This window comes from Myotis daubentonii, chromosome 16 (assembly GCF_963259705.1).
Source record: "Myotis daubentonii chromosome 16, mMyoDau2.1, whole genome shotgun sequence".
Classification (NCBI taxonomy): domain Eukaryota; kingdom Metazoa; phylum Chordata; class Mammalia; order Chiroptera; family Vespertilionidae; genus Myotis; species Myotis daubentonii.
In genome coordinates, this window is record NC_081855.1 from 32,570,305 (window position 1) to 32,853,783 (window position 283,479).

Genomic DNA, 283,479 nt, shown 5'->3' on the forward strand with positions numbered 1-283,479 from the left:
GCCTGTGTTCAGGAAGCTGGTAATTTTCCAGTGTCCCCAAATAGGTAGCCTGGGAATTAGAGCTGACTGACCCCGAGGGAAAAGCTGCTTGATTTAAAGGCCTGGTTCTTTCTCCCCTTTGCAGCCTAGTGGTTATTGTTTGGGGTTTTGTTTTTGTTTTTAACGAGTCTTTTGTGGACTCTGCCACTAAGAGCATCATGGGAGCCAGAACAGGATTAGTCATTTTTTGCACCTGCTTCCAGCCTGCAGGACAGAGACAGACCTACGGGCTGCATCCTCCCTTAGGAATGACTGTCTCCCCCTTTCGGGGAAGGAAAAAAAAATCCCTTTGCTTGCCTCTGCTTCCTCACTCACAAAAGTCATATTGATCTTGATGTGGGGAATATTCACGCACAGGGAGGTGGGGAGGTGGCTAAAGGTAGGAGGGGGCTCACAGAGCCTCCCAAAGACTTTGGAATCAGAGGCTCCTGGCCAAGCGGGCCGTTCCTGTCTCAGCCTCTCTAATGTGGGCAGGCATGGTGGCTCTTCCCTCCCTTTTCTCTCTTTGCCCCCTGCCCTCCGCCCTTTTCCCTCCCCCGGCCCCAATCACAGATGTGTCCATGTGAAACAGGACCCTGAGCTATGTCCTACTGCACCAGGGGCACAGTCTGGGACTCGGTTTTGCTTGTTCCGATGGGGAAAGCTTTGCAGATCTTCACTGTAGTCCTGGCTTCTTCCCAGACTCCCCTGGTGACTGTGGGCCTCAGTCCCCAAGTCCTCGGGTTCCCTCTCGTGAAACGGCCAAACAATCCTGCTTCCCGGGGAGCGAGCACGCCGTGTGCCTCAGGAGAAAAGAGCAACAAATATTTATGATTCCATCACTGAGGTGGCAGCTGAAACAGCTGAGAGAGCAAAGCCTGACCCAGGCAGGGCCCGGACCCTCCACGGGGCCTGCTTCCCGCCGCCTCCCACTCACACCCCGACAGAGCAGAGCTGACCCCCCGCCTCCCGGTGGGGTCCCAGGCGGCTCCCCAGCCCGTGGATTTTCTTTGGCACTTTGAGGCTCCCCCAGGAGGCTTCCTGAGACCGCAGCGGGAAGTGAGGAACATATTTTTAAATCAGAAGGGGAAGCAATGTCTTTGTGTCAGCTAAGTGGCTCGGAGCCAGGGCCGAGAGACTGTGGCGCATTGCTCCTCGCAGACAGCAGGTGCTCCTCTAGATGTGGTTATGGCAACAAAATAAATGACGGATAATTGCTTTTGTGACAACTTGCCAATTAAATTAGACTCAGCAGAATAACATAATGACAATTTGTTATGCTCCGGTGGGCACTAACATACCAATCATAATTAAATGCTATGACTGAAATAGAATACGGCTCAACGCAGGAATATATAACCCCAATTCCCTCTCCGTGAAACATTATAAGTTGAGGCTTGATTTTAATTTCGGGAAGATAATGGCATTAGTGCACATCCAAGTGGGTTTGTGGAGAAGCCTGTGGCGAGGGGAGGTGGGTCTGAGTGGGAAGGCTAGGCCTGCGAGGAAGTGCCCTGGGAGGGCTGAACGCCAAGGTCACGAGGAAGATTTGAGGAGTCCCCACTGTGAAGACAGCGCTCCATGGGCCGTGCCTGGTCCTGTCAGCCCAGCGGGAGGGCAAGGAGGAGGCCTCTGTCAATGGCTTCTGTAATAGCATGGCCTGTGCTGTGGCAGCTCCAAGATCCTCACACCAGAATGTCCCAGGGGCACGATCCTGAATGAGAAACCTGAGCTTGCACTTCATGGTCAAGGGGCGTTGAAGACCTACTTCGTGCCAAGCATGGACTTGGTACTCCTCATCCATCAGGCATTTTCTCTTCGCAGCTCTTAGCTAAAGTGAGGAACCAGCCTCAAAGATAAGGGACCCACTGAACATCACAGTCATTTCAAATCCAGATTGTCTGCCTTCAAGGCCCTTTCCTCTACATGTCCACCACGCTCTTCTCCCCACACACCTGCTGGCTGCATGACGCAGTTGTGTCAATACACATAAGGGAAGGGAATGGAGAGAAGAACAGAAGCAGGCATACTAGAGCTAAAGTGCCCAGTCCACACCCAGCCTCCTGGTCACAGCTGATTGGCCAGGAGGGAACAGCTGGCCCATCACAGGCCAATCAGATTCTCCCTCTGGGAATTTTGCCAGTGAGCTCTTTCATTTCCTTACAATGGTCATAAACGTGCACATCTGTCTCAGTCCAGTTGAGCTGAAGGACCTGGCAGGCTCGATGGAATTGGAGGTATCTGTGGTGGGAAAAGACAACATGGAGTTTCTGGCAAGGCCCAGGAAGAGAATATTCTCGATCCCTATGGTTCTGAAGCCGGGCTCAACATCTGCAGGAAAAACTACACGCCAGCTGAAAGGCAGCTCCCCGATGCTGCGCCCTGGTGCAGATGAAGTTTCTGACCAAGCGATACCAAGTGGCCAGGTAACCAGAGCTGCCCATGATGAGCTGGGTTTTGTCAGATCCCCCCAGTCACAAGGGCAGGCGGGACCAGCGGAGATCCGTCATAAGATGGGGGTGGTACGTTCAAGATCAGCACAAGTGAGCTGCCGGAACAGTTAGCCCCGACGCCCATGTCACACTCCAGTGTTACCCCAGCCCTCTCCTCACACCTATGGCTGCATGAGGGGTCCCTTGAGGCCAGCTGACCGAGGAGGAGAAAATCCGAGACAAGTTCATAGAGGAGTCAGCTCAGTGCATGTCAGTGTGAGCAATGGCTGCTGGTACTCGGAGACAGGGGAGAACACATTTGGCACCCAGATGATCCAGTGGGGGCATTTCTTGGTGTTTTCATACCCAGTTTTAACAATACATCGGCAGGTATAGCAGCCAAGGCTTGAAAAGTGCATGGTAGCCAAAGGTCAGAAGTCTCAGGAATGAGAGTCGGGGTCATCCCACCAAACAAGCCACTTAGACCAGCAGAAACACTGGCCCAGGGTAAGAAGAATCTAGTTCAGGTGATAGGGAAGGGGCATATTGATTATCAGAGTCTTGAGATCAGGAGCCGTAGTTTGTCCCGCTAGCCCATCTCTTACCAGTTTCCCTAGAAAACAATCCACAATCCTAGAGAAGCCAGTAGAGAGGGGGCAGGCTTACTATGAGAAGCAAGCGAATCTGAGCAGCTCAGAGGATGGTGTATCATGGATACTGTCCACCAAGCTCCTACTCTTCCAGGCCACTCACCAGTCCCCCAGCTGCTGAGAATATCAGCTGCTGTTGGCTCAGGGCTTCATCCCTCACTGGACATCGCTTTAACCAAGATACACCCCCTCCCAGGGAGGGCTCTGGCCCATGACTGGCTGATGGGGGGATGCAAAGGCCCAGCTCACATACCTCGGGACAACGATGAAGGGCCGTCCCACTTGCAGAGCTCCCTGCACAATTAGCTGAGGTCTCTATGGCAACCGCATTAGGGACCATCTTCTCTCTCCGCTCAGTCCTACTTTCCTTGCCCCCTTCCACTCCTAATTAAAGTTTTGCAAGCAGCTCTCCATCTCAGAGTCTTTTCCAGGGACCCAACCTGGAAAGGCATCCCCCAAGCTCAGGCAGGGATACTGAGAAACTCGAATGATGCTGACTCGGTTCCTTGATGCAAGGAACCCCAACAGTTGAACAGCAACCTACCAATCATCAGTAAAGCCTTTTGTTGATCTACTAGAGGCCCGATGCATGAAATTCGTGCAAGGAGCTCAGCCCTCACAGCCCCAGCTTCATCCGGACGGTTGTTCTGATGTTCAGTCTAATTAGCATATTAGCTCTTTATTATATAGGATCTTCAGTTTGGTTGTTTTCAACCTGTCCCTCAGGGTTCAAGAAAATTACCCAAGGAAAAAGGAATGCAGCCTGAACCACACTTCATTGGTGACTTCCACTCATGCGCCCTTTTTCTTCACTTGAAATCATCTGACTTGGGAAATTTTTAAATAATAGCAAGACAAGGACAAATCCAGGGACCTCTACTAGGGAGCATGGCCAAGCTCGTCCTTCAAAAAGGAAAGGAAGAGAGATTAGCATTTATGATGTCTACAGGGGCTCAGCGTTGCACAGGAATATTTTTAGCAGATGACAGAGAAAAATGCAGGAAACAGGCTGATTGATTGACAGACAGCCCAATTTGTAATCTGGACATCTTTAATAAAGTCTGCAATGCAGGATTATCAATCTTTTCTCACCTCGATTTCTACCCTTCACAAGGAGATGGCCTTGATTTTGGAGGACGAAATAAGTGGCTTCTTTACCCAAAGGCTTGCTGTATATGGCCGAGCCCCAGCAGCCTGGGGTCAGTCCTTAGGAACCAAGTCTCATCAACTTTTCGCGAGAAGAGAGTTTTTCTGACTAGTTACACATAGGGAATCAAGCTCTTTACATAAAGCCTTCCTGTATTTAAATGCAAGCAAAATGCAGATGCCAACTTCATCTGGATGCTATAATGCTGCTCCAAGAAGCTAAAGTCACAATAAGCTGCCAAAACCGGTTTGGCTCAGTGGAAGGAGCGTCGGCCTGCGGACTGAAGGGTCCCGGGTTCGATTCCGGTCAAGGCCATGTACCTGGGTTGTGGGCACATCCCCAGTGGGAGATGTGCAGGAGGCGTCTCTATCTCTCTCCCTTCCTCTCTGTAAAAAATCAATAAAATATATTTTTTAAAAAATAAAAAATAAAAAAAATAAAGTCACAATAAGCAAGTTTCGTGTGTCAGCCAAATGCAAAGCTCTCTCTATCCAGGATCTCTGTTGACTCGGACAACCCCTTGAAGCAGGTGCAGTGCTATTCTTTTTTAAAATATATATATTTTTATTGATTTCAGAGAGGAAGGGAGAGCGAGACAGAAATATCAACGATGAGAGAGCATCATTGATCAACTGCCTCCTGCACACCCCCCACTGGGGATCGAGCCTGCAACCCGGGTATGTGCCCTTGACTGGAATCAAACCTGGGACCCTTCAGTCTGCAGGCTGACAGTCCATCCACTGAGCCAAATCAGCCAGGGCATGCAGTGCTATTCTCATTCCCATTCTGCAGATGAGCAAACTGAGGCTCTGAGAAGTTACATGATTTGCCTGAGATTAGAAAATGTTGTAAGTGTTGGAGCTCGAACCCCAACCCGGTCTGTCTGAGGGAGAGCCTGTTTTTAACTAGGACATTATACTCCGATATCCTAAAGATTTTTAACAATGTCATCTATACATCATAGCATCATAGCCCCTTATATTTCAGATTTTAAGACTTATGTATTAAACTTAATGTTTTCTATGATAATTTTTAAATGGGAGGCTGTATACCCCCCACTTTTGCAGGATAGGGGTGAGGTATATTGCCTGTTGTCTATTTTTAAGATCTTTTAGTCAATTTGTCTAAAACTATTTCTTACTTCCATGTTAATAATAAAATTCAAATTATCCTATATAATAAAAGGGTACTATGCAAATAGACTGAACGGCAGAACAACTAAACAATCAAAGTGTAATATGCTAATGATATGCTAAGGCTGCTCAGCCACTTGCTATGATGTGCACTGACCACCAGGGGGCAGATAGTCAACTGGTCGACCAGTCGCCATGACGGGCACTGACCACCAGGGGGCAGATGCTCCGACCAGTAGGTTAGCTTGTTGCTGGGGTCTGGGGTGGGGACTGAGCGAGATGGGCCAGACATGCCCTGGAGCCCTCTCGAGGCCCCTCCCGGGCCTAATCATGCACCAGTGGGGGCCCTCAGCCTGGCCTGCAACCTCTCACAATCCGAGACCCCAGGGGGATGTCGGAGAGCAGTTTCAGCCTGATCCTGCAGGCCACTCCCCTTGGGAGGGCGCCATATGCAGGGCTCATGGCTGGCAAATGCTGCTGTGGCAGCGCGAACCTCTCCAGATTGCGACTGGGCACAAGCCCGTGGCAGGCACAGTGGGGCCGGGATGAGCGGGAGTGGCAGGTAGGAGCTGTAGGCAGCCTTTGACTACAGGGTTCAGCCCAATCCCTGCAGGCCACCCAGAGGGACCCCACCTGTGCACCGAGCCTCTCATAATTTTATAAACTCACAAATAAAAGCCGAAAGGAAATTCTATGACTGACATGCTTTGTTGAAAATAAACATATTGCAGCTAGAACAATGTCTTTTCTAGCTTGCCTAACACCAAGACAAGTGAGATTTCCACATGCAATTCTGCTGCCCAGAATTTCTCTCTTCTTTTAGGGAGCGGAGGGTGGGCTGGAAAGGGAGAACGGTGGCTAGATAGCTGCATATTTATCCTGTAACAGCTTCTTTTTTAAAAAATATATTTTTATTGATTTCAGAGAGGAAGACAGAGGGAGAGAGAGATAGAAACATCAATGATGAGAGAGAATCATTGATCGGCTGCCTCCTGCATGCCTCACACTGGGGTATATCCGACAACCTGGGCATGTGCCCTTGACCGGGAATCGTACCGTGACCTCCAGGTTCATAGGTCGACGCTCAACCACTGAGCCACGCCAACCAAGCCGGTCTTTGCCACTTTTGCTCATGTTCCCAGATAGCCTGTTCTAGGGCAGGGCCCACAGGAGATGCTGATGGATAAACAGGCACCCCTGAATGCCTGACCTCATGAAGTCTCCCTTTTAATGTCCACCAGTGTCCTTCTGAGTTCAGGAGCTGACTCAGGCCTGGCCTATATGAAGAGCAGTTAACTTGTATTTCTGCGTTCCCATTCAGCTCCCCTCTCCATGCCCACTTGGGTGGAAGAAGGCAGGCAGGGGCTCCAGCAGCTCACAGACCCCAGGCAGGTTGAATGTGAAATGCACTTTACTAGGCCCCTGGGTTTTCCAACGCTGTCCTCACAGAGCCTGAGGCACCCTCTCCCAACACGTCCAGCTGCACAGGAAGTGGGGTGGGTAGAGGGAATACACGGAGTGGTTCATTCTCCTGCTCCAAAGGATCTTGGGTAATGCTGGCCAGAGCTACTTGCCTCTCCCCCCGCAGCCCCATCCCACCCCCAGCAGCTACACCAGTGGTCGGCAAACTGCGGCTTGCGAGCCACATGTGGCTCTTTGGCCCCTTGAGTGTGGCTCTTCCTAAGCCTTAGGAGTACCCTAATTAAGTTAATAACAATGTACCTACCTATCTAGTTTAAGTTTAAAAAATTTGGCTCTCAAAAGAAATTTCAATCGTTGTACTGTTGATATTTGGCTCTGTTGACTAATGAGTTTGCCGACCACTGAGCTAGACCCTCATCAGGGTAGAGAAAGGGGATGCCTGGGCCTTCAGCACAGGAAACTAGCTTTACACCAGCCACCTGTTCCTGCTTAAAGTGAGAGGCAATGGGCCACGTGCAAACCTCTACCAAGAGCAGCTGTGTAGGAGAAGGGAGCGCAGTCCGCTCTTGCCGGGGCAGAGCATGGCAGACCCTGGGAGCCAGGCTGGCCCTTTTCCTCGGGCCCAGGGAGCTGTGATTGAGGTGGTGAGTAGGGCAGCTGGTCCAGTGGGTGCCCCCTCCGCCTCAACCATGGGTCAGGACACCAGTCCCGCTCAGCTGGTTCTCCGTAGGGGAGGCCTAGGAGCCTGAAGACATCCTTCTCAGTGGGGGTGGGAAGCACTCGGCCAGGCCCCACCTTGAGACCTCGGGTGTCCCACACCACAGCTGTGCTGAGGGCAAGCTCATGCCCTCGGTCTGGCCGGAGCCCGCATGGAGCAGGCTGAAGTGGGCAGAGCCGGTGAAGTAGAGCAGGACGCACGCAAACTCGCTGTAGGGGACAATGATGGTCCAGTCGTCGGTGCCGTACCAGGAAGAACCCAGCCCTGGTCCTGGGAGCTGGCGCACACCCGGGTACTTCTGCTGCTGACTGTTTTCCTCCTGGCTCACCAAGCCATCAGTGAGGAGCCCTCGCTGCCACAGGCTGTCCAGGAAGCCCTGGTGAGACCGGCCATCCGGGTGAGTGACCGCACGCCCACATCACCACAGGTTGCTTTCCCCATGGGTAGGAACGCCACACACAACGGCCCAGGGTTAAAGGCCTGAGCTGATCCCCGGACTTCTGCTCAGTCTCGGTAGCCTCCTCCCTGGGCATGCGTTCCAGAAAGTCATGGTAATGCTTCAGGCCGATGGCCTGCTGGGTAGTCGGGGAGGCCTGGTTGCGGATCTTTTCTAAGCTCCAGAAAGCTGGACAGTTTGGGTTCCAGCTCCCCAAATATTAGAGAAGAGTTCCCAGACAGGCATGCTGTCACTGATGTGGTCCAGCTTCCGGCGATGTCCACTTTCTAGGGTCGCTCCTGTCTTCTCGGCCATCCGTTTCCCAATCCCAGGGACACTCTAGGCTTCCTGGAAGGAGGTGACAGGCTTGTAGAAGCTCCTAAGGGCATCGGCGGCCTTGGCATAGCCACGGGCCCTCCGCTCCTCTCCCTGAACACTGTAGGCTTTGGCCAGCACTTCCAGCTTTTCTGTGATGTGGCTGTTGTGGTTGGTCACCTTCTGCCTCGAAGGCTGTGCACAGACCCACTTATCCAGACCCTCGGGGGCTGGGCTGGGCTCACCATCTCCCTCAGGGGGGATGGGGCAGTGGCCACTGACCAGGGCTTCCAAATCAGCTGCGCTAACTTGGGTCTCTTTCCCACCACTGGTTTCATCATCAGAGCCAGGTGGGGCTTGGGTGTTTGGAGCTGCTTCTGTCCTCTGGGGAGGAGATACAGGTCTAGTGGGGGTAGGTTGTCCTGAGCAGAGCGGCACAGGCTCCAGTTGAAGAGTCCTGGTCCGCCTTACTGAGCTGTGGTATGAAGATGCTGAATCCTGGTGTGTCCACTAGCCTTCTCTCCTGCAGGCACAAGCTCAGCCAGGCTGACTTTTCCTGCTGAGCACCTGAGGGCAGTCTAAGGGGGCAGAGGGCTTGCTCACAGTCCAGTCCATCATTCACCACCATGTGGGTGACCCCTGGGGCCTGAGCAGAATCTATTTGGCCACCATGTTGGACAATCTGCTTCTCACAGAGTTCTGCCTGGGCTCGCCCGATGACAGTGGGCACAACATGGGCCCTCAGGGAACTCAGCCACTCTTGCTTCTTCTCTGCCTTCCCTCTTGGGAATCTCTGCAAGTGCTTTAATGATGGATAGCATGGATTTTCTTCTGCTTGGGAAATGCCTTCAAGATGCCCCTGGGTCCACCGAGGAATGGCTGGACCCCAGGCTTTTTAGCAGGGCAGCCCATGAGAGCGGATGAAGAACAGCTCCTTTTTTATTGTTTTCTGTTCTCTGCAGATAGCTTCAAGCTTTTTTTTTTTTTTTAATTTAAACATAATAAGAAAGAAATGCCATTTATTGTTTGTGGTCTGATGGTTTCAATATCTTAAGTCTCTGTAGATCCCGTTATGTTGCCTGCTTTTGCTGGTTTTCACTCCTGGAGTGGGTGTCCTTGTGTGCCTGGTTATTGTTGACTATCATCCAGGTGTTTTTTTTGTTTTGTTTTGTTTCTGTTCCAATAACACTTTATACACTTGGAAATTTGAATTGTATATAATTTTCACTTGACATAAAATACTATTCTTCTTCTAATAGCATTTCAAAAATTTCAAAATCTAAAAATCATTCTGAATTTATGGGCCTTACAAAAACAAGTGACCCTGCAGATTCAACACAATACCTATCTAAATTCCAATTACTGTCTTTTCAGAAATTGAAAAGCTGATTCTAATTTCATATGGAAATTCAAGGGCCCCAAAATATCTAAAATAAATCTTGAAAACAACAAAGTTAAAGAACTCACATTTTTTTAATTTCAAGACTTACTAGGAAGTTACAGGACTTTTTTTATTTTTCATTTTTTGTAATGTGCTTGTCTGTCCTTATGCCAAACAAGATTGTGTGGTATTGTCATAAGGACAAACACATTGCAAAAAACAAAACGAAAGACCACTATCCCTCATGAATATAGGTTAGAAACATTTAAGAATAATGGCAAAGATAATTAAACATTGTATGAAAAGACTCAGCCACCATGACCAAGAGAGGTTTATTATAGGAATGTAAGACTGGTTCAATATTTAAAAAATTATCAACATAATTTTTCATATTAACAAAATAAAGAAAAAATCAGAGGATAACACCAACTGACACAAAAAAGTGATAAAATTCAACGCCTATTCATGATTTTAAAAAACACTCTCAGAAAAATAGAAGGAAACCTCCTCAACTTGTAAAGAGTATCTACAAAATGCTTCCATCTACCATGATGCTTCATGGTAGAAGACTGAATGCTTTCTCTATAAAATGCAGACCATTATTCTAATGGCTAATGACTTCAAACATTTTTTCATATACTTTTTTGCCATCTGCATATGTCCTTTTTAATGAATTGTTCAAGTTTCTTGTGCATTTTCAAGTTGGGTTGTTTTCTTACTGTTGTGTTTTGAAAGTTCTTTACATATTCTGGATATAAACCCTTTGTTCAATATGTTATTTAAAAATATTTGCCCCAAGTCTGCTGCACACTTCTCAGAACAGTGCCCATGTCCAGGACCAAGAGGTGGGAGAACAGAGAGAGAAAAAACATTGGAAACTCTACCCCCTCTTGAGATCACAGCTCCTCTGATTAAAAAAATAAATCTCTCTGCCCTAGAGTTTTATTTATTTTCTTTATAGGAATAATCTGAGGCCTAATGTGAAAGCACCTGTGCTCAGAGATCTGCTTCCCTAACGGAGCCATACCAGCCTGGGCCCACCCTAACCCAAGTCCAAAGCCTGCTGTTTCCTGCCCCAGGACAGGCTGGGTCATCAGAACCTGGGCTGTAATTCTGCATGAAGGCTGCTCCACTTCCAGGCCACCCTCTTCTGAGGACGTAGCCCCGGGGCCCCAGCTGACTGTAGCGGGGACCTCCCTCCCTGGGCTGGCTCCTGGCTTCCATTCTGCCTGCTCTGCCCAGCGGGCTGAACAGCTTGGGGTCAGTAGCCCTTGGGGCAAAAGCAGCCTCTGGTCATTCCCCTCTCTGGTTCCTATTCTTTCCCCTGTTGACCTAGTCATTTTTTACTGTCTTGTCATCAATTTCATACTATTTTAGAAGATTTCAAAAAATATTTTATGCAGCTTTTATAGTTGTTTCCAGTAGGAGAGTTGGTTCAAAGAGTTTAGCCTGTCACTGCTAAGAGGTCTCATCCTACAAGTTTCTCAAGAAATAATCGACTCAGACCAAATTTGGGAGCCTACTAATACTTGAAGTTTGATTTATGTGTCTTAAGACAAAATAATAGATTTTTCAGCAAACATATCTTTAACTGTGCCCACTGAGGTCTGCAGGTCACAGAAGGCTGGGTTAGGGTCCTCAAACGAAGGGGGGACCTAGAGGTGGGAAGGGAAGATCATAACAGTCACCCCAGCATCAGGCTCACTGGCTCTGCCAAGAGCGGCTGTACAACCTGGCCAATCATGCCAGCTCCTGGCTGGTTTTCTCAGCTGGAAAATGACAATAATAATAATAATGCCTGTCTCACAATGGTGTCGTATGGATTCAATGAGGCTAAATAATACATGCAGAGCCTTTAGCACAATGTTAAGCGTCTGATAAACAGGATGATGATTATTGTCCCTAAGATGCTGATGGCCTCAGACACACGCACACATGTTCACCAGACTGCCCCCTCTTCTCCACACATGCACGCGGACCTAGACGAGAACCATGCCCCCTGTTAATGATGATTTGAATAAATCACTCCATTCTGATGGTCTGGCTGCTAAGGACATCATTCTGAAGAACTTAAAGGCAGGCCTCCTGGGTTTTATCTCCTTTTAACTCGTTCTGTGACCTACAAATTGGAAGGAGGACAATAACTCAGATGTGGACCGGGCCTGGAGATCCTCCCCGATATAAGATAGCCCTGCAGCCACGGGGCAGGTTGTGCTGTTGGGATAAAGCAGAAGGCTGTTTGAAAATAATCAAAAATTCTCTCAGGAAGCCCAATTATATTTTTACATCAAGAATCAAAATGCTGGTGCCACAGCCTTCAGCCTATCATTCACAGGCCTTTTATCCTGTAATTAAGCCAGATCTGCTGCTGGGCTAATTCTTCCCTGAATGACACCACCCTTTGAGCCAGCCCGTATGTCGGCAGAAGACTTCACTCTGATGATCTATTACACCAATACATCACCGCAGTGAGCTGCCTCCTTAATGATTTATCCATAACACATCATCAGAGTGAGGCGCACTCGTAATATATTGCTCAATAAGTCTGCGGTGGCCACGGGGAAAGCCATGAGCAGCAGCTGAGTCGGTGCCCTTACATGGCTGGTGTCAGCCCGCGGGGCCATGCTGGGCTCTCCCTCCCTAAACAAATGTTTATGTAGGTGGGAGGGCTCCCGTGCCAATAGCCTTTTAAAATATGAAGAACCATGACCTTAAGAAAGGCCTATAAATCCAGAGCAGAAAGGCCCGCAGTGGGTTGTGGAGTCCACCCCTCTCAGCCTGTCAAATAGGTAGAAAGCATTTTTCTTTTGGCTGTGACTTAGCAGAAGGCCAGGGCCACTGCACCGCACAACCCCAAGGGGCGCTGTTGCATTGTAGTCTGTGCAAACGGTACCTCCTAGAGTTGTGCAATGTGCAGGCCACGCCACCTCACATGGCAGCCCTGTAGGAGGCCCCGGTCAACAGCAAGAGACTTCTGGTATCCGACTGCCTGTTCTAGGAATAACCCTATTTCGTGGGCTTGCTGTGAAATTGCACACGGTCATGTATGTAGAGCACCTATCACATAGGAAGCACTCGGTAAATGCCAGGAACGACGGACAGCAACCTTAACAAATCCCAAGAGCCAGGAAAGCTGTAGGTCTAGGGCTGGTAGCAGGCAGACCTTGTGTATTGTGTTCTTCATCCTGTGGGGCCCTAATTTTTATGTATGTACTAGAGGTCTGGTGCACGAAATTCATGCACAGGTAGGGTCCCTAGGCCTGGCTGGCGATGAGGGCTGATCTGTGGAGCAACCGACGAGGCGATCGGGGCCCCCACTCACACCTACCCTGACCTGGCACCACCCGCTCGCTGATCGCCCCGCCGGTTGACCCACAGATGGTGGCTGGCAGGGCGGTCCGGGGCCCTTGCTCAAACCCACCTTAGCCTGGCGCTGCCTGCTCATCTCCACCATCCCGCTTCAGTCCCGCTCTCCACCAACCTCCCGTGTCCCCTGCCCCACCCCTTCCACCCACTGGCCTGGCCCGATCGGCCCCCATTGGAGCCAGCCAGCCAAACCCCACCCACGCACGAATTCCTGCACTGGGCCTCTAGTTCAGTGGTCACCAACTGGTGGTCTGTGAAGTCCAAAAGGTTGGCGGCCGCTGGTTTAAGGAAACCTTTGGAGCAGTGGTCAAAAAGGTTGGTGGCCACTGCTCTAGTAAACATATAACAATGATAGCTGGCTCTCTGACTGTATAACAATGCACCGGGCGTGTTTTAAATGCTTTATGGCTACTAAATTATTTAATCTTCATTAGCTATCATTAGCCCCATTTTGGATATGAGGAAACTGAGGCAGAGAGAGGTTAAGTAATATGCCCAACATCACAGAACTAGTAGTCAGTGGCAGAGCTAGAGTTTGAACCCTGGTAGTCTGGCCCCAGGGCCATGCTTTTAAACACCACCTAATATCTATCTAGTCTTACAGTGGAATACTATACAGCAGTGAAAACAGATTAGCTGAGTGCTGTGAGCTGCTCCAGCAAATTAACTGAACCTAGGGAGGGTGTCAGTGGAACCCCTGACCTATAGCCTGCAGGTCAGAAGCACCAGTGATGCCCTTGGCTTCCAAGTGGCATCTACAGTGTGTCTGTGCATATCTGGGGGTGGGGGGGGAGCAGTCTTGTGGGGCTGAGCCCTTAATCTGCAGGATCTCTGGACAGATGGTGTCAGAACTGAATTAAATTGTAAGATACCCAGCTGGTGTCACAGAAATTTGCTTGTTGTGGGGGGAAATCCCCACACATCTGGTGACTGCAAGGAAAGTGCTGTATGTGAGTAGTAAAGGAGACTCACAGGGGAGAAACACACAGCAGGGAAGCCTGGATTATTCCTATAGAGGAAGGTAGAAAACTGAGTTTTTGCCTCACAGCAATGCTCCAGAGGAACCATACTAGCTCCCTAAGGCTGCCATAACCAATCGCCACAAATCGAGTAATTTATTCCTTCACAGTTCTGGAGGCCAGAAGTCTGGAATCCATGTTATCAGGTCCACTGTCTCGGTATCGCAGTGATTGTGTTCGGGTAACCTTTGTTTTACTTAATAATGCCACATTCACATCACTTTTATTATAGTATAACTAGAGGCCTGGCACACAAAATTCATGCAAGGGTACAGTCCCTAAGCCTGGCCTGTGATCAGGGCCATCTTTCCCAGCTGCCCGCATCAGCCCTGCCCCCTGCCACCACCCACCCCCGGTTCCCCATTCGCCATCGGGTGATCGATGCCTGACAGCCAGGAGAAGAGACTGAGAGATTGGCTGTTCCCACCCACTCGCTGACCCAGCCCTGCCACGGGTCGCCCTCTGTGTGTGGGGCGACTGGCGGGGCAGGGGCCTTGGCCTGGAGCCACCCATATCTCCCGCCACCCAACCCTGGTTCCCTGTTCACCATCAGGCAGTCGGAGCCTGCCGGCCAGGGAAAGGGACCAAGAGGTGGTCAGTGTGCCTCATAGTGACTGGTCCAGCGGTCATTCTGGTTGTTCGCTGTTAGGGTCAATTTGCATATTGCCCTTTTATTATATAGGATAGAGGCCTGGTGCATGGGTGAGGGCCAGCTGGCCTGACCTGATGGGGGCCCCGGATCAGGATGGGGGTCCCCACTGCGGGGAGGGGCTGGCCAGGGAGAGGGGCTATGAGAGGTTTGCAGGCTGGCCCACCCCCAATCAGGGTGTGTGTGTGGGGGGGTCCCCGCTGGGGGGTGGGGCCAGCCTGGGTGAGGGGCTGGTAGTTCCGGTCTCCGGTCATTCTAGTCGTTCCGCCGTTTTGGTTGCTGGGCTTTTATTATATAGGATTGTTGTTTATTATTAGTAGCTGTTGTTCATCTTTTAGTGTGCCTAATTTATAAGCTAAACTTTGCCATAGGTCTGTATGTATAGGAAAAAAACAGCACAGAGAGGGTTTGATAATATCCTTGGTTTCAGGCATCCACTGGGGATTTAGAACATATCCCACAGATAAAGGGAGATGACTGTGGTTGGATGACTCCAATCTCTGCCTCTGTCTTCACGTGGCTGTCTTCCATCTGTGTGTGTGTGTGTGTGTGTGTGTGTGTGTGTGTGTGTTTCCAAATCTGTCTCTCTTTCTAAGGACTCTAGTTACTGGATTAGGGGCCCAGGATAATCCAGTGTGACCTCATCTTAACTTGATTACATCTACAAAGACCCTATTGCCAAATAAGGTCACATTCAATTAGAACTTCAGCATATCTTTTGAGGGTGACACAATCCAGCCCAAAACAGAACCTCAATAAGTATTACTACACAGAGGAACTAGAGTGGGAGAGAGAATCCAAATTAGCTAAATCCTCATCTACCTTAGCAGAAAGCCGAGAGACAATGACTGCAGCTGGTAAAACAAGCATGGTGGAATAGGTGGGGACTATTTGTGTGAAGGTGATCACCAGAAGCACTAAAAACTGACATGGTTAACAGTGGTCGGCCCCAGGGACAGGCCTGCGGCAGGAAGATGTGGAGAGCCTGTTTAGGGGACTTTGGGGAAATTTGAATATGGACTGGTTATTAGGTGATATCACATAATTACTGTTCATTACCATTTTGGTAAGCTTTCTAATGGTATTATGTTGATGTAAGAAAAGGTCTTATTCTTCAGAGAAGCAGGTTGAAGCTGGGGTGAGAAGTCATAGCTACACCTGCTTTAAAATCCTTCAGAAAAAATACAGATGAGCAAATATGGCAAAACATTAATACTGGTTAAGTCTAAATGAAGAACATCAGAACATCTGGAGGATCAGTTTATTTGCTCTACTTTTACGAGTGGTTCCACTATCAAAATTTTAAAAGTGGAGAGATTTTAAATAAGTCTTGGAATGTGCTTGCTCTCCATACCCTTTCACTCTTCTTGAACCTGTGGACACAAAGAATAGGACCTCTGAGGTCTTGTAGTTCAATCCCCTTAGGTTACAAATGGCTAGAAAGGTGTTATGACAACCAAGTCACAAAGCCAATTAGTGGGTGAGCTGGGACCAGGGTCTCCAGGAGCCTCATCCAGGGCTCCATCTACTGTTCCATCCATTGCCTACTTCAGTTAGCAGCTAAAGGAGCTATGTTTTAGGTCAGTAAGCAATGGTGGTAGCTTTTTTTTTTTTTTTCTTAATGCAGACATTGCCCATGGGTCCTTGAGTTCTTGTATATAAGAAATCTTGATTATAGCCTGGAAGTTTTATTTTCTTCAACATGCCAGTAAAGTATACTTGAGTCCTTTAGCTCTTAAATTAACCCCTTTGGGGTTTAGCAATGCGTGTCAGCTGAGCAATAAGCATCTATCATCTGTCTTTCATTAATATTCATCATAAGTGGCCAACAGCTCATGGGAACTAAGTCCTGCAGATGAGATTTTTCCTAAATTTGAACTTCTTGACTTTACGGGTATTCAAAGTGCTTAAGAAGCCAGTCTAGACACTACAGTCATCAAAAGGGAAGGAATAAGCAGTTGTGATCTTGAGAACAAGCTGTATTGGAGGTTAACTAGTTGCCCAGAAAGCCAGGCGAGACACCGCTAGCATGTGCAGGACTGTAGAACATTCTGGTGCCCCGTGTCTGTCTGCAGCTCAGGTTCCCAGACCCCTTCTACCCATCTGGCCTGTCTCCCAACCCCCTTTCTCCTCTCTCACATCCGAAAGTAAGAAGGTTAGGGATGTGGCAGGGTTGGCAAAGACAAGCTTTACCTTAGGGTTTAAACTGGAATTTTCTTGTTCTAACAAGAGGCAGGGTATGACTGGACAGGGAAACCAGGAGACGGGACTCAGGCACACTCACCCCCAGGCTGAAAAGGAGGACCAGCCTGTGGGATCCTCAAAGGACGACCCAGCAGCAGTGGAAACACAGCCGTTGTCCCTGAATTATCCCCTTAGGGAGCTAGAAGCCTTGATGAATCAGTGACATGGAGGCCAGGGCAGGGTGTGGTTCCAGTGGGAAGCCAGGCCTGCAGAAGGGATGAGTTCCTGGAGGGCGAGGAGGCTGTGGCCCGCTGCTGAGCTGGAGCAGGGCTGTTACTTCACTCGGCGGCAGTCAGGGGAAGCTAGGGATCAAGTACAGGATGTTCCTCTCTCCATGCTAGTATTCAGGAGATAAGCCTGAGCATGCTTAGGGTGTGAGCCTCCCATGTGATCAGAGGCAGGGGGTCCACAGTCCACCTGCAGACAGACCAGGGTCAACTGGAGTGAGAGGCACAGGACAGCGAGAAGGCCATGAACAGATCCTTCTTTCTGGCCCTCCAGACCGCTCTCCCACCCACCCACCCCTCACGAGGAGGACCAGAGGGAGTTCCAGAAACTCCTGCCCCAACTGCTGAGCAGCTGCGGGGTTCCAGGAACAATGTCTCTGAGGTTGGACCCATTTTCTTTATTGGGCCTCTAGGTAGTGACCCTCTCTCTCCTCTCCACAATCTGGGGTGCAGGGCGGAAGAAGAAAGGAGGTAAGTTTACCATAAGGAGAGCAGAAGGAGTATCAATGAGGAAGGAAAGAGACAGAAGGAATGTTATGAAGACACTTGGAGCCCAGTGCGCAATTCGAAATCGCGCAGCACAGCCCACCCTTGAGTCGCAGGTCCGGCCCTGCCTCGCTCCCCGGGACCCACAGCAGCCGCGGCCGCTGCTGATCAGACCCTCCCCCAGCGCAGGCGCATGGAGGCCCCTGCCACCCCACCCCCAATGCTGCATGCGCAACCTCCTCCTGTCTGGTCAACCTGTTACGGTGTCTCGGTTAATTAGCATATTTCTCTATTATATATACATATATAGATTGGTTTCTACACACACACACACACACACACACGCACACACACACACACACAATCTGCCTAAGAAATCCTATCCTATATAATAAAACCCTAATAAGCAAATTGACTGAACAGCCAAACGACTGGTCGCTATGATGCACACTGACCACCAGGGGGCAGATGCTCAATGCAAGAGCTGCCCCCTGGTGGTCAGTGCACTCCCACAGGGGAGCCGCTCAGCCAGAAGCTGGGCTCACAGCTGGTGAGTGCAGCGGCAGTGGCGGGAGCTTCTCCTGTCTCCGTGGCAGCGCTAAGGACCCCGGGCAACAGGCTTAAGCCGGCAGATAGACATCCCCCACCGGTCCCAGACTGCAAGAGGGCACAGGCCAGGCTGAGGGGACTCCCTCCCCCCTCCAAGTGCACAAATGTCGTGCACCGGGCCTCTAGTAACTAAATAAAAGCAAATTTTTCAGTGAAAGCTAGCAGCATTGTAAGTTCCAATAATGAACAAGTTCCCAGGATGTTCTTTAGTTTCCTCTTCTGTCTTTAAAAAAAAAATTGATTGATTGTTTTGGTGCTAGAAGGTTGGAGGAAGATAGTGGAGAAAGCAACTACTTGTGGGGAGAGGATGAGAAAGATAAGTGGTTAAACTAGTGACTGCTAAAAAGGTACACAGAGCCAGTTTTTCCTTTCTTCTCTGTTTTAATCCAGTGCACACTCGCCTCACCCCGTGGGGATCAACAGTTGCTGAACCCCTTCCAAGCGCTGAGAGCAAAGACTGACTTGTGCCAAGGACTTTGCTCATGTTCTCACTGAGTCCCTAAGACAACTTGGTGAGGTAGATGTTGGTGTTCCGGTTTTACAGATAAGGAAATTGAGGCTCAAGTTATTCACTCACTCACCTAATGTCACAAGACAAAGCAATCGATCGATCGGGGTTTCTCTCCAAGGCCTGGGTTTTTTCCACTGCTCCGCCCTGCCTCCCTCCCTCCGCCCTGCACAGCAAATTCACAGATGTGTGTCAGTGCCGGGGAAGGTAAGAAAACGCTGCTCAGGGCAGTCTCCAGGGGCTCAGCTCAGTGAGCGCCGTCCTCTCCAGCTCGTATTGTGATGCAAACAGGGCTGGTTCCCCTCCCCGCTAGCCCCCAGGCCTTTGTCATTTGTCCTGCGGCCGCCTAACCGCTCCCATCTCTACCCTGTCCCACACACTCCAGGACCTCAGTTTCCTAAGTCTCAGCCGGAACATTATTTTACAAGGACACTCGCCAACCTTGAAAGACGAGGTACCCCGAGGCAAAGAAATAAAATTATTGTAGGTGAACAGCGTGATAGTGCAGCGCCATCTAGTGGTGCTGGGGCCCACGGCCCAGGCCCTGACATTTTCAAACAATCAATACCTCATTATTAACCATAATCACGACCTGGTGTTTACTTTTGGAGAAATGTTCAGTAGCAAGGGATGCCCGTGCACTTTTCTGCATGTTTCAGAAGCCTGCGGTCCTAAATGCCACAATGACTGTTACACAGGGTCCTGCCCCAGAGCAAACAGGAGGGAGCGGGAATTGATTGTCTATCTTTTCCATCTGAGCTGCTCACCAAAAACAAAGCATCCCTTGAAGCCACTGACCTTTCACTAACTGCTGGGAGGAAAATGCTTGATAAATAATAAAGAGCCCACTACTGGATGGTGCTTAGAAGCATCTTTTAATTAAAAGAACTGAGCCACTAGAAGGTCAGGTGACTGACATTTAAGTTCCAGTCCAGTAAAAGCATCCATCGAGGGTAAAACTAGACCCAAAATGTAATTGCATTGTCAGCTAGCATTCGACAAGAATCCCCTCTCTGTAATCTGCACAGATGGAGGGGGCCGTGGCTGCTACATTTTGTAGGGGACATAACACTTAGCTTCCTGCCTCCTTTGCCTTCCCCTAGCAACCTTTTCATCTTCCTGCTGCAGCAATAACCACTTGTCTGGCTCAGCATCTCCACAGATGCTGCTCCAGGGCTGGGCTCATCCAATCAGAGACCCGCCTGCCACACCGAGCGCTACCCTAGCAGTGACATGAAAGCCATTTCTTGTCTTTTCCACAGGAGAGCAGGTGCCCTTCCTCCATCAGCCAAGGTGACCTCAACCAAGTTGCTCACTGAACCTGCTCAAGCATCCGTCTCGCTGAGCACCCTCAACGACTCAAAACACGCAGCTAAACTAGCTGGTCTGTCCTCCACTTTTTGGCTCTTCTGGAATAGAGCTCAGGAGCCCAGAGACCAGGAACAAAGTAATAACCCCACCCCTTTACATGACTCACCTTCTCTTGTTCCTAGCTCTACAGCCCTCTAGCTGAGGCCAGCTTGTGTTAACTATCGCAGCCACACCGCGTCACATACCCTTAGCTCCTATGCAGGCAGAACTGCCAGCCCAGTCCCGAGTCAGGCATGGTCAGAGCTGAGAGCTGGGAAGGACGGATGAGGCCCTGCACTCCTGTTTGCCTCGTCCGGATTCCCAAGAGCAGAGGCAGGCACCCGTGCGAGCCTCCGAGAAAATCTTATCATCCCACTGGGATGACTTTGTTTAAAAAAAAGAATCCAGTGACTGTTTTTAATTAGTGAGCCATCATTTATTTAGAGAAAGGTATCATTTTAACAAAATCAGGAGTCCCTGGGAGGCACCGATCTTTTTTCTGTAATAACATTTTCATTATCTGAGAACACTAAGTATTGTACAAAATTACAAAAAGAATTGGGCTTGCCTTTTAAGGACACACAAATCAAGGGTCAGGTCTATCCAGCAAAAGCAAAAAGAGAACTCTCTGAACGCTGGAGAATCCCGGGCCACTTACATGGGCCTCGCCATTTAGACGATGGAAGATGTGGGACCTGTTCCCTTTGCTGGCTTTCTCATTCCTCCTGCCCTTTAACTGAGAGCACTCACCTGGCTCAGCCCCAACATCTGTGTCTCTCTACACTCCCCTTGGACAGCTCACTCATTCTCCTGGCTCCAGTGCTTCCTCCCCTTCTCCCATCACCTGACCCATCTCACTGTCTGCCACTGGAACGTTGCTCCGTCACCTCTAACGCAGTAGGTGAAGTATTGGAGCTCTTCCCCACCTGTTAGTGATGCTATTGATCTGGTCACTCAGGCTTATAACCTTGGAATCTCTGTCTCCCACTGGAATGGCTGCTCAGAGAACAAAGTCTCTTCTTCTCGCCTTCATTGCCCACTCCCCCAACCACATTCTTTATATCACATCTGGGCAAATCTTCCTTTGACCTGACACTGTTTTCACAACGGTACTTCCTCGTTCAAACTTTCTTACACCCAGCTGAATCCCTCTGTAGAGTTTCTGAGGCCACCATGATCAGATCCCATCCTACCTGGTCAAACCTGCCTTCCACTCCTCCTCAAGAGTCAAAAAAGCACCTGTCACATATCTTTCAAGTGGGCTTTGCACTCATTATACCCATTAATTCTCACGATACTAACTAGAAGCCCAAGAGACTGTGACAGGCACGAGGCTACACCAGTAAAAAATGGAGTAGCCAGAACTAGAACCCAGATCTTCAGCCTCCTCTTGTGCAAATTTCACTGTAATCAGGACACATGCCCTTCAGCTCCGCAAACCCGCGTGGAGGGTCTACTCCTGAAAGGCTGTGCCATGCCTCGGTGGGCTCAGTGGGTTAGAACTTCTGCCCTTGTTGACACTCTGACATGGGAGAGAGTAGCTACATCTCTGAAAGAAGACCAGGTAAATCGGGCAGGAGTCCAAACAGTGGGCCAGGTGTGCCGGCTACAGGGCAGTGAGCGCAGTCTGGAAGGGGCTCGAGACGTGATGTGAACATTAGGTAAAACTTCTGAGCGGAGATACCATTTGAAAAGGACAGTGAAGGCAGTGGTGGCAGGGGGTTGCTCCTGGCAGCAGCAGCCACACACACCACTTCAAACCCCCAAATTTCACCCCCCCCTTCAAGGCTCTCCGTGCAGTGTCCCCAGACTAGTCCATGGCCAACCTCTCCCCCTGACTCTCCACCACACTCCCATGATTATAAGGATTCCTGTTCATCTTATTATTTTGAAAGTCACGCTGGTCCTCCCAGTTATATGTTAAGCTCCTTAAAGGCAAGAATGAGGTTCCACTTCCATTCCGTCCAAACGACAGAGTCCGGGACCAACAGTGGGAAGAGTTCTGAATTCAAGTGACTTCACACCTTTCGCTGGCCTTCAACAAAAGAAGGTTTGCTCTACTCGTAAGGGCTGGTCTCTCCCCTTCTACCAGGCCCAGGCCTTCCTCGTGAGTCCCAGTCTGGCTTAACAAGACCCTGGTGAGTGGCCATTTTCACTCACGGCTGGTGGGAGGCTAAGTGAACAGTTTCCATGGAGGTAATAACAAAATTGAAGATGAGCTATCTCTTGACCCAGCAATACCACTAAGAATGCACCCCACAGCTATACCAGCCTATTTGCAGCACAAGAAAATATAAAAAAAAACACTTTTGTCAACTGGGCTCTGATTGGGCCACACAAAGGATCTCTGAGACATATTAAGTGGAAAAGCAAGGTACAGGACAGTATGCAGTCTCCCCATGTGTATGCCCAAAATATTTCTGAAAAGGAAATGGTGATAGCAGTGGCCTTGGGGAAGAAAAAAATGGGTGGCTGGGGGACAGGGGTGGGAGACTAGCTGTCGCCTTTAAAGTCTGAACCATTACATGTATAATTTTTGAAGAATTATGCAACAAATAGCTTTTTAAAACTCTTCAACATTATAGAGAAACTGCCCTTTATTTTTTTTTGTCTTATAATGTTTTGTACTTTTCACTGTACATTTCTCAGATTTATTCTTTTTTTAAAAATATTTTTTATTGATTTTTTACAGAGAGGAAGGGAGAGGGATAGAGAGCTAGAAACATTGATGAGAGAGAAACATTGATCAGCTGCCTCCTGCACACCTCCTACTGGGGATGTGCCTGCAGCCAAGGTACATGCCCTTGACCGGAATCGAACCTGGGACCTTTCAGTCCACAGGCTGACGCTCTATCCACTGAGCCAAACCGGTTAGGGCTCTCAGATTTATTCTTATATATTTCCTATTGATATTGTTACAAATGGTATTGCAGTTAATTTAAAAAATAAGAAACTGCCCATTAAGCCCCAGAATCATCAAGTTTAGAGAAGTAATGAGTGACCCCTGACTGTTCTTCTGAACAGAACCATCTCCTCCACCTGCTAAGTCCTCCTCCCAAGGTCTGGCCTGGCATTGAAACCAATGGCTGCCTGCTTTCGAATGGGTGAAATGTGCTGCCCCACCTAAAACTGAAGCATTCCCAAAGCAAGAAGAATTGCAGAGATAAAGGTTGGGGAAGGGGCCGTGGGGGAAGCAATATGGCTGAAAATTGCTTTTGCCTCACGTAGTCACACTCACCTTCCATTATCTGAGCACCCATGTGCCAGGTGTACAGGCTGAGATGTGTGCCCCACCCTTCGTCTACCAGGAGAGAGAGGGACTGTACACAAAAAACACAGGGTAGAAAATCTAAACAGGTTTTAAAATAAGAAATTTCTGAAGCAGTTTATTACCAGTAGCTGAAAACCACTTCTCCTACTCAGCTTGATCACAAATGCAATCTCAGAGCAATATGCCACTTAATATTTTTTACTTTTTCAGAGGAAGATAAAAAACATCAATGATGAGAGAAAATCATCAATCAGCTGCCTCTCGCACGCCCCCCACCAGGGATTGAGCCCGAAACCCAGGCATGTGTCCCAACCGGGTTCATGGGTCAACACTCAACCACCGAGGCACACCAGCCGGGCTCCTTGACACCAGGGAGGCCGGTGGAGAGCATCATCTGAATTGGCTGGCTCCCTCTTGGCAATCCAAGAGATGCATCTGGATTCAGTCTTGAGCTGGATGTAATCATTCAACAAAGCCTACTATGTGTAGGCCTGTGCTAATTGTCTCCAGCAGAGCCAATCCATGAGATTAAAGTTATAGTTTTGGCCTTTGGCTATTTTCACTGATCGGTTCTCACTCTTACCACAAAGCATAAGTCAGGTTGGCCTCTCAAGTTGAAGGTCAATAGTTCCATAGCAGCAAGTACAAAGATTATCTGCACACAGAAACAACTGACCAAGAGCCACATTATATGTATAAGTAAAAGTCTAATGGATCCAGAGAAGAGAAACATACCAGAGAATAAGAAACAGCCAGCCCACGTGTTGTTTTTTTAAAGATTTTTTTATTAATTTTTTGTGAGAGAGGAAGGGAGAGGGAGAGCAACACATGGAATGGCTGCCTTCTGCACACCCCCTAGGATCCCGGGGATCGAGCCCTGATCGGGAATCACACCGCCAAGCTTTCCGTGCGCAGAATGATGCCCAACGGCGCTGTACCAGCCAGGGCGCCAGCCACATGTTAACACCAAAACCCAAGCAACCCTGCTCAGAATGAGTCCCATTCAAACGGCGCTCATAAAGGTTTCCTGGTGCTATTTACAAAGTTAAAGTAAATTTACATTATAAGCAGCTAAGGAATTCTTTATTGAAGAGCGTCCTAACATAAAAGTTCACATAACTGCTTCTTTCAAAGCATGATACTGAGCTTTATGACAACCTAGCAACAGGAACTAAAAGACGGCAAACATAATGCCTTCGAGATCCAGAAACATTTACACAGCTTAACTGTTGAAAACAGTTCAACATTCATCCAGTGAGCACAGTTTGGATGTCAGTACACGTGGTATACAAGTTCTTCAGGGAGGTGAGGGGCCTTTCGACTGCTCTTCTGGTGCCTCCAAATGCTGGTCCTGTTGAACTTCCTTCAGAGGCTGGATTTTTTCCAACAAAGTTTGGAGTTTGACACCCGTGGGTTCAGATTTCGAGGAAACGTGACTACTGTCCTGTTGCTTAGAAGACGAGACAGAAGTATGTCACAAAGATGTTATTTTCACTCAAGTATTTGGCTGAAGCTATATGATTTAGGCACATTCTATCACCGACTCAAAAATTTAACATTAATATTTCAGGTCAGGGCGAGGGCAGGCTAGAAGAGGTCAATGGGGGGGAGGGGGAGACATATATAATACTTTCAATAAAGATTTAAAAAAAAAATAATATTTCAGGTCAAATTCTGTTCTAAACAAACAAAAACACGATAAAAATCTCTACAGAGGCACAATTTCAAAAGCCCTAATGACAACTCACTTGTTCCAAGTCTCAGTCATAACCACAAAACTCCAGTAGATTCTATCTAAAAGTTTGGACCTGGAGTTCAGGAACATGAGCCAAGGTTGGGGAAAGAAAACCAAGCCTTCCTTTAACCTCTGACAAGAAGACAATAATCCTCATAACAATTCTGATAATAAAATACTCACAGCCCTTGCTTCTCCTACTCGTCTTAAAATGACACCTTCTGCCAATAAAGCCTTCCCTGCTTCCACAAATAATTTCTCTTCATCTGTTTCTCCAAGTTTCTGTAGCTCTAAGTACTTCTCCACAAACCTGGAATTCCAAGCAGTCACGTCTTAGGTCTGTACACTGAGAGTTGTCAAAACCTGCTGTTACACAGTGTCAAGCATTCCCTTAACAGACCTCCTTATAGGAACATTATTCTCTATTACAATTCAACAAAACTTCTCAAGCTGATAACTAAATTCTTAAAAATAACTCCCCTAGGGTTTATAAAATGGCTTACCGTTGACAGGTAGACTTGAAGTTTGGGTTGAACAGATCAAAAGCTTTTTGACCAGATCCATAGGTTGAATAAAATTTCCTGGGAAATACAAACAGCACCATATAAGTCTCCAATTATAGATCATGGCCAAGAACAAACCAAGAAATAACTGCTAGGCCCTGAGGAGTTCATTATAACATCACCTACACAGCCCAAGCCTAACAATTTTTGGTGCATGCACATGGTAAATACGTCAAATGTTACACAAAGGCATCCAGGGAAAAGGGACACTCCTCCTCACCTCTGCACCCCAACTCCCCAGTTCTCTTCCCAGGAAGTAACACTACCCAGCTGCTTGTGTATCCATCCAGGAATATTCCACTAATATACACGCATATAGGCATCTCTCATTCCATTTCCAGCCACATTGTTTAACCTCAAGGATTGTAAGCACTATTTCCTATCTTGCCTTTTTTTAACTTAATATTTCTTAGAGGTCATTTTAAATCAATGCACGTAGATTATTTCCAGTCCTTTGCTATTCTAGACAGTACTGCAATTTATTTCTTAGTGCATTGTGCAAATAAGTTTGTGGAATAAATTCATAAACATGGTATTAGGTCAAAGTATGAGCAATTGCCAAAATGCTTTCCAAAGCATTTGTGCCAATTTACACTCACACCAGTAGTATATGACAATGCCTATTTCCCCTGACCAAATTATATTTTCCAACTTTATGGTCTTTGTCAATTTGATAGGTAAAAATTATAACTCATGGTAGTCTTGTCTTTTCTTGTGAAACAGACTGAGTATCTTGTCATGTTTAAAAGCAAACCCAATTTCCTTTTCTGCAACCTGTCCATGTCTTTGCTGATTTCCATTTGGTGGTCTTTTTCTTACTGACTTATATGCAAACTTTATAGCAGTAAAAATAAGATATTAGCCTTTTGTCATACATGCTACAAATTTTTTCCCCAGTATATAGGCTGAGTTTTTATTTTGCTTATGGTACATTCTTTATGCAGAAAATTTTAATATTTTCATTTATGGCCCTGGGTTTTATGTCATTCTTAGAAAGGTCTTAATCACTCAGACTATTTGTAAAGTTCTCCCATGTTTTCTTCTAGTACTTTTATGATTTCAACTTTTTTACATCTAGGTCTTGATACCTCTAGAATTTATTTTGTTGTTAAAAGTTCTTAAAAATATAAAACACCATCACCCCCCACCCAAAAGCAGCAAAGATAGATATTCAAAAACTATTTAAATACAAGATGCTATTATTTTGGCACTGATAGTAGTAAGGGAGAGAGCTATAAAATATTCCACATTGTCCTATCACATAAATTAGGTCAATGTATAAATGAACCTGGAAAGCATGCTGACCACGTGCATCCAATGCACCTGGGCAGAAAACATGTTGAAAAAATACTTACTCCCCCAAAGATCTTGTGTCCTATCCTGAAGATTTCCAAGTAGAACAAGAACATACTTGTTTTCCTACCTCAAAGGAGTGTTGTGTGGGGAGGAAAAACACCCTCAAATGAAAGGCGCCTGGACTTCCATAGAGAATATAACTATAAATTCTGTTTTCTTACATCCAGGAATAGGGGTAAGGACAAGGAACATGTATTAACTTCAGTTAGGCACAACCTCTGATCTTAACATTCAACAGAAAAGAACCATAGCAATCCCCGGCACAACACTAGCTGACAAGTGTTTGAGGGAAAGGGCTTTGTCAGTACCTCCCAGTTTGCAGCCTCTGTAAGCCTCAGAGGCCACGTGACTAAAACGGAGAGAAGGATCCCTGCCTTGCAGGGTTAGAGTCGGGCCAAGTAAGACGTTTGTTAAGTGCTTAGCAGGTGCCTGATGCAAAACAGATGTGCAGAAACAAGTAACTGCAACGATCAGGCAATGGCTGGACTCCGTATTCTACTTCTCAGAGCTCCTGTCCCTCTCCCATGGGGGAGGGAATTGATTCCCTCGTTTTGCTCCATGTACAAGACTTCCATAGGGCAAGCCCGGACTCGCTGTCTAAACCTCTCCTCCCGCACCCCCCGCGCACCCTCTGGCTCACGCTCTAATCAGGTCCTCGTGGTAGAAGATGTCCTGGATGGAAGCTTTGGCTTTGCCGTATCGCAGGAGGGGCCTTCGGAAGACCGGCTCCCTCAGCGGGGGGAAGGCGTGATATATGTCGAACCAGAGGGGCTTCTCCTTCAGGACCCCAGCCCGCATGAGGTCCCGAGTCCTTAAGGAAGGAAAATAAGGAAGGTCAGCCCGTTACAACCGCCTCAATCAGTCTGGGAGGGACATCAGGAGATCACGGAGCCGAAAGGAGGCGGAGCAGGGTGTCCCCACCTACAGGTAAGACAGTTCCATACTCGCAGCCGGCCTAACCGAGCTCGGGGGGTCACACCCGCGAGCGCGGCCCACTTCCTCGCCCCGTCCCCGTCACGTCACATGCACAGACGACTCAGCCAGACCCGGCCGCCTCTTCCCAGAGCCCTCCGCTCCGGGAAGGGAGCGGTGCGATCTTGAACGTGGAAGACAAGAAGGTCAAGGAGTGACATCCTCCAGCACAACCGTTCGGAAGCAGGAGAGAGCACTGCAGGCCTCCCCCGGCGCAGACACCGCACCCTGGAGCATGCCTCGCCCGCCCGGCCCACACCCACCCAAGCGGAGCCCCCGCCCGAGGGGGTGGGCACCCTCAGCCCATCCCGGCTCCGAGCACGCACCGCGAGAAAATGCTGCCCACCGTTTCCAGCCGGCTGCCCGCCATGTCCGGAGCCTCCGACCCAGCGCGGTTAGCGGCTACCGGAACCGGAAGCGCCAGCCGCCGGCAAAAGAGGCGAAGTTGCTGGCCGAGCGGTGGATCTAGGGCGGAGCCAGGCAGAAGCAAAGGATTGGCCGAACTGGCGCGCTTCTCGGCTACTTGGCAGGTTCAGACCGGAGCACTCGACAGCCGAGTGGAAAGGGAGTGCGCGAGCCAAAGCCCGGCAGAAGCTGTAAATGACCGATCTAGGGTAGGGATTGACTCTAGTGCAGCGGTTCTCAACCTGTGGGTCGCGACCCCTTTGGTGGTCGAACGACCCTTTCACAGGGGTCGCCTAAGACCATCCTGCATATCAGATATTTACATTACGATTCATAACAGTAGCAACATTACAGTTATGGAGTAGCAACGAAAATAATTTTATGGTTGGGTCACAACATGAGGCACTGTATTTAAAGGGCCAGAAGGTTGAGAACCACTGCTAGTGGCTGCATTAGCCTGTTGGGCTCAGGGAGGCCACTCCTCTTAGGTGGGGCCGCGCAGTGGGCCGGTGACGAGGTGGGAGACGCAGCCCACTCCTAGGGGAGCCCCCAGGAGGTCTCCGGCACCAGGCCCCACCTGTGCCTGTTTTGGTTGAAGTCACAGACGACGCAAAAGGAAACCGAGGCCCCGGGAGGGGAGGCACTTGCCCAGGGTCACAGGGAGCCCACGCCTCTGGCTCCTGTTGTTTAGCGCTCCCCACTGAACCCTTGGGCCCGCGGCGCCACCTGCATCCGTGCTAATGAGGATGCTGCCAGCAGCTAATGTTTCCGCCCCGGAGGAGGCGTTGCTCCCTAGCTCCTCCTTGGAGCTTGAAAAGTAAGAGTGTGCGGAACAAATTCCAAGAAGGAAAATGAATAACCTGGGGAAAGTCACCTGTCAGGGTTATCTTTTGGCCCAATAACCATACTTTGGGTACAGCACCCCATAGAAATTAAAGCACAATTTCATGGGGATATTTGTGCAGGGATCGTCATTTGCAGCATTGTTTGTGGTGGCAATCGTAATAAGTGTGGCTAATGGGAAATGGCTGGAAAATCATGCTTCATATATTCTATGGAATCCTATGCAGCTATTAAACGACTTAGTTTCATATATATTTACCTAGATCAGTGGTTCTCAACCTTCCTAATGCCTCGACCCTTTAATACAGTTCCTCATGTTGTGGTGACCCCCAACCATAAAATTGTTTTCGTTGCTACTTCATAACTGTAATTTTGCTACTGTTATGAATCGTAGTGTAAATATCTGATATGCAGGATGTATTTTCATTGTTACAAATTGAACATAATTAAAGCATAGTGATGAATCACAAAACAATATGTAATTATATATGTGTTTTCTGATGCTCTTAGGCGACCCCTGTGAAAGGGTCGTTCGACCCCCAAAGGGGTCGCGACCCACAGGTTGAGAACCGCTGACCTAGATGAATGCCCATGATTTACAGTTAAATGAAAAAGGAAGTTTCAGAGAAACCCCTTTAGGGGGACCCTAACCTGTGAAAAGACAAAAGAAAACACTTTGCAGTGTTTGTGTTTGTAGGAGGCTAGAAACGTGTGGAAGGCCACACAAGGCTGTGAATTTTACTCCCAGTACAACTGCAGGAGGGGACGGGAGAATATTTTTCTTTATTTATCCCTCAGAGCTTGACCTGTCAAGAGTTTGTAATTATATTTGAACTTTTGAGTCACATACACATAGATGTCTCCCAGGAGCCCATCGTCTTTGTCAGCAAGAAAGAGCATCCGGTTATCCCAGTCTCCCTGCTCTGTGGGAGGCTGGCGAGGAGGAGGCAGGGAATGTGTGATGAGTAGTCAGTGCTTGTTGTGTTGTCTTACTGAATCCACACACCCACCCGCTAGGTGGCTGCTATTATCTTATTTATAGATTAGAAAGTGAAGCCTTAGGGAGTTAGGTCACTTGTCTGATAGGTAACTGACACAGCCAGGCTTCCAGCCCAGCCGGCCCTTCCCGGAGCTCCACCCTGCCTCCTCAGCCAGGCCTCAAGCTGGAGACTGGTGGACAGAGGAGGTCAGGCAAGACTGACCCCAACAGCAGGGGACAGGGTGATGCGAGGCCCAGGACTGAACTGAGAGGTGTGTGTCACTGCTGCCTCACGGCCCTTTGGAACAGAGAAGAGAGAACACAGCTCTGGCCACTGGGGTAAGCGTGGAGGCTCCCGTCTCCCAGTCCTGGGAGGGCCTAGGGCTGTGCTGGAGGGAGAGCAAGCACACTCCCAGCTAAATATAGTCTTCCCAGGCCTCATAACAAGTTTCTAATTCCGTCCAAATCAGAGCTAGCTGTCAGCCCAGGCCACAGACACGCTTCCCTTCTCCCACTCAGGCCTGCCCCCCAGAGGCCCCTGCAGTCACCGCCGCTAAGGAATGAGAAGGGTTTATTCCCCGTTCAGGGAGGAACCCCAAAGGCCCAAACCCTCAATAGGGGAGGAATTTCAAAGCAAGAATTTTCTCAAAAGATTCTGTCTCCAAACACAGTTACACCCTGAGGTGCTGGGGGCTAGGGCTTCAACATGAGAATTTTTGAGGGGCGCCATTCAGCCCATAACATTGGAAATCCCATAACATCGGTAAGTTCATTCGCCCACCTAGATCCACAGGTACGCTGTACCCTTCTCCCTGTCCTGTGTCCCAGGAGGCTGACTTGTATGGACTGTATCCCCCAGCCCCTTGCCCTCTGTTTCTAGTTGAGTTCCAGTTGGTAGTGGTAGTGGGAGGCTTTGGCAGGGGACTGGAAGGAAGCAGGAGAGTGAAGCCAAAATCTGCTCCCCTGAACCCCTCCCCGCACAGTCCAGGAACACAGAGTCCCAGCTCCCACCACACAGCTCTCTCTCACCAGGTCCCAGTCCCTGTTCCTACCTTGTCCCTTCAGACTTAGACACAGCATACTGTGCCCCTCCGTTACTAGCCTTGGCGTCTAGGCCATCCCTTGTGGCTTCCCTACACTCTGCCCACATCTTTGTAAATAATGCCCCTGGGAGTTTGTCTGACAAAAAGAGGAAGAGCATCCCCCATAGCAGAACAGCTTGGGTAAGTGGAAATCCCAGCATATTGATGAAATCATTAATATTGCTACTCGCTTTTGGCAGAAAGCCAGGATCAGGGGGAATCAGCTGTTGCTTTCAAAGAAGAGGAAAGCGATCGTATACATTCCACACACAATCAAGGAGCAGGAGGATTCGGGCAAGGAGGAAGGTATTCGGAAGGTATTTCACCTCCAGGCTGCAGACACTCAGCCAGACTGGGTGACTGTCCCCAGGACCTGCTCCCTCCCTCCCTCAGCTTATCTCTCTCACAATTTGGTGTTGTAACTGTTTACTTGTCTGCATCTATCTAACTGGGCCTCTCTGAGGGCAGGAATCAGGGCTCTTATCTCTGCCTCTCACACCCAGTCTGGTGCTTGGCTCAGAGCTGGCTCTTCGAAAGTGTTTTCTAGCGAACAGCATGGACGGAATAAAGCTAAATTAGAATAAACGAAGATGCAGCCAGCTCAGTTCTCCCTTCCTGCCTACTCACATCCAGCCCTCTTTCCTGGAGGTCTTACCCAAAGCTGTGATTGAATGGAAATAACCCTGCACGTGGGCATTTCCAGTTCTGGCTGTCCTCTGTGCCTCAGATGGACAGATCTCTTTTACAAACCTCTGGGCCTCAACTTTGTCATCTGTAAAATGGGCATAATCATAGCACCCACCATATAGCCTTGGTGTGAGGCGTCAGTGGGTTAACACCTGCAGAGTGCTTAGAGCAGTGCTGCTGCATAGTAACTACTCAATAGGAGTGATAATGACTTCTGACCATTCCATGATGCTTAAGAGCAATAAATCACAATTTATTGAATCACACCTACAATTAAATCACACCTAGCAATTTGCAAGACATTTTCACATGGCTGCCCATTCATTTCTTCAGCAAACAGCAGCTCTGCCCCCAAGGAGAATGAGTTCAGGCAGAGGAGAGAGAGGCACGGTAGAGACCTACACCTGCCCTGGGAGGTCTGTATGCTTGTGACTCCTTTTGTAGCCAAGGAAACAGGAGCTGGAGAATCCCAGCTGGAGCAACACTCTGGCCTTTTATTATTGAAATCACTCTGCTGGAGTTTTCCCAGCGGGTGGGGACCCTTGAAGGCAGGCATCTGGGCGGGTGTGGTGTGGGCCCTTCTTTTCTTGTGAAAGGCAAAGCAGCTCAATCTTTAATGTGCACCTGAACTTCCTGGGGTTCTTGGGAAACACAGATTCTGACTCAGTGGGTCTGGAGTAAGGACTGAAACTCTGCATTTCTCCTTTTTAAAAAATATATGTTTTTATTGATTTCAGAGAGAGAAAGGGAGGAGAGGGAGAGAGAGAGGGAGAGAGGAAGAGAGAGAAAGAGAAATATTGATGAGAAACTTCTACCAGCTGCCTCCTACACACCCGCTACAGGGGATCAAGCCCAAACCCAGACCTGCGACCTCCTGGTGCATGAGACCACGCTCAACCAACTGAGCCACACGGGCCAAGCTGAACCCTGGCATTTCTAAGGTTAATGTCAATGGTGACCATATCCACAGACCACACTTTAAAAAGCAAGATTATAGCAAGGCAGACTCGTGCTGAGTTTGTACTGAGCTTCCCAGCTCTTTAGTTCAGAGTCCCTAGAATAATCCTTTTGACCTGATAAGGAATTGTGACCATCTACTCTCCAGAAATGACAAGCATGGGAAATGCTGGTTATGTGGGGCCTGAAGCTTGTATAATCTTAGTGGCCCTTTTAAGAAAAAAAATATCTTTGTTTTGCAAATTTTACAAAATATAAGACATGTGGACAGAGTAAATTCCCTTTGTTTGGCTCAGGCCAAAGAGGTACTCACATCTTCCTTCTGAAAAAAATGATGTTTGGCCTCTCAGTGGCCAGCGACTGACACTTGTGAGAGATAACCACCAGGTGGCAGTAGATTTACATAGTCCCTTCTACCCCCTCTCCTGCCTCACTCATCAGAAATTTCCAAATTTTCCTCCAGCTGCCCCAGCCAGCTAATCCAACAAATTAATCTATGCTGTGATAAAAGGGCAAAAGGAGTTCATGTGCTTCTCTTTCAGTAGCATATTTTCCATTTAATGGAAATGATAAGAGATTGTTTTCTAAACCAGATAAAGAATGATTAATAGGTGAGTTCTGGCCACACTAGGGTCATGTATCACTATGGAGATATGTTTAAACAGGGGGACCTTTCTGTGATCCACAAATTGCACCTATGCAGGCATTCTAGATCTTACCACCTGTTCCCCCACCCCAATATATAGTTTAGTGTTTAGGCACCAGTTCTAGAGTTCAGCTGCCAGGGTTCAAATCCAGGTACTACCACTTACTAAGGATGATGTTAACATTTCTGTGACTCAGTTTCCTGATCTGTGAAATGGGAGTAATACCACTGATTTTTATATAATCGATGGGGGTTAGGCAAAATAACATTTAAAGCGCCAGAAAAGTGACTAGCATACAGTAAGCACTCGTAATCGGCTCTCATCTTCATCATCCCACACTTTGCCTGCCTTTTACCAACCAAGTTCTTCTCCTGCCTTTCCTCCAACCTCAACCCCCTACCAGGTGCCTCAAAGAACAGAGGGAGGATTGAGACCCCAACCTGGTAATAACCACCAGGCCAGGTTTTCTGGGCACAGTGTTCTCCAGATTTCATGACCTCCCCTCAAGTTGGGGCTGAACCCTAGGGACAGCAAAGCATACAAAAGGGGAGGGGCACCGGCTGGACCAGACTCCAGATCAGGGGTCCTCAAACTTTTTAAACAGGGGGCCAGTTCACTGTCCCTCAGACCGTTGGAGGACCGGACTATAGTTAAAAAAAAAACTATGAACAAATTCCTATGCACACTGCACATATCTTATTTTGAAGTAAAAAAAACAAAACGGGAACAAATAAAATATTTGTATTTGCATGTGGCCCGTGGGCCGTAGTTTGAGGACCCCTGCTCCAGATAGCCTGGCTCAGCATTTTTGCAGGAGACAAATCGGTGAGTATCACCTGGTGCTTACCACGAGCCCGGGATCTGCAGGTGAGCATGGTGTGTGAGGGCGGATGGCCGGGTGGTCATCTGGCCCGGCCCAGCTCCTTCCTGGGACCTGTACGCACTGCCCGTCATGGACAGGGGCTTCCTCTCCTGCACTCCTGTTGGATTCGGTGCGCTTTCTTTGCCTTCTCTCCCTACGCCCTCCTCTGTGGTTCCAATTACTCTCATTCTCATCTACGCTAATAGGCAATGGTGAGTGGTTCTCAAACTTTGCCGCATATTCGAATCATCTGAGAAGCTCTTCCAATCTGATTCCCAGGCTAAATTCCAAAGCAATTAAACCAGAGTCTCTGGGAATGGGCCCCACGCGTCAGAGGACCAGTGTTCTAGAATAGTGTTTCTCAAGTCTTGATGCACGTGCAAGTCACCTGGTGAATTTTTGTTGAAATGCACATGCTGGTTCAGTAGGGTTGAGGTAGACTCTGCAATTCTGTGTTTCTAACAAGCTCCCGATGATGCTGATCCTGGCGGTCCACAGACCAAGCTTTGAGTGGCAAGGCTGTAGAACTATGGTCCTCACACGTGAGCATGTAGCAGAGCCTGGGGAGGGCTTGTGAGGGTCCACCCCAGGTTCAGGTTCGGGCGCTCTGGCGTGGGGCCAGACTACATGCATGTCTAACAGCTCCCAGTGACGTCGGTGCTGCTGGCCCACAGGGCACGCTTGGCACGGCAGAGGTGTAGGGGATGGAGCCAGGCTTAGGAATCTGCTTCCCACCTCGCTAGCTCTGGGATGCTGGGGAAGTTATTTAACCTTTCTGAACTGTCATTATGTCATCTGGAAAGCGGCCATTTATGGGGCTAGGTTAATTGGGCTAACACGAGACACCTAACAGACCGCTTAGTGCGCCGGTCCTCCAATTTGATGGCCAACTTGAATTGCTGGAGGAGTTTTCAAAGTTAACTTACCCATGCTTGTTGATTTCACTGGTCTGGGGTACTGAGCATCAGGACTTTTTTTTTTTAATTACTCAGGCAATTCTACTGTGAAGCCAGTACTATCTCCTGGCCTGGCACCCTGGCTCCCAAACTTTGTGTACATCGCACCACCGGTTGCTGGGCTGCACGCCCAGAGTTGCTGGTTCGGTAGGACTGGGGTGGGACTGAGAACTGTCGCTTCTAATACAGTCCTAGTGCTCCGGCTTTGTTGCAGGGATTACACTGGTCCCCGGCTATCAGCAACGAATGTACCGAGCTGAGGTTAGAGGGTAATCTTGGTTTGTCCAGATCCAAACAGCAGGTTTGGGGCGTCACCAGCCGCCCCGGGACACCAATCTACAAGCCCACCTCCGTCTAGGAGGGCGGGGGAGAACCTCTTTGTAGGGAGGGGAGGAGCCTGCGTGGTTTGTCCCGAAGGAGAGGGTGGGGTCACTCAGCTCAAACATGGCATCGGGGCAGAGTGGTGGCCTTGGCCTGGGTGACGGGGGCCCAGAAACAAGATGTGCGGGTGGAAGCCACGGGAGGCCTCTGGGCTCCACACGCGAAGAACTTTTTAACGCTGAGAACTGCCCCGTCTGGAAAGGCACCCGCCTCCTCCCTGGCGGTGAGCTCCCTGGCCTGGGCGCTGGTCCAGCTGAGCCTGGAGCGGGGGAATGAGGTATTTGACCTGGAAGATGTCTGCGGGCCCTTTGAAGTCTGAGACTGAACATCCCTGCAGCCTCCAATCCGGCCTTTTCTCCAGCGTTCTGTTTATCTAAGGAGGTGACAAGCTGGCCTGTGGCTGGGGGCTGGCTTTCCTGTCGGTTTCCTTCGCCGATCAGCCAGCGGGGGTGCTTTCCCGGGTTGGGGAGGGCGGGGAGGCCGCCTCGCAGAGCAAAGCCAGCGGGCGGCAAGTGTCACCTCGTGAGAGCAGTGCCGGGTCGAGCCTTCAGCTCTTACAGACGCTGCGGCTTAATGGGGCCCAGGCAGATGGCGCACCGGCGCGACGCTCCCGGGGCCGAACGCTGCGGGACGGGAAGAGAGGGTGCAGCCCACGTGGCCGGCCACATCAGAGCACCAAGAGAACACCGAGTCTTTATTACAGGAATTAAGAAACAGCCCCAAGAGAAAACCCACACGTAGGAAAAAAAGAAAAAGGAAAACACTAATAAAGCAACACACAGACGCGGGGCCGGAGCTCCCCCGCGGTGCGCAGGGTTCTAGCTCAGAGCGTGGCCAGGACCACAGCCCAGGGGCCGCCTCAGCCCCTCGGGGTCAGGTTCGGGTCAGGTCCCGCTGGAGCGCGGGCTGCGGGGCCTGGGCGCCCTCGTCTGGCCGGCGGAGGGTGGGCCGCCCCTCCCGGGAGGGCTTGCCCCCCAACTTCCAAACGTGGTCACGTGCAGCCGCGGTGGCTCGCCCGGCCCCTCCCGCACCTCGGGACGCGGAAGCAAAGGGGTGCGATGGCGGGTCGCCTCCGCCTGCGGTCCTGAGCGCCCGCCACGCCCTCACCATCTCGGTGTGACTTGAGGCCACCCGGCCCCGCAAAAGCTTGGCTCACGCACTCCCAGCCCCCGCGCGGCTGGGCTGCTTCCACACTCAGGGGCGGGGTGGGGAGAGGAGGTGACTCACACCCCGGGCTGCCCAGGATTCCTGTCTCCCCAGAGGAGAGGTCGGCGCGCTCTCATCCCTCCCATTGGCAGTGGTTGACGCCGGGTAAGGTTCGCAGAAGCGGAGTCCTGTTCCTCCTGGGATCATTCACCTGGATCTTGGGCTCTCGACAAGGGGCACCCAGCAAGCCCTTCTGCCCCAGGCGCTCCCACCCTGACCGACAGCCTCCTCCCCTTGCCCCACACTACTCCTGCCTAACCAGGGTCCTCCAGCTCCGGGGCGGCCACCCTCCCCATCCCTGCTGGGGGTCGTGCCAGCCCCTAAGGAGGCAGCCTGAGGGGCCAGGCAGGGTAGTCAGCAGATGCCTCTCTTTAGTGGCTCATCACCCCTCAGAGGGGGGCCGGTGACTGCCCAGGGCTCTCCCTCCTGGCGCCCTGTGCAGGGGCTGTGCCATAGAAGACAGTGGGACTGAAGGGCTCAAGTGCCCAGAGGGAGCTGGGGATGGGGTAGGGGATCAGGCAGTGTGTGGCCCAGCAGGGGTGACAGGAAAGGCTGGGAGGCAGGGGCTCCACCATCAGGCCCAAGAGCCTCTGGGAGGTCATCCTGCCCTTTGTGGTGCTCCAACCTTTGCCTGTTTCTGGATTTTTTTTTTTTTAAAGAAGGGGTTTGGATCCTGCATTTCCACTCATTGCCCATAGAACAGCCTGGCTACAAAAGGGGCCCTGGTTGGCCAATCACCACCCCCCGTACCCGCCCCCCACCCCTCCTTCCAGGTCCTTCCTCCAATCACAGCATGCAACTCCGAAGTTCTAAGTCCCATTGAAAGTGGCAGTGGCTCGGCTGGACTGTGGCCGGAGAATCGCTGGGCCTCGGTACTCAAGCACCATCTGTCCGTCTGTCCGGCTGCAGCTAGGCTCTTCAACTGGGGGCCGGTATTGCTCTCCGGCTGCCTCCACCGGGTCAGATCATCTCCAGCGAGGAGGAACTGTCATCTGGTAAGGAGAAGGGATGGGGAAGTCTTTTCCCGTGAAGCCCCGTGGTCCTTCACCACTGGTTCCTGGAGAGATGGTTTTGGGCAGAAGCTACCAAAGACAGAAACCCTCTCCTTCCTCTGAGGACTGTGTCAGCCTTGGAACTCTGCCTGGACACACACACACACACACACACATCCAAGCTCCTAGAAATGGTCCAGCTTACAGAACACCAGGGACTCTGACAGCTAGAGATGGGGTGGGGGACTAGAATTCCGGGGGAAGCCGCTGAACGGGAGGGCTGAGAGGAGGCGAAGTGCCCAGCCCTCTGTGATATAGTAGCAGCTCAGATGAGCCAGACTAGAAGCCAGTGTAGCAGCAGATAAGTAAATGGGGGTCAGAATTCCGAAGGCCCCACGTACCAGCCTGAGGAGTTCATAACCTTTAGGACTCAGAAGACCCACACAGAGAGCAATGAACTAAAGTGTTCCGGGGATGGAGTGAACAGAGTAGGGGCAGTGAAGAGACCAGTGGCGGTTAGCCAGGCGATGAGAAGGAAAATGTAAGAGAAATGACGTGGGGAAGTCAGGGGGAGAGATGGGCCTTCAGTGCGTGGACATCTAGAGCTAGAAAGACAATCGTGGGCATAGCTGGGGTTACGGAGCTGAGATGGAGATTCAGATTTTGGAGCCAAATGCACAACAGTATTACTGTTACTGTGAAAGAGGGTGGTGGCCATGCCATGGCGAGTGAAAAGATTTCTCTCTCTCTCTCTCTCTCTCTCTCTCTCTCTCTCTCTCTCTCTTGTTAATCCTCACCCGAGTATATTTTTCCCATTGACTTTTAGAGAGAGTGTAAAGGAGGGAGGGAGAGAGAAACATCAATATGAGAGACACAATTGGTTGCCTCCTGCTCGCACTCCAACCAGGGCCAGGAATTGAACCCACAACTTGGGTATGTGCCCTTGATGGGGAATTGAACCTGGGACCCTTTGGTGTGTGAGGTCGATGCTCTGATTACTGAGCAACACTGGCCAGGGCAGGCGTGAGAAGATTTCAAAGAGGGTCAAGGGCAGAGCTACCAGGAGAGCTAGGATTGAGGGAGTAGGAGGAGTAATGGGAGACGGAAAAGGACCCTGAGAAGATAGATCTCAGGGTTCTGGGGCCATGGGAACCAACGGAGGGCAGTTTCAAGAAAGACGATGGGCACAGCTTGCAGAAGAGGGCACCAGAGGACACAGCACAGGAGGAGGCCTGACCTGGCAGGTGCCATTCTAGGGAGTGGGAGGGCCTGCCAGCCTGCAGTGGGTGAAGGAGGATGCCACTCTTTTGCAAGTTGGGTGATTTTTAAGATGGGGAGGAGGAAGGCGCAGACTTGAGGAAGGAGCTGGAAAGGGAAAAGCTGGAAGACTCAGGAGAGAAATGATGGGCACGGTCCTGTGCGGGAGTGGCTTTGGGCTGTACGTGCTTTCCCCGGGGACCCATGGGAAGGAGACAGCAGCACTGCGGGGGGTGGGGGCCTTTCCCGTGGCTTTATGGGAGCCTTCTGGAGAAGGGAGAAGTGTGGGTGCAGCAACGTGGGTGAGGAAAGCCTGAGGGAAGTGCCTGGTGGAGGGTGTGGTGGGGAGTCACTAGAGGTGATGTGGAGGCCAGGCGTCCAGGCTGCAGGGACAGGGCACTGGTAACTTCCTGGCTGTGTCCTCTGCGCACTGGTTTGCCTCGCCGCCTCCAGAACTATCCTGAGGGTAGCACGTATTCCTGCGAAGCCTGAAACAGCCATACCTGCCACACCGTCAGCTCAAGAAACAGGGGGACAGGACAGCAGCTGGGAGAAGGGGCTGGAAGAGGGACAGGTGCTCCTGAGTCCTGGAGGAAGTGACATTCCCTGCTTTCTCCCCCAGGAGGAGAGGAAGAAAAGCAGCCGCGGCCAGGGCTCCAGCCAGAATCAGAGCTGACCTGAGAGGGGCCGTTTCCTCACCTGCTTGCGGCAAATGCTACCCCAGCAGCCATTGGGAGAGTTGTGTGTGTGCCCGGCCAGGGTGGGGCCATCCCTGTCTTTTCTACATTGGCCTCTCAGTGTGCTGTGTGTGTCCTGGACTGTTTTCTCAACGAGGCTGTAAACTATTGGAGAGTAACGCTGATTTTTTTTTTTTTCCTGTCTCCAGCATCTGGCATTGGCAGGTATGATTATCTTTCATCCAATAAATAAATAAATAAGTAAAAGAAATGCAAAAGACTAGTGTCCGACAGAAGCTCGTGTCCCCTGCCACAACGAGGAGGGAAGAAACTCAGGGCCCGCCCCATCTAGTTTCCTGATGCCTCTGGACTCCTGCAAAGACAGCCAGGGTGAGGGGCGGGCAGCCCTGGGCAGCTGGGGCTCCAGGCCTTACCTCTTACTGTCCTTCCCTTAGGGCTTCCTCCACCTTGGGCACCTCCTGCCGCCTGCCCCGGAAGTCTTCGTCTGAAAAGCAGAGGGAAGCTGCCTCATCCTCCACCCGCAGGTGCTTGCTCAGTCAGGCATGTCCCCGGGCTGAGCAGGGGCACATGCTGACCCCTGGGGGAGGGGGATGTGTGGGTCAGGTGAGAAGGCAGCAGGGCACAGGGCAGGTGAGGACACCGGTCTGCCAGCCTGGCTCCATCCCTGAGCTCCACGACCTGGGACAAGATTTTCCCTCAGTTTCCTCATCTATGAAGTGGGACTACCCAGTGACCTCCAAGGCCCCTCAAGCCCTCGTTTCTGGATGTCTCCTGACCACCAAAGGTCCCTCTCCCAGAGGCATAGTGGGCTCTGAGGCAGTGTCTTCTGTCCGTGTGGCCTCTGGGAGGGACTGGGTGAATGCTAAAGGCCTTGGGCCCAGAGACGGAACCTGCCCAGAGCTTGGTTCTCAAGTTGAAGCCTGCCTGCCCCCGACACTGCACCTGGCTCTCTGTGCTCCAGGTAGCGATCTAGGTGGAGGTGTGGCCAGGGCTCCCTTTCAGGGGTGGGAGGAAGGGAGAGGCAACATGGTCTAAGTGGGAGGACCCATTTCTTTGGGTCACCTGCCCCCCAAAATCCTTGGTGTGTCACCCATGAAACACCCAGACCCTCTTCTTGGAGGGCCACTGACCACAGGCAACTTCGAGATCAAGCCACCCGCCCTCCGTGCCTCACCACAGGTGTGGCCCTCCACGTCGTCCAGGAGATTGGCTGTTGACGCAGCAGCCCCCAGCCTGCCCGGCCATTCAGGAAAACTGCCCCAGGGATGGGTGGGCACTGCCATAGGACTCCAACTCCCTGCCCTTAGTCCTCCACCACCCGCTCCAAGCTCAGGAAGCTTCCACCACACCAGCCTTATCCCCCAAGACCCCCCCTCAAGGTCTCCCCCAGACTCTGTTCCTTTCAGCTGGGCAGCCAGGCCCTGACCCTCCCCTACCTCCCCTCTGGAAACAGGGAAGCGATTCGCTCTCTGTTCCCCTCTGGCTGTTCAGCTTCTAATATCCTGGGCCCTATTTGACAATCATGGATGGAAGCCTGGGTAAAAATGGGGAAATCCTTATCTTTACTCCAGGAAGTGAAAGTGAGAAAGCAGGGCCAACCTGCTTGGAATGAGGCAGAGCGATCTGGGGATCAGTTCAACTGGAGAAACTAGGGAAAGGTTTGCTGATTTCAGCGGAACCACCATGTTTTCTCCCAAGATGTCGTTTACTCCAGGCAAAAAGCACAAAAGCTGTAGGACAATTCTAGGCCTCCAGGAGGAGGGGGGCCTGGTCATGGTGGTGGTGATGGGCACAGAGAAGGGGCAGCAGGCCTCAGGGAGAGGGGAGGGCCGCAGAGCCCGGGCCCAGGGCTGAGGGAATGTGCAGCCTCGGGGAGCCCAGCCCAGGGTCCCGGTGCCCTTAGGACCCACCACTCCCCACCCAGGGCCAGGCCAGAAAGGATATGACTGATGCTTCAACAAGTGTTTCCTCTTTGACTTCCTCATCTTGGTCTTCTCCGAGAAGGCCCTGGCCAGTTCAAACAGCTTCCTCCGGGTGGCTGCGGGCAGGGAGACCTGTGAGCCAGCAGCGGGAGCACCAGGGAGCTGCCCACCAGGGCTCGGGGGTGGGGGGGGCGCGGATGTGCAGGCTGGCCCAGGAGCCCAGGGAGCTGGGGAGGTGACGCCAGGCTGGTGCCCCCGGGGAGTGAGGCTGCTGTCCTGGGTTGGCCTGCAGGGGCAGCACAGGCTACGGGGAGCTGGACCAGGGACAGCTGGCAGCCCCAGATCTAGGTATTCCTTCTCAGCTTGACAAGCGGCAATGCCTCTTGGCTTTCTTTCCCGCCGCCTAGCCGCCCTCTCCTCGCCACCTCCAGAGTTGGTTCTGGGATTTCCGTGACTAATCCCAGATTTTCCTTGAAATGGAGCCTGAGAGGATGGCAGCCTCATTCACACATGGGTGTGTGTCTGTGGAGCGGTGGGAGGGGCGGGGCAGGGGAAGGCGAGCCCTGGCTGGCAGGAGTTTGTGGGAAGAGGTCACGGACCCGCAGGCCTCTCGTCTGCAGAAAGTGGGCTTAGCAAAGACCGCCCCACTCAGGCCCGGCTAAGCCACTGGCCCGGCTAAGCCACAGAGAATAGTAAAACTTGGGGGAAGGGTGGGGGTGGGGGGGGAGGGCGGGTGCAGCACATGATTTTTCTGCAGACAGCTCAAGAGGATTTAAAACTTAATTTGTATCCAGACTCAGCTGCAGAGGGAAATGAGGCAAGAAGGCTGAGGGAGCCAGCCTGCGATTAAAATGTCATTTGGGTTCACCAAGAGTCGGCTGCATTAAAAATTCCGGGTGGCTCCCTCCCACCCACGAGGCCACAGGGCCGGTGTGAGAAGATCGGAGAGGGGGACATGGGCTGGACTCACATTTGCCCATGTGTTTCAACTTGTCCCTGAATAAGGCATCTTCAGACACGGCGGGGTTGGCGTCATTGGTTCCTGGAAGGGGGAGGCACCTCTGAGGGCCAGCTAGAGAGAAGAGTGAAGGCCCCTGCCCTCCACCCTGCCGCTCGGCTAATCCGAGTCACATTGTTCTCTAAGTCCCCTGTGAGTCGTTCTGATCCATCTCAGCGGCCCTGGTGTCTATAGTTAATTCAGGATCAAGGACAGAGGCTGCTGTTAAAACCCTCAGCTGCACATCTGGTGGGGCCTGAGCTCCAGCCTGTTGCTTATGAATCAGTTCCACAGGATTTTCTCCTGCGAGCCGCGATCGGCTGAGCTCCCCGCCCCCTGCTTCCCGCCCCCACTCCACCGCACCATGTAAGGTGTGTGGATTCTGTCTCTGAGGTGGGCAGCCTGTGTGTGTGTGGAGGGCTCTGGTTGGCAAAGGGCCACTCTGCACATATATTGGCAAAGTCCAGGTGCTGAGTGTGGAACAGGGGTCTCTGGGTCTCTCTGCCCCATGTTCCCAGCCTGGCCTCGCTTGTGCATCCCAACAGGCTGCTGTCCACCCCCGGCCCTCCTTCAGCCACTTAGGGCTCCTGGAGGCATCTGGCCCGCTCTTGAGGCAATTCTTGCTTCTCACCATCTTACACATGAAGCTCAAAATTCCCTTCCCCTAATACAACGGCAGGGTCGGGCCCATGGTAGATATTCCCCAACTACCAGATGAATGAATGAATGAGTAATGAGTGAGCAACCCCTTCCCTGACTGGTCCTGCCCTTCTCCTCCCGATGCATTTGCTATAATCAACAGAGTGTCCTTAGCTTTGCTGGTAGCTCTGCCCATTTCTTAGATGTAACTCCACAAGCCCCCCCTGGGGCAGAGACCAGGGCTTGGCAGTCTCTTGAGTCCTTCTTGTCCCTCCTCCCCACATGGACGTGATGTGTTGTGGCGTGTCCCATTCTTGCCCATGTTCCAGACACCTCTGAGGAGTTCAGCCAGGGCGTCAGCCAATCCCGGCTGTGGGCTCCTGCAGCTGCTGGATTATAAGAACTCAGGGCTGCTAAGTAGAGGGGCCATCTCACTCCACAGTGAGTGCAGTGGGGGGACAGCACCCTCCTGCCAGCCCATCGTGTCACCCTACCCCCAACTCCAAATATGCAAAGCACAGCGGGGGGCTTCTCTCCCAGGAAGGCAAGGTTACCTGGGGCAGGAGAGGGGAAGCCAAGGTCATTTCCCACAGCCATGCTGCTGGACTTGGACTTCTGGGACTCGTATTTCAATCGATCTGGAAAAGGACCACATTCAGGTCAGGGAAGTGAGCGCCTGGGCTGAGACCAAGGCGGTGGTTGGAGGCCAAACCCCTAGACTCGCACACAAGCACACACAAAAGATGTGCACACACGTCTGCCGGCTGTCAAGGAACCAGTGATATCACAGAAACTACTGCCCTGACAAGCACTGGAATGGTAGAGTGGCAGAACCAGGAGGACTCTGAAGATCGTATCATCTAACTCTAACCCCTTTGTTTAAAAGGAAATGCTCAAAGACCCCCAGCACTTTTGCTACAGAACTGGGGCCGGCCTTGGGCCTCTGTCTAGCCTACCCTTCTCCCTGCACACCTTGTTCCTCCCCTGTGACATGCTGTCAGTCACACACACACTTGCCACTGTGACCCGTAAGACAGACCTGGCACAGCCCTCTCGCTGCACTCCACCCCAAATACACTCTCTCCCTGAAGGGAAAAGGCAGCCAGGCCGGAGAGCTGGGCCCCTGGGCCAAAGACAACCCAAACACCCCCAAAACTCCAGAGCCCCTGCTCCAACATCCTCCACTCCGGGAGGCTCCAACTCTGGCACCCACGGACCAGTCACTGTTCCTGGAGCTCCAGACACATCATGCCAAGGCCAGTGCCTGGCACAGAGCAGATGTGTAGGGGAAAGAAGAGGGCACACCTCTCTTCCTCTGAATATGGGGGTGGGAGAAGGGGTAGCTGGTGATGCTGGTCCCCGTTTGGCAGGATTCTGGGGCTCCCCCAGGGATCATGTGGTGTGGGCCATGTCCCAGCCCTTGGCCTCCAGCCCCCTGCCTCGCCTGAGCCCCAAGGCTACAGCCAACATCAGCCACTTCTTCCTCCATGGAGAAGGGGCACAGCGCCCCACCCGGTGCACCACCTCTCTCCAGGGCCAGGAGGAAGTCTCTGTTGCGCTGCAGCTCCTTCATGAACTCCTCGTTCTGCAGGAAGAGCGCGATCCTCTCGTCCTCCAGGTACTGCTTCCAGCGGCTCTCCTGGTCCCGGGTCCCGGGCCCGGCCGCGGGGGGCAGGCCTCCCTCTCTGTTCATGGGCTTGGAGCCCCTGGGGTTCCCCTGAGGAGGGAAGCAAGCATGTTGAATGCCTAGTCACAAGGGCACACGAGCATAAACATCTGTGCACACCTGGGTGAACACCTGTCCTGTCCCAGGATCTTCCAGCCGCACCCTGGGAACTGCACCTCCTTTCAGGACCCAGTCACAGGCCCAGATCCAACTGCTCGGGCCACAGTCCTCTCTGCTAAGGAAGCAGCAAGGGCTTAACAATGACTTTTCCTGTCCTGGACCACCCCATGCCTTTCTCTACACCCTGAACAGTCCTGAAAGGTGATCTGCAAACTGCTCAATAGCCGACACACGATCCCCAAACTCAAAACTCTCGCTGCACCAGCGGTCTCAGGGTGCCACCCCCTCTGCAAGAGCCCTTGGGACATGCCCACCTCTGGGGAGAGGCAGCCTTGGCCCTTTCCCAGGAGAGGGAAGGAAGGTGCTCTGGCTCCCTGCCATTGGCTAGCCCCATGCCCACCTCCCTCAGGCCTGGGGTGATGGCTGTGGCCAGAGTGTCCTCAGGGCTGTCACCTTCCTGGGTGGAACAGGAAACCTCCCGGCCCAGACAGGAAACGAGGCTTTCGCATCAGCATTCTTTCCCTGCAAACCCAGGGCAACAGAAATAGCTCCGCCCGGGCTTAAATATCAGAAAGTGAAACGGGCTGACCCAAACTGTGGGCAAGCGGAGAGGCTGCGCAGCAGGCGGGGCCTCCCTCCATACCTGCACGCTGTCCAGCTGCTGGGGCAGGATGCGGAGAAAGTCGTCGGGGAGGTTGCCCAGCAGTGGCGGGTTCCAGTTCCGATAGCGCCTCTGGCTGGAAGCGGGTGCGGAGTCCAGCACGTCGATGCTGGAGGGCGAGAGGTGACAATGAGGAGGGAACAGTCAGGCCCCAACACGGGTGTCCTGGTCCGTCCCTCACACCAGGATCCTGCTCAGAATGGCACTCCTCCTTCCCGTGGCCTCCGCTTCCACTCACAGCTGTGCACCGCAGTGCCCTCGCGGCCTCTAGAGCAGCGGTTCTCAACCTTCCTAACGCCGCGACCCTTTAATACAGCTCCTCAGGTTGTGACCCCCAACCATAAAATTATTTTCGTTGCTACCTCATAACTGTAATTTTGCTACTGTTATGAATCGTCATGTAAATACCTGATATGCAGGATATATTTTCATTGTTACAAATTGAACATAATTAAAGCATAGTGATGAATCACAAAAACAATATGTAATTATATATGTGTTTTCCGATGGTCTTAGGTGTTCGACCCCCAAAGGGGTCGCAAGCCACAGGTTGAGAGCCGCTGCTCTAGAGCTCTCTATTCGTGGCGCTTGTGCTGGACGGTGTGGATGTAGACGTAGATGCTTATAAACATTCTCTAAAGCAGCAGGGATCGTGTCCTTTTATGCTTCTATCCCTAGCACCCGGCGCCGTGTGGCTGCTGAGCAACAGGTGTGCTCCAAATGAACCAACAGCCGAGCCCGCCCAAGGCCTTTATGCATGTTATTATGCAGGGGTTGGGGGGGGGGGTGCGGGCATGAGGACACCAGGACCCCTAGGGAGTAGAGCAAATCCCGGCCCCAGTTCTGGCACAGCCACAAGCCAGCAGGGTGGTCTTGGGCGAGACCTGCTCTCCTCGGAGAGTTTCTCTCATCGAGAAACTGCTGCCTCCCTGCCTGCGCGGTACAGCCCCGCTCCGGGCTCTTGAACAGCGCTCGGAAAGGCACACTGAGCAGGAGGTTCTTGTTCCAGGGGGCGCTCGGGGCTGCTCCTCAGAGGCCCGGTGCCTGGCAGCCTGGCAGGAGGTCTGTGCCACGCAGAGGCCACAGCCAGAAGGGAAGGAGAGGAAGAAAGGCAGTAGCCGTGCCCTCCCCATTCCCGGGCTCCCGCCCTGCCGCCCTGGGCCTGAGGGCAGCCTGGGGCCCCGCCAGGAGCTCCCCACAGCTCCTCGGTGGCCTGCAGCGTGGCAACCGCAGGACACGTGTTCTGCTGAAGCCGGGAGTGACACACGCAGGAGGCAGCCGGGGGCGGTGGGGGCCACTTTGGCTCCAGGGCCTGGCTTTGATTTGGTCTCCAGCTCCAGGAATCCCGCGGCCCCCTCACTGGAGGGGAGCTTTTCCGGGCCGGGCTGCCGCTGCCTGTGGAAATAACTTCCTTTCCTTTTCTATTTTGGGCGGGTGGCCTGGCGGGGGCCAGGAGGAGGGGCGGGGGCGGCAGCAGACGGGATAACAAGCTGCTAAGTGCGCGGTGGGAGCGGCACAGGCAGACTGGAGCCAAGGGAACCCCAGCCTGCCTCCTCACCCCCTCATCTGGCTGCACAGAGGAGGGGACGGTCTGCAGAAGAGCTTGGCCGATTCCTAAGCAGCTTTGTGTCTACATCACTCTGCCTTCTGTCACTGTCGGAGGCTTCATTTTCTCTAAGGGCCTGAGAAGCAAGGGAGCGGGCACCCCATTGCTCGGGGCCTTGAAGACCAGCGTTGATGAATCCCAGCAGAGAAATCCTCTCCAGGGTCAGCACCCTTCCTTGGGCTTCAGGGTCTTTATCTGGGACATGGGTGCCCACCCCAACGCAACCACACCTCGAGCCACCCAGGAGAGCTGCGGCGGGCGAGCCCTGGAGTCCCACTGGACTCCTCTAGACATTTCACTGGAAAGCCCAGAGGGGAGGGGGACGAGGAGCGGGAGTCCTGTCCTCAGCTGAATCCCTGGCTGCTGGGCCCCAGGTCCTGGAGGAGGGGCAGGCCCCGCCCCCTCCTGGCCCTGGCACCCTCGGAGATGAGGTCAGCCCGTAGCTGTGAGAGACAGGGGGGGCCCTGAGCCCAGGCAGCCCAGGCAACTCCACTGTGGTCGGAAAGGAATGTCAGAAATGAGCCGGGAGGCAAATAAAAAACTTCCAAGGCTGTACTTTCAAGGGGAAAACAGCAGGTGGCCTGTGCAGAGGGGTCCTCTGGTTTCAGGGCCTGTCTTTTATTCAGAAGACAGGGAAGGACAGGCTGGGGGAGGGAAAGGAGAGAGACGGCTAGGGAGGCTCCCCTGCCCTGAGCCTGCCCTTGGACCCCAACATTAGTACTCCACTCCCAATCAGACCTCCCGGTTTACCCAGGGAACAGACCCAGAAGGATTTCAGAGCCAAACCTTCCAGGCAGGATTTTTGTAAAGCATGCACACTGAGGCCCAGCTGGGTCAGGCCCTCTCCTAGGGCACCCAGATCCTTCAGGCAGAACCTGGACCCAGGATCCAGGCATTCCAGGCACACTCCCCTGGGGTCACCCTGCCTGTCTGTGCCCCAGCAGGACAAGCTCCCTAACCCCTCCCCATCTGCAGTCTCACAGGCACCCTAGGCCATTCCTCCCCCAACTTCCTACCCAAATCTGATCTCCACCAGCAGCCAGAGGGGGATTCTAAAGCACTAACCGCATCACAGCGTAAACACCCCAGCTGCAGGATAAAGCGCAGCCATGACCTGCTTGCCTCTCCAGCCTCACCCAGCCGTTCCGTACACCCTGCAGTTCCCGGATGATTCCCTCATCCCTGCCTCCAGGCCTTGGCGCATGCTGTTTCCTTTGCCGGAATGCCCTCCTGTCCTCCGCTTCACCAGGTTGCAGCTTGGACAGCAGCTCCTCGAGGCAGCCCTGCCCCCCTGCCCCCAGGTCTGTGCCTCCCCCAGACTCTGATCTCCTTGCAGGGGGCAGGGGGAGGTGTCAAGGCAGTGCTGTGTTCATGGCTGCATCACACACATGGTTCAGCACCTACATACTGCGGGTGGCTCGCTAAATGCTGGGTGGAGAGACTTGGGCTTAGCAGGGCCATCCTGGAGCAAAGGGGCACATGCTGGGAGGCTGGCACTGCCCCTTCTGAACAATGGCCTCTGAGGGAAGCCTCGCCACTGGTCTCAGTGTTCAGTGTTAAAGCTCAGAGGCCAGCCGTGCAGCGGGGGTGGGCGGAGCAGTGAACCGAGGATGGCAGTAGATCTGACCAGGCCTGGCACTCTGTGAGTGCTCCACCCACAACTCTCACTCAATCCTTCCAACAGCTCTGGGGCGGGATCAGCATTCCCATTTCACAGATGAGGCAAACGAAGCTCAGAGACATCAAGTAGTGAGCCAAGGGCCACAGAGCAAAGGTGCCTAAAAGATCAGAAGTCAGGCAGCTGGAGGAAGGGGGGGAGAGAGAGAGCATTCTGCTCTAGCTGATTCCACAATCCAAGTTCTCTTCTCTGTATCCACCCCCAGCCTAGCAAAGCCTTCAGTTCCGGGTCAGAGACTTTTCAAAGTCACAGGGTCTGAACCAGGCCTCCTAAGCTTTGGTCTAGTGCTAAGGTCACCTCGCCCCCAATTGGGGCTCTGACCGCTGGACTGCACCACCCCTGCTTCCAGCCCTACCCCACCCACTGCGGCTGAACACCCAGCCAGAGTAGGGGAGGGAGGACGTGGCCAGGATACCCACACCAGGTTTACACTGGGGTCCCGTCTCTTACGGCCTATTTTCCCTTCTGAAAAATGGGCAGAACCACTCTAACAGAAACTAGACCATTTGCAAAAACATCTTGGGATAAATGTTTTAAAAGTCAAAGGGAAATCATTTAGCCCCAATCCAGGGTGCAAGTCCTGCCAAGGTCTCACCCCAACCCACCTACTTACTCCCTGCCTCCCAGCCCATTACAGCCTCCTAGTCCCACTTGTGATAAAAGGAACCCAGCTTTGCTCCTGTCCCTGCCTCAAAACATTGCTCTCCTCCCTCCCCCCATAATCTGCGAGGCCTCTCTCAGCTCCCCAAGATTCAATCACAGAGAATTTTCTCATCAGGGAGGCAACTGGACACAGCAATTAAGAGCATTGGTTCTGGAGTCAAAATGACCTGGGTTCAAATCCCAGCTCTGTAGTCTGGGGGAGGGGGGGATTATGAAACCTCTCTTAGGCTCAGTCTCTTCATCTGTAAAATGGGGGTGACGGCTGTGCCCACCTCGGAAGTTGTTAGAGGATCTGAATGTGATGGCTTGCCAGTGCTTCGTAAATAAATGGTAGCTGTTATTATTGTCTATACCTGGATGATAACAGAGTTCTCCACTGCCACCGTCGGAGGCTCCCAAGATCCCCAGAAGAGAAGATCCACTAGGACAAGTCCCCTGTCCCATCATTTCTGCCACCCCTTACCACCCCAGGCCTGAGTCATTCTCAAATCTGATCTCAGGAACAGCAGCTTTTGGGCAAAGAGACACCTGGGCTCCAGCAAGCCCCACCCCACACATGCAAGCCCAGACAAACAAGCACCTCAGCGACCCAGGGGACCCAGCTGACAGCCAGTTTCATGTTAACTTTCCAAATTACAGAGCCCCTCGCCCGGAAGAAGTCTCCAAGGACCAGCAGTCTACCCCCCTGCCTCCAGTTATTGAACTATCCTAGAAAAAGAGACTTACTTGCTCCCATTGCTTTTAAAATCCCCCACAACATCCCTAGACCAGGGATGGCAAACACGTATCATCCCATCAACTACTGGTGGCCGTCTGGGAGCACTATGCTGGGAGGATTCTGAGCAGGAACCAGCACAGTGATCCGTCGTAACCTTTGCCACAGGCTGGAGAGGGGAAGTGCCAGGACACATGCCATGTGTTTGTCATTCCTGCTCTGCATCTCCATCGACTATCGGCCCTCAGAAAGCAGAGGCTGAGCCTTGACTCTGTCCCATCCGGTGTCCGGCATAGCACTAGCCTGGAGTAGGAACTCAGTGAATGTTTGCTCTTGAAAGTCCTTCTTGGTGTCTAGCGAAAATGGGTCTTGCTGCAGGAGAAGCCTGTTCTTGCTGAGGGGTCTAGCCAAGATTCCCACTGTGTTTGTACTCCGTCCCAACCCCCGGTCCCTTCCCCACTGCTCTGTGCCGGGACAGGAGCTGCATTCTCACCGGGGAGGTGGAGTGGGCGGAGCCAGAGGGTAAGGCCTGTCGAACATGTGCATGTGGTAGGCTGGTGGGGAGTACACGGGCGGGGGCTCTTCATCGGAGCTATCAGGTTCCAAAGTCCTTTCCAAAATCTATATCAGAGAGAAGAAAGAAAGAAATATTAGCAGCTCTTCCTTGAACTTGAATAACATTTACACGTAATCAGGTGTGGGCGAGGATGTGTAGTAAGAGAACTCTGCGTTGCTGGTGGATATGTAAATTGTTACAACCAGCACTTTGCAAAAACCAGTCTGGCTTTATGTACTGAAGCTAAACGCATGGCTGCCCCTGACCCTACAATTCCAACTTCCTCAACAGACAAGAAAGCACAAGTCCGCAAAAGAATGTTCAGAGCAGCATTATCCGCCCAAGTACGGTTCAGAAACAAGCAAAGCAAATCGCCGCGAGAGAAGTCAGAGCAGCGTGACCTCCGTGAGGGTGGGGAAGGCCAGAAAGGGGCGCGAGGGGGCTTCCCGGTTCCTTTGATGTATCCTGATCTGGCTGCTGGTGAAACGTCACTTATGATTCGTGGACTCTTCTATACACGTGTTATTGCTGATAACTAACTTTAACATCAGCCACACCCTCTCTCAAAGTGCTTCCACATGGATTATTTCGCCTTAGCCTCAAACAACTTGGCAAGATAGATACGGATTGCTACCCCATTTTATAGGTGAGGAAACTGAGACCCAGGCTGACTAAGTGACATGGCAAAAGCCACTCAAGTGTTTTTAGAACATGGTCTCCTCAGCAAAGGTCCCTCCTTCCGTCACAATGCCTGCATTCCCAGGGTGGATCCCCAGGGTGCTCAGCGGCAGGGGGTGTGCCGAGGGGGTGCCTCTCCCTCTTAGACTCTTGTCTTCATCCAAGAGCCAGAAAGAGGGGCAGGGAGAGGCCAAGGGGTGAGCAAAAGCTGGGGTTCTGCTACATGGCCTGACCTGGACCCTTCCTCAAAGGCCCATAGAGGAGTCTAGGGCAGGAGGCAGCTCTCAGCCAGGAGATCCCAGGTCACACAATCCCAACCAGCCTATATCTTAGCCTCCTGCTTCCCTGTCCTCTCCTCCCCAGCTCTGTCCCCAACTCCTCTGAGACCAAAGAACATGGGAAGGGCTCAGGGGCTGTCAATCAGCCACAGAGTCCCCAGGCCCCACATCTTAACCTCAAGTGAGTTTGCAGAAGTCACTGCTAAATTGACTCCGCTCTGCCTCTGCAAGCCTGGGCTGGGCCGGGCTGCACAGGCTCAGGGACGCCTGGCAGATGGGCAGGTGGTGAGTGAGCACGCACACATGAGTACACACACACACACACACACACGCACACGCTCTGTGCATACACTGCCAGCCTGACCCAAGGAGACCTCCCGCCCTGGAATGCACTGATGTTCTTTCCTTTGAGGCGGAAAGTATTTAAACAGATGCTTCTCCAGGAAAGGAGAATGTAGCTGCCTTTCAGGCTGCTACTCTGCCTACCCCAAATTTCCACAAGAGAGAGAGGACACTGCGAGCTCCATTCCCGATCATGGGCGGACCCCCGGTACCTGGCACGGGGCAGCGGCTCAGCAACTACCTGGCACATCCGGAGTCCACGCTGCTGCTGCCCCCCAGCCCACAGTCCCTGTTCCCCAGACCTCGCTGCTCTGAGGGACAGGGTTCCAGGCTGAGCCTCTCCTCCCTCAGTGGCTGGTCTGGTCTGTCCCCACTGAGGCTGGTGTGAGTGAGATAGGGGTGAGGAAGGGAGAGCTCAGTGGGAATCGTTCCCAGAGGGAAGCTGCTTGGGGTTTCCCATAACTGGTGTAGCAGCTGGACCCCAGATTCAGGGAGATCAGGCATCCACAACTGCACCAGAAGGACCCCTCCTTTCTCAGCCTCTCCTGCGCCTCAGTGCGGCCTCCTGGGGCTGCGAGAACCAGGCGTTTATCAGAGGCTCCTGGAGCTGAACAAGGAAACGCCAAGGAGGCAGGCCGCGGGCCAGGCACGCTCCGGAAAGGCTGATCCCCCGTCTCTGGGGAGAGTAACCCCAGCCATGTTCCTACCCCCTCAACCCCCCTCCCCTGCCGGCCTTTCTCCCCCCAGCCTCACCAGCCACAATGAGATTGTTCTTCTGACTCTAAAGGTGTTGAAGTTTTCGGCTCTGCAGCCTCCTGACTTAATTCAGTGTGGGTGATGGATGCCTGCCAGGTGCTCTAAGGGTCAGGGTCTGGCCATTTATCTGACAGGAGATGTTTCTCTGTGGCCAGGGTACCCCTCTGGCCAGCCCACCATCCATCAGCCCTCAGAGAGGGGGCCTTTTCCAGTCAGCAGTTATTGTCATTCCAGCTGCTGCTCATAAATTTTCCGAAGCACTTTCCGCTGGCTCAGGAACTGCCTGCCGGTGGGCCCCAGCTGAGCTCCACACGTGGGGGGTTGGGGAAACAGCCCGGGGGGGGGGGGCTGAGAAGGGGCTCAATCTGGAAAGCAAGATTCTTAGAAAAACAGAAGCCCCCACAGTGCAGGCCTATGCAGAGGGTGCTGAAGCCGTGCAGAGGTTCTCGGGGCTGTGGGTGCCGTGAACAAAGGAGGAAATAGCATCCCACCTGCCAGACCGTCAGAACAAATGAGACTACAGGGTCAGAGTTCACAGAGAACCTTCCTTCCAGCTCACGCTTAAAGGATGTATCTGTAAACACATGTGCGCGCGCGCGCACACACACACACACTCGCAGTCATGCATGCACTCACCCCTCTTTTTCACAAAGAAGTTCTCTATTTTCTAATACTCCCTCCACTCGCTAATCCAGGCAGGTCAAAGGAGTGGTCTCCAGGGGAAAGAGACTAAAGAAAACTAGGTAAAGACGGCAGCTCCATTTATTCATTCGACAATATTCCCCGAGTGCCTGCTCTGTGCCAGGGCTGTCCCGGGTGCGAGAGGAGACACCGGGATGAGCCAGATGTCACTGCCCACAGAGCTGGTCCTCTGCCTGGAGAGAGGAAGCCCAGGCAGCACCCGTTAAGGGAGGCTGCCCTGCAGGATGACTGATTGGTGGACAGCGGCTGCCTGCAGGGCTGTGTTGAGTAGGATCTGAGGCCATATCTAGGTCTAGGTTTTCTCACTGTAAATGCGGGCAATAATAACGCCACCTCACAAAGCTTGTGAAGACTAGAAGAGAGGCGACATCTAAAGCACGAGGATGTGCCTGGCACAGGTTGCGACTCAGTGAAGAGCAGAGTTAAGTCCCCTCCGCTGGGTCCTTCCGTCTTTGGCTGCGTGTCCCACATGCCCCTGCAGGCAGTGACCCGCTCGCTGAAAGACTGTGAGCCCGTTCGGCACCCAGCGCTGCAGGTCTTGTGGCGACTGGGGCCAAAGGTATACTGAACTCTGGGATGGGGCCAGGAGATGGGCCACGCCCAGCAAGTGGGTTGGTGGCATCTCCCCATCCAAAGTGTGAAGAGTGAGGAGAGAAGGGCTCACTGCTGCCTCCATCATGCCTCAGTCAGACGAAGTCTGGTGTCACTCCTCTTCCATGGCCCCCTATGCTCTGGGGACACAGCCCCACTCTCTCCAAGTACGGCCTCAACCTCCTGGTCTCCACTCACTCAAGGATCCTGACAGATGGTCGGGCTGTCAGTCCCCCAGCGCCTCATGCTCTATTTCACCTCCGAGCTTTTGCCCAAGCTGCTCCCTCTGCCTGCGCACCTTTGCCCTCATTCTTCACTCTTCTTTTGGGTCTCAGCTTAGCCATCCCTCCTCCAGGAAACCATACCCTCCCGTCCCGCTTCCGTTTCTCCCATCATAGCTCTCATCACTCTGCGCTGTCCTTGCCTGGTTCTTGTCCCCATGTTCCACTGTGCCGTGAACTCTGTGAGGGCAGAATCTTTGACTTGATCAAGGTGGATACCCAGAGGCTCAAGAGTCGAATTTCTTGAAAAATACAGACTAGCGGGCTCCAGCCTTGGATTGACATTCCCTGTGTTGGAGGGGGCCCAGGTGTCTGCATTTTTAACAAGCTCCTTGATTCTGATGACCCCTGACCCCGGGTCTAATACCATGCCTGGCATACCACTGAGTAGGTGCTCAGAGCTTGTTGAATGACTGCATGATTTTCTGCGCATCCAATAAGGCCGCTGACCGACTTGAGTACCGTTTCCCCAGGAAAAACAAGGCTGCTCGCTAGTTAGAACCCAGGCAGGGGTAGAACCCAAGTCCTCTAAGGTTCAAGCAGCGCTGGAGCTCCCGGTGCATTACCAGGCCGCGCCCCTACCTCCGGGGGAATGCTGTCCTCCGAGTCGGAGCTGTCTTCATAGACGCCGCCGCCACCCCCCTCCAGGTTCATCTGCAGCAGCTGGTCGATGGTGGCGTCCACGGCGCCGCTGTTGGCGCGCAGCACGCACTCGATGATGTCGTAATCCATGTTGGGGAACATGGTCTTGAAGTCGTCCATGGCCTGGTTGAACTCCAGGCGGCGCACCTGGCGGGCGGGCCGGCTGTTGTTGAGCTCCTGGGCGGTGGGCGCGGCGCTGCCCCCGGCCCCGCGCGCCCCGGCGGAGCCGCCCCCGCCGCCGCCCCCGCCGCCGCCGCTGCTCCGGCGGAACAGGCTGGTCATTTTGCCGAGCCTTTGGGCGAAGGTGCTGCCCGGCGGCGCCAAGCCCTTTTCCCCAGATCCCTGCGCCGTCTCGCGCGCTTGGCGGGCTCGGGAAGCTACTCCCGCGCCTTGCCCGGCCGCCGGGCGACCAGATGGGGACCGGACGGGCGGGGTCCCCGGGTCAGGAAACTAGGTGGTCCTCTGGGAGTGGTCTTCGTGGGGCGGCGGCATCCGGGCCTGGGCCGTGGGAGGCTCGACGGCTGGTCATCCACACCCCCAGAGCATCCTGGGGCCAGCTCCACGGACGGTCCCACCTGGAAAGGAGGAAGACAGAGTCAGGGGCAGAATGCAACAAACTGATGGCCAAGGGGAGACCCCTGCCACGCCCACGGGGGAACTGCCTCCCGCGGCTTTCCCCAGCTGCAATAACGAAACAGCCACAGCTCGTCACTCACAGGGAGGGCTATACTAGTTGGCAAGGGCTTACTCTGTACCAGGCACCATCCTGTGTTCTCTGTGGCCAAACTCAAGACCCCACTGAGGCAGGTGCTAGTATCCCCATTTTGGAGACGGGAAAACTGAGGCATAGACACTGAGAAAGTAGAGGAGCTTCAATGAGAATTCAACAAGGTGGTCCTCCGCCCAGTGCCTGGAACAGGGTTAGCTCTGTGATTGCTGCTGCCACTGCCCCAGAAGGCTAAGGAAGAAGCAGGAACCGTCACTATACTGGCCCCGCTGCCACCAGAGTAGATGGGGCGGGGGAATCTAAGGGATCCTTCCCCACTATTTGGGTGTCAACCCCCGGAATTCCCTCTAGAAGGAGATACTGGTCCTCAGAGCGCCAGGGGATGTCTGGCTGGCCTGGACAGCTGGAGACCCGACAGGTCGAGAAGCCTCTTCCATTAACCCAGTGCAAAGCCTTGAAGAAGTATTGTGTGTGTGCGCCGTGACATATGAAAGGCTGACAGCTCTAAGCCAGCCCCACACCCCGCTCTATAATACAGATGAAGGGATGAGGCCCAAGACGAGGGGGGAGTTGCCCCAGGACACGGAGCCAGTAGAGGCAAAGCCCAGACTTCTCCATCGAAGGGTGGTCCTGCGCATGAGGAGAGAGTGGGCTCAGAAACGGTCCTGGGAAATGCAGGGGGAAAGGAGCTGATGTATAGAAATACCATGTTCACGGGACTCTGCAAGGACTCCCAAGCCAGGCTGCCTATAATTAGCACCCGGTCGGGCTTAAGGCCCCCATCTCTCAGAGGCCTGCCCCCCGCCCCCTCTCACTAAACTCAAGTGCAATCTGAGGCCAGGGCTGAGGTGTGGCTATCATGATTGGGAGCAGAGAGAAAGATGGTCCTCAGGGTCACAGTCATCGATCTGTCCTAAGCTGCCTTTGCAACCAGCACGGCTCAAATGAAAAGCAATTTAAAACACATGAAAGAATTAAGGCAGGATTTGGGTTTATGAGCTGTGCCAGGCACTTTCACATTTAATCTTTTTTTAAAAAAAACATATTTTTATTGATTTCAAAGAGGAAAGGAGAGGGAGAGAGATAGAAGCATAAATGATGAGGGAGAATCATTGATGGCTGCCTCCTGCACGCCCCACACGGGGGATCGAGCCCACAACCCGGACATGTGCCCCGACCGAAACTGAACCGTGACCTCCTGGTTCAGAGGTCGATGCTCAATCGCTGAGCCACACGGGCCTGGCTTCACATTTCATCTTGATTACAACTCCAGAGATAGATGTTATCATCTCTCCTTTTCATAGGTGGAAACCAGTTCAGAGAAGTTAAGTAACACGGGCAAAATCACACAACCAGTACACAGAGGGGCCAAAATTAGGAACCTACTACCTAAGAACCAAAACTGCCAAGTCAGGCTTGCAGGGCTAAGAGCCAAGGAGCCTCGGAAATGCAGCCATGTGTGCCCCAGGCCCAGAGACTGGGCTCAGCCTGGCCGACATTCCAGCAGAGGAAATGTGACCCAGACAGCAGTGGGGAAGGAAGGGGAGGAGGGGTGTCTGTTGGCTGTGCCCCAAAGCTGGCTCTGTGACCTTGGGGAAACCACTTCACCCCTCTGAACCCCAGCTGCTGGGCACTGGCAGGGCAACAGCTAGCCCTGCCCGGCTTCTGAAGAAGGAAGTGAATCAAACCCGCTGAGCCCGTTAAACGTCTTGAAGGCTGACTCAAAGGCTTCCTGAACTCATCGCTGTCAGTGACCTGGGGATCGGAAAGCAGACATCACACACCTGTCCTCCCCCAGGTCCCAGGGAGCCAGGCCTTTCACTTCCCAGTAAAAGAATCCAGGCCTGGCAGGGGGTGGCAAGCGGCCAACCTTCACTCCAAGCCTGAATAGACAGCCAAGGCCTGAGTCACTCCCTCCTGGCCCAGAGAGGGAGGCAAGCTGCCCCAGTGTTGTTCTCTTGACCTTGCCCAACATCATCCCAGACCGTCTCCCGAAAGGCCAGGGAGGGTCCACAAAGGGCATGTGAGAGCCCAGGAGCCAGAGTCCTTGGGTCCCATCCTGATGGGGCCTAATAACATTATGTCACGTGGAGAAATTATTTCACTTCTCTGAACCTCAGCTTCCTCCCTTGCAAAAATAGGGATGATACCCACCTGGCAGGGGTGTTGTGACAGGACTTATAAGGGTGCCTGGAGCATAGTAAGCACCCAATGAGAGAGGTTGGCGTGGCCTCGGCCTCAGGCCTTAGCCCTTTTCCTGCACTACACTCACACCCTGAGCGATCTTATCCAGTCCCGTGGCTTTAAATTCCATCTTCATGCTGGATACTGGCCCCTAATTTCTCTCGCCCTGAGGTCTCCTGGAACACACCCTTCAACTCCACACTTGCCCACCCACCTACTGCCTCCATTTGGATGTCCAATAACAGCTCCAACATAACAGGTCATCCGCCTTTGTGGTTTCTTCCAGCCGCAGCCTGCTGCTCCTCGCCTTCTCCATCTCTGTGAATGGCAACTCCATGTGGCTCAGGCCAAACACTTGGGAGTCATTCTTAAGTGCTCACCTTCTCTTATACCCCATACCAACTGCAGCAAATCCAGTCTTCCCTGTGTTCAAAATGATTCCAGAATCTGCGCCCCCTCCCCCCACCTCAGCACCTCCACTGCTACCATCCCTAGTCAGTCTCCCTACCTCCCCCATTGCCTCATGTCATTCCTCTGCCTCAAACCCAATGGGTCTTCATGTTCTCGGATGGGCCTTATCGTGGCCCATGGGTGTGCACATGCCTGCATCACCTCTCCAACTTTGCCATCAAACCATGCACACATGTGTGCGCACGCACACACACAGCCTCACTTCCTCCCTCCCCCTCACTAACTCTGGCCACCAACAAGCCTTGCATCTCCCACCCAGGAGCCTCTGCACTTTCTCTTCCCACCGTCTGCTACGTCCTTCCCACAGATCTCTACATGGCTGCGTCCCTCCCTTCCTTCTGGCCCCCACTCAAGCATCACCTTGTCAGCGAGGCAATACTGCCTACCTCATCTGCCCTAACCCTTCACCCTCAGGAAACAGATCCCCGGAGAGATTTCATATGTAACTGTCACTGGCCACCTTCCCCACTTGAATGTAAGCCCCGTGAGGGCAAGGTCATGGCTTTACTCACTGTGGCATCCGCAGTGCCTAAAGAGTGCCTGGCCCTGTCAGTGGGCATTGTTTGGGGGACAAGAAGGGAGGGAGAGACTCAGGAGCACCACCATCTTCCCTTCCCTTCCTCCTTGGGCTCATGCTGTGGTGGTGGAGCCTTTTCACTTCCAAAGCCCTTTCTCCTGTACGTTCTCAGGTTGTCCTCACAGCAAACCATTTCATAGGGGCATGCCTGACTGTCCATCCCCTGCACAGACCAAGCTACTAAGCCAAGGCAGTCCAGTGACACGGTTCAGGAGCCATGAGCCTTCGCCGCCCGGCCTGAGGGTGGCAGCCAGGCTGATGTCAGGCTGGTCCCTTTTCGAGCCCAGCATCGGCTCCAGGGGGCAGGAGGTGGACTCCCTTCAAGGTTTGACTCGACATTCCACTGCCCCCACCTGAGGACCAGGACTCACCTCTGAAAGGTGGGGGGTCACAGGGAGTGGGGCTGGAAGGCCAGAGGTCCCCACTGACAGCACTTCCCTGCCCTTCCCTTTCTCTTCTGAAGGCAGGTGGGACTGCCCCAGGCCAGCTCTGTGCCTACACACCCCTGGCCTCCCTCTCTGAAAACCTGCCAGGGACAGAGACAAGGGACAGATAGGATCTGGTGACCCATCTGTGATTGCTTTGATCACAGCCTGGAAAGGGACTCGCTCTCTCTGGTCCAAGATCTGGGCCCAGTCCAGTGCCACCACGGCAGGCCACTAGGTGGTGACCCAGGGCTCGGGCCACGGCTGCTCCTAAGAAAGGGCAAACAGAGCGGCTCCTCTCTCAGAACCCAAGAATCTGCCCCGCCCCCACCCTTGGACTGACTAAAAGGGAAAGGAACCACCCAACCACCCCAGGGGTCTTAGAGTCCAAGATCCGAGAGTGTCAGGATGATGTATTCCCAAGGTGGGAAATACGAGGTACACAAGCCACCAGTTCATTTCCTGCGTCCCTGGCAGACATCACTAATCCATCCCAGTATTGTTGTCCTCAGAACCACTTTTTGTTTTTTTAACAACGCGCTCTGGGCAGGCCACTACCAAGTGATTAGAACTGGCAAGCAAGACACAACCTGCTTGCCAGCCCTTTCACTTCCCGTACAAGAAGGGTAGGCCCGGGCTAACTTTGGCCCATCAGGAATCCAGGCTGCAAAAGCCGGCAGGGCCAGAATGAGGTCATAGGACCCCTGGGACGCTTGTGTAACCGTGGTGAAGTTCTGGGGAAACCTCAAGTGGGTAACGGCCGCGTTAATGGAGAGGCCGCTGGGCCGGGGCAGCTGCATCCTTGTCCAATTGTCACCTCAGACGTGGTGGGGGCGGGGCGCGGGGAAGTCTACCCAGCTTCTTGGCTTCTGAGCTGGAGAGGCCCCAGAAGGGGGAGAAATGAAGGGAGAGTGGGCCAGGAGACAGAGGGAGGGGAGGCTCTGGGGTCTGCGTGTGCGTGCGTGTGTGCGTGTGTGTGTGTTTGTGGGTACGTGTGAGCTTCCAGCGGGAGGAGCAGGGCGCAGCCCTGACAGACGCGTCGTGTCCTCCTGCCCCTGCACAGGCTTGTTTTCTGCCCGAGCTATTAATGTCGCTGCAGCTTCAAAGCCGGGTGACCTTTAAATGCCGAGCCTCCTGCTCCTGCCCAAGGCTCGGAAATGGCTTAATGGAAACTCAAACGGCCGCAGCTGCTGAGGCGGCAACAAAGCCCGCCTCCTTCCCGAGGTGCCTGGCGCTCCTGGGCAGCCCCACTGTGCCCCCCTCTGGGGTGGGGGTGGGCTCGGGAAGGGCAGAGAGGACCCTTGGGCATAGCCACTGGGGAAAGGAGGCCTGGGTGGACCTGAGAGGAGAAGGAGGAAGAGTGGGAGAGACAGACTCAGCTCTGCCATGCCCTGCTGTGTGATCGTGGGTGAGCCATCCACCTCTCTGGACATTCCCCATCATTTAGTCTAATCTAAGGGTGGGGCAGAAAAAATAATCTTCCTCCCCTGAAAAAGCAGTTTAAAATCTGTAGAATTTTTTTTAAAGGGGAGGCAGGAGAGAAGACACTCTCTTAATTTTTTTCTCTCTCTTACCCCAACTTCTGTGGCCAAGTCTGTAGCCACGGGGTGGGGGGGAGGGGCTGTGGGGCAAGGACTAGGGCACGGGGTGTCAAATGAAGGTAACAAGGTCCTTCCCTGAGGCCTCAGTCCCCAGGGACACTTTCATCCATGTCTGCTCCTGAGGCCCAACTACCAGGCGTGGCTGCCCTAAGAGCCCAATCAAGAAGCCAGCCCCGCCTGCCAGTTCAAAAGATGCAAGACGAAGCTCCTCGGGCATGAGCACATGGCATTTGTTTGGTTCACCTTGGTAGCTAATGGCAAGAATAGTGATAATGATAACATGGCACCAATGCCTGCTTCCTGACGTGCCAGCCACGAGTCCGAGGGCATTATGCATGTTAACTCTTTGCATCCTCTCTACAGCCTATGAGGCCTGTATTACCACTGCTATTTCCACTTTACAGCTAGAAAAAGGAGGCACAAAGAGGCAAGGCACTTGTGTAAGGTCACACAGCCAAATGGCCAAGCTGACATTTGAACCGAGAAAGTCGGATTCCAGAGTCTTAATCCATGGGCTTGCCCACCCGTCCGTATTCCCTGGAGCTGAGCCCAGAGCTGGGCACACAGCAACAGCTCAGTAACTGTGAACCGAGTCCTAACGGGGCATAGAGGCTGGGGGCACGAGGGGGAGTGTGCAGGCAAAGCCTCACCAGGAAGGAAAGAGCCCCGCCGTTTCCTTACAGAAACCTTTTCCCCACCCCAACAAAGCTATCAAGTTGCCCTGGCAACCAATTATTTTCCACCTCTACCTGAGATGGTTGGGACTCTTGTCATAACAATCCCTCTCTCCACCAACAAACATTACCCCCTCCGCCAAGACACTCAACCCAGGCGCCTGGGAGGAGATCAAACCTCACCGCCCCACCTGGAAGCCCGAGGTCTGAGCACGCCCACTGGGCTGGCCTGAATGTGTACGTGGGACTGAGTGCAGTGGCCCACACTGGGAGAGGGGAGCCACTGGCAGCTCAGGGGCATGGCGGTGAAGCTGGGCTGGCCCTGGGAAGGAGGAGGCAGCTGCCCTCCCACCCCCCGGACCTCTCCTTCAGGCAGTTAGGGTGAGGGCCCCTCCACAGGTGGGCCTGCGTGGTCTGGGGCTGAGCCCCAAAGTCTGGGCAGCCACAGGAGGAGTCTCTGGGCCCCTGGGGACAGGTGGTCAGTCAACACCACCACATTTAGTATTTAATTTTGTATCTGAGCATGCTCAGGGAATCCAGGCCAAAGAACCAAGATTAGGATTGGGGTGCTCAGGGTGATTGATCAGTGGAGGGTCCTGGGACCAGAAGTCCCAACTCCTGCCCCTTTCCCCCGACACTAACACACACTTCTTTGCTCCCCCTCACTGATCCTAATTCCACTTCGATGGAATTCACATAATATATACAATCAAATACCATACAATGGGAAACAAATATGAGGCGTCTCTATATGTCCCTGAGATTTATCGATAAGGGGAAGGACGCAAAGCATAAAACATGAGCATAGTCACCACAGGGAAACCTCGGGGAGGCTGCGGGTTGGTTCCAGACCGCTGTAGTCAAGTACCGCAATTAAGCAAGTCATAATCTCTTTGCTGGTGGAGGGTCTTGCTTCCGATCTGTAAACAATGCAACCTCTGCGAAGTGCAGTAGAGTGAAGCACCATAAAACAAGATACGCCTGCGTGCTGCAGTGCACTGTGGTGCGTGTGTGTCTGCACGTATGGAGAGAGCACTCTGAAAAGAGTCAGAAGAAACGGATCGTACAGTTTCCTTGTATGTCTTTTAAATTTTGCTTCGTGTTCATTTATTCATTTTAAAATAAAAACACGTAAATTACCTATAAAGAATAGAAAAGGGACAGCCTGGCCAATGGTTTTCACGTTTTTTGCACATGTGTACTATCTCCAATGGACATGAATTACTTTTTAATAACAATTACAGCAAATATCTATGAGCACTTAACTATGTGCCCTATACTTTCCAAGCACTTGGCGCATATAATCTCATCAAAGCCTCACAGTAAAGTAATCCTTATACCCACTTTACAGAAAAGGAAACCAAGGCTCAGAGAGTTTAAATAACTCGTGTAGGGTCAGCACAAAGCCAAAATCTGAATCCCAACAGTCTGCCCCATAGTCCATGCTCTTTTTTTTTTTTTTAAATATATATTTTATTGATTTTTTACAGAGAGGAAGGGAGAGAGATAGAGAGTTAGAAACAACGATGAGAGAGAAACATCGATCAGCTGCCTCCTGCACATCTCCTACTGGGGATGTGCTCGCAACCCAGGTACATGCCCTTGACCGGAATCGAACCTGGGACCTTTCAGTCCGCAGGCCGACGCTCTATCCACTGAGCCAAACCGGTCTCGGCTCCATGCTCTTCTTAACCTCCACCTTATACTGTCTAATTAAAAAAACACAACTTATAATGATGGGGGGAAAAAAATCTTAAGAAAAAAGTGAACCATACAGCCTCCAGGGCTTTCAAACTTTTTTTAATCCTTAGAATCCCAACCCAATCCTTCCTGCCTCCACTTCTCTCAGAGGCCGTCTCCAGTCCAGCCTCAGTGGAACCAGCACGGCTCCTCCCCTGGTGCGCCCCCTCCTCTTGGTGCACCCCATCCCTTATGGTCGGGACCCGCCACTTCCTGGTTCTACCAGGGAGAACAAGGCCAAATGAGCAAGATGATGGCTGGGGCCACAGCCCCAGATGGAGGGCCCCCTGGGACAGAGCAGGGTCGGTCTGGCCAGGGAGCTCCTCCTGGAGGAGGTGGTTTTACTGGGGCTGAGTCTGGGGTAAGAGGCCACAGAGACAGCAGTTAAGGTGGGGCCAAGCTCAGCCTACACCCTCATCTCCAGCCCATGGTGGAGGGTGAGTGGACTTCTAAGAGTGAGTTTCCTCATCTGTAGAACGGAATGCCTGCACCTCCTCGGATGGGCTCCTGAGGGGAAGTCATGGGCACACACAGGCTCATACCTGGATGCCAGCCCTCAGGCCACATGGTTCTCAGGGCTGAGTGTAGAGGAGTCAGGCCTGGGATTAGGATCTTCACTCCGGACCTGAAGGGGGAGCATGTGCAGCACAAAGGCCCTCCCTCTGGGGCCTCCAGGACCTCAGGCTGGGGGCTCGGGGGCTCCTGAGTGGAGCAGGGACCCTCCACTCCTGCCTGACTCTGCCCCCAGAGAAACTTCCTAGGGAAAGAGAAGTGGCTGGGATCCCACACGGGCCCTGGCTTGCCCAGGCCTCCCTCTCCTGCTCGGCTGGAGGATGGGAGTGTCATAGGCGAGAGGCCCCCTGGACCCGGCACAGGAGCCTGGCCACAGGCAGAGGGGCCTTTTCAGGAGAGCTGCCTGCGGTCGCTGAGGAATGCATGCCCAGGGCTGGGGGCAGAGGGGTGGCTGGCCCTGAGCTTCAACAGTGCAGGCGGCAGCTGTGGCTGGGAGGGCCCTGGCCCCCCTCGGGTGGACATCATCAGAAATTCCACCCCAGGGAGAAGGGCCCAGCCCAGACAGCAGATGAGATTGTTTGGAGCCACTTACCAGGCCAGCTTCTCCCTCCACCCACAGGCTGCTCCCTCCTCCTCGCCTCCGCCCCTTCTCCGCACGTGTAGCAGCAAAGGTCCCTTTCACAGCGGCACCGGAGGTGCCCAGAGGCCAGCTGCCAGGCTTCCTCTCCCCCCGGAGCCCTCCCTCGTCCCCATGGCCTCACCTCTACATACCTACGCGCCCACACATGCCCTCTGGAGAGGCCATGGTTAGGAAGAAACCTCATGTTCTCACTTCCTCTGGTGCGTGTTGCCAAAGGTCAGAGAACTCAGCCACCGAGCTGGGATCTGAACCCTGATCTCGAGACTCCTGGGCCAGTGCTCTCTCCCTGCGTGGGCACACGCAGTAGCACACTCCAAGCCAGCTCATGTGTCTGCGTGTGCCCCGGGTACCACTCACTCAAACACATTCACACACTCACAGGACACAGACACCTGCTCTAGATTTCTCCCGAACGCTCCCATCCAGCCCACCTCTCTCCCCACCCAACTCTGAAGCTGTGCTTTTAAAATTACAGCCAGTCTCCTAAACCCTCACTAATGTGCACTAACAGCACCCTCGCCCTTCCCACAGCACCCCCTGCTAGCCACTCCCTTCTCTCTGCTGCCAGCAGGGCCAGAACGGTCTTCACGGCGTCTGGTACAGCAACAATGAGGTCGGGGCAACCTGACTTGCAGCAAAACTGGCTGGAGCTGGGAAGTGGGACACCTTAGCCAAGGCACCGGCTTCCTGCTTGCCTGCAGGACCAGGTCCTGGGAGGGAGTGAAGGTAGGGCCTCAGGCCAGCTGGGGCTGGTAGGCCTACCCCTAAAACCTAACAGTCAGTGGGAGGAGGCAGGAGCTCCTCGGGGTCCCGTAACCTGCCTCTTTACCTCCAGAGGGCCTCAGTCTCCACCTCCAGAAAATGGGGAGAAATAGTCCCTACTCGGTCTGACCTTTCCCATCACTGAAACCTCCCAGAGATGCAAGGACATGGGTGGGGATGGGAGGATGGGTCAGGGTAGGAGAAAGACACCACTGTCCCAGACACAGACCATGGGGACGCCTCGGCAGGAGGAGGTGGCTGCACCCCAGCCAGCCCCCCAGGGCAGGAAGGCTACAGAACCAGACCCCTTTCCTGAAATGAAGTCCTCGGCAGCAGCCCATTCTATAAAGACACGAAGCAGAAGCCTGCCCTCCCCGCTTCCTCCAGCAATTATGTGTAATCAGAGAGCCTGCCATTTACTGAGTGCTGGGCAGTGTTCCTGGGCGTGGTGTCAGTCCATCCTCAGGATAACCCAGGGCTGCAGATCATCACCTTCTATCTTTATCGGAGCCATTTTACAGGGAGGGACACTGAGTGATGTGAGGCCTAGAGGCTGTCCGGGGCTGCGCCACATCCAAACTGACACAGCAGTGACTTGCAAGTGTTTGAAAACCTGGATTGAACCCCACATGCTCTCATCTCGCCAAGCTGTTTGTCCCCCCCGCCTGTTTCCCCACTGCTCTTTGCACGATAGCCTTGTAGCTCACAGAGAGGTGAGACGTCATCCACTCCCTTGAGGTGTCTGCTAACACATATTCTCCATCTCACTATTCAATCAGAATCTCTGGGGGTGTGGCCTAGGAATACGCATGCTAACAAGCTCCTCAGGTTACTCTGAGGCCCAGGAAAGTGTGAGGACCATGGCCAGGGCGATGCAGTTCAGAGCCCCGGACTCTGATTATTGCTCCATCACAAACCAGCCAACGTTTGCAAGTCATTTTACCTCCTGGACCTGCAGGTTCCCATCTGAATGGGCAGGGAGGACGATACGATCTCGAAGACCCCTCCCACCCCTGCCATCCCCTGGTCTGACCTGAGTCCCCAGATGGTCCCTAGGTGTATGAACTGAGTTTCATGGACTATTCAGTCCCCATAGCTGCCAGTATACACTGAAGGCTCACAATAAAGAGAGTTTCTAACTGATTTAGGGAGACCAGCAAAAATACCTTGTCTCTGGCTCCGGGCCCTAAACAAATGCCGTTTGGATTATCCATGACACCCCCCCCCCACCCCACCCCACTAACCCGGGGCCCCATGAATACCTATTTTCTTCATTCCAGACTGAGCCGGCCAGATTCTGTAAACATTGGATCCCACACCTGAGCTTAGTCAACAGTCACCAAACAAAGACACTGCCAAGTCGCCCTACAAGCCCGCACTCGCCCAGCGCTGTCTGTCACAGGGGAGCAGCAGCCTGGGATGTGAGGACCCTGTCCCTTCCTTCCATCACAGAATGGGCACGAGGAGCAGGTCAGACAGAGGGTGTAGCCCAAATGGCTCTGGCCTACAAATGGGTCACAAGGTTCTCCAGACTGAAGGGGTAGGAGGTGAAGGCATGGGAAGCGTTCGGCAGCAGCTGGGATCTTCCAAAGGCAGCTAGACATCCCTCATTTCCTTGGCCCCTTGATAGCACCATTAAAACACAAGTTCAGCGAGTGCTCAAGCGTTGCTTGCTAGTGGCAAACATGTGACTCACTCATCCCTCAAGGTCTCTGAATCCTTGAGCGTGGAATGTGGGGGTTATCGGACCCACAGTCCATGGACAGGGGGTGAATCCTGATTCGTGCTACCTTTGTGAATGGCGAACCTGTGCGCGCTTGGGCGTGCACAAACTAACCAAAGGGGAAGGACGGACAGTGGGAAACATCTGTGAACTGTGCCCAGGGTCTGCTCACCCTAGTCATGTGAGAATCCTGAAATAGATCGTTCTCTCACTGTCAGTGTACTGCAGGGGTGGGCAAACTTTTTGACTCGAGGGCCACAATGGGTTCTTAAACTGGACCGGGGGGCCGGAACAAAAGCATGGATGGAGTGTTTGTGTGAACTAATATAAATTCAAAGTAAACATCATTACATAAAAGGGTGCGGTCTTTTTTTTTCAATAGTTTTATTCATTTCAAACCCCAAATGATGGCGTTGCACAGTGCACAGTGCTGGGGAAGTGTCCACGGGCCCTTTCCATTCCTCCAGGCTCGAGGCTGGGCCTGTGCCCCAGAGCAGGGGACTCACCCTGGTATTATGCGGGGCACTCTGCCTCCAGGGAACCCTCACAGCAGAGCTTCGAGGTAGGAAGTGCTGCTTTGCAATGAGGAAATTGAGGCACAGAGGAATTAACTCGCCTGAGGCCTGACAGCCAGGAAGTGGTGAAGTCAGGATTCTACCCCAGAGCCCACACTCCCAACCACTCACCGCACTGTCACCCCACTTAACAGTGGTGAGCCTCTGCATGGGGCAAAGAGAGAAACTGAGGCTCCAGAAGGGCTGGGGACACAGAGTCAGCCTGGCAATGGTCCCACCTCCAGGCAGCTGGGAACAGGGAGATGGGAAAAAAAGTGGGTGCACCCGGCTCAGAGCCGGGCAGGCCAGTCCGGCCACATGCCTCCTCAGCACCACAGCCGTCCCAGGCCCAGACGGGACCGCTCCGGGCCCCCACTCCCGCCCCAGCAGGGCCTCCCGGTCCTAGTCTGGGCTCTGGTCAAGTTGTGTTTCCATCTCAACCACAACCGCAGCGGCCTGGGTGAGTCAAGGCCTGGCAGGAGGAAGTGGCCTCACTTGAAAATCATTAACATGCAGGGCCGAGCTTGGGGCCTTTGTTCTTGAGCGAGGACTGTAGCATTTCACTTTCAGGAAGGAGCCGGGAGGGTGGGGCAGGTTCAGAATTGCACAACCGGAGGCACAGGCTCAGACACACACGCAGGTCCCACGTGGAAATCGGCTTCAACAACCCTGAGGGGAAGCATCAGCAAACCCACTGCCCTCCCACCCGGTGGGTCCACAGGGTGAGAGCGGGCAGGCCACCCTGCTCCACCGCTTTTCACAGCAGAGAGGCGTCCCCAGGAGGCACGGGGCTCTGTGCTCAGTGCTCTTCCAAGTCAGGGAAGCCAAGCAACGGGAGGAGGCAGGAAGGCTGCAGAGGGAGAGCGGGAACCCAGCTCCGGTACCACAGCCGTGATGGGAACCACAGGTCCCAGAGATGAAAAACGCCCCCCACATCCGGCTGGGAGGGGCAACCCCAGCTCTGGGAAGACTGCCTTCCTGCACTACACCCCCCACCCTCTCAAAAGATGGCTCCCCTCTTCCAATCATGCAGGTCCTGTGTATCCCCGCAGTCTCCCAGATGCAAGGCAAGAGCAGGGAACAGCCCCCACAGGCACCCCCTGTGGCCCGGAAACACTGTGTCCAAGGCAATGTTTTTTAGGGAAAAATCTGTTTTTAAAAATACAATACAAACGATAAGAATTAAACAGGCTTTGCGCAAGCCCACAGGCCCTTGGAACTGGGACTGTCCCTAGGTCCCAGGGACTGGGTCCTGCTCCCCTCCCCACTTCTCAGGTCAGAGGCCGAGGGTTCACGCTGCCCGCCTCCTGCACCTCATTAGAGCTTAACCTCCAGTCCCTTGAGGAAACTGGAAGACATGGGACTCTTGTCCTTTGTCAATTACAAAGTAAACAGCTCTCTGGAGGACTGCCCTCTTTTGGGGGGGGTCTTCTCACACTCTCAGACCCTTCCTGCCCACCTTCCCCAAGCTCCACGGTCAGTGGCGGCCTGTTCGGGGGAGCTGCCCTTCCCATCTGTGTTGTGGGACCTCTGCCTGGCAGGGGCCAGGCCACCCACAGGTCCCACTCACCCCCCTCAAAGCCTCTCTGTTTGTAAAGGGCTTTCGGGGACAGGAAGCAATAAACAGAGTCAGGTGGCCAAGACGCAGGGGCTGATTATGCAGTTTATGGATTTTCCAGGCCTCTTTGTACTCTCCCACCAGCTGCCCGGGGCTCTGCAGAGAAGTGCTGGCGAAAGACAGGCTTGAACGGTGGCCTTTTGACAGGACTAAGCTGGGTCTTTCTGAGCACATGTGAGGGGCCTGAATGCCTAGCTACTTCCACAATCACCTTCTCATAGCCTCAAAGAGAAAAAGAGAAACCCCTCAACCAGAGCTCAGCCTACTTTAATAGCTACCTCCTCCTCCCCCCCCTGCTCTCTCTCTCTCTCTCTCTCTCTCTCTCTCTCTCTCTCTCTCTCTCTCTCTCATCTCTCCCCAGCGCCTGCTCACCTCTCCACTCAGCTCTAAATTACTTCCGAGGAGGCTGACTCCCAGAGGGCAGGGCGGGCGTGCCTGGCCAGGTTGCCAGCTAGCTGAGGCCAGGTGGGTGGCCCACCTTTACAAAGAAGCTCACAGCTCAGCTTAGTTCAGCTGCTCTGGGAGTGGAGCACAACTTGGGAAAAGTTGAGACTGGTAGAGAAGGAGGTTCTGAGCTGCATTGCCCACTGCCCCCACCCAATTGCCAAGCTCAGCTCACATTCCCCAAAGGGGCTGCGAGCTGGGGAATCGGTGGCCCATGTGCGCAAAGCCAGGAGTGCCCAGCAGTTGGTGACGGCAACAAAAAGGCACGCTCCTTCCTGTCTCTCAACACCAGTAACCAATAAATAACCCCAGGTCCGTCCACTACATGGAAAGGCATGCAGCCAAGACCTTGAATGACATGAAAAACCAAGTCGCAGAGCCACATGTTCATGCTTAAGCATTCTTGTATATTTGGATATGCGCAGGAAGACAGAGATGTCTGAATGGAAACACAACAGATAACAAGTGGCAGTTATCTAAGGAGAAGGGTTGCGAGCTGTTTACTTCACGCACCTCTGCATCCTCTGAAGTTTTTACAAAAACGTGCATTATTTCTGTAGCTTAAAATTAAGAATTTTTAAAAAGGGTATATTTCTGGTGGGAATGTGAAATGGCACAGCTGCTGTGGAAAACAGTTGGGCGGTTCCTCAAAAAGGGAAACCTAGAATTACCTTATGACCCAGCAATTCCACTCCTAAGTATATACCCAAAAGAACTGAAAGCAGAGATTCAAACAGATATCTGTACACCCATGATCATCGCAATATTATTCGCAATAACACAAGTGTCAGTCAAAATGTGGCATATACCGGCAATAGGATATTATTCGACCATAAAAAGGAATGAAATTCTGGCGTTACCATGGAAGAGCCTTGAAAACATACCAAGTGATATAAGCAGACACAAAAGGACAAATACTGTATGATTCCACTTTTATGAAGTCCCCCAAACAAGCAAATTCCTGGAGACAGAAATTAGAAGTGACCAGGGCCTGAGGAGACAGGGGAGTGGAGAATTATCGGTGAATGGGCACAGAGTTTCTGCTTGGGATGACGAGCAGGTTCTAGCAATGGGTAGTGGTGACGATTGTACAATGTTATAAATATACATGCCACTGAACTGCCACTTGGTTAAAATGGTAAATTTTTTTGTATTTTACCACAATAAAAACAAATAAAAAGAAATCAGGCAGGATGAGGCACTGGGTTGCAGAAGAGACTGTGAATCTCCGGGCAGAAGGGGGCATTGCTTGGTCTATTCAGAGAGACGGCAACCAGCACACAGGAAATCCTGCCTGCACAGAGGAGCTCTGTCCCCATCTGCGAGGAGTGGGCCAGGGACAATGACAGCCCTGTTGATGAGGACCGCTCACATGGCCTGCAGAGTCACACATGCCACGAGGCTGGGGGAGATGGTGGTGCAGGGGTACTTTCTGAGGCATGTGGAGTGGTTGGGCTGATACATGAGAAAAGGTTAGCATGCCAGAAAATGAAGCATGCATAGATCCATACCAGATACTTTCTTCCAAAAAGGAAAAAGAAGGGGAGATGATGTGTCTATAGGATCGGAGAGGGTGGTGAAGAGAGAGAGAGAGAGAGAGAGAGAGAGAGAGAGAGAGAGAGAGAGAGAATGAATAAGCAGAGGTCTGTCCTAGAGGGTGCTCTGGCAGGCAGAAATCTCATTCATTCATCCATCATTCAGCAAACATCACAGAGCACTCCCAGGTGCTAGGCAATGGGAAAGTGGGGGTGGGGAGGATAGGAGGACCCATCCATCTGGTAAATACCTTAGTGTACTTCAGTCCCACCTCCCACCCTACTCAAAAAAGAAATATATATGTGTAAAAAGAAACCAAAAGCTGCCCCTGCCTCCACTTCTCGCAGAACCCCTCTTACCAAAGGCCAAGCATTTCCATCCAGAATAGGAAATAAGATCAAAACTGCCAGCGTGGGCTGGCCTCCCTGCTGACTGGGCCTTATTCACACAGGCCTGCCTGCCCACCAGCTACCAGGCATCGATCGATACCAGATGCTTTCTTCCCAAAGGGAAAAGCAAAGAGAGGAGCATGCCAGGTGGGACACAGGTTTGGAGGCTGTGACAGGTGAATTCCGACTTCTCAGGCACATGGTTTCCCAAGGTCTGACCCTGCGCGTCTCCAACTGTGCACGGACAGAGGCGCTGTGCATGGGGCACATCTGTGTTCAGAGCAGCTCTGCCTCCCTCGAGATAAGAATATGTAAACAGTGGCTCTGCTGTAAAAGGACCTTGTATCCGGGGACTGCGTGGAATGTGCAATGTGTGTGTATGTGTGCATTGGAAAAGGAGGCAGGCAGCTCCAAAACACTTCGACTCGGCCGCTTACGGCCTTCGCAGAGACCCACTCTTAGAACGGTACACGTGTGGCAATATTAATTTAAATTAATTAAAATAAGATTTAAAATTCCGGTCCTCAGTCGCATCACCACATTTGAAGTGCCCAATAGCTACCAAGGCTAAAGGCCATCATATTGAACAGTACATTTCTCGCGTCGCAGGAAACTCTATCAGATGGTGCTGTTCTAGAACCCAAAAGGAGGCCCTCCTCCTCACCAGTGTGAAGACTGGAGGGCTTCACTGCAATTATCTGGGGGAGACCAAGGACTGTGCACAATTGATCCCCAGCTGAGGAAGAGTGGGTCAGTGCAAAGACCTCTTCTCCTGGGCAGGCAGCTAGGGTGAGCACTAGGCCCTCTTCATCCAGATCAAAGCTTCGGCCTGGTTCTGTGAAATCTGACACCCCAGCCAGAGAGAAGCAGAAGTCCAGCCAGGAGCCCAAGTTCTGGTTTCAACATGCACTTGTTCCAAGATCCTCCAATTTGCTTTGCCAGGAAAAAGGGGGTGCTTAACATTGTCAGGGCTCATCCACTGTCCGCATTCTCGTGTGCCCCATGATGGTGGTGGCACTGCCTCCTTGGGGTTCTCCAGAGCCATGGGAAGGGGTCAGGGGAAAAGGGCAGCTGAGGCAGGGGTATGTGTATGTGTGTGTGTGGGGGGGGGGGGGGGCGGCGGGAGGCAGTGCTTAGTGAAGAAAAATATATCATTTTGAGAAACCTGACAGGTCAGCTAAGAAAATGAATGGAAAGGGATTCTGAGGATGCAAATGATGACTGGGTGTTTCGGCCTGTGTCTCTGAACTAACCAGAGAGAGAAAAATGGGTCAAGGCACCTCCCACCCACCCACCACATACGATGATATGAAATGGCTGAGACACCTTCACTCCTGACTTAATCAGTCTCCTAAAGAACTTCCCCATTTGAGTCAAAGGGGCATCACCATCGCCCCCTCCAGTTGTCTAACCAAAATGAGCTGTAAATCTGCCGTGTTTCTGGCAAACCCCAGATTCGGGGCTGGGGGCTGGGAGGGGAGGGAGGTGGGAACAACGGGAAATGAAAACCCGAGGGGAGAAGCTGGGAACCTGGGTTCTGGTCCTGGCTCTGCCCCATGGATCCTTGAGCAAGTTCCTTTTTCCTTTTAACCTTTTAAAAAAGTAATAATAAAAAAAATAACACAGATACAGAAAACTGCACAAAACGCCCCTGCCACAGCCGATTTTTGTAGTAATCACTCCCTTGCGTTTCTTTATCACTCAAATGTACATCTCTGGCCACTAGAGTCTTGAATGTTGTTTGTCTTTTAAGTCTATTTTAATCTACAGATTCCCCCTTCATCCCTTTTTCCCCCTTATAATTTATGAGTTGAAGAGCCCAGGCCGTTTGACTATAACAGACTTGCCCACTGTCTGAAGTTCATAGAGCTTTCGTTTCCTTTTCTCTCTGATCCTTAGTTACTTCTTCTTGACCTGCCCAATTTATGGGGCTCCTGTGACAATAAAAGAGACAGCCTGAAAGTTTATCAGGAGACACTTATTTGGTCAAGCAAAGAATGCAGGGTGCAAACTGATACATACGGTGTGCCTTCAACCACACAAAGAAAAACGCATAGGAAAAAGGACCAGAATGAAAGAGGCCAATATATCAACAGTTGACTGATGGCGGAATTCTGCGTGCTTCCCTTTCCTCTTTCTTATATTTTCCCACAATTAGCATATACCAATGTGATAGGGGACAGGTCATTTTTAAACATTTTCAAGAAAACAGTGCTCTTAATGTGTGGCACGAGATCCGTGTGTCACCAAGCTCATCCACTCTCCCTTCACCAGCCACCTGGCCCGCTCTCTGTTCCACGGCCACCACCATCCAGCTGAGATGCTCAGCATCCCAGGCCTGCTGCCTTGATGTCTCCTAGCTTGTCTCCCTCCTGCCTTCCATCTGTGCCACCAACAGAAATTTTAAGCGAGCCAGGTCACTTCCCAGCCCCTCAGTCTCTCATATGAAGATCAGTCACCCCCCTTTTTTCTCCATCAGCGGTCACCACACTGGAGCCTGAGGGTGACCTGTGGGGCTTGTTAGACACACATTGCTAGGCCCCACCCCCAAAGCTCCTGGTTTCCTAGGTCTTGCCCCAGATTGTGCACATCTAATAAGTTCTCAGGTGTTGCTGATGCAAGGGGGAGGGTGGCAGGGTGTGGAGACGGGGGGACCACACTGTCCTCATAAACAAGCCCTATCCAGCTTTCAGACCTAGCTCGAGTTCCCCCTTTCCACGAGGCAGCCTCTGGAAACTTCAGCCAGTATTGATCCCTCTCTGCTCTTCCAGACCTCCTCGAGCACTTGAAGTGGTCTGGTGGTCTGAAAGAGGGGAGAGAGCACTTAGTGGCCATCGTGATGGCCAACGTGGCACTTCATCGTTTGTTGTCTCCCTCCATCATATCAGTTCTGAAAGGCAGAGGCACACGCCAGTGACCCCGCATTATCCGGGAGGTATTCTGCGTGTCCTAGGTGAACTGGATCTATTTCATTCATGGGCCTCCCGGTGACATCCACACAGACTTGTAATTAATTATTCACTCATTCATTCACTGTCAATTACAAAACACTTAGTGAGCACCTACGTTGTGGTATGTCAGAATGCACAAGATAAAAATCTCTTTTCTTCACAGAGACGAAGAATGAATTACAACAGAAGCCTGCAGAATGGGCTCTGGGACGGACCCTACCAACTGCAGCCAAACGCCACCACCACTCCGGCCCCAGAGACCGCTACACACACACAACCCTGGCCAAGATGCAGGTGTGGGTGCCCGCCAGCAGGCACACACAGTTGTGGTCACACCCTTGTGTAGCCATGGTGAAGGTTTGGCCGCCTGTCACAGGTTTCGTTGTTCCCCAGCGAAGCCACCCTGAACTCGGGGATGGGACTTTTGAGCAGATTGTCAGGAGAACAGACATCCAGGCAAGAAGGCAGAGGAGCAGGAAAATGGCTGTGACTGTGCAGGCCTGGACCCCCCAGAGGGAGACAAGAAGACACCGTCTCTTAATGACTAGGCGGTAAGAGTGAGGAGCAGAGCTCTGCCCCATTTCCTCAAACACCTGGAGCTCTGGACATGGAGGCCTCTGCAAGACAGTTTGAACAAGCTGAGGAGACCATGGCTTCTCCGGGGCCTCAGGCAACTTTTACTTCTCTGTGCCCCAGCTTCACTATCTAATATCTTTTTTAAAAGTCATAAGGCCAGCCCAGCGGCATGGCTCAGTGATAGAGCACTGACCTATGAGCCAGGAGGTCACAGTTCCATCCCAGGTCAGGGCATATGCCTGGGGTTGCGGGCTCGATCCTCAGTGTGGAGCGTGCAGGAGGCAGCTGATCGATGGTTCTCCCTCATCACTGACGTTTCTCTCTCTCTCTCCCTCTCCCTTTCTCTCTCTGAAATCAATAAAAACATATTTTTAAAAAATAAAAGCAGCCCTAACCGGCTTGGCTTAGTGGATAGAGCGTCGGCCTGCGGACTGAAGGGTCCCAGGTTTGATTCCGGTCAAGGGCATGTACCTGGGTTGCGGGCACATCCCCAGTAGGGGGTGTCCAGGAGGCAGCTGATCGATGTGTCTCTCTCATCGATGTTTCTAACTCTCTATCCCTCTCCCTTCCTCTCTGTAAAAAATTAATAAAATATATTTAAAAAGAAAAAAAAAAGCAGTAAAGCCAAAGAATGAGATGATGGAGATGCCCTTTGGAAGAATAGAAGGCGACAACAAAGAACTCTAATGTCAATAAAAAACGAACGTCAATAAAAAACAAAGAGCAATAATGCCTCTCTGCAAAAGTAAAAGAAAGAAACTGCAAGGAGCCCAACGCCTGGTGGGGAAGCCTGAAATGTATACAGGCTCCCAGGAGCAGGGACCTCAGCTGGAGGCTACAGCAGGATCCCTGGGAAGTGTCTGCAAGACCCCCCCCCCCGCCCCGCCCCGCTGAACCAGCACCTGCTGGTGCACACAATCCAAGCCCAAGACGTCAAAGAGGTTCGAGTATTCTGGGTCACTCCTACCTAAGAGACACCACCCCAGAGGCGGGTAGCAAATCATCATCTAAGAGGGAAGGAGGGCGAGGCAGTGGCCACAGGGGCTGAAAAGTGCCCAGAGACCAGCTGGGGAGGAGAACATCAGCCTTGACTGCTTCAGCGCTCCCTGCTCCTCCCGGCGGCCAGCACCACACCCAGCACGGCTCCCTGCTCCCGCACACTAATGCCTCGGCCCCGGCAGCCCTCCCTCCCTGACCGACTGTGACTCTTTATTTCAGGGTTCAGACTTCAGACCTCCTCCTCCAGGAAGCCTTGCCAGATACACTCCTTGGCACACCCCCACAGAGCCTCGACCTGTTAGATTCTTACTGCTCCTGCACAATCAATATGGCAGCACTAGTCATGTGATATCATATTTACTAATGTGCCAGTTGGTGGCCCCAACAGACAGTGCCCACCTGGGGGGCAGGGTTTGTTTTGTCTCCTTCAGCTCTCTGTCCCTAACGCCTAGCTCAGAACCTACCATAGAGCAGGCAAGCAATATGCATATTTATGCTGCTTAGGAGAAAGGGAGGAGAAGAAATTTTAAATCAAACAGCTCCACTAGGCAACTTCTCCAGAACTCTAGGGAAATTACAGCAAATATTTCGTTAAAGCACTTCCCCTGTGCCACAGAGAAGAGTGAGACATGGGGAGATAAGCGTGCCCACAGTGGCAGAGTTGGGCAAGAAGCAGGCAGTTTGGCTCCATAATCCTTGCACTCAACCACTCTTTTCTGGTATCTGGCTCAAAAGGAGAAAGGTTGTTTGTTTTTTAATTTGGAAAAAGATGGCTACCTCTGAAGTCCTTGCTCTCTGTGGCTTTGGGGTCACAGTGACTCCATACTTGACCCTTCAGCAAAGCACTGATCCCGGTGGCTGTCCACAGGAGCAAGAGCAGTTTCTCTCTGCCGCCGCTCCCCCTCACTGAGGTACCACGGACATTGTTGCATCCATCTGGGGAAGCCCGGGAGCCAGTGGTCCCAGCTGGGAGCTCTTGGAGGTCAGGGTAGAAGCAGGGACAAGGATGACCTTGGCACTTCTCTCCCGTGCCCAAGTCTCCTGGTCCGCTGGTTAGGGAGCAGCAGGGGGGTGTGGCTTGCACCTGCTCCACTGGCCTCTCTGGGCCCAGAACAGGCCAGCAAGGAGGATGTCCCGCTAGCCCAGGGGGCTTTACTCAGAAGGAGCTGTGAACCAAAGCAGGAACCCCGAGTGGCACAAAAGTAGGCGGGAAATAAAATGTATTCCGAGTCAACCAGAGTAATTGAAAACGAACCATATGCCAGGCACTTGGCAAGGCACCACCCCATAGTCTTTATTTAATTTTCACACCAGCCCAATGAAGTAGCTACTTTTCTCCTCGTCTTACCAACAGGAAAGGCGGGCACTGTTCTGCTGAAAGCAGGAAAAGCAAGGAGGCCACCCTCAAAGACTGGAAAGTGCTTGGCCGAGGCTGAGGAGTTAAGGGTCTCTGAGTCATCATGCATTAAAGATAATTGCTCTTTGTCCTCGATCTTTCTTAAAGACAGACAAAATAAAATGGGATTTAGGTTGGATTCCAGAAGAAACTTCTCAACTGTAAAGAGACATTCCCAGGACAGATCCTCCAAAATGGCAGACCCATCTAGTGCCCATTCTGCAGGCAGGAGACTGGTCAACTTGACCTTGACCACCACGAGAGCATTACCTAACATGCTCAGAGGTCTCCTCAGGCAGCTTGGCTCCAGCGCCAGTCTCGAGGGAGGCTTTTAAACAATGCAAAATCTGAGGCTAAACACACCCTTTGCTAAATTTAACAAGCAGATGGGTCTAGAGAATTCAGATATTAAAATGAAGCGTGGGGTTTGTGGATTTACTCAATGAGGTTAATGTGACTGCGTTAAAGTTAGCACAAGTGCTAAAAGTCTCCTGTTTCCCTGTTGGATAACGTAGTCTGTCAAGCCAGCAGTAACGGAGATGACTACGGGAAGTGTGGCCGGCAAACAGCTCAGGCAGAAACCTGCTGCTTGGCTTCGGGAAGCCCCGTCCTGAGTGGGCTGCCCTCGCCCACTTGCTGCTGGAACACGGGGAGGCCCGTGAGGACACAGGCAGATCTGGGCTGCCCCCGGGCGGCTCGGGCCAACACTTCTGCTTTGTCCTGGAACGTAGAACAGCCTGGGCAGAGGGAGGGGGCCCCTGGGGGACCAGATCATTAGCAAGATGCTCCGTCTAAAGGGCGGTGCCTGTTTCTGAATGCTTCATATCAAACCAGGCTTCGCTGCTTTGAATCCAACACAGGATTTACTATTATTCAGCATAGAACAGTCATGTGACAATAACTTTGCAGAGTACCCAGATGTGGGGTTTCTTTAAGGTAAAAGGGGTCATATTACCAATGAGGTTCAAAACCTTTCACTCCTGCAGGAGAAACCAAGGCCCAGAAAGGTTAAAGGCCTCACCCTCAAGGTCCCACCAAAGAATCAGAGCTGGTGTACAGCTCTCCGACCCAGTGTCCCACCGCAGGTGGCCAGCAGCTGCCCTGAGAAGGTGGTGGGGCCCAGGCAGGGCTGGGAGTGTCAACAAACCGCTGCACACTTTGCTCCATCCGAGGGCCTCATGATGCACCAGGCGTGACCACATAGGCCAGGCCAGGCCAGGCCAGGCACCACGCCACGAGGTCCCCGGCTGGACGCGACCATAGCTCCACACCCAGGGTGTGCCAGGCCACCACAAGGCCTCCTGTCAATCCCTGCACTGCCCCCACCTCCCCCTTTGATCCCCCAAAAGGGGAGGGGCTGGAGAGCAAAGAAAGACCTTCACTGGGCGTTGACTTGCCCAAAGCAAAGGCAACACAAAGGCTGCACCTGTTTCCATGGAGACGTGATTGGCTAAGCAAAGGAACAGAGGGAGAAACACAAGCCCGTCACCAGTTTCCGGGCCAGCGTGATGGATGTTGGCGGGCCAGAGCCCTGACAGGAAGACAGCGGGAAGATTAAAGGTAATCAGAAGATCTAGAAGCCATACCGGGAGCCCTTTCAGTTAGTAGCGAGGGTGGCCCCCCCCTCTTGAGAAAGATCCTGAGCAACAACAACAACAAATATCCTAAGAGAAATCCAGCGTGCGTGATTATTCACTTTACAAACGGATTCTTGGCTTGACAAAAGGATTCCTTGAAACACTCAAACCCCGTGGTGCATTGGAGTGCTGGTTTTGTTTCATTATTTGCTCCTCTGAGGCTGAGGAGGACAGGGGAGTAACTTCCAATGGAAAGTTTGCAAGAAAAGATGACAAAATTCCTAAGGGGGAAGGAGGAGAGGTGGGGACAAGACATCTGTTTATTAGACATCTGTTGGGAGTGGCCCGCAAGAAACGGAGACCGGGCAGCTTTAAAACAGAAAGAGGAGTGAGCTGCGTGCTGTGTCCAGTCACACAGAGGCACCGGAACCCGGGTTATGCGGAGGAGGCTGGGTAGCACCAGGTTTCCAACAGGTCCCTGGCGGGGCAAGGCTCCTCAAAGCCATTAGGCTGAGAGCAAATGTGGGGAGCAAAAGGGGTAACCCTCATCCCCCCAGGGCATCAGGAAGGCCAGAGGCTTGAAATGCTCCTGGATGAAACCTGAGGAAAATGCAACATCAGGCTCAGCAGCCCCGGGGCGTGGGAGCAGCAGTGGGAGCCTCCTGGCTTGCTCCCGCCGCTCATCAGATGACATGTATTAAGCGCCTCTTCGCACATGTTGTCATCCTGGGAACGAGGCCACACACCCGCCCCACAGCGCTGCCCTTGGAGCGTCTCGACCAGGCCCTTACTCCACTGTCTCTTCCTGACTATAACTCCGACAGAGAACAAAAAGCAAGCATAACAACATAATATTTACTGAGCCTGGTGTATGGGCCAGACACTAAATAGCCACTGTGTCATGTATCCTCTCAGCCAGCCCAGGAGGGACATACGATTCTTATCGCCATTTACCCATGGGGGAGACAGGCACAGAGAGGAAGTCATTTGCCCAAAGGCAAGCAGCTAGTGCTCAAACAGCTAGGTCTGCCCAACTGCAAAGCCTGTGAACACTAGGCTAAATGCCTGCCACATGGGCCCGCTTAACAGATAGAGATGCTGAGGATGAAAGAATGCAAGCAACTTGCACTGAGGCCCAGGCCGGATTCTAAAGCCTGCTCTCCTCACCCACCCAAGATTTTTTTTTGTGTGTGTGTGTCTTTGATGCCTCCCCTGGGAAGGCATTCTTGGTGGGATACGTGGACTGCTGTGGCCATGAAGCCACTCTCCTGATCTGGACCCAGTTTTCCTGGGACAAGGAGGCATTATTATTGTGTGAGCCTCCACCATCTCACTGAAAGGAGGAGCTGGGAAGAAACACAGTGCATCCAAGGCGTCACCAGGGAGCCCTTGGGAGGAACAAGCTCAGCCTCAGTTCTAGCAGGAGTCCCAAAGATCCACACGCTCTGGAGTGAGACAAGAGCAAAAACCCGGGGGGGGGGGGGGCATCTCCAGGAGGCACCTGGTTCAATGGTCTTCCCACCGGGTACACTGGGGAAACCTGGGAACTTTCTGGGGTGTCTGACATGGTTGGCTTTTAGGAAATCAATTTCCAAAACCTCCACTTCCACATGGAGTCCTTCCTTAAAGTGAGATGCTGGGAACCATCTGGTCTACCAGTTCCCCTTTCCCAATGGCCTTCCTAAATCCTTCCAAAGGAAAGGCATACCATCCCTAGCCATCCCACTGTCCCCTCATGCTCTGCCCTGAGTGTAAAAGCCACCAAACAAAGAGACACTGGAGAACACAGCACTCCCGGGAGGAGGGGCGGGAGTGGGCATGGAGAAGGGGCCTTCCCTATCTTATCTACCCGTCTGTTTATTTTAGGGTTGGAATGAGCAAGCAAGGGAGCTGCCACAGGGACACCTTTTTAACACATTTGCTGGAATCAAAAAAAGGACTAGGTTTGACTTTTTCTGACGCAAAGTATGATTTAGCTGATGGCTCTGACAACGAGGTCCAGCTTTGCCAATGAGGAATTAGGGCGGGCAGGCAGATTCCATAACTACATGGGCTGAGTTTGCCATTCGAAGGCTGGGACTAAAATATACTTTACGCAAGAATATGACATATAGTAAGCCTGCAAATACATCCCACTTAAAGTTATGATAAAAATGTTTATATGTGAATTTTAAAATGTGTAAGAGGATACAGTTATTCGAAATTCTTTTGACAGGTGTGGGAGCAAAAAAATGTTTGAAACCTGTTGCATCACTTCCCTGGAGCCACGCTCAGAGGTTGTAGCTTCCACGCCACCAAGAGACCTACGGGGCCACAGACAGGTTCTCAGGAGAAGGCAGCCGCAGTGCCGGTGACAAGCACTAGACCTGGAGCCTGGTGTCAGTTTGTTTCTGCTCCTTAGCTGTGTGGGTCTGGCTAAGTCACCCAAACTCCCTGAGCCTCGGTTTCCCCACAAGTAAAAGGGAATGATACCATAGAAGGCATATTAAAAATCCTGAGGATAACGATATTAAATGAATAATGGAGACGTGCATCAGCACAGATAGCGCCAAACAGTAGCTAACCAGCGAGCGTTTTCTGTTGGGCCTGGACCACTTTATGGTATCTTTTTCTAGATGAAGCTAATAACTGATAGTTATTGAGCCTTCACTACATGCCAGGCACAGGTTTAAATGCTTCACAGACCCCAGCTCATTTGTTCTCACAACAATCCTACGGGTGAGGTGTCATTCTTATCCCTGATTTACCAGGATCGAAAATGTTCGTACTTGCCCAGCTCAGTCTGCTAGCAACAAAAAGCCCGGGGGTCTGTTTGAGTCCAAAGCCCATGCTCTAAATCCTCCTACTCAGGGCGTGGTCTGCAGGCAGCATCTGCACCAAGGGCGACCTTATTAGAAAGGCAGTGTCCTAGGACCCACTCCAAACTACTGAATCGGAATCTGCATTTTAGCAACAGCCACGGGTGATTCCCACGCACATCCAAGTTGGAGGGTCACCGCCCTAGGCCACCTGTGAGGCTGGTTTACCATCCCGGGTTTATCTTGCTGAAGGAGATATTAGAATGTTTGCTTTCTCCACGCACACACACAGCTGGCAATTAAAGCGAGCAAGATGGTTGGGGATTATAATAATCCATCAGTCACACACACGGAATGCATTTTGTTAAAAAGGGCTCGGAAGATTCACACCGAGCTGTCACCTGGGGTTACCTCTGATGAGTGGAGTGGGATGGGGGGAGGGGGTGGTCAAAGGGGCTTTCTACTTGTATTATTTGAAATCTTTAATAAATACAAATAATGTCATTGGTTGTTGGTTATATAATTAAAAAGGAAAGCATGTTTTAAAATGCAGGTAGGTCACTGGAAATTGATTGTACTTGACGAGCCACGTCTATCCAAAGCTATTGACAAAGCCCTGCAAGGTCTAGAGAGGGAGTTAACAGGGAAGGGTTGATGAAACAAAGAGAGTGCTGTGCTTCGAGTCAGAAGACCCAGATTAGCCCAATCGATGTGGCTCAATGGTTGAGTGTCGACCTATGAACCAAGAGATCACAGTTCGATTCCTGGTCAGGGCACATGCCCAGGTTGTGGGCTTGATCCCCAGTCGGGGGTGTGCAGGAGGCAGCCGATCAATGATTCTCTCTCATCATTGATGTTTCTCTCTCTCTCTCTCACTCTTCCTTCCTCTCTGAAATCAATAAAAAATATTTTTAAAAGACTCAGATTCAAGTTCAGGCTCTGCCCTAATTTTCTGAGGGGCCTCAAGGCTCTCACTTAGCATGTGTGTGCCTGTGTTTCCTCTGCTATAAAACGGGGGTCACCCCACACACCCTTCCAGCCCCATAGCGTTGGTGCGGGGCCTCGCCACACAGAGCAGTGCATTAAAGGTCCCTGCGAACCGCAAGGTGCTGTGCAACGCAAGGGCCAAGTGTTTTCTTAAAAAGAAAAGCGATGAAAAAAGCAGTGAAACATTCTCCCTCACTCATTCCATTCCCTAAGCACAGATAGTCCATGACTTTATAAGGAAGATATACAAAGCAACCTGGATTTAGATTCTGTGAGCCTCAGGCTGATTTTCAAATCCTTATTCGAACTTAGAAGTTAGGTTTGGACGTGGTTCAAACAGGAAAAGAAAGGGCTATTTCTCTGTCTGGCCCATTTTCTCTGCGCTTGTCACTGGCTTTCTCTGCAGGCTCCCAACTCCCAAGAGGTGGTTTCAGGGTTCTGTGGACTTCCTGTCTGGGCCCAGCTGCTGCACTCCGCTGTGCTTTCTATGACTCTACGGCAGCCACCCCAGCGCTGCCTCCCAGCTGCTCTTAGCACCAAAGACTTGGGGTTCACTGTTTGGCTTGCTCCTGGCCAATGCCTTAGTTTCCCCACTTTTATCTTACAGTTCAGATGTGCAGAACTGGAAAGAGCAGTAAGAGTCACCCCTTGCTCCTCTGGGGAGTGTGGAGCTTGGGCACAGAGAAATACAGTGACTTGCTCAAACTCCCATAGCTAGTTGCAAATAAACAGAGCCTGGTCAGGCGTCTACGGCCTTTGGAAATACGGTAGATTTCTCGGCCATTTGTTTGCAACCTGTCTGTCCCTGACCTTGCTCCTCTGTCTCTTCATTCGAGGAGACATGGGAATCTGAGGGCTAAAAGCCACCGTGACCCTGGCTGGGTGACTCCGTTGGTTGGAGCATCATCCCACATACCAAAAAGGTCGTGGGTTCTATTCCTGGCCAGGGCACATACCTATTTGGAACAGGTATGGCAGGCAACCAATCGATGTCTCTCTCGCCCTGTCTTTCTCTCTAGCTCCCTTCCTCTCTCTCTAAAAATCCTTAAACACATCCTTGGGTGAGGATAAAAAATAAAATAAAAGCTGCTGTCACACTCAATGATCCTAAAACCTTGAAACAGCCAGGAAAGGATCCCCTGCCAGATTTTCCCAGGAGAACTAGGCCCTTCTAAACCACTATAAGCTTCAGTTACAGACGCCTCAGGGCAGACAGTTCCAGCCCCACTGCTGACATGTAAGACCATGAGAGCCGTACCACCTTTCAGGTTTGGAAAGAAGAGTCCAGATAAGAATAAAGCCCTTCGCACAGAGTAGGAGCCCAAACAGCAACGATTACCATCATGATTATCCTCATTCGGGACCATCCAGCCCAAAGATAAGAGTCTAAATGCAGATGCACATTAGAATCACCTAGGAAAGGTTTTTCTTTTTTTTTTAATACTAATGCCCAGACCTTATCCTCAGTGATTCTGATTCAGTGATCTAGGGTGGGACCTAGGGAATCGTACATTTTTTTTCTTTGTAAAATAACTGTTTTTATTGAGATATAATTCACATATCATAAAATTCAGTCATTTAAAGTGTATACATCAATGGTTTCTAGTATATTCATATTCAGATATGTGTAATCATTTCCACAGTCAATTTTAGAATAGTCATCCCCTCAAAAAAATAAAACCCATACCTATTAGCTATCGCCCACCTTACTGTGGTATATTTTTAAATCCTATCAATTCTCAGTGTAAGATGTTTTTTATTATGATATCAATGTTTTCTATTTCTGCGTCTACTGACATGTTATTGTTCTTTTAACCCGTAGAGATAGAAAATTACATTGACAAATTCTTGCACTACTGGATAAACACGGTTTAGCTATGAGGTTCTATTTTATACACAGTTGAATTTGCTTTTTAAAAATACTGTATTTCAGCCTGGTTGGTGTGGTTCAGTGGTTGAGCGTCAGCCCACGAACCAGGAGGTCACGGTTCGATTCCTGGTCAGGGTACATGCCAGGGTTGCGGGCTCGATCCCTAGTAGGGGGCATACAGGAGGCAGCCAATCGATGATACGCTCTCATCGTGGATGTTTCTATCCCTCTTTCCCTCTCTCTTCCTCTCCCTGAAATCAATTTTTCAGGCCTCAGGACCGTCTGTGGACAAAAGAAAGACCCCGCTCCTGCAGCTACATTCTGGCTGCATTTTGCTTTCCTTACACTGTCCCTGCTTGGCGGTGGCGTCAAGTACACTTTCAACAGCTCTCTAGGTGATTCTAATGTGGGCCTCTGGCTGAGGACTGTGCTCTACATCAGTGCTTCTCAGCCTCTAACATGCGTACAAGTCTCCTAAGGATCTTGCTAAAATCCAAGTTCTGACTCAGTAGGCCTGGTGTGAGGCCCAAGATGCTGCATTTCCAACGAGTTCCCAGGGGAGGCCCATGCAGCTGGTCCATGACCTCGGGCAGAACGGCACCCAAAACCCCAGGTCTGGAGCAGAGGGCTGGAAAGTTTATAAGATTCTTATAAAGACAGTCTCAATGGCTAGCTCTGTCTAGCCAGGTTCCTGGAAGCAGACAGGCAACTCTATGACCTCAGACTGGGGCACAAGGACCCAGAACCAAAGCCTGTCCCCAGATGACTCTCTCCTTGGCTTCCCGTTGGCGTCTTGCGTTCACACAAGAGCCTGCAGACAAGTATGGCCACAAAGACTCGCTAGCAAATTAATCATGACACCACACCCTGCATTCACGTGGAGCGGCCTTCTCAACACCGTCCAAGGGAAAGCCAGAAGGAAAGGGCCTTCGTTACTTTCACTTGGATGAGCAGGGGGTGTAGGAGAACAGGGCCCAACTTGGCAGGACGTCCCAGCCAAAAGGAGCTGAAAACAATAGCAGCTCTCGTCAGTCAGACTCCTCTGATCAGCCAAGCAGGAAGGCTTCCTGCCTGGAGCTGGCTAGGTAAGTGCACGGTTGAAGGGACTCCAGGAAACGTGAGCAGGGAGGGGGCTGGGCGGGCAAGTCCCTTCTGGCTCTGAGGTTGGCCCATTTTGTGGCCCCGCATCACATCACAAAGCAACACTGACTGGGTGCCTACTGGGTGCCAGGGATTTACAGAAGTACTCTCATTTGTTCCTCACCTCAACTTTGCAAGTCGGGCAGTATTGTTTTTATTGGATAACTGAGAAAACGGAGGATCAGTGGGTAAGTGACAATGGAACTTACAGAGGACAGAGCCAGGATTGGAACCCAAACTTGGCCAATCCTTCCCAATTCCTTACATTGCCGCTCAAAACTCTGAAATCTCTCGATGCCTCAATTTACCCTTTCACTAGGGCCAGGAAGAAAGGAAAAAGAGGATAAATCAAAAGAACTCAAAGTGGCTTTGGGTCTCCAAAAACAAAGGAACATGCTTATGATCATTATACTGGTTATTCATCATTATCATCATTAGACGTGTAATTAAGAGACACTGGGAAAAAGAATGGTCTCTCTCCTGACTTTTAGCAAAGCATTGGCCCCAGGCAGTTCCTAGCAGTCCAGGTCACACTGCAGTCCCCAGTCCCACTGAGAAAGGGTGAAAAGCACCTGATGACTCCAGCGTGAATACCCAGGAGCCTTTGGGGGAAGGCTCTGTCTGTGGGACAGAGCGACTCCCAAAGCCCAACAGCTCAAGGAAGGAGACCAAACTGGGTCACAGCAGTATGTTCCTGGCAACTGGGTCACCATGCCAGGCCCGAGGCTGAAAATGAGGTTCAACCAATGCATCAATGGGCCCTGAGAGCGAACCTGAACCGGCATCCCACTGCCTCACCCCTGCATAAGCCACAAGAAGCTTCTTGAAGCAACCGAAGGCCACTCTGAGTGAGCGCCTCACTTTCAGGACTACGGACCTGAAGAATGAAGATGCCGTGCTAAGAAGCGCCAGACCTACCCCATAGCCAGGCCCCTTCTTGCCAAGGCATTGGCCTTGGCAGAGGCCCTAGTCTGGATTAACTTAATACCAAGAGAACCCAAATAAATGGCTCCTGACTGTCATGCTCCACAAAGCCCTGAGACTTAAAGACGAGTTGGGGAGGGGGTGGCCAACAATAGGGAAGCGCTCAGGTAAGCAATGGTACACTATAGCCAATATTTCACTGGATGAAACAGTATACAGCCATTTAAAATAAGGCTTTAAAACCATATGATTTCATTAAAAATGCTACTTATGCAGCATTACATGAAAAAGCTATATACAAAGGGACATCATCAGTAAAGTCACAACTAAGTTTTTTTAAATCTATGCACCTAAAGAAAGAACAGAAGGAAATACAACCAAATGCTACCAGTGGCAGTTTTTAAATGATCAGAATGGTCATTTGGTGTTGGAAAAAATTTCATTTTTCTTTAATGAACATGTAAACTACATGGTCAAGGTTAACACATTCTGACTGAACTCAGCAGGTATGAGAAGTTGGGGTGAAGGCCTGCTGTGATGGCGTCCACCCCACGCCCACCCCAGGCAGCCCACAGCAACGGGAACAGACAGCTGCATCCAGAGGCCTTCGGACAAGCAAGCCAGTGGGGAACCCTTCCCACGGCGCTGGGAACATAAAAATCCCACGAGCCCTGGAAGTGCTCTAAAGGATTTGGGGGGAAGATGCCAAAGTGAAACAGCCCAGTCAGGGGCTCTGCCCCAGGCGGAGACAGAAGACAGCTGCCATTGTGGGGTCCAATGTCCCTCAGAGACCTCAAGCAGATGAGGATTCCTGCCCACTGCCCCCCGCTCCCCCCAGCACAAGGATATAAAAGAGACAAGCTTCACCACATGAGGCTCCGGGGCCACTTGGGAATGTCAGTGAGGGGGAGAATGGCAGGTCCCTAAGCCAGTGCAAATGTGAAGAGGGAAGAGGGTTTAAGGCACTGCACCAGCTGTCTCTAAAAGAAAACTAATTACAGAGGCTGCTCCGCCTGAACAAGGCCTGGTACTGCAGGCAGAGATCCCCCCCGGGGCCCAGCAGTCGCCCAGCCTGTGCCTGTGCCTGTGCGTGGCTGCCTGTGGCTGGCCCAGAGGCGTGAGGCAGGAGCCTGGTTGGGGCGACAGGCCTGCGCCTCCCCGAGCTGGGCAGGGAAGCCCAGGTCCCCCAAGCAGCTTCCACAAGTCCTGCTTACAAGCAGTCTGCAGCATGTGGTCAGGAGGCCTGTGTGCTGTGCCAGGCTGGAGACACTGGAATGTGGAGAGGACAAGAAATTTCCTTCTCTGGAAACTCTGAAGACCTAAGCATCTGGAATAGCTCAGCTCTAAAGTGGGGGGTGACGGGGGGGAGTGATGTCCTCGTCCCTTGAAGCTGGGCAAGGGGAGAGTCCAACAGAGACTGAAAATGCAAGTCCTCAGGGTCCCTCACTCAGGGCCCAGGGCAAAGAGCTCAAGTTCGCCATCACTGACGGGGCCCCTCTCGAATGTCCTCCTGCTGCCGGCATTTCTGCTGAGACACTGGGGAGGACCGAAAAAGGCCCACTCGCGAAGCCCAGGAGGCGGGAAGGGCTGGGAGTCAGAGGGGGTCTTGTCCCTGTTCTGTGGCTCCTGGCTGGGGGGCTGGGGCAAGTCCCTCGCTCCCCTGAGGTACCGGTGGTACCGATCCTAGCTGCTGCATGAGAAACGCCTGCAGGAAAGTGCATGGGAGAGTCCTACAAACGACCCGATTCTAAACAAACGGAAGGTGTCACTATGATTAGTGGGGTGTCACTATGATTAGTGGGGTGTCATTATAAAGTGGGAGCACTTTGCTGCTCTTTCATGACAACATGCAAATGAGAAGCAAGATCAGATGAGCACGTTAATTTTTTTTTTTTTCAAACCATCCACTGATCCGCTCTAAAACGGGATTGGCTAGGGCTGCCTCAGCAACACACGAAATGGGACTCAGAGGCGGCGGGCCACACGGGGCCTCTCAAACCAGGGGAGAGGAACAGCTCAGGAGGGAAAGGGGGGGAAAGGAGCAAACAAAACCAATGAAACCAGGGAAGGAGTAAGAAGGTTAGAACAGAGATTCCACCCTCCTGGGAGTGAGCCACATCCCTGAGAAAGAGGCCGAGATGAAAGGGAGGCGCAGCTGGGGGAAAACAGGCCTCGAGAACAGACGGGCAATTGTTCCCCAGGACAGACCGGGCACTGCACTGGGCAGCCGCCCGCACTGCCGCTTTGTGCCTTAATGTAATTAAGAGCCCGGTGGGGGCCAATGTTTGGAATCCTTTAACTCCTCGCAGTTCTCACACCACAGCTGAGCCCGTGCGTGCGGCTGTCACTGGGAGCGGCCCTCGCCCGCGGGTTTCCAGGCAGCTCCGCTAACAGGGGGCAGCGAGGGGCAGGAGGGCCAGGGCGGCGAGGGAGTGGCACTTCCTTCTGGGCACTGTCCCCAGGCGTTCCCGAAGCCCTGCCACTGCCCTGACCCCAGTTAACTCGCCCACTAATTGCTGGGGTTGCAGAGAACCAGAGAGCCCGAGGAGCAAAAGAGCCAGAGTTAATTAAGGAGAGAGAAAAAAAACCACCCTGCTTCTCTGTTTTTCATTTCCCTCCTCCCCACGGGCGATGGGTTGGGCGTCTAGTTTCAGAGAAGCTCCCTAGGCAGGAATCTCCACGCCCGGAGCCAAAACCAACAACAGCACATGGAAATTACTGAACAGGAGCAGCTGGAACCAGAGGGCTCCTAAGAGTCTTGCTCCACAGCTCTCCAAGCTCCAGATTTCCCAGAGGGATGGCCAAGGGGTCCGCTGCCCCCTCCCACAAGACCTAAAGGAAAGCCTCACATTCTCAGGGGGCGATGGGCTTTCTGAAGGCTAAACAATAATAATGCAACGCAAGCATCTGACAAATATAACTTCATCAAATCTCACAACGACCCCAGTGAGGTAGGTACTGTTCGTATCCTCACTTTGTCGATGGGGAGAGTGAGGCTTAGGTAAGTACTTACCCAAGGTCAGCAAGCTAGCAAACAGCGGAGGACTGACTCAGACCCCTGGCATCCTGACTCCAAACCCTGTGCATTGACTCCCTACCATGCTGAGGGTCGCTCAGGTATTCCAGGGCACCAGAAGCAGCCTGCTGGAGCTTACAACCTGACAGGAGGTCTTAGCCAAGGGTCCTTGAGGTTTTCATGAGGTCCATGGACTGCCCCTCCCCCAAGATGAAACGCACGGCTTGATGTGTTTGTATGTGCATGCACTTTTCAGGGTGCGAGGGGGATGTCCAAGTTCTCTTTTGATTATCAAAGGGGTCTGGGACCCAAAAGGAAGCTAAGAACCATGGCCCAATACGGTTTGCCAAGTTGACTCTAGAACACAGACCTTCTGATTTGAGTCCTCTATTGTTTCACTTCACCTCCTTGCTTTGAAGAAACAGCCGAGAGGGCAGGCAGCCTGGATTTCTCCAGAAAGGGAGGATGTGCTGGAAGTTTAGAATTTGACAACTTGGCACTAAAAACCCACCCAGCCTGCTTGGGCGAGAGGGTGCGGGGGGGGGGGGGGGGTGCGGGTGCAGGGGGGTTGTACCAGTAGATACACTGTGGGGGCGGGGGGGGGGGGGTGAGGGAAAGGGTTAACAGCTGGGCCCTACAGGATCAAAGGGATTTCCTACAGCGTTCATTACTTCTCTGCATCACTCAAAAACAAGTTCCAACACTGTCCCAATTCTGATCCTGGATTTTGCTGGGATCCACATAGCGAGACGTTCTTTACCAGAACCCCCAAATGATCAGCAATTAGCAGGGTGGGAAAGTTTCTCTTCCAAACGAATTTGCTACATTTTTAAAGACCACTGTCTGTCTTAAAACAAAGGTATCCTTTAACTGGGGCCACCGTCCTCATTTTCAGAGACTCCAAGACAGCAAACAATAGCGACGGTGCTGCTGCCCGCATCTGACAGCCGGATTATTGAGTGCGCACTCTGTGCGCTGGGCTCCGTGCTGTACCCACGTTTATCTCAAAATCTTCATCTCAGCTAGGAGGTAGGGGCATTATCATCTCCGACTTCCAGATGACAAAATTAAGGCTCAGAGAAGTTAAGCCGCTGCCCAAGAACACACAGCAGGTAAGCTACAGAGCCAGGCTTCAAGCCCAGGTCTACCTGATCCCAAAAGATGGGGTTCTAGATCACAGCCACAAAGAGCGGGTTCACAGACCATCCGCACAGCATCAGTTGTGGGTCCTTCGGGTACAGAAAAACGAAGGACAGATGTAGAACTCTTCTAGCAACTTGACATTGCTATGGCATCTGAGCACGTGATCACAGGCTGGCTTCCTCTTCGCACAGGGTATGCGCAGGCCAGTTCAGTCACTGCCACCCTTGTGCAGGCTGCTCATGCTCACTGGGACCACATATGAAAATTCACCCCCAATGAATGAAAAACAACAACGACCTGTCCTTCATTCACTCCAGGCAGTCTGAGAAGGGTTCTGCAGAGACGGGGGCATAGGTGACACTCAGACGAGGCCTCCAGCAGGCAGTTTTCTAGCCCAGAGCTTCTCAGACTTGCATGTGCACACAAACCACCGGGGATTTTGTTAACATGCAGGCTGCCATGGGCCTGAGACCCATTTCCAACCCGGTGAGGTCAGTATGGCTGGTCTGGGATCAGACTATGAGGAGCAAGGCTCTAATTGGACAAAGGCACTGGGGCAGATGAGGCCAGAAACTCCGCTTGCCAAGGCCTGCCAGAGCCCAGCAAAGGGCCCAAGAGCACGCTCACCCCTCGGGACTGGCTGTGAGGAGGGCGGAAGACCGTGCAACACACCTTTCCCCACTCCAGCCTGAGCCTGGGATCCCCAAGGGCCCTTTATTCCTCAGGTGAAGAAACAGAAGCCCTTTCTGTCCCAAGAGCAGCTCAGAAGCCTTTGCAAACCTTCAGAGGAATCGACCTACAGCCAGACCCAAGGAGCAGCGATGTCCTGTGCACCGGCCTTGGCTGCTCGCGCTAGACTGCAGCGGGACCTTGGACAGTGATGCCCTGGGAGGCTTGCCGCACACACGTGTTAGCACTGCACTTCTTACCTCTTAATAAAGGAGGGCTAAAAAAATCTAACTAAGCGCTAGAAACCTCTGAGGAAGGCGCGTAATGTGGGTCACGCCAGGAGGGCATAAATGGCCCCTTGGTGGCCATTCCCGCAGCCAGAAAGGGCCCCGGGCAGCTCACCTCCAAAGTGAACAGTCCCTGCTTCCCTCGGGGAACCCTCAGGCTACCTGTCCTGTTCCTTGGACATTCTTTTTTTTTTTTTTTTAATACATTTTATTGATTTTTTACAGAGAGGAAGGGAGAGAGATAGAGAGTTAGAAACATCGATGAGAGAGAAACATCGATCAGCTGCCTCCTGCACACTCCCCACTGGGGATGCGCCCGCAACCCAGGTACATGCCCTTGACCGGAATCAAACCTGGGACCCTTCAGTCCACAGGCCGACGCTCTATCCACTGAGCCAAACCGGTTTCGGCCCTTGGACATTCTTGACAGTAGAGACCTTCCTCCTTATTACCCATCTCAGTCTCTCCTAACTTATTGGCACAAGGACTGGAGGACTATGTACGTAATGAAGAGGCAATTCCCAGGAAAAGCTCCTGTTCATTCAGGGGGTTCACGCAGCCATTCATTTATGGAGCAAGTGCCACCTGCCAGGCACCATCAGGAAGTGGGCATACCGCCTGGACTCAGAAGCCCAGGGCCCTTTCCTCCCCCTCCTCTGAGAAGCAGGGAAAACACGATAGAAGAGGCCAGAGAGCTGTTAACTAAGGCAAAGGGCACTGCCTATTCCTGGAGCCCAAGGGAAAGTGAGTGCACACAGGCACTGACTCAGGGAAAGTCGGCCCCAGGGTGAGAATGGGCGTTTGCAGTGGATGGTACTTGACAGGGGCTCCTCACTTGAGTCACACAAGGCGAAGAAAGGCCTGAGGGTTCCTGACGTACACAGACAGCAAGCACAGTCAGAGAGGGGCTTATGGGGTGCCAGCCCACCTCCAGGGAGCACCAGGCTGAGAGCCTCCTCCGTATCTCAGAGGGCTCCCATGAAACCACAACCCTTCTCCTTTGCAAAAACCAAATCACATGCTCCTACCTCCAAACCCCACCCTGTGCTATTTCCCTCCATGATGAGCCCACCAGCTTCTCTCCACCCAACCATGCCCTTCCCTCTCCCAGACTTGTGTTTAAAACAAATCTCCAGGCACTAAAGCAGGGTTTCTCAGCATTCAGGGCCTGATAATTCTCTGTCTTGGGGGTGTGTTGTCTATTGGAAGATGTTTAGCATCATCCTTGGCCTCTACCCAAAAAATGCCAGTAGCACCACCATGCTCAGCTGTGACAACCAAAAATGTCTCCAGACACTGTCAGTGTCTCCAGGGGGACAAGATCATCCCCCTCTGGGATGATTTAGGGAGCACTGCACTAGCGGGATGGCCCACAACCCTGGCTGCACCTGAGAAATACCTGGGCAGCTTGTAAAACTCACCCTGCCTGGGCCCCACACACATTCTGATTCTGGTCTAAATGCCATAAGTAAACAAGAATGTCTGTCACTTTAGAAGCCCTTAATGTTCCTTTAATGTGTTGGCTGGGTCACCCCAGGAGCATGAGCTATAGCTTTTCCTTCCTCTCTCCACAAAGTTCCAGGCAGAGCTCCAGGAGGTTTCTCCTGTTTTATGCTAATCAGGAAAGTTAGGAAAGTTAGTGAGCCTCCTTCACCCCTACCTCAGATGAAGAAGCCACTTTTTAAAATAGCCCCAATTCAACAGCCTATGACAAGGAAGAATTTACAAACTTCCAAACTTCCAGAGGAGGTGGAGGGAACAGAATGTAGCCACCTGATTTGGGTCCTGGTGACCCCCTCAGGCTCTGGCTTGGGTGGGAGGAAGCTGTCGAGTGGCCAGGGTGCCAGCTATGTATACTCAAGTTTCCAGCAGGCGTGAGGCTGGGGGTCAGCAGCAGCGGTAGGAACTCCGGTCTACCAGACGGAACGCTGCTGGTCCCGTCAAGCTGACAGCGATTTGAGAATCAGCTCCTTTCTGAGCCGGAAAGTCTAGGATCTTTTCCCACACCTTCCTTACAAATCCCCAGGAGGATCTGGAGAGCTGACTGAGAAGGGCCTGGCCAGTGTTACCAGATGTAGTCAGGCCTGTGTCCTGCCTCCGCTCCTCCCCACACCTGAGGCTGCCCCCACCGGCCACCCTTTCAGACAAAGACAAAGAGGAATGCAATTTCAAGGGGGAAGAACTGGTTATTAATCTCTATCATCTTCCCTAAGAAGTGGAAACACATTCAGCGCTCACTCATTCAGGAACAAACACAGAGCGAATACCTTCTGAGTGATCTAAGCGCTCAGAGGGAGAGGGGCCATGCCATCTTTCCTGAGGTTTATACTTGAGTCAGCTCAAAGATGGGAGGGGACTCCAGGGACCACACTCCCCCAAAGACAGCCGAGGCGATTCAAGCTCCCAGGTCAGCTTTCTCACGAAAATTCACGGGCTAATGTGTAAGAATGCAAATTGCCAATGTGGTTACATTACATTCAGTGAATGATTTAGAGTTTTTTTCTGAGATTTTCCTTGCTTGATCTTCATTGCCAACAGGATGAGCAAGCCTTAGTGATCGGCTTCAGGTGGCCCTGGCCAGCTTGTTAAAATCTGTCGAGGGCGCTGAGGCCTTCCATTCTGAGGTGGCCGGCGGGACAGAGATTTTTTCCAAGCTTCCTCCCCTCCCTCTGTTACACGCATACACACACCCGGTTGCCTAGAGACTGAACACATTCCTGATGCTTACTCTTCTTTTCATGCTCCAGAAGCTAGCTAGAGCTTTGGAAACGGGGCCTCCAGGAAGCGTGCGGAGGCAGGGGAGAGTAGGGGAACCCGGAGTGGCATTTCCTCACACAGTCCCGCCCCTCCCCATTGCCCCCCCCTTTCTCCCCAGATTTGAAAGCCCCAGCAGGCTGGCACTGAAGGGCTCCCACAGGGAACAAGGCCCCCTTTGAAAGCTGTGTTTACCCCAACCCAGGGCTGGGGTTGCCATGGCCACGGGCCACCTTAGCAGCCCAGAGCAGGCCTCAGGCCAGGAACTCGCCCTGACCTCCTTCTAGGGGACCCTACTGCCCCCAACACCCCTTTCCTGAGCCCCCACTGCTGCTAAAAATGCTGATTTTCTTTTTTTATTATGTCCTTTATTTTATTTTTAATGTCCTAAATTATTATGTCCTAAATTTTATTTATTGAATTTATTGGGGTGACATTGGTTAATAAAATTATATAGGTTTCAGGTGGACAGTTCTATAATCCATCATCTGTATACTGTACTGCTGGCAATGCTGATTTTCATCAAGTCCTCGGCTGAAAACAGAATCCTGAAGGGAACCACGGAGTATGAAAGCTCCTCCCAGACAATCCAAGCGGCTCCCCTGAAAAGGGCCAGCGCCTTGGCCTGCCTGCTGCCTGTGGGCTGGAGAGAGGTGGCCCAGCCCGGCTACACCCGCCTCCCGCTGCCCTGCCCCCTTGTCCTCCGACCCCTCCAGCTGCTAATGGCGATGACTTATTTATGTAATTCATTATCGCCTCATCCGGGAGCCAAGCAGGGCCAGTGAGACCTCAGCGGTGGAGGGAGGGCAGGAGGAGCCGTCCTAGGGCTGCGGGCAGCCACCACCGTGTGGCCCAAGGACAAAGGCAGAGGACCAGGCCTGACAGCGTCTCCCTGGCCCGGGAACTTCAACCCTCGCCAGTCCCGCATTCCTCCATTGTCCCTTCCCCAGAAGCCAGAGGGAGCCGAGCCTCTAAATAATTCAGCCCTCAAATTGCTCTGTGGTCAGGAAGGTTCCTTCATTTATTTTTTAACTCTCCAGGCTCTGCAGTTTCACAACGGAAAGTACTTGAATCCCAAACCTGGACCTGGTTTTAGCCCAGGACCGAAAGTGAAGGAGCCACTAAACTTCTAGATTTCTACAGTCATCCGGTTTCAACAAATTGCTGGGCCCCACCCACAGTGGCTAGGAAGCAGGGGGGGAGGGTGAGGAGGGGCGCAGGCACTCCAGGGGCTCTGTCTGCACCAGGTTGCCCCTCTTAGTGCTGGCAGAACTGAATGAATAGAAAGACCCAGGACAGCCTGCTAGACTTGCCTCTGTCAGCAGTCTCCCCCACCTCCGGCCTCCTAGCCTCTCTCAGGCCTCTTCTTGCACCATCACCCACCCCTATCCAGCCCTCATGTTCATTCTAACTCTTATGGGGCCTGGGCACACACAGCTGTAGGGCCCTGTAATTGGCCAGCTTTACCTTTTATTAATAATCTGATGGCCAATTAGTTGATATTTTATTGAGCACTCCTTTCATGTAATCCTCACAATAACCATATGAGGTAGGTACTACAAATACCCGCATTTCACAACTGAGGGAACCGAGACTCAAGGAAGTTAAGAAATTTCCCCAGGTCATTCACCTAGCAAGTGAAGAACAAGGTCTCAGACCCAGCTGTCTAATTCCAGACTCCATGCCTCAACCCCCACATTACATGGACATACGCACATGCTGCACACACAGAATCTTCAAAGAGCAGAACTAACTAAGCACAGAGAGGTAGAGTGACTTGCCCATATTCACACAGCCAGCTGGGGCAGCCAGTTGGACAAGGATCAAAGTGCCATAATCAGGGCCAACATCCTTTTCATATCACACAGTTTCAACTACAGAAGCACCCATATGTGTCCACGTGAGAGCAGACTCTAGGTACTCTCTGTTTTGCACCGTAATGGTCTAATGGCCTGTAAACCTAGCCTGACCACTGGCAATGCTCCATGCTGGTCCAGCCCCCTCTTTCCTCTCTCTTAGATCCCTGCTCCATGACCTTCCAACAAACAGCTCCCCTGCCTCCACCAAGACTTTTAAATTCTCTCACACAGCATTAGAATCTCTCCCATCCCCCTTCAGGGCAGTGCAACCTCCAAGATTCATAACCAGAAACCCCATACCACCACACCAGCTCGCATCTATGCAGCACTTTACAGTTCTCAAAGCTTCCTTGCAGATAGTATACTAGTGACTGTAGGTAAGCTTGGCACCTATTTGAGGACTGCCTGCAGCCCCATTCACAGGGAAGGCTCCCCCAAGCCTCAAAGGAGCTGTCCTCCAGGCTACAGCTGATTGGACCAGCGGGAGACCGCTCACACAAATGGGCCAATCAGGTTCTTTCCCCAGGAATTTGAATCAACATTCTGGGATACACTCAGTCTGGAGTAAGGCAGGTATAGCTGGAAGCTGATCACCGTGCTATCTGGCACACATGGACAGAAGCAGTGGCACTCTACGGCTCTAGGCACTTAGGAGGTCAGCCATATTTCTGCCCTTGATCCTTCCATTCCCCTGTGGCTTCAAATAGCTCAAGTTGGTTTCTGTTACTTGCAATCGGTTGAATCTGAACTAAAAGATAGGTTGGATTATGATCCTCCTTTTATAGCTGAGGAAAGCGGCTCACAGAGGTGAAGGGACTACATGAATGTCACATGGCCAACATGTCATAAAGGAGAGCATAATCCCTGCTATGTGACTTTCCTTCAGTGCCATCCCATGCTGGCTTCCCCTGGTTAAAGGAAGTGGCAGGTGTTCCCTTCCTGTAAGTGTGAAAAGGCGGTAACTGAGGATCAATGATTAGGTCAGAGGTACTCCAAAAGACTAAAGCCAGGGACAGAAATACAAAACCCTCTCCATGAAGATGGCCCTTTGCCCGCCCCTCTAACATGTCCCAGTCTCCCGTGCAGTTAGGTTGGAGCCATGTGACTAGTTCTGGCCAACGAAATGGAAGTGACAGCTGTTAGTTCCTTGCCAAGACAGTCAAAAGCCAGGGGCTGCCTTCATCTCTCTCTTCCCCTCTTGTGGTAACCTTGAAGGCCCATATCCCAGATGGTGTGGCTACAGGTGGAGAAGGACGGCCTAACCCACATCAGACCTTCCACGAGTGCAAATTTAATCTAGATTGTGTCAAGCCACTGGGATGTTAGGATTTGACTATTCACAGCATCGTCTAGCCTCTCCTGACTGAAGCGGACTGATTATTCAACCTGGGCCCTTCAGCACATTGCTCCGGTTTGCAGGATGCTACATTTATTTGTTCAAAATTCATTTAGCAAATATTTCTAGAGCACCAATGTCAGATGCTGTAATGGGTACAGCCAAGAGCACAAGAGTAAAGAAGGCCCAATCCCTCCCCATAAGAAGCTCCCGATCTGATGACCCCCAGGCACCGCTTTAGGACTAAAAGGTACATCGTACAGGTGTGAAAGCAGGACCTCCCACCCTGCCACTGGCTGAACTGGGCCTGGAGGAAAGGTAAGCTGCCAGGAGGCAAAGACCGTTTGTCCCAGCCACTCCAGGAGGGTGGCAGCCAAGAGTGCATTCATACCAGGCTTTCACACCCTGGGCTCGACCAGCTCCCCTCCTGCCAGCTTCATGGCCACACACAAGTGTTTCCCTTGCCCTGGGCACAGAACAGAGGAGAGAAGGCATCAAGGAGGGGTCATCAAGACAGCAAGTAGCTGTAGAAATAGAAATAGCAAAAGATACAGCTCAGCTGCCCTCATCTTCCTCTGCAGCAGAAGTCTCCCCTCTGGAAATCACCCCTCCACTTCATTTATTTTAGCCTCAACAGTCCCCAACAACTGAGCTTTACTCCCCTTACCCCCAGAAATCATCAGTCTGTCATGAACTGGTGTCTCGCTATACCCTCCTGTAGGCACAAGAAGTCACCATATACAGCTGTGTGGGCTGTTCACTGTACAAGGTGCCCATCCAAAGGGGTGAATGGCTGGATCCAGCCTATGCTCTGCTTACCAAGCTCTGCACCCGGGGGAAAGGGTCCCTTTTAATTCAAACAAAGATATCAGCTCTATGCTGTTGCCATAGAAACAGTGAAGCTGGAGCTTCCCCATAAGAAGTGAATTTTGGGGATGGGTGCCTGGGAATTTGCTATACTAACCTCTCTACTTTCCTGTATGTTTGAAAATTTTCACGAATAACAGGTTAAATTAAAAAAAAAAATGAAATGTTACTTGGGTGAGTTATAGGTGGTCCTCTAATAACACTGTCATTTTATTCAATGTTTCGTTATAACGTTGATGAGATGCCGGAGGAACTTAACTCTATATCAATTAGCCCAGTGGTCGGCAAACTCATTAGTCAACAGAGCCAAATATCAACAGTACTTCTTCAAAAGAGACTCGCCCAGGCCGAAAACCAACTTCTGCGCATGGGCCACGAAGTTTCAATCGCACTGTACGTGCGTGCCCGCATGTGGTGTTTTGTGGAAGAGCCACACTCAAGGGGCCAAAGAGCCGCAGTTTGCCAACCACTGAATTAGCCTACGCTAAGACTGGTCTCGTTATATGTTGTTCTGCCACAGTCCCGAGAGCCTGCAGATGACGTTAGAAGTGAAGACTTGCAGTGCTTTACCCCTTAGCCCGCAGCCTCAGTTCCCACATCTCAAAAGACAATCATCCCTGGCTCACAGGGTTGGCATAAAGGCTCAATTCAATTAAGTGAACTGCTTGACAGAGAGCAAGTTCCCTTACAAATGGGAGCTATTAACAGTAGCTGCTGCAGGAAGGAAATCGAGGCAAAAGGGGGGCACAGGGGCATGGCTGAGAAAAGCAAACGCTCTGGGAAATGTGTGCCAAGAAGCCAGAGAGAGTCTGAAAACACAACCACCCTATTAACGTGCCTGCCTGCGGCTTCCAGGGGGCTGGGCAGATGGAGGGAGTTTCCTTGCAACCTCTCCCTCTAAGGCCAACTTCACATTCCTCTGGGGATGCCAGGCTCAGCTCAGAATCCGAATGGAGGTCCACAGAAAGGTCACAAAGAGGGGCTCAGGAAAGGATGTGCTCCCCAGCCTCCCGGGAAACTCAGAGCACAGGGTAACTGGTAGGTGGGGCTTGGCAGCAGGCGGCATGCCCTCCGGGAAGGCTCCTTTCCGGAGTCCTAGAAGTGAACCAGAGGTCCCCAAGGTGTCCCGGGGGTCAAGCATTAGCACAGGGAGGGCCCGGCCAACTGCACCGGCCAGAGTAGGAATCGCTATTCACATCCCTGAAGGTCAAAAGCTATTTTTGAATTGTCTAGTTTTATGTAATAAATTATGTGAATGTCTTCAACATTATCACTGCTGGGTGTGAATGTTCCCAGTGGTTTGTTATTAGAAAATGACACTTACGCCCCCTGTTCGTTTCCCCTCAAGGTTCATGCCCCGAGCCTCCCAGGATGGAGAGGGCTGAGGGTGGCGGTGACAGGGAGCTGGGAACCATTCCCAAAGCCCCTGGCGGGACCTCACCCTTGGCTCCAACCGCCTGGCCTCTGCCCTGGGAGACCAACACAGAGGCTTCTTCTGGTTTCGGTCAAATGCCATCTCACTCACCCTCGCCTTTCTTTTTTCTTTTACGGAATGAAAGCTAATAGGATGATTCATTCTCTTATTAAGTCGACTCATGAGAAAAATTTGAGAAGTCTTATGGTTCAGCATCACCCAAGTTCCCAATCCTCTCTCAGTTGAACACAGCCTCTCCGTGGCTCACCCCCATACCCACTTCATAGAGAGGCAAGAACAGAAAGTCCACTAAAGAAGCCCATCCTTCACCTTCCCTTTCGTGCCTCAAGAATGCACCGTGCTGGGCAGTTTCCCACGTTTCCAAAACTGTCACAACTGAGGGCTGAGTTGGGATCTGAAGACAGGCTTTGCAAATAAAACGTGATAGGAGAGGGAGGAGACACGTGGCCCTTCAGTCCGCAGACGGCGCAATCCCTCAGAGCAGATAGTAAAAATCCACCCAGGAAACGTCCTTCGCTGTCCCTGCTGGCTCTCTTCAGCTCTGTCCCAAACTTAGAAACAGCTGCTTCCCTATAACTCCAAAAAAAGCTCTCATATGCTCCGTCTCCTCATTCTTTCCAAAGCTGTGATCTGTACACTTAATCTACCTCCAGGCTCAGCTATCCCTCCTTCCTCAGCTTGTCAAGTAAGAAGGCGAACAGAGAATCAGAAGCACAACACGACAACGTTAGAAAGCCCTCTATAAACTCCTTGTACGGGCTCAGCAGTCCGGCTATCTGAGTTTGGATCCCAGCTCCTCAACTCACTGGCTGGTGGCCTTGGGCAAGTTGACGTCACTCTCTGTGTCTTGGTGTCCTCATATGTAAAGTGGCGATAATACTATATCCATAGGGTTGACTCAATAAATTAATCCTCTGAAAATGCTAGAAAGGTTTCTGGCGTGCAGTAAGCACCTACTAAATGTTGGCTATTACTAGACCCTCACAATCCTGTGCATGGCGAGTGATTATTACCAGCTTCATTTAACTGATGTGTCCAACAGCCACTTCTTATTGTGCGTATAATAGCAGATTAACCTCGAGAAAAGTACAAATTAAGAAGTTAAGTAACCTGTTCAGAATGACACAGTCCATACGTGTCTGAGCTAGGACTGAATCTCTGGTCTTGAACTCCACATGCACACGCACATGCACACGCGTGCGCGCACACACACACACACACACACACACACACTTCACACTCGGGCATGGAAACTTGCGAAGTCCCGTGGTTCAGCATCAAAAATGGATTTCAATTCTCCCCCCCACCCCCCCAGAGAGTGGCAGTTTCTCAAGGGAGTGTTGCAGGATTTGCTAAATAAAATTAATTTCCATTTGTTTTCAGATAAAAAAAAAACACACCAAAAAAACAGACCAAGGTGGCCATACAGAAGAGGGTGCCACCCGTCCAAGGTGTCAAAAGACCCCACTGGCCTCAACAACGTTTCAGACTAATAGGGCTCCCTCGGGAGGCTCCAAGGCTGTCAGCGATTTGCAAAAAGGTCAGTGCAAATCATCAGGGAACACACTGTGCAGGCATGGCCGGAGACACGTGGACTTCTGCCAAGCCCATATTTTTTTAAAACATGCACTGTCTTCACCCTTGATAAATAGCAGCCAGGCTACAGAAATATTTCCAATAGACCCCAAAGCCAGCGTGCCTCCACAACTCACTGAAGTGGACGCTTCCAATGTGAGGAGAACTCCTCAATAAAAACATCTAAAGACACCGCGACCTCCCCCGCAGAGGTAACCAACCTGGCGTTCAGGAAAGTTCTAAACACCAGCAGCTGACATTTGTGGAAACAAATGGTTTGGTAAACATACGGCCTCATGCCCACATTTTAATTATAGCTAATAAATGGATTAAGCCCATCTTCTTGCTCTCTTATGAACATTCATTAGAAGCTTTCAGCCCTGGCTGGGTAGCTCAGTTGGTTACAGCATCATCCTGTTATGTTAAGGCTGCAAGTTTGATCCCTGGTCAAGGCACATACAAGAATCAACCAATGAATGTATAAATAAGTAGAACAACAAATTGATCTCTCTCCCCCCCCCTTTCCTCTCTCTAAAAATTAACCAATCAATAAATTCTTTTTTTAAAAGGAGATTTCTACATAAGCACTTTCATAAATGCTCTTCTTATATTTCAAGACTGTGATGAAATCACCTCATGGCCATGCCAGAGGGAACTAGGAATAAAAAGAGTCTGGCATTGTAGCCCTGGCTCTACCACTCACTAGCCACATGCTTGTGTGAAATAACAACAACGGTAATAATAATAAAACAATAATAACAGCAGCAGCAGTCGCTAACACTTATTGAGGACTTACATCTGCCAAACATTGTGCCCAGGGCTTTATAAGTATTGGATCCTCATTAGCAACCATTAGGGACTATTATTACTCCCTTTGCCCAGATCAGGAAACTCAGACTGAGGGAAATTGAGTAACTGCCGCCAGAACACAGCGCCAACTAGAAGAGTCGGACTTAATGTTCTGAGCCACATACCCTATGTCTTTTCAAGGAGCTTAACAGCCTAGGACTCAGGACCACAAACTCCTCTAGGAGACATCTGGATGCTCTTCGAAATCCTTTCTAGCTTTAAAATTCAATGATTCTCTCTTTTAGAAATAAATTGAATTTATGGCTGTGAGAAATAAAACACAGTGATGCTCTGGCACTGCTAAGGTGGAGTGAAACATCTGTGTATGCCTCACCCAGATGCAGTCGGCGGGGCAGGGGTGGGGGTGAGGATAAGAACTGCTGATTTCCTGGGATAATGACGCCCTGTGATACAGCCAGACTGGCCCCAAACCATCTCGTGAAAAATGACCACTTGAGGTTCTTAGAGGATGCACCGACTTGCAAAAGTCTGCAAGTTCTCAACTATCATCAGCTCTCAAACCTTAATTTGACCTTTTTTTTTTTTTTTTTAAGAAAAGTCAAATGCAAGAAAATTCTGCACAGTGCGGGGTGAGTGTAGGCCTTGTGCCATACTTAACACTCTGCTTGCCTCTGGGTCTCCACCTGCTCATGGAAAACTCACCTCATCCAGGTAGTCTGTGCTTTACGGCTTCCCTATGTCCTCCTAGCCCGTGGCTCAGTAGCCCTGTATTGGCACAGGGCTTTGTCCTAACTAGCTGGTATCTTCATGCACTCCCTCCCTCACCACCCAGCCCAGTCTCCAGACACACACTCAGTGGGCTGCCTTCCCTGACTCCATCTCTGACTTATCCTCTTGCTCACCCTGCTCAGCATAGGAGTTCCCTGCCCACCCACCGTGCCACTAGCTGATACAGCCAATGGTGAAACTCTCGCCCAGCTCACACTCCTCTCACTCTCCCCAGTTCACTCTCTCAGCTCCTGGTACAGCCTGAAACCGAAACTAATCTCAGATCTGAACAAAGTGACATCATTTCCTATGCCTGATCATCCTACATAACCACAGAGAATCTTCTCCTCAAAAGAGTTCCAAATCCAGCTTGCTGGTCACCCAAAGGAACAGAGTTCTGTAGGTGACCCCCTGAATCTAATGCTTCCTTTTCTTAAATATATTTCAATTGATTTCAGAGAGGAAGGGAGAGGGAGAGAGAGATAGAAACATCAATTATGAGAATCATCAATCGGCTGCCTCCTGCATGCCCCACACTGGGGATCGAGCCCAAAACCAGGGCATGTGCCCTGACTGGGAATTGAACCGTGATCTCCTGGTTCAAAGGTCGATGCTCAACCACTGAGCCACGCCAGCCAGACAAATGCTTCCTTAATGAATAGGGGATGACAGGGTTAGAGGAAGAAGCAAGAGTTCAGGCCATAGTGTTGTCTGCTGTTGCTTCTCTTCAGTTTGCACAAGTGGATTTAAATTCACCCTAGGAACTACAGCTCACCACCGGATATTTTAAACTCATTGTCCAGCATCAGTTCAAATTTGGCTCATTCTTAATAAGATCCTCTTCTCAGAGCAAGCCTTGTTCTCTTTGGCGGTCTCTATAGCCACCTTGCTGAATGCAGCTTAGATTGCTATACCACCTGCTTTTCCTAAATTTGAAAAATGCAGCCTTTACTTCTGTGCAAGGAACAACAACAAAACTAAAACGGGCAAATAAAGCAAGTCAATATAAATGAACATGTCATCCCATGATGATCTTTCAAAGAACTGTACATTTTGGGAAAGGTCTTAAACCGTGTTTTGTAGATTACCCCTGCTCCCAGCACAATGTTGGGTGCCTTTCTCTGTGGCTGGGGGCATATTATATAATAATACTTAGGTCTTGCCGAGACCGGTTTGGCTCGGTGGATGGAGCGTTGGCTTGCGGACTGAAGGGTCCCAGGTTCGATTCCGGTCGGGGGCATGTGCCTGGGTTGCGGGCACATCCCCAGTAGATGTGCAGGAGGCAGCTGATCGATGTTTCTCTCTCATCGATGTTTCTAGCTCTCTATCTCTCTCCCTTCCTCTCTGTAAAAAATCAATAAAATATATTAAAAAAAAATAATACTTAGGTCTTAAGCGAAACAGAATTGGAAGGGTAAATGTATTTATTGGCCCAACAAGTGGAGGGTAAGAGAGCAATAGCGTTCGCATTGTCTGCTACTTATCCTTCATTCAACAAAGGTTACTGGGGGCCCCATACATATGCCTGAAGCTCTTCTAGGTGCTGGGCCGGCAGGGTGAGTAAGATGACCTGCTAGCTCCAGCTGGGCATACCATTCCCAGGAACATCTGAATAGGAGCTGACGCTTTCTCTAGTTTCAACAGCCAGACAAGCGGTCAATACTTACAGGTTTTCTGCAGACCTCTTCGCAAAGCTTGGTTGGGCTCCAGGGCTGCGGGGCACTCCCAGGAAGCATGCCCTCTGACCGGGATCAGTGCAGGGCAACCCCCTCCCTGGGTTGGTAGATATGGCTTGTGTCTTGGCTCACTAATGAATGGGTGAGCTGGTCACTGTTACTGGGCATTCTTTAGTCACTTCAACAGTAAAATGAAGAGGTAGGCCAGATATCAGCAACCTTCCAGCTCAAAAATTCCAGCTGCTTTGACCCTCCTATCACTAAGCTGACATAGACCTCTCGGGGCCTCTATTTCATCTTCCTGTCTCCAGAGGAAACCTCTTAAACCACAAAGACAAATGGAACTGGTTCCCATTTCTAAAGACCTTCGGGGGAGGCCATTCCCCTCTGCTCCTATGAGTCACTTGTTCTCACATCCTATCTGGAACGTTGTCCTCGTACCTTACTTGAATCCTTCCTCCGCAGCTTGGATTCATTTGCCTCTGGTTCTGCTCCTAAGTACGCAAACAAGAGTGAATCACTGTGTTCTGAGCGGTAACTCTTACGAGATTTTTATTTCTTCTTCAGTAAGTTCACTGCAGGCATTGCAGGCGGTGACTATTAAAAACCACAAAGACATCAAGGAAGCCAATCACACTTCCCAGTCCCTGCCTGATCCTGGCAAAGGTGTTGCAGGATCCAGAAAATGTGACCTTCAGTTAAACTCCCAGTTCACAGAGTGGAAGAAGGAGAATGTCACCGCTCCATGGCCAGATCAAAAGCCCCAGAAATAGCAGCCACCTTGACCCTCACTCAGCTCGAGGGCCCCTCTTCCAGGAAGCCTTCCCTGCCCCAACTCCTCTTCTAGATGGTGAAGCACCCCTTTCTTCAGTGCTTTGCCTCATCGCAGCATTTGCAATGGCGACTGAAGTTCTAGGCTAATATTTGTCTCCCCTACTAGACTGTAAGCATCCTGCAGGCAAGGACCATATCTTAGTGAACCTTGGTACTCAGGGACAGGCTCTAGTAGAGTGTCTGGCACTTGGCTAGGGATTCTCAACAGACTGTGCTAGCTTGAACCCTCCAGACACGTTCCAATGATGCTTGAACATTGGCAGTCCTTCAAGCAGAGCACAAAACCCCTCCAATTTCCCCCTAACCCTTCACCCCCCAAGTCAGTAGGGGTCTCTCTAAGAATTTCTCTAAGGATCTAAACTCTATAGCATGGGCCTCTTAGGTTCAAATCCTGGCTCTGCTACTTTCTAACCATGCAATCTTGGGCAAGTTATTTAACCTCTTTGTGTCTCCATGTCTTGGCTGAAAAATAGAGATAGCCCAGCTTGAATGGCTCAGTGGTCGAGCATCGACCTATGAATCAGGAGTCACGATTCAATTCCCTACCAGGGCACATGCCTGGGTTGCAGGCTTGATCCCCAGTGGGAGGAGAGGTGATGCAGGATGCAGCCGATTAATGATACTCTCTCATCACTGATGTTTCTATCTCTCCCTCTCCCTTCCTCTCTGAAATCAATTAAAAAAGAGAGAGAGATAACATCTCAGAGGACCATGTGAGGATTAAATGAGCTGATCCATGAGAAACATTTGGAACAGGGTCTGACCTATAGCAAGCGCTCAGTGAGTGTTGGAAAGATCATTTCCCAAGCTTCTTACTTCACAGAACCCCCCTAAACCTACAGCTTCAACTCTTCTCTATATATTGCCCCCCACACATACTAGACTCTCTTCCTCCAGGACAAAGTTTAGCATTAACATAAAAAGTCATTCTCGCCCTAGCCGGTTTGGCTCAGTGGATAGAGCGTCGGCCTGGGGACTGAAGGGTCCCGGGTTCGATTCCGGTCAAGGGCATGTACCTTGGTTGCAGGCACATCCCCAGTTGGGGGTGTGCAGGAGGCAGCTGGTCGATGATTCTCTCTCACCGATGTTTCTAGCTCTCTATCCCTCTCCCTTCCTCTCTGTAAAAAATCAATAAAATATATATATTTTTTAAAAAAGTCATTCACCCTTCCTCATTGATTATGATCCTCCCCCACCCCACCTCCACCAGCTTATAAGGCAAACTCTCCCAAGAAAAGGGAGAAAAGTTGGTTCCACAGCAGTACTACAAATGCTGAGACATTCTGTCTCCAACTACACTTCTCTATCCATCACCCTTGACATTTCAGGCTCCCCAGTTCCCCACTGTGCGGTCCCTTATGCTCATAATTTAAGAGCCTCACCCATCCCACCCTCTAAAAGCCAGCCTCAGCCTCTATAGTTCTTATCAAAGATTTGTCTTAACAATAAGAAACCCATATGTAATACCCTTTGTAATACTTTAAGCAATAAAAAGAAAAAGAAAAAAAAACCAATAAGAAACCGCAGAACATTAGCACCATGTGCAGAAATAATAATAGTAGTGTCTACTTTAAAAATGTTTACTCTTGGTTGCCAAATGGGAAGGGATTTGAGGGTCTGGGTGACAAAGGTGAAAGGATTAAGGAGTACAAATTGGCAGTTATAAACTAGTACTGCATAGGGAATATAGTCAATAATATTTTGATAACTATATATGGTGTCAGGCGGGTGCAAGACTTATTGGGGGGATCACTTTATAAGTTATACAGAGGTCTAATCATCATGTTGTACCTAAAATTAATATAATATTGTATGTCAACTGTAATTGAAAAATAGATACAATTTTTTAAAAAGAAGGCTTACTCTTTATCTGTATACATGTTAGATCTCCTTTCACTCTTTTTAGAGCTGAGAAACTGAGGCACTTACAGAGTCATAGAGAAGATGGAGAGCTGGGCTTCTGAATGGGGATGTGTAACCTCAGACCCTATACTCGAAACCACTTCAGTGGTCGGCAAACTGTGGCTCGCGAGCCACATGCGGCTCTTTGGCCCCTTGAGTGTGGCTCTTCCACAAAATACCACATGCGGGCGCACATGTACAGTGTGATTGAAACTTCGTGGCCCATGCGCAGAAGTCGGTATTTTGTGGAAGAGTCGCACTCAAGGGGCCAAAGAGCCGCATGTGGCTCGCGAGCCGCAGTTTGCCGACCACTTTACTAAGCTATGTGGAAATGGGCACAAAGTGGCCGGATTGCTTCCTGGGGGTGGAGTTAGACCAATGGAGCTGGGACTTTTTATCCCACCGTAAATTATACTTAGTGCCATTTAACGAAAGTAAAATGGTCAGTTTTTATGAAAAGGGAGTTTATGTTCACAGGCATTGTTATCGTATTTACCATTAAGCCCTGTTTTAAAGATAACAGCAATGGCTGCATTGTGAGGAGTCCATATGTTGCTCTGACACATCAGAGGTACTCACTGGGAAGCTGGAAGCAGAGGGGATCAGGGAAGCGCTGAGTCAGCCAACACAAACTCACCAACTTGTGGCAGCCAGGGCAGCAGCAGACAGAAAAGTCCTGGCCACTGAGGAATGTGAATCTTTAGTCACTGCCACCGGACCCTTACCTCCCACCAAGACAACTTCCCAGTCACAAGGCAGGGACCGCTGGATCACAGCATCTCCAAGGCCCTCTATGGGTCTTACTTCCCGTAAGTGTAAGAGCCAACAAAACAGCCAGTGCCTCCTCCAGGCCACCTGGTATAGTCGGAAGTGATCCCTGTCTGCATCCCAGCATCCTGCCTCCCAGGCCCTAGAATACTCCTGCCTGCGTTGCTTACTGCCAGGATGGGAATAATCCACCAGCGAGAGTAAATGCAGGGAGCTCTGAAGGAAGAAACAAGTGTGAGTGCTGCTATGCCAATCACTGGGCTCGCTGTTTCAACAAAGTCCCTATGAGCAGAAGAAGGGCTTCTCAATACCAAGGCAAAGAGGTCGTAGAGGGCAGATTCTCCCAAAGGCTCTTCCAGAACCCCAGCAAGTGGAGAAGCCACTAACACCTGAGCGGCACCAGGGCCCTGTGAGCTTGGGCTGAGAAACAGAAGACGGGCCAGGCCTCCTCGGGGATGCACTGGGGATGGGGACAGCCATCTCCTCCAACTCGCACATACCGTTTCCAGTCCAGAGGGATCCCAGGAACCTACACTACGTAGGCCCTGGTCTTGAACAACTCTACCCCGGTCTCCTCAGGAGGAGAGTCTTTCACATTGAAACTTTCCACCGAAGCACATTCTCCCACCTCACCCCCATTTTCCTGAGGATGAACTGGGGCTCCTCAAGCACCTGGCTCCTATACGCAGTTGAAACACCAGCATCCCCATCCCTTAACATCCCGTATTCACCTCTAATCTGATAGCCCTGTGGCCCGGCCCAGTACCCAGAGCCTTCCCACCACAGAGACAGCAAAATCAGCCCCTGGAGAAGGGCCCCCATCTGTCCCATCCTCTGGCTAGCTGTGAGGGAGCTAGAATCTGGTCCTGAGTTTACAGGTCTCCATGGCCCCAAGCCCAAAGGGGCATGAGCAGGTCATGAGAAAAGACCACCTGACAGGTCTACTCTTCACAACCCGGCCACAAAGGAGGGAACTGATCTGATGGCCGAGGCTAGACCCCAGACTAGATCAGGGATCTTCATAGGGTCCCAGTTCTATCGGGCATAGTAACCCTCTGATATCGCACACAGAATGTGTCCCTGCACATGTGCACGTTGTTGGGGGCGGAAGGGTGGGAAGGAGTTAGAAGTTTTATCTGATTCTCAAAGGGGCCCATGTTCCTCCCTATTCATCATCCCTAGGCCATCCTAGCTAGCCTCCAAGGTCTCTCTCCAACTCAAGGATGTGCCCAGGCCCATGGCACCACTCCTGTTCTCTTGTCTCCACCCCCCTTCCACTGCAAAAAGTGGACAGGGCGTTTCAAACGCAACCCTCCTGCGCACAGCCTTCAGCTTCCTGGTGACCTGCACCAGGTTTCTCTCTCCATCCCAGAGATGCCACTCTCCATTCGAAGAGGTCCCAGCCGCAGAGAGAGCCCGACTTAATCCCACAGGAGCCAAATCTCAAGAGATGACTTCCTCCCCGAGGGAGGTCCTGGGGTCCCGCCCTTCCTTCGGCACACCTCGCTAACTGCGCCCAGGCTCTAAAGACGAGCATGCTGGGCAAAGAAAAGCAATGAACGGCCAGAACATCTTCCTGAGTCCTTTCTCTTGGGCCAGGCGGTCCAGGGTGTGGCAGGGTAACCAACAGGAAGGCTTGTTCCCGCACCCCATCACCCAGCATCTTTGGTGAAGTTCCTGCCTGAGAGTCAGGTGTGGAATGCGATGGATGGTCTTCCTGGTCCTGTGCCACCTCTACTCCACCTTATTTCTAAACGCCCTGTCATTCCCCTCACACTCCACTCTCACCCCAAAAAGAGGAAAGAAAAATCTAAAACCTCTCTCCCCCTAAAACAAACTCCTCTCCAGGAATTTAATTTCAGTATCCATTTCTTGGAGCTAAAACTTCTTTTAAGGGGAAAAGAAATGGGCAAGCCATCCCTAGGCGTAAGGCAACCATGCCAGAACATGAAGAGGAAAGAATGAATTGAGGCAACACCCCCTCCCCACTCCTCACCCCCTAACCCCCCGCCCCGGCCAACAACCCCCCCCCCCCCCCAGATCTTGGAGTCCGGGGCGGGGAGCAGGGGCGGGGACAGTGCTTTCTGAACTTTCCCCAGCCAGGACGCCGGGAGGTGCAGCTCCCAGGGGACCGGGTGGGACCAGACCAGGCTGGGGAGACCTGTGACATCGGCGGGGGCAGGAAGTGAACCTCCCATCCTCCTAAAAGGAGCTCTGCCCCCAGCCGGCGCCCCGGCCAGCCATCACCAACCTGCCAGCGTCCCCAGCCTGGGGCACCGCGGGGAGGGGCGCACACACAAAAGGGGGAGCGGCCGCGTAAGGGGCTCCGGGCGGCGCCTGCTGGGGGAGGCCTCGCTGCCCTGCCCGGCGCCGCCCGCCCGCGCCCACCCCTCCATCGCGCGCCCCGCTCCCAGTCCCCGATGCCCGCGCGCCCCGCGCGCCCACGGCCGGGAAGGAGGTGGGGGCTCGGGAGGGAAGCGAGGCCGAGCCCTGCCGCACGCGGCCGAGCGGCGAGGGCTCCGGGGAAGCCGCGGCGACAACGCGGGGAATCAAACTCGCGCCGGCCCGGCCCTCCCGGCGGGGGCTCGGCGATCGCGATCGGTGCCCGAGAAGGTGGGGCCGCCGGGCCGGGGCCGAGCCCGGGATGGCGCAAGGGGCGGCCAGCGGCGGCCGCGCCCGGGGACGAGGGGGAGGTCTTACCGAGCAGCCGCCACGCGCGTCCGCGCCCCGCGGGCCGGTGGGGCCGGCGGGCTGGGGGAGGGGCGGCGATCCCGCGGCGGCGGCGGGCCCGGCGCGGCGGCGCGGCTGGGGCGCGGGAGGCGGAGAAAGCGAGGCGAGGCCAGCTTCCTAGCGGCGGGCGGCGAGAAATGCAGCTGTCCTCGCGCGCCTGCCGGCGGGGCCACAAGTGGGGCCGCGCGGGGAGGAGCGGGGCTGCGGCGGGGCGGGGGCCCGTGGCGGAGCCCCCAGACCCTCTCCGACGCCCGATCCCTTTCTGGAGCGCAGGGCCGCAGGCACGGGCGTGCAGCCGGGGAGCCACGCGGGGGCGGGCGCGGGGGGTCGGCGGGTGAAGATCAGGAAATCCTCGCCTTGCCCTCTGCCCTCGCCCCAGCCGCGGTGACTCCCGGGCTGTGGGGCAGGATGGCACGAGCCAGGAGCCTCGGGATCCCGGGCGAAGCTGGTGCGGGCGTCCTGCCTCTCCAGGCTCCGGGATAGGCACCGGGAAGGCGCATCCGGGAGAGGATGGGGCGGGGAGACCCGAGACCTCAGCTCCGAGGGGAACCAAAGAGCAGGGCTGCCCCGAGAAGGTTCGGGATGTGGACCCACACCTGGGGCCTGGGACAGCTGAGGTGTGGGGCCGCCGGGGAGTTAGAGCTCGGGAAAGGAAACAAAATAAAATGCCGAGGTCAGAGGAGATGGTGGAAGGAGGTCGGGAAATCAAAGACGATTCCCCACTCACACCATCGGCTACCACCTGCCATCTCCCCATCTCCTCCTCAACATCCCTGGCCATCTCAGGGGTTTCTGAGACCTGCGAAGATTTCCCACAGAACTTGTTCAATAAATGGGAACTCAACTTTGGCTGATATTTTTCCATGTGGTTTGGTTTCAAACTCCACTTTGGGGGTTGGTAGGGTGGGGCAGGTGGTGATCACCAAGCACCTGGTGGGAAGAGGAGCTACCTAGGCCCTACTGTGGTCGGAAAACTGCGGCTCGCGAGCCACGTGCGGCTCTTTGGACCCTTGAGTGTGGCTCTTCCTAAGCCTTAGGAGTACCCCCCTAATTAAGTTAATAACAATGTACCTACCTATATAGTTTAAGTTTAAAAAATTTGGCTCTCAAAAGAAATTTCAATCGTTGTACTGTTCATATTTGGCTCTGTTGACTAATGAGTTTGCCCACCACTGAAGGGGATCTGAGGAGGGGGACGGCCAGAACGCAGTTCTAGCTCTGCCCTCTGACCACTTGCAAAAGGCCTGTGCCCTCCTGGACAAGCCTGCCTTAGAGACCCACTGACCAATCTGGCCCAGACCCCAAGGAGGATCCCCTGTCCCCTCCACCTCTGAGGGCTTACAGTCCCCTAGCTCCGCTGAGAGACATCAACGTTCATCAGAGACAGCTGATGGTAAAAACCACAAACCAAAGCGCCCAGACACCAACGTGTTTCCCTCATTTGCATGCCAAGGGAAACTTTCTTAAGCAAATTGGGAACCTGAGAGGGGGAGAAACCTCAGAACCGTACCCTCCTTCGGGAGACCCCACAAGAGGTTAGTATGTTGAGTGGAGTTCCAGGACTGGGTCCCAGGCCCCTCCGGCCACCTCCTCTCTCCCATCCTTTCTCCCCATGCTCCTTCACTTGAAACCCCAGGAGTGATCCCATCAACCCCCGGTGAAAGATTTTTCATCTAGAGCAGTGGTTCTCAACCTTGGCTGCACATTAGAATCACTGGGGAATCTTTTTTAAATCCTGATTTCTGGGCCACATCCTCCGAAAATTCTGTTTCTTTGTTATGGGGTGAGGCCACAACATTAGTAACAAAGAAACAGAATTTCCGGAGGATGAGGCCCAGAAATCAGGGTTTTAAAAAGATTCCCAGGTGATTCTAATGTTCAGCCAAGGTTGAGAACCACTGATCTAGAGGAACTGGCCCATGCCTCCATGCTGACTCCTGGCTGCTGTCCTGAGATTGTGACTGAGAGCTCAGGATTTGTCCTGCCTGCTGGCCGTCTAGATGAAGTTATCATGTGTGCTACCTTACACTTGCCCACAGGGCAGTTCATCTGCCACTTTTCTGCTTACTGGCATCATCTTCCCGGTCACCTTGGCATTTCCGGGGCTGGGAAAAGGTATCTGCAAACATGGAGATGTTTGTACTCCACTCTGAGTGCTCATAAAAGCATTTAATTCATTATTGATATAGTTACCAAATGAAACCGGTCACTGTAATGGACGCTCTTCCTTGAAGAACTCTTCCTTTCAGAGCCGTCTTCCTAGAAGCTTTCTTCAGACCCTTTTCCTGCCTTTTAGACCCCTGGGTAACCTCCCTACCTCCCACCAGGGCCTCGGAGCTGAGTTCTCCAGGGTTCCAGGCCAGACCTCCCTCCTGCGTGCCAGCCCCTCACGCACAGCTGCCTCCAGAGGCTCTCCCCCTGCAGGTTCCTCAGACCCCTCACTGCAGAGACTAAAAGTGAACTCCAACTCACAGCCCTTCCCTCCCCAAGTCTCCTCCTCATCCTCTGGCTTAGCAGCTGGAAACCTTAGTCCTCCTGTCCCTTTCCCTTGATTCTATTGGTTACCAAGTTCCATGTATTCCTCTTTCACTCATCCAACAATTGTTAACAAATGGTACACAAGAGCATGTGCCTGAAGCTTAAGAACCAGCCACATTGTCCCAGCCCCAGGTGACTTCCATTCCCTCCTCCAACCACAAAAGGCAGTTTAACAAGACCCAAAGTGGAAAAGAAAGTGGGGTAGACATCCAGACAGTTAGGGTAACCCTATTCCTTTCTCCAGTCTCACTGAATTGACCGAGAAACTGAGGAAACTTTGAAAAAAATTGCCCTGGCTGGCTTGGCTCAGTGGATAGAGCGTCAGCCTGCGGACTGAAGGGTCCCAGGTTCGAATCTGGCCAAGGGCATATGCCTGGGTTGCGGGCTCGTTCCCCAGTGGGGGGTGTGCAGGAGGCAGCCAATCAATGATTCTCTCTCATCATTGATGTTTCTATCTCTCTCCTTCTCCCTTCCTCTCTGAAATCAATAAAGAAATATATTTTTTTTTAAAATGGTGCTATTACTTGGGGGTTTTGAAAGAAAACATGGGTGAAGGTGAAAGCAGTGACCCCCCCCCCAAAAAAGTGACCCCCTTCTGGGACAATAACTAGATGGATGCCTGTGGGATTGCCAATCTCCACCCCATTTTAGAGAAGGCTCTCTGGAACCCTCACCCCTTCCCAGAATGCCGCGCCAATGTCATGCCTGTGGCACTTTCTTCGGACCTTTCTATTCTTGCATAACAAACTGCCTTCTTGCAGTCCCTTTGTCCATCCGGCCAGCCTATCTATACAGCACATGGTGTTGTGGCTGGTCTCTGTGTGTGCCAGGGAGGTAGGGGCTGTCTTCTCTCTCAGCGCCTGAACCTCCCAGCCCAAGGCCTAGCCGGCCCAGGAGTGAGTCAATATTTGCCAAAGGGCTGACTTCTGACAGGTGGGCGAGATATGCCTGGCTTGTCCTCAGAAACCACGTGTCTTCCCTGCACTGGTAATCCTTTGTGAGGCTCCAGGGGTCCTGCCCTCTGTACAGAGGCCACCCGCTGGTCTTGTACAAGGTGGTGAGGTGGAGAGCAGGCACAGATAAATGGAATTCCATGTAACCACTAAACTTGCTTTTAAAGTATATTTAATGCCTATAAAAATGTTACGATGTTATGAGAAAAGGAGGCTATAAACCAGTACATATGCAATATGAGCCAATTTATTTTTATTTCGTTATAAACATAGAAGAAAATATGCCAACATGTTAACAATTGTTAGATGAGGGTTTTTATAGATAACTTTTATTTTGTTATTGGTATTTTTCCAGATTTCTTTCAAATTTCCTCCATTGGCCATAACATTCCTTTAAATCAAGGATGTCAAACTCAAAAGCTAACACGGGCCAAATAAACGAGGCATGCAGCCCACGGGCCACGAGTTTGACATGCTTGCTTTAAATGGTGTGTGTATATATGTGCCTACATTTAGCCTTCAAGATCTATATGATTAGAAGGAAGTTAAACATAACTAACTTTCCTCCATGATTATGCTTAACTTGGGCTATTTCGGTCCAGTTCCATGACCATCCCCAAAGATGAACAATATGTACTCCTCTTCGTCCCCCAAGTCTAAGGGGAAGGGAGATGTGGAACAGCTAGCAGGTAATACAAGGCTGAGTGTGACAGTTACTGAAATCAAGGTGTATGTAGAGGGCTCCAGGGAGGAAGTGGTTAATTCTCATGGGTGGGGGGGGGGGGTGGTCAGAGAGGGCACCTTTGAACAGCTTGCTTTTGAGCTGTGCCTTGAGAGATGAACACTTTCACTGGGGTGAAGGGCATTCCCATCTGGGGCACAGCAAAAGCTACGGCATGCTTGGATGTGGGTGGATATCCACTGTGGCCAGAGTGTGGGGTGGATGGCAGCAGTGGGAGTAGGGGGCTCAGACAGCAAGATGAGGCTGGAAAGGCAAGGCGGCTGTGACCATGAGTGTCCTGGATCACCAAACTAAGGGGTCTGCAAAGAAGGAGTATTTGAAGGCTCCAACCTGAATTTCATAGCATATTAACATTAACTTTGACTTTCCTGACAACGCCAAGAGTTGAGGCAGTAAGCTCTCTTACTGCTGCACCTGACCAGCTCCTGGGGGAAGCCAGCATGGAGTTAAGCATTCGCTACAAATAATCCACAGAGGTTTAAAGGTTCAATCCCAGCTTGGAGCAGCAGATTTTAGCTCCTCCTAAACCCCCTCTGCCCAGTATGTATAGTGTAGTGGCTAAATGCCAGTCAGGCCAGCGGATGACTAAATCCCTGCTACACCCGCTTACAATCTGGGTGACTTTTCGTGAACCGCTGGGCCTCTCTGAGTTTCCGTCTCCTCCTCTCTAAATGATGATAAGAATCATTTACCTTTCTCCTCACTAGATAAAAAACAATAATAGAAAATGGTAACCCTGGCCGGTTTGGCTCAGTGGATAGAGCGTCAGTCTGTGGAAACTGAGATGCAGAGAGCTCAAAAATCTTGCCAAAGGTCCGACAGTAAGTGGGAGAACAAGCTACAAACCCAGCACATGCCTGGCTGGCGTGGCTCAGTGGCTGAGCATTGACCTATGAACCAGGAGGTCACAGTTTGGTTCTGGGTCAGGGAACATGCCCAGGTTTCAAGGTTCAATCCCCAATGTGGGGTGTGCAAGAGGCGGCTAATCAATGATTCTCTCTCATCATTGATGTTTCTATCTCTCTCTCCCTTTCTCTTCCTCTCTGAAATCAATAGGAATATATTTTTTAAAAAAACACACCCAACCCATGATTCTAACACACAATGCTCACAATATGCTAGTTAATATTTACATTGTTAATTCATTTATTCCTCACTGACCCTGTGGTAGGTGCTACCAAAAGGCCTTGTCTACACATAGGAAACTGAGGCCCAAGTTCCTTCGAAGAGCCAGGATAGGAACTTGGGCGGTTTGGCTGCAGTGTCCACTCCTCCTCACTCTAATACACTTAATGAATGATGCCTGTTTTATGTATTGTCATTTTTATCATTCCAGGGAGGACTGTCTGGAATTAATTTGGTCCAGATGTTCAGATCTGGTTCTTTTCAGGAATGAAGATCCATGGAGGAGGTTGGGGTGGGGCAGGATAAATATTCCTGAGGGGGACTTAGGGAGCAAGGCCACAGGTGGAGAAGCCTCTGGGCTTGGGTGTACTGGGAGGGCTCCTTCCTGTTTAGAGGGAGGAGCCCTTTGCGGGTCAGTAAATGGCTAGGGAAGGAAGGAGAGGAAGCCAGTACAACCTTGTTGGACTGGTCCCCGAGTGGGGCTCAGGGCACTATTGGAAATGGCCAAGTACCTTATTCTTTGGCAGAAGAGCATCCCCGGGACTGCATGGTAGCCAGTTCCAGGGTGAGGGTGGTAGACAAAGGACCTAGAGAACTGAGTGATGTCTTTGAGGGAACTTTCACACACTGGATGTGTCTCTAATAGAGAAAACAGAAACCTCTCCCTGAGGAGGACTGAGCCTGGTGGGGCAAGAGGAGCCTGAAGCTATGACAGGACTGGGTTTTCGGGGTCCAGACCCTCAGCCCCAGGTCTCATACTTGAGCCTGTGGGGCTTGCTCCCTTCGGGGCCGGGGAAGGTAGATTCAGGGCTCAGTGAAGCTCCATTCCCTAGTCAGGGAAGTGTCACATGATGGGGGCTGGTCAGAGTTGAGACGCAGCTAGTATAATAGCATAGAGGGGCACAGCTACCACTGCAGGGCTGGTTCACCAGAAGGCTGACCTGAGACTGAAAGGAGCAGGAAAATTACAGTCATTCATTTATTTATGTATTCATGGATTATTACTTTTCTTCAGTAGCTTATAATTTATTATCATCGTGATTTCTTTTGATGCTTAGATTGTTCCAGATCTGGCCACTTGCTCCCTTGCTGGCTCCTGTGTTCCTCTAATACATTCCCACCCTTACTTTCTTGTGCAATGAGACCTTTTCACCATCATGGTAAAGATTGCATTAGACCACCAATAGATACTAAATCTAGGGGGAAATTTTGATGGGGAGTAGGATATTTGAATGGCCTTAAAAGTATTTTAAGACTTCTTATTAGTTTTCCAGGGGTGGGGGGAGAGAGGGGTAACTACACAATAGAGAAACTGGGCAACACCTAGACTGGGTGATCTAAATTAGCATCATTTACAAGTGATAGGGGAACATCTGTGCCTCCAGATATGATATCCTGCAGACACATTGCCTCAGCAGTTTTCCAGCTGAGAATGCATAATCTCACTTTAATCATGTGGAAACATCAGACAAACACAAAATGAAAAACATTCTATTTTTTTAAAGAAAATTTTAATTTTTAAAAAGCCAGCTATGTGAATGTTCCAAGAGACTAAAGCAAATGCAATGCTAGACCATGTACTGGAGAGAAGAAAATTAGATCAACTCACAAAATTAGAATATGGATGCTAGAATAAATAAAAGTATCATACAAATGTAAATGTATAAAGTTCATAACCGGGCTGTGGTGTAAGAACATATCTCTATTTTTAGGAAATACACACAAAAATACTTAGTGGTAAGCGTTATGTATAAAATCCTGAAATGGTTCAGGGGGGAAATATAGAAAGATGGAGAGGGAGAGCTCATATGTGATCAAGCAAGGGATAAAATGTTAACAATAACTGAATCTGGCTAAAGAGTATAGAAGTGTTTCTTGTACGATTTTTTCATCTTTACAACTTTTTGTAACTTTGCAATTATTTCCAAATAAAAAGTTTTTCACTTTGTGTTTTTCCTGCCCAAACCCTGCAATTAGCTTTTCCTCCAGAGGATCCTATGGAGCAGGAGCATTTAACCACATTTAAAAAAACAACAAAAAAGGAGGTGAATGAAAAGGCATTCCTAGCATATGGAACAGCAAGGGAATGTGAAATACTGTATAAGTGTAGATGACAGAAAGGACAGATTCTCGCAAAAGTGGGTCTTCTGAAAGGCAACTGTGGCCTCTCCCAGGGATGTGAAACGCAGCCCCCAACAGCTTCCCACAAACCCCTCCCCCTTCACCCGCACATCCGTGATTTTGATCTAGGGTACAATAAGCTGACAGATTCGGCTATACTTCAGGGAGCCAACACGGTACTCGGGGGCACGTCATCTGTGGATACCATAGACCTGAATTTTATCTGTTTACATAGAATACGTAAAAATATTGTGCAGAGTTTAGAAAGTGAAGCCGCATTCTAGATGGCAACTTCAGCTGGAGGATGGCAATGCTCACCCGACCAATCAGAACACAGGAGATATCGACCAATCACAGCTCGGCAATGCTCTAGTCGGGGCGGGGCCATCACGCCCGGAATTTTTCGTTTGCTGAGGCTCCCTACGCGTCCAGCTCTAACTCCAGCCTACCCTGCGGGGGAATCGCGAACCGGAGGCGGCAAAGTAGATGAGGCTAAAGGTTGGAGGTTCCCAACCCTAGGTAGGTGGTGGCGCTCCCTGTCCTCTTGGCAAGGCAGGAGGTCAGGCCTGTGCCAGGCTTGCAGCAAGCCCTAAGAGCTAACTTCCTGAGAGGATGGCGAGATTGCAGAGGGAAGCAGTGCAGGTGCCTTCTCTGGATACAGCGCATGTCGGGGAATGAAGCTGGAAGAAACGACTTGTCTGAAGCAGGGTGCACCATCCTCAGATAGGCACCTTCTCCAGGTCTCGCAGCTTGGCAGTTCTTCCCTGCGTCTAATCTGAACCCTTGCTGCCACATCTCTGGCCAGCTGCCTTTGAGATATGTGGTGGTGGTAATTTATTTAAATCCTCACCTAAGGACATTTTCATTGTTTTTTTTAGAGGAGGAAATGAGGGGGAAGAGGGGAAAGAGGAGAGAGGAGAAAGAGAGAAGAATGAGAATCAATTGGTTGCCTCCCGCACATGCCTGGGCCGGGAAACTCGCCAGGGATCAACCTAGGTATGTGCCCTGGAATCAAACCTTTTGGTATAGGGGAGGACACTCCTACCAACTGAGCCACACCAGCCAGGGCTGGGATGTGTCTTCCATCTAACTTTCTCATTCCTGAGATGAGGATCTGGTTCCCATGCTGGACACCCATCCTCAAAATCTCAGTGTGAGGTGGGGAAGCATGCAGGAAGGCATTCGGTTCCTTTGCAGGTCTTTCAGAGAATGTAGTTGGTGCCTCTGAGCCAAACGATGGTTGCTCTTACTGAGATAGGAAATAGGAGGACCAGATGGAGGTAGGGTATACTGAATCTGCAGCTCCTTTCTCCACACTAGGCTCTGTGCTAAGCACTTTCTATGATCTGGATTCTCAAAAACTTTACTAGGTTGGGACCATTATCATTCTTACTTTATAGCCGAGGAAACGGAGGCCAGAGAGGTTACGTATCTTGCCAAGTCACACAGCTCCAAGTGATAAGAGCCTGGATTTACACCCAGGCCTGTCTGATTCCAAGCCTCTGCTCTTGATTCCAACCGTGTATCACAGCACCTCCTAGCTGGCTGGCCCTTATGCCCGGTCCCACCCTAGGTACTCTGGGGGGTCCTCCCAGACCTGTTGCTGCTATATCTGGCCTTGGTGCTTGGATCTTGTTGTGTTTCAGGCTTCCTGAAGGAAAGTCAGTAAAAACCACAGGCTGCTATGGCCCCATTAATTTGGAACCAGAGATTTTCGGGATGTGGCTAAACATTTGGAACTAGTATAGTCCAACTTAGAAACTAGCCTCCCTTCTGGGGCTGCTGGACTGCCATTTTATTTGGAGATCTGCTAACTCCTCAAGGAGGAATCAGCCCTAATCGGTTTGGCTCAGTGGATAGAGCATTGGCCTGCGGACTGAAGGGTCCCAGGTTCGATTCCGGTCAAGGGCATGTACCTTGGTTGTGGACACATACCCAGTGGGGGGGGGGGGTGCAGGAGGCAGCTGATCGATGTTTCTCTCTCATCAATGTTTCTAACTCTCTATCCCTCTCCCTTCCTCTCTATAAAAAATCAATAAAATATATTTTTTTTTAAAAAAAAGGAGGAATCAACCAACTGCCTAAAGTTATGGGGAAAGTCTCAGGGGGATCAACATTTAAATTGGACTTTGCAGGACATCTAGGGGTTCACTATGGAGAAAGTGTGTTGGAGGTCATTCTAGGCTTAGGGAACAGCATATACAAAGACCCGGTGTCTCCTTTCTCTCTCTCTTTCCCCAACTTGTCCCTTTCTTCTCCCTCAGAGATCCCCGACAGCCACAGAGCTTCTGGGGTTGACAAAGTTGCAGAACTTCCCTTGGTTAGACAGGCTACCAGGGAACCAAGGCCCACTCTCTTGGGATGAAGTTCCGAGATTCCAGGAAGGGGAGCCCCTACCTCTTTAGCTGGAAGGGGTTCATGGGTCCCCACCAAACGGGCGATTCCCTACTAATCACCTGAATCTTACCTGTTTCTTCAGCTACTGATAATGTCCTTCTTCTGGCTAAGAAGAACACATCTTTTCTCCCGCCCATTGACTGAAGCTGAAGTTATTACAGCTGGCTCGGACTAGCAGCCTGGAGTCCTCTGAGTAATCGTGTCCAGCCCAGGGCGGATGCACCGAGAGGAGGGAAGGGCGTCAGCATGGGGGTTACACCACAGGAAATACAAGGACATTTTCTCCAAAATCTCTTCCTTTCCTGGGCCTCTTCCCAACTTCCCTCTTTCCCTGCTCCCCCTGCCCCCATAAACACAGGTGATTTCTCTCTGGCTCTTTACCCACCATTTTCAAAGCTAGGAATTTCTTGGCTCATGAGCAGGGAGGGACCTTGGGGACCCAGGCTTCTTCAAGCCAGATCTCTGAGTGGATTTCGGCTGACGCTGTAGTTTGTGGCTTTGGTGGTTCCTAGTCCCCCTAAGACTGACAAACGAATTAGCTTCCCATCCCAGTCTCCAAGGCTGCCTCCCCTCTCTACGAGCAGCCCCTTGAATTGACACATCTGTTCCCAGCATTGGACCTGAGCACTCACGGCCAGACAGAGATGCTGGACCATTCTCTTGGTCTCCTCGCCCTTTTCAGCTGCCACGACAAAGGAATAGCTCACCTGCAGAACAGAATATAGTCCTCAAATGCCCATCTTTAGCCTAGCAGTTCTTGTTCCAGGCTCTTTATAGGCGTCTTTAGGAAAAAGTGGCATTCAGGTAACAGCTGAAGCAGTCAAATGCAGGTGACTTCACTTTGAGAAAACTCCATAAACAATGCGAATTTACCTAAATACCCTAAAGAATTCTTCCTGCATAGTTGGCAGCTACATACATCAGAAAGAATTTACTTCTATAAGGATAGCGATTTTAAGTTCTTATTTTATGCACTCTTCAAAGAGATATTGAGGTGTTGGAAGTGAGATGTCAAGATAATCAGGGATGAAGAAATTTCTGAAATTATGATGCAAGTCAGTGGTGATACAGAATCTGAAGTGAAAACCTGTCCCCTTACCATGATAGGGCAGTTTTTGTAATGTGAAGTATACTTGACCCTCATGGTCCAGGGCCAAGATCTGGGTCAAGTGCCTGTCTCAGGAAGAGGAAAGCTAACTAGCCCACCCCTGATGGGCTGATCCAAGGAGAGGGCTGGATTACACAGTCCGAAGCAAAGCCCTTGACCCTCCCTCCATTCCTTTCTTGGGAACTTAAATGGGCCTTAGATTGCCAAAAAGTGGGCAGTCAAGAAAAACTGGAGTCCAGACCTTAGTGAGTGTTCAGCCCTGAGCCTGCCTGCCTGCTACTTTTATAGAACAGGGGAAGATCGGCCAGTAATCTGCCAGGGTCAGACCAGCTGTGGGGGAGATTTATAGGCCCAAATGGGGTCTAATGGTATTCTTTCAGGCTACAACACTCTTTAAGAAGGAAATGGAAAGAGTGCAGGACTGAGGGCCAGATTTATTAGGGCAGGGAGGGGAAAGTGATTATCATCCCATGAACACATTGGACTGCCTTTTAGTCCAACAAACCTTGAGGACTACAGAAAAAACTTCCACTATCCCATCTATTTCCCAAACCCAGGTCTCTCCAGAGAGGACCAAACTACAGGGCCCCTTGAGAAGAGCAGGGACACCTGGACAGCCAGGACTGGAAAGATTAACTAGCAACTCGGTGAAATAACACTTCCTGTTCCCAGACAAAAGCACCACCAGGAACACTTTCCCCAGCTGTTTTCACTGACTCAACAAAGAGACTAAAGCAGTTATCAGAGGAAGTTTGGGAAGCTTCAATTCTGTATAGAACAGATGTAAGTATCCACAACTTGTTCGTTAAGTGACGCGTGTCAGATCAATCCATCTTGATTTGCTGTCTGGTGATACTCTCACTTGGGTACTTGTCATCTCTCTCAACAGCCTCCCTGTCTTCATCCCCTTTGCATGCCACTGTAGTACTTACTAGTTCCTGACATATTATTGGTACTCAGTAAACAAATGATGGATCTAGTTAAACACAAATGGAATAAGAACCCAGCCTAAAGCCCCTTTAAGAAACTGGGTTCTGGAACATGATAAATGTTTTAAGCCCATCTTCTCTTTTGGGTAGGACAGGGGACGCCTCAAGGCCTGGCTTCCTGGGATTTTACTCAAGCTGATTGGCAGGGCTACCTCTCCTGCAGTCAGCCTGATGCATGTCCACCCTCCCATGGTATCTCAATACTAACCAGTCTGACAGTCCCTCCCCTAGACCAACTCTGTCATGTGTACACCTGGAGAAGCAGTGCTTGAAAATTTCCTCTATCATCATAGTGAATTGGTGAAGCTTCTAAGGTATTAAGCAATCCATCATAACATTTGTGACTGGTTAACTTTAATTTGTCAAAATAAATCTGCAGTATTTTGCATGTTAGTAATACAGTGCTGGTATTGACAGGAAAAATCATCATCTGCTTACAAAGAAACCTTCATTTAGGAGCACACCTTAGGAGGGAAATGAATACACAATAAAAGGCAAATGCAGGCCAAGCAGTGAGCCCTAGAGCATTAACAGGCTGTCAGATTTGAGGATTATCTAATACAACTGTTTAGCTGCTAATCTGATAAAGGGGAAGCTCTCAACCAGGTTACAACCAGAAGGAAAAAACAAAATCTCTGCTTTTTCGTAGAGCGGTGGCCGTTGTGCCTTCAACACTTGGTTAAATCAGTTCATCAGCATCAAAACTCAATTCCAGTTCCAAGACACAGGAGAATTTCACCATACAACCTACTAGGTCCCCCTTTCAGTGGCCCACGCCAACCCCATCCTGCCAACTCTCTCCCTCCCAAAAGAAGACACAACGTGGTTTCATTATTGCGGACAAGCTTCTTAAGTGAATAAAGAATGCATACAAAACAGCATTTTAACTGAAGTCATACAATGAAGTCTCATTCCTGTTTATTATACAATTAATTGATAAAACAATCATTTCTAGTATATATCTTTTTTAAATTTTTTAAAAAGAACTAATACTTGCAGGGTTCTGACAACCACACTCTAGCCTGGGGGGAGGGTCCACACCTGCCCCCACTGAGTACTGCTCCTCGGGCCACTGTGGAGGAAGCCTGGGCTGTTTGAATCATGGAGATCGTGATTACCAGCCTCATCAGAGCTGACGGGTCCCAGCAGGCAGACCCAGAACCTGGTCCTGGGGCTGCATGCCAGGAAATGTGGGCTTCCTCCAAATGTGGCCACCACCTGCCCAGTCCAAGCCTCAGCAGGGCCATGCCTGGACCTTCCCTACGAGTCCTTCCAGTAGTCCACACATAATGCTCTACATATTAAAACAAACCATTTTTGTACTGTGGATAGGAACAGTTATAACAAAGTCATAGCTACATATTTTTCTCTACATTTTGTTTATTGAGACAAACTAATTAAAAGGCACAAACATAGGGCATGTTTACATGGACATTATAACAAACATATACATTAAAAGTGTAGGAATGTGTTGCCTTCCTGCTAAACAGAAAGTTCCTAAGCTTTTATATATACAAAAGTTGTACAATTTAATGTCCTAAAGTACAAAAGATCATTTATAAAATTATTTTACACTAAGTACTATTTATTTTACTTTTTTACTATGTAGTTCAACCCCCTCGAACTGTTTGTATAATGACACACAGATACCTATCCCTGATGTAGGAAGTCGGCCTTAGATACAAGTTATTTTGATGCTTGAACTGACACAGCGGGGTATAAACGGAAGTCATCCAGTTTGATAGTCCTGAAAACATTCTGCAAGATTACCACACTAATTTCCATTTCTCTGAACTGCAAGATTAAGGAAAAAAACAAACAAAACCCAAAACATATTGCAACTTAAAAATCACAGCGTCTTGGTTTTAGTAACTATTTTTAAAACACAATGCTTTAAAAACATTAACGTGTGGCATGATGGTGTATCTGTTTCCCTCGCTTTTGGTTTCTACTTTATGTACAGAGATAAAATATTCTGCTAATAAAAAGCACATGTCTTAATGTGCACAACCATCGCTGGTTTCTACAGGGAATGCAGACAGCTAGCTGTCTCCCTGAAAACACCACAAAGCTGATACAAGTGTTTTCTCAAAGGAAAAAAAAAAGTGATGTCCATATTTACAAAGTTGAATAAATCTGCACAATAACTTGATTAAGAAATGAAAGGAGAAATGAAAAAAAACACACTCTGCTTGTTCTGAAGGGGCATACTACCTAGTTAGTGGTTAGAATAAAAACTGTATACAATTTAATATAAGACATAAACTCTAGTGAGCAACTAACATATCTTTCCCTGTTGTAACATCAACAGGCTCTGATTGGGAGAGAGGGGCATATCACATCCCAGTGCCTCCAGCGTCTTCCAATTTAAAGCAATAATTTTAAATGTCCCAAAGTATTCCTTGGCTCCTGAATAGGAGTCCCATTGGCCTCCATTTGTTAGGAGTCTGCCTGTCCACACGCTTGATTTCTCCTCTGTCGGTTGCGGTCTTTTCTTACCAAAACACAATTTGTATATTTTGGTATTTTTTTTGTGTGGTTTTTTTTTTTTAATTTTTTAAAAAAGTCAACTACAGTGCTATATTCCATCAGGATTAATATGCTTAGCAATATTTACATCTCCAAATATCAGGTCACAATCCCTATTATATGTTGAAGTTAGAATGATAAATTATCATATGCTTTGCATATCAGAGCTGGTATCACCTTTCCCATAGGGAATGCTGCCTGAAATTAACATATTCCCAAAGGTAAAATGCATATTCTCTGAAATGCATTTTATTATGACAATGCATGTTTTACTCATAAAAACAATAAACACAGACAATTCTACACTAGCTCTCAATCCGTGGATTTAGAACTTCAGGTTAAAATAAGCCATCCACGTTATAGTGAGAGAAGAATTCTGCTAGTGTTTAGAATAAAATGATTTATTGGGATTAGAAACTAATGCTGTTTTTAAATTTTGAAATGAGTTTTGTTTTTTTATGATTGGTTTTAATTCTGCCATTTCATCTTGTCAACTACTATCCTGTTTAAGCAATGCTGTCAGCTAAAAGGAATTTCTGATTAAACTAAAGTGGTCCAGTGATAAGTTATACATACACCCTACTTTGAACAATCCCAGCCAAATTGGAGAAAAATGCTACTACACTATTACTAACTAATGTAATAAAATCTCCCAATTTCATGGTTTACTTTTTACTTTACTAAAAGTTGCTGGTAAATATTTACTTTAAACCATATTTTGATTTTATAATACTGTTTACCAAGGTGGTGACGTAGGCAAAGCCTGGGGTAAGAAAGGCATGCTCTCCACAGGCCTCATTGCTATATTGAGAGGGGCGGCTAAGGTCATAGGTGTGGGCAGGTTCATTGGAGATGTGATTGTGACAGGGTGTGCTATATTCACTGGAGCAGTGACAGGAGTGGGAAGGTTGACTGGGGTAGTGAGTGTTAAAGGAGAGGTCATGGACAATGGACTGGTTATAGTTACAGGGTGCCCTATGTTCATTGGGCTGGTTATGTTAACTGCACTTGAAACGTTTACTGGACTTCTCATGCTCATTGCAGCTGCCACTGTGACTGGGTTTGACATAGTCCCAGACGACACAGAGGACGTTATATTGAATGGAGTAGTGAGAGTCACAGGTGTCGTAGCAGCCGTAGAGGTTTGGCACAGGTTAGCAGCTTCTAAAATAAGAAGACAAAAGGGCCTTTAGATTCTCAAAACAGGGAACAAAATTCACTAACAGCGTTTGAATCAACTTCTTTTAATTAAAAATAACAAACATTTAATAAATTAAATTAGATTTCTATCATGTAGTGAACAGGAAGGAAGGATCCTTCTGAGCACCAGACTGGGGGCCAGGAATCCCAGTGTGTGCAAATCTCTTTTCTGATTGCTATACCTCCCTCAAGAACAGATTTAGGCAACTTGTTTAACCCTGGCAGTTTTGATTTAAAGTTTAGATTTACTTACCTACCTCACAGTAATACTGGGAAGATGAGTTAATTTCTGTAAGGCACTGGGGGGAAGTGGGCAGAGAGATCAAGGATGGCTAAAGTATTCTCATTATCACTTCATGCCCTTCCTCTGAGTTCTAAAGACTTTCTTGGGAAAAGCCAACCACCAGCAGGCCAGGCAACAAGAGCTGTTTATACAGTGCTGGGCCAGTGGTTACACAGTAACAGTTAATCAGAAAAATCTTCTCATAAGGCACATTGTACCTAGCAGAGGGAAATGTGTGTCCTCAATGCTATATTTACTCTCAGAGGTGAAGCCACATTCTGTTAAGGTTTTAAAAATCCAGAAGTAGAGATTGATAAACAGTCTTAGAAAAATCATTTTAGTTCAATGACATAATCATCTACTTTATGCCTTGAGTCATTTACCTACACATATTATACACACCACCAACCATACCAGCGAGGACTTAACCAGGCAAGAAAACCCTGCAGTGAGTTAGGAGGACCTGGTCCTTGTTATCCAGTAAAACCTTAAAGAAAACTTGCTTTAAAGATGACACCCCCACCGCTCAACAAAATTCAGTACCACTTGCTAGTGTGTCACAGAAGAGTAGTAAGACTGTGATTTGGCTGTCAAAATGAAAAAAAAAAATGTATTTGAGACTAAAGATGGAGGTCTGCACACACTTCTCAAGTGGGTCAAATAACCTCAGGTAGACACTTGAGTCAATGAGCAGCCCTTCCTTGATCAGTATGCTGTAACTTTGGTATACTTCTGTACACCGTTATCAGGAATTCCCAAATCTGGACCGTGTTCACAATCATTTAGGGAGCTTTTTAAAAAATGATTTCCCAGGAAATCTAATAGTGAGATTTAGATGGAACCTGGGAAATCTGCAAAGATGATGACCTGTCTTCCAAATTTGGGAACATTATTTAAGCCCAATATTTAAAAAGGATATGCTGATTCAAGTTTAAGTTTTCAGGTCAGGAATCTCTCCCCCAAAATGTGACTTTACTAACATGAATACAGAAGTTTCTAACATTAGTGGTCATTTCCAGAGAGATTCATGATACAAATGGGAATACAATCACATTCTGTTTCATGGAGGTCAGAAGATGAGCTAAACAATTGAGTCTTATTGTGCAAGCAAATTGAAATACAATACCAAATAGAAGAGTGCAGAAAGAAAGAAAGAGAATGAAAGAGAAAACCAACTCACTTTTGAGGTGATGGTACCATTGCTAAGGATATTCTCCTGTTTTCACCAAAGGAGTTTTTACTCTCCCATTTGCCACCTCCCCACCTCCTCCCCATGTTTTCTTTTTAATCTAATAGTGTCCTTTTCCATGACTTAAAACACTTTCACTCCTTCTCTAAGTAAAACATTCTTCATAATATGCTTTCAACTTACTATGCTATTATCATAGCATATACACACATATACATTTTTCTGTCCCTTCTCCCCCCCAAACTCCCCCCACAAAACATTTTATCAAAGTAATGACAAATCTTCAATTGGGAGACAGGAACAAGCAGCACCTGAGGAAGGGTGGAAAGCCTATCTGGACTGCTGCATTCTTTTCCTCCAATGCCAGTAGATGTATGAAAACGATGCTATTCCTTTTATCTTTATCCAAGTACAGAGTGTTTAGAGGGGATCTGAGGAAGGGAACAGCCACACCACATGAAAGCAAAGGATGGAAGAAACTACACAGCAAAGGAATTACAGGGGAGCCCACATGCAGAAGATTCCTCATGAATTTAAAATAAAACGGTAAGACATGGTAAGGGTGGGAATTTAGGAATCTGTCCTGTGGCTGATGGTACGCTGACAAAATGATTTACTTGAAATGGCTGCACAATAGTCCAGAAGTCAAACCTACAATTGGTACATTAAAAAGCTGTATTAAAAATGGATATTTCAAATGATTCTTAGACATATCTAAGAGAAAAGCAGACCATTCTCAATTACAGCAATGTCTCTAACAACTGAAGTACATACATGTGAAGCCAATGCCAGCCCCAACAGACTGAATGACACTAAGGGTGAGACCAAGAGAAAAGACATCAGCATTATAGAGTCTGAAACATAATAAATAAAACAATGCAGAAAAAAACACTAAACTGCAGAAAATAGCATTGCTGTAAGAAAATGAATGTATATTCACATAAGGATATTTCATCTACCTCTATAAGTGGGAATATTTTAGAAAAAAAGGGAGCTCCCCAATGCATGGAGGTTGACATAAAAATGGACTGTGACCAGCCCAGCCAGTGTGGCTCCGTGGTTCAGCGTCGACCTATAAACCAGAAGGTCTTGGTTCAATTCCCAGTCAGGGCACATGCAGGCCCAATCCCCCAGTAGGGGGCATGCAGGAGGTAGTCAATCAATGATTCTCTTTCACCATTGATATTTCTACTTCTCTCCCTCTCTGAAATCAATAAATATATATATATATTTTTAAATAGACTCTGAGCATACACAGCAAAGGACCAAATTTGATTCTAGATTTGTAACAAAAAGTAAACAAAAAGAAAGAACTTAAGAAATAGTGGGAATTTTTATTTCCTAGTAAAAAACTTATCTGGAAGCTTGAAAGCTTTGTTGCCAATAACTTATCTTCCCAGCATATAATATTTCCATAAAGCTGGATTCCCTAACTTATGGCTTCTTTACTTTGATCACTTGGCATACTGGATGAAAATACTTCTCTAGCCACACTTTAGCACTAGACGCCTCACCTTTCTTACCTTTCTTTCTTGCTTTGACAGCTTCTTCCCACAGTCTCAGTGTCTCTACCTGTTTCCCGGGCCAGCTTGTCACGTGTTGTTGCTGTTGCTGCTGTTGTTGCTGTTGCTGCTGCTTCTGGTTGCTGGTCTCTTCATTCATGCATGCTACTCCAAAGATAAACCAGAAACACTACATTTACCTTGAAAAGCTGTGGTTATTTTTTTCAAAATCTAAAACTTAGATACTTTGACTCTATGATGTTTGTCATTTGACTTGATAGTTTTTACTACAGTGCATCTTTTTTGCTACTTATGACTATATTGGTCAAAATAGACAATGAAAAAAAACACTGGAGCACTAGAGAAAACCAATATAACAGAGAAAAGGATGTTTTGCTATATTAAAAAGCAAGTTTTAGAATGGAACTTGGGTAATATTAGCAGGGACTAACTAATACTCATCAAAATACCTAAAATACTTGGTTACTTGACCACAGTGATGTACACTAAAAGTAAATTTTTATAAAGTTAACAAAGAATGACATGCTACTTACATGTACTTACAAATAAGCAAATGTACTTACAAAGAAGCAAAAATGGATAATAAAACACATTAAGTGTTCTTTCCTATTCACTTCTGAGAATTGATGTTTTCTGCTGCATAGAGTACATATATAACAGAATACATAAAGTAGTAGAATATATAACAGAATAGAATTAGGCAAATAGTTTTTTTCTGATAGTAAAGGAGATCTTAAAGAAAAAGCCTGGGTAAATGAAAATATTGGATTTTATCCACAAGTCTCTGGAATATTCTATCTTCAACTCTGAATTTAAGGTAAGCAAAGCACTTAAACCTTAAAATGGATTTGCTATCCCATTTCTCTACAGATTTGGGTTTGAAAAGCAAACTAATGAACACTGTTTTCATCTTCCAGGTTATTAAGGACATGTTATTAACACAATCAGGAGTTAGGAGCCACTGATACTTGGGAATCTTCCTAATGGTAAATAAAAACAAGTAAAATTGCCTCGATATGATGCAACTTCCTACTGTGGCTTTTGCTGCCACAATTCTAAATACTAGAGCTTTTTATTCAAACTCCAAAGAAGGGACACATTGAAAAATAGCTGAGGGAAATTATGGTCTTCTAACATGGGTATTATTAGATAAGCACAGGATTGAAAGCAAAATCAGTGCTGCTTGTACACATGCATATGATGTATATTTCCAATACTAATATACACTCATTATTGTGTGTTTGCACACTTTAATAATAGCAGGAAACATGCAAGGTGAACAACACAGTCTTGAAAGTACAATAAAAAATACCTTTGATACATTATAAAAATCTAGATTTCATCAACTGAAAAGAAATACAATGTGAAGCAGCGCTTACTTTTAGTGATGCCTTGTTTACATGTATTACAGTTGATGCTTTGGCTCTGCCCATGCGTCTTTAAGTGGCTGGTGATGTATGCTGCGCTCAGCAGCTTCCCACAGATGTTACAGGACACCTTGCCTTCGTGGCGCACCATGTGTGTCCGCAGTCTGTCTTTGGTGGCAAAGGCAGCTGTGCACGTCTGCATGAGGGAGGAAAACTTTTTTTAAATATAGACTATCCTGTTCTACTCATTTAAAAGTACGTTATATTCTAAGCATTACCCTACCCATATCGGCAAAATGAGTTAGTTGAATTTTAATTGTATGTGTTACTCAGATTCATAATCATAATTAAACACTTGGTGAATTTTAGACCCTTACATTTTAAGGGAAGAAAAAATATCAACAACAACAAAAAAAAGAAAAAATATCAACATAGAGTAGTGAGAAGATGTGAGCATGAGGATCAGTTAAACCTGGATTTAAATCCAGCTCCCCAATTCATTAAACAGTGTAACATTGAGCACGTTAGTGAACCTATCTGAATTTCTTTATCTGTAAAGTGATAATACCTACCTCACAAAATTACTCGTGGATTAAGAGCCTGACCCAAGGTCGTGCACATAGAAGACACTCACTCAAAATGATTACTAGCTTCCTTTCTCCAATTGGACATTTCTTAGAATTCAAATAATTTACTTAATAAAACCAGTCATTAACGAATTTAATGGAAAGGAACACACACAAAAAAACTTCCAGCAACATATTAGCATTACTGATACCTAAAACAGTAATTTAATTTAGCAAGATTCTTAATCTTTTCATTATCACAATTCATGCTGAATAAAATCATTAACATGAATAGATTTTCAAATAACTGGAAAATGCTCCAATTTGGCAATAGCCGACACAAATCCAATAAGTGATAACTTTTGGAGGAAAAATCATATTTTCTTCTATTACATTTAAAACGACCCCAACCATCAACCCAGAAAATAATTTAAAGCACTTCATTCATTTATTCATTTCAATACACAAACTCTACAAGACTATAATTTTTTTCTTATAACAATAAATGCTGTTGCCCAAGGAAAGGGAAATGTAGCTTAACAAAAACAACACATTTACATTTTTCAAGTGATCTTGCCCCAAGAAACAGAAGCTGTCATTTATATTTTATAAAACTAGAATTCAAATGGATCACATTTACTCAAGTCAGTGATTTTTAAGACTATTCAAGAACAGTGAGATTTGACTGACTCAGACCTTCTGGATAATGTGCATTAAGTGCTACACTAAGGATAAGTCATTTTAACTCTTACTTGGCATTTGAAGGGTCTTTCTGTTGAATGGACATGTTTTACGTGACAGCTTAAATGGTCAGGCCTGTGAAAGAGAGAGTTTCAACAGAAGATATAATGGAACACACAGAGAAAAATGCTACTTACTGTGATGTTTACATACTTGGCAGATTTGGGTGGGAGACATTTTAAAGAAAGCTAGCAGAATGAACAACTCCCCTGCCCCCCGATGCAAGCCTCCTTACCTCTCTTACCAGAAACAAAAGTTTTACCTGTTTTCTCTCCTAGTCAACATCAAATCATATTAGATCTTGATTCTTTACAATTACAAAATACCCAAAGTTTTAGTACTAATACTTGCCAGAAGCAGCTACTACTATGTATACTTTACATTTTTAAAGCCTTTAAAAATGAAAATGAGTGAAATGTTAGTAAGCACAGAAAAATAGAAAAACATTCTCCTAAAAGTTTTATTGAGAGTATCCAAGGTCATCCCAACTTCCAGAAAATAAGTTTCTTTGACTTACACAGTGAACCTCATGGCTAGTCACCCAACTGAATTGGAATCTGGTTGTTTCTCAGTGATAAGAAGCATCAATGTGCCAAATGAAGGCCTGCATCCATTAAGGTACTTATTAAATGAAATAAGTTAATCACTATGTCACCACTTGTCAACCACACCAAACTGAAATTCGAGCTGGAGGTGTAACACTTTATCTATCAGCAATCTCCTCTAATAGCACAGGCCTACCCACATCTATTCTCACATAAACATCTAGAGCACACAGAAACTGAAGTTCACGGAATACCATAATGAAAAAAAGCAAAGCAAAATGCAGTACCTCGAGAAGCCTTTCCCACAAACACTGCAAGTGTAGGGTTTGGTGATGCCTCCTTCATGAGACCTCACATGGTAGGTCATCCGGTCCTTCCTCTTGAAGCGCTGATTACAAATAGGACACTCGAAGGGCTTTTCGTCTGAGTGGGAGAGCTTGTGCCGGTTGAGGTGGTACACATCGCGGAAGGCCTTCCCACACATCTCACAAGCATGGTTTTTCTTGACAGGCTTACTGGGTTTCTTGACAGACTGGGTCACAGGCAGAGCTGTGGTGCTGGCACTGCTGCTGGGGTTGGTGCCCGAGGAAGATGTAGTGACTGTGGACAAGATGCCTGCAATGGTTGAGACCAGCGAAGTTCGGCTGCTGTCCCCAGCGATGGTGGAGATAAGAGGAACCACGGTCGTGGGGGTTTTCTTTGCCCGGGACACCAACTTGATCCCTGTATGGCAGGACTCGTGGCGCCTCAGGTGATAGCTGTCCCTGAAAGCTTTACTGCAGTAAGTGCACACAAATGAAGTTTTGGGTTTTTCTTTTTTAATTCCAATGGCATCCTTTAATGTTTCTGGTGCAGCCTGAGGTTTCTGAGTTATTGGTATTGGAAGTAATGGTTTCTGATCAGGGGGCTCCACAGCAGAGCTCAGGAGGGGCAGCAGGCTGTTTTGTGCCGCCTGCTGTTGGTGATGAGAGCCTTCATGGGTCTAAAACCAAACATTTACACTTCAGAAACTCAGCCTCTCAAATGACCTTCAAAATTCAACATGCTCCAAACAACAGAGACCAGAAGAAACAATCAAAGAGCCTGTAAGCAACTCTCTACAGCAGAGATCCAGCAATCACCTAGTTACTCGGAAGAGCTCCCAAGACAAAACATGAAAATCACTGTGCAGACCCAAAACTTTGGCCACTAAGTTGCTGGCAGTGATCTTGCTTTCAAACAGCTGACTACACACCATCCTGGTTCATAAGGGACACACCAGCTGATGAAATTAGTTAGCATTAGTCTGTCAGTGCTGAAACCAAGTTTAAATAACTTTTCAAAAAAATTACACTCCAGACGTATTTAACAGTACCTTACCGTAGTAATGCACAAAACACACATACATAGTCAGTCAGTCTCTCTCTCACTCTCTCTCTCTCACCATCTACTTGTCTGTTACCTAGAAAAAGAAAGGCATTATGTTTCTCCCTTTCAATCAGAAAAATCTTAGTGATTGAGGAAGGAGGATGTTGCTAGGTGATAAAAGGAATCTAACTCTCTGAATACATATGCTATTTAAGTTTACTTTTTAAATTTTCACCTAATTCTACTAAAGATTTGGTTGAAATAAAACCTGCTATTAATCAACCTGGAAGGCATCTGTGAAGATAGCCCACAGCAAAACACCTGTCAGTTATTTCTCAGTTCATAGAAGTCTGCATCCTTTAGCAACACTCATTCAAACCCTAAGCTCTCAAAGACAGACTAAGAGAAAACAAACTATAAATAATTAAAATTCCTTTCATTTTCATCTTCTTCCAACAGTTGTAGGTTTTGTGCAAGTATTAGACATTCGCTGTTAAAATGTGCTTCTGCACTCCAAAACTGGGGGCTGGCCATTGTCTGGAAATTTACTTTAGCTGCACTGAAACCAAAATTTCATCATAGATCAGGTTCTTGGTATTTATGACTAATTATTCTCTTGGTTTTGATTCTTTCAAAATTCTCCATACCTCCATCCTGATAAACATTTAGGAAATGATGGAAAAAAATTCCTGAAATAGTTCTTCCTAATATGTTGTACTTTACCAACATTATTTTTGAAACTCTTGACAGTGAGCCCAAGCCCCTATGCTGGAGTTTTGTAATCCTAAACGGATACATGCACTCAGAAGTTCATAGTTCCAAATACTTTAAGTATATAACGTCCTAGGAGGAGCCCATCCCATCATCTTAGATACTCCAGCCACTTATTTACCCTTCTCATTGTATAACCACTAGTCCAACAGTTAACTTGACTGAGGGGGAAAAAAAAGAGAAAGACACACACACTCTCACAGAGCTCCTCCCCGATGGGTAAGAACATCCATCATTGCTCCATATTTACTTACTTGATGGCAGCACAACAGCTAGGCTCCAGCTCCCCCCAATCACTGGGAGGTATGGTATCCAAAGGTACCAATTTCAATTTAATAATTTTGCTTGCATCTCCCTTTGAGTCCTAGAACTGTTCATAGAAATTGTGTATTTACTTATGAGTATCTTTTTGGACTTAGTGAATTATAGTCCACTTTTGGAGCTCGTGTAAATGTCAGTGTTTACCCTGATGACATTAGTAGAAACTACAGAATCTGAACACTAATCTTACCCCTTTTCCAACCTGGCTGTAGGATACCCAACTTTCCATACAGTATACAAACGGTTAATAGCTGAAGATAGCTCAAGATATACAATTTCAAAGGCAACAGATCAGATAATAGGGAATGCAAATCTTCTGGGCAAAGTTCAGACTTACAGTGTTTAGAGGGCATTTTTCGATTCTAAACAACTATTAGTTTGATGGAGTACTAAAAGCACTTACTGCCATTTTACCAACTCAGATGTCTGTGGCAACATAAAGTATTTTTACAGCATTGCTGAAGCTCACTCTCACAAGAGGGTCACACCAGGTCCCTGCTTCTTGGTGAAATGCTGTAGAATGCCTCGACCACTACGGAAATCTCTCTGAGGATTCCTAGGATCCCCACACTTCTACATGAAGCCTTCTAAGAGGGGAGGTGGGTTTCCCCAACTTGCTCTCTCCGGGAGAGGCAGTGAAATAACCACCACCCCCTGCCTTTAGTTAAGTGATTTAAAATATATGCATAACTTCTGGGTAGACTTTTATTTTGCTAGTATCATCAAATCAAAGGCTTTTTAAACTCTCCCAAGCCTTCCTTTTTCTGGGACTGGCAAAAAAACAAAACAGAAATGTCATTTCATCACCCAGGTGGTAGGATATGGCACCATGAAATCTCCAGTGCCAGAGGGTAAAAGATTTTGTACTGAAACAAATTAGCATCAGTGAGTCATATCTTGAATGTCCTGTTAGAAGAATCATCCATCAAACATTTTAATAAGTATGGCTTTCACTTTCCACCAGGTTATCTGGAAAGCAAGCATGTATTCAATTGTTTTAGACTATAAGTTCAATAGACTGCTCCAGGAAACAAAACAAGAGAGTTTAAGTCTCCATTTTCCCAGTGAAAATTACTTAAAACTGGAACTAAGTCTATTCATACCTTTCCATAATATTCATACCTTTCCATAGAAAAGACTGAAATATTCTCTTTACCCATCCAACTGTCCTCAGCTCTAAATTATAAGTTTTCCAACAATTTTCACTGCACACATTGCCAAGCCCAGGATCAAATATGAGCTTTCACACTTCTCCATCAGGTGGAAAAAATGATTTTAATAGCTGAAAAAAATTAAATAATATAAAATCGAATTAAACAGTTTATCAATAATAAATGCTTGGCATTTGCTTTATCCAGGAAAAGAATAATGAAAATATTCCAAACAATTTTTCAACTAGCTTTCCAACAATTTAGTATGGGTTTTTCCTTTACATAAAGAACTCCTGTTATGTTTCAATCTCCATTAAGTTTATAGACAGCACGTTTAATATGGTAAATTTAATTCATTCCTCACATTAAAATCACTTCAATAGCCTATTAATCCCATATTTTAAAGTGATCATTTGAAAGCTTTTCCTACAGAAGGCATTTGCCACCTTTACACCAACCTGGATGGCAGCTAGCTATATGTCAAGTATTTTCCAACGCATTTTTAAGTTCGTTTAACACAATTATCAAGCTCGGGTAAAACAATACTACATAAGAATAAGAAAGCGTAGAAGTCTGTGAGTCCCCCACTTTTTTGAGTACCTTCAATTTTAAGAAGCCTGAATTTATTTCAACAACTGCTTAAAAATCAAACTACTCACATGTGAAAGACTACATGTCTGCAATTAATCCAGCAGCACTACACAATGGGTAATGTTTGCACTCTCCAATGTCCTACATTAGCTCTACGGAGATGGGTCCAGTGGCCGGGAGAAGTTTCTAAAAATTCTGCATCCGTTCCCGGTTAGTTCCAAGAGGTCTCAAGAGCGTTTGGGATTTCACTAAGTTATTCAAAGGAGGAAAATAACTCCGAGAGGCGGGAAGAACGCACTTAGAGTGACGAGCTTCCTAACCTCCTCCGGTGCCCAAGTTTCTCGGTGAGCTCGGCACTACTGCCCACTAAGTGTTTCGTTTGCAAACAGAAACGAAGCAAGAAAAACGTTAAGTTCCAGCCCACGTCTTCCACATCGGGGTCCCCCACCTAAAGCGGGCTGGCGAGAGGCTGGCCAACGTACGGGCTGCCGTCACTGTGAAGCTTCTTGCAAAAAGTGAAGATCAACACCCCAAAGAATGACTCATCGGGGGCTTTGTAAGCGGACTTTGTTTGCTCTCTCCGCTTTCTGTCTCCCCCACTTGGTCGGGGGAAACGTCCGAGGTGGAACGAGAGAGAAAAGCGCTCGGGGAGGAGGTCTGGCCTCCGGAGTCCCGGCCCGCACCGCCCCCGCCCGGCCGGCCAGGCCGGGGATTCCCCGGGCTGAACGGGACGGCGGCTGAGCTGGACAGAGGGAGCGGGTGTCAACTGCCAAGACTCGGCAGAGGCTTGGGAAAGAAAACATGTAAATCCAGTGAAAAAGTTTGGGGAAGGCATGCACACTGCACCCCGCAAGCGGGTAAACACGAGGTGGGGCGGCGGGAAAGGGGAGTGGCGGGGAACCCCGGGATACCCGCTATTCGTGGCGGGGGGGGGGGGGGTCAGAAAGTCACCATAAACAAAAAGAGAACAGGGAGCCGAGAAAGGAGGAGAGCGAGCGAAAGATGAAGAGTGTGCGTGTGTGCGCGCGTCTTGGGGGAAACACGACGGAGAGTGGAGCCTGGGACCGCCTTCACCCCGCGGCGCGGCCCGGCCCGGCGCGCAGTGGCCGAACAGCCCGCGCTCTGCAGCGGCCCGGCGCCCTCCTTTCTCTGGGCCGCGGGTGGTGACAGCGACCGGCCTCCTCCCTTCCCCTTCGGGGCGGGAGGGAAGGGTGTGTGCGTGTGCGTGAGAGTGCTGGGGGGGCCGGGGTTCACCCCGAGGCCTGCTCTCTCCCCCGCACCCCTGAGGCCGCCTCCTTTCACCTCAGCAGCCCCGCTCCGCCGGGCGGGCGGGCAGAAAAACAAAGGGGGATTAAGGCCGGGCCGGAGCGCGGAGCCGGGAGGGAGGGGAGGAGCGCCCGCCCGCCAGCCCGGGGCCCGGCCCCCCTGTCCCCCCCGTACCCCCTGGGAGGGCCCCCACTACCTGGAACAGGAACGTGGTCCAGTTGGCCTCCATGGCTGTGGCGGCCGACCCCCCTCCTCCCCACTCCCCCCGCTCGGGGAGCCTCCTCAGCCGGAGGAGGCGACAACAAAGCGGCGGCGGCGGCGGCGGCAGCGGCAGCGGCGGCTCCTCAACATGGCAGCGCCGAGCGCGGCCACTTCCGGTAACCTCCGGGACGCACCACCGCCGCGGCGAGCGCGGGCGGGGGGGGAGCCCCGACCCGGCGGCCGCCGCCCCCAGCTGCCCCGACCCCTCCTGGGCGTCCCCGCTGCCGGCTCGCCGCCTCGGAGCTCCACCAGTGCCTGCGGGCGGTGGGGTCAGGGCCCCCGCGGGAGGGTTGGGGTGGGGCCGGGGGCGGGGATGGGGCGCGGCGTCCCCCCCCGCGGGGGTGTGTGGTGCTGCGGTCCGTGGCTCCGGCAGCTGGAGCAGGGGGAGCTCAGGAGAGAAGATGGAGGACGCCAGGGTCTGGCGCTGGCTGGCTGGGCACCGCTGGGCCGCCGCCCGTCACTCAGACTCGGTGTCCGGCGGTGTCGCGTACCTCAGCCCCTCAGCGGAAGGCTCAGCCACCGGGGCCGCCGGCTCCCCAGTCCCTGAGGCGCAGCACACTCCCCGCCTCCAAACTGGGGGAAGCCCCTTGCACCGTCTCCCCTCCGGTGTCCTTCTCAGCGAGCGGGACCCCGCACTCGCTGTGATACGCATCCACTCTGCGCGGCCTTCCAGCTCAGGCAGGGACTCCCACGGGTGCAGCCTCAAATCCTCCCGGTGCTGAAGGAACCGCTTCCCACGCGGAGATGTCATAACTGGGTTATTCTTGGGTGAAGGGCTGAGCTTCCCAACCTCCCCTTTACTCCAGATGGGATGTGAAACTCTACCCCCGCCCCCCACCTCTCCCGCCAAAAATAAAATAAAAACAAGTGAGAAACTGCAGTCAAGAAATTATTTTAATCCGTTAGTACAGTCAGCTTCCTCACCCCTCAAAACAAAAATCGAACTTCTGGTTGGACAGCGTCAGATGTCACTGAGGTGACCCCAGCATCTGTTTGCAGTTCCAAGTCTTCCGTGTAGGCGTCACTGCTACTGGTACTGGATGATGATGTCTGGACGTTTTCTATCCTTTCCTCACATAGAGGTAGCTATGGGGAATGGACAAGCTATTAAGTGTCTCCAGCCCTAGAAGTCTCCTGTGGCAGGAACTGAGGGGGCAGGCCATATCAGTGATATTTCTATGAACTCTGGTTTACAAAAAATGTCTCACTATTCAAGACTTCAACATCTTTCGTAACCAACTGTCTCCTATCATCCTCTCCAGACACATTCTAATCAAGGTCACCATCTCCAACTTTTCCCATAAATACACAATTGGTTACTGCTTGCAGGCCTCGGGGAGGAATGAGTTCTGCAGTTTGGATCAGTAGCAGAAGCAGAGAAACACATCCAGGAACCACTCAGCCTAAGACAGGAGGGGACAGAAAATGAAGCTTCTGATACATTCCTTCAGCTAAACTGCTCCCATGTCCCTTGTCTCCTATAAATGTCCATTAGTCTCCTTTGGAAAGAAAAAGGAATCAGGAAGCCTAAAGTTTATGTATGCATGCAAGATAGGGAGGGAATTAAGATACCTAAGGAATTAACTAATTTAAGACCTTTTTGCTCTGGTCTTGGACATTACATGTTCTTTCACTTTCATTCAGTAAAGAAGATGGGCTTCTTTCTGGCCTCTGGAGTTCATCTTGTTTCCTCCTCCCCTCTGTAGCCTCTCCTACTTGGTTGCCTTTCAAACTGTGGTGAAGTGAGCTTCAAGATTGTGAAAATTCGTATTTAATGAAGACCATTATTCTAATGACAATATTGCGGGACTCTCTTGAATACCTTATCCTGGGATCTAGAAAACTTTCTCCATCAACTTTCTCCCAGCACCGCTGGAGAGGGTTTCCCACTAACAGGAAGTAGAGGTCAAGTGAAAACAGTTCAGTTCTCATTATTGAAGAGCTGGGATTCAGAAGTATCACACTTTTCTTGAGGAAAATGTCTAATTTTATCTCTGTCCAGAAGGTGAAACCAGAATTCCTGATTACTCCCCAAACCCTCCCTTAAAAAGGAAATCTAACCACTTATTAAATTAAGATGAAGTTTTAAACCTAAGAACAATTATGCAAAAACAATCAGCTCCAACTGTTTTGAGGAATATAATGAAACCAGTAAGACCAAAGACTGTTTTTTTAGAAGGGGCATTTCTGCTTATCCTTAGGACAGACAATATGTTTAATCACAAACAAAATGAGCCCCTCCACAGACCATACTGGGGTCCAGTAAAAAGACTAAGGATGGGGGAAAAAGAGACTAGGGATGTCTCAAGACAGTAAATTTACCTTGATTATTGTAAACAGCGTTCAGTGAGTGAATAAATAGTATTACCCTCAGATATGATGAATAACTAAAATGTTTGGTGCCTAAGCAAAAAATACACTGTGCCTACATTCACCCAGATAAAACTCAAGATTCCCTCCCTATCCTCTTTACCACCCTTATCCCCCTGCCTCAGCTTGTATAGCCTGTCAGCCTTTTAAGGCCTCAGTTTCCTCATCTGGAAAATGAGGACAAAGTAAATACCTATCTTATATGGGTGATTTGTGGATTAAATGAGAAATATATGTAAAATGCTTAAGAGTATTTCCTAGAATATAAGAGAAGCTCAGTAAATGTTTTTATTGGTGTTATTGAGTGGTTCCCCATTAACAGCTGCATAAGAGCCAATTAATTAATCCTTTCTTTTAAAAATCCTCACCCAAGGAGTGAGGATATTTTTTCCATTGATTTTAAAAAGTGGAAGGGAGAAGGAAGGAGGGGAGAGGAACTTCGATGTGACAGACACATGAATTGGATGCCTTCCACCCCAATGGGGAGCAGGGATCAGACCTGCAACCCAGGTATGTGTCCTTGACAGCCTTGCCCTGGAATCGAACCTCAGACCCTCCAGTGTGCAGGCCTATGCTCTAACCAGTGAGCTTGCTGGCCAGGGCTATTCCTCTTCCTTTGAAAGTGACAAATTTTTCCTCATGCCCTATCCCTCTCTCCTTCAAGAGCCCTAAGGTAAGTGGCTAAAAGGCTAATGACACATGACAAAGGAAGATGCCTATTAAGATTAGCTTTTCTAAAGACAATTTTTAGCAGACATTAAAAAGCCACAGGATATTTCCTTCCTATATTGAAGAGGACTTTTAAATCCTATGAGTACATTAAGGATTAGGATTAGATTTAGAATCCTAGGAATAGAAAGCATCTCTGCTTCATTACCTGTCCCCACATAAGGCCACTCAACAAACCAAAAACAAATCAAATCCAAACTTTCAGTAGAGAAGATCTAGTTAGAAGAAGCTTCAAACTATCAAGATACTGGACTAACTCATGAAAAAAAGCGACGACTGACAATTCACAAATCTAGTAAAAACCAAGACTGCAATATTTAGAAATACCAAAAAAGTGACCAGAAATGTTATCCTTCATTTCCAGCCTCAATGCAATTGAGAAAAGGAAGCGCACTTTACACCGGACCAAAGGGAAACCCCTCTCCTCCAAACAAAACAACCAAATCTCCTTGAGAGGAATGCAGAAGACTCTTCCCACCCCCTCCACTCTACCCAAGCTCCATAAACACACTTGAGGGCTTAAGCCAAATGTCTGTGGCCCATGTGGTCAGAAGTTGGGTTTTTGTTTCAATTATACTACCTAAAGTGGCATCACCAGTTATTTTTGTTTTAACTGTGAAGGTGAGGAAGGGGAAACAATAAAGATCTTCCTTCTTCCCTCCCCTTCCCCCCATAACTATTAAGTTCCTTGAGAGCTGGAAAATAATCACAGAGAACAAAAGAACAGGGAACAAATCTACCCATTTTCTTAGTTAAACTAGTAGTTGAGGGTTCTTCAATAATCTACTGTTTCTAAGAAGGGCACACACCCAATATACCAAAAACAAGTCTAAAGCCATGGAAACACATTTATCACCTTAAGGCTTCTTGAAAGAAGCTGCCATAAATCAATGCTAAGCCTATCAGTTATATCCAGAAAGCATTTGATCAGAAATACTGACATTTTACAGCTCCTAAATAGTAAGCAAAATAGTATAGGACACAAGAAGGAAAGAAACTAAGGTCAAAAATACACCAAGTAAGAAATTCAATACAACTGGAAAACACTCTCAGGCACCAACATTTCTCCTTTGGACACCTGTTCCTCCCTGCCCTCAAATGCCCCAAGCCCAGGGTAAAGGCTGAACTTGAAAAAGTTGATACTTAAAATGTCACTCAATTTGGTGGGTCTGAACTGAACTACAGAGAGTTTAGCTCAGTTTGCCCTAGCTGGTTTGGCTCAGTGGATAGAGCGTCGGCCTACAGACTGAAGGATCCCAGGTTCAATCCCCTACAGCACATGCCCAGGTTGCGGGCGTGCAGGAGGCAGCTGATCAATGATTCTCTCTCATCATTGATGTTTCTAGCTCTCTCTCCCTCTCCTCTCCTCTGAAATAAAAAACCAAAAATCGGCTAATTGTAAAAAATAACTTAAATCCTTGTATAAAGTTATTCTGGTACAGAAGTAAAGCTTTTTACAGTATAGCTAAAGCCTCCAACTCAAATACATTCCACTGGTTAAGAGGGATGTAATGACACTAACCAGTATTGTGCTATCCATCTACATTACCAGAAAAATGCTATTCATTGGCAAAAAAAATTTTTTTTTAAATTACTACTTGTAAATGCTCTTGTGAAGTGTAGGTAGGGGGAGAGCAAAACCATAGATATATCAAGTGAATCCTCTTTACCCAAACTCCAGTAGAAACAGCTATTCAGTGTCTTCACCATACCAAATTTGGGGATAGTTCAGAGTTCGGAAAGGATTTTGTTTCTGGCTCTGTTTTTCTGATACTCCTTCCTCTCCCTTTCATTGGCTTAGATTTTTTAAAAGCTTCATTGGGTAAATCTGATTTTCAACTGAGGATCCCTCCATTCCTCAGTTGAAGGGAACAAGAACTACTGAAACCTGTGTTGAGGAATCTGAGGGAAGGGAGTGTGGTGACCTAAGACACTGATGTGATTATCACCAGACTACCTAGACTAAGCTTTAGGAAGTCTGCTCCATTCTGGAAAGCAATGCCAAGAGATGGGACACAGGCCAAGACAGCATAAAGGCTGGCTAAGATTCCAAGAGAGGGAATTAATTCCTGTAAAGATGTTTCTGGACCCTGAGAAGTCTCTGAACTAGAAGCTGCCTAAAGTTCTACAGTCATTGGGTCCTGGCATAAAAGCAGGTACAGGGGCCTGGTAAGCTCTATGGAGGGACAACAACTGTACTCATTTCCTCCTCAGGCTGTCAATAAAACACCAATACTACTAGAAGCATTTCACCTTTGGTTGCCTGAGCAGTGGCATCAAGCTCTCTGCTAGACCTAAAGAGGACCAGAATTCCTAGAGGGCAGGATAGATTTTGATTCGATAAACAATTTAGGATGGTACACAGGGAAAACAGTCAGATTCAGAACATCTGGATTTTTCCTTTGAAGTAACTTTAGTCTCTCTAACAAAACAAGGCCCTACTCAACTAGTTGACAGAATTAGCTCTCTACCCCCAAGGCCTGACCCTGTCCCTGCTAACTTTGTTTCACTGATCTTACATAAGCATAGCCCCAACCCAGCTCCCCAGCTGTTTCCTCTTGTTTTTTCTAGCTCCCTCCTCCTCCCCCCTCCCCTTTTACTTTCTCTCCCCTTTCATTCAGCAGTGAATGCTTAGAAAGCAGATGGCAAGTAGTGAATCCAAGCCAGTGAAAACGCTTCCTGAGCATAAAGGTATAAACCAATCCCAGAAACAGATATTCTGGGAGTTGGGATACATATTATTTCTGCCTTTTGCCTGAGGAAGTCCTTATAAATGTCCAATACACACAGTTATTATGCTGGGGCAGTTACTCTGATCACCTAGGCCCGTGGTTGGCAAACTGCGGCTCGCGAGCCACATGCGGCTCTTTGGCCCCTTGAGTGTGGCTCTTCCTAAGCCTTAGGAGTACCCTAATTAATAACAATGTACCTACCTATATAGTTTAAGTTTGAAAAATTTGGCCCTCAAAAGCAATTTCAATCATTGTACTGTTGATATTTGGCTCTGTTGACTAATGAGTTTGCCGACCACTGCCCTAGGCAAAGCTATGAAGGGATCCAAGTTGGTATTAATAATCTGATTAGCCCTCTTCACCAGAGCTAAGAAAATTGAAAGGGAAGCTCGACTACTAGAGATAAGTTCATGATTTATTCCATAGTGATCTTAAAACCAGAATTTTGGGATGGAAATTTTGGGAGGGAGGGAGGGAGGAGGAGGAAGGCACAAGTCCAACATCTCCAATTAATGTTTAATTTAGTAAGTGTCTCTTGGTGGATCCAAGTGCCACCTGGTAAACACTTGGTCCTAGAGATATAGCATGGGTGATTATATAGAGAATCAGCTCAGATAAAGCCCCCAGTTCAGGCTGCACTAATTACAACTAAGATTTGACAAGATTTTGAAAGACCAGTCAGGACACCCCAGAGACTAACTTCCTAGTTCATAATATATTCTAATCAGTTTGAAGACAAAACAAAGACACCCCCCCCCCCGCTTAATGTGGACTCTCTCCTTAAAAAATAGCTCACGTGCAGAACTATTCTGTAACTATTATGGTTTTGCTATTTCAGTAAACATATTTCTTCAGCACCCATTGAATGCCAGAAACTGTGCTAGTCACTGGAAATACTTTTCAGAATCTCCTCCAGTAAAGAAAAGTAATATAGCCCTAGCCGGTTTGGCTCACTGGATAGAGCGTCAGCCTGGGGACTGAAGAGTCCCAGGTTCGATTCCGGTCAAGGGCATGTACCTTGGTTGCAGGCACATCCCCAGTAGGGGGTGTGCAGGAGGCAGCTGATCAATGCTTCTCTCTCATCAATGTTTCTAACTCTGTATCCCTCTCCCTTCCTCTCTGTAAAAAATCAATAAAATATATTTTAAAAAAAGAAAATATAGACTAGTTAGACATTTGCACAAAGTGCTTAAAGAGCACTAGGAAGGAAGTAGCTTTTTAAAAGGGGCTATTTGTCATCTTAATATTAAATCAAGACTTCACTTTATTGGTTCTCACATAAGTGTTAGCTCTGACACAGAACTGTCACCTAGGATTGCAGAATATAGAAACTGATGCCGCCCTAGCCGGTTTGGCTCAGTGGATAGTGTCAGCCTGTAGACTGAAGGGTCCCAGGTTTGATTCCCGTCAAGGGCACATGCCCGGGTTGTGAACTTGATCCCATTGTGGTGTGTGCAGGAGGCAGCTGACCAATGATTCTCATCATTGGTATTTCGAGAATCATTGGTATTTCTCTCTCCCTCTGAAATAAGTTAAAATATATATACATATATATGTATATAATATGTACATATATAAGATATATGTACATATGTATATATGTGTGCGTGTGTGTATATATATAATCTCACACCTGATGCCTCCGAGGCTGAATACTCAGGGCTAAGTGTAATGCAGACGTTTACTGCAAACTGGAGTTACCACACATTGACTTAAAAGCTATCTAACCTGTAGTGGTAAAGCAATTCAATCTGGTTTTATGTCGTGGATCTATTTTACTAATATAAATTTGTGTAGTTACCAAAACAAATGCAGGTGTTTATAGACATTTACCCAGTTGTTTCTATGCTACATTTCTTTGTGGGGCTGCTGCCTAGCTAGAGTGCTAGCCAGGCTCTGGCCACTGCATGACCTACTGTCCTTTTGTGGTGCCACCCTGATGAGTAGGGGTCAAAAGAGGGTAAGGGCTCCTCTGATTCTGGCTGTGCACTGCACACTGGAAAGCCAGGGAGCTAAACACATCACTTTCTGGCTGCTGGGCTCCAGGTTATGGCCACTGTGACTAGATTAACTCCTGCTTTGGAACTGCCCCCAGAAACCAGGGTTAAAAAAATGAATCAAAGACAGCACCATGGGACACCCTGGTGGCATCAGGTGGATATTACAAGCTATGTTCTAAAACCAATCCACCTAACCTCCCCACTGGAAATGACTGGATGGCTTTAAAAAAGCAATGCAGTTGCCGAAACCGGTTTGGCTCGGTGGATAGAGCGTCGGCCTGCAGACTGAAAGGTCCCGGGTTCGATTCCGATCAAGGGCATGTACCTGGGTTGCGGGCACATCCCCAGTGGGAGATGTGCAGGAGGCAGCTGATCGATGTTTCTAACTCTCTCTCTCTCTTCCTTCCTCTCTGTAAAAAATAAAAAAAAAAAGCAATGCAGTAGTAAAACAAAAACTTGTCACCAAGAGACTTGGATTCCAGTTCTAGGCCACTTTACCATCTCTGAGCCTATTTCCTCAAACTGCAAAAATGAGGCTAATACTATTTGAGGATTAGAATTAATCAAAGTGCTTTCAACTATTATTTTCAGTAGGAAAAGGTGTTTTTTTTGCCCTGGCCGGTGTTGCTCAGTGGGTTAGAGCATCAGACACCCATTGAAGGTCTCTCAAACATTCCCCAGCCCTGGTAGGAATGAATGTGGGGGGCAACGAATAGGTTTCTCTCAACCCTCCCGCCCCCCCCCCCCCCGCCCAAGCCCCCCACTCTTTCTAAAAAGCAATGGGAAAAATTCCTTAGGTGAGGATTAAAAAAAAAAGGTATTTTTATCCCAAGTCCTTGCATTTTCTCCTTGAAGTTTTCCATATAAAAAAGGCAGAAGTCACTATTTTGGGAATAAATCCAATCTGATCGGAGGACCACACTACATGAGATCTAAACTATGGGGTACACCTGCCTAGGATTTCATGAATCTATTTACGTATTCGCATTCATTAAGGTGTGTACTAGGATACTAGACATCTTGAAAGAAGTGTTAGAAAGTTAACAGTCCTTGCTCCGAAGGTTTACCATGTAGTTGAGGGAAATGCAACACATATACTAAGACAACAGCTTAGAGTTCATTAAGTGTATGAGCTACATGTCACTATATAAACATGCCAAAGCAAGCAAAACAAATAGTGCAATTAGTCCAAGAATTGTACTTTGATCAGGAAAGGGTAGAATTTTTAAGGCCCAGAGAAATAGGGGTGCTTATAGGATTTGGGTGTTGTGTGTTAAATGTTTGAAGTCTCTTGGCTTTGAAAGCTAGTTCCTCTATAAGCCTAAAAACCAGGGTCCTTGACCTGGAACAATATATCATCTGGTTTCTTCAGTCTATGTAAATCTTTCTATCTGAATCCTTTTATGGAGTAACGCATTAAAAAGAGAACCAAAATGATACAATCACATTGAGAAATCTGCAGGAACCCTCAGTGACAGGACCACTGAATTCAGAAGTGATTTAAGACTTTGTTCTGTAATAATTAAGCTTAAGAATGATGGGAAAAGGAGAACCAGTAGGAAACAGCAAAAAAAGGAACTATTGCCCGGCTGGTGTGGTTCAGTGGTTGAGTGTTGACTTATGAACCAGGACACTGTTGGTTCAATTCCCAGTCAGTGCACATGTGGGTTCAATCCCCAGTGTGGGGCATGCAGGAGGCAGCTGATCCATAAATCTCTATCATTGATATTTCTCTCTCCCCCCCTCTTCCTTTTTCTGTGAAACCAATTAACAACATATTTTTTAAAAAGAACTACTCGCCCTAACCCAGGGGTGGGCAAACTTTTTGACTCAAGGGCCACAATGGGTTCTTAAACTGGACCGGAGGGCCGGAACAAAAGCATGGATGGAGTGTTTGTGTGAACTAATATAAATTCAAAGTAAAATTCATTACATAAAAGGGTACGGTCTTTTTTTTTCAATAGTTTTATTGTTTGCCCACGGCTGCCCTAACCGGTTTGGCTCAGTGGATAGTCCGCCTGTGGACTGAAGGGTCCCGGGTTCGATTCCATCAAGGGCATGTACCTTGGTTGCAGGCACATCCCCAGTAGGACGTGTGCGAGGCAGCTGATCGATGTTTCTCTCTCATCGATGTTTCTAACTCTCTATGCTTCTCCCTTCCTCTGTGAAAAATCAATAAAATATATTTTTTAAAAAAGTAACTACTTTTATAAAACAATGGCATCAATTCTTGATCTATACTCAAAGTGTGCACATTGTACAGCAAAACTTTATTTTTGACTTTGCGAGACTGTTTTTTGGGGGAGCTCTTTTCCAATTATACTTGGCTTAGGTTAGCATTTAAATTAATTTGCAATTCCTCACTAAGGAGAAATTATCTAACGCAATGTTAGAATTAAAATTCTTCTCCAATAATCCATCCAGTTAACCAATAGTTTGTGAGATAGGCTTCTATACAGTGCTTTGCTTTAAGAAGTACTAAGTTCTTTCCATCTTGTTCAATCAACATTTATTAAACTGACAGCATTGCATTTGGCTCATTGGGAAATACAAATATTACAAAAATTCCATAGGGCATGAAAAATTAACACAAAACATTCCACAGTAATAAATTGTGAAGAGACTAAATGCATCAGAGGAGACAGCTATTATTTGGGTTTAGCAGCTTATTTTTCATAGTTGCAGAAATGAACTTTGAGGATGACCAGGATTTAAAGCTGCAGATGACTGCTAAAGTCGGGGGAAGGAAGAAGTCTGAAAACGTAAGTACACAGAAGCAAAAACAAGCATGGTCAGTATTTGCCAGATCAATCAGAGCAGGGGAAGATGTGATTGAGAATAGTGATAAATTAAAAAGGTGGACTATAATCCATTGATTCATATTAGGTGAAGTGACATGTTTTAGGACGATCAGACTTAATGGCCAGGATAGAGACTGGAGTCAGTGAAATAAGGTAAGACATTTTAGTAATAAATTTGGATGCACAGACAAGGATACTGATATGGCAAATGGAGATGGGAGGACAAATCCAAACAGGATTCTAAAGAATTCCATTTGACAAGAAAACACATCTCTATAGTCTAGCTTAAGTTAGATACAATGGTACTGTGGCCAAGAATTAGTGATACAAAAAAATTTTTTAATGTCTTCAAAAAAAATTAGAAACACTCTAGATCACAATATGGAAAATGTTCTAAATATTTAGTTCTATTGCACAGTAAGTATAACTTGTATAGGGATTTAGTCCCAACTTAAAATTGAGACCTACATTTACTGGTTCTTTATTTAAGACAGGTGGGGTACAAGTTTGACCCGAAAAATCATTTGGTCTGGCCCTGCTAAGGCATTAGGGGTAAGTTAATTAAATGTTTGACCAAATATAGGCTAATTTTTAAGTTGGTAATTTGTACGGCCCGGGAATGATGTTTTAAATGGCCCCTGGCAGAAAAAAAGTTCCCCACCCAATTTAAGATACTCAGAAAAGGAATTCAACTTTCTACGTTTCTCTTCCAAAGCAATTTAATAATTCATCTTTTAAGTGTCTATTCAGTGTAATAGCACTGTGCTACATACCTAGGAGGAAAGGGTATGAGAGGTTATAAACTGTTAGAAGACAGGTGTATGGTAACACTAAGGACCAATAGTACTTTTTCAATTAAGTATTTATCATGTGCCACATACTGCTTTTATTCCTTAGAAAATAAAAATTCATGAACCAAGTTGAGGCAGATGGACAGAGAAAGCCAGCCAGGTGACATATGCTATACTAGAGCACATACATAAAGTCTGTGCCAACATGCAAGGGAATGATTCTGTTTGATGGGTGTGCCAAAAATTTTCAGAGGTAATTTCTTCAGTACTACTTGAGGCACTGCTCCCATATCCATTTCGTTGACTAAATTAGACCAAGTGAGGCTAAGAAACTGTAATACAGTATTCTTAGTGACAATTTAAACAGGAGGCAAGTTGAAATTTGTTTCCTTTACATTTTCGCAATGTAAAGTTGGGGAAGGGAGATATGAATGACAAATGCTGAAGTACTACTCCCCAATAATTTTCAACTTTAAAATAAAATGGCACTAAGTAAACACATCAAGAGAAAAATATACTTTTTGATCAAAAGATACTACTCTGTGCCTACTTACATAAGGCCCAGAAAACAGGAAAACATAAAACAGCCAACCTGACTTGCAGGTTCTTAAAGACAGTAACAATTAATGCCAAGAAATAAGGTCACTCCAGAAACTGTTTCACGCCATAAAAACTAAAGGCTTCTGAAAGCATATTTATTTTTTTTGGTAGTATATGACCAATTTTATTCCAAGACTTTTTCCCCCCCCAGCATATCTATTCCACCCAATTCTTACACTCTAGGGCCTTACTATTCCATACCTGAAGATGTACAGGGTGTCAGAAAAGCAGATCCATGTCTTCAGCATTTCCTCCTAAGATCTAGAAATACTTTCCTGGTTTATATAAGCTTGGTACTCGTGAAATTAAGCTCTACTCAAAACCTAAATGGATCCAGAAGCTGAAAAGGGAAATGATTTTGCCCAACAGGTAAGAAGACAGAGGTAAAGTTACAGTAAGAAAACTTACCCAAAAAAGAACCAATCTCTAACTTTGGAGCTAATATATACACTATTTAGACAGTTGGTTTCCAACTTGCTGTATGGATCCTTTACAATAGGGATAATTTCCTGTTGCTTTTGCATCATAGCTCCCTCTAGCGGTTAAGTGATTTCTCCTTGGAAAGTGAAATATTGTGGGGTTTTTTTTTTTTTTTAATCACCTTAAGATATTTAGCATCCCGACAATTGGACATTTTGCTCACAGGCTCTCCATTTCCACTACCTTCACATTGATATCAACAGTTGATAGATGACACTTCTAAGTTGTATGGTAACAGGAGTACATTTTATAACCTGGTTGTTGAGGTTAACTCCTTTGTACTTTTAAAGAGATGACAAAACACTCAGGACCTGATGAACTTACAGCGTTGTTTTGACTGTGTTTCATACCTACCTAAATAGTAACCTCCTAAGCAAAGCATGAATAACCTCTCTCCCTGATAACCTATTACGAGGTTACTTCTGCCTAAATTAACTTCTGGATGATGTCAAAGACTAATTTGCTATATACTACAGAAGCACCAAGTGATTTTTGCAATAATAGTAAAAAAAAAAAAAATTCCTTTCCTTGATCACTATAAAAATCACAATCAGGGTTAAGTATAGCTTTCAAAGCTAGGAAGAAGCACCCCTAAAGTCCTCATTCACAAGAACAGTGCTGATTTAAGTATACTCTGACTTATTGCACCTATATTTAAAATGTCTGTAAAAGAAAAGTCTTCGGCAAGATGACTTTGTTCTATAGACAATATGAACAGATGTTTCCTTATAATTTTTTACTTCATGCCAATTCCAGCTATTTCTATAGGACCAGAATGATTAGTGCTCCTGAAAATAAAGTACTAGAAAGAAAAAAACTACCCTAAAAGAATGCAGTATTCCACTGTATACACTAAGATGGCAAACTATTTCTTTCAGTGGAATACAAATGTTTTGAACCCACTATAGCAACAGAATATACAATGCTGAGTCATAACTTTTCTTTTCTTGTGGCCACTACAGCCTAAGTTGGGGAACTTGTATCACTTAATAAAATATCCACAGTAACAGGTTTGTTTTTAATCACATCCAAAGTTACACAATCTTTAGCCTTACGTATCCTATAATTCTACAATCCCCTTTCCAAACTCTTGAGGACAAATGTATGTGAAATTCAGAGCCTATTTACAAAGATATGGCATACAGACCCTATATAAAACATAAAACCCTCAGCAAACCCCATGGTAACTATGACACACATCAGTACTTCTGCAGGAAGACAAGTTAGTCACAGTTAAGTACAAAATGAAAACACTAATTTTTGTCAGGTTTTACATTAGTCCAACAAAATCAGTTTTCAATGTTTTTTGGATAAGAAACTGTGAAGCCATTTCCTGCCTTTGCATTCTCAATACAGTAATAGAATTAAGTTAAACCAAAGGATGGTTATGTTACAACAGAACCTCAATCTAATTTCTCTCCTTTTAATAACTACTGTTGATAGTGTATTTATTACTTCATACACAAAGCAAAAAGGCACATGTAAATTTATCTTCACAGAAACTTAGAAACACCAGCCCTAATGAGCAAGATGTTTCAAAGACAAAACTAAAAGTTGAAATTCTAGAATCATATTGCACTTAAGCACGAGTGGATATATGCACTAGAAATGTATGAAAGCGTAAAAATTAGTAAAACATTTTAAACAAGGGGAATCTGTTCATATTCCAAACATTAAGAAATTAAACATAGCTTAATTCTTAAAATTCAGATCCCAAATAGGAATCAGAAAATGGGGTTCTTACCTTGTGTTTCCAGCATGTGGGCTGAACAGCAAGATGGGTTACTCAATCTGATGTTATGAAAAATAGGTGCTTCTTAGACTTAAGTTTTTCCTTGGTTAGAAAATAACTAATTATAGGCTCCCTGTAATATTCTAAGAGGAGACAAATAGGGAGAAAAGGTGGAAAATTCAAGCCAACTTTTTTAGTTTCCAAAAGGGTGGCTTTCTTCTAATAGCTGCCAATACGCGTAGAGGTTTAAGGGCCATTCTCCTAAGACTGAAAAAAATAGGCATCTCCCCTCACAACTAGCTATCTTGCTTTTAACTGCAAAACCTGTGCCCCTCTGTCATTTGCAAATACGTTGTCCTTTCTAATCTTCAAACAGCCTATCTTGTTTTCCCCCTGGGGTTCAAACTAAAAGTTTTAGTAGAGCACATCTTTCAACTTAGCTTAAATGTACTCAACCTTGAGTGAAGGCAATTTTCATTTTGATCCTGTTATCAAAATGTTCAGTAAACACAAACGAAATCAGGCTTAAATTTACCCATCTATCATTTCAAAATTAAATGTCATACCCTAAAAACGCCTGATCTCCTCATAAGCAGTGTCAGGCCTGGTTAATAATTGAATGAGAAGCCCTAACTGGTTTGGCTCAGCGGATAGAGCGTCGGCCTGCGGACTCAAGGGTCCCAGGTTCGATTTGGGTCAAGGGCATGTACCTCGGTTGCGGGCACATCCCCATTGGGGAGTGTGCAGGAGGCAGCTGATCGATGTTTCTCTCTCATCGATGTTTCTCTCTATCCCTATCCCTTCCTCTCTATAAAAAAATCAATAAAATATATTATAAAAAAAAATAATTGAATGAGAAACATAACTTTAACCAATCTTTCTGCTTCTTGAACCTATTTTGAATTTACATAAACTTCCTTAATAAATCTATACCAACTGCTTTACTTAATATTTCAAGTGGAATCCTAGTTTTGAATATCCCTCTTCCTCCTAACATTCCAGTGTTCATTTACCTGTATTAGTTAGGTGACCTTATGCAAACCTTGGGGCCCATTTCCTCCTCTACCAAGATTTTTAGTTTTCATAGTTTTAAATTATGTTATCTGAACAGCTGTCTTAAGTTCAGCTTCCAAATATCACTAGCACCCAAGGGAAATGTTAAAATTTAATTGGGTGCAGAAAAAGAATGGTTTGATGGCTGTGTATAGCTATCAGGAAATCAGATGAGGAATTTTAGGTTAAAATCCTAATTCAAGCAAATGAAAAATTTAAAACCAAGGGACTATCAAGTAAAAAGACAAAGAATGGTAGAATACAAGATATAATCACTAATCACTGCTTTGACATGTTTTGGATACAGAATAATAACCTTATGTTTGAGAGGGGGTTTACAAGGCAAAATTCTAAAGAATGATCAGCTTTTCATCAGCAACAACTAACTGGAATAAGCAGTTATTCTTCTGTTGTACTATTCACACTTCAAAAAGGAAGTAAATTGTGTTGAGAATTCTAATCTGTGCTGAATTTAAACATTTAATACTTACCAATTTTTGAGATGAGTTTCATCGAGAATCTCAAAGGCTACCGTCAAGTTAACATTTACCAGTCATCACTCAAATTTTGTATAAAAGCCTATCTTATATAGATGATCACCAAAAATAAGCAGCATCTATACATTTTAATAACTTTTTTATTATCAAAGTATTGGAAATTTATCTTTCAGAGACTAGATCACCCATCATTCACCATGTTACATACACAATTGCCTTTCTCACCCTTTCTTCTCTTCCCCTGAATATTTTTACAATTAACAAGAATTGCTTGATACCATTAAATTACCTTTCAAGAACCTTTAATTTACTAACACATAAATGCAAGTCAGAATCTTATCATTTAAAGTATTAACTGATAGTCTCCCAGTTAAAATCTTAGAAGAGGAAAAAGGACAACCATGCATAGTTTTTTAAAAAACGTTTATTTTTCAAAAGAAAAACGGCAACAGCCAATTGGAAACCTACTTATTCTTCAACTCCAATTTCGTTTTCTTTAAATTTAGAAATGACTTACTGATTTACTATTTTAAACAAACCCCCCCCCTTTTCCCCTTTAAGTGTTTACCATCTACTCGTGCTGAATCCTTCCAAGGAGATTGCTCCAGCGTATATCTCCAGGTCCTCGCTTTGCTCCTTTTACCAAAAAATGCAAAACACAATTCCATCGTGCATCTTAAGGGCTCCAATCGTCAAAAATAGGAAGAAAAAAAATCTTTGGAATAGCCAATTAAGTTGAATAAAAAAAAAAAAAATCCACACGAATGCGGTTTGGTTGGGGCAGGAATCCACTCCTATGTTCCTGGTAATCTGATCCCGCTCCATGAATCCTTGTAATTCATCCTCCCTATCCTATCCACATTATGATTTGAATCCAATGATCCAGCTCCAAGGATTGGGATCCAGTGAGCCCTCTCCAATCCAAACCTTTATAACCAGCAAAACCAAAAAAGAGGAGGCAAAATGTTAGATACTGTAATCAAAAAAGGTTTCTGGGGAATGATGAGTTATGTCTGTCATCAGTTTAACAGATGTACATCAATAACTATCAAATTCCCCAAAACAAGTTTCTGAATGGTGTTCAGATAAACTTTAGAAACTTAATCATCATAGAGACTAATTGGAAGAAGCATTTAATATTTACAGTTCAACTGATAATGCCAACACTTGTTACTGTACAGCGTTATTACAGGTTTTGTGGTTGCAAAAAGTTATGTATTTGAAAAGTTTACTGGTATTGTTACCCACCTAAGTCTAAACTAAATCTAATGCTCCCATCTGCAATGTAATTTGTAAATTAAAGTGTTTTAAACATGAGTCAATTATGAATATTAGTTTAAAGGGGAAGATGATACTTAAAAGTATATTCCCAACTAAGATTATCTACACCAATATGTTGGAATTCTATAACTTGCTTTCATTTTGTCTTAAAAAAATGAAATAGCAACGCTATATCAGTCACACAGAGGACATGCAGATTTAGCAGTATTGATATTATACTCTATCTGGTTGGAATTAAAGACACCCTGTACCCACATGTACACCAACAGCAGGTCACACATTAACAGTTGTAACTAAGCACTGTGACAAATTAGCCAGTTCTTCCCACATTAGTCCCTATTAAAACAAAAAAGGGGGGAAGGGAGCAAAATAAACTGTTACAAATGGGCAATATAATTTTTCCACAATTGCCAAGGTTTAAAGAGCAGAGCAATTGTAGGTAAAGATAACTGCATAAGATGTTTGCAAGTGTTTTAAGGTAGATGCATATATATCATTTTTAACGCTTGCCTTTTAGTATAAGGTCAATACTGCCAATTTCATCTGTGACAATAGCACTTGGAGTCATACCATTGCCTCCATTATTGATCTGATCCTCCTCAATCCTCCTTTTGACAATCCTAAAATGATTGAAATGTGCTCCACAATCCTTAATCCAAAGCATTCTTAATCCATCTCTTCAGATATGTCTACAGAAAGACACATGAAAAGCAAGATAAACATAAGAACTTCCCCAGGTAAGATAACCACAAACATCCCCAATATCCCCGTTCACACAAACCAGAGAATAGACATTTGCACAATATCACAGTCTGAAGAGAATGGAGAATTAACTAAATTTAAACAATCCTGTCTACGACATCACTTAAAATACAATTTACCAGACATGAGGGGAATGTAGATGTTAGGAGCAAGGGGATATTACACAAGAATGCAACACTTTAGCCCATTCTGAACAAAACAGTTTGAATTAAAAAAATGAAAAGATTGTACTGAGTAAAGGAAAACTGTATACAACATGGGTTCTACAAAAAAGTGTCACCAATTATCTTATGTACGAGAGCGAGATCTGCTATGACGGGGAGAATAGCGTGGTGATCCTCTGCTTCTCCTTGGGGAGTAACTGCGACTCCTGCTGTTGCTTCTGCTACGGCTTCTGCTACGACTACGGCTTCGAGATCGAGATCTTCCATAACTTGGACTTCTGGGCCCATCAACTTTAACCCGGATGTAGGCAGTTTCTCCCTATTGAATAGACAGAACTTTCGATTGAAAGATCTAAGCTTTTACCTGTGTTCAGGCATGCTGAATGAGTACAATGTAGCTAAAACCAGAAATCTGGCACTTTACTTGGGCACCCTTGCCTGAATCTTACCTGAAAAAATCCACTGTTAAGACCACTGTATCCAATTCTGGCCAAAGAAAAAAATAAGTGTATAACCTACCTCATGAGATCTAAACTTAGTGTTATCCAGTTTTCGAACTGCATAGGTCATATCTTCTTTCCGTACAAACTCCACGACACCAGTGCCATCTCGGTAAACATCAGCATAACATACATCACCTGCTTCACGCATGTGATCCTTCAAATCCTGCCAGCTTCCACTTGGAGGCAGTCCTGAAAAAGTGACTTTTTTTCAACACCAACTACCCTAAATTTAAAATTTACATTAGAACAAAGACTACTTTATAATTAATGACTACATTTAAGATCATGGGTAAAGAGCTACGATTCTGGAGACCGGAGCCCAAAATTATTTGTAAAGTAAGGATCTTCATATTCTAGGTACCGCCATCTAATTCGATAAACCTCCATTAAAATAATCTTTGCTTTGTTTCTAAACAAGAAACTAAAGTAATTTGAGACCTAGCATAAAGACTTGCATTTGTTAAACTTGTCAAGCGGGGAAAACTTAAAGTAGTTTCTGTCCCTTCTCATCAATCCATATTTAACAGTCAACTCACCAGAGACAACCACTCTGTTCTCAGATCGCCTGGATGGGGGGCCATAGCGGCCTCGGGGTGCTCCGCCACCTCCACCCCCGCCGCCGCCTCGGCCGGTACCGCGGCCGCTTCGAGGAAACTCGACCCGCAGACGGTATCCATCGTAATCGTAGCCGTCGCGACCATACACCGCGTCTTCCGCGTCTCTGCGTAATCATAGAGCGCAAGAGGGCTCAGAAAAAGGGACCCGCAGGGGCAGCGAACTCGGCCGGGACCCAGCGGCCCCCGCACATGCGCACCGGGGGTGGAAGCGCTCACATGCGCCGCATAATAGGGATGGCCCCTCCCCCACTCAGAAACACGCCGCGCTCCCGACCCCGACACCACACCGGCCCTCAACCCCCGTTTCCCGCTCCGGGCCCGAGCCGGCTCCGGGAACCTCCACGGGGGCCCGGCCACCAGAAAGGCCAAACCGACTCAGCTCCTTACTCGACTCCCGCATGGGCGATAGCGTCTCGCCCCCTACCTCGGAGCCCGTCTCCCACTCTCTAATATTAAGGCCTTGGAGCTTTCCCCAACTACTCCAACCGCTTTCCTCAAGGCCGCAAGCCCCAGGTCGCCTCACCGCGGGTCCTCGAACTCAACGAAGGCGAAGGGTGGTCCTCCGCGGCGATTCTTGAGATCGATGTCGCGGATAGCGCCGTATTTGTAGAACACGTCCTCAATGTCCTTGGTTCGAATGTCTGGAGGTAAGTTACCCACGTAGATGCGACAATCGTTGTTCCCTGCCGGGCCACGAATCACACCACCTCCGGACATGGCGACGACGAAAAGCGCGGACTCGAGAACAGGCCTTCCCACCAAGCCTAGCGCACGGAAGAGCGAACCTGCAGCGACACCTCGGCTCCTGCGGCCCCTCCAAAATGGCGCCTTTATCTACTTGGCGCACGGATATGGGGGGAGGGAAGAAGAGCAGCGGGAGGAAGCAGCTATTTGACTTCAGTGCGCACGCGCAAGAGCGTAACGGGCCTGCGAAAGTACGCTCACGTACGCGCGACGTCACCCTCCGCGCGAAGGGAAAAAAGTTCCCTGCGTTCCCGATTTGCCAGTAGTTTGATTAGGGAGCGGCTAGCTTTTGATAAAAAAAATACAGAGCCTTCGTGAAAGGATTATTAACCCCTGTCGAGTCTTAAGAGATAATTTACTCAGGAAAAAAGCCTTTTAGAGTAAGTGGGCGCCTTGAAAACGATTGGTGAAACGTACCCTAGAGCCTGTCCCACCATGCTCTGCGGCGGTAACGGCCCTTGGCGGGAAAGACTCCCGGGGGCGGAGTCCAAGGGACGCGTCGGCTGTTCCGGAAACCCGGGCTTCCTCGGAGAGTGCGCCGAGTGCAGGAGTTGCGCTGCACTGGATTAGCTCAAGAGTCAAGGGGTGACTGTCTTCCTGCCCCAGGGATATGAGGCAGTTTGCAGATACCATAAAACATGATTGAAGCTGAAGAAATCCAGGGGAATGGGAAAATAAGGAAGGAGCGTTAAGATAAGAGTCATGGATAAAGTTAGTACACAAAATATCCGCAGTAATAGCCCGGTAAGTTCCTAGCGATGGATTGCAAATTTGATTCTGGTCATCCCAGAAGTCACAGTAAAGAAGACGACAACACACACACACACACACACACACACAAATAAGGGAACACAAGAATATTCAAAATCCAAAGTGCCTTTGAGATAAAAAACAGATAAAAAATAGATGGTTTAGAAGAAGGGCATTATTAGTTTTAAAAGTTGATTGCATTTTACAAATGTTTGGTAGTCCTTGTACACTCTATGATGGTTTCCAAAATTATGTGTATATGTGCGTGGACTTTCTTCTGTAAAGAGGATTTGAAATTTTAATCAGATTCTTAAAAGGGCCTGTAGATCCCAAAAGGGGAAATAACCTCTGAAAATTTTAGAGGGAAGGACAGATTGATTATCCTTCAATGGTACTTTTTGAAACTGAGCTTTTAATTAAAAAGACAAGAACCTGATAATTTTTTAAATGAGAAGCTGACCAAAAAGGACACGATTTTAACAAATTTATTCAGTTTCTAGTGCTGTCCTATTCAGTTAATAGCAGAAGAGATGAGAATTTTTTTTTTTTTTTACATTGCAGGTATTATTTTCATTCAATAGTTATTTACTGAGCATATTTTCTTTCTGTTCAAATATTCATCCATCAATTTAGATTTATTCAGGTTCATCTTCTGTTGATTAATGTTAAGTCAGAGTGCTTTTTAATTTCAGGACACTTTCATTCCAGAAAAATAAGAAAATTGAATTTGCTTTGATTTATTCTTGTCTGTTTGAATTAATGCAATAATTTCTGATTTTGTTCAGTTCAGGGGAATACAAGGTAGACTTTAATACAGAGTGAATAGGACTTTCTTGTTTTTGTATCAGCTTCCTTTGTATTTGAATAGAACCTGTGTTCTGGGGTCCATGGTCAGATCAGGATGTAGCAGGAAATGTCTGGATGGTTCTTTATCAAGATCTCCCAGGATGGCATTAGCTTAGTGATTATTACAGTTAATACTACCCATGTACCAGAGTTGATTAATAGATTTTAGTCCACAAGAAAGCAAATAAACCAAACTATTTGTTCATTTGTTGGTGGTAGGGCAGATTCATTTTTAATAACCAGGATGCTCAAATTGTACATGCCAAGGTAAATGTTCTTGGCAGGTCTGGAAAGCACAACAGGCAATTGCTTGGTAAATGAGAAATTAAAACAAAATGAGGTGAGCCATTTTGAGAGATATTTCATTCAGATCATGTGAGACCTGATAAACAATGGAGTATGTATACCTCCTCAGTGACAGGAAAACTCATAGCCCCTGGATTTTGTGTCTGTTCCTGGACAGAGCTGGGTAAGATTGGCAATTCTCTTTCTTTAAAATAATAATAATAATAATAATAATAATATACATACATATATATTTTTTGTTACTGATTTCAGAGAGGAAGGGAGAGAGAAAGAGATAGAAACATCAATGATGAGAGAGAATCATTGATCGGCTCCCTCCTCCACGACCCACATTGGGGATTGACCCTGGGACTGGGACTGGGACTGGGACCAGAATCCGTAACCTCCTGGTTCTTAAGTCAATGCTCACCTACTGAGCCATGCCCACCCGGCTGGCAATAATTAATGCAATAATCTCTTTCTGTAGCCTAATCTTAACACAAACTTTCTCTAAACAGCCTGCTGAGAACAATTGATAAGATTTCTGCTGGTTGGCAGTTCTGCCTCCAGAGATTACATCCATATCTTAATTAGGGGTTTAAAGTGTTTTTAAACTCATCAGTTACACAATCACAGGCAGCTTTATGGATTGCTGCCACAATTAATGAATTTATTAAGTATGGATTTTACCAGTTTTTAGTTCTCAGAAGCTGCTTTATTTTCAACACTGTCAATGGTTATGAAAAGTTAATTTCTCAAAAAGAAACTTTTTAAATACTTTTGAGTCAATTCAGTGAGTATATGCCCTGTCAGCTCTGTATTTTCCTCTGGAAATAATTTCTTGGGGGGAAAAAGAAAAGAAAGAAATTCAAAAATTTAATTACTGTTAGGGTTGAAATGAGAAGACAGTTTTTCAGTGATTTGCAGAACATTAAAAAATCTTTAACTGTGATGATAGCTATACAACTCTGTAAATAATACTAAAAATCATGAATTGTGTAGAATTACAGTGAGTGAATTGTATAGTATGTAAATTATAACTCAGAACTTTTTAAAAATGTCTGGGGAAAGAAATAACTCCACAATCAGCAAAATCACTCTCTAGTACCATTCCTCTAAAGGCATTATTGGGGTTGGGGGTGCTCTAGAGTAATTTGCACTGAAGTACGGCTTCCCTAATCTGGAAACACTGTTTTTAATATTCCTGTGTCTTCACTGTCTTCCCTGGGGATAACTTACATTTACCAGGTAAAGAGACACTTAAAAAGATTAGGAATATTTTATTGTACTGTGTAGAGGAGGTATCTCCAGGAACAGTTCAATTGCATATCTCTGTTCCAGAAATTTTCAACCTGAGGGATTTTCAACCAGTGTGCTGCAAGAATTTTTAAAACATGCAATACCTAACTATTTAGTCAGGGGCACTAACCTCTTTTCCCTTTGATTGTCAAATAAAAAAATCACAACAGCCAGTACAACAATATAATCAAGTGTGAATGAATCAAAATTATACCTATTTTTTGTCAGATAGGCAAAAAATATTATACATTTTTTGGTGTGACACAGAAATTTAGTAATTAGTTTTTGTGTGCCATGATTGAAAATCATTGCTCTCTTCTATTGTTCCACTTGTTTTAGTTGTAGATATTCTCTGAAAAAGGAAGAAATAGTATATTTATCTTTTAATCTATATTCGTCTCATCTTCCCTAGTAAACTATGTTGAGGACAGATTTCTGTTTTATCCCTTTATTCCCAGTAAATTCTCTCTTGAAACAAATATTTTTGACAATTTACTGACTGCTCTTTTAAAAAGGTGGGATGTTAGATGAACAGGATGTTGTTTCTTTGGAAACTTCATCATGCTGTCAGTGGATAGACAGAATGGTACCAAAATTGTTTTTCATTTCACAGTATAATCAGGATGGTCACTTTTCAAACTCAAAGATGTCATCTAATAATATATTTTTGGTAATCTTATTTTAGGACTGGCCTCCCTCACTCTATGATTCCCCTTGTTTTGTTTTTAGCTAATGCTTTCCATCTTTATTGTTCCATTATTGATGACAATAGGATATGATTTTGCCAGAAAACAGCTCTTTAAATCATCTGTTAGAAAGAGATATATTTTTCACCATGTCTTCCTCTTCCTAATTGTTACACCCTCTCTCCCTCTTGCTGCTCAGTTCTTTCTCTTAGAAATTGAAACTCCACTTCATATTGTACATCTCCTAATTTGATCGAGTAATGGCTCTTTAAGGAATTATATTTAAAATATGGCAGATATACTTTATTTGCTAAAAATGCTATCTGTTTTGGCAATTTAATCTTAAGGTCTGAGTCCTATATAAATGTTAGCTATTTTATTATTAGTAGTAGTTATATGTTAATACTGCTGCCAATTGTGTTAGAAATAATTTCAATAAAAATGTTTGATTTGAAATTTTGAGAGTGTGATTATTTTTTCTCTTTATTATTTTAGAAGATACCCCAGATTAGCTGAAAACTCTCAGAATTACTTTTCTAAATTTGCTTGCAACATAGACTGCATGTCCACAAGCCTAAAATACAGGGTGGGGCAAAAGTGGATTTACAGTTGTTTGTATGGAAAATAATACAATAATTAACAGTACAAGAATAAACCCTTGTATTTTGTGTACTCACAACTAAACCTGTTTGCCCCACCCTGTATTGACTTATCTGGCCCTTACAGAAAAAGTTTGCCAGTCTGAGAAGAAAATAGCCTGTTTTTGTAATTTTTGCTTAAACCTAAATAAAAAATTCAGTTTTGTCACGTTCTCTCTCTCATATGTGTTTTTGTCATGGGTAAGATCTTACATTGTTAAGAAGTTGTAAACCTAAGTAATACACATTTTCAAGTGATATGTTGCTTCTACATGCTTCATCGGCCATTACTACAGTTTAGTGATAAGGTACAAAGAGCTGGTAGAAACAAATTCCTTTGCTGGTCCCACAAGCCTAGAATAGAAGCTGTTGCTCTGCTCCAATTGGTTGCTTTTTTTTTTTTTTTTTTTGCTTTTTTTTTAGTTTAGTTGCCTCGAAATGCTCAGTGCAAGGGTGTGAGTTTCTGTAATCATTTTTGCATTGAAATGATGTTGAATGCAAAGAATCCATACAGGTTTTGTTCAAAGTAAATATCTACTAATGTCTACTCACTGTGGAATTCGCAGATGACATTTCCAAAATTTGCAGATTGTGTTCTACAGTTCTGGGATCCCACCAGTTTTCAGACTGGTGCTGGTTCCACCATGCAGGCCCCAGAGGGCTACTAGATGTGGTGAGCAGTATAGTCAACAATCTAGACCCATGCCCATGGGATATTTCCTTGTCTGGCTGCAGTTTCTTCTAAGTTAATGTCTATTCTTTGTAGAATCCAGACTCCATGGGAGAGAAAATTATTTCCTTTGGCTTGTTGGGATCTATCTTCATATAAGTTGATTGGGAATGAGAATGTTTGCCTTTATAGGAATTTCCTCTCTCTTATGCAGGAATCCAACCTCTCCCTCTGCCTCAGGTCAACATGAGCCAACATCGATATATTTTCCAAAGTTTGGATTGTTCACTATTAACACCACATGTAGGGCATTCTCAATACATAGATAAGGTTGAATCTTGCCAGCCAAACATGGTCCAGGACATTTTTCCTTTTCCAATTCCAGTTCCTCTAGTAAGTGATGAAAACCAAGTCTGACTGTGCTTTATGTGGTCTTCTGGATCTTAGTTTCTGATAGAGTGCCAGCCACAGCTTAAATAAGAACATACACATTCCTGAAAAGCATCTACAACTGTACAGAGATAGGAAATATTTCTATCTATACATAACCCCCCATAATTTTGTGGTGGTAGAGCATGTCTTCACCAAAAACAATAATTTATATGCCCAAGTAGTATATTCAGCTGCTCAGTCTAAAATTTCTGCATTTAGAAAAACGCTTTATATTCACCCCTGCCCTTCTCACCCAAGGACACATTTTTCTGGTTCTCACTAATGACACTCAAATCTTCCATCTGGGTTTGTCATCAGGCTTAACATTCCCACTAAGGGGTCATTCCTCAAAAGTCTTCTGGCTGGTGTGGCTCAGTTGGTTGGAGCGTCATCCCGTACATTGAAGGGTTACAGGTTCGGTTCCAGGTCAGGGCACATACCCAAGTTGTGGGTTCAGTCCCCAAATATGGCATGTTTCTCTCTCTTTTTTAAAAATATATTTTATTGATTTTTTTTACAGAGAGGAAGGGAGAGGGATAGAGAGTTAGAAACATCGATCAGCTGCCTCCTGCAAACTCCCCACTGGGGATGTGCCCACAACCAAGGTACATGCCCTTGACCGGAATCGAACCTGGGACCCTTGAGTCCACAGGCTGATGCTCTATCCACTGAGCCAAACCGGTTAGGGTGGCATGTTTCTCTTTTATCTCTCTCTCTCTTTCTCTAAAAAGAAAAAGAAATGCTATTAAAATAATTTTTCCCAAGATGAGTAAAAGAATGTTGCTTTATTTATTTATGTTTTTATTTATTTATTTATTTACTTACTTACTAGAGGCCCGGTACACAACATTCATGCACAGTGGCGGCGGGGAGGGGGTCCCCCTTAGTCCAGCCTGCACCCTCTCTAATCCGGGACCCCACAGAGGATGTCTGACTGCCAGTTTAGGCCTGATACCAGGGATCGGGCCTAAACTGGCAGTCGGACATCCCTCGCACAATCCTAGACCACTGGCTCCTAATCACTTGCCTGCCTGGTTGCCCCTAACTGACCCCCCCCCCCCCTCCTGTCGGCCTGATCGTCCCTCACTGCCTCTGCGTGCCGGCCTGATTGCCCCTAACTGCCTCCCGCTGCCGGCCTGGTCGCCCCTAACTGCCCCCTACCTGCCAGCCTGGTTGCTCCTAACTGCTCCTCTCCCCGCTAGCCTGGTCACACTTTACTGCCCCCCGCCCTGCCAGCCTGGTTGCCCCCAACTGCCCCCCTCTGCCGGCCTGGTTGCCCTTAACTGCCCCCCCCCAGCCTGGTCACCCCCAACTGCCTGCCCCCGCCAGCCTAGTCACCCCTCACTGTCCCCCCTGCCGGCTTAATTGTCCCCAACTGCCTCCCCTGCTGGCCTGGTCGCCCCCAACTGCAACCCCCTCCCACCCCCGGTGGCCTGGTCCCCTCCAAATGCCCCCCCCCCTGCCGGCCTAGTCATCCCTTACGGCCCCCCAATGGGCCTGGTCGCCCCATGCAGCCTGCTGTTCAGTTGTTTGGTCATCCTTCACTAACCCCCCTGCCAACCTGGGCATAGGCAGCCATCTTGTGAGGACATGAGGGTTAATTTGTATATTACCTCTTTATTATATAGGATTTATTTATTTATATGGAAAAGGTGGAAATTTATTAAGAACAAATACAGACTCCCACCTGGGGAAGAGGAAAGAATCTCACAGCACAGACTCCCACATGGGGAGGGGGAAAGAGTCCCCAATGAGTGTTGCTTTAAATTTGTGCAACTAGAGAGCCCCTAACCCAGTGGTTCTCAACCTTCTGGCCCTTTAAATACAGTTCCTCATGTTGTGACCCAACCATAAAATTATTTTCGTTGCTACTTCATAACTGTAATGTTGCTACTATTATGAATCGTCATGTAAGTATCTGATATGTAGGATGGTCTTAGGCGACCCCTGTGAAAGGGTCGTTCGACCACCAAAGGGGTTGAGACCCACAGGTTGAGAACCGCTGCTCTAACCTAAAAACAGTCTAAAGGATTATTCAGATCTCCCACCTTAATAGATGAGGTAACTGCTTACCAACTTAAAATGTGTTTTCCTAGCTTCACCTAAATCCATGTGTTGTTGTTTTTTTATAGATTTTTATTGATTTCGGAGAGGAATGGTGAGGGGGAGAGAGATAGAAACATCCATGATGAGAGAGAATGATGAGTTAGCTGACTCCTGCATGCCCCCTACTGGGGATGGAGCCCACAACCCAGGCATGTGCCCTGACAGGGAATCAAACTGTGACCTCCTGGTTCCTAAATACATGCTCAACCACTGAGCCACACCAGCCGGCTAAATCCAGGTGTGTGTTTTTTAAATATGGACATTTTTGTTAATAGTGCTTTATCAAGTCACAATTCTGGAGTTTCTTATAAGTTCTTAGTTTACAAATATGCATTAGAATATTGGGGCTTTAGTTAATTTCCCATCTGACAATGTGCTCTTAAAATTCTCTAATTGCACTTAAGAAAAATACATTTTTCTAGATGTTTATGCAACAATTTGTATTCAACTATTTGAATGCCAAAGCCATGCCCCAACAGAGTCAATCTTCCCTACAGTGTTTCAATAATTTTTGAGGCTTTGCCTTAAATAAAAGTAAGACCTTGTTTTGAGATGGTATAAAGTAATAGAGGCTCTAAGTATATTTTGCACCATACCAAATTATTAAAGCGGTTTCCAAAGTTTACACCACTATAAACAGCAAATAGTTAAAAATACTTACACTGCCCGGCTGGCATGGTTCAATGGTTAAACGTTGACCTATGAACCAGGCAGACGGTCATGATTCGATTCCTAGTCAGAGAACATGCCTGGGTTGTGGGCTCGATCCCCCAGTGTGGGGTGTGCAGGATGCAGCCCATCAATGATTCTCTCTCATCACTGATATTTCTATCTCTCTCTCCTCCCTTCCTCTCTGAAATCAATAAAAATATGTTTTAAAAACATACCTATACTAACCAACTTTTCTTAGGCAAGGCTGTAATAATAAACAGCCTCCCAAATCTCAGTGGTTTAATAAAGAAACAAAGCTTTATTTGCTTATATTACATATTAGCAACCATGCATCAGCAGAGGCACTATACATATTATTCTGGAATCTGGAAATCTGGTGCAGTGGAAAGAGGAGCTTTGAACAAGATGGGTTTTGGTTTAAATCCCTTATACTAGCTGTATGATTTTGCACAACTTCCTTAACCTGCATAAGCTCCTGTTTCTCCATCCTGAAAATGTGCATAAGAGTACTTTTGGAGTTGTGGAGATTAAATGAAATAACATGTGGGAATCAACTGGTAGTAGAGAGGCCTGCTCATGAAGGTTCTTAATTAACAGTGGTTCCTATTCAGGCTCTGATCACCTAATGTCCTTGGATTTTCAACATTTAAGGTTCAAATGTTGTTCCATTATACTCTTCTTTGAAGGAAGGGATAAGAAATGAAACTCAAGATAGTCTGTCTTGTGATCAACTTAATATTGTGGATAGATAACTTAGTGGAAAAGAATGTTGAAGTTCTTGCCTAAATTAAGTTGTTTTGGGGTTCTTTTGATGGGGGAGATATGGCCTATGCTGAAAAAGAGTTGGGAAACAAAAGTGTCCCTGGCCACACAGCCTTTAGTGCTACCCAAACATATAGCTGGAGGAAATGGGTTAGCCCTTTTGTCTTTCTATGTTTCTGAAGAATGTTTTCCGTGTGGAAAAGCTGACAGGATAATATAAACCTCCTAATTAATGTAATGCTTTTCTCTGTTGCCTGGGGCTTATCTGTGTGTTTTTTTAACAACCAACTAGTTGGGAAAACATCTCAGGTTCCCCTTGCTAATTTGTTTGGTGTGCCGAGCAGCAGCCTATTGGAAAAGTACCGACTTTGGAGTTAAACAGATCTGAATCTGAATCCTGACAGTTCCACTTATTAGCTATATTAAGGTGGACATCTAAATTAATGTCCTTTTACTCATCAATTCATCTGTTGGTGTACTCGTTCTCATTCAGAACATTTATTGAGTACTCCCACTATGCCAGGCCCTAGGCTGGACATCAGGGGTACAGAGTTAAAGAAACATGACACCTGCCTAGGACACTTTGCCCTTGGTCTATCACAGTAGCCTGCAAACCAGTGGTTCTCAACCTTCCTAATGCTGTGACCCTTTAATACAATTCCTCATGTTATGGTGACCCCCAATTTCATTGTTACAAATTGAACATAATTAAAGCATAGTGATTAATCACAAAAACAATATGTAATTATATATGTGTTTTCCGATGGTCTTAGGTGACCCCTGTGAAAGGGTCATTCGACCCCCAAAGGGGTCGCGACCCACAGGTTGAGAACCGCTGCTGCAAACTTTCCTGACCACTCATATTATTAAGAAAACATTTGAGCACAAACCCCTCACATATGTACATTTTTAAAAGGTACATGGCTACTAGACTGTTACATTGTGTACATAATAAGATATTTGATTTAAAAATATATAGCACCCTGGTCAGGTGGCTAAGTTAATTGGAGCACCATCCCATACACCACAAGATTGCAGGTTTGATTCCTGGTCAGGGAACTTATCTATGGATTTTTCTCTCTCACATTAATGTCTCTCTCTCTTCCTCTCTAAAATCAATAAAAACATATCCTCAGGTGAGGAATATGTAAATATAGATAGTATCACATACCACATAGTGCATACATCCAACTCTAGAGACCAGTAGTATCCTAGTGGTAAGCTTTTTGAACTTTACTTTTCTCATCATTAAAATTGTAATGATGAGGTGCCTCGTTAGCACAGTAGGTAGCGCATCAGTCTCATAAAATTGTAATGATGAAATCTTTCTCATGTTATTTTTTTTGTAAACAGTAATTTTGATGCATTGGTTTTGATTGATTATCATAATCTTCCAGTGGTGCTGGAGGCAGATCTTTGGAACTCATGTTGAAAGCATGAGTTCTTTTTCTGTGTCCTCTCATTACTCAGCCCCACTCTCCAGAGGCTAAAGCCAGGTGACCATGAAACTTTGTGTATGGGTATTCATAAAGTGAATCACTAGAGCCAAGTATAGTGCTCAAAGTTTCCTGTGCATGATTTTATTTAATCCTCATGACAACCCTATTGTTACCTCCCATCTATATTAATAAAAGGGTAATATGCTAATTAGACCGGGTCGACTGGACATCTTCCAGACATCCAACTTCCTTTCAGACAAAGCCATGGTGGTGGGGACCGAGGCAGAGGCAGTTAAGAGCAATCAGGCCAGCGGAGGAGCAAGCAGTTAGGGGGTGATCAGGCTGGCAGGGGAGGGCAGTTGGGGGTGATCAGGCAGGCAGGCAGAGGTGGTTAGGGGCAATCAGGCAGGCAGGCAGGCGATTGGTTAGGAACCAAAGGTCCCGGATTATGAGAGGGATGTCCCCCGAGGAGTCCCAGTTTGGAAAGGGTGCAGGCCGGGCTGAGGGACACCACCCTCCCGTGCATGAATTTAATGCACTGGGCCTCTAGTTTTATAAATAATAAGCAGAGACACAGAGAGGTTAAGAGTCTAGCTCAAGGCAACCAGTTAATAAAACAGCTATTTAGGGTTGGTACCCATAGATGCCCAGTCTTTAATGCAAACTGAGGATTGATGTCCACTCTGATGATCCCATGTTCATCTGAACAGGGTTCTCAGATAGGCTTACGACTGGAAAGGAGGGTAGACATTTTGACCCTTGATACCAGAGTGAGACCAAAACAGTCACCCAGTAGCAGATAAGCAGGTAATCCTAACATCTTTTGGCCAAGTTCTTGGAATGCAGGAGTCTGCAGCCTCTCCTAAGTGATGAAATTTCAGTCTGGTTTGGGTTTTGAAAATATTGCAACTAGCTCTTTGCCCGTACTCTCCTTTAGAAACTTGTTCCTGTGGCCCCAGATGAACCCAGAGCCTTTTGTATCCAGCTAAAGCTTGGACAGCAGCACCTTTAAAATACTTGAGCCATTTGAAGCAGGGCCTCAAGTCAAGTTGTTGCCATAAAAACACACATTCTGGGACTCAGAAGATACTAAGAGAGAAAAAAAAAGGATGAAGTTTCTTTTGCTGGTAGAGATGCTCATAGAAGCCCAGCAATCCTATCTCTGTCTAGGGCCAAAGGAGAGAAAATGAATGTAAAGGGTAACAGAAGAGATGTCATCATATGTCATCAAATTTAGATCCCTTGGCCCTGGGAATTACCCGAGAGACAGAGGTTTGCTTAAAAGCAGGGTTAATGTGAGAATCACTGAAATTTGAACTGGAAAAAAATTTAAAAATCATCCAGTCTAATAATTTTATGACAGAAGGAAAGAGGCCAAGAGAGTGAGGCAGCTTCCTGAAGGTCACTGATCTGAAGAGTTTCAGGCTACTGCTCACAGCTCTGCCCCACCTGGCTAAGACTGGGGGAGGGTGTAAACAGGTAAGGAGGAAAGTGCAAAGCATCTTCAGGAATGCCAGTAAACAGAGCAGCATAGCTACAGAACAAAAAAAGGTTGTTGGAAGAAAGGCACTGCCCAAGATTGGATAGAGCCCAAAGGGAACAACAGGGAGTCCAGGAGATTCACACTTAAGGGGCAAGGGAGGGAGGCCAGTGAGGACGCTATTGGGGAATGTGTGTGCTAGAAGTCCTAGGATTTTATATTTTACCTCCTAATGCTGAATACAGACACAACACAGCAATTAAAATGTTTGTTACTCCCTCCTCTCCCATCTTTTTAATGGTGGTTTCTGTTGCTTCTGATTTGGGAGTGGGAAGAAGCAGGGACGTTCCCACTTAATTGGTCCTGACGTGGGGATTTGGCATTGATGTTCTCAGAACTGGGCAGGTTTTTAAAGCTGACACTTTCATGGGTACTTTATACGCCACCCCATCATAATCAGTTCAGGCAGTTATAACAAAGTAACACAGACTGGGTAGTTGATAGTCAGCAGGAATTTATCACAGTTCTGAGGTCAGGGTGCCAGCATGGACGGATTTTGGTGAGAGCTCTCTTCTGGGTTGCAGACTGCTGACCAGTCTCATTGTATCTTCACAGGGCAGAAAGACAGCCAGCAAGCTCTCTGGTCTCTTATGAGGACACTAACCCCATTCATGAGGGCTCCACCCTCATGACCTAATCACCAAAGGTCCCACCTGCTAATACCATCACATTGGGGGTTAAGATTTCAACATATGAATTTGGGGGGACACAAACACTTGGTCCAGAACACCTGTTACTGGGGACCTCTCACCTGCATTCTCATGGGTGACTCCTCTGGCTCATCGACTACTTCTTCCTCCTCCATACTTCATGCCTCCAGCTTCTCTTGGCTGAAATATCTTTTTGCCCTTCTTGGCTATTCCAGGCCAAACCTCATGGCTCTCAACTTTGCCTCAACAACTCTGAGTATAGTTACTTCCCAACTGTAACCCTCTACTCTTCCGTGCCTCTTGTCATTTTGATTTCTCAGGCTTGACACCCTGAGGTAGGGGTGGAATGGAACTCCTAGCACAGCATTCTCCAAAGATTTCTCATCTAAAATCTTACCTTCATCTCTTCTGTACCTTAAGTATTCTTTGCCACTTTACTTTGCAAATCCTGGTCTAGCGCTTCACTTTGACATTTGATATTTATTGTGATTCTGCTGAAACTTCTATGTCAACATTTGATTTCATTTTATTTAAGATGCCTCGTGAACCAAAATGCTCCTGTGTGAATCCTGAGCATTAATATGACATTTACTTCTATTTTTCAAGCATAAGATACTGGATTTATTCCACAGGCCCCACATCTTCTAGATCCAAATCTGGATTCTAGTGAGAGGGGGGCTCTAATTAAAGAGGGGGGGGGATAGAGGAAGACAGTGTTTCAATCAAATTATGTAAGGCCTTGAGGCAACTCTGTGTGGCACTCTAACTCCCGAGGGAAGTTGCTGTCCCTCCCTGCTTTCTAGCATCTCCGGGATGTAGTGTGAGGTGGAGGAGCAGTGGCAGGAAGCAGGCTTCTTCAAGAGCAGACTGAGACATTCTGGGGATTGCCTGCAGGAAGAGACAAGAGCCAAAGGAATTCAGGAACTTGGGCCGTATGTGACCTTGAGCAAGTTACTTCTCTGAGACTTGCTTTCCATATCTGTAGAATAATAATCCTTATGTTCCTCACAGCCAAGATCCTGTGAAGTGCTTTCTAAACAGAGAAGTGGGTCACAAGTGTCAGGAATAGGTACTTATAGATAGACTTGATTTTAGTATCCCATCTTGAACTGTGTAGACCTTGAGGTCAAGGCCCACATCATGTTGGTTTTCTTCTATCCAACATGAGTACAATTTCCTGGATGGAACTGTGGTGCTGAAGGCCTGTGTCTGTTTGGAATGTCTGTGGTGTAGACTTGCTCTGTCTGCAGAGCCTCTTGTTTATTTCACATGTGCTCTTTGTCAGGCCCAATCTGGAGACAGCGAGTGAAGGACCAGTACTACCCCAACTTCATCAGAAAACCCAAGTTAAAGCCCCTTTAATACATTATGTAATTACTTAGTTTCATTTTCCAATATATTTTTTGAAATAGTGAACCCAGCTCTCTTTGCTTCTACTTTTGCTGTGACTCAAATTCTTATTCCTGAGTTTTCTTGCTGTGCCCCTTATTCTTTCGATAATGTTGTTTTCATCTTCTCTTGCCTCTGGTTTTTTAATGTGCCCTGTGAACTATATTCACTCGCTCAGACAGGGGTGTGGAGGAAGCATAGGCCAGGAAACCCAGCAAGCTCTAGCTAATGCATGGGAGCCTTTAGCTTGGTGATTACTACAATTGTTGCCTAGTGGAACAGTGAGCTATTAGCTGAGTTCCTACCCCCCTATTAGTATACTCTATAATTTAATCACAATTAGACTCCTAGAAACACAGACATAGGAAACAAGTAAGCAAAGGAGGCAGATGGCACAAAGCAACAGCAGTTGGGAGTTTTAATCAAAGGCACTGTTTTCAGAAGGTATATGGCCAAGGAAGGGCGAGGTAAGAGCTTAGATGAGGTAATTAGGGAAGTGATTAAAGGTACTTTGAGTTTTACTTTCTGGCATTGAGGTTGGGGTCAGCTGAACACTGACATCATGGGCTGAGCTGAGCTGGGCTTGTTTAATAGCATCCTATTGCTATTAAAGGGGTAAATGATAGAGTGGAGGTACTTTATCATTTGATAGAGTTAGGCGACCCCTGTGAAAGGGTCGTTCAACCGCCAAAGGGGTCACGACCCACAGGCTGAGAACCGCTGCTCTAACCTAAAAACAGTCTAAAGGATTATTCAGATCTCCCACCTTAATAGATGCAGTAACTGCTTACCAACTTAAAATGTGTTTTCCTAGCTTCACCTAAATCCATGTGTTGTTGTTTTTTTATAGATTTTTTAATTCTAATTGAAAGGCCTTGAGTAGAAGCCCACTTCCCATCGTCTCCACAGCAGCAGCCAGGCCGCACACTGTTGGATGGGAAATTAACTAAAGCCCAATATTCTAATGTATATTCTAAAGTATCACAGGTACTTTATCATATCAAAGCCCCTCTTTCCACTGCACCTCTTGGAGGTCTTGAGAGGTGATCCCATGTCCCCTTCACCTTCTCCCCTCAGAATCTGTAGGAGGAAGGTCTCAGAGGAGGTTTTTGTTTGTCTCACTTGGCTTTCTCCCTTACGGTCCAAAGCAAGCCCATGACTGTACGTATGTTGGAATCAGCCTCCTTTCTGAGGGTTCACGGAAGACTCAGGCCTGGAGATGACCATTTCCATTGGCTATGTGTCCTACTGAGAAATGTAGATGTAGGCAGTGCATATAACTAGGGCTGGAAGTAGAAGACATTGTGTAATAGAGGACATTTGAGGAGGATGTCCTTAGACCCTTCCACAGGATTGTTGTCCTACTCAAGCTTCAGAAACCTGGGTTGCAGTGTAGAAGAGAGGAACCCCATCACCTGAGCCCTCAAATGACAAGGAAACTATTATATATCCCACTCCTGCATGGAATTGATTCACAAAGAAAAGAGCCAGATTCCCCTCCTCTCTCCTCCACCTTATCCTCTCTTCCACCTCTACTCCCCTCCCCCTCTACTCCCCTCCCAGCACCCTCTACCTCTCCCCCAACCTCCCCCTCGCCCCTCTCCCCTTCCCCGCTTCCCTACTCTCTAATAAAGCAAAAACAAAGAAAAGAGCCATGTGTGAAAATTTAGCCCAGTCCAGTCCCTCTTTATCCTATATAATAAAAGGGTAATATGCAAATCGATTGAATGGCAGAACGACCGACAGGTCGCTATGATGCACACTAACAACCAGGGGGCAGACGCTCAATGCAGGAGTTGCCCCCTGGTGGTCAGTGCACTCCCACAGGGGGAGTGCCACTCAGCCAGAAGCCTGGCTCATGGCTGGCGAGTGCAACAGCAATGACAGGAGCCTCCCCTACCTCCGTGGCAGCGCTAAGGATGTCCGACTGATGGCTTAGGCCCTGGAGCAGGCCTAAGCCATTAGTCAAATATTCCCCGAGGGCTCCCGGACTGTGAGAGGGCACAGGCTGGGCTGAAGGAACCCTCCCCCCCGAGTGCACGAATTTTGGCAACAGGCCTCTAGTTTTTCAATAACAACCACCTTTGGCCAAAGTCAAAGTTGTTAACAGCAGAGTTGGCTGAGGGTGCTGTGGGGATATTGTGGGGGTAGGGGCATCTGGAACAAGGCAGGGTGAGGAAGAAATTGGGAGCCTGAGCAGCTATAGGCAAAATTATGAAATACTTTGCAAGCATCCATGTCTCTTTACTCTCTCTACTTCTCTTACCAATAAGGATCCAGTCCTCCTATCAATCTACTAATCCTATATAATAAAAGGCTAATATGCAAATTGTCCCCTCGACTGGGAGTTCGACCAGGGGGCAGTGCTGGCTGGCCAATCGCCCACGGCCCCTTCCCCCGGCTGGTCCCACCCCAGATCAGCCCTCCCACCCCAATAGGGGCGGACCAGCCAGACCCAACCCTTGCACGAATTCGTGCACTGGACCTCTAGTGTATTTAATAACTGAGGGTGCTCAAGGGTATTAGAAGAAGTTTTTTTGGTATTCCAGAAGATTCTGGAAACCCAAGGCTTCTTTCCTCAAATCAGAAGGCAAGACCTGGGTGCATGGGAAAGAGGATTTCTCCCTCCTTCTGACTCTCTTGGCATCAAACTCTCCACTTCTCATGGTAACCTTGTGATCCCAAATTGGGGCTTTCCAGGACAATTCCAGTTTTAAATATCTTACCCTATTGTCCTCATAAGTACTTGTGAGGCCACATGTCCTGATTTGTTATGGAAAGAACCATAAGTACAATTCTAGCCCAGAGTATTTCCTGTCCAGCTGAGTCTACATAAATCTTGCCCTTCCCTGGCACCTAGGCATAGTGGTATTTGGAAGATTTGCTGGAATCCAAGCAAAGGAACAGTTAGCTTGCGGGTTGGTGTAGGAGCAAAAGATAGGTGACCTGTTTTGTTTTTTGTTTTTTAAATATATTTTTATTAATTTCAGAGAGGAAGGGAGAGTGAGAGAGAGTTAGAAACATCAATGATGAGAGAAAAATCATTGATTGGCTGCCTCCTGCACGCCCCCTCCTGGGAATTGAGCCCACAACCCGGGCATGTGCCCTTGACCAGAATCAAACCCGGGACCCATCAGTCCATAGGCTGACCCTCTATACACTGAGCCAAACCAACTAGGACTGACCTGTTTTTTGAAGCTTGATTCTGAAGCCCCCCCAAAACAGACAAAAATCCACCCTCATGATGGATAGAGATTCAGACTTGTTTTCATCTAAGCCTCAGACAAGGCTACGTGGCTTCATCCTTTAAAATGTCTTTCTCCCACCAGCTCTTTGATAAAAATCCCTTTAATAGGGAATGGAGCCTTTTCCTCTATAATGAAAGAGGAGAGTTAACTGGCCTCTTCCTCCTGGGGCACTGTTTTTCACACTGAAGGTCTCAACCTACTGTTGGGTCATAAAATCGATTGAGTGGGTTCTGACCTCTGGCAAAACCAAAACTATAGCCCTGGTCCGGCAGCTCAGTTGGTTGGAGCATCATCCCGATATGCCAAGGGTGCAAGCTCATTCCCCGGTCAGGGCACATACAGGAGTCAACCACTGAATGCATAAATAAGTGGAATAAGTCGATGTCTCTCTTTCTCTTCCTCTCTAAGATCAATCAATCGATATTTTTTTAAATTTCAAAACTATGTAGATAGATATGGATATAAATATAGAAGAGAGAAGAGATGAGTACCAAGAACCTACAACCAAGATTACTTTATCCAGCAAAGCTATCATTCAGAATTGAAGGTCAGATAAAGAGCTTCACAGATAAGGAAAAGCTAAAGGAGTTCATCACCACCAAACCAGGATTATATGAAATGCTGAAAGGTATCCTTTAAGAAGAGGAAGAGGAAGAAAAAGGTAAAGATACAAATTATGAACAACAAATATGCATCTATCAACAAGTGAATCTAAGAATCAAGTGAATAAATAATCTGATGAACAGAATGAACTGTTGATTATAATAGAATCAGGGACATAGAAAGGGAATGGACTGACTATTCTTGGGGGGGAAAGGGGTGTGGGAGATTCGGGAAGAGACTGGACAAAAATCGTGCACCTATGGATGAGGACAGTGGGTGGGGAGTGAGGGCGGAGGGTGGGGCGGGAACTGGGAGGAGGGGAGTTATGGGGGGGAAAAAAAAGAGGAACAAATGTAATAATCTGAACAATAAAGATTTAATTAAAAAAAATAAATTTCAAAACTATGTAGATAGATATGGATATAAATATAGAAGAGAGAAGAGATGAGGACAGAATATATCAGAATACATCACACTTGATTTGGATAAGTACTGATTTGTGAGACTCTTGTTTCTGTTTTATCTGCCTATATGTATGTGTGCCTTGAGTCACTATGTAAAATGTATTTTTTGCCTGTGGGTCACAGTATAAATAAAAGTCCAAGACTGCTGTCTTAGGAGAGGCCACACAGTTGCACATGTTCACACCGAGACGGAAACTGCGAAGGCAGACCCTCCCCTTGCACAGGGAAGGGGGAAAGAGCAGCAGGCAGCTGAGCACCTGTGGGGGCAAGGACAAACAGTGCAGAAGGCGAGAGGAAAGGCCTTGAGCAGAAGCCCACTTCCCATCGTCTCTACAGCAGCAGCCAGGCCGCACTGAGTGCCCTCAGCTCCCCAGGCACTCTGCCAGCAGCTCCCAGGCACTCTGAGCTCTCCCTTCCAAGTGTCATCACGCCCGTAAGGAAGATGAGTACTATTATTACTGTTCTGTTTTATAGATGAGGAACCTGAGGCTCAGAAGGGTAAATAACTTGCCTGAGGTAACACAGCTTGTACATTGCAGGCAGAATTTGGTCTCACACCCGGGTGTGCCCTATTTTTCAGTGCATGCTCTCATGCAAACACAGTAAGCAGCTCTTCCTCGGCCTAAGAACCTAAAAACAGGGTTTGGTGTTGGCTCAGTATCAATGATAAAGGTTAGCTAGCCAAGGACTTTGCCTGGGAGCATAAGGCAGGCAGGTTCAAGAAGCAAAAGAGCCTAGGGTTTGGAGCCCAAGCGGGTGGGGGGAGGCTGGTGGTTACGAGGGTGGCATCCCTCTCCTAACCCTGCTCCTGCTGCTGCAGGCTGCAGCTTTGCCACAGAACACGCTGCTAATTATAACCAAACAATGAGCAATCACAGCCGCACTGGCGGTTTAGCTCTGGTTAGAGGTCTGGCAGGCTTTTCATTAGAACTTCCCTGCCCCCTGAAGGCACGGGGAGCTCTGGGCTCCAGCTCCCTCCTCCCCTTCCTGCTCCTTCCCCTCCAAGCCTGGTCCACCCAGTTCTGTCACTGCTTACTTAGCTCCTACGGTGCAGGCTCTGTGCTCAATACTGCAGGGGGGTGTGGAGGCAGAACTTTATTCTTGCCTTCAGTGAGCTCCTAGTCCTCCCAGCAATCTCCTGAGTAGAATAAAAGAGCCAGGCCCCTTTGTGCCTGGTGGAGAGGAGAGAGGTTTTGGACAGCTTCGTGTCCTTGGCTGCTTCTCTCTGAGGACTTTCTTGGGCACTGAAAATTCATTTTCTGCCGTTCAATAATGTGGGCACAAAAGTGCTTGCTCTGTATAGATGATCACTAGTGGTGCTCATTTCTACAGGATGTCCCAGGGACAGAAACTCTCAAAATCTTGGGAAATGTAAACCTGGGCCAATAAAAGAGACTCATAAGTCATTATGGGCCTTGGAACCCGGAGAAGAAGTTTCTCAAGTGCCTAGTTTGAGGGCTCAGGACGTTGGTACGGGGGTGAGGGAATAGGTGGCCTCAGATGGTGGAACATCTGCCTGGTTCTTGGGAAGGGGACACTGTTAACTGTTCCTGGGCTGAACTGTGGACAGGCTGATCCTTGGCCAAACTTCAAAGTACCTCCACTCTATCATTTACCCCTTCATCCCTCACTCACCTTTCCTGGCATCTAATTCCTCTCCAGTGTATGCTGGGGACCATTCTTCCTGCTCCCATATTATCTCTTCTTTATCAGCTATCTATCAATCACATTAAGCACTTAGTTGAAAATTTATCAAGATACTATCCCTCTAGGGGACCATCATGGGTATTAGGAATACCTGGGTCCTGTTCATAGAGGAATCTCTGCAGCCTCCCTGGCAGGATGCCTGCTCAGAGCAGTAGGTGTGGTGCCCCTCTGAGGGATGAACAAAGAAAGAGCTGGGAGGGACATAAGGGGCTTGCAGTGAAGATCTCATTTTCCAGGGGAAGATCTAAGGCCGGTAGGGGGGGATCCATTGTCTTGGTTTACCCAGGACTGAGGGGGATTTCCAGGGCACAGGACTTCTAGTTTTAAAACCAGACTAGTTGGTCACCCTACGAAGGGTTGTGATGAGTAAATAGATATGGGCAGAGTAAGCAGGCAAGAGGAGTTGGTTGGATTTTGTTCATCAGAAAGATGGAAGCACCAGACAAAATAGATAGGACCAATAAATATTTTTAAAGTCCAATCTTGCCCTAGCTGTTTTGGCTCAGTGGCTAGAGCAGCAGCCTGCTGACTGAAGGTTTATAGGTTCGATTCTGGCCAAGGGCACATGCCTGGGTTGTGGGCTCAATTCCCAATGGGGCGTGCAGGAGGCAGCTGATCAATGATTCTTTCTCATCATTGATGTTTCTATGTCTCGCTCCCTCTCCCTTCCTCTCTGAATCAATAAAAATATATTTTTTAAAGAAGTCCAAACTTACTGGTAATATCAAAATACATACTGACGAAATTTTCACCTGTTTGTCAAAGATTTAAACATATATGAACAGCCTGGGAAACCAGCACTTTCACTCACTGTTGGCGGAAATGTAAACTGTTTCAATCTTTCTGGAGGACAATTTGGTACCAGGTTTTTAGAAATGTCTTTAAAACATTCATACCCTGCCCTGGCTGGGCAGCTCAGCTGGTTAGAGCATCATCCCAATATGCCAAGCTTTCAGGTTTGATCCCCCATCAGAACATATATACTTGTACACATACAAGAACCAACCAATGAACGCATAAATAAGTGGAACAACAAATTGATGTTTCCCTCTCTCTCAAAGCAATCAATAAAAGAAAAAGATAACCACACCCTTTGATAAAATAATTTCATTTCTTAGAATCTGGTCTTAAAGAAATAGAAATATGTTCAAAGTTTTGACTACAAGGATGCTTATTTGTTCATGACGGCTTCACAATAAAGTCAAGTTGGAGGCAACCTAAACTTTCCTCTTAGAAGGCCACATGAAAAAAAAACAAATTCCTCTTGATTTTAAGCAAAGCCATTCAACTCTTCTTTTGTTCTGCCCTCAACTTCCAACTTATGCCTGAAAGCCTATATTTTACACTCAGTTTTTTCTCAAAGAGGAGTTTGCCATTGCCCTCAAAAATGTTTTTTCCAGCAGCTTATAGCTTGTACCACCCACATTGGCTGTTCAGTCCTTTGGTGTTGTTACTCTGGTCAAAGCATTTTGGGTTGTACATAAAAGAAAGCAATTCAGACTACCTCAAGAAGAAGAAGGAAAGAAAAGAATGGTAGCAGGGAGGGTTTGCCTAAAGAGAGAGCGGCAAGGGGGATCAGAGAGATAGAGAAACATCAATCTGTCGTCCCACTTATTTATGTATTCACTGGTTGTTTCTTATATATGCCCTGACTGGGGATTGAACCCGCAACCTTGGTGTATCAGGATAACACTCTAACTAATTGAGCTATTCAGCCAGGACTAGATGGACTCTTTCATTTAACACAATTCTGAGTTTGAGTCCCTAACTTTGGCCCTTACTAGATGTGTGCCCATAAGTAAGTTACTTAACCTCTCTGTACCGCAGTGGCCTCATCTGTAATAAGAGATTGTAAATAACTTATGTAGCACTTACTATGTGGCAGATTGTAGTATAATAAAAAAATATATTTGGGGGAACACCTTGTAAAGTATATGATTGTCTAACAACTATGCTATAGACCTGAAATTAATACAAAATAAAATTGAATATCAACTATAATATATATATATTGTTCCTGGTTCTGGCACAAAGCTCCTAAAACCCACAAAATTTCCTGAGTGATACTATAGTAGTGTCTTGTTATTCATAATGAGCCCTTTTGGACCACATCTAAGTTTATGCTAATGAGATGACTCAGCACTGGGCCCCTAGACAGCTCAAGATGCTGGCTGGCCACCAAAAAGATCAAACAGGTAAGATTAGAGGTAAAATTAGATCAGCCCCAACCATCCCTCAGTTTCCAGAGAATGGGGAAGGGCTGGAGATTGTTCAAGATAAAAACTCTTGAACAGCAAGACCCAGAAGAGCTTCTTGGTTGGTGAATGCGTCCACATGCAGGAAGGGTGGTGCACCTGAACTCCTTGGGGACAGAGGCTCCTGTATCTGGTCCCAGCCCACATACCTGTACATCTGGCTGTTCATTCATAGTCTTTATAATGAACCCATAAATGTAAGTAAAGTGTTATTCTGAGTTCTGTGACATTCTAGCAAATTACTGAACCTCAGGGGGTTGAGCGTTGACCTATGAACCAGGAAGTCACAATTCAATTTCCTGGTTGGTTGGTCAGGGCACATGTCCAGGTTTCGGGCTCCATCCCCAGTGTGGTGGATGAAGGAGGCAGCCAATCAATGATTCTCTCTTACCGTCGATGTTTCTATCTCTCCCTCTCACTCCTCTCTGAAGTCAATAAACATATTTTTTAAAAAGAACTAAGCCCTAGGGCATTCCAATCTTCAAGTTAGTGAAAAGAAAAATGGAAAAGGAACAGCTGGTGTAGTATGGGGAAGATTGGTAGACTCTGATATCTGAAAGCAACTGAAGAACGTGTTTCAAGAAGGGAGTGATCACGTGACTACTTGCTGCTGATGGGTCTGATAAGAACAGAGAACTGACAATTGAATTTGTCAGCATAAAAATCATTGTGAACCTTGATAAATGTGGTTTAATTGTTCTGGAAGGGGCACAAGCCTGACTGTAGTGTGTATGAAAGAGAATAGGAGGTGAGAAAATAGAAACAGTTTAGGCAATTTTTTCAAGTTCTGCTATGAATAGTTAGCAGACAAATATTTGGTGAAGTCACTGGAGGGGAAGGTAGGGGCAAGATTTTTTTAAAAGATGAGAGTTCTATTCCATTAGTGTGCTGTTGGGAATGGTCCAATAGAGAGAGAAAATTTGACCATGTGGATGAGTAAGCAGATAATTGCTGGAGTCATGCCTAATCCAGTATATAAGGGAGGGCCTGGCCTCAGACAGACACATGGTCCATTCCTCATATAGAGGAGTGAAGGCAGAGAGTGAGAGCCTGAATATTGGAGGATAATATTTTTGGTGGTGGGAGGACAGGATTTTTTCTTCTGATTTCTATTTTCTCAGTGGGGGGAAAAATAACATGGCTGAAAGTGAGAAGCAAGGAGATTCTGTCCTAACATAGGTGATGTGTCATTGTGTAACTGGATTTTAACCTTCCTGGGGAGGGGCAGAAGGTCAGGCAAGTCTATCTCAAAGCTTGAGGGGAGGGAGTGATGAGTGGGTCATTCAGCAAACAGAGGGGCTGAAAGGCTGCCTCCTGTGCTGGCCCATAACTCCCTGGGGGCTCAGGGGGCTTGGGCTGCTAGAGCCAGGTGGGGCATGTGTTCTGTGCCTGGGGTTCCTGGACTCTTGGAAAGGTGTCAGGAAGTTCGGGAAACCCAGACACTGTATGAGGAATTTTGTGTGTGTACTTTTGTTTCAATGGTATAAAGTCCTCTGAGCCCACCTGCTTGGGTTCCCCCTTCCCTTGTCATAAAACAGGAGCAACTCCCCAGAAGAGACAAACATCTGAGAGATCATAAATGGTGGATAAAAATCATTAGATAGAAAAATCTTTTTTTTTTTTTTTTTTTTTTTACTGTTTGCCAAGCTATTGGAAGAGAACAGAGGGCATGTCCTGAAGTGAAAAAAGTCCATCTGGAAGTGAAAACAGCCACACAATTAGGTGAAGGAGAATGATGAAGATCAGACCTGCCCTCTCTGTAGAAAATGCAGGTACCTGGATGCACATGTACCCACGTGCTGTGTGTGTGTATGGGATAACAATTAACACTTGCATTGTCTGATGGTTTTCAATGGGCATTTCCATAACACAGAATGGCCACAGGCCATGGCCATTCGGTCACACATTTCCCACAGGTTCAGAGAGTGTAGTGCTCAGAGTCCCTCACTAAATGGAGATGCTACAGCCCACGTTCAAGTACAGTGGGGCCTTGACTTACGAGTGTCCCGACAAAGGAGTTTTTTGAGATACCAGCTGTCTCTCGGCTGCTTTTTGCATTGAGTTGACAGAGTAATTTGAGTTAACGCGCTCCTTAATGAGCTCCTTAACGAGCTCGGTCTCGGACCGCATTAAACTCCTAAGTCAAGGCCCCACTGTATTTTGTTTCTTCTTTTGGTGCTCTATCCTTTAGATCAAGGTTTGTAAATCAGCATCATCTGTATGCTTCCCTACAATGTAGTCTTGGGCTCGGAGAAACTCTGATTCAGTATGTCTACAGCAGGGCCTGGATAACTGCACTGTTGGAAGCATCCCAGGTGAATCTGAACACCACTTAGACTTGGGGAACAACTACCTTATATAAAAAGCCGTGTGTGTGTGTGTACAGTGGGCATGTGTCCTCCCACAGGCAGGCCTACCAACCCTGTAAAACATCTTGGATGCCTTTCATTCCTCTTTTAAGGATCTTCTACCCTTTGGCCATCCTTCCTGGTGCCTCATGGTTCTTTTCCTAACCCTCATCAGATGATGGCTTAGTCCCTCTTAGGGGTTGGTACATTGTCACAATGGGGAGATGTTTTAGGGAGGGGATATGTCTTAGCACACAGTATAGTGGTTGTGTATTTGCCATGGCAGCTCTCTACCACAGAACTCCCACATGTATATCACATGCTTGCATGAACGCCGTATGAATATAATACCCACAAAACTCGCAGGATGGAAAGTAAACACATATAATGAGCAGGTTGGTTTTTAGAGCATCCAATCTTTTCTAGGTAAAAAAAAATTATGACAGCATAAAAAGTGTCAAGTCTTACCACAAGGCATGCTCTTGAAGTGAGGCCTCCAGAAATACCAGTTTGTCATGGAAACGCTGACAGGGCTTCAGTCGAGAGATGCTCACAGGTGCAGCCTGGAATGGCACAGCCTCCTGTGGCTTATTTACATCCTGGCTCATTGAATGAATTCTCTTTTCCTGTTTTCTGGCCCATGGGAAGTCAGCTGGCCTTCCAGGGACCTGGAAGGTTCTTACCAGGAAGGTGGCTGTGTCTCTCTTGGTGATGGTCTTTTGACTTCTGAAGCAGGGAATAGAGGGAGGTCTTAGGATCGTTTTTACATCTGGGAGGAGGGCCTGGTGAGTGTAGAGAAAAGAAGGAAGGAAGGAAGGAAGGAAGGAAGGAAGGAAGGAAGGAAGGAAGGAAGGAAGGAAGGAAGGAAGGAAGGAAAGGGAAGGGAGGGGAGCGGAGGGCATTGGGTCCCTAAAGATATGGATTCTCCCTTCTTCCAAACTGGACCGCAGGAGTCCTGGCAGGAGCCAGAGAGGAGCATTAGCGGCTTTATGGGTCAAATGGGCAGGGCCTGAGAGGTCTGGAAAGAGAAAAAGGTAGTTTCTGTCTGTGGGAAGTTTCTATTCAGTGGGGAAAGTGTAGTCACCTAGGGGCTCCCAATCCAATCTGACAAGGGAGGCAAGCGTTCTACACGAGTCCAAGAAAGATGGAAGGCAGAAGGCACAGTCCCGGCATTCCAGGGCTCACAGTCTGGAGAGAGAAAGACTTGTTTCTTCAACCCTGGCCACAGGCTGCCCAACCCCTCACCAACCATCTCAGGAATTGAAGCCACCAACCCCGCCCGGACCATGGAAGAGCTGGGCTGAGACAGACCCAGCAGCCCCCTCCTGTGTGCCTGCCTCCTGCTGCCTATCAGAGCTGTTGGCCAGGCCTGGGCTCTGCTGGGAGGCTGGTTTGCAATCAGGCCGCTATGATCAGGCCCACCTTTCCTCTGGGGAGCTTGAGAGGCATCCCAGGGCTGGCTCTGACATGAATTTGTGCTCAGTGCGCAGGCGATCAGAGCTGACTCCTCTCGCTTCTCCCTCGGAGGTGTTGATAGTAACAGCAGAGACGAGCTGCCAAGTTGGCAGGAGAACAGAGAACAACAGAGCGGCTGTGCACTGCGGATTGAGGCGGGCGGAGAGCAAGCCAGCCAGCAGAGGGCTGGGCCTGAGCAGCAGTTTGTTTATCCTGAGATCTGAGATCCAAAGTGTCCCTCCAGTCTGGGCAGCCAGCATGTTGCACAAGGAAGGGAGACAATGTGGGCAGGTGATGTCTCCAGGGGAGGCCGAGGTGGGGGATGGGCGGGGGGAGGGAGGGGAGGTGTGCAGGGTGTGGTGTCTAGGAGGCTCCCGGATCTGGGTGCTGCAAGAGCTGATGGGCGGGACCTCTGGCTGGTCCTGAAGCCGCCAGCCAGCCTGGCCCCTAGAGGCTTGCCAGGCCTCTGAGGCAGGTCAGAGATCCACCTTTGTCCCTGCTGTTGATGAAGTAGTTGTGCAATTTCCAGACAGAAATGGACCTGGGGTGCGAGCTGGTGAGTCTGAAGCTGCTTCCACCCAAAGAGGACCTTAAGAGGACACCCCTGCTGTCAATCAGGTGATCTCATTGAGCCTCAGAGATTGGTAACCTACTTCAGAGCTTTGTGTGAGGGTCAACAAAGTAGGGAGAGCAAAAACTTACCTACTGCTTACTACGAGGCAGACACTGTTCTAAGCACTTTACGTACTCAAAGGCACTTACTCTTCAAATGAGTTTTATCAGGTGGGTATTATTATTCCCATTTTATTAATAAAGTAACCAAGGCACAGAGCTCTCACCATGACTCCCCCAGAACAGTTCCAAACAGAAGACCCAGGCTCCTGACATCCTACTCAGGGACTCCGTGGGGCCCTAGGGTTTTCTTCCCTGCCACCTCTGATCCCTACTACCTCACTTATCCTAGGAGCTGGAATAGTTCCTCCTTTGAGAGCCCCTGGCCTCCCTGTTCCTCTCCTCCCTCCCCCTCCTTCTGTCTGAGGCAGAACAGAGGAATTCTCAGCTTCCTCTAGTTACCCTCAGCCTGCAAAGAAAACATAGTCTGCTGTGCCTGCTGCTAGTTCCTCTAGTGACAGCCACAACCCATTTTCTCAGTGCCATCCCCAGCCGGTGCTATAGGCAGAGCTGGGGCCCTAGAGTCCTGCCTGAGACCGTGGGCCAGTCACATCAAGGCTGGGCCCTGGTGGCCACTCAAAGGGAGAGGCCTGGGCCAAATAATTTCTTGAAGACCTTTTCAGCTCTAGGAGCTATAGCTGCACTGCATTCACCACCTTCTCCTAGAGGAGGAAGCCCAGTAGATAGACATGTTCCCCACACATTGGGGGAGTTCATTAATGCAGCCTTGAAAATTAGTAACCAGCTTTACAAGTCCATTGAACTGTGCTACTGGCCACCCTTGCCTCTTAGGAGATATCTTTGCCACTTGCTGGGCAGCCAGCCAGAGCTACCTCCTGTCAGCTGGGAGACAGCCAAGCCAGAGCCAGGAGCCCGGATTACTGACTGCTTCCTAGGCCTGAGCTCCGCCCTGGGATGAGGAAAGCAGATCACCAGTGCCCAGGGAAAGGTACACTGGATAGACCAGCGGTCGCCAACTGGTGGTCCATGAGGTCTGAAAGGTTGGCAACCGCTGGTATAGACGTCTCAGAACAATACTTTCTGTTCGTGTGCTCTGGGAAGCACTGTGGTTACGTTAGCTACAGACTCACCCTCCCAGTTGTGCCTTTAGGTAATGGCCGGTGACAGGAGACCAGGTAGGGTTGGGAAGCTGGGGCGGAAACTCTGCCATGGATAACTCAAAAGGAAATGGAATATTCTAAATTTTAACTTGGAGATGAAAGAAAGCAGGGATGGGGTACCTTCTACTCAGAAACCTACTTTTAAAGGGATGTTCAGTCCCCAGGAATCAGCAGGAGCTTAATGGCCAGTAATTATGAACCAAGGGGGCTGTCACAGCCCAAGCAGTCCTTAGGCACAGAAGTGCTCTCTGTCTGGGCCAGGAGCTGGAGGGGAGACGAGGCGCCCCAGCAGAGGAAAGGTCCTGATGTGTTTCAAGGCACATCCAGAAGGCAGCTGCCCATCACCACACAGGGACCACCATCTTGGTCTTTGGGACCCAAAATATTGAACTTGCTTTATCAGAGATTTGCATTTTCCTAGGAGGAAAACATCTCTGGTGTTATAATAGAAGTCAGAGAGAGGAAGTCAACTTTCTATGAAGTGACAAGGGTCTTTGTCCATTGCTTACAGAAATGCATTTACTGTCTGACTGGTGTGGTTCAGTGGTTGAGCGTTGACCCATGAACCAAGAGGTTACAGGTTTGATTCCCAATCAGGGCACATGCCCAGGTTTTGGGCTCCATCCAGGTGGAGGGCATGCAGGAGGTAGCCGATCTGTTTCTCTCTCATCAGTGTTTCTCTCTCTATCCCTCTCCCTTCCTCTCTCGCAAATCAAGACATATTAAAAAAAAAAAAAGATTATCCCTTCTTTATTAAAAAGAAAAGAAAAGAAAAGAAATGCATTTACTCTGTCAGACCCTGAGGGGCTCATTGACCACTGATGATAAGGAGTCCGAGGGGTGGGTATGGAGGGAGACCACAGAGATTGGGGAGCAGCTCCCTTCCTCCTGCTTCTCATTCTGTTTGATGCCAAGCAGTGATCAGATGGCATGAAATCAGGAGAGGTGAGAAGCAAGGAGCCAGAGCTGAAAGGACAGGGAGAATTTACCAGGGGTAAAAAGATGAGGGTAAGATCGAGGGTTCCCAGTGAGAAAGCCTCAGGGACTGGGGGAAGGGAGACTGCAGGAGAGAGAGGGCCTTTCTGGGGGGAGAGGGGACAGGTAGAGGGCACACTCCCCAGCCCTTGACCTTCTTGGATGGGGTGCATGGCAGGCCAGCCCAGAGGCAGGGGGATGCCTAAGATGACCTGTAGGAGTTCCTTCCCTGTGAGGCCTCTGTAGAAATCCAGAATGGGTGAGCAGAAGTGGGTCGAGGTTCAATTTTCCTAAAGAAGGCCTGAGCTGGAGACAGGATGCGTTGACTCCTTTATTTATTTATGAGGCTATCGATTATAATGCAGCTTTTCCACAGGATCCTGAGGTAGTTGGAGTTGGGAGAAGATACCTTTTACCAGTTACCTTCCCTTGTCCTGAAGATGTCAGGTGCCATCCCCCTCCTTCCCCACCCTTTCTACAGGCCTCATCCCCATGTACCCTGACTATCGGGGGCTCAGGACAGCTCTCTAGTTTCCTCTTTTCTCAGGTCTGGCTGTTCTGGGTTCCTTCCAATATTTAGGACACACTCCAGCACCCCAAATCCTAACAGCAGGGCATTGTTAAACTGGAGTACAGAGCTGTAAAGGCACCTGAGACCCTCCTGGCAAAACCCTTTTATTCTACTGAGAAGGAACAGAGGCCAAGGAGAAAAGATGTTCCCAAAGTCCACAAGGAGAGACAAAAATGCACAAGAATGGAGGCCTGCTGATTCCTCCAGGCAGGACCCTGTGCACTATACCACCTTGCCTTCCAGTCTGGCCCCTCAAACCCAGAGTTGGGGCGTCCCTGAGCTAGGTATCACTCTTGCCCCCTTTTGCAGTCTCCCAGCAGGGCCTCTCCTTAGATCTTTTTTCACTTGATGAAATCTTTGCTCTCAGTCGGCCCCACTTGAAAATAGGATTGAGGAGGTTCTGTAGAACCCCAGAGGATAACAGGCTAGTGACCAGCTATGAGGCCGATCAGCCTCACCTGGCCTGGTCTACCTTCCTCCCCACCTGCCACCTTTCCTGAGGCCTCTTCCAGCCTTGGTGCCCCAACACCAGCCTTCTGGTGGGCAGAGATGCCCACGTCCATGCGTCTTTGTGAAAGAAAGTGGCTGTTCTCCCTCAGTCCTGAATCCAGCTCTTGAGCTGCTGGGGAGGCAGGGAAAAGCTTTTCCAGATGGACAGAATCCAGGAGACAGGCCGCTGCACCATGCCCCGGGGGTTGGCTCCTCATCTTTGAAGACTGAGAAGTTTAGCTCAACAGAATGTGGCTCTAAAGATGAGGACCATTGCTTGGGGCTAGGTGGGCAAGCTGCCCTCTCAAGATTGTCTGTGTCTTTGTACTTGTTAAGTCCATTTTGGCATTCAGTGTTCCAAAGTTTAACCCCCAACCCAATTTACTAGCCTCACCTCTTTCTTCCTTTCTCCCAGGCTATACTGTATCCAACAGGAATTCCATAAAACAGCACATTTTGTTCTGTACCCCTATCCGTCTAGAATGCCCTACCTTCCTGCCCCACACCTGCTATGGTCCCTGTTTATACCAGCTGACATCCATTGTTACTACACTAACTTTTCTGGACACTAACTTTTCTTCATAACCTCAAAATTCTCCCCATTTCTCCATTGGGTTACACAGTTATTAAGTGGCAAAGTCAGGACTTGAACCCAGGCCTGTGTTTCCAGAGTCTATATTCTTAGCCACTATACTATATTACCTCTCAAGGAACAGACACCTTTCCAAAATTATCTTTCTCTTATCTAGGATTTTATCTTCACTTTCTTTATTACACACCACTTTTTTAAAAAACTCTAATATAAATACATATTTTTCAACAAGGATAGCAGAATGCTAAACAAAGTGACACAATTGGTCCGCAGGCATACATTTACTCTGCCCTGCCCTGACGGATACGTGAGAGGGATGTTTGCATGGAGTTCCAAGGTCGAGCAGCTTCCTGGGTCTGTAAAGTCACCTCCGTTCCCACAGCACTAACCAGCCAGAGGGCCAAGTGTGGTGAGCACCGAATCTCTGTGGAGCTTAACTTCTACAAGTCAACACACTGACTCCTAATCTGCCAGAGAGAGAGAGAGGCTGGCGTCCAGCAGCAGAGAGTGTGGCTGCTCCGAGGCTGGAGGCGTCCAGTGGCCAGGCGGCTCCTCACAACATGGCCTGTCAGGAAACAAATGTCTTCAGGGTCTGAAGCGAGGGCCCTGGGGTGGTGCAGAAATGCCCTCCACAGAGCAGCTCAGGTCCTGGGCGGTGGGGTCCATCCCCGGAGGCAGTCACTCTCACCTAGACCATCGATTGCAGCAGAGAAAGCAATGACCCCAGCATTTAAGCCAGCTCGGAAACCAATGGCTCCTCCGGTGATGCAGCCACTAATGACCCTGTTCTTCGGATCTGATCTTCCCTGGTAAGATTCAACCAAACACTCAGTGCAAGAAAGCATGGCGCCCACAATGGCAAAATGTTTGGCGTACGACATTCCTCTCTGCCCCACGTCTTTAACAACTTTTGCTGTCGGTGTACGGTAAGGATCCTTAGGGTCAAGGCCCGCATTGGTATCGATGCCGGCGGTGAACACCCCAAATGCACCTCCCAAGACAAATCCTCCCACGCAGGCCAGCGCTGCCTTGGAGGCGCACACAGCTTTCCATCGCTTCTCGATCACCTTCTGCTCCTCAGTCTTGGTCGGACTCGGGATCCCGCCCAGGCTCCCGGGCTCCAGGAGCCTGGGCTGACGCGGGTCACCCACCCGGTACCGCAGAAGAAGGCTGTACTACAGCAGCGGCGCTCCGCGGAGCCCTCCGCCTCGGGCACGGAGCCGCCCGCACTGGGGGCAGCCGCCGTCATGACTGCAGTTGCCCAAGAAACCCTCAATACATCACTTTTTGATTTTTTTTTTTTTCCTGAAACTACTTAGATACCTTAACTTCCTTACTAGACTGTGAGCTTTACAAAAGTAGGGCATGGGTCGTATTTAATGTGTTCCCAACCCCAGGGCCAGTGCTGGCACATGGCAGGGGGCCATTAAGTGTGTCCTGGATGAAGAAACAAATGCATGACTGAAAGGATTTGAATCCTGGCGAGCTCTACTGTCTGCCACGTGGAGTGGGGAGTCGGAACTCACCCTTCTGAAGGGCCCAGGTTCATATTTCATTTTTTTAAGGCACCGTGGGACATGAAGGGAATGGAAGCGTTTCATAGATGAGTGAGAACAGGAAGGCAGACCCCTGTCTGTGTGTAATTGCAGAGCCTCTTCCTGGTGGCTGCTGTTGGCAGCATGCTGGGCGTGTGTTTTCAATTCTCCAGGTTGGGAACTGCAGGTAATACCTATTGCTTTGTGAGACCTGACCTGGCTGTGAAAGGAAAAAAGAGAGGAGGATAATAAAAGCTGTGAGCAATGGCTTTGCCAGGTGCAGGGTCTGCCCCAAGAGGGAGTCCCAGCGTGAGTCCTACCTTCAGGACCCACTTGGGTAGGGCAAAGGGGAATCTAGCCACCCTTTCTGTGCTGGACTCTTTTGGGATCAGAAGCTCCACATGGAACAGCCCATGGCAGGGGGGGGGGTCTCTAAAGGGTTAAAAGGCAGTCAATCCACTGGATGTCCTTCTAAGCTGCGAAACAGTAACAGGAGGCTCTAAGGTACAAGGACCTGGTGTGTGGGTTTCAACTACAAAGGGTGTGTGTTTGTGCAAGGGGCAGGTGGAGAGAGGAGGTTGTGCAAGATAAGGCTAGAGGGCGAGGCTGGGTCTGGGCTTGAAAACCATATGGAGTAGAATGAACTTTATCCTAAAGGCAATGATAAGCCACTGAAAGGTTTTAAGAAGACGTGTGACAAGTTCATATTTGTGTTTAAGAAAGATCCTTTTTGCTTCTTTGGGGAGCAGTGCTGTTCAACAGAAATATGAGAGCCATAAATGTGAGCCACAAGAAATTTGAAAATTTCTAGTAGCCACATTAAAAATGTAAAAACAGGTGAAATTTTAATGTTTTATTGAATTCAATATATCAAAAATATTATCATTTAACATATAATCAATAGAGAAATCTTAACGATGTTTTACTTTTTCGTATTAAACCTTCAAAATCCAATGTGTGTTTTATACTTACAGCACATCTCAATTTGAATTAGCCACCTTTTAAGTGTTCAGTAGCCACACGTTTAGTGGCTCACATATTGGATACTGTAGATATAGATAATTTATTTGAGAGGAGCAAGAATGGCAAAGCTGTTGCAGTTGACCTGGAGGAGGATGGTGGCTTGGGGATAAAGGCAAAGGGACAGATTTCAGAGATACAACTCCTAGGTTGTCATCCCAGACCTGATCTTCATATCTCTGAACTCCTTTTATCTAAAAGAGAAATAAACTCCTATCTTGTTTGGGCCATTTTACTGGGCGGGGGGGGGGGGGGGGGGTGGGTGGGGGGGGTGGGGTTGCCTTCTACTCACAGCTGGACCAAATTTTAATGAAGACAGCACCTAAATGGAGATGTCTAATGGACAGTGAGATCTGATGGTCCACACAAGGAGAGAGGTCTGAGAAAGCTACCTATAAACTTGGGAGTTCCCAGTCCATAGCCAGTCACTGAAGCCATGGCAACATGTGAGATCTCCAAGGGAGAACTGTTTAGTGCAGCGGTTCTCAACCTGTGGGTTGCGACCCCTTTGGGAGTTGAATGACCCTTTCACAGGGGTCACCTAAGACCATCAGAAAACACATATTGAATATATAATTACATATTGTTTTTGTGATTAATCACTATGCTTTAATTATGTTCAATTTGTAACAATGAAAATACATCATATCATATATTTACATTATGATTCATAATAGTAGCAAAATTACAGTTATGAAGTAGCAATGAAAATGATTTTTTTTTATATATATTTTTTATTGATTTTTCACAGAGAGGAAGGGAGAGAGATAGAGAGTCAGAAACATCGATGAGAGAGAAACATCGATCAGCCGCCTCCTGCACATCTCCCCGTGGGGATGTGCCCGCAACCCAGGTACATGCCCTTGACCGGAATCGAACCTGGGACCTTTCAGTCCGCAGGCCGACGCTCTATCCACTGAGCCAAACCGGTTTTGGCAATGAAAATAATTTTATGGTTGGGAGTCACCACAACATGAGGAACTGTATTAAAGGGTCACGGCATTAGGAAGGTTGAGAACCACTGGTCTAGTGGGAAGAGAAAAGGATCTAGAAGAGAACTCTGAGGAACACCAACACTTAGGATGGGCAGAGGAAAAGGAGCCTGCTAAGGCAGCCAGAAAGGTAGGAAGGAAATCAGGGAAGTGTTGTGCCATGGAAGCTTAGGGAGGAGACAGTCGCAAGGAGGGGTGATCAACAATGGTAAAGGCAGCTATCTTTACTGTTTCTAGGGATTTGGATGGTACCATAGAACCTGAATAAACCAACTTAGGTTTTTGCTGCAGCCCCACATTCCTACGGAAGCTGGGCATGCATCCTCCTGCTCAGTGCCCTTCATTGGGCCCCAAGTTCCTTAAGGATAACATTCTAGCTCCTAAGCACATCCTTTAGGCCCGTCCAAAGTCTGGTCCTAGCTTTTCTGTCCAGCCTGTTCCCTTCCCAGCACACTCTGTCCCTGCCAGGCCTGGCTTCCTACCATTCCCTGCCTTGGCTTGTATGCTTCTTTCTGACTGAAGAACCTTCCCTCCCTCCATTTTCTCTTTTCCCCTGGATCCTACCATGCTTTAAGACTTACCTCAAATGCCAACTCTCCTGTTTCCTAATTCTTCCAGACAGATCAACTGCCTCCCTAGGCCCATGCTCCCCATGAGTATTTTGCTCACAGCCACAGCCCTCATTGTAGTGTGATCTGTGTTAAGGTTGGTTGTGTACATGTGTGTCTCCCCAACTAGGCTGTGGACTTGGAAAATTCTGAGGCTGATTCTGGCTACTCATCCCTGTCCCCCTTGGTGTCCTCCTCACAGCTTGTTAATGTTTAAGAAGTGTTTATGGGTTTAATGGAAGTTGTTCCTCATAGGCCCCAAGTAATGGTATGGTCTCTATCTTCTTTGTCATATCACTCAAGGAGTCATAGGGATGAAGGAGACACTAAAAAAACCCGTTTAGAGTGAAATAAACAAGGAGTTGAGTTTGAATCCAGCTGCTCAAAGAAATAGTCCCAGTCTGAGCTTTCCCTGACCCAAACAGCTTATATCATTTGGGTGCCCCCAAACCATCCTGTTAATAGAAAAGCAATAAAAAAAAATAATAAGATTAAAAGTTGGTTCTTTGAAGAAATGAACAAAATTGACAAATCTTCAGCTAGACTGACCAAGAAAAAAGAGAAGACTCAGGTTACTACAAAGAGGAATGAAAGAAGGGACATTGTTACAGATCTTAGAGAAAGGAAAAGAATTACAAAGGAATACTGTGAATAAGTATACTATTTAATGCTATTAAATTAGATAACCTAGATAACATGGACAAATTGTTAGAAACACAAGCTACTGAAATTACTTCAAGAAACAGGTAATCTGAATAGACTTAAAAGAACTAAAGAGATTGTGTTAGTATTTTTAAAACTTCCCACAAGGAAAATTCCAGGCCCAGATGGCTTCTCTGCTGAATTCTACCAAATCTTTAAAGAATTAATACCAATATTCACACTTTTCCAAAAAATACAATAGGAGGAAACATTTCCATCTCATTTCATTAGTCTAGTATTACCCAGATACCAACACCAGACAAAAATATCACAAGAAAAATATGTATCAACATATCAATATAGATGCAAAAATCCTCATCAAAATACTAGCAAAATGAACTCAGTAACAAATAAAAAGAATTATACATTATGACCAACTGGCATTTATCCCAGGAATGCAAGATTGGTTTAGTATTTGAAAACCAACATAATATACCATATTAATAAAATAATGGACCGAAACCACATGATCATCTCAATAGATGCAGAACAAATATTTGAAAAAATTCAATATCTTTTTACTAAAAAAAATTCAACAAATTATAAATAGAAGTAAACTTCCTAAGCTTGATAAAGAGCATATACAAAACCCCTACATCTAACATTAGACTTAGTGGTGAAAGACTGAAAAGCTTTCCCCCTAAGATCCGGAACAAGATAAGGAAGTTTGCTCTCATAGTTCTATTCAACACTGTACTGAAGGTTCTAGCCAGAACAATGAGGCAAGAAAAAGGAATAAAAGGAACCCAGATCAGACAGGAAGAAGTAAAACAATTTCTATTCATATATGATATGGTCTCATGTATAGAAAATTCTTTTTTTTTTTTCATGTATAGAAAATTCTAAAGAACACAGACATACACAAGCTATTAGGGATTTATTAATGAGATCAACAAGGTTGCAGAATACAAACTACAATATACAAAAACCAATTGTATTTCTATATACTAGCAATGAACAATCTGAATATAATATTAAGAAAATAACTCAATTTATAATAACAAAAGAATGACATATTTAGGAATGTATTTATCAAAAGAAATTTAAGGCATGTACACTGAAAATTATAATACAATACTGAAAGAAATTAAAGAAGACCTAAATAAAAGGGAGGAAATCCCATGCTCATAGATCAGAAAACTTAATATTGTTAAAATAGCAATACTCATCAAATTGATCTATGACTCAACATAATCTCCATCAAACTACTAGCTGGCTTTTATACAGAAACTATTAAGCTAGTCCTTAAGGTCATATGGAAGTGCAAGGGACTGAGACTAGACAAAGAATCCTGAAAAAGAAGATCAAAGTTGGAGGATTCACGCTTCCAAATTTACAACTTATTACTAAGCTATGAAGAGAGTGTGGTGCTGGCATAAGAATATATAGATCAACACAACAGAATTAGGAGTCGAGTCCAGAAATAAATTCCTATATTTATGGTCAATTGATCTTTGATAAGGATGCCAAGACAATTTAGTGGTAAAAGAATAGTCTTTTCAACTAATGATATGGGGCAATTGAATTCCACATGTAAAACAAAGAATTCAGATTCCACTTCACATCTTACATAAAAATTACTCCAAAATGGATCATTTAGCAAGAGCTAAAACTCTTAGAAGAAAAGATAGGAATAAATTTTTGTTGTCTTGGTTTAGGCAGTGATTTCTTGGATATGACATCAAAAGCACAACATCATTAGCCACCAAGAAAATGCAAATCAGCCCTAGCCAGTCGTGCTCAGTGGATAAAGCACTGGCCTGTGGACCTAAGAATCCCAGGTTCAATTCTGGTCAAGAGCACGTACCTCAGTTTCAGGCTCCTCCCTGGGCCCCCAGCCCTGTGCAGGAGGCAACCAATCGATGTGTTTCTTTCACATTGATATTTCTCTCTGTCTTTCCCTCTCTCTGCCACTCTATCTAGAAATTTCTCCCTGTCTTTCCCTTTCTCTTCCACTCTCTCTAAAAATCAATGGGAAAAAAAAAATCCTCAGGTGAGGATTTAAAAAATAAAATTAAAATTAAAAAAGCATAAGGGACAAAAAGAAAAATAGACAAATTGGTCTTCAGCAAAATTAAAAACTTTCGTTTACTTACCTTGTAGGGAACCTATCATGATCACGAAGGTGGTCTCCCTAGGGCGAGGCTCACCCATTGCACTCCTGCTGTGCTGATTCCTGCAATTTCTCCAAATGTGGGAAATTCAAGTGCATAATTTGTGGTAGTGGGGGACTGCACTCACATTCTCCCTGTAGAAGAAAAAAGAAAAATGAAAAGCTTTTGTACTTCAAAGTTTCACCATCAAGAAAGTGAAAATACAATCCCAGAATGGGAGAAAGTATTTGTAAACTATATCTCTACTGAAGGTCTAGTATCCAGGACATATAAAAAACTCTTACAATTCAATAATAAAAAGACAAATGACCTAATTTAAAAATGAACAAAGGATCTGAATAAATATTTCTCTAAAGAAAATATACAAGTTGCCAATAAATATGTGAGAAGCTGCTCAACATCATTAGCCACCAAGAAAATGCAACTCAAAACCACATGAGATTATCATCTCACACCCACTAGGTTGGCTTTCACCAAAAAGACAAGTAATAACAGTATGTTGCTGATAGGAATGTAAAAACGTCCAGCTGCTTTGGGAAACAGTCTGACCCTTCCTCAAAAGGTTAAACATAGAGTTACCATAAAACCCATCAATTCCACACGTAGGTATATACTGTATATCAAGAGGATTGAAAGCATATAGCCACACAAAAACTTGTACATGAATGTTTATAGAGGCATTATTCATAACAGCTAAAGAGTGGAAACAACCCAAATGATTAATAGGTAAATAAAATGTGGTGTGCTCACACAATAGAATATTAACCGGCCATAAAAAGGAATGAAGCACAGATTCATAGATAACATAGATGAACCTTGAAAACATTACACTAAGTGAAATAAGACAGGCACAACAGGCCATATATTTTATGATTCCATTTACACAAAATGTCTAGCACAGGCAAATCCATGGAGACAGAAAGTAAATTAGTGGAGATTAGGGGGAAATAAGGGAGTGACTGCCAGTGAGTATGGGTTTCTTTTTTTGGGGGTGAAAATGTTCTAAAATTAGATGGTGATGCTGGTTATGCAGCTCTGTGAATATACTAAAAACCACTGACTTGTGCACTTTAAAAAGGCAAGTTTTATGGTATGTGAACTACATCTCAATAAAACTGTTATATAAATAGAATTACCTTATTATGTTAAATGTAAGGTGGGCCTCCATTTCCTAGCGAGAAGATTTTTAAAAAAGGTTTTTGATAACTGAAATATGCTGTAACATCCCTGACAAGGCACGTTTCCCTCTAAAATTGTCCTTAAAAAGGAAGGCAAAATTGTGCAGACCTCATTTTTTAGGGCTCCCCTCACCATTCCCCACCTACTCTAAGAGACTGACAGTGAGAGAACATAGTGTATGTTTTTATGACTGTGGAGACAAGGATCTCCCACATAGATAATCTTGTCTCCCATTATTGAGGCTCTCCAAGAGCAATTGATGGTTTCTGTCTGCCCAATGCCCATACTCTTGCTTTTTGTAACTGCCTGTGGATTTTCCTTCTATCAGCTATTCCTCCCTCAAACTCAGAAGGTCTATCAGTCATGCTGCCCTTCACTTCCATGGCCAAAAGGTGGACTTGTGACTTAATCTGTCCAATCAGATGTCCTTTTCTGGGAATTTAGCTCAAGAGTGAGGTGATTCCAGAAAAATGACAATGATTTGCTCCAGCGGAATGCCCTGAGGAAACTTTCCTATGGAGTCATGGGACACTAGTCTGATGCTATTTTTTCCTTCAGGCATTTCTTGCACCCAAGAAGCCTAACTTGATCTTTTGGTTATTCAGGGGCTGACAAATTCCATTCCATTGTCATGGTTCTCTCAAGGCAGGGGCTGTGTTCCTCCAGATTGTCCAGACAACGAAGGAGGAAGACTCCTAAATTATGAAGTCATGACCTAGAAACCACTATATACTTCCATTGGAGCATCTTCTTTGTTTCCCTCTTGGTGACCATTTGCTTTAATATTTTAACTAAAGCTCTAAACAGTCATTGAATCATAACTATGTCAAGGTACCTTGTTAGTTGAGGGAACACAAAGATGAACAAAATGATATCCCAGTTTTGGAGGGTGGGGTGGGAGTGTAAAAAAATGCTCTCTGACTTCTGAGTGTATCAGAGAGAAGAACCAGAAAAAAAAGGACATTTAAGCTTGGCTAGAGGTAGAGAAATTTCTGACCCACAGGGAAGGCACTTTGTGAGAGATTATTGAAATCAGAGAATCACAGACTTTGGGGCTGACAGGGACCTTACGGATTATCTAGTCCTACATTTCCTAGATGAAGAAATCCAGATTCTGAGAGGTGAAATGACTTGACTAGAGCCACATCAGGCTTAGAACTGACTTCTCCTCTGACTCCCAGTCCAGTGCTCATCTCACTAGCTCCCAGTCACATGGTTGCCCTTGGCTGGCTCCTCCAGATTTCAGGGAACTTGGGGGAAAAGGACAATGTTTGGGGTTTGGTAAATAGTTGCCTAGGGAAGTTTGTCTTTTAAGGCCACCCAAGAAATCAGCAAGAAATCTGCCCCAGTAGTTCTGGTCATGTTGCTTTCTTCATTAGGTTTCCCACTGGGGACTGGTACCAGGGTTTGCAATGCAATGGGAATATCAGCGTGTGCGCTCCCACCTTTCTCCATCCTCCTGGAGCCCTTGAAACAAACCAACAGCTAAAGTGACCTCTCACTGGATGGTCTCTTTCTTCTGGGTGATTCAGTCAGTTGGGGTGGGAGAGTCTTTGATTGTCATTATCTGTAAGGTGTCAGGATATCAGCTAAATACCCAACAGAGACTCTAAGGAGGAAATCAATTCAGAAATCAGGCCTAGAATTTCCCCAGGGCTAAGAGGGATGTACCTTAGCTAGCAACCTGGCTCTAGGCAGGAAGGACGCAGTGTAAATAGCATTCATTGCTGGTCCTCCAGAGACAGAGAGCCTGGTCATGGTTCTTTGAGTGGAGGAAGAGACAGAGTGTCTTTCTAAGCTATATTTTTCAGCCATTAATGAGCACAATCAGTTTAACCATTACTTACAGAGAACTTCTCATGTTCCAGGCACTGTGCTAGGTTCTGCAGCCCACACATGATCCCTGTCTGTAAGGAACTATAGACAAACATATGGCTGACAAGTTTAATAGAATGTGATCAATGATAAGCCCTGGATGGCCCAAAGCAAAGAAAAGGAATATGCATCCCACCTGGGATTCAGAGAAGGCAAAGGAATTAACCACGAACGAAAGCCACAGCCTCACAGGCAAGAGAACCACGGGGACAAAGGTGTGGAATCTGGGTGTGGGGGAAGCCATAGGCCGTTGATAGTGTTACCAGAGATTGAAGAGGGAGATGGGAAGTGTGGGGTGATAAGGCAGAGAGGGTGTATGTGTGTGTGTGTGTGTGTGTGTGTGAGTGTGTGTGTGTGAGTGTGTGTATGCGTGTTTAGGTAAAGGACGAGGGTTTCTTCTAGTTGGGAGGGGCCTGGGAGATTGGCATTTTAGATAGATCACTGCTGTGTGGATTTGGGGAGGAGGTACCAAGAATGGGGGCAAGGAACCAACTGGAGGAGTACCTGGTGCAGGGTATTCATAATGAAAACGAGGCACTTACAAGGGAAGGAGACATGAACTGGAGAAATATCCAGGAGGTGAGTGATGATGGAGATGTGAAGGTTAAGGAAGAGGCTCAAATCTAGGGAGCTTGCAGGTTCCTGACTTGGTGCCTGGGTGGGTAATGGGGTCATGAACTGAGGTAAGAAAGACAGGGAAGGAAAACTAGTCTGGAAGAGAGATGCTCATGATGGCTAACATTTATTAATCATTTATAGGGACCAGGCATCGTGCCAGGAGTTTTTCATGCATTTTCTCATAACTCTGCGGGGTAGATATTATTATTCTCAATTTATAGATGAAGAAATAAAACTTTGAGACATTAAATAGCTTGGCCAGATCTGCACAGCTGGAAGAGTGGTGGAAAGCAGTGGGAACCCAGGCATTCTGGCTTCAGGGCCAATGCTCTTAATGACCAGGGTTGATATGTGTGCATGTGGAGTCTGAAGAGCCTGTGGGATACCCACAGTGGAGAGGTCTGGGATTTAGGGCGGCTATCAGGGCCCAGATCATGGTAAAAACCATATATGTGGACGAAACTACTCAAGTTGAACAGTGACTGAAGCACAGTGGAAAACCCCTTAGCTAAAGAAGTAGCCAGAGGGTAATGCGTCCACAGATGAGACAAAAAGAAAAATCCCCTGATTTTAAAATCTGAAGACATGGCTCTGCTTATCTGGGCAACAGAAAACTGGGCAATCATGAACGTGTAGTGGCATCAAATAAAAACAGGCACCAAGCTAAGCTGAAGTTAATTATAACAGTTACTATGTTGTATAGTAATTATCCTAAACAGTAAGCATTTTACATAAATGGCAGTAATTAGTATAGCACAAGTTTTCAGAGCTGTGTCCTGTGGAATAGTGGTAGTTCCTGGAGATGTTAATAAATGTTTGGATACAAAAGGGCTTTGCAGTCAGATAAGTTTAGGAAATGCTGGGATGATTTAGAAGACAGAGCCATGGAACCCCTGGTTTACACTTTCTTCTCTGTTAGGAGGCAGGAGAGCGGAATGGTTGAGTGTAAAACTGGGAGCACTCAGCACAGCCTGGGGTTGAATGCTGCCGCTGACAAGCTGGGTAATCTTGGGCAATTTACTCAACTTCTCTAAGTGGACGTTTCCTCTGGACAGGGGAATAGTAATATACCCACCATGATTGTTCTAGAGATTAAATGCAATAATATATGCACTTAAAACACTTAGAATAGAGCCCGGCACAGAGTGAGGGCTCTACAAATATTAGCTCTTATTTGTAAACCGTACTATTAACAAATCTTTCTTATTTTCTGGAGTTTAGTCCTTGACACACACTTCACACACATGTATGCTGAGACCTTTTTTCTTAGTTGAAGTTCTCTGTGTCCCTACCTCCTCCAGACCACAGTCTGGGACTGGGAATGACCAAACTCTTGCCCTATTCCAATCTAGGGAAGGGGGCCAGAGAGAGGGAGGATTTATGTCCTGGCTGCAAGGGCCACCACTAGTTTAATTACCTTTATGCCCACTTGGAACAAGCATGCACCTTTCAGGTGGATGCTGGCCTGTGCCAGGGCACACCACACAGCAAGTGGAGTGCGGGCTGTAATTTAGCCTCCGTTTACTTCTGAGGCTGAATGCCACTGTACCATGAGCAACCTGCACAACCATACGTGGCGGCTCTGACCTTCAGGCCGCAGAAGAGGCTGGAAGCTAATGGTCGCTGGGGAAAGAGGGTACAAGTTCTCCTCCCAGTAGTTCATGAGATTAACTCTGCACAAACCCTAAGTGGATAAAGCCGCCTCCTTCTCCCCCCTCCCTCCCCACAGATGCCCCACCCCCCACTCACCCACACAGAGGCTGACATCAGAATACCCTAGGTGTGAGGGGGGACCTCAGGCTTTGCCTGTTTCTCTGAAATCCTGATTGAATTTGGCAGATGACAGAGCTGTGGAAAGCAGAAGTGGGAGGGGATGATTTTCCACGTTTCCCTGACACATAATGGACACTACATAATAATGATGTTCCGAACCACAGCAGACAGGGCCAGAGCAAGTCTTGACTATGGTTTGGGGCCGTGAAGGGAACATGATGGGAATGGGAGCTGCTTAATCCTCACTGTCTGGCCCCCATGCTTGGCTCCCAATAGACTCACCACTTTTGAAGGTAGACACTTCCTTTATGAAACAGGGGAAGGAAAAACCAGACGTTTCCTATTCTTCCCTAGAGGTGTGTGGGCTGGAGGGCAGCACCCCCCGATGTGCACACACATGCGCTTACACGCACTCCCACGAGCAGAACAGCCTCTCCAGCTCCCCGCGGGGCTCCTGCCTCCAAGCACCGCTTCGCAGCCTAGAACCCACGTGCAGGCCTGACCGGTGCTGACCTGCCAAGGGATCGATCCCCCCTCTCCCGACCTGGGTTCTCTCCTTGATAACGTAAGGAACAGGGGCGGGCGAATTGTCAGGCTCCTCGTGGCCCTGACCTGCTACGTTTCCCACTCCCGGGGGTTTGTTCACACCCCCTCCGGCCCTGCCTGGCCAGACGGGTAGGGACGGGCTGCCCAGGGAGGCTTGTACCCTCGCGGGGCCCTGTTGCACCAAAGACAAACCTGCCCCCCTCACAATGGTGCCTACGTGTGCCCCCACCGCGCTGGGAGACACACAGCCACCCAGGCCGGGCTGGCCATTCAGGGCGGCGGCCGAGAGGCTCAAGAACAAAGGCTGAGCTGGATGGGGAAGGGGCCTGCCCTGGACGTGCGGGGAAGGGAGCCCTAGGGCTGTTCGAGACGTTACCGCTCCTTCCCTTCGGAGGTCCGAGGGGAGGAAAAGCTCCGGGCTGCTCTCCTTCCCACACACAGGTTTGGGGGAGGGGAGGGGGTCTTTGTCTTTTCCTCCGGGGCTGATGGCTTCACCCCCTTCCCCTGCCTCTCCCGGAGGTCAGGATCTCGACCTCTCTCCCCACCAGCTCCCGGGCCTGCAATCTCCACCCTCCGCTCTCCCTTTATTCTCTTGGCGCCTTGAGCCCCGCCCTCTCTCCTCACTCTCAGCCTCGCCCTGGATTCCTTTCCCGGCCTGGCCTCTCCCGCCCCGGGTGCGGGGGTCTGCATTCTCCTTTCTCTCCTCGGGCCCCGGCGCCCTCCCCCACCCTCCCCGGCTCCCCCTCCGCCCCGCCTCCCTCCGCCGCGAGGCATTGTGGGAGGAAACAAGATGTGGGGCGAGAGCGGCGCGGGGAGAAGCCCGCAGTGCGGGGCCGGCCCGGCGCAGCCAATGGGGAGCGCGGACGGCGGCGCGCGCGGCGGGGGGGCGGGGCGGGGCGCTATTTCAGGGGGGGCCGCGCACCGGTCGCTCTCAGCGGCGGAGCGGAGCGGAGCTGCGAGGCGCCAGCGCGGAGCAGGCGGCCGGCGGGCGCGAGGAGTGAGGGCGGCCGGGGAGGCTCCAAGGGCAGACGGCAGCGGCCAGCTCTCGGCCCGGGGCTGCGGGAGCCGGAGACCGCGGCGGCGGCGGCGGCGGCGGCGGCGGCTGCCGGAGGAGCCCAGGGGACACCGCCCCTGCCCGCGCCCGGCCTCAGGCCATCGCTGCTCCCTCGGGGCCTCGCGCGGAGTCGCCTGCGTGAAGGTGAGCGGTGGTTGGGGCGTCCCCTGGGCGGCGGCCGACACGCCGTGCCCCGTCGGCCTCCGCTGCCCGCGAGGGGCCCGGCGCAGGGCTGGCTTCGGCGTGACGCCCCCGACGCCCCTCCTTTCCCGAGCTGCGCCACCCTCCGCCTTCGCGACCCCTCGGGGCGCGGCCGGAGGCCCGGGGCTGCGGAGTGGCGGCTCTCGTCCCCCGGGAGTCCCCCCGTGCTGCATGGAGGCTTCTGGGGTTTGGGGCCGAGGGGGTGGGGTGGAGAGGACTCGGGCGTGACGCGGCTCCTGCCGTCGTCGTCGTCGCCGCCGCCGCCACCACCACCACCACCGAAACCGCCGCCGCCACCGCCGCTCTCTGGGGCGCCCTTCCTGCGGCGAAGACGCCCAGTCACCCTCACACCGCTCGGGCCGGCGGGGCGGAGGGTGCCTCACCTTCATCGGGTGCTGGCCTTCCGGGGGTGGGAGGGGTCAGGGACAGGGCCCCTGCGGGGGTCTGAAGCAGGGAACACTAGCGCGCGTGTGTGTTGGGGAGCGCGGTTCCGGTCTCTCCGGGGCTTAGCCTTCTTTGTCGCAGAACCGAGGACAGAGGATGGGAGCTGCTGGGGGGAGCCCTCTTCGCCTTCAGAGGCGCTCCTGGCTCGTGACCGAGGCGGCTGGCCTGGGCCCCCCGGTTACCCTTCTGTCTGGAGGCCCAGGGCCTGGCTGTTTCCCCCCGGAAGGGGGGGCTCGGCCGGCCTCTCCGGATCCCTTTCCCACTGGCACCTCGGACAGGGGAGACCGGGGCTAGGCCTCACCTCTCAGCCGCCTGGGGGGCCAGGGGTGAAGAATCGTGGCATTGTAGTCACAAGACCGACGTTATGTAACCGCAGGCTCCCTCCTGGAGGGTAAGGTGGCTTTAATTACTGTGATAAAGTTGTTCCTTTGCACACTTTGGGGATGAGGCAGCGGAGCAAGGTGAGCTTGCTGGGAAGGGGTGCTCCTTTGGGACTTGAGCTTGGCCGTGGGGCACCTGGCCCCACCCCCAGCCGGAGTGTATGGGCTGTGTCCCCTTCTGAGTGGGGAGCTGGGATAGGATACCAGGCGACACTAGTTTTCTGGACAATACGTACAGAGAGACATCCTCCCTGTGCTGCTCTAGTACCTTTGCTCAAACTCACGAAGTTGCCTCATTTATTTAAAAATCACTGGTTTTTAAAAAGATATGTTGAATTGCCCAAGGTCATATCGGTAGTGCTCACAGACTCCTCTTGAGGCTCTGACTTTTCCTCCCTCCCGGGATGTGGGGACAGAGGGTGCTCATCCACTAGCCCTTAGCTCTGCCAGCCTCTGCTGAAGGAGAACCAGCCCTGCTTAGATGGATAGTGCCAGACAGAGGTGCTTTGGATTCAGTTAAGGGTGCCTAGCTGGCAGCTGCCTTGCATGTATTTTTTTGCATCTGATACAGGCTAAAGGAGTAGTTGTGAATTGTTTCCCTTACAGCCTACCCAGCCCACATGTTAGTGTATTCAGAGATCAGGGTAGCCTGGAAGGATACCAGGGATCTCTTTGAGCATGCAGTATCCTGTGTAGCCGTGTATCAGACAGGGCTGGAATGACAGCATTTTTTGTCCACTGTGCTGGACCACAGTGGTATTTTGGGGAGTGGGACATGGGGGGGGGGTGGATTGTTACTGCTCTGTGTGACAGAACTGTGGCCAAGGACAGAGGATAGGATTTTGCAGCTCATCTCCTTTATTCTTGAAAAGCACCCTCACATGCTACAGACTGCTAGGCAGGTTTTAGCCAGCCCTCCTGGGATTCTTGTCATCCTAGGAAGGGACCATGCAAGGCCTACCCCAGAACTCTCCATGTTGCTATAGGATGAATCCCTGGTTTAGATATCAGAGCTATGAAAAGGGGGTGTTAAAATAATTCTTCACCTTTTGTTATGTCACCATGGGGCATTGGTAGCCTTGATGTTGGCAACATTTTCTGTGAAGGGCCAGATAGTAAACATTGTAGGCTTTATATGCCATACAGTCTTTTGCAACTACTCATCTCTGCCATTGTGGTGTGTTCCTCTAAAACGATTTACAAAAAAAGGTGACTCGCTAAATCTAGCCAATGGGATAGACCCGTACGTAGACTGTTTTTTGTTAGCAGATGTTCCCGTGTAATTTTAATTAAGCCTTATAACAACCCCCTGATACTTAGCTGTTGCTACCCTTGTTGCTAAAATTCCTAGTCTGTCTTCTTTCTACTTTGATACCAATGATGTAATAATGGTCATTAAATCAAGGGTTTATTGTCTTCAGGTGTTATGCCACCTGGTTTTACCCTCCGGGTAACCCCACAGTAATGGCATGAAAATACAAAAGTTAAGTAATTTGCCCAAGGACACAGATAGCTAGTGTCTTGGCTATTGGTGCTATTCAAAATATCAGAAATAGATAAATTTAGAGTTGGAAAATCCTCTTTATATATGATAAAAACTGATGGCTATATCTTTGTTACTATTTATCTTGTATTTCCCAGGCTTGGAGGCCATATCTCAGTTAAAAGCTTACATGCTCCATTGCCTCTGGTCTTGTGGTTTCTGTTGTTCTTACCCTCTGTGCTCCCCTCTCCCACTGAGGTCCCACACCCAGTTGCTAATACTTATTGTCCAGAGTCATGGGGTTGGTTAGCCTTACATCTTTGCTTCTTCTGCAGTGTCACGATGTCTGACCGGAAGGCCGTGATCAAGAATGCAGACATGTCTGAGGACATGCAACAAGATGCCGTTGACTGCGCCACGCAGGCTATGGAGAAGTACAACATAGAGAAGGACATTGCTGCCTATATCAAGAAGGTGCATTGGGAGAGCTGTGGCTGGTGTCCAGGGGTGGGGACTGGCAACTGAACTGTAACCCCACAGAGGGCTGGAGCTTGGGACATAGGAAAACAGCTATACTCCATGCAAACAAAACCCTAGGAACTTGCAAAGCAGACAAATTAGAGAGTGATTATTAATGCCAAATAATTTATCTTAGGTATTTTTAATAGGAACTCTGTTGGTGTGTGTGTGTGTGTGTGTGTATTTACAGATAATTATGTCACTGCAAGGGATTGGGGAGAGAAGCTTCAGGATTAAATATAACTAGTCCAATTCAGAACTATTCATAATGAACATCAAGAATATATGAATGGGCCCTAACCGGTTTGGCTCAGTGGATAGAGCGTCGGCCTGCGAACTGAAAGGTCCCAGGTTTGATTCGGTCAAGTGCGTGTACCTTGGTTGCGGGCACATACCCAGTTGGAGGTATGCAGGAGGCAGCTGATTGATGTTTCTCTCTCATCAATGTTTCTAACTCTCTATCCCTCTCCCTTCCTCTCTGAAAAAAAGTCAATAAAATAAAAAAATAAAAGAATATATGAATGGATAATATAAGATTGTATACAAGTTTTCAGGGAACTTCATCATTTAAAGTGGTATATCCCTATAATAATCCTCATGTAGGAAGTTTCCTTTTCTTTCTCTTAAAAAGGACTTGGGGAGAAACACACACACACAAACACTAAAAAGGATTGCTCTTCTCGCCTACCTTCTTAAGAAAAGGGTGGAGATTATTTATATATATATATATATATATATATATAGTGGATGAGCAATATTGGGACAATGGGTTTAGTCCCTGAAAAAATTCCTGAGTGAATGGTTGAATATTTAGGAGCTAGAAGTGAAACACAGGCCCTGATTCCTAGTCAGGATCCATATCCATTGGTGGCATAGTCCTAGTATTTGATATTCTGAGCTCTGGTATCCTAAGGGGATGCCTAAAAGTAGTGGCATTCTGGTCTATAGAGGTAGTAGGGTGTCCTGGAGTTTTACAGAACTCTCTTTTTTACCCAGATGGGTGAGATGAGAAGGGGATACTGCAAGGTTCTCTATATGTGGAACCAGCAAGGCTCTTCTGCATGCCAGCTCCTTGCTGAGTGATAGCCTTGTTCTGAAGAGAATCCAGAATCAGAGACTCTGAAAGCCAGAAGAATCCTTAGATATAACTGGTCCAGCTTTCTTACTTTGCTGATGGGGAAAATGAGACCTAGGAAAATAACTATGGCTCTCTTATGTTACAGTCTTGAGTCAGGATTAAAGCTGAGTTTGGTGATGCATGCCCTTTCCACTGTTCCTTATTATCTTTGGAGTCATGTGGTGTGGGAGTTGTGGATGTTGAGTCCCAGGGTTGGCAGCATTGCTGGGCCAATGGTGGAGGGCTATTGCCTTTTCATAGCTATGGAAGGATGCATTTAGAACTGAGCCATCGGTTTCCTACTGTACCCACAGGGTGGCAGGGAGCTGTCTATGATTAGGTCACAAGGATTTCCTAAGTGGCTTTGATACTGAACTTGTGTCCCTGAGAGAAATGAGGGAATTGTCTTGATCTCATGCTGAGGTCCTAGTTCTATTACAGCGTACACACTGCCTGGTGTACAGGGAATGCCTTTAATGTTGACTCACACAGAACTGCTTCCTGACGTTTGGTCCCCATTTTGTTCTGGTGTCTTGGGTTTTGGCATTTGGAAATACTGGGTTAGTAATGAGGGTGGCGACTCAGCAAGGCTTGCCCCTCCGTTTTATTCGTGCTGTGTGACACTGGAGTGGTCCTTTGTGCCACTGGCTTCTCTGATTCCCTTGCTGAAGAGTCACAGGGTGGGCTATTGAATAGGGTAGCTAGGGGGAGGAGAGATGATCAGGGTGTAAAGTGCTAGCGAGAAATAGTGGAGCCTTTGTGGTGTTACACTATTAATGAGGGAGGGAGTGTCCTAGCCAGTTTTAGAACCTGAGCCCCTGAGGTTCCGGGAGCTGAGGCGGTGGGTGGGGGTTGATAACTAAACTGACCAGACTCCCATTCTGATTTCTCATCCTCCAGCTGTCTAATCACCTTTCTTCTCTACCTTTTCTTTTTCTTTTAGGAATTTGACAAGAAATACAACCCTACCTGGCATTGTATTGTGGGCCGAAATTTTGGCAGCTACGTTACACACGAGACAAAGCACTTCATCTATTTTTACTTGGGTCAAGTTGCAATCCTCCTCTTCAAGTCAGGCTAGGTGGCTGCAGAGAAGGTGTCAGTGGCGGCGGCGATGGCAAGCAGACGGCGTTGCTGGGACTATTTTGCACTGGGGCCAGCATCAGGATGTCCTCTCCAATGGCTGTGCTACTGCATGGACTGTATACTCGATTTCATGTGTATGTCGCAGTAAACAAAACCAAACTTCTTTCTGTTTAGTTGCCTGGGGAAGAAGGCTGCTTTACATTTATTTTCAAAACTTAAAATTTTTTGTTGTTGTTGGATTGCACTAGGAAATCTCTCCCACCCCTTCCTTTTCTCTTTCTCTCTCTTTATAAACTAAGTCCTCAGTAAAGCCTGTAAAACTAGGAGGGCTGGGGAAAGGAAGTCCGTTTCTGGAGGGGGAACTAAAATTGCAGCTGCCTCTTCCTGGTGGTGGAGGCTGTAGGGGGACAGTGTTAGAATCAGCGAGGAGAGAGGAATAGGAAGGAGGGGAGGGGGATTGATGTAGTACCAGGGAGACTATTCCACTGAACTGTGATTCCACGGCTTGGGGCAGAGTGTGGGGTTAGGGGGGATGGATTCTTTAAGGGGCCCTGAGACGTGTTTGTCTGTGGTGTGTGGGAGTGGGGAGCCAATTTGTCTTGCTGTCTTTGTCAGAAAAGTTTCTAAGTAAGGGCTGTGTCTTTGTGGATTATCTTCCTGTCAGAGCCCATGCTAGAAGGATGTTGGAGGTAGGATTAGCTTGATTTTTTTTTTCTTTTTATTCTTCTCTACTTCTTTCTGCTCCCTGCTCAGCCCTCAGTTTTCTCATTCCTCTAGAGTTCTCTTAGAGCAGCCCCTGTTAGTTGGCTGGCAAGGGAATTTCTGGTGACTGTAGTTCCTTAGTTAGGTCTTAGCAGTCAAACCAAATCAATGTCTCCTCTGTGTATATGTGTGTGTTTGTCAGTGTGTGCGTATGCGTGTGCGTGTGTGTGTGTGTGTCTTGGTTTGGGGTAGAGGGGAGGGAAGGGCAGGATGGTATGGAATCTCTAGGGTATATGGGTAGTTAGGGTACACAGTTAGTTCTAAGTGGGCCTTTATGTTAAAAATTTTTGGGAGGTGAAGACAGATGTAAACCCCCGACCCACCCCACCCCACCCTTAGCCATCTTGCCCAGACACTGCGCTGTGGCTGTGTGCTCCCAGGAAGGTTGCAGGAGGATAGCCCACAATGAGTTGACCATGCTGTCATCTGTCCTGAAGTTGGCTCTCAGTGGAGAGGGAAAGTGACTTTGTGGGTGGTAGGGATGGAAGTGATAAGGGCTGTGAGGGGCTTGGGAAGAAGTTTGCAGTAATGAAGCCAGGTATCAGGAGATGGAGCAGGGCCGCTAGTGGGAGGAGATTCCAAGGAGAGTGCTGGGAAACCTTGTCTGTTGATCAAATAGAGGTGGGGTGGGATATGGGTGGGGGGAGTCATTGCTGACTGAGCTGCTGATTCTTGTAAATTGCATTTAAAACTCTCTTGTGTACGGTTGACACTGGTGGGGTTTGGGTCTAGCTCACTTTTTTTTTTTTTTCCAACTCCATCCTTGGGGCTGGTGGGAAGGCAGGAGAATATCCCCTCTCCAAGTCTTTAGTGTTTGCTGAGCTTTCTGATGCTGACAGGGGAGGGTGGGAATTGGGATGATGAGTGAGTTCCCTGTACCAAACCCTTTTATGAATGTTCAAATCTGTGTTTCCCCCTGTCCTCCCAGACTTGTGTGGCCAGTTGGAAATGTCCGGTTTGTGTTCATCTCCCTCATTTCTGGAGTTGGGGCTGAGACCCTGCCACATCTCCTATGCTCTGCATCCATGCCTCTTTTGGACATTAAAGGTTGATTGATGCACTTCTGAGCTGTTTGGGTTTCTTTGGGGTTAAAGGGGTTGGTCAGATGCAGTGGTGCCATACATGTGTGGGGTGGATGGTTATCTAGGGTGGTGTAGGATCGGGGCTCAAGAGATAAGACCAGGCAGAGAGGTACTGATTGGTCTGAATCAAGTTTTAGTTGTAGGGCCTAGGGTTGGCCCCTTAAGTGGCAGAAAACTAACCAGCAGCACTCACCCACAAGGCTTCTTGGGTCCCTTGGTAGAGATGGCCAGGTGAGCTGCATTTTGGATCTTCAGTATAATACATGTTGCCTTCCCAATTTCCAGCTCCAGGTTCAGTTTCCAGGTCCAGGATGGCAGTTTGTAGCTGCTGTGCTGGACCTAGAGGAGCTTGGTTTAGAACCTTTGGCCAAAGCTCATACCCATCACATGCCTCATTCTACGCTTCCCTGAGACCAAGATTGTCTACTAGCTAAGTCCTGCTCTGGCCACTCCAAAATGGAAAAGCCGGGGGTCTTCAGAAAGATGGAAACTCTTTTGATGGATCCTGAGTGGATCTTGACTCGGGTTAACCTGGTTGTCCCACTTGGGGGCTCCTGCGCCAACATATCTGGACAAGTCAGTATACCGAGACACTTTGTAAGAGTGTCAGCCATCCCTGACCCTAAACTGTTGGGATTCTGGGCAGAGGTGTTAGAGAGCAGAGGTACTTTGTACTCATTTCTGTTGTCAGTTACTCAAAAACATTTTACTGAGTTCTTGTGTACTTGAGCCTAGGATGCTTTCACACAGGAGAACACAATAGGCAAATTCTGTGCTTCCATGGCATGCATGTTCTAATGGGTTAGAGCAGACGTATACATTAGGTTTTAAATATTTTTGTCCTTACCCTAGGATATTCCATTTATTTTTAGAGAGAGTAGGAGGGGGTGGGAGGGGAGAGAGAAACATCAATATGAGAGAGACACAAGACTGGTTGCCTCCCACATACACCTCAACTGGATCGAACTTGCAACCAAATTATGTGCACTTGAACCGGAATCGAACCAGCAACCCTTTGGTCCATGGGCCAACACTAACCACTGAGCAAAACCTGTCAGGGCTCTTAAAAAAGTGGTGAGCTGCTGGAATTGCTGTCTTGGGCTTTCTAGAGAGGCCAATCATGCAAAATAGAGTGGTAGTGTGTGTGAACACAAGATCTAGAATCAGAAGTCGTAGGGTTGAGTCTCAGCTCCAACAATTACTGTATGAATTTAGACAAGTCATTTGGCCTCTCTGAGGCTCATTTGTAAAATGGGGATAATACCAGTCTACCTTAAAGAGTAGTTATTAGGATCAAATGACATTGTAAGTGCTTTGAAATTGGAAAACAATGATGAAGACACTGCAAGAATAAAGAATTCTGGGAGTCAGTCTCCTGAAATTACCCCATTTTATGTAGAAAGAAATTAAGGACCAGACAGGGAAAGAAACATAGTGTCACATGGATGTTTGGGACAATTGGAATATAGAACTTGGTCTCCAGACTTTCAGACCCGGTCTGATCCTGGTTTGAGGTGATGGAGAGGACTAATTCATCACCAGGTACTGAGCCCCTACTGAACTGTGGAATGCCCTATACTTGGTGGTGGTATACAGTTCAGTGGTTTTTAGTATATTCAAAGAGTTGTGCAGCCATCACCACTAATTCCAGAACATTTTCACTCCCCAAAAGAAACCTTGTTCCTATTTGCAGTCAGATCCATTACTCCTTCCCCCTAGTCCCTGGAAATCACTAATCGCTCTCTCTATGAATTTGTCTATCCTGGGCATCTATACAGGCAGTCCTAGGGTTACGTCAGACTCAACGTAAGTCGTTTCGTGGTTATGTCGCCATCTCCCATTTACAGTATTTATAAAAAAAAGGTCCGTCATCTCGACGTATGTACATATGTGCTTTATGTTTTCATTATTTACCACAAGTAAAGGTCAGGAATTATTTTCTTTTAAATTTTTTATACTGTTTCGCTTCATTACTGTTGTGTATGTGTTCCATGTGAGTGATGTAGGTGCTTATGTAGGGTTCTGACTTACGGCAAAAATTGCATTACGTCGCGCTGTAACCCAAGCACCTACTGTATATATAAAAGCCTAAGCAGCTGGCCGACCAGTAGCTATGACGTGCACTGACCACCAGGGGGCAGACGCTCAATGCAGGAGCAGAAACCACAGGCATGGCAACATGGAATAGACTGATGAATCTCAGAGGGAAGTGTGTGTGTGTGTGTGTGTGTGTGGGGGGGGGGGGGGTTGCAATCCCTTGGCCTGGCCTGCAGGGATAGGGCCAAAACTGGCTCTTCAACATCTCCCGAGGGGTCCCGGATTGGGAGAGGGTGCAGGCCAGGCTGGGGGACCCCCAGTGCACGAATTTTGTGCACCAGGCCTCTAGTAGTTTAATAAACATGAAAGGACTAACATATCTGCAGGCATGCCCTGAAAGAACACTATTCTAGGAGTGTTACCCTGACTTACCCAACTGACTCCTTTGTTAGAATCTTTTTTTTTTTTCCTTTGTTAGAATCTTTTGAACTCATGGGACATACCCAGAATTTTGGGGACTATGTCTGATGAATGTGTTCATTGATCCCTTTTGGATCAAAAACAAGCTCTGAGTCTCAAGGGCTGCAAGATTTTCTCAGTCCATCTCAGGTAGTTTTTGTGCTATCAGAATTCCAGGGAAACAAACCACCAGTAGCATATTTTTCTTATCATCTACCTATCCATCCCTCAAGATTTATGGTGAGAAATTGGCTTATATGATTTGGGGGGCGGGGGGGAGGCAAGTCTGGGATCTGTATTTCAGGCTGCAAAGAAGGTAAGGCTGGATGGAAACTTAGGTGGGAGCCAACACTGCAGTCCACAGGTGGAATTTCTTCCTCGGGGGAGCCTCCGTCCGGCCTTTCAGCTGGTTGGATCAGGTCCACCCACGTTATCCAGGAAAATCTCCTTTACATAAAGTGAACTGATTGAATATGTAGGTCAAATTAAGGCTAGTCAAATTAACACCAAACTGATCACAGCTCACATCTAGTCAACCTGGCACCCACATACATCTCCTTAAACAAACTTAGTCTCCAATAAAACCATAACAAGTCATACTTCCACTTAACACGATACAATTATCCTGCGTTACAACTGAAAATGTGCTTACCTTTCCCCAGAGGAGGATGTGAAATCTGGGTGATGTTCACTCTTCTCCCGACAGTCCTGTAACTTCGATAATGTGAAATTAGCCATTATTAATACATTTTAGATGACAAGGCGATAAGAGGGGAGAAAAATATACACAAATTAACATTTATTCATTTTATTTTAAATAAAATTTAAGATAAAATGAAGAATAAATACTTATAATTACAGTCCTAATCTCTGCAATTAGGTGGAATGACCACTATGCATTGCATCCTTTCCTTTGCCTTAGTAAGCACCTTGGCACTGGTTGTGGTTCTTTTCCTGATGGGATGCTCCCAAACCTTCATTCTTGAGGGTCTGTGCCATTAGAAGTTTTGCTGGATTGTGTTAGAGTTTTCCATTGGCTTGAATCACAGGGCCCTAAGGAATCGTCTATATTTCAGGCATACTTTTTTTTACCTCCGTAGTAGCATCCCAATCTCCCCTTTAGTCAGAATCAATCACCCCAGGCAGTACAACTCCCTTCTTTGCCTATTGATTCAGAGGTGTGAGGAGCCCAAAATGACCAGGTGGCAGTCTTCCAATTCAACGGAATTCCATTCCCCAGTTGAGGAACTGTAATTATCATCTTTGGTTGCTTGTGACTCAATGTGAGGTCCTGCAAAGGAAGGGCCATACTGTATGTATTCCCTTTTGAATTCATTCTGTACCTACGATTTGTGCACAGAATAAATGTAGTTGCACGCACACGGGGAAGCAGCACCACCTTCTGGCCAAAGTGGGTAATGCTGCACTGGAGCGGGAGAGAGATCTCTTCAGTGCAAGAAACCTGTGGCCAGAGTTCAACGAGAGAGAGAGAGAGAGAGAGAGAGAGAGAGAGAGAGAGAGAGAGAGAGAGAGAGAGAGAGAGAGAGAGAGAGAGCAAACTGTGGTAGATACCACTTTGCTTTTCCAACTTTGCCATCCTCCACCCTCAGAATTTTAGCCTAAGGATGGTAGAGGCATTCTGGCCCCTGGAATGAGAGGGTTGCTTTGAGGAAATCTGATAGGAATCACCCCCTTGCCCCCACAGTGCAGAGGGGTAAACCAGGCTCAGAGAGGTGAAGACTCACTCAAGGTCACCCTGCAAGGTAGTGGCAGTGCCAGGACTGGAATTAGCATGCCTGACTCCTCATTCAGGACTCTCCCTAAGATCCCAACCACAGAACACTTTCCTTCTGAAGGCCGACGTTTGTGGCTTTTTAAAGCTGTCATCTCTTTGAAATGGATGAGCAATTTGGGAAAAGTCATTTGGTTGTTGATGGTTACACACAGGGAGCTAGGGTGGGGAGTTAAGGGAAATACCACTTATTGAACCAGTTATGTGCTGGGCATCTGATATCTTTTATCTTAGATGTTATCATCTGTACAATGAAGATAATAATTGCAGCTATTTCAAATGATTATCCTATCTAATAATAGACAAACAGGGTAATTGACCATACCTTCGCTACGCCTCCCCTTGGCTAATCAGTGCAATATGCAAATTAACCACCAACAAAGATGGCAGTTAATTTGCATACGTAGGCTCCAAGCGGCAGAGCGAAGACTGAAGGAGAGCCGGAGCCACAAAGACGGAAGGCAGCTCCGGCCAGGGCCTCGAAGACGGAGGACGGAAGGCGGCTCCAGCTGGAGTGAAGGCCTGGGTCCTGGGTGCTGGAGGAAAACCAGTGCCGGCAGCCAGGAGAAGGGAAGGCCTATTGCACGAATCTCTTCCTGCAACAGGCCTCTAGTCTCTCTATATAAAAGGCTAAGTGTCTGTCTGTCCCACAGGTAGCTATGACATGCACTGACCACCAGAGGGCAGATGCTCAATGCAGGAGCTGCCTGACACCCAATGGCCACTTAAAAATAAACAGCAACACAAACCTGGTGCCTACAAACCCACACTTGGCTTCCCCCAAGTGGGACACAGGCCCTGCCACCACCTCGGAGTCACATGCCACCAAATCGCAGTCAACGCTGCCAAGACGCCATGGTGCAAAATGCGGCCCACAGCCCAGCCCAGCCCTGAAATGGTCGCTGTGGGTGCTGGGTAATGACATGACGTAGCAACACCCGGCTTCCTCTCCCTAGCGACTAGCCTCCTTGGAGTTTCTTCAGCCCAGAAACACGACTTGCTTTATAGCCAGGTGCAAACATTTCACACTTTAACCAAATGTTTGTGAAGTGTTTTCATGTGCCTCATCTCATTTGATCCTCACAGAAGTCCTGGAGCCGGTAGATAGGAGACTTGGTAGAATCCTATTTTCTTTTCATTAGCCAGAAAATGGAAGTTTAGAAAGCTTAGAAATTTGACCCGACTGAAAAGAAGTAAGAAATGGTGGACCTTGAAAATGACTTCAGGTTTTCTCACTGTGCAGAATATAGTCAAACACTGCTGCAGTTAAATATTTTACCTTTTGTTCTCCCTGCGTGACCTACAATAATAATCTGCTTCGTGTTGATATTTACTGCTGTATTGCTGACAATTACCTGAAAGAGAAGTTGGGGTGCTTCACTGGGCTGGGAAAAGTTTAGCTAAATCAGAAAGCAGGTCTAATCAAGCAAGTTTATTCTATATACATAAAAGGCTAAGTTGACTCACGCATTCGCAATACATATAAAGCTCTCGCTGGCGCCAATCGCACACTTGTGTTTTGATCTGTCATTGTTGATTGTGAATTTGGTTGACACTCCTATTATAGAGAAAGGGCGAATAGCGATATTAAAATATTTCTTCTCATTAATTTCCTTTCAATGTGCATGAATCTGTGCACGGGGACACTAGTTATAAATAAAGTAATGTAACTGTAGTCATATTTGTAAATGCTGATATATATGTAAAGTTGCTGGGATATAGTTAGTAAGCACTCCATGAGTTTTAGGTTTTGTGTCAGATTTTCTGGGATGCAGTGAGTTACTTAGTAACCGTCTGATCATTTCAGAGCTTGCTTTTAATAGGCAGGTCTGGAGGTGTGTTCTGTCTAGGACTAAGTATTCCCTACTACTTCCTGAGTATGTTACTCAATGCCTGGGAATCACACATTTTCACAGTCTGGCTGGCGGCAGCAGGCACCATTTCTGGCTCTGTTCTCTCATCTGTTCAGATGGTTCTTTCCTGGCCTCAGAGTTTCCTCACACACATTCCCTGATCAGTACTTTGCTGAATACTCGAGGGGGACCCTCTGTACTTCTCTGGGGTTCTCTCTCTCCTCTCCAGCACTCTGTCTTGAGAAGTCTCCCCACCTCAGTTTCCCCAGACTCAGTTATGTCTCCTCAACTCAGGAGTTGTCTGGGATCCACCTGGGACTCCCCATGTGCACTGCAGCCTGGAAACTTTTTCTTGGCAGTAAGTGGGGTGACCTCAGGGCTCACATCATTTCTTTTCCTGTTTTGGGGGGATCATTGTCCTTCATTACCCACCCAGTGTCCAGAGTCTTGCTTGGTTATTTTGGTTGTTTCAGGCAGGAAAATAAATCTGATCCCTGTTACTTTATCTTTGGCAGGAGCACATGTCTATCAATTAGATTTTGCTGCATAACAAAGCTGCACCCCAAATGTAGTGGCTTAACCATTTTTTTTCTCATATTGGGCAGGTTGGCACTTTGGGCCAGGTCGTTCTGCTGGTCTTGGCAGGGCTAATTCCTGGGTCTGCAGTCAGCGATGAGCCAGCAGGTGGCTCTGCTTCCTGGGCATTTGCTGGATGTTGACTGGAGTGAGGGGGGCAGCTGGGCCATGTGTCTCTCCTCATCTAGCAGGCTAGCTTGGCCTTGTGCACACGGGGGCTGGGTTTTAAGAACACAAGAGAACAGGCTCCATGTTGAACAATATTCAAGTCTACTCTAGCATCACGTTTGCTATTGTCCCTTTGGCCAAAGCAAGTCATGAACTCAGATTCAAGGGGTTGATGAGAGGAAGCACAAGGTCACACTGAATGTAAGAGGGTAAGAATTATAGTCATTTTAAAGGACCAGTCTATTGTAGCTATTACTTCACTTCAATCCCCACAACAAACCAGGTGGTGGATCTTACCATCAACCTTTTCCAGATGAAAACAACTGAAGCTCAGAGAGGTTGAGAGGGTTACATAAGATCTCACAGCTAGAAAAGGGCAGAGCCAGGACTGACTCAGGGTCTGACTGACTCTAGCTCTTGCTGTAGTCACTGCATTGTGTGCTTGGCCTGGTGTGTGCACACATTTGTGTGATTCTGATCAGGTACTATCAACTGTTCATCTCCCACCCTGTCCCCTGCTGCCTGCCCCCACCCCCCGCTTCCACTCCTGCCTTGACCTTTCCATTCTCTGGGTCCTTTCTGACACTCTGCCACCATCCCTCCCCTAGACAGAGGCCCTGGCCTGAGGCCCTTCCTCTCAGGCCCTATGGGGCTGATGCATGCTTAGCCGGAGACCTGTGTATGTCGGGGTCTGGGTGCAGAGGAGTTCACAGGTGCTGATGACCTCTGTCTGCTTATTTCTCGTTTGATCCATCAGCCCCTTCCTCCCCGTGCTGCTCAGAAAGCCTCCCTGGGGACAAGTCTTTCTTGTCCCCATTTCTCCCTCGAGGTCAAAGACAGATGGGCCCTTGATTGGCCCAAGTGAGATCGCAGCACTCTACTGCCTCAGTCCTTCAGGGGCTTCTGATTTTTGTTGTTTGGCTAGATCCAAGCTAAATTTATTTTCCTGGCACCCAAGCCCTCCATGATATCATCCTAACCTACTTTCCCATTCTATTTCTCACTGCCCATGCTCGCTGTCTCCATAATTTCGCCAAGGACACTGTGGCTTTGCCCCCTCTGGGCTCTGGCCCCAGATTACCCTTTTCTGTCTCCTGCTCCCTCATAGCTCCTCCCACCTTTGCTCCAATTTGTGTGTTATGTCTAATCATTCCATTCAGGCTGTACCTTCTTGAGGAAGCAAACCTTATCTCATTTGTGTTTGACCAATCACAGAGCCTGGTACCCAACTGCATTCAGTGAGGTGTCCCGGAGAAGGACAGGCTGAGGGGCACCTTACTCTCCTCTTCAGGAGGCCCTGCTGTCGAGTTCTGCGAGATACACCTCTGTCCTCACAGTCACTTTCCCTCTTCTGCTCAAGGTCACTTAGACGAGTTCCTGTTAACGGAAATCAAGAGACTCTTGGTTAGGAGAGGAAGGTGTGGTGTCTTAGCCTTCCCAGATAATAGTATTTACCAGTATTGGACTCTTGGAAGCCTGAAGCATAAGGACGATCTATAATCCCTTAGGTGGAAACCTCAGGGAGCAGAGACAGCCAAGGGGACAAGATACTATTTGAGGACTAGAAGGGTGTGCTTTGTGGCTCAGATCCTGGAGGAATCTGCAGGGTGAGGGCTGGGAGCTTGTTCAGTTTTCAGGGTTACTGTCCTTGGTCCTGAACGGTCTCGTTCCTCCTTAAAATAGGATTGTTTCTTCTAACCAAGGGACATTAATAACTCCTGTGGAATGCCGTTCAGAGATCCTGAAATAGGTAAGGAATGAAGAGGTGAAGGAAAATAGAAGGAGATGAGTGAGGAGAAAATATAGGGAGAGAGAGAGAGAGAGAGAGAGAAGAGATGCTGTTAGAAAGGCCAAAGAGCCCTTTGGTTTTAAAATAATTTTTACCATGAAAGAAACCACCCTAGACCTAGACTATGGCCCCAATACTGAAAAACTGAAGGATATGTAGAAATCTGAACACTAATCTAAGTAAATATGGGGGAGTATAGATAAGATTGGGAAAGCAATATCAGGATGGTTCAAGTGAAATGTCAGTCATACTAAAGAGCCCATAATATTTATTTCTTATTACATATTTTTAATAAAATTACACCATATGAAAATTTTACATATTAGTTACATAATATGTATATTTATAATACAACACATATTACAAATTTTTATGTATAACATATCTGTATAACATCTGTATAATATATTATACTGTAAAATATGTTATACATTATATCTAAGTATAATATACTAGAGGCCCAGTGCATGAAATTCATGAGTGGGTAGGGTCCCTAGGCCTGGCCGACGATCAAGGCCGATTGGGGCCTTCCTTCCCCTGGCTGCTGGCTGCTGGATGGGGCCTTCCTTCATTCTGCACCACTCCCTGGTGGTCAGCGCATGTCATAGCAAGCAGTCAAACTCTTGGTCGGTCGAACTCCTGAGGGGACAATTTGCATATTAGCCTTTTATTATATCCTATATAATAAAAGCCTAATATGCTAAGTGTATGGTCATCCAGTCAGCTGTTCAACCAATCAAAGCATAATATGCTAATGATATGCTAAGGCCGCTCAACTGCTCGCTATGACATGCACTGACCACCAGGGGGCAGACAGTCGACTGGTCGATCAGTCGTTATGACGTGCACTGACCACCAGGGGGCAGATGCTCCAACCAGTAGGTTAGCTTGCTGCTGGGGTCTGGCTGATAGGGACTGAGCAAGACAGGCCGGACCTGCCCTGGAGTCCTCCCGAGGCCCCTCCCACCAGGGGGCAGATGCAGTGAGCAGGCGGGTGGTAAGGAGTGAGGGGTCCTGGACTGCAAGAGGGCGCAGGCTGGGCTGAGGGATCCCCCCCTCCCCTAGTGCACAAATTTCGTGCACCAGGCCTCTAGTATGATAATAATATCTTATGCATAATATCTACTTATAATATATAATGTTACATATAATGTTTATAATACTTATTACTACATATTCACTATAAAATTAAGCCATATGGAAAACTTTAAAGAAGAAAGCAATGAACCATCCTGTTTTGTCACTTGGAAATGGCATATTTCATAAAATCTAGGTTTTGACTCTAAGACAAATCATTTCTTGTATCACTAAAAAATGCTGCCATTTAAACCATGACATAGTGCTTTTTATCACTTCAAATTCTTATTGAAAGAACTCTTAGACTTGCTTAAATATATATTTAAGCATAAATATATATTTAAGATAATAATATATTACTATCATCCTATATAATAAAAGGCTAATATGCAAATCGACTGAACAGCAGAACAACTGGTCTCTATAATGTGCGCTGACCACCAGGGGGCAGCATGGAGCGAAGGAAGGCCCCAGCTGGCAGCCGGGGAAGGAAGGCTCTAAACCGGCAGTCGGACATCCCCTGAGTGGTCCCAGATTGCGAGAGGGCACAGGCCGGGCTGAGGGACCACCACCCACTCCCTGCATGAATTTTATGCACTGGACCTATAGTGTAAATATAAAAAGGAAAATACAGATGAAATAAATTGAACATTGTATTCCTAAACCATCTTTACATTTATAGTTCAACTCTTCTTAATCACTTTTTGACCCCAAGTCATGTGTGTGTGTGTGTGTGTGTGTGTGTGTGTGTGTGTGTGTGTACAACATAATCTTTTGTGCTTCAAGATATGGAGAATGCAGTGTAAGAGTGCTCTGTTCTGAGAACAGCACCCTTAAGGGATTAGTCGCAATGGTGTCCTCTTGTGGACATTCTGAGAACAGCACCCTAACAATAGTGCCCCAAGAGTGCTCTGGACTTTTCTTCTGAAGTACTGATACCCAGGTGTAAATTTGATGCTGGCGCTTTGTCTTACCAGCAGTGACAACTACTTCACTCCTGGCATCTAACCCACAGCCGTTGCATGAGCTCACTAGATTTCAAAATAAAGCTGCCCTTTAGAATGGATGTGAACAGAAACTCTGCTAAACATTATTTCCAATATCTCCCTGTGCTTACATACAAAAGAATAATGAATGGATAACTGAGAGAAAGTTTTAGATAAGGTTAGACAGAAATAATTTTGTAAAGTTGATCCCTATTCTACATTTTATCAACATGCAAGATTATCATCAAATTCAATAGCAGAAAAAGATCTGAAGAAAATGTACTTTAAATATTTTTCCATCATATGATATATTGATTACTAAAAGATCCTGCTCCCCAGGGTTAAGAAAAAGTGATTATGAAAAAACCATAAAACCATAAAGAGGTTAGAGTGATTGATTTCTCAAATTTCATGGTTCAATTTTAGACAATATTGATTGATTCCCTGCTATAAAAGGTGAGGTGGTTAGCACAGTTATACTTCCTCCACCCATTATCAGTTGCCCAATTTGTTAACTTCTGTTGATTTTCCTTTCATAGGGGTTTATATTATTTATATTCTGTCCTGTATAATAATTTCCAGATTATATAGTTAAGTGTGTCTGAAGCTGACTGCCCAGTCTTTTTATACTGGCATTTCCATTCTCAAGTTCTTTTGCTTTTACAATTATTTCCTTTTAAAGCAAGATATGAACATTGATTTAAAAGTCAAGTTTTACCAGTTGGCTCTCAATGAAAGATAGCGTTTCTTTGCTCCATGTCCTTATCTATCCAGACCTCACTGCTCTGGGGTGCAGTCCCCATTTACAGCGATCTCCTTGGCTATCACATCCACACCCCAAAGCACTGGCTCCCCGCTGTGGCAGTTGAGGCTCTAGATCATTTACTGGGCCCTCTCCTGAATGCACACGCCCACACTCAACCTCCTCTCATCCTCCAAAAATAATGATCACCACTTTCCACTGAATCAATAACCAGTGGAGGGCATGCCAGCATGGGACCATTTTTTTTTTTTTATATCAGTAATAATCATGAAATAATAACAACAGCCAGAAAAGAAATACAGAGTGAAAATGTTCTTTTATTGAACTTCATATAGATAATGCCAGTCAAAAATAATTCAAATTACAGTACAAAAAAGGAAAAAGTAATCATCCAATTTTATTGTCTCAAGCATAGTGCTGTGGGTGTCTCAACTTGAATTTCTTAAGATTTTTCATTACCTTTATGTAATGTTGAAGGTATTATATATTTTTAAATAGATCCATATATTGCTTTTGTACATTTTCCTTACTGAACTCTATGGGGTTAATATTGCTTCATGTTAATATGGGTACTGCACCTCAAGTTTCTTTATGAAATTCAAAATATTTATGGGCTGAATCAGTGGCTGGTTTCACAATCATATTACAAATGTCGACAAGTTCTTCCAAGTTCACATGGGACAAAAAAGCACAACTATTTATCTAACAAGTTTTATAGATACTTAATACATGTTTATCCTTTGGTTAAAGTCTGATCAAATATTTTAGGTAAGTAATTCTACAATAAGCTATTAAGTGCTTTTCTTTTGTTTCAGTGTGAAGTTTTTGTAAAACTGAAAGGTACATTTAGGAAATTACTACTAACACCCCCAATGCCACATTTGATTTTCTGGATTCATTCTTTGGGTTAAAAATGCAATGATTAGAAAGGAAGAATATATTTCAAATTACTCAAATTAAGTCAAACATCGTGTATACACTAAAATTTGGATTTACCGACCAAATACTTACACCTTGCAGTTTGCACGATGTTTCACTGTTTTGTATTTTAAGCACAAATAAGAACTCCGAGTGGTCACATGGAATGGCAGGATTGGAGTGACTCGAGTTCTGCTTCGCTGCCTTTACAACCACTGCTTGCCTTGTTTACTTTAATCTACTGGTTAAAAGCAGGGCTATGTGGTACCACAGGGTTGGAGACATGAAATGGACCTGAAATGAGCTTGAGCAGTAATTCTGAACCATTAGAAATTTGCTCTCAAATCAATTGCTTGTAGTGGAATCCACATGCGCTGGAGACCAACTTAACGCTGGGAGCTCCTCAAATTAACTTTCATGTCAAATAAAATGTTCATTAAAGGGTGAATAACAAAAATGTGTTCATTTGAAGCTTGTGGATATATATATATATATTTAATAGTCTTTTTACTGATTTCAGAGAGGAAGGGAGAGGGGAGAGAGAGAGAGAGAGAGAGAGAGAGAGAGAGAGAGAGAGAGAGAGAGAGAGAGAGAGAGAAGAGAAACATCAATGATGAGAGAGACTGATTGATTGGTTGCCTCTTGGACACCCCCACTGGGGATCAAGCCTGCAACCCGGGCATGTGCCCTTGACCGGGATCGAACCCAGGATCCTTCAGTCCGCAGGCTGACACTCTATCCAGTGAGCCAAACTAGCTAGGGCTTGTGGATATATTTTTAAAGCTCAACAGTAACTTCAAATCTTATTTATAAATAAGAACAAACAAAAGATATTTTGGGAGAGGAGTACTTTTTATCACTGATATTATTTAGAATTGCTAGTGCACAGTAATAATGAAAACAAGACTGAGTTTAAGTAACTTTTATTATTGCTTTTAATTTGTCTGCAGAGAATGCGTGCTTACTGATTGCACTTGGAGCAGATTGCTCTCACCATCCTGCCCTCGGAATGCCCCTGGGTGTTATATTAGCAAGAGAATACAATTAATATTGATGGGTGAGCCACATATTGTACTACAATTACATTTCAACTTTTGTATTTTCTGGAGTTTATAATTGCCTCTTTTTTGTTTACTTAGGTTTCTGTATATGAATTCATTCTGGAAACATCCACCAGAATTGAAAATTTTGTATAAGGTGTGGAATTTAAGGCAAAGTTCACTTTTCTGTATCTGGATGTCCAATTGTTGCAACAGCATTTGTTGAAACAAATATTCTTTTCCCCCTTTGAACTGTCTTTGCATTTTTGTCAAGAGTCCATTAGCCATATTATGTGCGTGTATTTCTAGACTCTCTATTTTGTTGGTCTGTGTGTTTATTCCTTTATCAATACCACACTGGACTTATTACTGTGGCTTTATAGTAACTCTTAAAATCGAGGAGTGTGATTCCTCCAACCTTATTCTTTTCAATATTGTTTTGGCTATTCTAGTTCTTTTGCCTTTCCACCTGCATCTTGGAATCATCTTGTCAGTATTTACCCAAAAAACCTGCTGGGATTTTTATCGTGTTTGCATTGAATCTATACATCAGTTGGGGGAGAATTGACATCTTAACAATATTGTGTCTTCCAGATCATGAACATGGTATGTCTCTCCATCTATTTAGATCTTCTTTTATTTCTTTGATCATTATTTTGTAGTTTTCACATACAAATCCTATACACATTTTGTTAGATTTATACTTAAGCTCTTCATTTTTAGAGCTATTTTAAGTGTTTTTCTTTACATTTTGATTTTATTATATTTTTATTTTGTTCATTGCTAGTATACTGCCATCTTGCTAAGCTTATTAATTTTAGGTTTATATTTGTGTGTTCCTTAGGAACTTCTATATAGACAATCATGTTTTCTGAGAGTATGGATATCAGTATACTTTTAATTTATTTTTTAATATATTTTATTGATTTTTTAGAGAGAGAGGGAGAAGGATAGAGAGTTAGAAACATCGATGATAGAGAAACATTGATCAGCTGCCTCCTGCACACCTCCTACTGGGGATGTGCCCGCAATTAAGGTACATGCCCTTGACCGGAATCGAAATTGGGACCTTTCAGTCCGCAGGCCGATGCTCTATCCACTGAGTCAAACCAGTTAGGGCTCAGTATACTTTTTAAAATGTTTTTTTTTTTATTGCTTTAATGCTGGGACTTCAGTATGATGTTAAATAGGACTGGTGAGAGTGGGCATCCTTGCTTTTTTCAATTCTTACAGCTTCTTTCACACAAATGCTTTGGCATGCCTCTTGTAGCTCTTTAAGTCTTCAAGAAATTTCATTTCAAATTATTAATTTTATATTTAACAAAAGTTTTCTGAAAGCCTATAATAGATCAAGTATGATATGCCAAAACAATAAATCTCATTGCAATCCATTTGTAAAATAGAGAAAGGAAGAGAATAAACCATTCATAACCCCATGGTCCCTTAACATGGGTTATTGAGATCTGGGTATTGACTGCAGGTATTTTTGAACAACACAACTTTTAAAGTGGTTCCAGTGAGCCTTATTAGCTGCAGTGGCCATGGCTCTCTGCCCAGTGTTTCCTTTAAAAGTTTACCAGCCTCAGGAGAGGTGGATGAGCCAGCTTAGACCTCCCTTGGGTTCTGACCTTCCACTGGGGCACAGCAGAGAATCAATTTCCAGTGGGGATTATCAATAAAGTTAATAACATCTCATTTGAATATGATTTTCTATTTCCCATGTTCCTATAGCAGTTTTAGGTCATTTGTTCTCATTTATAATCCTCACTGTGCCCATTGTACAGATGAGGAAATGGAGGCAATCAGCAAGGGGTGATGGAAAGAGCATTGATATTATAGTCCTGTGTGTACCCAGATATGCCATTAACCAACCACATGACTGGGAGCAGGTTCTATCAGGTCGCTAGGCCTCAGTTTCTGCATATGTGAAGGTAGGAAGCTGGAGTAGATGACCTCTTAAGGCTTCAGAGAGCTTTAAAATTCTATGACTCTAGGTCCCGTTCAAGGTTACATGGCTTGTTGGTGGCTTGTTTGACTTGGTCAATGCTTATCTGATCACACCACAAATAACCTGAGTTCCTCCATGAGAATTTCCTCCAGAATGAGTGGAGGCTGTGGCTTCTACCTCCTTCTCCTCTGTCCTGTGTTAAGCTAGAAAGACTTGGCTGGAGGGAAGGAAAGGGGAGAGGGCTGGGTGGATGAAAAAACAAACACACAATCAGAGCTATGTAACAATTTGCACTTAAATCTGGGCTATAAAGAAGGATGATCCAGGATAGAAGTGGTGAAAATCTTGGAGGAAAGTAGCCAAGTCACTTTTTGGAGCATTTTTTTGGTGGGGGAAAGGAATGCAACTCGGTCACATATCCTCAACCTTGAGCAAAGCAGCTTTTAAAAAAGTGAGATGAAAACAAATTTGAGGGAGAAACCAAGATGGCGGCATAGGTAAACACTGGAAATTGCTGCCTCCCACAACAACTTCAAAAATACAACTAAAAGACAGAACGGACATCATCCAGAACTACAGGAAGGCTGGCTGAGTGGAAATTCTACAACTAGAAGGAAAGAGAAAAGCACACTGAGACTCAGAGGAGCTGCGGAAGTAAAGTGCAGAGGTACGGAAGCTCGAGTGAGAGGAAAGGGGCTGGCACCTGAGGACGTGGCTGTCTTTTTTAATCAGGAGGGAGTCACAAGCCCCCGACTGCTCTGAACTCCAGTTCCGGGAAGTCTCTGGGGATCCAGGACTCATACGGGGAGAAACTGGACTGTCTGGCAGCAGGCAGAACTTGGAACTTGAGGGCGGCTTTCCCTCAGAGATACTTGCAGCAATTACCGGGACACTGAGACGCAGGGGGGCCCCTTAGGGCAGGGCTGAGGATCAGCCATAGCTGCTTGCTCCACCCTGTTGATTCCCTGATACCCCGCCCCACCCAAACCGCAGCAGAGGCTTTTGCATATGAATGCCCTGGCCCTTTGCAATCTGAAAATTACCTAACAAACTGCAGCTGGGCCAGACAGACCCAGAACTTCCAAGAGAAGGCCCAAGGCCCCACAGCAGCTTGCATTGCTTCACAGCTGGGCCTCATCTGGGCACCTCCAAACCCCAAACAAGGAAGGGAAATCTGCAGATCTCTTCGTAGCTCATGCTGGGTAGCCTCAGGAAGAGGCTAAATTAGCACCTCCTTAGCACCTCCACGAGCCAGTGTACCCAGTGGTCAGAGTGGGACTATCCAGAATACAACTCCTCAGATCCATAAGGGACACACTCAGGGGGCAGACTCAGTGAGCACCAAAGCCCCACTGAAGCAAGTCTTGCCCCGGAGGGGTGTCTCCAGCACAGAAGTTCTCCCACTGTAGACACAGCTGATTCTCACAGCCAATTGGCCTGGAGGTCAATCCCTCCCAGTGTTACCTACAACAATCAAGGCTTAACTGCACAAAGCCCACAAGGGGGTGCACCAAGAGTGTCTACCTCAGGTAACTGGGGAGGCTGAGCCACTGGGCCCTATAGGACAACTAGTACAGAAAGCCACTCTATCGACACAGGGAAGCATAAAAAAATGCAGAGACAAAGAAAGAGGACACAAATGACAGAAATGGAGGAAAGAAAACTACTGGATATAGAGTTCAAAACCACACTTTTAAGGTTTTTCAAGAATTTTCTAGAAACCGCCGATAAACTTAATGAGACCCTCAAGAAATCTAATGAGACCCTCGAGGTTGTGATAAAGGACCAACTAGAAATTAAGCATACACTGACTGAAATAAAGAATATTATACAGACTTCCAACAGCAGACTAGAGGATCGCAAGAATCAAGTCAAAGATTTGAAATATGAAGAAGCAAAAAACACCCAACCGGAAAAGCAAAATGAAAAAAGAATCCAAAAATATGAAGATAGTGTAAGGAGCCTCTGGGACAGCTTCAAGCGTACCAACATCTAAATTATAGGGGTGCCAGAAGAAGAGAGAGAGCAAGATATTGAAAACCTATTTGAAGAAATAATGACAGAAAACTTCCCCTACCTGGTGAAAGAAATAGACTCACAAGTCCAGGAAGCGCAGAGAACCCCAAACAAAAGGAACCCAAAGAGGACCACACCAAGACACATAATTAAAATGCCAAGAGCAAAAGACAAAGAGAGAATCTTAAAAGCAGCAAGAAAAAGACACTCAGTTACCTACAAGGGAGTACCCATATGACTGTCAGCTGATTTCTCAACAGAAACTATGCAGGCCAGAAGGGAGTGGCAAGAAATATTCAAAGTGATGAATGCCAAGAACCTACAACCAAGATTACTTTATCCAGCAAAGCTATCATTCAGAATTGAAGGTCAGATAAAGAGCTTCACAGATAAGAAAAAGCTAAAGGAGTTCATCACCACCAAACCAGTATTATATGAAATGCTGAAAGGTATCCTTTAAGAAGAGGAGGAAGAAGAAAAAGGTAAAGATACAAATTATGAACAACAAATACACATCTATCAACAAGTGAATCTAAAAATCAAGTGACTAAATAATCTGATGAACAGAATAAACTGGTGATTATAATAGAATCAGGGGAATAGAAAGGGAGTGGACTGACTATTCTTGGGGGGGAAAGGGGTGTGGGGGATGCGGGAAGAGACTGGACAAAAATCGTGCACCTATGGATGAGGACAGTGGGTGGGGAGTGAGGGCGGAGGGTTGGGTGGGAACCAGGAAAAGGGGAGCTATGGGAGGAAAAAAGAGGAACAAATGTAATAATCTGAACAATAAAGATTTAATTAAAAAGAATAAATTTGATTCTAGAAGCAGAGACGTTTCTGAAAGATAGTGTATCATAAGGAGACAGGAGAGGCACCTAACCAATGGCCCATATGAACATTTTGTGAATCTGTAAAATAGCCTCAAGGTTAAAGCAGAAATGAGCTGAGTCTTTGGAGAAGGAAAACTAATCCAGGGAAATTACCCAGGGAAGCTGAGAGACCTCAGAGTTACTCCAGCAAGGGTGACATCGAAAGCAGAAAAGGGAAGGGAACACACACAGGATGAAACCCTGGAAAAGTGGAAGATGTGGCGTTGGGATCATCGACCCAGACACATAGTCTCCCGGGCAAACTCTGACCATGTGTGAACTCAGCCTTGACTGTGATCTCTCTCTGTTTTCAGATGGGATATTATCTATTGCTCTATCTTCAAGTTCAGACTCTTTCTTCTGTCATCTCCATTGAGTTCCTTCAGTGAATTTTGTATTTCTCTTGTGTTGGTTTTTTTTTTCTTCAGTTCTAAACTTTCCATTTGGTTCTTTTTTTAGAGTTTTTACTTTTTTGCTGAGATCTGCTATCTTTCCATAGGTTTCAAGGGTGTTCACTTTTACCTTGGGGAATATGGTGATAATAGCAACTTTAAAGTCTTTGGTCATTTCAACATTGAGAGTTGGTATTTGTTCATTGTTTTCCTTGCAAGTTGTTGAAGTTATCCTATTTTTTGGTGGTTATTTTTTCTTTTAATGCTGAATAATTTTGGGTTGTATCCTGGAAATAACAGATTGTGAAATATCAGTCCTGTCAGTATCCTCTGAAAAATGTTGATTTCGTTTGTTTGTTTGATTGAGCTGTCAGTTAACCCTGACCTGTCTTGTGTGAGGAGTGGTGCCAATATCAGCGAACTTTTCAAAGCCTTTGTGGGCTATTTGGGTGTGCTCCGCACGTGGGACCTGGGCTGTGGTCCACACTACCCCTCAAATTTAAGGGTCCTTTCTTCTCTGTGATTTGTGCCATTGGGCTTATAGGGTCCCCTTTTCTCTGGCTGCGAAGACAGGGGTTTAGCCTTCCTGTGCTGTCACGAACTTCCCATGACTGGGCTGTCTCTGTGCCAAGCGGTGAAAGTAAAGAGAGAAAAATCATAGGGATTCTCTGCATGCCATTTGGACTCTGTGAACCTGTTTATCCTAGTCTTCTAGTACGAGAGGGTTTTTGTTCAGAATCTGAAGTGCTTGTGCAGTCGCTGCAGGATTGTAGCTCCATGACCGGAGGTTAGGAGAAGGAGGTGAAAACGAGGATTTCCCTACACATTCTCAGTTCTGCAGGGGCTCCTTTTCTCAATCCTCTGGCCATAAAGAGAGAGGGCTTTCCTTGGAGTTTTGTTTTGTCTGTACCTTTCTAGGACTCTACAGTTTAAATCAGTAGCCATGGAAGGAAAGACAATCAGGGAACCGATTGCTCTGTATTGGTTGTTGAGTCAAGTTTTGACTTCCCTCCCCAAACTGCCAGCTGTTGTTCTCTTTTCAATGTCCTCACATTTTATTTGTAGTAAGTGGGAAGAGATGGAGGGAGTTTTATAATTTCTAAGTCATAGGTTTGTTTTTTTGTTTTGTTAGTGTTGTTTTAGAGAGAAAAGAAGGGAGAGGGAGGAAGAGGGAGAGGGAGAAGGAGGGAGGGAGGGGAGAAAGAGAGAGAGAGAGAGAGAGAGAGAGAGAGAGAGAGAGAGAGAGAACTATTGATGTGAGAGTGAATTGATCAATGGGCCATCTCCTGCACAACCCCAAATGATCGAGCCCACACATGGCATGTGCCCTGACCAGGACCTTTCAGTGCACGGGAGGACTCCCAACCAACTGAGCCACACTGCCCAGGGCTAAGTCTAGTTTTGATTTGTTTGGTGGCCTTTCTGGTGTGACCTCATTGTCCTTGGGATACTACTCTGCTCTTTAGTCATTTATTTCTGATAACAACTTTGTGTGCGATTTTCCCTTGATATTTTTCTGTGGCTCATTTTTATGAAAAAGTAATTTTGATAAAGTTTTAGAAGAGGCACGATTCACACATCCCCAGCCCCTCCCATTGTTTTTATGTAATATCTGAAAATGTGGTTTCTTGCTTTCTAAGAATGATTAGCTCTGTCAGAGCTCAGTCTGTCCTCCCAGGCTTTTTGGTTGGTACCTTCTGCTTCCTTTGTCTCTGTTGTCTCATCTGGATCTGTTTTGATCCCATCCCCAGCAGTATCTCTTACCTGTAGGGTGTGTGCTAAGAGGAGGCTCTTATTGGTTGGTTCTGAGAGCTCCTGTGACTGAGACAGCTCCGGTCCTTTCAGGTGGGACTCCAGGCTTCTTGCATTCTCTCTCCACTTTAAAGAACTAGAAGAGGAACATATTAAACCCAAAGTCAGAAGAAAGAAGGAAATAATAAAGATTAGAACAGACATAAATGAAATAGACAATAGAAAAACAATTGAGAGACTCAATGAAACCAAAGGTGATTCTTTGAAAATATGAACAAAATTTATAAATCTTTAGCTAAACTGACTTAAAAAGAGAGAGAAGACACAAATAAGTAAAATTAGAAATGAAAGTGGGAGCATTACTACCAGCCTTATGGAAATGAAAAGGATTATAATAGAATACTAGGAGGAATTCTATACCAATAAATTAGATTATCTAGATTGAATGGAGAAATTCCTAAAACACACAAATTACCAAAGTAATTACTTAAGAAGTAATAGAAAATCTCAACTGATCTAAAAGAAGTAAAAATTGTATTAAAAAACCTCCCAACAAAGAAAAGTCCAGAACCAGATGGTTTTATTAGGTGAATTCTACCAAAAGTTTAAAGGAGAAGTAACACCAATACTACTCAAATGCTTCCCAAAAATAGGAGTAAAGGGAACATTTCCTAACACATTCTATAAGGTGAGCTTTACCCTGATATCAAAGTCAAAGAAAGATACCACAAGAAAATAAAGAACCACAGACAAGTATTTCTTATACATAGAGATGCAAAAATCCTCAAAAAAAACTACAAAGAAACTAGCAAACCAAGTTCAACAGTGAATTAAAAGGATTATACACCATGCCCAGGTGTGATTTACCCCAGAAATGCAAAGATGGTTTAGCATAAGAAAAATTTATCAATGTAATGCACTACATTAATAAAATAAAGGAAAACCCACATAATCATCTCAATAGTTGCAGAAGAAACATTTGAAAAAATTTAACACCCTTTCATGAGAAAAAAACTTAGCAAATTAGGAATATAAGGGGGTTATTTGTGGAAAAACCCATAACAAACATTATCTCAATAGTGAAAACTAAAAGCTTCCCCCACTAAGATAAGGAATAAGAAAAAGATGCCTATTTCATCATTATTATTCAATATTGTACTGGAAGTTCTAGCCAGAGCAATTAGACAAGAAAAAATAAATGATACCCACATTAGGAAGGAAGAAAGAAAACTGTCTCTATTTATTTGCAGATGACATGATTCTATATATAGAAAATCCCATATAACCCACAAAAATCTATTAGAGGTAATAAGAAAATTTGGCAAAGTTGCAGGGTCCAAGATCAAATAAAAATATCAGTTGTGCTTCTATAAACTAGTAAAAGACACTTATAAAAGTAAGTTTAAAGATACCATTTAAAATAGCATCCAAAAGAATAAAATACCTAGGAAAACGTTAACCAAGATGATGAAAGACTTGTACACTTGAAGGCTATAAAACATCGCTGAAAAAAAAAATAAAGAGCTAAATAAATTAAAAAGACATCCCATGTTCATATATTGGAAAGCTTAATATTGTTACGATAGCAATACTCCCCAATGTGATCTACAGATTCAATGCAATCCCTACCAAAATTCCAATGGCCTTTTTTTGCAGAAATGGAAGATCCAATTTCTCAAATTCATATGCAATTACAAGGTCCTCCAATTAGCAAAACAACATTGAAAAAGAAAAACAGAAGAATTCACACTTCCTAATCTCAAAACTTATTAAAGCTACAGTAATTGAAATAGTGTGATACCAGCCCACAGATAAACAGATAGACCAATAGAATAGAATTGAGTGTCCAGAAATAGCCCAAAACATCTATGGTCAATTAATTTTATTTACAAGGGTGCCATGGCCATTCAATGGAGAAAGAATAGTTCCTTCAAAAATTGGTGGGTATAACTGAATAACCACATGCAAAACAATAAAGTTGGACCCTAACTTCATAAGTAAAAATTAACTCAATATTAATTGATTATCTAAATATAAGAACTAAATATATAAAACTCTTAAAGAAGTAAATCTTCATGATCTTGGATTTGTCAACAGATTTAAAAATTTGACACCAAAAGCACGAGCAACAAAAGAAAAAAATAGAAGTATTAGATTTCATAAAAATGAAAATATTTTGTACTTCAAAGCACATTATCAAAACATGAAAAGATAACCTACAGAATGGGAGAAAATATTTATAAATCACATATCTTATAAGGGTCTAATATCCAGAATGCAGAAAGAACTCTTATAACTCAACAACAAAGACAAATGACCCCATTGAAAAGTGGGCAAAAAACCAAAACAGATATTCCTCCAAAGAAAATATACAAATGGCCAACAAGCACATAAAAAGATGTTCAATACCATTGACCATTAAGGAAATGCAAATCAAAACCACACTGAATACCACTTCACTCCCACTAAGATGATTAAAATAAAAAGACAGATAATAAGAGGTGTTGGTGATGATGTGGAGAGATCATCACTGTTTGTACACTGTACTGGGAATATAAAATGGTGCAGCCATTGGAAAACAGGCTGGCAGTTCCTTCAAAAGTTGAACATAGACTTACCATATGACCCAGTACTTCCACTGCTAAGTATATACCCAAGATAATTCAAAGCATCCTATATAATAAAGATGTAATATGCAAACGGTCGTAATGCCGTGAAGTGTAACAACCGATCGCGTAAGGACTGGATCATGGATCAGCAGGAGGGTGGGACAGTGAACTACAAGTGGGTGGTGGAGAGCTACAGAGGGGGCAGGGCAGCAAGCTATGAGGGGGGGGGGGTAGGAGGATGGGGAGTTACTGGAGGGCGGGGCAGTGAGCTACTGGTGCACGGATTCCTGTGCAGGGCTATTAGTTATTTATAATAGTAAAAAAGTAGAAACAATCCAAATGTTCAAGAACGAATTGATGGATAAACAAAAGTGCTATATCCATACAATGGAATATGTACTCAGTCAAAAAGGAATGAAGTGACACATGCTACAACATGGATGAACCTTGAAAACATTATGCTAAGAGAAAGAAGCAAGACATAAAACACCACATATTATATGATTCCATTTATACAAAATTTCCAGAATAAGCTAATTTATAAGGACAAAAAGTAGTTTAGTCGTTGCCAGGGACTGGGGAGAGAACAGAGTGGGTAGTGACTGATAGAAAATATGAGGTTTCTTTTCGGGGTTATGAAAAATTTCTGGAGTCACATAGTGGTAATGGTTACAAAAGCTTGTGAATATACTAAAACCCACTGGACTGTGCGCTTTAAAATGGAGAGCTTTATGGCATGTGAATTAAATCTTGAAGGTAAATTACACCCATTTATATTGGGAAGGTCACTATGGCGGTAAGGACAGACCAGAGGTTGGAGTGAGAGATGCCTTAACAGCTGTACATGTGAAAAGGGCCTCGACAAACCGGAGAACCAAGATGGCGGCATAGGTTAACGCCGGAGTTTGCTGCTTTGAACAACTACTTCAAAAGTGAAACCAAAAAACGGAAGGGACATCACCCAGAACCACAGGAACGCTGGCTGAGTGGAAGTCCTACAACTAGGAGGAAAGAGAAACGCACACGGACACTCAGAGGAGGCGCAGTGCTGAAGTCAAATTCTGAGGTGCGGAGTGCGCGGAGCGGGCTGGCGGTGGAGGGCGCGGTTGTTGTTTTCAATCGGGAGGGAGTCGCAGACTCTGAGCACCAGATCCGGGCGAGTCTTTAGGGACCCAGACTCAAACTGGAGAAGCGGGACTGTCTGGCTTCGGTCAGAGCGAGTGCAGCTTTCTCTCCCAGCTTTGCAGCGGGTGCTGGGACTCAGAGAGGCAGAGCCCCTGGGGACAGGACTGAGAGCCGCCATAACTGCTCTCTCCGGCCCACCCTGTTGATCCTGTGCGACCCGCCCCGCCCAAGCCCTGCACAGAGGCATTTGCCGGATAGCCTCAGGCAAAGGCTAGATTAGCACCTCCCTAGAGGACAGAAGTTCTCTCACTGCTGACCCAGCTGATTCTCATAGCCACTTGGCCTGGAGGTCAAACCCTCCCTGGAATTAGCTACAACAATCAAGATTTAACTATAAGACTGCGAACAAAGAAACAGGACAAAATTGTCAAAGGAAGATATAGAGTTCAGAACCACACTTTTAAGGTCTCTCAAGAACTGTTTAGAAGCTGCCGATAAACTTAATGAGATCTACACGAAAACTAATAAGACCCTCGATCTTATATTGGGGAACCAACTAGAAATTAAGCATACATGGACTGAAAAAACGAATATTATACAGATGCCCGACAGCAGACCAGAGGAGCGCAAGAATCAAGCCAATGATTTGAAATGCGAGGAAGCAAAAAACATCCAACCGGAAAAGCAAAATGAAAAAAGAATCCAAAAATGCGAGGATAGTGTAAGGAGCCTCTGGGACAGCTTCAAGCGTACCAACATCAGAATTATAGGGGTGCCAGAAGATGAGAGAGAGCAAGATATTGAAAACCTATTTGAAGAAATAATGACAGAAAACTTCCCCCACCTGGTGAAAGAAATGGACTTACAGGTCCAAGAAGCGCGGAGAACCCCAAACAAAAGGAATCCAAAGAGGACCACACCAAGACACATCATAATTAAAATGCCAAGAGCAAAAGATAAAGAGAGAATCTTAAAAACAGCAAGAGAAAGAAACTCAGTTACCTACAAGGGAATACCCATACGACTGTCAGCTGATTTCTCAACAGAAACTTTGCAGGCCAGAAGGGAGTGGCAAGAAATATTCAAAGTGATGAATACCAAGAACCTACAACCAAGATTACTTTATCCAGCAAAGCTATCATTCAGAATTGAAGGTCAGATAAAGAGCTTCACAGATAAGGAAAAGCTAAAGGAGTTCATCACCACCAAACCAGGATTATATGAAATGCTGAAAGGTATCCTTTAAGAAGAGGAAGAGGAAGAAAAAGGTAAAGATACAAATTATGAACAACAAATATGCATCTATCAACAAGTGAATCTAAGAATCAAGTGAATAAATAATCTGATGAACAGAATGAACTGTTGATTATAATAGAATCAGGGACATAGAAAGGGAATGGACTGACTATTCTTGGGGGGGGAAGGGGTGTGGGAGATGTGGGAAGAGACTGGACAAAAATCGTGCACCTATGGATGAGGACAGTGGGTGGGGAGTGAGGGCGGAGGGTGGGGCGGGAACTGGGAGGAGGGGAGTTATGGGGGGAAAAAAAAGAGGAACAAATGTAATAATCTGAACAATAAAGATTTAAAAAAAGCAAAAAAAAAAAAAAAAAAAAAAAAGAAAAGGGCCTCGAAGGGTGTGACCTGGACATGTCCTAGTACATAGTTCACTCTTTCACCTACAGTGGTGGGAGCAGAGGGTGGAGCCTTGTACTGTCCTTAGTGCCAACTTCAGGGATTTAGTTCTTAGAAATCTTCCTGAGAATTCATTTTCCTTAAGGGCTCTTAGCCTCCTTCATCTGGGTCCTATGCTCAGTGCCCCTGCAGAGTTTATAATGGTGCATCTGATGCAACAGCTCACACACTTTTTAATAACTCCCATTGCTCTTACCCTCAGCAGCCTGAGCCCAGCTTCAATTCACAAGTTAAGCCTAACTTTTGTCCTCTGAGGCTTGTCCCTTCCCTGAAGGCCAATCCTATATGTGTTCCTGGTCTTAGCGAGGCCAGAAACATGGAGCTGCAGGAGAAGGGTGGCCTGGAAGATGGGAGGCTCTAAGTCCACTTGGCCACTTTGGGCTGGAGGTAGGTGATGGGCCCAGTGTCCTTCCCGTGGACAAGTCAGCACTGAGAATGCTCCTGCCAAAGCCTGTTGTAGGAAAATCACGGGGCCCTCGCCGGTTTGGCTCCATGGATAGAGCGTGGGCCTGTGGACTGAAGGGTCCTGGGTTCAATTCTGGTCAAGGGCACATGTTCAGGTTTTGAGCTCGATCCCCAGTAGGGGGTGTGCAGGAAGCAGCTGATCAATGATTCTCATCATTGATGTTTCTATCTCTCTTTCCCTCTCCCTTCCTCTCTGAAATTAAAAAAAAAAAATGTTTTAAAAAATAATTTTTTTTAAGAAGTAAGATAAGCATCGGGTGGAGGGAAGGCATGGGAATTCATTGGGCAAGAATGCTGCGGGGGGGGGGCAGAATTTGGGGAACAGTTGATTTTATCAAGAATTAAGACTTTTTTTCTGTACTGGCTTATATGTTGGGTGGAATTTAGGACAGAGGGTAGGAGGGAGAGAGGAATATAGATGCAACTGCTTTCTCCCCTACCTCCCACAAACAATCTACAGCTTCTTCCCACACCTCGGAGACAACAAACCAAGCCTCTCTCGCACTTCCCACCCGCTAATGTTTCCCTTTTAATCCTCTTTCATTCCTTCACCTTCCTCCTCCTCCTGCCTGCTGCTTCTCCCACTCCCTTCAGGCTTCCATTCCTTCTCTATTGCTATACCTCCATCTTATCTGTCCTTAAATCTTGCGTTTAATAAAACCTGCTAATGCTTCCAAGATGACCACTGACTAGATTCACTCCCCTCCTCTCTCTTAGTCCTGTGTGGACTGATTTCCCGAGAGCAGGACAGATGGGAGACAAGATTGAGTAACAACACAAAGGAGCCTGCAGTCCTTCCTTTACCCCTTACCTATCAGGCCCCCTTTTTAGGTCTCTTTGTTTTCTTCCCCACCTAGACGCCCTCTAAACTTAGTCTCTGTGTAGGTCGGTTGAAGAATCCTGTCCAAAGAATATTATGAGTGTGTAGAGAGAATGCTGGCCATGCTCAGACAATGCTTCTGGGTTCATAAATCTGGTGATGCTGGGAATTCGGATCCTTGGGTGCCCTTCAAGGCCCCTTAAACTGAACCTTTTCATGCAGTGGCTACTCTCTCTCCTACACCTCTCTCAGCGGTCTGGCCCATCCTGTTGCTCCATCCACTGTAAACATATCAAGCGTTCTTTTGGAAAACACCCATGAGAAAGGTTATGTGTGCACCAGGAACCATGTAGCACCAAACATATCAGATTTACACTGAATTGCAAACACATGTGAAGTGACAGAGCCTTCCTTATGGAAAAACACCGATACATGGCAGTGCATGGGAGAGCTAATTCTTTGGGCCTTGAAGGAGGGGTAGAATTCAGATAAGGGAACAGGATGGGACGGCGATCAGGTTGGGCACTGGCTTGACAAAAGGCACTGAGACCTGCGGAACCGAGGAGCTCAAGGATTCTTAGAGGGGGAACAAGTAAAAAAGGGAATTATAGTTAAGAATACAATTCTGGGACTAATCATTCTCTGGGTGACCTGGCGCCATCTCTTTAAGCCTCAGTTTACTTATCTGCAAAGTGGGGATAATTAATAGTACTTAATTATCAGGGATTTAGTTCTTGTAAACTTTCTTGAGAATTTCTTGAAATTTTATTTACAACAGTACCAAGGCCATTCAATGGAGAAAAAATGGTCTCTTCAAAAAATAAAAAAATAAAAATGGTGAGGACAACTGGATAACCACATGCAAAACAATAGAGTTGGATCTTTACTTCATTCCATATGTAAAAATGAACTCAACGTGAATTAACTAAATATAAAAACTAAAAATATATTTACATTTTATAAGCATGAGAATAATGCATGAAAATCAAACAAGACAATGCTTACAAAATGCTTAGCATAGGGAATAGCATATAATAAACAATAAATGTTTACTACGACAATGGCCATAATTACTACCACTAACAATGAGGATTTTGTTACTGCTGCTACTGCTGAGTGGCAGATGGCTCTGCAAAGAAAGGTAGGAGCCAGGTTGTGAGGAAGCCCATGAAATCCCATCGAAGTATGAAGTCTTTCCTGTGGACAATGAAGAACCGTGGGGGAAATTTTTTTTTGAAGAATTAATCATCAACGTTATTGGGTTCAGACCAGAAGTCCATGGGTGTGGAGGACCTTTATATTTGTCCTTTCCCCCTCTACGTTATTTTGGGCTTGTTTCGTAGATGCCTGAGCTGTTTTTTCTCCCAGTAATAACCCTTGGCCTTCTCCTTCCTCTTCTCCAGAGTGGCTGTGACTGCCTGACAGTTCCAGCCAACTCCAGGAGCCCGCGCCCTGGGTAGCAAACTTCCATATGGGCTTCAGACACACAGCTTGGAGGGTGGCGGGAACCACCATTTGCTTTTTCTTGTCATAGGGCGGCAGGATTCCACTGAACACCTTGCAGCGGTCCGGGGAAGCCAGGCCTCACTTGTTCTTGTGCAGCAGCATGCCGTGCGCAGTCTGCCTAAACATGTAGCTGGGGGCTCGGAAGTGGTAGGGGCCGTAGGATGGGGTGATGTCCATCTGCTTGCCGGGGAAAGCCAGATACTTCAACTTGTTCCTGTGGAAATTGTCAGATATATTGATGCCCTCACAGTGCATCTCTGACTGATAAAGGTGTATAAAAGGGTATGGTAGTTGGAATCTTAATACGGACAGAGATGAAAATAGAGATACTAAAGCTGTGCTGTTGGCATTTTAGGAATCAATGACCAGGTGGGAGAATTGGGTTGGGGATGAAGGGTGAGGGGTCAGGGGCTTTCTCAGAGAGACCAAACCACGCCATTTAGGCTGCTGCCCACCCAGTCTCACCGCCACAAGGACACAAAGCCAGAGACAAAAACATGTTACCCTCTGCTGGGGTCGCTGTGACAAAGGCCCAGAAGTGTCTGCTCCACTCTTGCCTGCCTCAGGGCTTCCTGCCCTAGTGAGCTGGGACACGCCCACTCTAACCCTGCACCATCAGGTCATTTTCCTTCAAAAGCCTTCCAGGGGTTCTCAGTTGCCCATGGAGGCACTTTTCAAATGGTCCTATGCTGGGAGCCAGTGGGCCACAGAATAAACAGAGTGCCTCTCCCTGAAGCATCATCTTTACACAAATATTTAGGATAAATGTGAGTTTTGGATGAGACAAATGTGGTGATATTTTGAGTACTGTAATACCTCACAGATAATGTTAGAGATCATTCTGTTTTTTATTTGTGTAATAAGTTGATAGGACTTTTTTTTTTTTGCATATAGTTTTTCAATTCCCTTGTAAAAAGAGCATCAGTGGAATTCTGCTGTCCCTGCCATATAATCAGGCGGGAGTCAGGGAAGGGAGAGTGTTCTATGATTACGATCTTCCTGGGGCGGGGGATTGGCAAATTTTCCTGAACAATTAAATTTTGGAAAAGTGTAACCCAAGGGAATGGGTTTCAACACCAAAGAACTCAGTTCATTTTTCAAGTGAATGTTGTCTAGAACCTTCACCTGCTGAACAAAAGAACGTGTTTCTTCCCTCTCCTGTATTTATTTTATATAACAGCTTGGACTTGCCAAAGTTTTACAAGCCACAATACTTAAATTACAGATTTTGTAACATAGAAATCCACACATGAAACCTATGTGTTCATGTTGAAATACAATAGAAAATTCACATAAGTGTAAAAATATAAAACATAAGAGTTCAAGAAAATTTTGCATGTGTCCTGGGCTGCTTGGGTTCCCCCTGCACATGGCCCCATGACAACAAATGCCACTAGAGAAATATTTCTGCACAAAAGTTTGAGAAGCACTAATCATCCCACCTTTACCACAGTCCAGGTCTGCTTGTTTTTCTTCACAGTTGTCTCTGAATTTGTCCATGACAATTTTGTCTAATGCTCACCTCTCTTCCTTCAAAATGACCCATATGAGTCTCCTGAAATCTTTGTGGTGAAGAAGCATCTGTTTGTGTATTTACAATTACTAGTCTCTACTTTTCACACTCTAGATTTTTGCACCTAGGTTGATGGTATCTGTGGTCACGGATACTTGCTGGCATGTTTATTCATTGGTTGATTGATTCATTTGTGGAGCCTGTGGTTCACAAGGCACATACTGGGTACAGCAGGTGTGAATCAGACATGAAACCCATGGACAAGGACAGCATGGTTCAAAGGGGGAAAGATCCATCTATCCCAGTAAAACAATGTAGGGTGTGGTTAGGGAGATAAGCCCGTGAGAGCCTTGAAAAATGTATTCAACTCCATGGCAGGCTCCCCTACGCTTCCTCTTGGAATAATACAGAATAATGCCTGTGATCAACTCCATCCTGACATTCCACAGGAAAACGGGTGAATTTTCACAATTTTTGTTTTGCAGGTTTCTCTCTGGGTATGTGGGGGAGATTCCATGGAACCACAGAACCTCACATGGGTGTCAGAGTTTGTCCTCTTAGGGTTCTCACAGACCCGGGAGCTCCAGAAATTCCTGTTCCTGGTGTTTCTACTTGTCTACGTCACCACTGTCGCGGGAAACCTCCTTATCATGGTCACAGTGACCGTTGACCCCCGGCTTCACATGCCCATGTATTTCCTGCTTCGAAATCTGGCTGTCATTGACCTCTGCTATTCCACAGTCACTGCTCCAAAGATGCTGGTGGACTTGCTTCACGAGACGAAGACCATCTCCTACCAGGGCTGCATGGCCCAGATCTTCTTCTTCCATCTCTTGGGAGGTGGAACAGTCTTCTTTCTCTCAGTGATGGCTTATGATCGCTACATAGCCATTTCCCGGCCCCTCCGCTATGCCGCCATCATGAATACCCGATTGTGTGTGGGGCTGGTGGTGGCTGCTTGGGTAGGGGGCTTTGTCCACTCCATTGTCCAGCTGGCTCTGATGCTCCCACTGCCTTTCTGTGGCCCCAATGTCCTGGATAACTTCTACTGTGACGTCCCACAAGTGCTGAGACTTGCCTGCACGGACACCTCCCTCCTAGAGCTCCTCATGATCTCCAACAGTGGGCTGCTGGTCCTCGTCTGGTTCCTCCTCCTTCTGATCTCTTACACCGTCATCCTCATGATGCTGAGGTCCCACTCGGGACAGGCAAGGCGGAAGGCAGCTTCCACCTGCACCACCCACATCATCGTGGTGTCTCTGATCTTCATTCCCTGCATCTACATCTACTCCCGGCCCTTCACTCCCTTCCCCATGGACAAGGCTGTGTCCATCAGCTACACAGTCATGACCCCCATGCTCAACCCCATGATCTACACCCTGAGGAACCAGGAGATGCAGGCGGCCATGAAGAGGTTAGGCAAACACCTAGTGATTTACAACAGGGAGTGAACTTTAAATAGGTCGACTTGAAATGATAAACTTCTCTCTGAACTTTCGTTACCCCAAGTGAAAGCGGAGAAAAGTCTTTACAGAGTGTGACACAAAGATTAAATCAATATTTCTACAGACCCACTCCTGTGTCAGATACTGTGTTGGGCACTTTCACACTTATATCTCATTCTCATAAAACTCATAATGAATACCTTATTTTTATAGCAAATAGTTTTACAAACGAGGAAACTCAGAGAGAAATGACTTGCTGAGTAATGAGCAGCAAGGGGTTCCTCTGACTCCAAGTTTAGAGGTAGGAGACATGGATGGGATTTAAAACTCAGGGTCTCCCACAGCCACAAGGGAAAACCTGGAACAGTGGTTCTCAACCTTGGCTGCACATTAGAATCACTTGGGAATCTTTTTAAAATCCTGATTTCTGGGCCTCATCCTCTGGAAATTCTGTTTCTTTGTTACTAATGTTGTGGCCCCGCCCCATAACAAAGAAACGCCTCGTGGGTTTTCTCTTGGACTTCCTGCACTGGGATGAGGACTCCTAGAGGGCAGGGGCTGTGCTCTCTTCACCTTTCAGTCCTCCCAGCACCTTGAACAGTACCCTACACAGAGAGGCGGTTCCATTTTTCCTGCGTCTTGTTCTTTCCCTGTCAATTTCAGAATCTACTTTTTATTTCTCTCTCTCTACCTTAACATTTACTCCCGCCATCTCCTCTGAAGTATGCCTCACTTTGTAAAAGTCTCTGGTCAGGTATCATGTTGATTCAAAGTTAAGAGATAACGTAGAAACTTTTTGTGTTTTCTTCCCTCCCGGCAACCATCCCATCCAGGAAATAAAAGTCCTTTGGGGCTCTCTCTAGGCCAGCGGTTCTCCACCTGTGGGTCGCGACGCCTTCGGGGGGCGAACGACCCTTTCACAGGGGTCGCCTAAGACCATCAGAAAACACATATATAATTACATATTGTTTTTGTGATTAATCACTATGCTTTAATTATGTTCAATTTGTAACAATGATATTGGGGGTCACTACAACATGAGGAACTGTATTAAAGGGTCGTGGCATTAGGAAGGTGGAGAACCACTGCGCTAAGCCATCATGGCAACTCCACGCTCTTTCACCTCCACTTTCCTGTCCTCGTTTCACACATTTCTCCCTACTCACAGTGGACCTATGGAGATGAGGGGAGAGAAAATGGACTTAGTGTCATATCTGATCTGTGTGGTCCCTCAGAACAGCTTTTCTTGCTTTTATATTAAGTTCCTTTAAACGACTGATGATACATTTCTCATCCCCCAATGTGTCTCTTCCCTGGATGCAGCATCTGTATTCCTTCAATTGTACCTGTTGTGACAAGTCTCCCCGACTCCACCATCCTTCTGTGACATCACCCTCATATGACAACATCCTCCTTAAGATGAGATGCTCCCCACGTGACACATTGCTGTACTGGGGGTGTGAACTCTTTAGAAAATGATTATCCCACTTTAAATATATATTACTAGAGGCCCGGTGCACAACATTTGTGCACTGAAGGGGGGGGTGTCCCTCAGCCCGGCATGTGCCTTCTTGCAGTCCGGGTCCCCCAAGGGGTCCTTAGTGCTTCTGTGGAGGTGGAAGAGGCTGCCGTGGAGGTGGGAGAGGCTCCTGCCACCCCTACTGTGCTCGCCAGCTGTGAGCCTGGCTTCTGGCTGAGCAGCACTCCCCCTGTGGAGGTGGGAGAGGCTCCTGCCACCCCCACTGCGCTCGCCAGCTGTGAGCCTGGCTTCTGGCTGAGCAGCACTCCCCCTGTGGGAGCACACTGACCACCAGGGGGCAGCTCCTGCATTGAGCATCTGCCCCCTGGTGGTCAGTGCACATCATAGTGACCAGTCATTCTGCCGTTCAGTCAATTTGTATATTAGGGTTTTATTATCTATAATAATAAAAGTGTAATATGCTAATTAGACCGGACAGCTGAACGACCTTCTGGATGTCCTTCTGGATGACTTTCTGAACCAAGCTGGGGCTGCGAGGGCTGAGGCAACCACCGCAGCTGTGAGGGCCGAGTCCCTTACACGAATTTCATGCATCGGGCCTCTAGTACAGGATAAGGATGCTTTTGACTGCACATAGCAACAACAACAATAAAACAATGGCAAAAATAATGAGGAAATTATCTCACTTTAAAAGAAAGACTAGAAGATAGGAAATTCCAAAGTTGGTTAATTCAACAGCTCAAACATTTTAGGGCTCTGGGTTGGCTGCTCTGAAATTCCTTGCTTTTCTCCTCCTGATGGCAATATGACTGCTAAACTTCCAGGCATCAGATCTTTATATCCAAATAATCTAGCAAGAAGGACTAGAAGAGGCGACAATGTGGGTTTTCCTTTTTACCAGGGGATAAAAATTCTCCTAGAACCACTTCAGCAGAATTCTCCTATGATTTGGTGCCAGAACTGGGTCATATGGTCACCCCGTCTGCAAAGGGAAATGGGAGGGTGAATGTCTGGCTTTTCAGCCAGGAAGAAGGGGTTTGGGAATGGCAAGCAGTGGTGTCTGCCATATAGGTAGAAGCTCCTGGAAGTAGAAAGAGACATGATTGGCCTGACTCAAAAATATTTTTTTAAATATATTTAATGGAGAACCAAGATGGCCTGTACTCGTCGCCTCCCACAACCACATCAAAATTACAACTAAAATACAGAACACATCATTCAGAATCACCTGAAAGCTGACTGAATGGAGGTCCTACGACTAGAGAAGTAAAGAAGGAGCACATTGAGGTGGGTAGGAGGGGCGGAGGCCCACGGACTAGCTGGTTCGACACCCACGTGTGCTGTTTTCTAATCGTGAGGGACATCGGCTCTGCGGAGGCCGCCCCTGAGGAGCAAGGGGTCCCAGCCCCACACCAGACCCCCCCCCCCCCCAGGGTCCCAGCGCTGGGGAGAGAAGTCCCCGTAACTTTGGGCCTTAAAAACCAGAGGGGATTTTGGCTGAGTGACACAGAGGCTGCTGAACCCCACGTCTTCCTCTTAAAGGGCCCGCGCACAAACTTACAAGGTCTTGCTTTTTCTGATCTCCAGTGTTAGGGGCGGGGTGGTGGTGGCAGGAACTCAGGGGTGGCTTTCTCCCAGACGAGGGTGCTCGCAAGGATCATTGTTCCTGTGCTGGGACCTCCTCTGTCCCAGGGCTGACTGGCAGCCATGTCAGCGTGGCCCACACTGCTTGCTCCACCCTGGGGATTCCCCTGAGACCCCGCCCTCTCCTATTTGCAGCCCCACCCAAACCGTTTGCAGCAGCTTTTCCATAGGAATGGCCTGTCCTGGCTCAGGCTTCAGACTTTGTTAAAATCTTTCAAACAAGCTGCAGCTGATGACGGCGTTCCCCAAACCATCAATAAAAGGTCCAAGACCCGGCTCTACCACCAGCCTACTTGCTTCACAGCTAGGCCTCACCTCCCGCACAGCAGCTCTCCCACAATGGCAACAAGCACGCATCTATCAACAATTAAATCTAAAAATCAAAATAAAAGAACAAGAAATCTAATGAACAAAATGAACTGGTGCATAAAACAATCAGAGGCATGGAAGCATGAGATCGACTGACGAATCTCAGAGGGAAGGGGGAAGGGGGACAGGAAGAGCTTAACCAAAGATTTTACCTGTGGACACAGACAGTAGGGTGGTGAAGGCCAGTGGTGGGGTGGGAACCGGATGGAGGGGGGTAATGGGGGGGATGGGGGGGCAACTGTAATACACTGAACAATAAAGATTAAAAAATATAAATATATTCATTGATTTTAGGGGTGGTGAGAGAGAGAGAAACATCAATTTGTTGTTCCACTTCTTTATGCATCCATTGGTTACTTCTTGTATGTGCCCTAACCGGGGATTGAACCCACAACCTTGGCATATCGGCATGATGCTCTAACTAACTGAGCTAACTGGCCAGGGCATGAATGCTAGCATTTTATAGATGATGTGAGTAGACTAGGATATGGATGGTGAATCGACATTGGGGGTCTGGTTGGCAAAATAAAGGACAAGGTTTACAGGGTAATAAATTTCCAGTGTTAGATACAAACATTTTCCTATCTAAGTAAAGATTTTATATTAAGTTTAAAAGTGTGTGGGGGGGGGGGGAAGAGGAAGAAAGGAGGAGAAGGAGAAGAAAGAAAAGTTTCAAACCAGTTAATCTTGACGATTCCGTGAGAGCGAACAGTCCGCTGCGCCGAGGAGCAAGTCAGTGGCTCTCAATGTGTGGGCCCAGGAACAGGAGCGTCTGCAGCATCTGAGAGCTTCTTACAAATGCAAATTCTTGGCCTCGAAGTTGACCAGCTGAATGAAAAAGTCTGGGGCTGGGGCACACTAATTTGTTTTTCAACAAGCTTTGCAGGTGATTCAAGGGTAAGAATCACTGGCCTAAGAAATGGTCTCTAAAACTCGCAGAAAGTCTGTTCCTTTTGAAGAGACTCTTGACCTTTTGGATCTTGGCCTGAGAATCCTACATTCCACACATCTCTAAATGTTCATTATCCTTGGTACCTTTGGCCCCCAAGGAGGAACTCTCAAAGAGTATGTGTTTTTGAGACATTTAGAAACTTTTTAACAACTCCCATTGCTCCTTCGGCCCCAGCGGTAATCAGCCCAGTCCTGCTTCCTGAGCCCAGTCCAATCGTTGCTCCCTGAAGATATTGTCTCATCCCCTAGGGTCACACCCATTGTGCACATGATGTATGGGCCGTGGGTAGGAAACTGAGGCTGCAGGAAAAGGATCTTCAAGAAGATGTAAGACCTGAGGCCTCTCTCTCCCTCTGGGCTGAAGAACTGTGAGAGACCAGGGTTTCCCCAGCGGTAAATAGATCAGCTATAAGAAGGATCTAGAAACACTTGCTGGAGAGTGGGGAGAATAAACAAGTGACATGGACTTGATGGGAGTAAGTCTCAAATGTGAAGAGAGCCTCAGACAGTAATGCAGGGGAATGTGATGTTGAAAACTGATGCCTCAGGTTGCATGTGAAAACCCAGGCTTTTAAGGATGGAGTGAGGCATTGGCCCTGTGGGTTAGAGGGAGGATGCTGAGAGCAAAGGGTAAGGAAATACACCGTAAAGTTCTCCACGTAGTCACATAAAACAAGATCACAAAAATTGCCTACTACTACATTAGGTTAGAAAACATAAGCCTGTTTTTCTACCTTGAATTGATTTACAATATAGCTTGGTAGGGGACTTCTAAGAGTCTGAGTTTTAAGTTGTGGGCACCACACAATCAAAAGAATACAATGAGGGAGAAGCAAGATCAGATATGAGTTTAGAAAGATCACTTTGACAGCTATCTAGAAAATGGGCTGGAGTGGAAGCAAATGGAAGCAGAAGGATGAGACTAAAAAGACTTCTAATAGACAATAGATTGCAGCAGGCAGCTGGGAGAGGATGGGAGGCTGAGACACGGTGGAGGGACTGGGAGGCCACCTAACCCCTCATTTGTTACCCTCCATCTCTCATCTTCCATCCCCTTCACCACTTTGGTCCTATTCTCTCCCCCCTCCACTTAATTACCTCTCCACTCCCTTCCTTCACTTGCTCTATTCCTTTATCTCACTTCCTCTTAATCTCCCTTCTTTATTCCTTTGTCTATTCTATTTCTCTTATTTTAACATCACCCTTTGTTTTCCACCCTTGTATTCAGTAACATATTTTAAAATTCTTATTCCTTTCAAAAGAGCTCTCTGAGTCCCCTGCATACAATTTCATCATCATCTATTTCTTAATCCAGAGAATCTCTCTCACCCATCTCTCTTGTCTCAATATACACACCACATATGTCCGGTCTTCACTCAGTAAGGGGCCACCTACATCAGAAAGGTGCAGGGGACTCACCCTATAGCTAGTCACCCATCCAGCAGTCAATATCACAAGCTTTTTGAGTATTATCTATCAGCAAGATTGGGCACAAATAAACTGTAAGATCCACATTTATGTCTCTGGGAACTTTAATGAATTATGGAGGGAAAACACAGACACATGAAAAGTTCATCAACATTATAATGTGTTAAACGTTGCATGAAAAATGATGGGTAGAAAAATGCATTAGAGATAGGAAGAAGAGAGTGTCTTTGGAGTAGGAGACTATATAGAGGAGAGTGATTATCATTTATTATTCCAGGCACTGTTTGAGGAACTTTATGTGTTATTTTATTTAATTCCCTAGACTAGTCTACAAAGAAAACATTTTTATTCTCACCTTGCAGATGTGGAAACTGAGACCCAGAGAGGTTACGTAATTTACTGAAGGTCAAATCTCGAGGACATAGCAGCCCTGAAGTTTGACTGCAGGTCTGTTGGACTCCAAGTGTCTTCCCACCGATTTATTACACTGAATCTTCGAAAGGCAGGTTGCATGTGTCTCTGGATGGCTTGACGATCTCTTAAATATTTATTCCAGCAGCAACTGTAAACTCTCCAGCGATAAGGTCACTTAGTCAGCACCTGGTTACATGGTCTGCACATGAGGCTGACCATCATATGGACCTGGACAAATCGATTGAGCTCCTGAGTACTGAAAGTGACTTCATGTATCTCCGTGTGTGGTTTGCTTTCCTCAGGTGTATGGAAAACACCCCATGGCGTCAGGGAACCTCACCTGGATATCAGAATTTGTCTTCCTGGGGCTCTCACAGACTCGGGAGCTCCAGCTTTTCCTGTTTTTGGTGTTCCTGCTCGTCTACACCACCACTGTTCTGGGAAACCTCCTCATCGTGATCACAGTGACCACAGACTCCCGGCTTCACAGCCCCATGTACTTTCTGCTTCGAAATCTGGCTATCTTAGACCTCTGCTTCTCCTCAGTCACTGCCCCAAAGATGCTGGTGGACTTCCTCTCTGAGAAGAAGACCATCTCCTACCTGGGCTGCATGGCCCAGGTCTTCTTCTTCCACTTTCTGGGTGGTGCCATGGTCTTCTTCCTCTCAGTGATGGCCTATGACCGCCTTGTTGCCATCTCCCGGCCCCTCCATTATGTCACCATCATGAACACTCAGCTCTGTGTGGGGCTGGTGGTGACAGCGTGGATGGTAGGTTTTGTCCACTCCATTACCCAACTGGCTCTGATGCTCCCCCTGCCTTTCTGTGGCCCCAATGTCCTGGACAACTTCTACTGTGACGTCCCACAAGTGCTGAGACTTGCCTGCACGGACACCTCCCTCCTAGAGCTCCTCATGATCTCCAACAGTGGGCTGCTGGATGTCATCTGGTTCTTTCTCCTCCTGGCCTCCTACTTGGTCATCCTGGTGATGCTAAGGTCCCATTCAGAGCAGGCAAGGAGGAAAGCAGCTTCCACCTGCACCACCCACATCGTCGTGGTGTCTATGGTCTTCATCCCAAGCATCTACCTCTATGCCCGGCCCTTCACTGCCTTCTCCATGGACAAGGCTGTGTCTGTCAGCCACACGGTCATGACCCCCATGCTCAACCCCATGATCTACACCCTGAGGAACCAGGAGATGCAGGCAGCAGTGAAGAGATTAGGGAGACAGCGACTGGTTTGTAAAAAGGACTGACAGTGGGTAGGTCACTTCTCTTTGGCTTTGTTTTCCATTTGTAGAGTGGACAGAGAGCTAGTATCTGTTCTCTTCATAACTTGTGGATACGTTGTGAAGGTCATTGTAGAAGTGAGTGAGTCCTGAAACTAAGCAACTTACTCAGGTTTTTAGGCAAAGGAAAATTTCTTTGTTTTTGATTGTGATATATGATTTGAACACTCCTGTGACAATAAAGTATATTTCCATAGAAACATTCTGGAAAATCACTCCCTCCTTTCCACCTTCTTGATGGATAGTTTCCTTCTGTAATGATAGCATTTCTCCATAAGAGCAGTTCTATTTTCTGTATTTTGACCTCTTTTCCCAATACCCCTTTTGGCCTTTCTCCAGAGTGATAGAGCAAGTGCAGAGCCTGGAGACTTAGCCCTAAATTACAAGCCCATGTTCCACTATCTTCCAAACTTGTAACCTTGGCTGAGCCACCTGCCTCTCTTGGACTCATGGTTTCTTTCTTTCTTTTTTTTTTAAAAAAAATACATTTTATTGATTTTTTACAGAGAGGAAGGGAGAGGGATAGAGAGTTAGAAACATCAATGAGAGAGAAACATCGATCAGCTGCCTCCTGCATGCCCCCGACTGGGGATGTGCCCGCAACCAAGGTATATGCTCTTGACCGGAATCGAACCTGGGACCCTTCAGTTCGCAGGCCGACGCTCTATCCACTAAGCCAAACCAGTTAGGGCAGATGGTTTCTTTCTTACTGAACTGGCATAAAACAATATCTGTTCCGATAATCTCACAGATTTTTTACAAGATTCAATGTTATGTAAATCATCGAACCTATGTAAGGATTATTGTTATTGTTGCTATTATGCCTGGTATTTATCCTTTCATCAATTGAGTAGTGTTTTGGAAATACGGCAGAAATTCCTAAGTGCAGTGACGGAGGCATTGCAAGGGTAGAGGCTGAACTCCAAGGGGCCATGCAACTTCCCCAAGGGTGAGACGGAGAAGAGAAAGCACATAAATTCAGGGAATGTATGCAAGACTCAACTTCTTACTGTTGTTCCTCTACCCACCCCCATTTTCAGACTCTACGCGTCTTGCAAACAGGAATGGGAGGTCCATTCATTTGTTCATTCATTCGTATTTGTAAATATGCATTTGGGACCTGATATAGTTTTCTAGGAAGGGCTCTAGAACAGTTTATGGACTATCTCCTTCTCCCTCCTACATTGATAGATATCCTCTCTCTATCCCCCTTCCCTTTCCCTCCCTCCCTCCCTACATTGATTTTTGGCCTGTTTAGTCTTGACATCCATCTGGTATCCCTCTCCCACTTCACTGTTGTGCCTAGTTTCCTCTCTGCCTTGGTCCCCCTTGCTCAAGGTCCCCAGGGTGGTACTGGCTCCTAGGCCAGCTCTCCAAGGCCCCATAGTAAGTTTTTCTGGTCTTGCTAAAAACAGAACAACCAGCCCTAGCTGGTTTGGCTCAGTGGATAGAGTGTCGGCCTGTGGACTGAAGGGTCCCTGCTTTGATTCCAGGTCAGAGCACATACCTGGGTTGTGGGCTCGATCTCCAGTGGGGGTCATGCAAGAGGCAGCCAATCAATGATTCTTTCTTGTCATTGATGTCTCTCTCTCTCTCTCTCTCTCTCTCTCTCTCTCTCTCTCTTCCCCTCTCCTTTCCTCTCGGAAATCAATAAAAAACAAATAAACAAAATAGAACAGAACAAGCTGCCTCTCTCAGGAGAGTCCTCAGCACCGGAACATGTACATACACACATGCACACATGTGCACACACTCCTGGCCTGCCCCAGCCTCGACCCAGTGTGAAGCCACCATAGTTTGAGTTAAGCCCCTTCTCACTATTGACCTCAGTGTTCTTGTCATGAGAATAGGTGCAAGGACCCCACTCCCAGGAGCCCCTGGGAACAGGAGCAGGCCCACCAGGCCCTGAGCCTTGCTCTGCTGCAGCTGTCTCCACGGGGGCCGTTGGAGCTGAGAGATAAAGAGATCCAATCAGGCCTGTGGCCAACAGCAGCCCCACTGCGGCGGGAGGACAGTTTTTGTGAAAGTGGTTGCAGAATGCTGAGGTTTTGAGGTGGGCAGGGGAGGGCGGGAAGAAGGTTCCTGGGTATTACAGCTGAAGATGCCAGGGAGGGAAGGCTCCCTCATGGTCTTGGGTTTGAGCCTCAGCCTGGCAGGACCAGTCTCTGCAAAGGTGTCCACTGGCCCGGGGCTGGCCTGACCCAGGGCGAACACTGCCCCTGACCAAAGGCACCAGGTCCTAATAGCTGTTCAAGCACAAACCCAAGCCTGACCCAAGAGCTGTGACAGGCAAGGTCACAGCAGATGCATCCATTGCACACATTCGCATTGAGGCCCTGCCGGGCATTGTGTTAGGGGCTGAGGCCACAGTGAGCAACAGGACAGACACACACCTATTCTGTATGGCACTCACAGACCTGCAGGGAGCTGTAGCTTCACCAGATCCACCCACAGACATACACGTGTAATTAGTGATGTTATTTTCTATGAAAGGAGCTATAAGAGTAAGGACCAGGGAGACCCAGACACTTGATTTGGATCTAGTGAGCCTGAGACAGGAAAGGCTCCCTATGGATGGGGCCTGGAGGGTCAGTAGGAGTCGCCAGCCACAAAGAGGAAGGGTCTTCATGGTTGAGATCCATTGCAGGTAGGGTAGGTCCCTTGCAGGAGCTGAAAGCCAGTGGGTTTAGAGGAGAGAGGAATAGAGAGAGGAGACATGGCTTTGGAAGAGGGGAGGTGGCAGGAGTGAGACTGTGCGAGCCTGGGGGCCTCTTTCTTTAGGAGAAGGTGCATGGAGGACCAAGATGTGTTGGCAGAGGAGACGGTATGCTCCTGGGACCAGTGGTTCCCAGTCTCCCAGGGCCACAGAGTGCTGTGGCCACCAGGGAGGGAGGGAGAGCCATTGAAGAGCTGGCTGGTCAGGGCCCTGATCCCTGAGGATGCCCCCATCCTTCCTCTTGCCCCCTTAGTCACAGTTTCCAAGCAGCCTGTCTCCTCCAGTTACCCCGAGGGCTCTTTTTGATGTGTCTCGTTACAAATCTTTTCTTTCCTACGTGGCTCGGTCTTGGAGTCTGATTTGGCCATTTCCCTTTCAGAGGCAGAGCGCTCCTGCATGACGCCCCCACCTGCGGCCCAACCAGGCCCAAGCCTGTAAGCTTCAAATGAAGGCATTTTTGTTCCTTATCCTTCAAGAAGCATTGTATTCTACGTGGAAGTCAGTTCTCAGTTCCATGGTGGCTCCCTCGGATACATGCATCTGCTTTGAGAGTGAGTTCCAAATCATCTGGGTTTGGAATCTCTGAGCTGACATCGGCTACACGTCACGCCTCCCGCCCCTGCAGCGTTGCATGTTTGTGCGTTTAAACAGCTGATATGAACAGCGATCCCACAGCGATGGTAAAGATGAAGAGACAGAACTGGATGTCCTTCCATTCTGTCACGCCATGTGACCGTTCGGAGTTATAATTTGTGTTTAAAATTTAAAACATTAAAACAGAATGCAAACTGCGAAGTATATTTTTAAGTGCAAATTTTACTTCATGCATGGCTATTTTACGGAATTTGAATATCTTTGCCATTAAAATTTATCCTTTTTTAAATGTTTGTTTTAAAACTTAAAAGAAACACAAATCGAGAAAACTGGCTGGCAGGGGTGGGGTGGGAGGGTGCTGTGTGTGGAGGATTCAGGTGGCGGGAGGGAGCGTAGGGGCAGGGTCCTGTGGCAGGGCGGGCAGCAGAAAGCAGGCTGAAGGGGCAGGAGTCCAGGTGGCAGATGCCAGCGTTCCCTTTGGTCTCCTTGCCTGCATTTCTGCCTGCCGGTCCTGCCCCAGCCCAGGAAACCCGCCCTCCATAGACTGGTTGCATAGGGCCCCTCAGTGGTCCCTTTCTATGTGCTTGTCTCTCATCAGCACTTCGAGCAGATCAGCCAATATGGCAGGCGGGGTCCAGACCCCAAGGCCCTGTCTCCGGCTTGTCCCAACAGCCTGCAGCAGCCCACCGCTGTGGCAAACCCTCGCACTCACTGTTGCTGAACTAGAGTCCTCTGGGAGGGCAAGCAGAGCTCACCCTGAGTTTTCCTTTGCGGGGGCTGGAAGGTAGGCAACCTGGGTCCCCGCCTGGCTGCCAGCCTTCTGGGGGTACCTGGCTCCCTGACGTCCAAAAGGGAAAGCACGTTTGAGGAGCAGGCGTCCACTTTTTAACGCTCTCTCCTTCATGAGGCTCACTGTCCCTGTGTCACAGGTGTGGGCGCTGAGTCCAGGGAGTGGTGCGATTCACCCCAAGTCGTGCAGGGGGTAAGCGCACTTTTGGCAACTCCCTGGAGGCTTTCCACCATCACAGGAGAGGCGCCCCTGCGGAAGATAAGGAGATAAGATCAGGGCCCAGGCCTTCAACGGGAGCTTGTGAAAGGGATTGCTGAAGGGGCTATTTCAAGAGCAACTGTCAGGCAGGGGCGTTGGTGTGGGAGGAGGGGGCTGTCAAGGCGTGGGGCTGGGTTTCGGTAGGGCATGGGGGATAGAGGGCGGGAGATGAGACACTCAGACAGGCCTGCTGGGAGTCTGGAGCAGGGACAGGGATGGGCAAGTCCGCCTGAAGGAGCGGGGAGGACAGGCAGGCTGCAGGGCTCAGCGGCGGTGATTCTGGAGCTCAGGATGGAGAGATGAGCACGGGTTCTCCAGGTAGACCAGGGAGGGGTCCAAGCAAAGGGTGAGCCTGGCTCATCCAGTGGAGGGAACTGCAGGAGGAAAGACAAGAGGGTATGAGAGAGCCTGTCACTGGAGGGGAAAGACCGACTGGGGTGTTCTACCCTTAAGATACGGAAATGAAGGCTTAGGCAAGGGCGCACAGGTAGTGACAGAGCCAGGCCCAACCCAGGTGGTTCTGAGCCCCTGCAGCAAGCCCCCTCCAGGAAGCTACTGCTGATCAGCCTGACAAGTCAGAATTCACGCCTCCCACTCAGCGCCCACCTACTACTGCTAAGCGCTTAAATTCGAGGAGGAACACGGAGCCTAACAGGTCCTCAGCTGTTATGGAAGATGGAGGCTGCTGCCATTGCTCTGCTGGGTGCTTTACTGTGACATCTCACTGTGTCCCCAGATGACCTCATGAAAAAGCCCCATAATTTTCAGGCCCTGACTTAGTCATCACCTTACCCTCCACTGGCATCTTGGAGAGAGCTGGTAGGGTAGGGAGTAAGGGGTAGGGGCTAAATCATTAATCTTACATCATGAATTTACTCAACAAACATTTATTGAGCACCTACTGAATGCCAGGCCTTGTGCTGGGTGGGGGGTGGGGTATGGGGAGATACTACAGTAAGGCAGACCCAGTTTCTGCCCTGTTGGGCAAGGAGAGGAGCGTTTCCAGTCATCTGGCCCAAGTCCCATGTTCGGGATGTGGAAACTGAGTGTAGGTAGTGACTGGACAACTAGTGAGCGGCAGGACCAAGCCCAGGGCTCTGCCGGGCAGGCTGGTCCTCGGGCGTCCAGCAAACATTCCCTGAGAGGCATGCGCAGGACCCGTGAACTCGGCAGCAGAGAGGGTGGGACGCGGTGAGTGGGCAGGAGGGAAGGAGGCCCCGAGGCTGGTTGAGTGGCAGGGTGGGGTGGGGATTTCAGTCCCACAACCCCCCTCCCCGCCCCCCAAAAAATCAAGAGGGAAATTCTAGAGCTCCACCTCAAGAGGCCGGGCTTCTGGGGCCCAGAGCTCCCCTGCCCCACTCTAGGGCTGGATATAAAAGTCCCTTCCCAGCTGCTTCCGAAGAAGAGCAGGAGGGGAGAGGCCAGCGTGGGGCCCCCGGGTGAGAAGGGAGCAGGAGAGCAGCCAGGATGCGCGACGCGGGTGTTACTCGTGTGGCTCAGGGTCTCACTGTGGAGAGGAAGCTGCTCCTGGCCCTGGCAGGGCTCGTCCTCACACTCGTCCTGGCCCAGCCTTGTGAGGGCACCACCCCAGGTAATAGCCCCTTGGACAGCCCTGGAGAAGGGCGATGGAGGGGGAATTGCTTGGGCCTGGGGGGCTGTGGCTCCCATGGACCCTGAGTCCCCTTCCCTCTGAGCAGCTTCCCCCGGGGCCGTGGAGACCTCAGTCCTTCAGAGCTGCATCACAGAGGCCAAATTCCTGGTGGATGCCGCCTACAATCAGACTCAGAGGAGGTGGGTCTGGGTTCTGTGTGGGCCTGGGGAGGGTCGCTGAGGGAGGGTGGGCTCCAATCACGGTCATCTCACCCATCACCCTGCCCCTGGGCACCACAGGGGCAGTGCCATGTTGGTAGAGATCCTCCCTTCCATCCATCTGTTCACGCTGTCCCAACTGCCCACCGCCTGGGATGGGGCTCTGCTGGGTGGCTCTGCAGCCTTAAATCAGCTCTCCCTCCTCCTCTTCTGGGCAGCATGAAGCAGCGCCTTCTCAGTGGCTCTGCCCGCCCCTCGGACCTCCTGTTCTACTTCAAACAGCCGGTAGCGGCCACCAGGACAATCACTCAGGCTGCCGATTATATGCACGTGGCCTTGGGGCTGCTGGAGGAGAAGTTACAACGCCAGGGGTCCAGCTCCTTCAATGTCACTGGTACCATGCTCCCCACTGAGCCCGCAGGGCTGGGAGTGGAAGGAAGGCAGGAGGGGGAGGGGGCGCACAGCTTTGGGGTGTTGGCAGGGGAGAGAGTAAACGGATGGAAGGGAGGTACAGAATAGACCAGCTCCGGAAGAAGCCAGGAGCCTGGATCCAGGGTCCTGCCCGCCTGCCCCACCCTCAGGTTTGCTGACGGAATCCCAGCTGTGGCTGCTGTCCAAGGCCAGTGGCTGTGCTGCCCAGAAGCAGGAAGAGAGGTGCAGTGACAAGTACCGAACCATCACGGGGAGATGTAATAACAGGTGGGAGCGAGGGGCTGCACCTGCCCGGGGGGAGCCTCCCTTCCCTCACCACCCCTCCCTATACGCTGAAAGGTCTCCACGCTGGAACCCTGCTGACCCGAACGCTCCCACTGCTGCAGGAGGAGACCCTGGCTGGGGGCCTCCAACACTGCCCTGGCTCGCTGGCTGCCGGCCGAGTATGAGGATGGGCTGTCGCTCCCCTTCGGCTGGACCCCTGGCAAGAGGCGCAATGGCTTCCTCCTCCCTCTTGTGAGTAGGGACTGAGGACCTGGAGGATGCTTGATCTCTGCTAAACTTGGGGGCAAGGGGGTGGGGGAGGGGTAAAAGCACAGCCCAGAGTCAGCCAGACAGACTGGAACCCAGGCTCTCCCTCTGGCGGGCTGGGTGACTTTGGGCAGGTGATAGTGTTGAGTCTTGGTTTCCTCATCTGTAAAACGGCAGTAAAACCTGCCTCACGTTGCTGGCCTGAATCTCTATATATAAAAGGCTAATATGCAAATTGTCCCCTTGGGAGTTTGACTGGGAGATTGGGAGTGTGATTGCTTGCTATGATGTGCATTGATCACCAGGGGGCAGAGTGGAGCGAAGGAAGGCCCCGGCCGGCAGCCAGAAGGCCCCAATTGGCCCTGATTGCTGGCCAGCCCTAGGGACTCTACCCGTGCACGAATTCCGTGCACCAGGCCTCTAGTATTAAAGAAACACCCATATATGATATAATTTATTAATACTAGCCATTATAGTATTTTTTTCTCTCAAAGAATTAGTATCAAAGTATCTTGCTAAATACAGGGGTGAGCAAAAGTAGGTTTACAGTTGAGTATGAATTTAAACAGAATTTATTCTTGTATTATTTATTAATTATTGTATTACTGATTTGTGTTACAATTATAAACCTACTTTTGCCCACTTCTGTATAAAGAGCCATACATCTTAATCTAGCTATATCTATTGATCTGTGCTATTTCATATTTATCAATTTATCAATTTCTATTCATATGTCAATATAACAATCTATCAACATCTGTTTATTAATTTTTCTTCTATTGATCTATCCAGTCTCTCTACATTATCCATTACCTAACAGCCAATCCATGCACCTATCAATCATTTCTATCATCCAGTTTTCCATCAGTTTATAAAATGATCTATCAGTTTGATGTAATAACCTCTCTGGAAGTGCTGGTGGAATCTGAGCCAGCCAACCCGGCCTCTCCCCTTCTCTTTCCTCCTGGAACCCGCAGGAGCCAGGCCAGAGCCCATCCTTCTGGGAATGACAGCCAGGGGAGGTGGGACAATGCAGGAAAGGGGAGGGGAGGGCAGGAGAGGAGGAGAGACTGTGTTAACTCTGGCAGAGGCAACCTGCTGCCCCCTGAGGTCTGGGTTTCAGGGTCCAGAGCCTCCCCCGCCCCCAACGCTGCCCTCTTTTCCCACCAGGTCCGGGCAGTCTCTAACCAGATCGTGCGCTTCCCGCAAGAGAGGGTGACCTCCGACCAGGGCCGGGCCCTCATGTTCATGCAGTGGGGCCAGTTCATCGACCACGACTTGGACTTCTCCCCCGAGACCCCGGCCAGAGTGGGCTTCACTGCAGGCGTTGATTGCGAGAGGACCTGTGCCCAGCTGCCTCCCTGCTTCCCTATCAAGGTACCCGCAGCCAATTCCCAGGCCCCTGGCCTCCATGCTGGGCCAAGAGCTGGGGGTGGGATCTGGAAGACTTAGTACCATCCCTAATGAGCTGTCCGTGACGCTGGAGGATCAGACAGACAGGAAGCACAGCCGCTAAGGACTCCAGTTCTTAGCGGTTGGAGGGGCGGGGGTGGGGGTGGGCAATCTGCCAGGAGGTTCCGTGCAGGCTTCAGGGAAGGGGAAGCAATCGAGAGACTGGCTTTGACCCGTAGGTTTGATCCTGACAGTGGAAGCCTAGGCTGCTGTTTTTGGAAGCCTTTAGAGCAGCGGTTCTCAACCTGTGGGCCGCGACCCCTTTGGGGGTCGAATGACCCTTTCACAGGGGTCGCCTAAGAGCATCGGAAAACACATATATAATTACATATTGTTTTTGTGATTAATCACTATGCTTTAATTATGTTCAATTTGTAACAATGAAAATACATCCTGCGTATCAGATATTTACATTATGATTCATAAAGTAAGCATAATTACAGTTATGAAGTAGCAATGAAAATAATTTTATGGTTGGTGGTCACCACAACATGAAGAACTGTATTAAAGGGTCGCGGCATTAGGAAGGTTGAGAACCACTGCTTTAGAGTCTCTTAGCTCTCACCTTCTTTCCTTCCGGGGGTGGGCTGTGAGCAGGGAGCTATCCTTCAGGCTGAGAGTGGTGGTGTGGACACCAGGGAAAAATAGGTGCATTCCAGGAGCAGAGCTTCTGCTGGGGGGAGGGGTGCGGGGAGGGCGGTGTAGGTGCACACACTCCTCCACAAACACCCTCACCCCTGCACTCACCCTGACAGGTAAGGGGATCTCCATGGGGCCTGACCTGTGAGGGCCCCTGGCTGGCTCCTCCCTGGTGCAACTTTGCCCATTCTTCAAGCTCTGGGTCAGCGGCACCTCCTCTGGGAAGCCTTCTGGGATCTTCCTATTTCACCTGTCACTTTTGGCTTTTAGATCAAGCATAGCAAAGAGCACATCAATTTAGAGTTACGTTCTCTACATATGTGTCTGTTTTCAACTGAATTGCCAGCTTCCTGCAACCTGTACTGGGTTTTGCTGATCTTCATATCTCCAGAGCACCCGGCACAGAGAGGGGCTTAGGAAATATCTGTTGAATTGAATGGAATGAAAGGAGCCCAGGCCCGTCATGAGAACTAGGTTTCACTATTTCCTCTCCTGCTAACTAGTGGTCACTGCCCATCTCCAAGCCTCAGTTTCCCCACCGGGAAAATGAGGAGCTAAGGTTTCTTCCATTTCTAACCTTGCATGAATCTGTGATACAAAGTCCTAAGGACCTTCAACTGACCTGGTGAGCAGTGTGAGTCCAGATGAGTCAAGGAGGGCTTCCTGAAGGAGGAGACTTGGAAGCAAGGTTTTGAAGCAAGTGTGGGAGGACCAAGAAGGATACGCTGGCTCTTAAGAGGCCCCAGTGTCACTGTCTCCTCTTGCACCTCAGATTCCGGCCAATGACCCCCGAATCAAGAACCAGCAAGACTGCATCCCCTTCTTCCGCTCGGCCGTCTCATGCCCCCAAAACAAGAACATCATTCGAAACCAGATCAATGCACTCACCTCCTTCGTGGACGCCAGCATGGTGTACGGCAGCGAGGTCACCCTCGCCCTGCGCCTTCGCAACCGGACCAACTACCACGGGCTGCTGGCCGTCAACCAGCGCTTCAGAGACAACGGCCGGGACCTGCTGCCCTTCGACAACCTGCACGATGACCCCTGCGTCCTCACCAACCGCCCGGCGCGCATCCCCTGCTTCCTGGGAGGTCAGGCTGGGGAAGGTGGTGTCTTCCTGGGATACAGCCGCCTGGGGGTCTGGGTTTGGAGGCCATGGTGGGAGGCGGTGGGGGGACACGTCTTCAGACTTCAACGTGAGGCACAGCCTAGGACAGATCGATGCGCAGCTGTCGCAGGACCCGGAGGTTGTTGGGAGTCCCTTTGCAAACGCCTGTTTCTCTTCCGCAGTGCTGCCTTTTAGAAAGCTCCTCCCATTTTGATCCAACCTCCACCTAGTGCTCTTCAGGTTTCTGGAACCGCCCATCTTTCACTCACTAATAGCCTCTGTACTTGAAAGAAGCTTTATTTCCACCTACTTTTTTTAAAAATCTTCTCTGGGTTAAATTCCCTTAGGTCAGTGGTTGGCAAACTGCGGCTCGCGAGCCACATGCGGCTCTTTGGCCCCTTGAGTGTGGCTCTTACACAAAATACCACGTGCGGGCGCGCACGTACAGTGCGATTGAAACTTCGCGGCCCATGCGCAGAAGTCGGTACTTTGTGGAAGAGCCACACTCAAGGGGCCAAAGAGCCCCATGTGGCTCGCGAGCCGCAGTTTGCCGACCACTGGTTTAGGTTTTTACTCCCCACCTCTCATCCCCCACTGTTGCTGGACACTGGTACCTGGTACCTGCTTCCAGATGCATCATCTGAACCCTCCTTGGGCTCTTTGCCACCAAGTGCTGGTTGATATGGGCATCCTTTCTGGTTATTTAAGATACTCACGTGTGCCATCTCTCATCTGATAGCAGCCATGACAGGAGGCCACGGTTATCACCTCCTTTTACAGATGAGAAACTGGGGCGCAGGGAAGATGGCTAATGTGTCCAGAGCACAGAGTTCAGATGGCGGAGCCCACAGAGGGCACTGCGGTCAGGGTAGCGTCCAGGTCTGTGCTCTTTCCATGCTATTCCACCGCCTTCTTCGCAGGGAGTTGGCTCCAGCCCTCTTTTGTAGAGACTGTATTTTTTAAATTTTTTGTTGATTGATTTTGAGAGAGAGAAACATCAGTTTGTTGTTCCCTTTATTTTTGTATTCATTGGTTCCTTGTTGTATGTGCCCTGACTGGGGATCGAACCCACAACCTTGGTGTATCGGGACAAGGCTCTAACCAGCCGAGCTACCTGGCCAGGGCAAGATGGGTTTTTCTTGCACTTTCATGAGAGGTTTACTGAAAAGTGGATTAAATGAGACCTTGTACAAAAGGGCTTAGTTCAGAGCCAGCAAATGACTGGAAGGCCCACTGTCAGGCATTTACTCTGCCTCCTGGCCTCTTACTACGTGTAGTAAGCTGGTGGAAGGTCCCGCCCTTGATAGAGAACATGCACACGGATGCAGTTCCTGGGAGAGGGGCCCGTGGTCCCCAAGTCAAGGTTCCTAGTCATCCAGGTCTCTGCACCAGCTGGTCATCTTGTGGAGTAGAATCATTCGGCAAAGATTTTCCTGCCGAGGCTGGCAGCTGCCCTGAGCTTTTCTTCCCACACCGGCACCTGTTCCAATCACTTAAGGGTGCAAGACCCCGCTGTCTTCCTGCTCCTGGCCCGTCGTGTTGGGGAAGAGGGTGGTGGTCAGTGAGTGGCCTCACAGCTGAGGAGATGGAGGCCGAGTGAGGGCCAGGAGCCTGACACGGGTCAGAAAGTCCCATCACCTTTGCCTAGTCCCCAGAACTCTGTCTGCCCTAGCAGAAAGACATTTCTCTGGGAAGAGCTATGGTGACTCTGAACTTGGGGTTTTCAAGGTGACTCTCGAACAAGCGAAAACCCCTCGCTGACAGCCATGCACACCCTCTTTATGCGAGAGCACAACCGGCTGGCTACCGAGCTGAGACGCCTGAATCCACAGTGGACTGGAGACCAGCTCTACCAGGAGGCGCGGAAGATCGTGGGGGCCATGGTCCAGGTAGGGAGCCTGGGGTCCCAGCATCCCCTAGAGAAAATCTGGCATGAGAAGCATCTGAAAAAGTGGCACCCACCCTCCTTAACACATCCTCGGGGATGCGCCTCAAGTAAGCCAGGTCTGAGTGTGTATGCCTGAGATCTGGCCTGTCCCCTCAGTTCCGCCACCAACTCACGGTGTGAGCCTACCCATCTCATCAGCCAATGGGAAATCAATGTTGCGACATCTGACGTGATAGACATTCAAGAATTTATGTCTGAGGAGCCCTTCGAAAAGCCAAAGGTCTGTCTAAAGGTAAAGGAGTAGGCTAGGCAGCCGCTAAGGTCATTTCTTCCTACGTCTTCTCTTCTAGATCATCACCTACCGAGACTTTCTGCCCCTGGTTCTGGGCAGGGCCCGGGCCAGGAGAACCCTGGGGCCCTACTTGGGGTACTGCTCCAACGTGGACCCTCGCGTGTCCAATGTCTTCACCCTGGCCTTCCGCTTTGGGCACACCATGCTCCAGCCCTTCGTGTACCGCTTGGACAGCCAGTACCGGGCCTCAGCACCCAACTCGCGCGTTCCGCTCAGCTCTGCCTTCTTTGCCAGCTGGCGAATCGTGCAGGAAGGTGACCAGGTTTTCCAGAGGCAGATGGGAGTGGGGTTGGGGAGCACACCCCCTCCAGTTGGGCCAGGCCTACTGCCAGGAGGCCAGCTGCTGCTCAGGCCACGGCTAATCATCTCCCCAGGACAGTGAAAACAAGGCAGGGGCCACCAAGACCCTCAGTCACGGGACTCCCATCCCCTTTGGGATGAGGGATTTCTGAAAGGGGAGGAAACGGCTGTCAGACTGGTGGCTTGTGGGCCTGAAAGCTTGCCTTCCACTCCTTTAAGTAGGGGTGACCCCTTGCCCTGACAGCACAGCTCTCTTCATGTCCACCCAGGCCTCTGTTTTCTGAAATAACCATCATAGAATAAAAGTGACTGGCTTATCCAGCTCTGAGCTACTTGGGCCTCCTGTGATGACACAGGGGCTTCCCAGAGCTGTTCTAATCTGTGCTGCTCACATTCCCCGCCACCAGGTGGCATCGACCCCATCCTCCGAGGCCTCATGGCCACCCCGGCCAAGCTGAACCGGCAGGATTCCATGTTAGTGGACGAGCTCCGGGAACGGCTGTTTCAGCAAGTGAGAAGAATCGGGCTGGACCTGGCGGCTCTCAACATGCAGCGCAGCCGGGACCACGGCCTCCCAGGTGAGGGGCTGCCCACCCCTTCGCCAGGTGTGGCTTGGTGTGGTGCTGGTGGTGGTGTGGTGGGGACAGGTTTCAGGAGGTCCTGGGTGCCTCCTTTCTGACTGGGACTGTCTACAGTCTGTGCTGTGGCTCAGAGGCAGGCGAGGCCAAGGCTGATGCAGTAGGACATTTCTCAGACCACCTTTTTGCAGTCCTGCCACATCTCCGTCTGTTGCAGGGTCTGTATCTTTGGGTTCACAATGGGACCAGGCCTTGGGCACGGGAGATGAACAAAGGGGATCTGGAATTTCCACGTAGAGAGAAACAGATATAAAAGGCAGGGGCGAACTGCTCCATTCCCCAGCACCCTAGCAAGTTCCAAGGAGAAAGGCTCGGGTTCCAGGGACAGAGAAACTGGCTCTACGTGGAGACAGGCCGAGCCTGAGAGGCAGGGAATGGGCGGAGTAAAACGAAGGCTGCTTTGGCCGCTTGGTGAGGACACAGAAAGCTTTATCCCAGGGAAGAAGACAAATGAGGCACTTTCATGGATATAACTCGTTTAGTCTTTCCAGTGACCACAGTCATTTTATAGAAAAGGAAATAAGCTCAAAGACATCCAGTAATTTGCCCAATGCCACGTAACTAAGAAGTAGCAAAATGTGAATCAAATTCAGAGTTTCTCCTTTCTTCCCCCTGTTCAATCCACAATGTCAGGGGAAGGCTTTGACCACCACCTTGCTCCTCTCCCTCTCCCCACCTGCTCCATCTGCTTCAGCTAATCCCTGATTGTGTTATAACAGAGTGGGGGGGGGGGGGATTTCTAATGGCGCCCAACACAGCACCTGGCTGGCACACAGCAGGCACTCAAGAACCAGTTTCTTTCCTTCATTATACTTGGGTGCTCCTGACAGCTAAAGAGCTGTGGGTGCCCCCTGCTGGAGAACTGAGGTTATTAACCACTCAAGTTGCCTCACAGAGATATTCTGTTCCCCAAATACCTGTTCCCTGCAAGCTGTCCCAGAAATGGTCTCCTGATACTGTCTCTTACAGTCTATTCCAATCCCTTCCCAAATCCAACACCAAGTTTGGAATGGGAAGATATGAAGTCCACTTACTAGTAAAAGTCATGGTTGCTTAAGCTCAACAAGTATCCACTAATAAAATGGTAATTACAAAGTTGTTGTGAGGATCCTGAGAGAGATACACGCACCAGAGCTTAGCAATGGTAAAACATGACATGGCTGTCCTTAGTTCAGCTGGGGATGGTGTTGTGAGCTGTCGTTCAATGGATGATGTTGGGCTAGGGTTCCTTCAGATGATGGCAAAGCCATCGCATATGTTGATGTTCCCACACATCACGTGGCCTGATCCTGGTGTGAGATCCTGATAGCTGAGAAGTCAGCATGACTGGTCTTTGGAAGTTTCTGAGTAGGTGAAAAATTTAATTGTTTTATTGAGGTATAGTTAACATCTAAAATTCACTCTTTGTAAGTATACAATTCAATGACTTTTGTATAGTCATGTATCGATCACCATATCTAGTATCTTTCATTCATAAAAGAAACCTTGTAATAGCAGTCAGTCACCATTTCCACCCCAGCCCCCGACGACCACGAATCTACGTTCTGTCTCTATATATGTGCCTGGTCTGGACCTTTCATATAATGGAACCATACAGCATGTGGTCCCTTTCTGAGTAAACTTGATCCATTCTTTTCACTTCTTGTTTTGTTCACTCACTTCTTTCTTTCTTCCTTTCTTCCTTCCTTCCTTTCTCCCTTCCTTCCTTCCTTCCTTCCTTCCTTCCTTCCTTCCTTCCTTCCTTCCTTCCTTCCTTTCTTCCTTTCTTTCATTCATTCATTCTCAAACCCTACTGAGAGTCCTTTGTGTCCTGGGTACTGTCTTGAGTGTTAGGCACTCCTCAGGCTGATGCACGCAAAGCATGGTTGCCCACTGGCATTTGGTCTTTGGTTCAGGGCCTCTTCTGCCTGCGGGACTCTTGTTCTGCCTGATATGGCCAGACCACAGAGCTCTCAGGAGAAATGTGGAGAGAAGCAGAAGCTAATGGGAGGACAGCAGGGGTAAGACTAAAACTGCTTCTGCCCCCTTCCCCTCAGGGTACAACGCTTGGCGGCGCTTCTGTGGGCTCTCCCAGCCCAGGAATCTGGCACAGCTGAGCCGTGTGCTGAAAAACCGGGGTCTGGCAAGAAAGTTCCTGAATCTGTACGGGACACCTGACAACATTGACATCTGGATGGGGGCCATTGCGGAGCCGCTTCTGCCGGGGGCCCGTGTGGGGCCTCTTCTGGCTTGTCTTTTTGAGAACCAGTTCACAAGGGCCCGCAGCGGAGACAGGTGAGTGAGCCGACCCTAAAGAAACCAGCCCCAGAGCAGGGAAGAGAAGCACTAACATTTAAAGACCCAGCAATGGGGGAAAGTGCTCTTTTTAGCTTCATTTCTTTCACATTCACAAGATCTGAGACCAGGAGGCTCCTGGAGACCTTGGTCAGAGGGAGAGGCCACTGACCCAGGAGGCTGATGCTGCCTGAGCTGGAGGCACCCTTAACCCAGGAGACTTCCCAGCCTCCTCGCTATTCCAGGCTAAAGGGTCCCGGAAAACACGGGCAGAAAAGGCTAAACCTGGTTTGCCTCCTATAAGCTTGTGGTTTAAGACTGGACTTCTTATTTGGATTTGACCTTTACCTAGGTTCAGATCCAGCCCTGGCCACGTAAATCACCAGGCCTTTAATACTGGGCAATTTACTTGACCACTCAACTGGTTTCTTCATTGATAGAACAGGAATAATACCTATTTCGCAGGAACTTTGTGAGGATGGAATGACATAATGTACCTGGCACACAGCAGGTGCTCATTTTACCTTCACCCACATCTCTCGATTGTCTTGGCAGGTTTTGGTGGGAGAAACCAGGTGTTTTCACCAAGGGGCAGCGCAGGGCCCTGGGACAGATCTCCTTGTCTCGGATTGTGTGCGACAATACCGGTATCACCATGGTTCCGAGGGACATCTTCAGAGCCAACACCTACCCCCGGGACTTCGAGCACTGCAGCAGAATCCCCAGATTGAACCTGTCAGCCTGGCGGGGCAAATGAGGCTTCTGCAGGTGAGGGAGGCCCTTCCCCAAGAGCCCTGGGCTGGGTCAGGCCCCCACTTCCTTCCCCGGATGGGATGGGATGGCGGAGTCCTCTTAGGCCTCTAAGCAGGGACAGCAGAACTTGTCACTGGGGACAAGGTGCTCCTTCCATACAGGGTTCCCAGGATGCTAGCTTCCGGCTTCTGGGCTGACAGTCAATCCCACCCAGGGCCTAGAACTTTGGGGAGAGGGGCAGGAGCACGGGTAGCAAGTGCCCAGCTAGCCTGGGCTTAGTCATCAACACCCTAAAACAGCTCATTTCTGGATGTCCAGCAGTTCCTCACATGTCCACTTCTGCTGCTTCCACAGGCCTCCACCCCAAGCCTCCGACCTTGGAGACAGGGAACCAGGGAAGACTACAATTTACCCCCCCACCCCACCCCGTGCGCACTCTTCCCTGCCCCCCGCTCTCCCCCCCCCCGCCCCCCTCCCCAGCAACCATATCCTGCTGATGCTTTCGCTGGCAACAGCTCCGAGTTTGCTCTTCGGCTGGGAGTGATAGCTAGGGTGTCCAGCAGCAATGAGCCCACCTGCCTTGGGAGCCAAGCAAGGAGGTCTTGAGGCCTACGCAAGAAGTCACCAGGAGGGTTTCCAGCCGCTTTCTTCTATTTCCCACCACCCAGTCCCTGCCTCCAGCCACCCCAGAGTCCTCCTCGGGAGCCTGCGGGCTGGGTGACATGCTCTGCTTCTGCCAATAAAGCACTGCGGAGGGCAGGGGCTGGTCTCTGCCTTGGGCTGGGGAGGGCGTGACCCCAGTCCCATGCTTTGCTGATAAGACACGGCCGGCACTAGCCTCTGAGCCTCTTCTGGGGGCGGAGTGACGAGACTCAGAAGAAACACTCCGGAGTAGAAAAGGGCAGAAAGGGGGAAGGGTGGCAGCACACGGGCCTCGCTATTAAGGGCAATACCTCAACCATGCCAGCGACCTGAGCAGAGAAACAGCCGACAGGACGTCAGTCAGTATAACAAGCTTTTATGTATGAAAAACACAATAAAAGATACCACCCAGCTAGCTGAGGACTGGGCCCCGCCTTCGGCCTTCATTTGCTCCCGAAATAGTTGTATCGCAAACAAGCCTCGAGCAGCAGGACGAGGCCACCCTGGAGAGAAGGGGCTGAGATTCCGGGGCTGGGGATTTAAGGTCCCTCACTTTCCTTCTTTCTTGTGCCTCCTTTCTTGTGCCTCCTTTCTTGAGGTTGTAGAGAAGGCACCTGCAGCCCATTGCTACTGAGACTGTGAGACAAGCCAGAGGAGCTGTGCCGAGGAAAGAGCTTACTAATTTGGTTTCCCCAAATTAGTCTCAAACCAAAAAAAAAAAAAAAAAAAATGCCCGTGGCGATGCCCACTTGCAGTAGCTGACATATGAATATGGGGCCTCAGGGTCTCGGGCTTTACTGCCACACGGCGGGGAGCAGACCCTGCAGAAGACTAGGCAGAGGGGCTGGCCTGATATTTTCTCTGCTCTTCTGGTTCGCAGCTGGTCTCTAGTAAGGAAGGTGAGGAGGAGGGAGAGCACCGGCCTTAGCTGTCGCTTGTGTCCTCTTGCACGGAGGGGCAGGGCTAGGAGACCATGGTTCCCGAGGGGCTCCCGAGGTCCTGGGGAAGGCTCGCTCGGGCCTCCTGCATGCGGCGCCGGGCGCGGCGGAAAGCCTCTGTGATGGAAGCAAACACAGTGGTCAGCCGCCATGGTGTGGGGAGGAACGGGGCCCATGCTGGCCCTGGGTGGCCAGCTGCGAGGACGGGGGTAACCTACCCAGCACGTTGTGAATGGAACTCTGCTGGCTAAATCCTCCCAGACGGTCCAACACGCTCCGCATCCTTCTCCGGAGAGCACTGGACTCCATGAAGGCCCTGCAGGGGAGCATGCCACATGGCCCAGGCTGCTCGCCAGCTCCCCGGGATAGCGAGCCAGCCCCAGGGCCGGTCACTCACCTGGACTGCTGCAGACAGTGCAAGCGGAAGGTGACACTACCCGTGGTCTCTGTGCGGAGCCCAAAGCGGCTCAGACGCTCCCCCTGTGGCACAGATAGACGCATCAGGTCTCCAGTCCCTAGACCCCATGCCGGCCTCACTCCTACTCCCAGTCCAGCACCGGACTCCATCACTGGGCTCCCAACCGTTAAAGCAGGGGCCAACCTCACTGAGAATGAGTCTCACAAGCTTCCTGCTGACCCTGCCCATCCCTGGTTATCGAGGCCTCGGCGATGGGCTGGGAGGGGGGGCTGGTTAGTGTGATGGGGCCGGGAATCTGGAGCCTGCTACTTCCCAGAGTCCTCCTCCGAGAGCAGTGGGATAGTTGTACCTGGCTCAGATTGTGGCTATGACTTCCAGCTGAAGCTGCAGGAAGGAAGGGGCTCAGGACTAAGGAAGCCACGAACAATTAAGGGCCCTAACCCAGACCCCACCTGCTACAGATGAAACAGGAACCTAAGTTCTCAGCATGAAGTCTGCCCAGAGACAGAAATCACCTTGAAGGTTCCTGGAACCCGCACATAGGAGAGGTCCTCCAGTTCCAGAGACCCACCGATGAAAAACCTCCGCAGCTCGGCCACCGTGCCCAGCTCCATGGGTCTCCACGTGGGCACGGTCAGGGTGTGCGAGCCTGTGCAGGAGGAAAATGAGGCCAGGCCCAGAAAGGGCGCGTGGTCCCTTGCTGACTCCCCAGCGATGGCACTGGCCTAGTCACCACCACCACACCTGTTCTGGTGACGGTCTGACCTCTGGTGCAGATGGTCAGGGTAGCAGTTTAGGGCACCGGTGGGGAATCAATCAGGCAGAAATTCAAATTCAGCCCTGCCCATTAATTCCTGTGTGCCCAGGTTAAGTGTCTTAACCTCTGAGCCTCATTCCCATCTAGTCAAATGGAAATCACACCTACACCTCACAGAGCAGTTGGGAGAACTAAAGAGAAGCACAGCGCACGAGGTCTGGCACACCGTGAGGTAAAATGAAGGCTGATCCGCTCTGCCCGGCAGCTTCTCCCTCGGGGCTGCAATCCAATCAGAGGAGCACTGAGCAGAGTCCAGACACACTCGGGCTGCTCCCCTGCACTGCGAGGTGTACTTCCCGCTCAGTTGTCTCAAATGAAGGGGGGGCATTCCTCAACGGGAGCCAGGAATCCTGCACGTTAACTGCTTCTAATTCCTAACCACCCCCCTTCTCCCTGGAAGCGGGTGGATCTTCTGGAGGTGTCAGCCTTGTTCCTAGCAGCCAGGGCATGGGACGAGAGGTCACCTGGGGTGGCGGGCAGCACCACAGCCCCGTAGCCTTCCACACGGTACCTCTGCCAGAAGTCCAGCGAGAGGACCTCGCAGTAGAGCACAGGCCACTTCGGGAGAGCCTCTGTGAGCGAGTGAGAGAAGCGGCAGGTCACGGGAGGCCTCACCCGGAGGGGGCACTGCCCCAGAGACCTGAGCCCGGGATCAGCTGCTGAGATACTCACCAGCTGATTCGTCCTCATGGAGGAAGGAGGCCTCAAATGAGAATGGATAGGAGAAGTAGGCCACCTTGTCCTGAAAAAGAGGAGCACCATTTTATACTCGGTGTCACGGGGTAGGCAAGGTCTCAGCTGAAACTGATTCTCCCTGTGGCCGACAAGGCCATCTTCACAAGGGAAAAGGAAAATGATCACCCAGGTAGGAAGTAAAAGGCTGAGGCAAAGGGACACCCGATTACAAGCTGCTCCCATGCTCCCCGAAGCAGCGAGAGGACCCAGGGACCGAGCAGCCCTCAGAGCCCCCACAGAAGGGCTAGACCCAACTCTGGGACCTCCCAGAGGGCGTGGCTGGGGCCTGATAAATCTTCAGAGGCCACCCCAGGATCAGAGTCCTGTTCCCTCCCAGGCACCCGGCCCCTTTCCATACCATCCCCAGGGGCTTGGTGGCGCAGGTCTGTGTTATTCCTGAGAGCTGCTGGGCCGCGGGGCTTGACCAGTCTGAAAGCCAAAGACAACAGACAGTACGTTTACCCGGGAGGAGGGCAAGCCGTTGAGAAAGAGACAAGTTCCTTCATCCGCTCATTCAATCAATCATTCACTGAACATTTCCTGAGTGTCCACTGTTTGCTTTGAACAGTCACTGGGGACAACGCGGTGATGACAGAGAAAATCCCTGTGTCTCACGGACCTAACCTTCTAGGGCAGTGGTTCTCAACCTTCCTAATGCCGCGACCCTTTAATACAGTTCCTCATGTGGTGGTGACCCCCAACCATAAAATTATTTTCGTTGCTACTTCATAACTGTAATGTTGCTAACTGTTATGAATCGTAATGTAAATATCTGATATGCAGGATGTATTTTCACTGTTACAAATTGAACATAATTAAAGCATAGTGATGAATCACAAAAACAATATGTAATTATATATGTGTTTTCCGATGGTCTCAGGATAGGGTTGTTCGACCCCCAAAGGGGTCGCGACCCACAGGTTGAGAACCGCTGTTCTAGGGGGAGGGAGACTGACCACCAACAAGAGACTCAGGTGGTGACCAATGCTGCGCTAAACTAAAACCGAGGGGCCTGGAGGCCGTGCAGGCTGAGTGGTGAGGGAAGACCTCCCAGAGGCCTGAACTCAGGAAGAACCAGTCGTGCAAAGATGTGACGGAAAGGGGTTCAGACACAGAACATGGTCCCGAAAAGGCGCAGCCTTGGATGCTTGAAGGGTTCAAGATAAACGGAAGATGAGGAATCAGCCAAGGAGGCTGACGAGAGAACAGAGGAGCACGGCGCCGGAGGCAGGAGCAGAGTCTCAGGGAGGAAACGTGAGCCGTGTAAATGCTGCTGAGAGGTCAAGTGAGGTGGAAGCAGAGAGGACACCGCGGATTTGACAGCTTGGAAATGACCTACGGCCTTGAAAAGAACAGTAGCAGTTTTGGTGTAGGAGCAGGGAAGGAGGCCTGACCCAATGCCTAGAGAAGCTTTCAGAATGGATTTTAAAAAAGATTCATGAATATTACTTACTTGTAGTTGGTAATTCCACAAAGAAGTGGACATAGAGGTTGTCATACTCATAGCCTTGGGCTGAAACTAAGAAAAACAGGAAACGATTTCAGCTTATTCTCCTATCACCCTGAGCACCCACCCAGTCCTGAGGGTTTCTATACTTCTGGAAGAAAGTCCCTCGAGGGCCAGGAACTGCCTTGTGTGTCCAGGAAAGACTCATGGCTGAGTTTTCCAAGTACTGCAGACCGCCCACGGCCTCCGTGGGGCCGGGAGGATTACTTCACAGCTACGTGGGGCCCCTGACCAAGTATAGGAGGTCTCTGCCTGGCAAGACACTTACCTACCTCTCCATTTACAAAGAGCCGGAGGGCGCCTGGGACCGTCTGAGGCAGAGAGAAATGGGAAAGGTCAGGCGGTGTGGAGATCAGTACTTCCCCGGCCTGTCCACAAACCCCCGGAGGACCCGACACTGGACGTCAGATCAGATGTGTCCCTAACGCATTTCCTCCCCACCCCGCCACTCAGAGATCTCGTTCCTAAAATACCTACAGTTTGTAATTTAGGGGGGAAAGTATATCATTTAAATGGTGGGGAGGGCAACACAGTGTGGGAAATTGACAAGAGTGAAGGGAAGCCATGGCAGCTGTCCTTCGTGTGTCCTGGGGGGTGGAGACCCCGTTCCCTTTAGATGGCTGAGAAACTCGAGGAACGAGGGAGTTTCCCGTTTTAATTATTTGTGTAGCTATCTAACTTTCAAACACTGACCATCTGTTGCTAATGCAATATAAGAATAGTGAGAGTTAATTTTTTAAAAAGAGAGAGGGAGACCAGCGGGTAATTCTATCCTTGTTTCCAGATCTAGAAATGGAACTCCCGGAATGAGGAGACACAAAGAACAGGACCATAAAAGAATTGGCCTAAACGGTTTTGTTTTGTTTTTAAAGAGCCAAACTATGTGACAAGCAAAGATGACACCCCTTCCTTCTCAATGGGGTCCTTAGGAAAAATATCCACAATGAAGACATTTTCATCTTTATATTTATTTTTAAAATCAATTATAAAGTAACACGTGAGTGTATTACCACTGAAGAAATTCAGAACTACATTAAGTGTAGAGAATAAAAAGTGAACATCCCTGACATATCGCTCTCACCTCGAGTATTCATCTCCCATCTCCCAATCCCCCCTCGCCCCAGAAAAAGCCATCCATGGCATGCGCGTGCCCTTTAAGGAATTTTCTTTGTACCAACAGTTCTCTATCAATATGCAAATATTTTTTAAAACATGAACGAGGACTATCCTCTATCTGCTATTTTTTAATTTCCTTTGACACTGAAGAGTAGAGTTTGTCCTGGGGGGCCTTTAAGAGAGGCTCTGTGACTCGGCCACAGCCTGAGCCCAGCTCACAGGAAGCCACGTACTCACCATCTCGAAGTCGGTGCCCACGAGGCTGCTGAGATACTCCTTGTGCCGGCCATAGAGCTGTGGGAGGAAACCAAACCAAAACCCAAGACTGTGACCCAAGCCAGACCAGGGTTCAGGTCCCAGTGGGAGAAAAAATGCAGTGATAGGAAATGTCACAGGGACTGGAGGCCTAAGCATCCCGGCCACTGACATTTGAAAGGGAAGCACAGAGCCTGTGCAATCTGCTGGCCTGGGACCCACTCCTGGCTTTCACACGTACAAGCTGTATGAACGTGGGCAGGCTGCTTAGCTTCTGTCTCAGTTTCCTCACTTACGAATGGTAGTAAGAAAAGTGTTTACCTCAACGAGCTGTGGTAGGGTCTAAATGAAATCGAGGATGTGAAATATCTAGCCCAGAGCACGGTAAGTGCTCAAATAAATGGTCAGGATGATGATGATGTTCTAATATGATCCAGCACTTGGGGCTGATACGTCAGCAATGCTTCCTACGTCGGAGAGGGCCATTAAGAGCAGACCTTGCAACTGCTGACATCAACCTCGGCCATGGTCTCAGCTCCCAGGCGCTGAGGCTCACCCGCCGGGTGCCAGGGACGAATTGGCTCTTACGTCCTTGAACACACGCTGTTCCCGCTCCTCCTCCTCCGGCTGTGCGAGGGGGGACACGTTGTCGACTGTATACTTCCACAGCTCCTGCCTCTCCCCCTCGGTCTCAATCCTGCAAGGGCAAAGCCACCGAGGGACTGACTCTAACAACGAGAGATGGGGCCCTCCAGACCTCGCCCAGGGAGGAGCCATCCCCGGCCGTACGCCTCCTTTAGAGGACACGATGACAGAGATAGAACGATGACTGGGAGAGGGAAACAATACAGCACCAGACTGGACTGAGAGTATAGATTCTGGGCCCGTTTCTGATTCAAAGTCATGGTGAAACCCGAAAGCACGACATCCCTGGCACCCAGTTCTCCCACCTCAGAGGCGGACAGGAGGGCCTAGGTAACTTCTAATTTACAGCCCTGTTATTCCAGGACATAGAGATGAAAACGAATTAGCCCGGAGGAAAGACCTGGCTGAGTTCACCACCCCTTCTGGTTAGTCCCTCTATTCAGCAGCGCAGAGAATTACTGTCACTGAAGCACGCTGCTGAGGCTGTCGCTTTCAAGTTGGTGTGGTCGCATGTTTTCTGAGAACAGCATCCCCAGCATCCCAGGGGTCAATGACCCAGAACAGAACATGGACCAACTACCTGGGAACTTAAAAGCAGAACAGATGAAGGGCTTTCTGAGCATCCCTCAGCCAGGGGCGAGAAGTGAAGCCAAGGGGAAAATGGCAGTCTCACCACCCCTTTCTCTCTCTCCTCACCTGTAGGGTCCTTTGAGGCCCGTGAAGTCAGGTTTCACTGTGATCACACCGTTGCTGTCCACCTTCAGAGTACAGAGGACATGCTCATAATTCTTATAGCCGAGCCTAGAAACCAGAGAATCAACAGGATCACTGGTCCCACTGCCAGGGAAACAGGAAGGGGTAGTCAGACCCCGTGAGGGGAGAGGACAGAGGCTGCAGTGAGAATTATCATGGTAAAATACTTTCTTCTGAGAACAACTAAGAAGCATCAAAAGAAAAAGAAGTCCCTTCCTCCCGTATACCCCGGGGTCACGACACCAGGGAGGTGATGGTTAGTGGAGCCGATGAGGATGAGGACCTGAGCTGGGCAGTGAGAAGCTTCACTTACTTTCCATAGGGCCCCAGGTCTGCCATGATGTACATTGTCTGAAGAGGGGTGTTGATGACGTGCTGGCTCTTGATGAAATCTTCTGAGGGTTCCCAGTTGACAATTCGTGACTTGAGGATGCCGCCCTCCCTGGGAGACACCACAGGAAGGGTTACTTCCCTGGGCCCCCCTGGAGAGGCTGAAGGAGGAACACAGGCCCAGGTGGAGGTCTACTGCAGAATGGGAAGCTGGAGTTGGTGGACATACCGAGAACAGTGGCGTGAAAGGACCCCAAACGCCCCCCGAGTCCCCATGCACACTTGCACTCACATTCCTCGCCTGTCCTGCCGCCGCCGCCTGACATTGGCCATTCGCTCGACCAAGAATGATGGCACCTCCCTGGCTGTGGTCATTTTCCGGCAGTGCTGGGCAGAGAGAGCAGCCTTGTGTAACCCAGCTGGTCAGGGCCACGTGGGACCAGTCACCCAGAGGGAAGAGGGAAGTCTTCCTTCTGAAACCTCATCTGGCCCCTGAATCTAAAATTATTCCTTACAACATACATGCGAATGAAGAGGGGGAGTGGCACAAACAAGCCAGAGAAGACTCCTGCCACGCCTTGGTTTGCCTCGAGATTAGCAGGATATTAACCTTCGGAAGTGAGTTTATTTATGCTAATATTTAAACGAGCCTGCAATGTCTGAGCACATACCAACACAAAGTTCGGTGAGTTTGCCTGGTAGATGTTGACATTCGCTAGGTAACTGGAAGATGGCAAACGGGATACAAGTGTTCTGTGGGAAATCCTCACGTGGGAACTGCACTAACTGCGACTGTATTCACTTTTCCAAAATGGACAATCCAAATTGTATATGCTACCAACCCACAACTTTCCTAATAAAAGTATCAATCATTCAAAAATACTCAACAACTGTTCCTCGCACAGATCTACAAGGTTGTAGACAAAAATCAGAAAATAGAGGCTCTATCCTCCCTCAAGGAGTCTAAAATCTCACTGAGAAGACAGACCCATCAGGCAGTGACTGAAGAAAATGTTAAGTCCACTAGGGCAGCGGTCACCAACGGGTGGTCCTTGAACCACTGGTGGTCCGTGAGGTCCGAAAGGTTGGCGACCGCTGCACTAGGGTAGAACTGAGGCAAACTGAGGACGTAAGCCATTGGCTGCACTGAATTCCTCTTCAAACCCATACACTCAGAGTTTTGGCCAAATCCCTGGTGAATTTTATCTAGAGCAGCAATTTTAGACCAGTGTCCCACAAGAATTTTTAAAACATGTAATATCTGAATAATTTAGTCAGGGGCTCTAACCTTTTTCCTTAGCTTGTCAAAAAAAAAAAAAAGACAACAGCCAACACAACAATAGCTGTCCAGTGTGAATGAATCAAAATTATACCTATTTTTTGTCAGATCAGCAAAAAATGTATTTTTGGGTGTGCCACGGAATTCTAATTAGTTTATGTATGCCATGAGATGAGAAAGGTTGAAAATCACTGATCCAGATGGTTCTAGATGCCAACCACCTTTCCTATCTCATGAGGCATGGGGGAAGTCAAGCTCCTGGTTTGCAGCCTGCAAGCCTAGCCTTTAATACCCCACCAGCTCCTCCAGGCCCTCCAGCAGGCGGAGACGAGAGCAGAAGCCACACCACCTGTAGACTGAGACCGCTCTATTCCAGCCTGGCTGCCAGCAGCGCAAGGCAGATCCTAGACAGGCTCTCTGCCATTCCGTAACAGGCTCCTGATTTCACACACAGAACCCAGTGAGGCCAGGAAGCTCAGGGAGGCAAAGGAAGAGGGAGCCATGGGACCTTGGGAAGAACAATACCTCCTCCAGATTGGTGAATCTATCACAGTCAGTGTAGGTGAAGATTCGTCGGTTCTTCCTTCTACCGGAACCCTCCAGCTTCAGGATGTCTTGACGGTACTGCTGATCCAAAGGGCTCTGACAGGCTGCCTCATTCTGGTACAGATCTACTTCAAACTGAGGTCACGAGGAAAGGAAGATCTAGTGAGACCATGTCACACTTTTGTGCCTGTAACTGTTTAATTAGAACGGTTCTATAGAGCTGATACAATCTGACATCTTTTCATGGCCAACTCTCATTTATCTAAACGAATGGAGCGCGGGGGATCCAAAGGATGTAAGAGCTAAAGGGAACCAGAGTGACGGTCTAATCGAACTCTGCCGTCACCAATCACATGTGGCCCAGAGGTGAAAAGTGCCTCACTCAGGATCATAAAACTGGGTAATGACAGTCACTACGCTACCCTGACCCTGTTAACACATCAGGAGGAAGTATAGACCGCTACAAGCTTTCTGGAAATCGGTTTGGCAATCTGTATCAAGAATCTCTCCCTGCCACCAGCCAGGTGGAGGTGGCCTGGGTGGAGGTCGACTGAGAAGACAAGTGACACGGGCTCACCTGGCTAAAGAGCTTCTCCTGCCACCCAATCACAAGCTCCTCCTCTTCATCTTCATCTGGGCGGTGTCCGCCTCCAAAGACAACAGGGTGAGTCAAATGTGTGAGCCAAACCAGCACTACTTCTTGCTCTGTGGTTAGTCATAATCCAAGTCCCTGCTCTTCTATTGCCACAAAACCAGCTGGAGTTCAGTGATTTATAAAGTACTCACTCTAAGTGAGTACAAAGAGCAAAGGCTGGGGAGGCTGGGGATGAGTAGAAGCCAGGATGAAGACCCAAGAAGGATGGGTCTTAATCACTACTCTAATTTGAAAAGGAAGACATGCCTTCTAGGATTTATTTAATCTAATTCAGTGTCAGTAGCTGAAATTTAGATCGAGGCTGAATAGCTCTTTCTCAATCCTAATTGTCTACATTTGCTTAAAAGGAATCATGGCATTTTCCTCTTTACTATTCCTGAAGCTATATATCTAGAATCACAAACATTGTAGCCTTAGGACCAAGTATCAGGAGAGAAGAGGAAAACCAAATAAATGATTATATAAAGAACCAAATATAATACAGTCCTGGCAGAGACACATGCTTCACAATCCACCAGCCCACACTCTTCGTGCCCAAGACTATTTTTCAACAGAAACACAAGCAGAGAGACTAGTGGCCTAGCACAAGCACACTGTCCCCGCTTCCTCACTCGGCTGCCTTCCCAGAGAAGGAAAACTGCAGGAGCACAGTGCATGTTAACATGCACATTTTTCAGGCTGACACCAATTTTCAAATGGTTTTAAAAAGTATTCAGATGTGTACTTAGAATTTGGAGCATATTTTCTCTTAGAAAAAAAAATGCCGCAAAAGGAATTTAGGTTGCCAGGAAAATTTATAACATATCTAAAGTATGTTGTTGTTTATTTCACTACACTGAACCACAATTAAGATCAGTCTCTTGATGGCAGGAATCATGCCGTATTCAATTTTCAAACACAACATAATACAGTAGTTAAAATCGCCTCATGAAACCCTGGCTTCAACATTTACGGGCCATGTGACCTTAGCAAGGAACCCAACCTCCCTGCCTTTGCTCAGACTAGCGCCCTGGGCCTTTTCTGTCTTAAGAAGTAACCACCACCCTAGGCCCTTCCCGGGCACCCATGGGGACGCATCACCATCAACACCCACTGGCGGTAGGGTGAGGCCTAAAAGTGGCCATGTCTATGAGGTCCTTCCCATCCTGGGCAGCGGGCTGGTAATGGAGGAAGTTGCTTGATGTGATTCTTTGCAAGTGGACTCTGTCAGGAAAAGAGAAGCCCAGATCCTCGTTAAAAGACACACAAGGAGATGAACACGGAGCAAAGATGGGGAAACGCAATACAGAAGAGGGTGGGGTGGGCCTACGAAGGTGTGCCGGGTGCCCGCAAATGAAAGGTGGTGAGCGGGGCGCCGGGTCCTCCGGGAGCGAGTGGGATGGGAGAGTGTACTGGGGACACAGAGCTCCGAGCAACCTGAGAGCCTGAAAGCTGTGCGTGGAGAGGGCGCCGGCAATGAGGGGAGACGCAGGGAGACCGCGGAGGCAGTGATCAGGGTTGTAAGCAAAAGTGGGGGCCGCCGAACGCTGAGAAGTGAGGTTCAGGCTCGAATTAGCTGAGAGCAAAAAAGCACGGGGCTCCGGGACGATGCGACTACCGGAGGCGCAGGTTGCGCACGGGGTCCCGGGAGCGATACACAGCCTCTCCGGTGTCGGTGTTCCAGACGGTCTCCGCCATGACAGCTGCAACGCGCCGCGACTGCGCCGGAAAGCGCGCCGCTCCCAGTTCCCCTGGCAACGGAGACGCCGGGTGAGGGAGGCGGCGGAGGAGCTGCGTGCGCGATCCTGGATACCCAGCGCAACGCAGCCGCTGCCAGCCCACTGCAGTCCCAGCCAAGGCCAAGTTCCTATGCGCCCCGGTGCTGGGGTCCCGCGGGGTCGCCGCTTGTCACAAGTGTGACCACAGCTCACGCACACCCAAGGCCAACTTCGTGCATTTTACAAATGAGGACACGAAGGCAGAGCCGTTGGCTCTTTTCAGGGAGATCCAGAAATGGTGATGGGGACCAGCCCCAGATTCCCTGGCGCCCAACCACTACTTTTGCCACCACACCACACGGACTTCCACGGAATGCTCAGTGCTTTGGCCTGAAAATCAGGATGTGACTCACAGAATATTTCCATTCTTCCCAAAGGAGTCAGGGAAGGTGACGGTACTTATACAGACATGTTCTTATATTCTTGGAAGAAAATAAAAACTGTCAGAAGATTCATTAGTCCTTGTGTTGGTATTCACTAAGCCAGAGAAAGAAAACACAAGGAAGCTAGCAGTAAGGAAGGAAACGCTGTTCTTGAACTATTTTTTCTCCTGTATGAGTTAGTTCCGGATTTTTTAGACCTTAGAGACTGCACTGGCCTCCTGAAAAGCCAGGAAAGTGCCATTGAGAAGTCATGCTTCAATGGACTATCAAAGGCAAGGCACACCATAACCTCTTGTCTGGCTCCCTGGCACCCCCAAGGTGGTGTCAACAGCTATCAGCCTTTGACCTTTGCTACTCCCCCGAACAGAGTAAGCCATTGTTCCCTGAAATCAGGAATCTTATGCCAGTTTGACTATATAGCATTGGGAGCCCTGGTCAACATAGCTGCTGTTGTGTAACACAAAGGACTCACCATAATAGTAGCACCATTATTTAACGTCTAATACAGCCTGAGCACTTCGTTTGCATTGTCCCTAAATGTCATAGAAACCATTAAGTAGATATTGTTGTTCCCACTTAATTGATGGAGTTAGTGAATGCCAGGGCTGAAAGAGCTGTTAAGGTAGAACTCTAATTAGTGGCAAAGAAGCTGGGATTCTAGCCAGGTCTGTCTTTTAAAGCCTGAACACCTTCCACTCTGCCTCACAGCCTCTCACCTACCAGTTTATTCCATAAAAGCAAATAATTTTCAACCGGGAAATAATTGTTTCAACAGATGAAACCGTGGAGTCAGAATACTAGTTCTTAAGAAACAAGCTCTCTAATTTTTCCTTTTAAAGTTGTGAATAGACAAAACTGCCACATGAACAACAAATGATACATGTGAAGACTGCATCAACAATTTAGTTTTATAACCAAATCAAATTTATATCAAAGTCAATTTGACATCATTAGAAGCAAAATAGGACTGTACCACATGGTATGGAAATATAAGCTATTTGTATAAGTAAGCATAATTGATTTATTTTTATACAGGTAACTAGGTTTTTATGTTTGTTTACTGGTATCTATAAATCAGCATTCTCAAAACTGGAGTCCATGAGTGGTGTTCAAAGGGTCTATAAACGCTTTCCTAGAATTCTGTGGGGAGCATTTTCTGGAAGGAGTTTATAGTTTTTATCAGATTCTTAAAGGAGTTTGTACCCCAATATGAAGAATGATATCATGATCCCACTCTACTTATATACTAACATCTTGTTAAAAGTCAAAAGTTTGGGTTACAAACCATAAAGAGCAATCTTTGTACAACACCAGCAACCTTTCCACCCTCGTCCCCAACCAGGGTGGTTCAGAGCTTACATTACTGTGTTTTCCCTGAAATAACACTGAGAAGGTGAAAAGGGGCTAATTCAATTGTAATCCTGATATTTGGGGGGCTAGCAATTGGAATCCATGCCAGCAAGCTAACTTATAATTAAGTCATTACCTCCTTCCCAGAAACTGGTCTTGCAGAATCTGTTACAGAGGCCATAAACCTGTGAACAGTGCACTGCCTGGAGGGAGGGTTATTATCGCTGGGGCCAGGCCAGGCCATCAGGTATGGCCTGGAAACCCCCAACACCTGAGGGCCTCTTGCAAAGCCCTCAAAAAGGACCGGAAGCATAATTCACATTTGCGGGACAAAGACCACAGGGAGATATAAAATGAAGGCCCCTGCATGTTTCGGTAGTCTGATTTGGAAATTACTTCCTGGAGTCTGCCGGTGTAATTAAAACAGTGTCTCTCCACTTCTTCAAAGCGTCGCTTGGTTTTTCTGGGGTCTTCTGCAACAACACCATAATTTGGAGAAATTTTTGGGTTTAGAAAACACTTGCACAAATCATCATGAAGGGTAAATATTATTGCTTCCATTTCACATATTTAGAAACCAGGACATTAATTACATTTCTCACAGTCTTAGGAAAGGAATCAAAGAGCCTGGGAGGTAAGTCCAGATATTCTGACTCAAACCCATGGGCTCTCCTTCCAACTGTGCTGCCTCCTTATATCTACTCATCCCCATCCCCTCCCCCAATTTTTTCTTTCCTAAACCAGCCCCATCTGAGCCACATCAGAACAGCCCGCCACTCTCCCTTTCCCCTTCCTAATTGGCACTTTATAACCTACTCGGGCTCTCCTCACTACTAGACTTTAGGAAAGCAGAAGAAAAAGAAGGAGAATATCATAAAGTGAAACATCTGCCTGTTAAAGTTGTGATCCAGCAATCCTGCTCCTAATTATTTACTCAAAAGCAATGATAACATATATCCACACAAAGACCTATATATGAATGTGCATAGCAAGTTTATTCACAACAGCAAAAATGGGAAACAGCCCAGATGTCTACCAACATGTAAATACTTAAACAAATTGTATAAAATCTATACAATGGAATTCTACTCCACAATAAAAATAAAGTAACTACTGATACATCAAATGGATGAATCCCCAAAATTATTGTGCTAAGTGAAAGAAGCTGGACACAAAAGGCTATATCCTGTGTAGTTCCTTTTATATGACATTCTAGAAAAAAGAAAAACTATAGAAGTTGTCTGGGATTGAGCTTGGAAGAGGGGTTGACTACAAAGGAGCAGGTGATTTGGGAGATAATGCAAGTGTTCGATATGGAAATGTGGTGGTACTCATTGCATTTATTAAAACCTATAGAACTGTCTGTCATGATGAGTGGTTTTACAGTATGTAAATTGTAAACTATTTATCAAGTTTTGAAAGGTACCTAAAATGGAATATAGTCTATTACAAAGGAATCTTTGTTACAAATGATTCACATAACCACACTGAAGGGAGTGAGAAAGAAAGGAGCCACCCTTATTTAACTTTGGGAAACAGTGTTTTGACTGGAAATTGAAGGCTAAAGATAAAAAGAATTATCCATAAATGCTGTACTCTAGTTGGTAAATTTGTTTCTCAGAGGGGTATGGTTCAGCAATTTTGAAAACTACATATATATATATACACACTAAGGTTGAAAAAATAAGGAAATATATTATAAGAAGAGCCATATTTTTTACTGTCTGAGAAAGAAATTATAAATAAGAAAAGGGGTAAAGTATGGTAGCAATCATTTCAGATTGAAACTGTAGTTTAACTCTAACCCTGTTGCTTGGCTTAACAATAGAAAGGTTACTTTGATTTTCTAAATTGTATAAGTCATCCCATTTGATTGAATGCCTTATTGATTGTAACGTGACTATCCCATTGATTGTGATCTTACTGGTTATTGAAGCACATTCTTCTGTACCTGGGAAACAGGACAACACAATTATCCTAAATTGTTTTAGTGTCCACAGATGGTGCGTTCCAGTTGACTCAGTGGTCCTAAGACCAGGACAGTGCAATTACTCTAAATTGCCTCGATGGCTCTAGATAATGAGTGATCCGGAGACCCAGAACTGTAATTTAGATAACATGCCTAAGTTTAACCCAGGTTACCCAAAGGCTCTAGATAATGTATTTCTGTCAATTCAGTGACCCCCGAGACCCAAAACTGTAACATGCTTAATTCTGCTTCTGTAATCTGCTTTTTTTGTGAGCCAGGTGCCTCATTCCAAACCCTGAGATGTAATCAATATCTTTATGATTTTTTGCCTATATAACCCTGGAACTGTGACCAAATGGTTACTATGAGATTTGGGAATGGCCCCTCATAGTCCCGGATTGCAATACATGTGACTCTTTAATTCGACTTCTTGAGGCATCCTTCTGTGATTCGCGGGGTACATTACAACAGGGGTAAAGGCAAGAATGAACTATGTAGATTGTAGTTGGAGTAAGGAGTAAAAACTCATGGTTGTATATAAAGACACGGTCAGAAATGAATATAGTTATGTGTGTACATATGCATGAGTTGGTATCCATACATATAGTTCCTAATTATGTCCATTGAGACAGTCTAGAACGGGTGGGGGATGTCCGGCCCTCGAGCCGTATAAGACCTGAGAAATCATTTGGTCTGGCCCTGCCAAGGCATTAGGGGTGAGTTAATTAAATGCTCGAGCAAATATAGC

At 48.0% G+C, this 283,479-nt stretch overlaps 9 protein-coding genes, 1 non-coding gene and 3 pseudogenes across 22 annotated transcripts; 5 read left to right on the forward strand and 8 right to left on the reverse strand.

The window, feature by feature from the left end:
* Nucleotides 1–7,291: 7,291 nt before the first annotated feature.
* On the reverse strand, nt 7,292–9,183 carry LOC132219298 (DNA polymerase lambda-like; annotated as a pseudogene).
* Nucleotides 9,184–24,442: 15,259 nt separating this feature from the next.
* MRPS23 (mitochondrial ribosomal protein S23) lies at nt 24,443–28,486 on the reverse strand. 3 transcript variants are annotated; one of them, XM_059669581.1, is made up of 5 exons: nt 28,334–28,486; nt 27,676–27,846; nt 25,620–25,697; nt 25,300–25,426; nt 24,443–24,825 (listed from the first exon to the last, which is right to left on the reverse strand). In XM_059669581.1, the coding sequence occupies exons 1-5, from the start codon at nt 28,375–28,377 to the stop codon at nt 24,679–24,681; spliced, it is 567 nt and encodes a 188-aa protein (XP_059525564.1). In that variant the 5' UTR covers nt 28,378–28,486; the 3' UTR covers nt 24,443–24,678. The 3 variants fall into 3 exon arrangements, with proteins under 3 accessions (XP_059525564.1, XP_059525563.1, XP_059525565.1); XM_059669580.1 differs by having other exon boundaries at nt 24,443–24,831; nt 28,334–28,485; XM_059669582.1 differs by having other exon boundaries at nt 24,443–24,831; nt 28,354–28,463.
* A 7,987-nt stretch (nt 28,487–36,473) lies between these two features.
* Nucleotides 36,474–112,107, reverse strand: CUEDC1 (CUE domain containing 1). 2 transcript variants are annotated; one of them, XM_059669578.1, is made up of 11 exons: nt 111,648–112,107; nt 55,393–56,027; nt 51,120–51,247; nt 45,947–46,073; nt 45,042–45,234; nt 44,072–44,155; nt 42,852–42,923; nt 41,904–41,997; nt 41,134–41,192; nt 40,373–40,443; nt 36,474–38,069 (listed from the first exon to the last, which is right to left on the reverse strand). In XM_059669578.1, the coding sequence occupies exons 2-10, from the start codon at nt 55,732–55,734 to the stop codon at nt 40,376–40,378; spliced, it is 1,167 nt and encodes a 388-aa protein (XP_059525561.1). In that variant the 5' UTR covers nt 55,735–56,027; nt 111,648–112,107; the 3' UTR covers nt 36,474–38,069; nt 40,373–40,375. The 2 variants fall into 2 exon arrangements, with proteins under 2 accessions (XP_059525561.1, XP_059525560.1); XM_059669577.1 differs by having other exon boundaries at nt 36,474–38,004; nt 111,648–112,103.
* Nucleotides 112,108–123,982: 11,875 nt separating this feature from the next.
* On the reverse strand, nt 123,983–139,552 carry VEZF1 (vascular endothelial zinc finger 1). Of its 5 annotated transcripts, XR_009449180.1 has the most exons (7): nt 139,237–139,552; nt 133,881–134,575; nt 133,060–133,123; nt 131,754–131,955; nt 130,375–130,521; nt 129,163–129,282; nt 127,208–127,343 (listed from the first exon to the last, which is right to left on the reverse strand). XR_009449180.1 is itself a non-coding variant. In XM_059669583.1 (6 exons), exons 1-6 carry the CDS (start codon nt 139,267–139,269, stop codon nt 126,916–126,918), a joined length of 1,569 nt encoding a protein of 522 aa, XP_059525566.1. In that variant the 5' UTR covers nt 139,270–139,535; the 3' UTR covers nt 123,983–126,915. The 5 variants fall into 5 exon arrangements, 4 of the variants coding, with proteins under 4 accessions (XP_059525566.1, XP_059525568.1, XP_059525567.1 ...); XM_059669583.1 differs by lacking the exon at nt 129,163–129,282 and having other exon boundaries at nt 123,983–127,343; nt 139,237–139,535; XM_059669585.1 differs by lacking the exon at nt 129,163–129,282 and having other exon boundaries at nt 123,983–127,343; nt 131,754–131,937; nt 139,237–139,531.
* Nucleotides 139,553–155,492: 15,940 nt separating this feature from the next.
* On the reverse strand, nt 155,493–159,272 carry SRSF1 (serine and arginine rich splicing factor 1). 3 transcript variants are annotated; one of them, XR_009449181.1, is made up of 5 exons: nt 158,937–159,272; nt 158,333–158,517; nt 157,813–157,985; nt 156,938–157,056; nt 155,493–156,013 (listed from the first exon to the last, which is right to left on the reverse strand). XR_009449181.1 is itself a non-coding variant. In XM_059669588.1 (4 exons), the coding sequence occupies exons 1-4, from the start codon at nt 159,128–159,130 to the stop codon at nt 157,018–157,020; spliced, it is 591 nt and encodes a 196-aa protein (XP_059525571.1). In that variant the 5' UTR covers nt 159,131–159,272; the 3' UTR covers nt 155,493–157,017. The 3 variants fall into 3 exon arrangements, 2 of the variants coding, with proteins under 2 accessions (XP_059525571.1, XP_059525570.1); XM_059669588.1 differs by having other exon boundaries at nt 155,493–157,056; XM_059669587.1 differs by having other exon boundaries at nt 155,493–157,612; nt 158,937–159,270.
* A 30,754-nt stretch (nt 159,273–190,026) lies between these two features.
* On the reverse strand, nt 190,027–203,492 carry LOC132218408 (mitochondrial import inner membrane translocase subunit Tim22-like; annotated as a pseudogene).
* On the forward strand, nt 196,767–196,928 carry LOC132219484 (U1 spliceosomal RNA). The gene has a single exon (XR_009449485.1). It is a non-coding gene; the product is annotated as a U1 spliceosomal RNA (small nuclear RNA).
* A 335-nt stretch (nt 203,493–203,827) lies between the features above and the next one.
* DYNLL2 (dynein light chain LC8-type 2) lies at nt 203,828–210,889 on the forward strand. The gene is made up of 3 exons (XM_059669613.1): nt 203,828–203,981; nt 206,681–206,819; nt 208,925–210,889. Exons 2-3 carry the CDS (start codon nt 206,688–206,690, stop codon nt 209,060–209,062), a joined length of 270 nt encoding a protein of 89 aa, XP_059525596.1. The 5' UTR covers nt 203,828–203,981; nt 206,681–206,687; the 3' UTR covers nt 209,063–210,889.
* Nucleotides 210,890–239,326: 28,437 nt separating this feature from the next.
* Nucleotides 239,327–239,812, reverse strand: LOC132217825 (putative ribosomal protein uL13-like; annotated as a pseudogene).
* Nucleotides 239,813–241,381: 1,569 nt separating this feature from the next.
* LOC132217826 (olfactory receptor 4D1) lies at nt 241,382–242,729 on the forward strand. Its single transcript, XM_059668257.1, has one exon. The coding sequence runs from the start codon at nt 241,598–241,600 to the stop codon at nt 242,531–242,533; it is 936 nt and encodes a 311-aa protein (XP_059524240.1). The 5' UTR covers nt 241,382–241,597; the 3' UTR covers nt 242,534–242,729.
* A 6,392-nt stretch (nt 242,730–249,121) lies between these two features.
* On the forward strand, nt 249,122–250,160 carry LOC132217827 (olfactory receptor 4D2). The gene has a single exon (XM_059668259.1). The coding sequence runs from the start codon at nt 249,134–249,136 to the stop codon at nt 250,067–250,069; it is 936 nt and encodes a 311-aa protein (XP_059524242.1). The 5' UTR covers nt 249,122–249,133; the 3' UTR covers nt 250,070–250,160.
* A 5,720-nt stretch (nt 250,161–255,880) lies between these two features.
* On the forward strand, nt 255,881–267,395 carry EPX (eosinophil peroxidase). Its single transcript, XM_059669607.1, has 13 exons — nt 255,881–256,051; nt 256,158–256,251; nt 256,488–256,663; nt 256,851–256,968; nt 257,088–257,217; nt 258,403–258,609; nt 260,096–260,414; nt 262,160–262,320; nt 262,670–262,925; nt 263,379–263,549; nt 265,646–265,883; nt 266,439–266,651; nt 266,991–267,395. Exons 1-12 carry the CDS (start codon nt 255,928–255,930, stop codon nt 266,638–266,640), a joined length of 2,196 nt encoding a protein of 731 aa, XP_059525590.1. The 5' UTR covers nt 255,881–255,927; the 3' UTR covers nt 266,641–266,651; nt 266,991–267,395.
* Nucleotides 267,396–267,637: 242 nt separating this feature from the next.
* On the reverse strand, nt 267,638–279,243 carry MKS1 (MKS transition zone complex subunit 1). 4 transcript variants are annotated; one of them, XM_059669608.1, is made up of 18 exons: nt 278,870–279,242; nt 278,366–278,475; nt 277,195–277,265; nt 276,597–276,752; nt 275,085–275,179; nt 274,776–274,904; nt 274,406–274,510; nt 273,653–273,761; nt 273,047–273,103; nt 271,962–272,004; nt 271,640–271,705; nt 270,545–270,615; nt 270,124–270,193; nt 269,916–270,023; nt 269,150–269,283; nt 268,614–268,696; nt 268,435–268,532; nt 267,638–268,333 (listed from the first exon to the last, which is right to left on the reverse strand). In XM_059669608.1, the coding sequence occupies exons 1-18, from the start codon at nt 278,947–278,949 to the stop codon at nt 268,242–268,244; spliced, it is 1,677 nt and encodes a 558-aa protein (XP_059525591.1). In that variant the 5' UTR covers nt 278,950–279,242; the 3' UTR covers nt 267,638–268,241. The 4 variants fall into 4 exon arrangements, with proteins under 4 accessions (XP_059525591.1, XP_059525593.1, XP_059525594.1 ...); XM_059669610.1 differs by having other exon boundaries at nt 278,867–278,998; XM_059669611.1 differs by lacking the exon at nt 278,870–279,242 and adding an exon at nt 278,582–278,694.
* Between the last annotated feature and the right edge of the window lie 4,236 nt (nt 279,244–283,479).

What these genes read in the sequence shown, in the direction of transcription:
- MRPS23 (XM_059669580.1), bottom strand. Translation starts at nt 28,377, where the DNA reads ATGGCGGGCAGCCGGCTGGAAACGGTGGGCAGCATTTTCTCGCG. An exon ending in GTGGGCAGCATTTTCTCGCG is followed by an intron (nt 27,847 to 28,333) that starts GTGCGTGCTCGG and finishes TCCTTCCTTAAG; the next exon opens with GACTCGGGACCTCATGCGGG. An exon ending in GAGTAGGAGAAGCAAGGGCT is followed by an intron (nt 24,832 to 25,299) that starts GTGAGTATTTTA and finishes TCGTCTTCTAAG; the next exon opens with CAACAGGACAGTAGTCACGT.
- CUEDC1 (XM_059669578.1), bottom strand. Translation starts at nt 55,734, where the DNA reads ATGACCAGCCTGTTCCGCCGGAGCAGCGGCGGCGGCGGGGGCGGCGGC. An exon ending in CCGCCCACTCCACCTCCCCG is followed by an intron (nt 46,074 to 51,119) that starts GTGAGAATGCAG and finishes CTCGCCCTCCAG; the next exon opens with CATCGACGTGCTGGACTCCG. An exon ending in AGCAGCTGGACAGCGTGCAG is followed by an intron (nt 45,235 to 45,946) that starts GTATGGAGGGAG and finishes TTCCCTCCTCAG; the next exon opens with GGGAACCCCAGGGGCTCCAA.
- VEZF1 (XM_059669583.1), bottom strand. Translation starts at nt 139,269, where the DNA reads ATGGAGGCCAACTGGACCACGTTCCTGTTCCAG. An exon ending in GGACCACGTTCCTGTTCCAG is followed by an intron (nt 134,576 to 139,236) that starts GTAGTGGGGGCC and finishes GTTTGGTTTTAG; the next exon opens with ACCCATGAAGGCTCTCATCA. An exon ending in AAAGACCCTTCAAATGCCAA is followed by an intron (nt 131,956 to 133,059) that starts GTAAGAGTTAAA and finishes ATTTAAAAAAAG; the next exon opens with TTTTCCTCCCTCATGCAGAC.
- SRSF1 (XM_059669587.1), bottom strand. Translation starts at nt 159,130, where the DNA reads ATGTCCGGAGGTGGTGTGATTCGTGGCCCGGCAGGGAACAACGATTGT. An exon ending in GTTGAGTTCGAGGACCCGCG is followed by an intron (nt 158,518 to 158,936) that starts GTGAGGCGACCT and finishes ATGATTACGCAG; the next exon opens with AGACGCGGAAGACGCGGTGT. An exon ending in GAACAGAGTGGTTGTCTCTG is followed by an intron (nt 157,986 to 158,332) that starts GTGAGTTGACTG and finishes TCACTTTTTCAG; the next exon opens with GACTGCCTCCAAGTGGAAGC.
- DYNLL2 (XM_059669613.1), top strand. Translation starts at nt 206,688, where the DNA reads ATGTCTGACCGGAAGGCCGTGATCAAGAATGCAGACATGTCTGAGGAC. An exon ending in TTGCTGCCTATATCAAGAAG is followed by an intron (nt 206,820 to 208,924) that starts GTGCATTGGGAG and finishes TTTTTCTTTTAG; the next exon opens with GAATTTGACAAGAAATACAA.
- LOC132217826 (XM_059668257.1), top strand. Translation starts at nt 241,598, where the DNA reads ATGGAACCACAGAACCTCACATGGGTGTCAGAGTTTGTCCTCTTAGGG.
- LOC132217827 (XM_059668259.1), top strand. Translation starts at nt 249,134, where the DNA reads ATGGCGTCAGGGAACCTCACCTGGATATCAGAATTTGTCTTCCTGGGG.
- EPX (XM_059669607.1), top strand. Translation starts at nt 255,928, where the DNA reads ATGCGCGACGCGGGTGTTACTCGTGTGGCTCAGGGTCTCACTGTGGAG. An exon ending in TACAATCAGACTCAGAGGAG is followed by an intron (nt 256,252 to 256,487) that starts GTGGGTCTGGGT and finishes TCTTCTGGGCAG; the next exon opens with CATGAAGCAGCGCCTTCTCA. An exon ending in CCGGGACCACGGCCTCCCAG is followed by an intron (nt 263,550 to 265,645) that starts GTGAGGGGCTGC and finishes CCTTCCCCTCAG; the next exon opens with GGTACAACGCTTGGCGGCGC.
- MKS1 (XM_059669608.1), bottom strand. Translation starts at nt 278,949, where the DNA reads ATGGCGGAGACCGTCTGGAACACCGACACCGGAGAGGCTGTGTATCGC. An exon ending in CGGCAGGACAGGCGAGGAAT is followed by an intron (nt 274,905 to 275,084) that starts GTGAGTGCAAGT and finishes GGTGTCTCCCAG; the next exon opens with GGAGGGCGGCATCCTCAAGT. An exon ending in TTCCATTCACAACGTGCTGG is followed by an intron (nt 268,334 to 268,434) that starts GTAGGTTACCCC and finishes CTTCCATCACAG; the next exon opens with AGGCTTTCCGCCGCGCCCGG.